Source organism: Diceros bicornis, chromosome 39 (assembly GCF_020826845.1).
Source record: "Diceros bicornis minor isolate mBicDic1 chromosome 39, mDicBic1.mat.cur, whole genome shotgun sequence".
Lineage (NCBI taxonomy): Eukaryota > Metazoa > Chordata > Mammalia > Perissodactyla > Rhinocerotidae > Diceros > Diceros bicornis.
In genome coordinates, this window is record NC_080778.1 from 9,333,311 (window position 1) to 9,621,668 (window position 288,358).

Sequence of the window (288,358 nt, forward strand, 5' to 3'; positions counted from 1 at the left end):
AGCAACTGTGTTCTACACTGCCTTAACTGAAATAAGGAACGCTTAAACGCAACATGTCCCCTGACGTGTTGGCACTGCCCCCCTTCCCGACACCCCCTTCCCGACACCTCAGGTCTGTCCTGACGGAGCGGAGGGTGGGACAGAGCTGTGCTGCCAGGTGCTGCAGAGCGGGGCCAGCAGCCTCTTCACAGTCCTGGCTCTCATTTTGATAAATGCTCTTCCTCTAAACAAAAAAAAAACCTCTCAAGTCCGCTATTGGAATGCGAGACAAGGACTGCCTCAACTGAGAGAATATTTCTAGTTTCACATTTTGGAGTGACTAGCTATTTTTGAAATTTCTGGCATCTGTGTTCTGTTGAATTTTAAGGCGGTAAGTTGTATGAATACAAAGTTAGGATTGCTGAACTTTAATTTCTTTGGGTTTCTAAAATGAATTAAATTACACAAATTGCACCTTCTCTTCTTATGGTCCACGGTGCTAGTTTTAGCCAGATCTTTGCCAAACATTCTAAGAAATTCAGAAAAGCATCAAGGGAGTTTCAGAATGCCATTCTATCTAGGTTCGCAAATTATGAGGAAAGAATGAGGTGGAGATGTTAACGAAGTTGATGAAATAGTACAGGGTGGCTCAGACTTTTAAAGTGCATACAAAGTAAGGTCAGCAGAAGCCCTGCCTTGGCGGAATGATGTAGCGCCTACTGAGCTAAGTGCATCTGAGGCAGAAAAAGCAGGGCTCCCCAGGCCTCCTGCAGACCACAGGGTAGAACACTCCTCTTCTGCCTTCTTGTCTTGTCCACACGGACGTCAGGGAACGAGCTGCTCAGAGCGCACAGTGAGTCCTCGTCTCTGAGCCTGTCTCTGAGCCTGTATGACTGCTGCCCAGGGTTTGGGCACTGCACCAAGGGAGGCTCTTTGAGGAGACAGACTCGGAGGGAAGCAATTTAAAGGGGAAGATGAATGCATTTTACAGACTGCTCTGCAGCAGGATTCTAGAAGAGATTATTAAGTGGGTGATTTTTGAGTACATAAAAGAAAGCAGTAATGTCCTAGCCTAGGAGATAACGTCTGTCCTAGGAGACAGCAAAGATGCCCTAAGGATGAATGACATTAAATTGCCCAAATTTGCCTTTTCAAATAGGTTTCCAGAACTCGTGAATTTGAATTTCAGCACGGTATTTGACAGAACCATGCTAGTCATATAGAGAGGATGAGGATGTGCAGATCAGATGAACAGTAGTTTTTCAGCGCAGAAGAGAGAGCTGGTAAATGTCAACTGGGGCTACTGTTTCGGTCATGCTATGCAGCAATCTTTTCAAATTTTTTATTGATGAATTGAACAAAGTTAAAACTGATAAAGTATATAGTTGATACCATTAGAAGGCTTAATGGATTAGACGAAATAAAATTAACATGAAACTGTAATTTGGGAAAATGCAGATCTCTAGATCTCTCCAGTGACGTGGCCACTATCTTTAGGGCGAGTGGAAAGGCCCTGCAGCCTATCCCTCCATCTCCCTCGCCTCCCCACAAGCCATTCTGATCCTTGGCTGCCAGTGTTCCACTCCTTCCAGCTCTGCCGCTACTCCATGCTCTCCCTGCCCCTGCCTGGAGCCCTCGACCCCTTCCCCACACACACGTGGTGGTCACTCATTCTCTCCCTCTCGCCTAGCTCATTACTACATTCCCAGGTTGAATGTAGTAATGTAATGTGTAATGTAGTATCAACTTCTCAGAGAGGCTTTCTCTTAACTTCCCTTACTAGTTAGCTCCCCATATAAACCAACAGGGCAGGGGGACTGGGGGCTTAGGGTGTCTCACATTTAGCTACTTGTTCAAGGTCTGTCTCCCTGATTAGACTACACGCTCCATGAAGATGGGACCCATTTCCATCTCGTTGCATAAATATTAGCATAGATCTACAACATGGAACACAACACTCCTGCTACTGTCAGAACACCTAGATCACAATCAGTTCTGACACTCTCTAAAAGGGTTACCGACACACTGAAGTGAGACCTGGGAAAGCCTAGATGGTTTCAGAGTTAGAAACTATTACGGGAGGAACTTGGGAGGCAGAGATGAAAGACTTGGAATGAAGAGAAGGGAAACATAGCAATATTCAAATATGTGTAGGAACACTCAGGTTTAGAGAGTATGAATTAGCAATATGATGAGGTTGATTTTAGCTCAAAATAAATATTTTATAGCAATCAAAATGATTTCAAAATGGAAAGAGGCTATCAAGGAAGATGATGACTAAAGAATAAATAAAATTCAATGTTAATAGTGGCTCTTGGATTTGTGCAACACAGTCACCCTGTCAATTCAAGAAACAGAGATAATATAAAAATGGAAGGTTGTCAGGAAACCACTCAAGTTGCACATATGTTTGGAGGAAGTCACTCGGAAAAGGAATGATTCTAATGGACTAAGAAAAAATCACCTAACGATGTATGAAAAACACTGAGGGTCTACAATTCACAACAGTTGACTCAAGAAGAGAAAAACTGACATGATAAAATGGCAGACTGGAGGATGTGACCAGAGGAGCTGCCCCAGAGTGGAAGTCTGTGACCCTTCTGATGGTAATTCAGGACAAGGCTGGGAATTTGAGAGGCTAACAGGCTATAGGGAGGGTGAAAGTGATCAACGTTTCAAGCAGCATATCACATAAGTTTCCATCACAACATTAAATGAGTGATTTGCAAGGCGGTGCCTATAGACACCACAACTAATAAGAAAGGAGCTACCTGCTTCAACGTTGTCAGTAACAAACTCATTGGTTTTGGAAAAATACACAATTCTTCGCTTACTAGGAGAAAAAAGGCATGCTTCAAGGGACAGACCTACACTCCTATAAGGAGAAATGCATTCTTAAGCAGCAAGCTCAAACTCCTCTTGGAGATGCCTTCAGCATCCTTGTTTAAGGCCACAAGAAAGCCAGCCTTGTTATCTCATAGCCACATCTCAGTTTTGACCCAACAGAGTATAACTCACCTTTGCACAGCAGTAAATAAAACGTATGAATAAGGCAGCATTACACACTGCCTTTGAAAGATAATCCTCTTTTGGATAAGCTCTATAGCCTAAGAAAATACTGTTTCTTAATTTTGCTTAATGCTCTAGAGCAGTGTTTGGCAAACTATGGCCCACCTGTTGCTTGTTTTCTAAATAAAGTTTTATTGAAATACAGCCACATCCATTCATGTACCCTTTGCCTATGCTGCTTTCATGCTGCAATAGCAGGGTGGAGTAGTTGCAACCAAGACTGTATGGCCTGCAATGCCAAAAATATTTAGTCTCTGGCCCTTTACAGAAAAGGTTTGCTGACACTACTCTAGAGAATATAATGTCAGTAGACTGAAGCTATTTTAGAAGGAAAAAGAAAATCTATCCCTTGCTTTTACATTACATTTTCTTAACTTATTGAGAAACTATCGTTAGAATGTGTTCAAGATATATGCTCTATTTGTAAACCATATATAAAAAAGGAAATGGTCTGGCAGATTATTTTTACTATCATTTTTATCTTCACCATTTTCTATCTTAAGAAACCAAAAAAAAAAAAAAGATGAGCAAATTAAACCCAAAGCATGCAGAAGGAAGGAAATAGTGAAGATTAGTGTGGGGGAAAAAAATGAAATGGAAACCAGAAAAACAACAGAGAATAGTAATAAACCCAGAATTGATTCTTTGTAAAGATCGACAAAATTGATAAGCCTTTAGCAAGAAAAAGAGAAAGAAAACACAAATACTAAAATCAGGAATAAAAGAGTGGACATCACTATCAACCTTATAAAAGAGCATTTTAAGGGAATACTGTGAACAACTGTATACCAACAAATGAGACAACTTAGCTAAAATGGACAAATTCCTAGAAAGATATAAATTACTAAAACTGACTAAAGGAGGCTAGCAAGTCTGAATAGACCTATAACAAGTAAAAAGATTGAATTGGTAATTAAAAACCTTCCTGGCCAGCCCCGGTGGCCTAGTGGTTAAGTTTGGTGGGCTCTGCTTCAGTGGCCTGCTTCAGTTCCCAGGCGTAGACCTGCACCACTCATCTGTCAGTGGCCATGCGGTGGTGGCGGCTCACGTACAAAAAGAGGAAGATTGGCAGCGGATGTTAGCTCAGGCCGAATCTTCCTCAGCAAAAACAAAAATACAAAACACAACCTTCCCACAAAGAGAAACCCAAGAACGGTTGGTTTCACTAGTGAATTCTACCAAACATTTAAAGAAATATGGTAAATAATACCAATTCTTCACAATCTCTTGGAGAAAACAGAGGAGGAGGAAAACATCCCAACTCATTGTGCAAGGGCAGCATTACCCTGATGCCAAAGCCAGACCCAGACATCACACGAAATGAAAACTGCACAGCAATATCCCTCATGTGATACAGAAGCAGAAGGCCTCAACAAAACCTCACAAATGAAAACATCACAGCAATACATAAAAAGGATTATCATCACAGCAATATATAAAAAGGATTATAAATAATGAGTGTGACTAGGACTTATCCCAGGAAAGAAAGATTGGTTTAATATCCAAAAATCAGTTGATGAAATCCACCAGATTAATAAAGGACAAACACCATATGGTCATCTTAATAATTTCAGAAAGAGCATTTGACAAAATTGAACACCTAGTCATGATAAAAACTCTCAACAAACCAGGAATAGAAGGAAATGTCTTCAACCAGATAAAGGGCATTTATGAAAAATTCACAACCAACACCATAGTTAATGGTGAAAGAATGAATGATTCCACCTAAGATCAAAACGGTGACAAGGATGTCATTCCCACCACTGTTATTTAACATTGTACTGGACAGAGGATCTAGCCAGGGCAATTAGGCAAGAAAAAGAAATAGAAGGCATCAGATTGTAAAGGAAGAAGTAACACTGTCTTTATTCATGGACAATATGATTTTATATGTAGAAAACTCTATGGAATCTAAAAAACAACTACTAGAGCTATTAAACGAGTTCAGCAAGGCCACAGGATAAAAAAAATCAATATACAAAAATCAACTGTATTGATATATACTAGCAATGAACAATCTTAAAATAAAATTGAAAAAGAATAAATAGAAATAAACTTACTTTCAAGAATTGTACACTGAAAATTATAAAGCGCTGCTGAGGGAAATTAAAGATCCAAATAAATGGAGAGATACCCTGTGTTCACAGATTGGAAAACTTAATATTGTTAAGATAATAACAGTCCTCATGCTGTTCTATAGATTCAATGCAATCTCTATCAAAATCCCAGCTGGGTTTTTTTTGGCAGAAATTGGCAAGCTGATCCTAAAATTCATAGGGAAATACAAATGACCCAGAATAGCCAACACTTGCTAGCCAAATCTTGAAAAATGAGAATGAAGTTGGAGAACTCACACTTCCGAACTTGAAAACTTACCACAAAGCTACATTAATCAAGACAGTGTGGCAGTGCATAAGACAGAGATTAATGGAATAGAACTTAAAGTCCGGAAATAAAATCTTAGATTTATGGTCAACTGACTTCAACAAGGATGCCAAGACAATTCAACGGAGAAAGAATAGTCTTTTCAACAAATGATGCTGGGTCAAATAAATATCCATATGCAAAAGGATGAATATGAACTTTTATCTGATCTTATACACAAAAATTAACTAAAAATAGACGATAGACTTAAACATGAGCTAAACCTATACAACACTTAAAAGAAAACATAGGTGGTAAATCTTCACGACCTTAGATCAAGTCATGATTTCTTAGATATGATATCAAGAGCACATGCAATAAAGAATAAGCTGATAAACTGGATTGCAAAATTAAAAACTTTTGTGCTTCAAAAAGACACCATTAAAAAACCAAAAAGACAAGCCACAGACTGGGGGAAAAACATTTGCAAATCATATATCTGGTAAACGACTTGTATCCAGAATATACAAAATCTCTCACAACTCAATAAGAAGACAAATAACCCAATTTAAAAACGGGCAAAAGATTCAAACAGACATCTCACCAAAGAAGAGATACAAAAGGCCAACATGCACAGGCAGAAATGCTCACCATCATTAGGGAAATGCCGATCAAAACCACAATGACATTCCCCTTCACATACACTAGAATGGCTATTATCAAAAAGAAAGACAACATCAAGAATTGGCGAGGGTATGGAGAAGCTAGAACCCTCATACATTACTGGTGGGAATGTAAGATAGTGTAGCCACTTTGGAAACAGTTTGGCAGTTTCTTAAAATATTGAACATGGATTTACCATATGACCCGGTAGTTCCACTCCCAAGACAAATGGAAACACATATCCACACACAGACTTGTATGCGTATGTTCAGAGCAACATTCTTCACTATAAACCAAAAAGTGGAACTAGTAAATGAGTAAATAAAACATGTGGCATATCCATACAACAGAACAGTATTCAGCAATAAAAAAGAATGAAGTACTGATACATGCTACAACATGATAAACCTCAGAAATATCATGCTAAGTGGAACAAGCCAGACACAAAAGACCACATATTGTAAAAATTCTATTTATATGAAATGTCCAGACTAGGCAAATCTATAGAGGCAGGAAGTGGCTTGGTGGTTGCCTAAGGCTGGCGGTAGGAGTGGAGAGTGACTGCAAACGGACATGAGGTTTCTTTTTGGGCTGATGGAATTATTCTAAGATGGATTGTGACGAGGGCTGTACAACTATGTGACTATACTAAAAATCATTGAACTGTACACTTCAAATATTATGAAAATTATACCTAAAAAAGCTGTTAAAAAACTGAAATTAAAAAAATCTAAGTTTTTGTATAAATCCTTCTGTGATGCCAGCACTCTCTGGACATTCATTTCTTGACTTAGGGGATCTCCAACCCTGGAGGGAAGGTGAATACAGAACCCACTTGAGCAATTCCTCGCCCAGAGTCAGCTGCTATGTGTAAGCAATAAGTCCATGATCTTCTAAAAAGATTTCAAGAAGCTTTAAGGTCAATCTTTTAAAAAAATTTAATAGCAAAAAGAAATAAAAGAACACCATCAATGACATATAATTTGGGCTATTTTAGAAAACTAACTGCTGAAATATTTACATTCTGAAAAAGACGCTTTCTTGTCAAGAGACTATTCAGCAGTATTTATATCCACCTAGTCCCTATACATCTTGGTTTAAAAATAAACTGAACCCCCAACATGTGATAACAAGGCTTAAACTTTTATCTGTTGTAAACTTGCTGGTTAATATAAAATAATTTAAACGGCCCTCTGACATCCTTAGTGTTGTTTCATTTAGCTCTTTCAGCGAGGAGACCCTAGACCCTGAGGGAACTCCTAATCCAGGGCCCACCCTTAGCATACTGGATTCTGCCCCTTCTGTTGAGGAACACATGAATGGAAATGACGGACTTCTGTATCAGATAATGTGTTGGCTCTGAAGCTGATAACCATTAAAAGACAATATAACTGAGCTTTCCTAAAATAAACCATTTATTGAAAAAAGAACCTTTTTCTTAAATTTCATTAATCAGCCTTTTGCATAACAAACCTGCGGCTTGCCAACAACAACAAAAGGTAAGGTTTCACAGTCAGTGCACTCGACAAACAGGAGATTAACAACAAGGCCCAGGACGCCAGATAACACTACAACTGTTTTTGAACCTAAGAAGGTCAAAAATACTACACTGATGTCACGGTCTCAGTCACGTGAGAAACAGAGGTGACAGAGGCGATGGTCTGTGTACAGTAGTAATGGCACTTAACATGCAGCTTCTTTACCTCGTGGACACCGTCACTCAGGAGGGCCCCGTGCCACATCAAACAAACAGGAGCAGCAGAAGAAGTGACGCTTGTCACCTGTGCAGTCTTCAGTCTTGGAAAGTTAGAAAGGCTTACACTGCTTCTCAGCACAGTCTTTATGTAAATATTACATACAGTAGTGATTAAGAGAATTTTCCGAGTACACACACTACTAGGCCACAGACTGATCAGCTTCATTCTTCATCTGTGCAAACCTGTGAGGAAGGCAGGAGAGAGCTGAACCCTATTCATGCTCCGTGTAAAACGTACAGGCAAGTCACAATCAATGCATCTTGCTGGCCCCAGCACTGTGCCTGGCACAGAGGGAGGCTTAGTCGGTGCAATGAATAACGTGAGTGCCAAGTCACTGCTCTATGAACTGACTGAAGGCATTTTTAAGAGCATATCTGTACAATATCAAGTCAATATAAACTGCTTATACTTCATAACAAAGAAATACATTTTTATTTAATTACAAGTCTCTAAATATCTACATAGCAAATCAGGCTACTGATTCCTTGATTTCATTCACCGAGGAATAATGTCACACCCCACTCTTTTGCACCTTCCTTTCCTTTATCAGGCGCTCCTCTCCAGGGCTCTTTAAATGTTTTCTCCAGGGTTCCATTCTCATTCCATTTCTCCTCTAAACACTCTCCCAGCAACATTTCTGTCTCCCTAATCTGTGTGCTACCCCAATTCTCTCTTGAATGCCAGCCCAAAATATCCAAATTCCGATCTGAAATCCCCAAGCAGACGTTCCAAACACACCTCAAATGTAATCTATTATAAAGGAAACCATCATCTCCCTGACCCAACCCTCAACCAGCTGCCCTCTTCACCTGTCTTGGCAAATGGACTCTGTAACCTGGGGACACAAGCCAGAAGCCTGAGAGCCATTCTAGACTCCTCCCCTCACTCACCTTTCACATCCAATCAGTTACTCAGTCATGGCCATTTAAACTCCTAAATATCACTGAAAACTCACCTCTGCCCTCCACTCCCAACCCATTAGCCACATCAGCAGCTTCCTAAGTAGTCTCTTGCCTCCAGAGCGATCGTTCTAAAACACTATTTAATCCTGGCATGCTTACGATAAAACTGAAATTACTTCACATGGCTCCTGCTTACTTTCCCAGCCTTATCTTTAGCCATTTCCCACATCCTTTGCTCCACTGGTATCTACTTATGCACAGTTCTCCTTGATTGTTTTACCCTCTAAGTAGTGAGCCTTTCCACGTTTCTTCCATTCTGTCTGCCATACCCCTACCCTCATCCCTAACCTGGCGAAACTCTCCCAAACAGCTCAGGCATCTTGCTCTAGAAAAAGCAGTATCTGGGATTACCTGACGGGATTAAATTCCTCTTCTCGATGACCCTACAACATGCCATACATACCATTATCACAACTTTTAACACAATGCTTAGTCATTACTAATCCTGTCTCTACTCTCTTGGTAGAGATTAGTCATTACTAACCCTGTACTTAAGGAGACTACACACTCTCAAGAGGGAAAACTATGTCTTTCATCCAGTCTCATTTAAAATGCACCTCAAACACACCACCAGAATGGATCAAGCAGGAGAACCTTAATAAACATTTTCCAAAAGAAAAAACATATACAAAATTCCCTGGCATAATGCATTAGTTCCTTTCCATTTCAGATAGAGATATTTATATTTAAGTTTCCAAATTTCCTTAAGTGTCAGATGCAAACAGAACTCAAATATTCAAACATGGAGAAGACTACAGAGTAGTCTGCCAAACCTTGACAAAGGAATGGTCGAGGAGCTGGCTGGCTGTCCACCTCATCCTGGGCTCACTTTCAAGGCAGTGAGAAAGGAAGTCCTTTCCTTCTGGGCTTAATCTTTCAGGGATTGGTGGCTTATGCCCCATTCCCACTTTATACATAATCTGAAAGTTGTGCTCATATTCATGCCAAGGCCTCTAAAAAAAGAGAAAAAAAAATCAGGTTTTAACACTATATGGCCACAAAAAACCACAACTGCTCAATCGCGTTCCAGGCATCTCAATACTAATATATATCAGGGGCCAGCAAACTTTCACTTAAAAAGGGCAAACAGTAAATATTTTAGGCTTGTGGGCCATATGATCACCATCACTACTATTTAATTCCCCCACTGAAGTGTGAAAGCAGCCTTAGACAGTATATAAATGAACAGGTGTGACTGTGTGCCAATAGAACTTTATTTACAAAACCAGCTGGTCGGCACAGTCTGCCTACCCCATTGGGATGTTCTATTAGTCCAGCGTTATCTAGACGCCATCATCATGCAAATAAAAAATGTAATATATAAAATGATACGAAAATGTCAATAAAACATATAAAATTCAACAGTTATCTATCTTATAGGGACGTTTAATAAGCGACCTTGTTGAATAATGAACATCAAATTCTATTAGTATGAAGCTTAAATTATTTTATTACGATTACAGTAAAAATGAGATTCAGGGGGGAAAGAACTAAGTTTGTATGGCATTCTAATTTGTGTACTCCTTTTTAGTCATTGTGATATGTATTGTTCAGTGTGAGAGCTTGTTCCTTCTCTGATGTATGGCTTGACTAAAATAACAGATACCATGGGCATCCTTCTATGTTAATGCTAATAGAAATAATATTAGCTAATATTTATTAAGCATTTATTATGTGTGATCTTTTTCAGCAGCTGCAAGGTATAGCTGTACAATTTAATTTCCTACTAATCACACTTAAGAGGTTTCTAACTTTTTTGCTTTATAAATGATACTCCAGACATACACACTGTACCTTTATATATTTGTATAACTGTTCATTAATAGTATCTTTATCAGAAGATCAAGTTTCAGAATTTTCAGATACTATATCATACAGAACAGTTTCACTGCCCCTAAAAGTCCTTGTGCTTTACCTATTCATCCTTCCCTGTCTCTCCCCAAGGCCCAGGTAACCACTGATCTTTCACCACCTCTATAGTTTTGTCTTTTCCAGAATGTCATAGAGCTGGAAATCATACAGTATGTGGCATTTTCAGATTGGCTTCTTTCACTAGCAATATGCTTTTAAAGTCCCTCCATGTCATTTTATAGCTCAATAGCTCATTTCTCTCTCTTTTTTTTTTTTGAGGAAGATCAGCCCTGAGCTTACATCCATGCCAATCCTCCTCTTTTTGCTGAGGAAGACTGGCCCTGGGCTAACGTCTATTGCAATCCTCCTCCTTTTTTTTTTTCCCCTTTTTCTCCCCAAAGCCCCAGTAGATAGTTGTATGTCATAGCTGCACATCCTGCTAGTTGCTGTATGTGGAACAACGCCTCAGCGTGGCCGGAGAAGCAGTGCGCGCACACTTAACCGCTAAGCCACGGGGCCGGCCCCAATAGCTCATTTCTTATTGCTGCACAATATTCCGTGGTATGGATTCCCACAGTCTGTTTATCCATTTACCTATTGAAGGATACTGTGGTTGCTTCCAAGTTTTGGCAATTATGAATAAAGCTGACATAGAGGCATTCATGTGCCAGTCGTTGTATAGATATGTAAGTTTTCAACTTCACGTTTCTTTTTGTAGCAGCCCGCTTCTCTGTGTTTTAATCAGAGCTTTATGCTTTTTTATTCCTCATAAGAGTTCTCTTAAGTCATATATCTTATAAATTTGGTTCTTAGTTTGTCACTTGTGTTAACTTATGGAATTGTTTGACAGGTCACATTCTTAATCTCTAGTCATATTCTCTATTTAGCAGAAAATGTGTCCACAGTATTTATAATGACAATAAAACCACAACCACTGCTCTGTTCATGTAAAGTGCCCTCCAAAGTTTCTCCTCCAGGTGTGGGGTCTGCTTACCTTGCCCGTCACCATCTCTATGACAACGCACCCCAGACTCCAGATGTCAGCTGCACGCCCATGACCTTCTCCTTTCGCACGGGTGATGACTTCCGGAGCCATGTATGCTTTAAAGGTCACAGATATGGTGATAAGAATGGGTTATAAACACAACACCTGGTATTAATAGAGCCAAGCAATAACCGATATTGTGTAATATTCTACAAAGAAGAAATAACTAATTTGTTGAGGGGGGAAACTTTCTCCAAATTACATAATAGGAAATATGGAAACCTGAAAATAGATATTTCAAATCAATTTTCTGAAAGGACATTTTACCGTCTGTCTATAAGAAAACTTTTGAGTGTGCAAATCTTGAGATAAATTGTATTTACAATGAAAATATGAAATTTAACCTACAAAGGAGGACGTAAAATTTTATGACACAAAACAATCAAAACAAATAATTACCATTTAAACATAATGTTGTTTCAGCTAGAATAGTTTTAATAAACCCAACGTGAACAACAAAGTTTTTCTGAGAAGAAAAAAAGGCTTTTCCTCCCTCCTTTAAACTTCCCAGTCTGACAAGTGCACTCAGGCGGAAGCCTCAGCGCCCGCGGGCGTGGTCCTTCGTGGTCAGAAACGCTTACCTGCTCCCCAGCTCTCTGCTGACAAGAGAGCTGAGGGGAAAGCCTGGTTACCAAGCACACAGTAACAAGTCACAGCACTAAGACAAACCAAGTCAGTCCCCACCTGCTGTCCCCAGCGTGCTATTCACTTCCCCAGGCATGGTCTGTGCATTGTTTTTAAGCTTCACTGAGCATCCGAAATCTCCCAGTTTGATTAGTCCAGATGAGGTAAGGAAGATATTGGCACCTAACAGAAATAAGCAGTCTTTAGCCTCTGAGACACAAAGCGGGGATTTTAAAGCTTACGTGGTAACCTAAACTACCAGGAACTTGATTCACAAACTAAATAATGTAAAGGTTTATGAAACTTTACTTACAAAGCCTTATTCACAAACATTAATACAAAGCTTTAATATCAGTGTAGATACTCTGATCAATACATTCTGAACTGAAATACATGCATAAATTCTAATATTAAAAACCCACAGAGGGGCCGGCCCCGTGGCATAGTGGCTAAGTGCACGCGCTCTGCTACTGGTGGCCCGGGTTCGGATCCCGGGCGCGCACCGACACACCGCTTGTCCGGCCATGCTGAGGCGGCGTCCTACATAAAGCAACTAGAAGGATGTGCAACTATGACATACAACTATCTACGGGGCTTTGGGGAGAAAAAGGGAAAAAAAGGAGGAGGATTGACAATAGATGTTAGCTCAGGGCCAGTCTTACTCAGCAAAAAGAGGAGGATTGGCGTGGATATTAGCTCAGGGCTGATATTCCTCACCAAAAAAAAAAAAAAAAACTCACAGAGATACTTAAAAGAAATTATATATAAAACACAAATGCTGTGGTGACAGTTCCTGAAAATTAGAGTTGTATATAATTAGAGGCTCCTGTAGCTGAAGCAACATGGAGATAAAAACTGGCACCCACTGCTGTTCTTTAGAGTTGTATCTGAGGCCACCACTGGGCTTATTTTAGACTGTGACCAAAAAGAATGTTCTGTAATTGTCTCATATTTCTACAAGCAACATACACGTCTAATTTGTACTCTAGTTGGAATTTGGGGTTACTGCTCATTTCTCAGGGCAGCTCTGCCTTTTGCTACAGGCGATAAGATATTAACACTCCAACTGAGCCACACATCTCTGGCATTATGTGTCCTATGGTACTTCCTCCAAAAAGCAATACACAGCCACTCAGGTTAGATAACTAGCCATATGACACTGAAGTCAAACAGTTAAGCCTCATAGCTTGCGTACTCCCACTGTAGATGGTCCCCACAGGGGACTACATAGTGCTCACTTCATTATTCTGCAGTTAATCCATGTGTGCACATTCTTAGCCATGCTGAATTATAAAGAATATCACAAGGACACAAGTGAACAGACTTGATTCAAGGACTCTCAGGGATTCTCTTTACGGCCATGGCCAATGACATGAAGGTACCATTTCATGACAGCAGACAGAGAACTGAGTATGGTATTTGGGGCAAAACAACTGGAAACAGGCAATGCCATGGCCTGACAAAAAGCCAATTAAGCAAATGCCCAGAATGATCTCAGAGAGCAAAGCAATGTGATGGACAGGCCGGCAGACAACAAGACTGGAGTATGCTGGGAATTCAGGGTGAGCCACCTCAGAGCGCACGGACAATTCTGACACTCAGACCAAAGCAGGCTCTGGTGTAATCCGGCCCCTCCACTGGGTCTAGTGGGGTCAGAAGTCAGACCAATTCTAGAGGGAACGTGTTTAGGCAGGCCTCAGACTAGGTGACAGAATGGAATCCTTTAGTCTAGGGCTGATTAGAGACAAAAATAATTTGTCACTTTAATTATCCCCAAGACTCCCAAATACAAAGGTAAGGGGCATGGCATGTTAAACACAAGAGAGACAGTTCTGAGAGAGCAGCATGGCTATTCCCCTCACACCAGAAGGGAAACCACTTGTCAGCAATCAGCCCGACCAAGTCAATCTTCAGCAGAACTCTACAATGGAGGAGGCTGGGGTAAATAAACCCTATCCTTGTCTCACAAGAACATAGCTGCACATCATGAATTACACTGGCATCTCTGATTCACTGTCACTTTACACATTCAAAACATTCATATGTAAATACACAAGGGTCCTGACATCAGGAAAAGGATGCTCTGATCACAAATGCCTAGTAAATATACATGGTTGGCCAAATCAGCCTATAAAATAGCAAATTTCATTTCTGGGAAACAGACTTCACTAAAAGCAGTGTTGAACAGAAAGAGCAGACTTACTCATAGATGGAGATGTATGTTCTACTTAGTTTCTTAATATGGGGCTTCTATCAAAGAATATTTACAGTAGAGGGATTTCTTTCTAGAGAAGTGATGTGCAGGAGTGGGAACAAGCATCTTGCAAGCACCTGCTATGTATCAGACAACCAGATGACTCTCAGGCCCACGGCAGCTAGGCGAATGTGGGAATTACCTTTAATGTCACGGTGAACTATGCCATGCTCATGGAGGACATTGATTGCAATGGTGATCTGCTTTGAATACAGCCTAATGACATGCTCCTGAAGTCCCAGCCTTGACACCTCTTCTAATGTACCCTCGTCACAGTACTCCATGAAGATGTACATTTCTTCCTGTAGGAGGAATAAAACACAGCCTTGTGTTTACATGTACACTAAGTGAAGAATCTGGAAAACTTCACAGGCCACGCCCCAGAGGAATCTTCTTTCTAATGGTATGCTACACTTGTCATCCTGAACACTGAATTTGTCTTTTAACAGTCATTTCTAACTCCTCTATAGCGGTGTCTGCCTGCCTCCTCTGTCTGGAATTATATAGCTAGGTGGGGTAAGAGCATCTCCTCCAAATCACAGGTGATAAAATGTCTATAATCCTCCAGCTATATAATCTCAGACAGGGACCAACAGGGCTGTCCCTATAAATATATTATTAAGTACTGAAACACATCCTTTTCAAATATGAATTTATTTGTGAAAACATTGAAAATCACCAACATCCAATTTCCCTGGAAGCTCGTATTCCACCAAGATACTCCAAGTTATCCTCTTTCCCTCCATGTGTTTATTTCTAAACACAAGAGGGAAAATGAAATGTGAGGTTTTAATTTTCTCTCATTTCACAATGGCTCCTTAAATACATATAAAAGGAAAATCAGTAATACTTAACAGTGTATTCAATAGTGGTTCAGGAAAAAGTAGAAGGAAAATAAAAGGTAACGAGAAGCTGTGTAAGGGGCATTTTAGAAGACTCCTCTGCTTGGCAGGATGGGTTTCAGTGCTTTATAATGCCGGGTTAATGACTACAGTCTACAACTTACATTTTAGGAAGAACTCCTCTAGTTTCAGAGAGAAGGCAGAAATGATGTAACTCATGGAGATTTCCTGACAATTAGGCAAAGTTACTGTGCTCTGAAATGAGAAGACCTGTGATGTAGAACAGGACTCCATTTGTACCCTCACTGATTCCTCACACAAACCGTGGGATTAAAGCTGGCTTACTCTATGAAGCTCCACACCAAAATACCGAACCAGATTGGGGTGTTTGATGCCCTCGAATATTTTCAATTCATCAGCAGTTTCCTTGATAGTTTTATGGTCGTTAGGTTGAAAGCGAATCTGTAAAAGGAAAACAGTTGATTACTGTTGCTACTGTCACAAACTAGAAACACGACAACTTTAAATATGAGGGCTGTAAAGCTGTCTCCTGACACTTTCACCGTCCAGACCCACAGGACTATGGTCAGTGTTGTTTGTGACTTTACTTCCAGACTTTCGTTCCTTTGTTGTTCCAAATGAATTCTGCTTTAGAATATTTGGTGAGATAACAGCTAATGGGATATTTTCAAAACTGCAAACTGAATTAATAAAAACATTAAACATATAGTAAGCAATCTCAGGTATTTAGGCTCCGGACAAGATAAAAAGATGAGCTACAATTCTGCCCTTAAGCATTTGCACCCCAGCTGGAACAAGGTTATAAGAGCAGTGTGGGTACGTGCCGGGCGGGCAGATGAAGACACGCTGCAGGAGGTCAGGAGAGGGAGTGACTGGCAGGGACAGGAGCTGCGCGTGCTGGCCGCGCGCAGAGCCACTCGGGACACAGCGGCCACAGCAGCTCCAGCCTCATCCTCCACTGCGCCTCCGCTTCTGAGTCACGGGCGTCTCCTTGTAGTGACAAGTCTGTCTCCCTGCCGTGGCCTTCCTCAGGTGTTCCCTGCTCTTCCCGTTCTACTTCCAGCTTTAAATGCTGCTCTCTTCTGAAGCTTATCACGAATGTTATCTTATGTCCCCAAAATCCCCCCTGTAAGATGCCACTGTTATCACCATCCTCTAAGCTTTCAGCAAACTTTACTTTTGTCTCTCTCTGGATGGCACTTACCATCCCTGTGTGGTGTCAGAATTATTTGTGTTCCTGCTCTTACAACCTCATCTTTACTCTCCTTTACTCTCATATGTCATCTCAGTGTGTCTGCCTGGCTGGTCCCAACGGTATAAATGCTAAAGAGCAGGCCTCAGGCCTAGACGACTCACCAGGGAAGTACTAAAGCCAGTGCATAACTACACACTAAGAGGAACCTCATACATACAAGTTCCTTTACCAAGTCTTTTTCACGCAGACGCTTCAGAAAAAAAGGCCCCCCTAGAGGGACAGACCACTCACCTCCTTCATAGCCATCAGTTCACCAGTGTCGACACTGATGCAGGTGTAGACCTTCCCATACTGCCCTTCCCCTGGGAAGAGGAACAAACACGCTATTCTCAGTCACCAAAGCTAGGCCATTCAGATGTATAACCAGCTTATCAAATTCTGGATCTGTATTTATACAACTATAATTATCTTACTACAGTCTTATTATTCATTCTCTAATAACTGAAGTCGTGAGCAATCTCTTCACTGTCTTACCTGTAAATCTATCAATAGAGTAGAAATGACTTCGGCAAATTCCAGAAGAGGCCTGAGGGAGAGTACTAAGCACCGTGGTGCACACTCCTGAGCCCCTCCAGCCTTGAGGAGGCCTGGGCCGGGACACAGGGGACAGAGCGAGTGCCCAGGAGGAAGCCTGGCCTCTGTCTAGCTGCACATCATTGCTGCCCGTCCAGGAGTGTGTGGGAGTGGATGTTCTACTAACAAAGCTTTGGGACATTAAACTAAGAGGATATATGGTTGAATAAGATTGATAACAATAATACAATTTATAAAGTACTTGATTATTTTCAGTGTTTTCTGCCCTAACTGATAGCTCCACGGAAACTTCAGGTTTCCAGAGGCTCAGAGTCCTGTATTACAACTGTGTTTGCCTCTTCAGTCCTAAATGCTCAACAGACGAATGCAATTAAATGGGAGAAGGATCTGAAACATAATCGGGCTCCTTCTCTCTTCACTGTCAACCTCTGGAGTTATCAAGTAAAACTATCCAATTTAATGAACCATGCAAGAATCTCTTTCTAAAATCTCATTTTGTATTGCTCTTTGAATACATTTTAAAAATGAAACAAAAACACAGAACCCTCTGCAAAAGAGACAATATATATTTGCTATGTCTTTAAGAGAGAGGGACCAACTACATAAGATTTAACCTAAAGAAGCTGCTAGTTAAATTTGCTATTTCTAACAGAGACAACCTTTGGGTCACACTCCTTAGACTCCTTACCAATTTTGTTTCCTCTTTGCCACTTGAAGGTCACCTTCCTCAAGCCAACGTGCATAACATTATCATAAGACTTTGGAGTGTCACAAACTTGACCAATGATATTCTTTCTCCTCATTTCTCGATACCTCTTTTCTTCAAACAATCGGACTGACTTCTGGATCGCTTCTATGGGTCCTTGTTTAGAAGCAGTATCTGCAGGGAGAATCGCAAACTCAGTTCTCTCAATCATTATCATCAAGTCAATTTCCAGCAAATAATAACAAAGACAGAGCAATATACATTATTAGCACTCCATCAGAGCAAGGCTTGTCATTACCTATTCACATACAGTCCATCAAAATCTAACAACTACAGAGTATACCATCCACTGTGTAAATACACACCTAAAACATAAGCTAGTCAGACAACATGGATGACCTCCTCTCCCGAGACTGTGGGCGAGACTGCTGCAGTAGCCACCCACCTGCCTCTAGTTTCTCCTCTCTCCAACCCACTCTCGTTGGCCAGAATTACCTTACTAAAACATAAAATCTGGGGGCCGGCCACGTGGCTTAGTGGTTAGGTGCACACGCTCCACTACTGGCGGCCCGGGTTCGGATCTCAGGCGCGCACCAACGCACCGCGTCTCCAGCCATGCTGAGGCGGCATCCCACATACAGCAACTAGAAAGGATGTGCAACTATGACATACAACTATCTACTGGCGCCTTGGGGAGAAAAAAGCAATAAATAAAAAAAAAAATTGAATTAAAAAAAAAAAAAAACATAAAATCTGACGATGTTACTTTCCTACGTAAATTTATTTCATGGTTCATCACAACCTGTTTACCAAAAATCCAAAGCCCTTCATGTGGGATTCAAGGTCTTGCATAATTTGGATCTAGTTTATCTTTCCTGGTTCATTTCTTTAAGCCATTCCCTTTTTCTTTTCCTATCACAGGCTCTGGACTAGCAAACTGAAAAACGCTATGGAACACACTGAACCGTTTCTCACTTCCATGCCTCTGTTCACGCTTTCCTGTCTGCCTAAAATGTTGTCTTCTCAGCACAGTGCCTGACAAGTAACTCTTACCACAGCTCAGCAGAAATACCACACCTCTTCTAGGAAGCCACCTCTGATGAGAGGGGAATGAACTTGTCCCTTCTCTGGGAAGACCTGAGAGTAAGGGCTCTGGAATCAGAATGCCCAGAATAAAATCCAGGCCTCACCATTTTCTAGATGTTTCACAATGAGCAAGTTAATTGACTTCTTCATATATCAAATTCCTAATCTGTGAAATGAAGGTAATAATACCTAATTCACAGAGTTACTGAGAGGACTTAATAAAATCACGCATGTAAAGCATTTAGCCCAGTGCCTGGAACACAGGAATACTCGATAAATTTTTGCCACTGTTATTATTATTCCTTATTTTCCCCATTCAGTTCTATATCTCTATTTTTTCAACTCGTTTTACCATGATTTACAGTAAGAACAGATATCTAAAACAACAGTTTCATGAAACTATTACTCTTACTACATGTGATTTGGACTCCATCCTATTTTTTTTTAATGCTGATTTTACAACCCACTAATAGGTCACAACCCATAACTTGAAAAGCACTGCTTTATACACGTCTCTATTATAGTACGTCTCATACTGTATCCTAACTAGCTAAGAGCCTGGATTTTCTGACAAAGAGATCATTGAGGACGGGGATGACTGTAAGGTTAATTGGAGAAGAGAAATTCCCAGAGATTTATAATATTCTAATTACAGTTTCTTACTACAATCTTTTCTTAAAAACATGGATCCTTGTTTCCTTTACCTCAATATATGACACATCAAGTCTACTCGGCATTGAACAAGATTTCACAGCTGTGAGGCCACGGACTCCACTGTCAAATATTTCTGGGAAAGGCTTCTTTTTCTTCACAGTAAAAATTTCTCAAGGTTTCTCAGTCTTTAATAAGTCAATGTGAACTGTAACTCTCGCAAGAGTTCCCAAGTTTACTTGACCACAAAGTATTTATTTTGAAAATCATCGCAAAGACCTGGTATCCATGGGAACTACTGGTTATATGTGAGCCACCGCAGAGACCCTCTTCCCTGTCACCAGGCTCAAGCCAATGAAATCTCCCCTGACCCCAGGCCCTCACACACACCTAACCTGCCCCAAGCCTGTCGAATGTTGCATCACAGCTGTTTCTTGCCTCTATTCCTTTTTCCAAATCCCACTTTAGTCCAGTATCTTATTATTTGATACTGCATTACTGCAATGGTATTCTAACCAATCTCCCCATTTCCTCCCCAGTTCAGGCCAGCAGCTTAACCCACCTCAGTGCCTGCCTTATGCCCACCCTCCCACTCCCGGAACACACCAGCTGCTTAAGCGGCTTCAGGGCTGCCCAGCACCTGGGGGTAAGGCCCTAATCACTGTACCGATCACTGAGACCGGCTGTGACCTGGTCTTCTTTCAATTTCACCTCCATTTACATCGACACTATCCAGTCCAGTCCAGCTGGACTATTCTTTAGTCACTGGGCATCCAGATGTGCTTCTCATTCTGCACTTTCCTCTTGGCCAGATGCAGACCTGTCTTTCCTTCTAGGGCCAGCTCAAGCCTCATCCCTCCATGAAATCCCTCCTGACTGCTCTAGCCCTTGGTGGAGAATTCTTCTTCTGATCAGTCACACACATTTCAAAGGGGTGCTGTGGTAGAAAGAGTTCAGGACTTAGAGACAGATGGAGTGAGTTCTAGTTACAGCTCTGTCATTTACCACCTTGGCCAAATTATTTGGCCTTTCAGAAATTTTTATCATTTATGAAAAGAGAACAAGATCTATTCTGTCTATTGCTCAAGACTGTTGTGCCAAAGAATATGTGCAAGCATTTCACAGATCAAGTGCTAAACCAATAATTTTTCTGTTGTTTATTCTTTTGGTTAATATCGACTGATCACTTACTTTGTTAAGATAAATGCTTTCTCTCAACTACTCAGCATAAAAAATGAAGTTACTCATTTCACAAATATTTGTTCTATTCCTACCATGGACAAAGAATTATGCTAAGGGCCCACCCAAGGTGCCATATAAAATCAACCATCATACTGCTTAAAGAACACAAAGATGAGTAAAACATGTTCCTGATCCAAAGGAGCTTGTAATTTATTATAAAAAATAGGAAATGTACACAAATGGCACATATAGCAAGTGATATCAGAGGTATAAAAGAGAACACAAATATTAATGTAGAAGGTCTAATAATAAATGCATACAGTATATTTTAGCTGCAACTGATTTTATGCTTAAACATTTTAAGTTCAATGTTCTTTTTCTTACCCTTAGTCTGACTGATAAGCGTCCGAAGTTCCCAACTTCTCCGAGTTGAGCCACTTGAATCACCTTTTGGATATGCTGGTTCTGCAGAAAGTATTTTTCACACAAATTAAAACTTATAAAACAAATATGCTTATTTAATTGAGAGAAAGACTGAAATGGTGAGTGGCAATGATTAGTTACCATCAATCTGTCCTTTGTGGTGATTAATTTCATTTTGATGTGAGTATGAGAAGCTGTCTCTACAATGAATTCTAGAAAATTGCACCAAACTAAGAAGTTGTTAATGAGTCACAGGATTTTAACTACATACACTTTCCACAAGTCACAGATAATAGAATCCTGAGCAGAAATTGGATTCTTTGGGGACCGTCCCCCTCAGGAGGTCCTGCCCAGGAGCCCGGCAGTGCTACAGCTCAAGCACCACGCAGTTCCTGGGCAAAGACTCCTAGGTTTGCACTGTAATGAAACTCCAGCATACCATCAACAAACACAGTGTGCCTTTTGTGTTTTTAAAGTGAATAAGAGTGCTTGACGATTAAAATACCAGGAATAATGATTTTTTAAAAAGCAAGAAAAGCAGACCTAGAAAATGCAAATACAGCTAAAAAGGCACCTTTTGAGGCACATATGAAAAACCCAATGGGTTCAGCATTAAATCTTCTCCTAAAGCTCTCTCAATTCTTATTCTTCATTCCATTTAAAAGGCATTAACAACAGAAACTGGTGGACTGAGACAAATGATTGGCTGGTTGAGAATGTAGTTGATACCTTCAACACTCACCATCTCGCTCCTCCGTGGGGCTTGAGTGACGACTCAGAGATCTAAACTGTAATTCAGCTGCTATAGAAGCCAATCGATCATTTTCAGGGACGCTGGAACCCCTGTTTTAATATTTTTAAAAATTGAGCTATCAATTCAATGGAACTCAAAATGCAAGATCTGTGAGATTCTTCTAGAGCAGTGACTCTCAACTAGGGGTGATTTTAACCCCAGGGACATCTGACATCTAGCGGGTAAAGGACAATGCAAAGGACAGCCCCAAACAGAGAATTTTTCACCCAAAATGAATAACGCTGCTACTGAGAAACCCTCCCCTGGAGTTTACAAGGAAAGATATATTTTTATCCTTCCACAGCAAACACCTGAAAACTTCACTGCATAATACTTGTTTTATGTCAAAAACAACAACAAAAACAAAAGCAAAACAGTATTTATTGAAGTGTTATTGATATGTGTGGAAAGCTCCATAATTTAAGCCCAGGGTGGATAAAAATTATTAACCAAATATGGCTAATATTTAAAATTACCATCAAATTATATTTATGTACTTAATTCTATTTAAAGTGCTAAAATCATTACATGAATCAAAAGATTTCAAATCTCTTAGTAAGAAAGTGGACGGGAATACTTAACGATTTCTCAAGCAGTAGCCAAGCAAAAGTGCAGAACAGCAGGAAGCTTAACATATAAAGAACAAAGTTAATCCGCTGCTTTTCCAGAATCAAGTTAAGTGTTCAGCAATACAGAATGAATTTCATAAAGAGTGAAACCCAGAATTAAATAAAGGAAGTTGAAATTATAATTCGAAATCATCCAAAATGAATATGGCATTAGTTTATTAACAAGTTTAGTGTACGTTTTTAAATGAATGATATAATGAAGTATGGTAGCATTTATGCTCTTTTTTATTATACACTGAATAGGTTTAAGGAAACGTGGTCTACTGAACAGATGTTCACAAATTATGAAGCACGCAATGCTTTTTTATTTCTCTAAACTCTCAAATGTAGTATAGTATCTGTTAAGTCTGAAGAAAGGGGGGCATCTTCTACTGGCATGTGGTTCATCAAAAAGTCTTGGCACCACTGCATGGAAAAATCACTGATATTCAAATGAAGGAACACACTCTGCTCCTAAGCTGCGCTGAAGACTGTGGGACCATGGAGAAACCACTTAACACCTCTATTCTCCTGATTTCTCAGAGACAAAATTAATTAATTCACGTCCTCAGAGATTTTTGGCAGGGTAAAAGGCAAGAAAAGATACCTAAATGAAGTGATGTGCTGGTTAATGTTAACAACCAGTTGTGGGGGGTTGGGGAGGGGTTGTAGAGTTCAACAATTTCTGTGGTGTAACAACTGGCTTGGAAAATTCCTGAAAAATTAACAATCAGCTCTTGCAAATCAGTAAGAGGTGGCTCCAACAACCAAAACAATGCAAACATGTTTTATAAACAATGGTAAGATAACTGAAGCTCAGACTATTTCCTAAGTCAAACCAAATCAAACCAAACTATTTATTGGATGCTGTGGAGTAAAGTAAAATTTCACTGTGGTTGATGTATCTCTAAGGCAGGCAAGGGCTGCACACTGTGGGGCTGGGGCAGCCTGCCGACGCCAAAAGTCGTGGCCATCATTCTGCTTCCTTGTAGCACATCCACAAATGCCGGGCTGCACAGAGACTCCAGCTCTCGGGCATGTGCGCTCTATCTCAAACTCCACTACAGAGGGTCATGTAAAGGGGCTGAGGCCCAAGTTAAACTGAGCATGTACAAGGCTCAAATGCAGGAATGAGGCTAACAACCACAGGCTACGCAGCCCTCCCCTGGCTTTATTGTTCTCTGCCTACCGTCTCCTATACACTACCATAAAATAAAGAACACCTTATTCCTTTGTAAAAAATGGCCTTTGAGATGGCATACTATGACGGTAGTAAACTTTCTAAGTATCAAGAATCATTGTCAAGTATGTACAAATTTAAGATGAAGAATACTTACAAAATGCTACTTTGGCTGAAAAACTACTTGTGCAATGCCCAAGACAAAAGGCGTGAAAAGGCCAACTGCAGGTATTTAACTTTTATACTAAAATACGTTTCCTGTACCACACCATCAACTTACAAATGCCTTAAACCACAGTTCGTTAACCTTTAAAAAGTGGGACGTTACTCCCCTTTTCTTAGTTCTGGAGCAATCTCATGTGAACATGGAAGCAGCAAGTGTGGGCGCCAGGCTCCGTGGTTCTGGGTAAGTGTTCTCCTCAAGATGCAGATACGCTGCATCTCAGGGCACGTCACTCCCCTTAACTTTGTACCGCATTTGTAAACGGGAGAGTTTCAGGACCCCTCACAGGGGCATGAAAGCATATGTGGAAATACTAGCCATGAGATGCTCTAAACATAAAAATAAGGAGGGGAAATGGGAATTTGTTCAACGTTAATTGTTAATTTTTTCAGTTGACTACTTAAGCTCTAAGACACTTTGACATTTTTTAGGTTTTAGATGTTTATCACCCAAAATTAGAAATACTAATTATTTTAATGAATGAGAAGAATGGAAATGTTTGTAGAAATTTTAGACTGTTATAAAGTAAGTCTAAAAACATTTTAGTCTACATTAAATTTTAAAGCTATATATCATCTTTCTGCCAACATTATACTAGTATTTTTTCTTAGGAGCAGGATCCAGAGCACTGAGTTCCTTCACCATTTCATCTGTTTTCATCAGATTACCCCCAACCCAAATAGTTTTATTTGACTCTATCACCATCTGTATTAGAAGATGAGAATAGTGACAGTGTCCCTTCTACCAGCCACAAGGGCAGAATTACGAGCAACCAAACGTCCTTTCTCCATTAGTATATGAGTGCTTGATGAAATCCTCTGCCCCCAAAACACAACTAGAATGGGCAAAACTACAACACCCTCCTTACTTATACTAAAGACTTCACCCAAGACACTGACATTTTTCTGGCGCTTGCCAAATGTCTGATAGCTCTCTCCAGTAACGATTTATTCTCTGTATAAGATACAAACCCCATTAACTTACTTTTCCACTATTATAAACTACTTCTAATCAACAACTGTATAAATTAGGAAACGTGGTTAAAAAAGTGATCCTCCTAAAAACACAAATCACTACCTAACAGTATTAACTAGTTTTCCTTAGGACTCCTCAGGAAAGTCACTGTTTGCCAAAATTCCCATGTCCCCTTCTGGCATAGACCAGGTTCTTTCCTCTGATACTCTGAAGAGCTATTACTGGCAGAGACTCTGGTGATTTTGGTAAATATCAGCTCCAAAGAAATGTTAAAAGCAGGCAGACTATCTACTCATGCTGATCAGTGCCAGAGCCCTGGGGCCATGATACCCCACAGAAGGCCCCTGAGCATCACACACACCACGGGAAAGAAGTCCCGACACGTCCTGGGACACATCCTGAAGCTCAAGTGACTGCAGAAGTGCACGTGAGGGGGGCGAGGAGAGACGATGCTGGTGGAGGGAGACTACCTGGTATCATGGGCACTGCTGATGGGTTTGGGCGACGCCGAGTCGCTGCCCGAGGGGCCAGGGCGACCGGCGGTGGCAGCAGCAGCAACAGTAGCAGCAGCAGGGCTGCCGTGGCTCCGGGCGTCGGAAGGCACGCTCCGAGTGCTAAGACGAGAAGAGAAGCTTCAGGAACAGAGATGAGAATGGGCAATGGATTGTCAAATGGTTTGCAATTAAAAATAAAATAGGGTGAGGAAGTGAAAAATCTTTAAAAATATAAAATGCAACTTGATTCAGGTCTAGGTGTGAAAAAGAAAAAAACTAATTTCAAACTAATTATTATTAAAAATAACTGTAGTCCTTTACTAGCAAAAACTATCAAATAAAATTAACTTTTAAAAAGTGATTATACAGGGGAGAGAAGATGCTCACTACCTCAAGACGCAGAAATGCCACCACATTCAGGGTAAGTATTTTGAATGTACTCGAGTTTCTAAGCTCACTTTAGTATTTAAGTTGCTTCGTTGTTACATATACATGTAAAAGTTAAGACTGGAAAGATCACTCCAGTTTTTCCTCCACTTTTAAGCTGATATTTAGTATTGTTTTTCAAATGTTTACTATGCTATGCACACTCAAATTTGTTTCCCTAAGGTCATTTTTCAAAGAAAGACAGACAAAGAATTATTCCAAAGCTGAAAGCATTTAGTAGCTGGAGGTTATAAATAAGCTGAGAAATTAAGTTATCTTGAAAGGTACAAGTCTGTTTTAAATTTGCATGTCTTTTTCTTATGCAACTAAGGCACTGTGGTATGTCTTCAAGATAACGCAAGTAAGAGCTTTTAAAAATGTATGAACAAGAATACAGAAAAAATGTTTAGTTATCAGAGCAAGCATCCAGTAGCTTTCAGAGCATCGGCATGCACATGGAAGAAGAATGCGCAATGCAAATGACTACATGGAATACCTGAATCCCTCTGGTGTTGGGATAATGAGATGTGGGTTCGGAGGATCGCTGTGGCATCTCGGTACCTTCACAGGCCGGGGGCTGTTCCGATGAATAGCTGCCAGGGAAAATGGCAACAAACACAACACGTTACAGGGGTCAGTGAAAACTGCCAAAGCAGGCAATTAAATGGAAATGGATGTGGCTTAATTTTGCTGGTGACCAAAATAAACCTATTTGTGTAAGAAAACCATAATACATGTAAAAATGTTGTGGCAAATGTCACTTTTTAGTTAGATAACACAGTCAAACTTTTCTCCATCGAAAACATTTTTTCAATGCTGGAGTGAAATATACACAATATATGTGAAACAAATGATGTAACCCATTTTAGAGACAGCCTCAATGTGGCTAAGGAGGCATCTCTCTAATAAAAAGGAGTTCTTTATGTTATCTACACTTAAAAAGATTCTGGTCAGTGGTGACACCTCAACAGGTCCTGAGTTGGGGAGGGGTCACTGTCATTTTCCTGAGCACCTGGAGTTTTATTTAACTCTTTTAAACCAAACTAAGAGGATGGGGAACAGTTTAAATTGGTTATTCTTTTTTTCAGAACGTGTTTTCTTTTGTTCTTTTAAATATTCTGGTAGAAGATAAATACGGATAAAATTAAAAACAAAATTTAAAAAGAGACCTTACCTAGTGATTACAAAAATACTGACAATTCTACTTTCCCAAAAGCTAAACACAACTAGTAATGGCTATGTGTTATACAGTCTATGTATGTTTTATTCTAAATATGTTTTATCCTAAATGGAAATACTTCCTTCTTCATGGTTTTTGTTAGTTTGCTTTTAATAATATTACACAGGAAAAGACAAAAGAGAAAATGAAGAGATTGAAGGGAAAACTTGCAAAACAAAAATCAAGCAACTGTCAAAAAGAAATTCAAGCAATTTGTGTCCCTGGTTCATTAGCTCAGCTATTAAAATAACAAATGGAAGAAATTCAATAGTAACAAAGATGGGAAAAAAAAAAGAAAACTTATTTGGTGAAGATGTTGATGTCTTTAATCCAGTAAACATACTGGAAACTACTGAGTCAAAAATTACGACAAAATTTTCCCACGAAGGTATAACATAAAGACACTCTGTTAACGCACACACACAAGTTTAACATTCTTCACGCATGAAACAAAACATTTCTTTTAAGACTATGTATATCTGTTGCAAAATTGTGATACAAAAAAACAAAACCCCAAATGGCCAATACACATAAAGTAGATGTTCAAATCTCACTAGTGGTGAACATTTATCATAGAGATGTTTTTCATGGCAAAACTGACAAAACGGGGGGCCAGACCGGTGGCGCAAGTGGTTAAGTGCGTGCGCTCCGCTGCGGCGGCCCGGGGTTCACCGGTTCAGATCCAGGGCGCACACCGACGCACCGCTTCGCAAGCCATGCTGTGGTGGTGTCCCATATAAAGAGTGGAGGAAGATGGGCATGGATGTTAGCCCAGGGCCAGTCTTCCTCAGCAAAAAAAGAGGAGGATTGGCAGATGTTAGCGCCGGGCTGATCTTCCTCACAAAAAAAAAAAAACAAAAAACTGACAAGACAAATGTCGAGAAGGAAATGGTAGAAAGAACTGTAGTGCAATCATACGGACACAATGCAGCCACTAAGGAGAACGAATTGGATCTACACCTGTTGACATGGAGAAATTTCTATAATTGTCAGACAAGAAAAGCAAGAGATTAATATCCAATGTGATCTAATTTTTTTTTTTTTTTTTTGTGAGGAGATCAGCCCTGAGCTAACATCCGCCAATCCTCCTCTTTTTTTTTTGCTGAGGAAGACGGCCCTGGGCTAACATCGGTGCCTATCTTCCTCCACTTTATATGGGACGCCGCCACAGCATGGCTTACCAAGCAGTGCGTCGGTGCGCGCCCGGGATCCGAACCAGCGAACCCCGGGCCGCCGCAGCGGAGCGCGCGCACTTAACCGCTTGCACCACCGGGCCGGCCCCCAATGTGATCTAATTTTTATACCATAAATGACAGAAAAACCACCAACCCTATATGTGCTAGTGTGGTTATATGAACACAGAGAAAAGTACGCAGAATGTGTTGGTATAATTACATGACTATACAGAAAATGTGGAAGGTTCTATACTAGGTTGTTATTAGCAATGTGGGTAGAGCAGAGGGAGAGGAAGAAAGGAAACAACAACAACAGTTGATGTGCTCTCACTTTCATTAATTTCTCTTGTAAGAACACAAAACCAAATCATGACTCCTGCCTTGCGTAGACTACCAGTTTACAAAATGTTATTACCTTATTGGATCTCATTGGCATCTGATCTTAAGCATTAGAAGGGGAGGCTCACAGATGCTAAATGAGCAGCCCCAGGTCACTCGCCTGTCAGGCAATCTGACTCTCAGGCCAGTGCTGTTTCCACCACCCCAGCGGCTGAGAGCACAAGGACACCTAAGCCTAGAGACAGCACATTAACCTACTGTCCCACCAGCAGTTTAGAGGGGCACAGCGAACAATTAGTGACTCGGCTGTTAGCACTGACTACCTGTGGACTGTGGGAGTATGAGTATTTTTTCCTTTTGCAATATTTTTCTACATTGAGAATTTTTCTACATGTACATCTACATTTTTCTACTTACTTTTTCTACATTGTAATTTTTTTACAACGATTCCTTACGTAATAAAAGATTTTAAAGAAATAATTTTTACTGAACTACTGATCATGTATTCTGAGAGAAATACTTTAAGCGATCAGATGATCAAAGTATTTATGATAGTCTGCTTAATCAAAAGTTTGATAAGAATATGGCATGTTTTATATAAAATGCTCAAATAGTTTTGCAAGCGATAACTTTATTTCATAGCAGCCTTGGGAGAAAAAGAAATATAAGCTGACTGAATTTTACAGATAAAGAAACCAAGCATTAGGGCCGGCCCCGTGGCTTAGCGGTTAAGTGCTTGTGCTCCGCTGCTGGCAGCCCGGGTTCGGATCCCGGGCGCGCACGGACGCACCGCTTCTCCGGCCATGCTGAGGCCGCGTCCCACATACAGCAACTAGAAGGATGTGCAACTATGACGTACAACTATCTACTGGGGCTTTGGGGAAAAAAAATAAATAAAAAAAGAAACCAAGCATTAAAACCTAGCCTACTAAACTTTCTGCAGCTAGCACCCACCCTTTAAGACGTAGCTGCTGTTCAATACATTTACCATTTATGAATTATTTCATTTTGGGTACTTTAAATTGTTTAAAATTTCTAGGTTTTCATTTCTCAATGTTTATTACATATAAATACAGTTCTGCTTTTATTTACTATCTCAAGAAGGAAGACAGCTTTTTTTTTTTTTGAGGAAGATTGGCCCTGAGCTAACATCTGTTGGTAATCTTCCTCCTTTTTTTCTCCCCAAAGCCCCAGTAGAGAGTTGTATGTCACAGCTGTACATCCTTCTAGTGGCTCTACATGGGACGCCGCCTCAGCGCGGCTTGAGGAGCGGTGCGTAGGTCCACGCCCAGGATCCGAACTGCTGAACCCCGGGATGCTGAAGTGGAGCGCACAAGCTTAACCACTACACCACCGGGCCAGCCCCAAGACAGCTTTTTTTGATATATATTTTGTTTTATTTCAACATATACAGTAAAACTGTATATTAACTGTAATTGAAAACTATAATAGAGTATATTGTAGCATAACTTAACAACTTTTTTTTTTACTAAACCTGAATAGGAATTTACTACTTTAGTGGGGAAATGGGTACCTAGGAAAGCTGTGGAGAAGAAAATGAACTCACTCTCCTTCAAAAGGTTGGGGGTGGGGGGCGGCAGAACAATCACACTCACCCACCCGTAACAGGAAAGGCCCTTGCTCTTTAACAGACAACTATCTTTCCAAGTCTTTCCTCCCCAGAAGAAAAGATTTTAAGGGGGAGAACAGAGTGTGTTGGTGCAAAAACAAAAACAAACAAAATTGTAGTTTAACACTGCTGGCAAGCATTGAATACCCCGTAATGGCATTTTAATCTTCCTGTTAGACTTAGAAAGATTACTATGGAGTTCTCTATATACACACCTCATTCTATAACCTTTTTTTATTTATTTATTTTTGCTGGGAAAGATCCACTGTGAGCTAACATCTGTTGCCAATCTTCCTTTCTTTTTTTTCCCCTCCCCAAAGCCCCAGTACGTAGTTTTATATTCTAGTTGTAAGCCCTTCTAGTTCTTCTATGTGAGCCGCTGCCACAGCATGGCAACTGACAGACGAGTGGTGTGCTTCTGTGACCAGGAACTGCCAAAGCAGAGCATGCTGAACTGTAACCACTAGGCCATCATGGCTGGCTTCATTCTATAACTTTCTTTGTCATTGTCCTGACTATTCTGAAAGAACCTCTGTATCATTTTAAATGACTGCAAGCACAAGACTATACGCTCACCCAAACCAGCAGGTTCTAGGAGAAATCCGTTAACTGCTGTCTTACCAAGGTACAAACCTGTAACAGGACTGTGTGGCTTTCCTATTACATGGCCAATGCATTCATTCATCAAGGCCTGTAAACTCTAGAAACCAAAGGAAAAGGGAAAAGAGAAGAGAAAAAATGTATACTCTCTCAGTTATGTAAGTAGCACGAGTTAAAGTTTCAGTGTATTTAAGAAAAAATGCTATCCTTAGTAAATATTTTCAAAGTTAGTTTAAATGGAAACTGGTATAAACATAAATTAAACACACACAATGTACATAATTTAAAATAATATAATACACAATTCCATTTTTATAAGTAAAATCAAATTAGCATTCAACTCCCCATAATGCAATGACGTGCGCAAGTAAGGAACTTCTCCTGTAATCATCTCTACTATCTGGAGGCTAAAATAAATGCATTCACATCATGAACATCTTTTTGATCTGATGGAATTTACCAGTGTAACAGTGAAAATATTTAATATTTGGCATTATGCTCTCAAATGATGCAAAGTGAATTAAAATAGCTAATCCTTGTTCTTCATTAAACTGCTAAAAAGCAGCAACTAAGTCAGCACTTTATAAAATATGAAACTGACAAACACTGCAGAAATACCAGGCTGCACAACTACACACTAAGTCAGTTGAACAACACTGTTGTAAAAGAAAAGAGCAATGAAAGTCTTACTGTGCTCCTGAGAGTGCTTTCACTCCTCAGCACATCATTGCAACTGTGTATAAAACAGTCAAGAACCACTACACATAAAAAACACACAATCAGGAATAGACAGTGATCAACTTGTTTTTTAATGAACAAAACTTTATAATATTCCATACCAAGAAGTCATCTTCTGGTAAAGCTGAAATAAAGGCAGGTTCAATGGCTTGCAGAAAGTCAAAACCTTGAGTCGCCCACCTGTTACATGAAAAAGTTCAATAATCACAAAGCAACCAAGAAAATGCTGCAGCAGTTTTAGTCTATACAATACTGAAAAGTAATCTGATTGGAAAACAACTGCCTAAGACAAAACACATTTTTTTGTCTTTATGCCTATGGCTGAGTAAGTTTATAGCGTGTTTTGGGAAAGAAGGACAAATGGTTTCTTAATAAAAGAACTGGTTACCAATTTGTTTTCCATTTACACTAAGTAACAGGCTTAAATTTCATGAGGGAGGAAGAGATTAGCAATCAGGGAGACTCGTCCAGGGAGAACTGAACTCCTGTAAAGATAACTCATTTTGGAACAAATTTTTAAAAAAGTTTTCTAAGAGTTACAGGGTTTTCTGTGTAAATAGGTTCATTAAAAAAAACACAAAAACTGATCACAGTTTGTAATTACAGTTTTTGTGTCATCTGCTCAGAAATCCCATATAAAATATAAGAACGAAATACAATGCATCCCATGTGACTCACGAATGAACACCCTCGTGGTCATTACCTGGGTCTGGTACCTCTTCCACTCTCACATTTAGTTAGGACATAATTCATCCATTTCCGGGCAAAGCTTATATATTTGTCTCCTATCTTCTGTCTAAACTCTCCAGACATCAAACGAACAACTTCTTTATGATACTGTAAGAAGATTTCATGTATATCAAAATTAAGAAGAAAACAACAATTAAACAAATACCTAAACACTATGCCACTAAATAATGTGTCTGTTTTAAAATATCTGTTTAAAATGTCATTTTTCTAAAAACAAAAGGCAAAATCCAATTAAAATTTATATATTCTGAAAAGAGTATGAAGAGTTAGAGAATATAATGTCTCAAAATGCAGTTTCACAAATGTTTTACTCATAAGTTTAAACTAAGAACGTGCTTTTATGATACTTACTTAAGAAGGTTTTTAGATGTAAATAGATAGCTGTTAGCACAAAATAAAAACTGGGCAATTATCTGACAGTTTAAAAGTAAACCCAACAAGGGCCGGCCCCGTGGCTTAGCGGTTAAGTGCGCGCGCTCCGCTACTGGCGGCCTGGGTTTGGATCCCGGGCGCGCACCAATGTACCGCTTCTCCGGCCATGCTGAGGCCCGTCCCACATACAGCAACCAGAAGGATGTACAACTATGACATACAACTATCTACTGGGGCTTTGGCGGGAAAATAAATAAATAAATAAATAAATAAAATTATGGGCCGGCCCCGTGGCTTAGCGGTTAAGTGTGCGCATTCAGCTGCTGGCGGCCGGGGTTCGGTTCCCAGGTGCACACCAACGTACCACTTCTCTGGCCATCCTGAGGCCACGTCCCACATACAGCAACTAGAAGGATGTGCAGCTATGACATACAACTATCTACTGGGGCTTTGGGGGAAAAATAAATAAATAAAATTTAAAAAAATAATAATAAATAAATAAATAAAAGTAAACCAACATTTCCGATATTCAGCAGTGGTGTAAGGCGACATTCTTGACTATGCTGTGATTATAATCAATAATCAGATTTGCTGTACAGATTCATAATACTTTTTGTAAGTATGTTACAAAGCAATTGCGAAGTTGTACTGTGTTTTTCCTCTTATTGTGTACCTACCTCGAACCCAAAATTGTAGCCCTGAATCATGGCTTCTCGGTAGTACTGCTGCAACGTGACCGATTCAGATTCATCAACTTCAGCATCAAACTCAGAAGTGAACATGTGGTCCACTCGGTCAATGGCATCACTTATTCTGTTGCAAAGCTCTAATGCATCATTCTAAAGAGTCCCAAACCATAATTAATCCACAACGAAGCAAATCACACAATAATTATTGTGTTTTAGAGGAAGATTGGTTTCATCATCACACAGACATTAACCATTGCAATATACTTCGGACATACATATTTGGGTTATTCAAAAGGAATGATCAAAAGTAGAGGAAATTATATTCTTTTCATTTTTATTTGTATTAGGTATTCTTTAACATCTTATGAAATACAAGAGGAAAACAATCCATTTAAAATGATAATGCCTAATTACATGTAGTCTTTGGATAGATGCTTACAGCTTCAATATTCTGTATATCAAAACCAGTTGTTTCTTCCCTCTGGGTGGTTGCTCAAGCGTTAAGTATGGGTTCAATTCCAGAGTGAACTAACAATGTATTTCTAAATGACCTCCACAGTGTTATCATGTCATCCTGTCCTTCTTATCCCCTGCCACTCCCTAGTTCAGGGGTTCTCAACTAGGGCTGATTTTACCCCCCAAAGGACACTGGCAATGTCTGGAGATATTCTGAGTTGTCAAAACTTGGGGAGGGGGGCAGGAAATCTACTGGCTAGGATGCTGCTAACCATCCTAAAGACAGCTCCCCAAAACAAAGAATTACTGACCCAAAATATCCATAGTGTGGACGCTGAGAAACCGTGCCCCAGCCCAAGCTTTGTTACCCCCCTACGCAATCCTACAATAGCTCTAAATTGGGCTCCCTTTCCACCCATCCTTAAACACACACGTATGTAACATATGGTCTCCATCAGGCAATCCCTCTACATATTGTTCCAAAATATTCTTCCTAAATCTTCAACAACTCTCTGAGGCTTTGAAAATAAAATGCAGAATCTGCCAACAGCTAGACTTTTGCCCACCACTGGTGGGTGATTATCTCCCACCACTTTCCACTGCATACACCAAGATCCAGCCAAATCAGACGAGTTGATATTCAGGGAGCATTCCCATAACCCTGTGCCATGGACACCGATACCCAAGTGTTCTTTCATTAGTCTTTTCCCAATGTGCATCTTTTGAAATCCTCCCAAGCTGAAATGCCTCCATGGTGGCAATTCCCAGATGCTACTAGGAGGAGCTAATTTCTCCCTGCTCTGTACTTTAGTGTGAGAGTTTAGGTCCTTAAGGCTATAAATCCCTTAAGCTCAAGAAAAATTAATATCTTAAATAATTTTGCACCTTCCAGAATTCATTGACTCAAACTAAAAGCCCCCTACCCTGGTATTAGAGTAGGATGACAGTCTACAAGAGAAAATGTTTATAGGTAAATAAGACAACCAGATTGACGCAAGAAAAACAAACGCTTATCAAACTACTCGTCATTTCAAGAAGTGCTTCTTCTTCAAGAAGTCAAGCCTTAGTGTGACTGAGAAGACGTAACTGATGGCCTGTGGAAGAGGGTGCATGAGACCACACTTTTGATAAATGGAGCACAAGACAGAGAGTGGTGAAAACAGGAAATAGTGGGAAGAGAAGGCAAGGCTCTGGCTTGTCATGAACTTTGAGGGCCTTCGTGCCTGTCAGCAACTGGCTTTCTCTATTATGTTTAATTTGGCTGAATTATCTGTTAAACAAAAGAATAAATCAATCTTCTTTTAGATTACACATTACTGACTTGGAGTACCTCTAGTAAATACTGGTAATTGCTCAAGGAGAAAGAAACTTGGATGAGGAATGAAGAAATCTACATTCCAACATCAACTTTGCTACTAACCAACCAAGTGACCATTAAGAAGTCACATAACTGTTCAAACTTCTATCCTTTCCAACTCTAATGTCCTACAGTTCCAGGAAAGATCTGGGAAACTTTTAGTTTAGTTTAGACATGAGAAAATGTATACTGGGGGGCCGGCCCCGTGGCGTAGCGGTTAAGTGTGCGCGCTCCGCTGCTAGCGGCCCGGGTTTGGATCCCAGGCACGCACCAATGCACCGCTTGTCAGGCCATGCTGTGGTGGCATCCCATATAAAAGTGGAGGAAGATGGGGGCGGGCCTGGTGGCGCAAGCGGTTGGGGGCACGTGCTCCAATGCAGCTGCCTGGGGTTCAACGGTTCGGATCCCGGGCGCGCACCAACGCCCCGCTTGTCAAGCCATGCTGTGGCGGTGTCCCATATAAAGTGGAGGAAGATGGGCATGGAATGTTAGCCCAGGGCCAGTCTTCCTCAGCAAAAACAGGAGGATTGGCAGATGTTAGCTCAGGGCCGATCTTCCTCACAAAAAAAAAAAAAGTGGAGAAAGATGGGCACAGATGTTAGCCCAGGGCCAGTCTTCCTCAGCAAAAAGAGGAGGATTGGCATGGATGTTAGCTCAGGGCTGATCTTCCTCACAAAAAAAAAAAAAAAAGTATATTGGGAAGAGAGGGAGAATAGGGAGGACAATTTAAGAGCTCAAGTCTCTTGAATGATATTAAATTATAACACACTGATTCTTCCACAGCATTATATCTAAACATAAATAAATTAGCTTAGGTAAACTTGACTGTGAAATACCTTTAGCTGCTGCAAAGCTTTGGCGATGACTGGCTGACTGGATGTCTGCTCCTGGCGTAGAGTCATGAGTCCTTCAATGGACTGCTGGAAAGCTTTTCTCTGCATTATGAGATGGGCAGACTGCATGACAACTAGTAAAAGGTTATCCACCTGGGAGGAAAATCAAGCCATTGGGCTTAAAAACAAACCCAGTTACTTTTTCCCATTCTAGTTCAACCCCCAGTCCAAAAGCAACGCCAATGTCAGGGCCACCTGGCCAGCAACCATCAATCAGAAAGTAGTTTTCAAGCAAAGCTGCTCGCACAGAGCAACGCACTGCAACGGGGCCTGATGTTCAGGATCTTCAGCACAACGGTGACAAATCCTACGGAATTATGCAGGCATGTCTTCAAACTATCCCAGAACTGCAAGTAATTGAATACTCCCGGTACAGTGTGTATGTGTGTGTGTGTGTGTGTTGGTGCAGCATGTGAGGATGGAAAACACAGGAATAACAGTGGGATGAGAGGAGCAGCCTTGTATGAAACAGTAAGAAACCAAGACTTTATTATTTTTATTCTTTAAGTGATAGTCACTGCAGTATTTTGAGTAGAACTGTGATGTGATCAAATGTATGTATTATAATGATCACGCTAGAAGCACCAAAACAAACAAAGAAATGCAGAATTGGAGGGAGGAAAGGTGAGGGTTGAAGCAGGGAAACTAAAAGTGGGACACTGCAATAGTCCAGGAAAGGGATGATGAGGGCTGACTACGGGAGGGAGGGCTCTGGGGATGCAGGGAAAGGGTCATTTACTGAAAATGCTTCAGGCTTGCTAGGGCTAGTGATTACCCGGAAAGCTGGGAGGCTTAACTGTCAATTCTGGTTTAAACAACTGAGTGGACAGAGCACCACTCACTGAAGACAGAGAATACTGGAGAAAGAGCAGATCTGCAGAGCTGCCTGGATAGTAGGCCCAGGCTATTCAGCCCCATTAGGACTGAGTTTGAGATGCACGTGAGCACTCAGCATCACGCTCCCTGAGCTGAACACAGAGAACATGATAATGCTGCTTACAGCATTAATTAATGAGTTACATAAACTGTCATGGGATCCTGTTAGGTAGGCAGGTAACAGCCTCTACTACAAAAATGGACACTAAGTAGCCAGTAAACCAGGGTACTTGGAGAGCTGGGATTTCTGGAACTCCAAATTAAATGAGTAAGGTAATTCCTTTTAGATCATGGGTATACAGACCTAACTACATGGCTAAACTGAGAAAAGCTACAAATAAAATATTTCAAATATTCCAGAATAATTTAACATACTTATAGAGTTTGATGGAATAGTTTACCACAAGTAATCCTACAAAATTATCTATTAAAACGTCAAGGCATACTTTTGGGAAGCGTATACTTGAGACTACTGTGGCGTTAAACCAATCATTCATGAGCTGCTAATAAATCATTTTTCCTAAAAGCATTTTAAGTAAGCAATACTGCTTCAAGGTAGGAAGAGAGGAGCAGCAGGCGTGGGCAGTGGGCGTGAGACACACCTGCATGCTTCTCAGAGTATCAACAGTCTCCACTTGAGGCACAATTTTGACAGGCTGTGCCTCCCATGTGGCCCAGCTGTCATCTGAATCCCGAGCGCGATCATTATGCTTGGTTAGAAGCAGATAGGCGTCAATCAGTACATCATCTGAATCTTTTGAGCAGTCCTTTCCCGCAGCTGCATTGAGTAACTGCAAAATAATACTCTTCTCCTCAGCAAGAGTGTCTGGAACAAACACTTGTAAGTTTTCTAAGCCAGGAATTTGTACCTGGAAAAGAAACAACCCAAAATCTTCAATTAAGGAACGTGATACATCATAGAAATGTTATTTTAAAAAAAACAAACTAGAAACAGACAAGCAGGCTTGGGGAGGGAGATGTGGGAAAGGCATTAACCAGAGCAGTGCGGGGAACCGCAGTGAGTCCAGTTCCGTGTGACTGGAGAGGGGTAGGGCGAGCATGTGAATGTACTGAGGGAGAGGCCTTGTAAAGTTTCTCCATCTATAGGCATCCTAATTTCTTCATTTTCAACAACAAGAAAATACTCTCCAGAGGAGGAATGTCAGCCTGAAACACCTCAGTCAATGCTAGTTTGCAATGCGAAAGAATCTCATAAGATTATGCAGGCATGACGTCTTTGAAAGAGCAAGTCACCTGACTCAGTGAAAAGGCAAAAAAATGTGAATACAGATTCACTAATTATTCTTAGCAGGGGCATCATAAAAAGCCTTTTACAGATCATTTTAACAAGGAATACATATGTGACATGCTGTGCAAGTCACACATAAATGTGCGCAGGATAAACTTTCCAGTACATCATACACAGATTCTAAAAGTGCTAAATCTCAAACAACTTAAATGGGAGCAAACATGGTGACTCAAAAAGTGTTTCTAGTGACAACCAGGACACTGACATCAAAGATTCCTATAAAAAGTTTGAATTGTTTCAGGAAATGTGAGGGTGAAAAACAAAACAATTATTTAAAATCAACATATTATTTTACATACATTATTTTAAATATATATGTGTAACTAATTTAATAAATAGTATGAGTAAATATTTCCTTTTATCTGTCTTCTTAAAACAAATTAATAAATATGAAAAATTTTGTTTTTCTAATTATTTCACTGGGAAATTATGGAATAGTCTTATAACTGGGGTCAATGTATGGCCTGCAAAGCCTAAAATATTTACTATCTGGACCTTTAAGAATAAAGTGGGAAAGGCAAAACGTTTCAATTATACCATCTTAAAACTTACCTTAACATACTGTTTTGATCTCAAAACATCCAGAAGGTCTCTAACTGGGGCTGAAAGTATGAACTCTGCAGCTATTTCCAGGTCCTAGGATCGCAGTTAAAAAGAAACTTTACGGTTAGCTTTTAAAAAATAAGATAAAAGAAAAATAAGAAAAAAATAACCATTAATCAGGATTGCTAACTCACCTTTCTCAGCATTTTAGCAAATCCGAGTGCTTTGGAGGCTCTTTCTCTAGCTTCGTGAAAGAGCTCCTTCAGAGCTCGACTGATCTCTATAACAGATCTCCTGCAGAGGTGATGGAAATCCCATTAGAATACATTAGGGTGTATCAAGAAACACGTAACAGTAAAGAGGAAGCAGATTCCAAATCACATTACAGTGGTCCCCCGTTATCTGCAGTTTCAGTTGCCCGCGGTCAACCACAGTCCAAAAATATTAAATGGAAAATTCCAGAAATAAACAATTCATAAGTTTTAAATTGCTTGCCGTTCTGAGTAGTGTGATGAAATCTCACTCTGTCCTGCCCAGTACGTGAATTGTCCCTTTGTCCAGCGGATCGATGCTGTATATGCTACCTGCCCGTTAGTCACTTAGTAGCTGTCTCAATTATCAGATCGACTGTCGAGGTATCACAGTGCTTGTGTTCAAGTGACCCTTATTTTACTTAGTAATGGCCCCAAAGCACAAGAGTAGTGATGCTGGCAATTTGGATATGCCAGAGAAGCCAGCTGTAAAGCACTTCCTTTAAGTGAAAAGGTAAGAGTTCTCAACTTAAGGAAAGAAAAAAAGTCATATGCTCAGGTTACTAAGGTCTACAGTAAGGACAAATCTTCAATCTGTGAAATTGTGAAAAAGGAAAAAGAAATTCGTGCTAGTTTTGCTGTCACACCTCAAATATGTCACATGGAAAAAACACCGTATATATAGGGTTTGGTACTATCCACAGTTTTAGGCATCCACCGAGGGTCTTGGAATGTATCGGATAAGAGCAGACACTACTATAATAAAGACTGAAGATAAGACTGCTTCTTTATAAACAGGAGCAAGCAATTATTTAGAATGTACTGGAAATATTCAGAAGCTTGCTCCCCAGTTTTCTAGAAAGTACTTGTATTCATTAATAAGTAGGGCACATTTAATAACCTTCAAATAACAGTAAGCTCAATTTTCTAAACATTTCATTATATAATTTCTTAAGAGTCCAAGATAAGTTCTTGATTCCCAGCTCATAATCTAACTAAAAAGGAATATATATGTGATAGGCTAGTAAATGTTTAACAACTGTCTCCCTCTAAAATATTGTCCTATGTGGTGTTTGTTGATTTATACCAGCTACGATGGTATAAATACTCCCATCGTAGCTGATTTCAAACTAGCAGTAGGACATCACTGAGCAACGACTTGGGAAGAGACGTGCACAATCACACACGGGCTCTCGCGAACCAGGACAAGCCAGCCCCAGCACACCACTGTACGTGAACCCCTTTTTAGATCCATCCCTAGGAAACAATCAGAGCATCCTAAGAGCCATTCTCTAGTTCACCATCTTAGCTCTTGAAATCTCATGCTCATTTTGTTTTTTTCTTTGATGAGGAAAACTGGCCCTGAACTAAATCTGTGCCAATCTTCCTCTATTTTATATGTGGGACGCCACTGCAGCATGGCTTGATGAGCAGGGCATAGGTCCGTGTCCGGGATCTGAAACTGTGAACCCTCGGCCACTGAAGCGGAATGAGCAAACTTAACCACTATGCTACCAGCCCGGCCCCAATTCTCTTGTTCATTTTTAATCTACCATGTTAGTTCTCAAAACTGCAAGACCTTCTACAAACTGATTCATCTCATTTCTCAGCTGTTCAATATTTTCTCAGGTGAGAATCTAGGTGGTAACTTCTTTCTTTAACCCTGGCCTAAAGACATCCCAGGTGTTCTGAAACCCAAAATGTGTTTTTCATCAAATTTTGGATGGTGAGAGAAAACATTTCAGCTCTAAAGAAGTTAGTTCCACCTGAGCATTTCCTAAGGTTGAATCATATGATATTGCTGATAATTTGCCACAAAATGGCTGTATGACTGACACATATGCCACAAAACCAGCAAGTTAACAAGGTTCAACCTAAATACTGTCTGCATAGAACTGGAGGGAATGCAGTAGATGAGCAAGTCATGGTTTAATGTACTTAAGCTTAAAGTTCAACAGAAGGGATAAGCTAAGTGTAAAAACAATAAAAATGTACCAAATGTCAATTCAATGTATTGATGGAGGTTTTAAAGGACAGAAACAATTATTTAATTAAAGACATTCCAGAACATATGGACGAATTCTACTCTACTCATTTTTAGTCAACTTAAACTATCCCTTTCTCTAAAGACACTATTTTTATTCAGCTAAAAAAATTCTAATTTCAGCTTTAAAGAAAATTTCACATAAAACCCTAACTAGAAAATCATATGAAAAAACAATATGGTAATAAATAAATCCCTTTAGGTCTACCACCCAAATTCCTAAAGTCCAACACAATTTGGTTTGAATAAGGCTCATTTCAGGCTGATAACCAAGAGCAGAATGACATGAAACAAGAAACGGGACTGAAGAGTAAATGCAGCTTCCACCTGATTTCATCAGAAGCACTACTATCATCAGCACTGGTCCAAAATTCAGCACAGCTCTCCTGCAAGCCAAATTCCAAAAAACTCCCTGTAGATTTCAGCAGCATTCCTGCAATGTCACTAAGGGAACAAAAATAACAAAAGTAAACCAGAGAAGCAAAATAGCCCTCACTTATTATAATTCTTGAGTGAGAAACTGAAAGGTTCAGCTATTGTTTCAATGGTTTAAAAATCAATGACAGTGAGAATTTCCTTTCAACATAGAATCATGACCAATGTGAAAAAGGAGAAATCTCGATAATGGCATGGATCTACCTTTGTTCTATTACCATAGTTTTTCACTATAAACCTTAAAATCTTAAATTACATTCATAGTAGTTATATAACTATTTCACAAATGTTATTTTCATCTTAAATGTTCAAAATGATATAAAATGGTCTCAAATATATATCTATTGACAAGATGTTTTCTAAAAGCTTAATAAACTAAATGATAGCATAGGAAAACAAAGTAAATTCCCTAAATGCAACTGTTTTTAAAAACTTCCCTCACAATTAGCCCTTCATGGTCAATAATCATGAAACACTCTACATAGCTGATGCTTCTCACTGAGTATACAATCTAAATGCTCAGGTTAAAGTGTAAACCAAAGTGTATAAAACAAATCTAAATGAGTGTAGTAAACATTCAACAACAGCTTATTGACCTCTGTGATGTTCCAGCAAAGAAGTTTATAGCCTAGTAAAAGTGACCAGGTCAGTATATAACCAAGATCGGACGTGGCAGAAGGTAAGTGCCGGGGGAGCCGTCCGAGGAGAAGGATCACACCCAGCAGAAGGTGTGGTTTCATGGGCATTGCAGAATCCTAACAAGTAGAACACCAGGGGTAATAAGGGGCTCTGTCAGCAAGAGAATGGAGGGAAGGGAAGTCCAGGAAGAACAATAAATATGATCAAAGGGCATGATGATGTGTTCAATAAGCAAGATGCATGTTTATGAAAAGCAGCAGTCCAATCTGAATAGAGCAGGTGTGGTGGACCCAGACCAGGAAAGCAAATGGGGCCAGGCTGTGGAAGGCTCTGGATGTCAGCTAACTGTCTGACCTCTGTTTGGCAGGCAAAGAGGGAGGGCTTTAAAAATAACTGAGTGGGAAAGTGACCTGATCAGAAACATGCTTTTAAGAACAGTAGTATACAAGGATATCTGGGATGGATTTATTCAACAAATATCGAGTACCTGTTATGAACTAAGCAGCAGTGAAGAAAACAGACAAACTCCCTCCAGGGAATAGAGAATAAAAACAATAAATAAAATAAAAAAGGAAAATATATAGTATTTCAGATATTGATAAGTACTATGGAGAGAAATAACATAGGAAAGAAAGTTAAGGAGTACTTGCTGGTAGGAATTTCAATTTTAAATATGGAGAAGGTAATATTGGGACAAAGACCTACGGGAAATGGGGAAATGAGCCATGAAAAGACCTGGGAGAAGAGCAGTCCAGGAAGAGGAACCAGCAAAGGCCTCTTTGCAAAGGGCCTGATGTAGGAGCAGGTCCAGCCTGTGAAAAACAGTAAGGAAGCCTCTGTGGCTACAAAGTAATCACAGGAGAGCCTAGCAGGAGATCAGGACAAAGATTTAGTGAAAAGTCAGACTGTGTCAGGCCTTACGGGTCATTGTTTAGGCACTCTCACTTTTATTGATTATGAAGGGGAGCCACTGGCATATTCGGAGCAGAGGAGAAAATGGTCTGATGCACATTTTAACAAGATCATTCTGGCTATGCTGTTGAGAATAAGCTATAGGGGATGAAGGGCAGGAGCAGAAAGACCACTTAGAGAGCTACTGCAATAACACAAGCAGAAATAACAGCCTGAGAAGAGTGGAAACATAGAGTGTGAGCAGAGGTAAGATTCTGCATGCATCCTGAAGGGGCGCCAAACAGATGAGAGAGAGTGAGCGAGAGCAAGAGAGAAGTCAGGGTTCACTCCAAGACTGACTAAACTTGGGAAAACCAGCACACGAAGCAGAACATCGCACTAATACAAGAGACACATGCAGAACCAGAACAGTGCAAGTGGGCACTCCCACAGCAGGGGCAATGAAGCAGCTCTGGGAGCCTCTCAGAACACGGAACGTCAAGGCGGAGGCCAGAGTCTGCACTGTGTGGAATTTGAAGGACAAGCAAAAGATAAAAACGAAAAGACTAACAGGAGCAAATAAGGGTATAGTGAAATTACATAACACGAATTGGTAGTGAAACGAAACAGTAACCTTTTCAAAACATTTCTTCAACAAAGCTTGACAGCCCGGAAACAGAAAATGCAAACACAAGAAATTACAGGCAAAGCAGAATTATGGAAAATTGAGAGAGGAGGAGATGTTGAAAACGAGAGTGAATACCTTGTTTTCCAAAAGGCTGACTATCGGAACCAATCTGAATAGGAAAGCAAGATAGATTGGGAGGCACAGCCTGAAGGACTGAAGAGTTCTGAGACAAGAGCAAGTTCACTGTCCACTCAAATGAAAGAGAGAGAAGACATAAAAAGAACTGGTGGTTAGGGCAGAAAAGTGAATGAATACAAGATTCTGAGACACTGAGCATGGGACAGAGCTGGGTGGAGTTGAGAACAATGAGTTTCTAAAGTCAGAAGAGAACTCTGTGAAACGGAAAGTCCTAAAGAATGGGAGGGGAAGGAAACAGGAGCTGGGTATAAAAGACCTCATAAAAAGGAGACCAAAGAAATAAAACAGCTGATGAGGCCAGTGAGAGAAGGCAGCACCAAGGGACAGGAGCAGAGTCTAGAGCCAAGGAGAGAACCAACCCTCATCAGTCAGTGGGGGCGTGGCCCCAGCAAAGACCACTGAAATGCACCCCGCCTTCAACATTCAGGCGCCTGTAGTGGAGAGGATATATTCACTTCCTAGAACAAACAGACCCGTGACCACCCTCCCCTCCTCATGGCTTTCCTTTGTTTACATTTCCATTCTTTCACCACATACACACCCAGTTTACAAAGAGATTCTGTGATTAATATCAGTATTCTGTGATTCCCAAAACAGTATCAGTGCAAATACATACTTCTTAGATTGTGAACATCCTCACTGAGACTGATACACATAGGTCTAAAGGTCTACTCTACTCTTCAGAGGCCTTAGATTCTCCTTCTTTTTATATATAATCAAGAGGTTTACTCTAAGGCAGGATTTCTAAACTTCAAAATTGACATTCTGGGTGGATAATTTTTTTGTTTGGGGGCAGGCTGTCCTGGGCACTGTTTAGCAGTGTCCCAGCCTCAACTCACTAGAGGCCAGTAGGACCTCCCAGTTGTTACAGTCAAAACTGTTTACCAACATTGCCAAATGTCCCCAGGGGGCAGATCACCCCTGGTTGAGAACCATCCCTCTAAGGATGACAAAACCTGGGCAAGGGGCACACAACAGATATGAATGACTGTCATTTCCACACAACTAAACATTCAAACGTGTAGACAAGAACTGGTAAGCAGAGCGAGAATAAGAGTGAGACAGGAAAGGCAGGCGGGAGGACTCCACAGCACAAGGATTCCTACCAGAAGAGTTTTCCAGCCTGTGCTTCTCCTCCGCGGATGTAATGTGTTATTTCTTTGGTGAAATTCCATTCTTCTTCTAACAGATTTTTTAAACTATGGGATGCTTGAGGTAATTGCTGTAGCATTTGGATCCAGCTTCTCATGTAATCAAAATAAACCTTGAAATACAAAAACGTAAAGAGAGATATTTGAGAACAGAATTCAGCAACTCACAACTTTCCCCTCTGTTAACATGAAAGCTACAAAGCAGACAGGCAGGTGGAAGGAGACTGTCGGAGCACACAGCACTGAGAGAAGTGAGATTCTCCACCGTTGTTAAGCAAGGTCTAAATGAGGATTTTTCTTTAACTGTATGACTCAATTCCTTGGTAATTTAACACATTATTCACAATCCCTCCAAATTCCTAATAACTAAAATGTTCACAGCATATAGAAAAGTACAATCAAGTAAGAAAAAAATCAAAATAATAGCACTCAGAAATTTTCATTATTACCATACTATGAACACTGTTCCTTTAAGAGGCTGGGATCTTTAGTTGTTGACTTATTTTAATTTTAGTCGGTATCTCACATGTTGAGAGGAAGAAATGAGCACACTTTTCCCATCATCCCTTCCTGACATCCAGATTTTTACAATATAATTTTTTCAAGGTTTATGATATATAAATTATGATCTATAACCGAAATACTCAATTATTCTGAAGTGAGGTTTATGCCCACCACAAGTCCCATTACAACCACTTTCCCATTTCTAAATTCTTTTATCTGTTGCTTAGTAGGGTTTTACTACCAAGCAGTTTTTCTCAAGACAGGTTCACAGTTGCTATATCACAAAACATCAGTCTACGGATTCTCTCACCAAAAGGATAACTTGACTGGGTATAAAATATCTGAGTCACACATTCTCTCCCTCAGAACTTTCAAGACATTATTCCACCACCTTCTAACACTGTGCGTTATGTTAGTGTGAAGAAATCTGATGCCAGCCTAATCTTACAACTGTCGCCACTCTCCCCACACCCTGAAGAGGACTTCTTTTCTCTGCTGAGATGTTTACAGGATTCTTTCTCTTGTCTTGGGTTTCAGTTATTTCACCAGTCTACGTCTTAGGGTTCATTGGAATGAACGTTTTCTGACATCCAGTAATAACTTTCAGTGGGCAAATTTCAGGTCTTTTCTTTCTTCCAAGAAAACTGTCTCTGCTGCATCTTTCGATGCTCCTGGGTCCTCCGCCACCCAGGCTATGCGGCATGAGTCTGCAGTCTGGGTCCATCATGAATACAGCTGTGTGTGCGGAACCTGCAACCTGTGGGTCTGCCACCATCTTATCCAAATGAAACAAGTCTCTTAAATACCAGGCCAGGACCTCCCCTTCGCTTCTTGGAGTGCTCCTTCATCTCCTTAGCTTCCCTGGACCCTGGCTGTCTCCTGAAGACTGCACTTCCCCCTTACAGCCCTCTCAAGGGGTAAGCGGCTTCCCACCTACCTCAAGGGCTGCACGGAGTCGGCATCCTCGAGCTCCCCACTGCTACTCAAACCACTATCTTACACAGTCTTATTTAAAAACAAAAAAAAAATACCCTGCCCCTTTAAGATTTGTCATGAGATATACCATTGACACCCCCCCCCCCCCCCCCCGTTCATACTGTCATCTACTGATTTCCAACTACTTATCACCATTCATCACACTCTGGCATCTGACTTAAGTCTTCTCTCCATCCCAGGCTTGGCCACGAGGCTTTGTGACTTCACATCATGAAGTCATGATGGTGGATGGCCCCCCCACCATCACTTCAGTTCCCTTCCCTCACTGCCTCCAGTTCCAACACCTTTTCCACTCTGACAAGGTTTCATCTCGGATCTTGTCATTACCGTAACTGCTTGAAGCCCAAAATCACCAATTCAAAAACACTGATGTTAAAACCTCCTCTCCTCCTTCCAGTTCATTTGTTCAACTACCACCAGTACAACTGTTCTCCTAATCTTATCTGGAACTCCAGTCCACTGGTTCCCCTTCTTTCTCCAATTCACTACCCCCTTCCTTTGTTCCCTTTCCTCCTTATTCAGTTGAGAGTGCATGCATTTATCCTTCTGTCAGCACTCCTTCCCCTGCCACCGTCCTACACTCTGCCACCCCTGGCCGCCTTTTCATCTCACCTGACTGTCAAAACCCCAAAGCTAGATAAACCCAACTATCTCCTTCCCCATGCCCACACTCAAGAAGCTGAGGGTCGTGAAGTCACGTGACAGGGAGGAGTCACTGTTCTACGCCATCATCATCACCAAGCACATGTCACACAACATTTCTGGTAATATTTACATCTCTACTCATTTTCCTTCTCTCTACAACCACAAGTTTGAAACTTCTCCATTGTCTTCAAGCCACCAATACCCACTCTCACCCATTCTCAGCAGACAATCTCACCTCTCTTCACAAAGAAAATGGAAGTCATTAGATATAAAATCTCTCATCTTCCTGATACGAAAAATGCAAACCTACATACTGTTACATACTGTCCTTCCCTTCTTAACAGTAACAGGAGGAGCTGTGCTTCCTCCTCGTCCCAACACTCATGCTCTGAGACCCACCTCCTCATGGTATCCGAGGAATGTCACACTATCCATTTTCCCTCTTCTTTCATATACATATATATGTATCTTTTCATCTCTTTTCCTTAACAAAATCAACCCCAAAGGCTTTCAAATGGTGTCAGGTACCTTCAATTTAAAAATCTCTTACTGGACCCAAAATCTTCACTACTCATCTTGTTGCACAAGCTAGACACTCAGCAGTCACTCTCAATACCTCCCCCATATCCAATCCATCCCTGAGTCCTGCCAATTTCACTTCCTAAGTTTCTTTTGAATCCTTACACTTCTTCCTAAATATATGTCATACCACTCTAATCCAAGGACTAGCAGACAGGCTACAGGAATAGTCTCTAACTGGTCCACTCTCATCTACCCTGGATCCTTCCAGTCTGTTCTTCAAACTGCAGCCACAATGATCCTTTCACAATGCTTTCTTAGGAAGCTTCGTTCCAAAGTTGCTTCCCACGGAGACTTTGCATCTGCTGCCTTCTCTGTCAGAAGCGCTTCTTTCAATTTCTCTCTTTAATTTAATTAAAAAGTAAAAAGGCCTAAACATATTCTAACAAATATCACCCAGAATGAATAAATGTTACTATTCTGCCATATTTGTTTTGGACATTCTTTCAATAAGAAATAACACATCTCAAAGCTAATTTCTCCTGTTTCTTTCTTCACTTCTACCTCTTTCTTCCCTCCTCAGAGGCAACGATGATGAATTGAGTACGTCTCCTTCTAGTTTTATGCTCTTTAAGATCATCTGTTATTACATAACTTACAATATACAGTATTACTTTGTATAGGTTTTCAATTTCTTACATAAACTGGATTGTAGTACACATATCAACTTTCAGGAAAATTCCAAGTGTCCGTTCCTGAGAGAAGCTTTTCCTAACCGGGACACAAACTCAAATCTCACTGTCCGAGTCCACAGACAAGCTGTGCCTCTCCTTTGTTGTGACCTGATGTTTGTATGATGCTTTAATAAGCATTTTCCCCATCACTCTTAACTCTGAGAGGGAGTTTACGCTCATCACTGAATCTTCAGTACCTGGCACGATGCCTGCCTGGCACACAGAAGACACCCAATAACAGTTGTAGAATGGAAAACTGAATCTCTTCTGCTCATTTGCTCTTTATGCTTCTACAGGAACACTAATTGTGCATATCTGAGCTCTCCCTGGTGCGTCTTCTACAACTATCACATTTTGTTCATTTTCATATTTTCATTCCTTTTATGTGGTTTCCTTAAAACTGCTATCACACATTCCTACATCATATATTACATGCTTATTGTTTTGGTTATTTCCAAGGCCAGGGCCAGGGAAATGAGCTAAGACAGTTCACAGGTCGAATTTGGATTTGCTGCCTCAAACAAACACCTATCCAGTTATTTCCTTGGATCTGCAGGCATAGGTTCCTCATTGTTCAAGTTGAAAGGATTATGTAGCACAGAGTAAAGACCCCTAAGTCATAGACTTTCTGCATCATAAGCTAATCACTGCTTCCCCTGACCCTTCTAACCTAGCTCTCCTTCGGCCGTCTTCCTCGGCTAACAGGATAGGCTGCAGACAATACAAGTGTCTCTACTTATGCTCCTTCTGTCTTGTAGGTAAGCCACCTATAGCAGGTCCTCCAGGAGGACACTCCCTGCTTCTCTCCTGACTGTCCACACCCCTACATTTCACAGCTCTTAATACGTCACTGCACAAGCCCTCCACATCTAAAGTGGGATATAGTTAGAGCTTATATCCACTCTCATTTAGTCTAAATTTAAGGCAAATAACTGTAATAGTCTTTTCTTTGGTGTGGGGGGGATATTGTGGCCAACTTCCTGCTTCACTGAATAATTTTTTTCTTTACTCTTCATTCCTTTGTCTGTTTTTGGTGAGTTTCCAAGGAAGAATGCTGCAGTAAACACAATTTGATTGCCTACCCAAAGGCCATTCTCTCCTTTCTTCCTGACAAAAACAGTGATTTTTTGGGGGCTACCCCAGTTCTCAAAACATGCCCCTGTACTTATCCATCTGGCACCCTTGGGACACAATTTTAAAATCAGTGATAATTTCTAGTTTTTCATCTGTGAAATTATGGAGATAAAACTAAGGCAGATTATGCCACACACAGATAATTGGTAGCAAAGCCAAAACTAAATTCTAAGCATTTCTAGCTCTAACTAGCTGCGAATTTGGTAATTCACTTAACCTAGGCTGCATATATCTCACAGGTACACCAAGGACACTCAAACTGGATGACCTGGAAGGCACGTTTTACATGCCTAATTCTCATCCTTCCTGCTTCAGTGATTACATGACAAAAGGTCTTTCGGATGACTCTGTAACGCCATCAAAGACAGTCTGGAAAGCAAAGCACATTTTGTCTTTTTTTTTTTTTTTTTTTTTGTGAGGAGATCAGCCCTGAGCTAACATCCGCCAATTCTCCTCTTTTTTTTTTTTTTGCTGAGGAAGACGGCCCTGGGCTAACATCTGTGCCTATCTTCCTCCACTTTATATGGGACGCCGCCACAGCATGGCTTACCAAGCAGTGCGTCGGTGCGCGCCCGGGATCCGAACCAGCGAACCCCGGGCCGCCGCAGCGGAGCGCGCGCACTTAACCGCTTGCGCCACCGGGCCGGCCCCCACATTTTGTCTTTTTAAACTTCTGGTTTACTAATCCATAGAAAGAGAGAAAAATTAATTTGCTTGTTGCTTTTTACCATAACTTTTCAATGATAAAGTCCTTTCTGACATAAGAAATACATAGTATTTCAAAATTCAGCCACATTTTACACATTGAGGTCTTTTACGTATTCTCCCAAACAACTAGGAAATAATTTCAAACTCAAAATTATTTCTCTTAATAGCCAGATATGATAAGTCCCCCTCCCAGTCACCTTCTTCTTTCTATCCTTCTACTATAGAGGCTGAAAAGCTAAATATTTGAATGCTCAGCCTCCATTACAGTTTAGAGGCCGTGCGACAGGTCTGGTCAGTAAAATGTAGGGGAAATCTGTCGGGCGGGGCTCCCAGGAGAGCTGTCACTGTTCTGGACTCAAGCTGGCATAGATACTTCTCCCCTCTGCCCTTCTCTTCTCTTCCAGCCTAGAAAGCGGGTGGTATCTAGACATGCTGAGCTATGCTGAGGCAGGCTACAGTGAGATGTCAAGCAAGGATGAAAGAATTCCAGAAACAATATACCTATAAGCCTTGTCATTTTCTCTGTTATTCCATCAACCTGCCACACTAGGTAATCATCTGTGCACGTACTCTAACGCATCCAACATGTATTCACTATATATTAACACTCTACCAGACACAAGGGAGGACAAAAGAACTTCAAGTCATAGCCTCTGGCTTATGAAGCTTTCAGTCAAATTAGGGAAACCTGAGAACAGAGAGGTGGTATATCATTAAGTATTAAACAGTACAGTTCTAATTATAACTGCTGTAAGAGTTCAGAGACAGTTTAGGCAAATGCACACTAATGGTTAAAACTGTCAGATAAAGTTTTCTAGAAAAAAATAAAACTTGAAAGTAATTCTTAAATGAGCAGAGAAGGAAAAGAAGAGACATTTAAAGCAGGAAGGAATAATACGAGCAGAAGTAGAGGTTAGAAAACACAGGTAACAATGCATCTGAGAGGACTGGGGGAGCTCTTTTCGGAAAGAAATAAAAATAAGTCTGTTCCTGCCAAATCATTATTTACAATTCCTCGAATGTGCCAGGTTCCTCAGCTAACTCTTGATTCATCTTTAAGACTCAGCTTTCTCAGAGCTGAAAAAGCTCCTGGATGTCCCCAGGCTAGTGTAGGTATCCCACCTCTAAGCCTTCAGTGCATCTCAGTACAGTTCTGCCCTAGCGTTTACCACTTGGGGTGAAAGTATCGACTATGCCCAGTTCTCTCCAGACTGAGTTTCTTCGTGCTCATTACTGTATTCCCAGAGCCGTGCAAGGTCCCTAGCACACCCGGTATCACAAAAATGGCCGATGACAGATGGCTCAATAAAATAGGACCAGACTGTTCTATTTCTGGGCCGTTCTGCTATAAGATCCTACAATTAAACAACGAACTAGGGTAAGCTTTGTCAAAAATTTTAACTTAAAAATCATTGAGGATTTTTTTAAATGTGGATTTAGGAGAAACAAATTTAATCTAATACTAGATGAAAACAATCAGACTAAAGATTACCACCCCCCCAACACAAACACACAGATAGACCAACATACGTAGACATTCCTTCCAACTGTCCTACCATCAGCATTTTATGCAGATCCTCCTCGAAGGCATCAATGTTGCAGTCTGTCTTCTCCAAGCTGTCGAGAACCTCATGCAGCATGAACTGGTAGTACTGCTTCATCAAAAGGCCGCCCTTCAGCACCTCTTTACACTCTCTCACCAGCTGCGAGAGAACAGTCACAGTTCTATCACCTCACACATCCTGACCAGATTACTCGTCAGTTTTCACACATTTCCCAATCAGATCCTCAAAACACTAAGAAAAAGGGGACTTTGCCTCTGAAAAACCTAAAATATCTTCCACATTGTTTACCAGTTCATTTTATATAAACATCTTAGTAGTCTCAATTGCATAAGAATTAGTGAAAATAAAAGTATTTAATATTACAGCATGAATACATGGGGAAAATATCACATAAGTTAAAACCTGACTTGCTAAATTATATTTTCCTACAAATAAATTTATATAGAAAATAAATTCTGCAGGAAAGATCTATTTTTCTACTAGTTTACACTATAAGATAACAGAAACGGAGAAAAATCTTCCTCGTGAAACTGGTCATTTTTAACCAAAAACATAATATTCAAATATACTTACATACCCCAGAGCATGGCGGTCTTTATAATAAATTAGCGTACTTTACCTACTGTGATTTGTGGCTTTTACCATCAAAAAATTCTAATAATCACAAAACAAACAGACCTAAATTAAAGATTAATCTGATGAAATTAGATGGAAGTCAAGAAAAACAAAACAAAAAGATGAGTAAAACCACAATATGTAGGCCCAGAAGGTAATGTTAGAAAGGAGGGAAGGAGGCAGAAATGAGATGACCTGTGAAGTCCTTTCCATTAAGAATATGCCGGGACATGTTCTAACCAGTAGGGACTGTGGGTACGAGATTACAGTTACATTAGTTTTACTATATATTAGTGAAGACACAAAAGAAACCACTATGTTGCTATTGGGAAAGTAAACTGGTACAAACTTTCTAGAATCTAAAAACACATGACTCACTAATTTACTTTTATATTTTATACTCAAGAAATAATCAGAGATGCAGACTAAAACTTACAAATATATATACCACAATATTATTCAAAACAACCATGGGGATTAAATAAATTATGCTACATCTATATAGTAGAGCACTACTGCAGCCATTTAAAATCTTGTTTTTGAAAAATATTTAAGGGTAAAAACTCATATATTTTTTTCTTTTTTTTATCTTTCATCTGGAAAAAAAAAAAAAAAAACTGAATCTTTGAATGCATTTAAGCCAGAATTTCTATTTTATTTTGACTCTAGTGATGCTACATTAATCTAAGTATTGTTTATTTTTCAAAATGTTTTAACATAAATTACTGTTTAATCCTCAGAACAGCCCCATTAGCAAAAAGTATACTCCACCTTGTTTTACCAAGTTATATTCCTAAAGCATTTGTTTTGTGGGGAAGGGAAGTAAGTATTTTACCAAAACTTCCTAAGTAACCACTGTGATACAGAGGACAAGTGAAAGCAGGGCCAAAGTGGAGGACAGGAGGACAACGACCAGAACCACGACGGTGAGAAGTAGAGCAAACGTGGAAATAGAGCCCTGGCCAGGGCTGGATGGAAAGTGAAGGGGTGACAACAAGGTGCAGGGATCCACTTCCAAATCCAATGGACACCCCACTCTACACCCAACTAAATAACAACTCCCAGTCCTACTGTACACCTATCGTACAACCTGTCCTTCCTCAACCTATATTCATCCCCTATGCTCCATCCTATCATTCAGCACCAAGGAGCTCCTCGCCCTTCAATCTCCTGGGGATGGACATGCACAGATGACAAAAAACATTACCAACTTTTTTTCTTCAAAATCTGAAATGTCTGTTTTATATAGTGAATGTCAACAAGGTACTATCGTAAAGCATAAACACAATCAGTCTTCAGCACTCACTCTGCTAGATACAACTGCTTCTAGCCATTCCTCTGTTACCCCTAGAGTATCAACCTCCCTACAAAATCCCATCCAAAACTAATAATAACCAAGAAAGCAGAAGTTGTCATTACTGTTTAAACCATACAATTGCCTAAGCAAGCAAAAAGTCCAAACATCTCCCCTCTGCAGACTCTAGAGACATTCATCTGTTTACACATTGCTTAAAAAGAATAAAAAAATAAATTTAAGGAACTTAAACTCTTATGAATGAATTTTAAGTTTCCAGTCTTCAAAGACTGGATTTAATTATCCTATTAATAGGATATAGAGGGTCAAATTATCACCATACTTTGTTTTTCTTTTTTGGTGAGGAAGATTGGCCCTGAGCTAACATCTGTTGCCAATCTTCCTCTTTTTGCTTGAGGAAGATTGTCCCTGAGCTAATATCTGTGCCAATCTTCCTCTATTTCGTATGTGAGACGCCACCACAGCATGGATTAATGAGCGGTGTGTAGGTCCACACCCGGGATCCAAACGCACAAACCCCAGGCCGCCAAAGAAGAGTGTGCAAAGTTAACCACTACGTCACCAGGCCAGCCCCATCACCATACTTTTACATCCTTTTAGAACAAGGAAGTGGGTGGTAGAAAGGGTGAACTACCATCTTATCTTTGAGGACTGCATGTAAAGACACTTTACCCTAAAAAGAGCAGCTTAAAAACACTAACATACACTCATTTTTTACTATTTTGCAACATTTAGGGAAAAAAATCCTCAAAATAAAAATTTATGAGTCAATTGCTAAGTATTTTTAAACAGTCTTTGAAACAAACCTGCTTAATACTCAAGAGAGATGGCTCTCCAGCAGGTCTCTGTTCCAATCTTAACTTCAGACACTCATGTATAACGTTCAGAAGGACTCGACAGAGGACTAAGAAGGCAGGTTCGAATGAGGGTAAATCCATGGACTTCAGCTCGTCCCAAGACACAGTGCTGCATTTCTGCTCTGAGGAAGGTGGCGTCCTGGACAACTGCACATAATCTGAACCCCACATGGGATCTGGAAATTCAGAAAACTATGACAAAAATTCAACAAAGGTTAAAAAAGCATATAGGAGAACATTCTAAGGTTGTAGTCATAATGTATTATTCTCTATAATTTGCTGATATATCTACAAAAATCACAATTTTACAGGAAAAATATTCGTTAGAATAATTCAACATTTTCAACATAGACCCAAAAAGTTATAAAAGTATTAGAAAACCATAACAAGAACTAAAACCAAATGGTAATATTTTTATCAAAAACATACAGCAGAAGAAGAATCAAGTTCATTTTTTTCATCATACATTTTTTATCATACTTAAAATGATCGGAACACTTATTTTAAGGTTATATATAGTATTATCCACAACTATCTCCAGACTGAGAAAACCAGAGAACTACTAAAATTTGAGAAAAGATTACAAAACCAGGTAGCTATTTATGTCAACACAAAAACTAATGGGTTCAACCAATTATTTTGTCCACCTGGCCTCCTGAGCTATAAGGAAAGATGACAGGAAAAAGTTCATAAAATTGACCTGGCTGGTACCACTCAGATATCTTTTTTTGACATTTCCTGGGAATCCTAGTGTTGCTCACCCTTTCTTATGGTTATCTCCATCAAATTCCTATACTTTTCCCCATAAAAGTAGGGAATTGGAACTTTCCCACTGTTCTTAAACCTCTGGCAACATCATTCTGACCAATCATATTCAAAGACCTTGCTTTCTTGGAGAAAACTTAAGCCATCAAAATTTCAAAATCTCAACTTGTCTTCAACTTAAAACATCACCAAGTATAGCTATTCTGCCTCTAAACGTCATTCATATCTGTGCTCCCTGTCACTTAGCAAACTCTTAAAAGAATGGGCGTAAGGGAGACCAGTTATGTTCAACACATATTTTTGCATTTAAGTTAATACATACTTTAGTTTCCCATAACAAGCAAGAACTTCTAAAATAGCCACCTAATTTTAAAAATGATTACTTGTGATAAATGTGGTCAGGTTAAGACATGTCTGTTTAAAAGCTTTAGGCAATATAAACGCTTTGTTTCTTCTGGTGTAGAGAATGACATCAGTTAAAACGATTATTTAGAGCTCTACAAAATTCAGCAACCTTTCTATGATAAAATTCTGAAAAATTCTCTTGGTTTTCTCTCCAGTTCCAGCCTGCTGACCCATTTCTTACAGGCTCACTGAGAAAGGGAACAATCCCTGCTTCTCAACAACGGCAAGACAACATTGTCTGGGAGACCCAACAGTCCAACCTACACGGTTGCAGAGGAAACGCATCCCTGCTGGTGGTGCCTGGTGGGTCAATCCCCACCCAGACAACGAGGAACAGACATTAAAAAACTACTGGGCACTGAAGAGGAAACAGCAGTTTTAACTAAGGAGACCAAGGTGAAGAATCAGAACAGCTGATACTGATTTCATGTAGGAAACAGGAGAGAACGATAAAAATACTCTAATGCAAGATCACATCCAAGTCCTCTGGAAAAAAAAACTATTTCTGAAATAAATTCAATAAAGACAGTGAAAACAGAATGAATGTTGTCAAAAACTGAATTAATAATTTAGAAATTAACTGCAGCAATTATCACTATAACCCAGAGCAAAAGAAAAAGGAATGGAAATTTTGAGTGAAAAATGAGAGACATGGGAGTCAGATCTAGCAGCTCTAACATAAGAGTAACAGGACTGCCAGAAACAACAGAACGAAGAGACAGAGGAGAGCTTTCTGCACAGTCAAGATATCACTAACATGAAGAAGGAAAAAGCCTCCTTGAACAGGGAAGAACACACAGTACAATTCATTTACCTTCTCGAAGAAACTACCTGAGGAAGTAGAGGTTAATCAAAGGAAAACTGGATCAGAATACAGATCTCAAGACAGGGGAAGAAAAATGCCCAAGGAAGGGAGAAGCCATGAATCTAGCAGACCTTTTATAAAAGGCAGATACAACTCCATGACGATAAGTTGGTTAAGGACTATAATTCAAGTTCTAGAAAGGGATATTTGAAGTTTAAAAAAATTAAAAAGCATACTGTAAGAAAAACCCTGGATCTTAAATTCCCCATTATTTCAATAAAACACAGGGAGAGGGGAAAGAGGCAATAAAGTCTAAGAATGGCATATTTGTTATTATTTCTAGTGAGAAATATAGGATTAAATATGGTGTAAAATTCCTGATCAATGCAGCCAAACTGCGAAGACTCAACAATGTAGGAACATTAATAAAAATGCAATGTAATTACAATCATAATCCCAATGGCATTTTGTGTGGATTATTTAATGAAGTTAAATAAATAAATAAAATAAAGTTAAATAAAGTTCACGTACAAGAAGGTAATGTGCAAAAATAAAAACAGCTCAGAAATTTTTGAAAAGAAAAAATGAATGGGAAGAATTGCCCTACATGATGTCAAACCTTACCAATAAATGTACTTTATTTAAAACAGAAAAGTAGTGGCACAGCAATAAAAAGATCAACAGAACAGAGAAACAGCGCCAATTATCTATGATAATTTAGTATATAAAAAACGTAGGCGTGGGCCAGCCTGGTGGCGCAAGTGGTTAAGTGCACGCGCTCCGCTGTGGTGGCCCGCGGTTCGCCGGTTCAGATCCCGGGCGCACACCAATGCACGGCCTGGCAAGCCATGCTGTGGCGGCATCCCATATGAAGTGGAGGAAGATGGGCACGGACGTTAGCCCAGGGCCAGTCTTCCTCAGCAAAAGAAAAAAAGAAAGAAAGAAAGAAAAAAGAAGAGGATTGGCAGATGTTAGCACAGGGCTGATCTTCCTCACCAAAAAAAAAAAAAAAAAAAGGTAGGCAGCAGTTCAAGAAATTAGAAAACAACGGATAATCCAATGAGTGTTATAGGGAATTAAAAGAAAAATAATTACATCTTTACCTCACCCTGTACACTATACTTTACACTATCACAGTTAATCACTTTTTTAAATTATGCAGCTATTTTAGAAATTCTTGCCTGTTATGAGAAACTAAAAGCATGTATTAACGTGAATACAAAATTGTGTGTTGAACATATATATTTGGAAAAAGAGATTCTGAATGTACTAAAACCTAAATATAGAGCTATACATTAGGTTACACCATATAAATTGCCATTTTAGTCAGTCAAAAATGATCAAACATTGGCAATTTGGTACAGGCCAACATAACAAAAAAAATTCTACGAAGACAGTGGTGGCAGTAGGATTTCAACTTCCATTAGTTCCCCCATAAAAACAGACAGAAAAACTAGAACAAAATCGCAACTCCATGAAACATTTACAATAAAACTAGGTGACAGCGTATTTTCATGAACCCCAAAATCGAAGAGGTTGGGAAAAACAGACAGTTCCCAGACCCCGGCAGTATCCCGGAACCACCTAATACCCCACACCCACGTGGTACCCTAGACCCACCCCAACAGTACCAGCATTTGAGCAGGGAAAACCGAGGGGATTAACAGGGTGTCCGATGGGCCTCAAGGGACAAATTCCAAGATCACCAATGAGTACGCAACAGAAAGCTCACTGCTTCTATCTGAGCACGTCAGTGACGCCGGGAGTGACTCAGCACAAACAAAAGGTCTGAAGGGGCTGCAGTGGTTTAGGCCCCCAAAACTCTTAAAACTCTCAGCCAAAATAGATTCAAACTATAAAATATTTTTAAAGAAAACCATGACAATTATGATACAATAGAAATATAAACATTAACTTGATATTTGATGATCACAAGGAGTTACTGCTATCATCTTTTTAGGTGTGATAATGGTATTGCGGTACATTTTAAAAATAAGCCCTCATCTTTCAGAGAAACATATTGAAATATTTAAGGATAAAATATGATAGTATCTGAGGTTTTCTTCAAAATGATAGAGGAGGGTCTCAAGCAGCTGCAGGAACTGGCCACGAGTTGATAACTACTGTGCTGGGATACAGAGTCAAGGGGGTCACAGCATTATTCTGTGTAGTACAGCATGTCGAATATTTTCCATAACAAAATTTTTTAAACTAAGTAAAAAGAAGGAAAAAAAAAAGAAGATTTTTTTATATAATCTTGGAGTACACATAAAATAAGGCGATCATGGGCTGGCCCCATGGCTTAGCAGTTAAGTGCATGCGCTCTACTACTGGTGGCCCAGGTTCAGATCCCGGGCGCCCACCGACGCACCACTTGTCCAGCCATGCTGAGGCCGCGTCCCACATACAGCAACTAGAAGGATGTGCAACTATGACATACAACTATCTACTGGGGCTGGGGGGGGTGGGGGGAAGGAGGAGGATTGGCAATAGATGTTAGCTCAGAGCCGGTCTTCCTCAGCAAAAAAGAGGAGGATTTAGCATGGGTGTTAGCTCAGGGCTGATCTTCCTCACAAAAAAAAAAAAAAAAATGTGAACATAAAATACTAACAGATATGACTACATAAAAATTTTAAATTTCTATCCAGTGAAAAGCATCACAAACAAGTTGAAGGACAGTTTGCACAGTTTCTATCACAGTGAGTAATATCCATAAATATAAATAGCTCCAATAGATTAATAATAAAATAAATAACCCACAGAAAACGCACAAAATGAATAAAAGAAAACTCAAAGAAGAAACAAATGGGCAAGAAACATGACAACAGGCTCAATGTCACTAAAAACGAGGGGAATTAAAGATGAAAATGAAATCATAGTTTTTACTGATCATGGCTGCAAAAGTGAGGAAAAATGGGGTTTCTCCTACACTGTTGGGGAAGGTAAGCGTTAGTACAGCCTTTTTGGAGAGCAATTTGGCATTATCTATCAAAGATTTAAATGCGCATACCCTATGACCTAGCAATTTCATTTCAATCAACCATTCTTACAAGAACAGTAGAATAAATTCATAAAGGGGCATGCACAAGATTATTTGTGGATACACTGTTTATAAGAGTAAAAAAAATTAAGTGTCCATTAAGAGTGAAATGGTTATAATCATCAGGCAAATGCAAATCAATACCACAATGAGACATCACCTCACAACTGTCAGGATGGCTATTATCAAAGGACAAGAAATTAAGGAGTGTTGGCAAGGATGTGGAGAAAAGGGGACCCTTGTGCGCTGTTGGTCGGAATTTAAACTGGTGCAAACACTATGGAAAACAGTGTGGAGGTTCTTCAAAAGATTAAAAGTAGTACTACCATGTGATACAGCAACTCCACTTCTGGGTATTTATCCGAAGGAAATGAAAACACTAACTCGATAAGATATCTGCACCCCCATGTTGCCTGCAGCATTATTTACAACAGCCAAGATACGGAAACCACCTAAATGTACATTGATGGATGAATAGATGAAGAAAATCTGGTGGGTATATATATACATACACACACACAATGGAACATTATTTAGCCATCATAAAGAAGGAAATCCTGCCATTTGTGACAACATGGATGGACCTTGAGGGCATTATGCTAAGAGAAATAAGCCAGACAGGGAAAGACAAATACTGGAATCTAAAAAAAAAAGGAAAAACCCAAACTCATGGATAACAGAAAACAGACTGATGACTGCCAGAGGCAGAGAGTGGGATAAAAAAAAGAGTGAAATGGTTAAATAAGTTATGGTACATTAATATAATGGAATACCATGTAATTGTTAAGTGGAATTGAGGTAGAGCTACATAAAGTGATACAGACAGATCCAAAGGAGAGAATGGGGGGCAGGGGGATGACCCACCAATCATAGAATAAAAACAGTACTATCATATTCTTTTGAAATACAAAAATTTTCTGCATCACATAACAAAGATATGTATTTATATAAGCACAAAAAAGTCTAGAAGATACAAACCAAATGATTACTACTCTGAGCAGGTATAAACAGCAACTTTCTTTACATACTTCAATAAATAAATAAAACAAAAGAAAGTCCATTGTTTTATAAAATGAAGGATTAGATCAAAATAGTCTTCGTGTTACCCTTCAAAAGTTAGTTTCTATGATTCTATACTAGCGGTCATATCACTGAAATGCCTACAGGGCCAGCTGGGTGATGGAAGTGGGTGAGCTGGGGTACAGGGACAGTAAGAGAAGAAACGATGGCACTGTGGTAACCTAGAGCTCGCCAGGTGCTACCATGCTGGGAAGTGGGCCCAGTGCTGAAGAATTCCCAGTATTTCAAGGAAAACGAAAAAATCCAGATTTTTCACGTAAAATCTTCTAATTTTAAATGCTAGCCACTAAGGCAAAAAAAAAAACTTTTTTTTTTTTGGGGTGAGGAAGATTCTCTCTGAGCTAACATCTGTTGCAAATCCTCCTCTTTCTGCTGAAGAAGATTGGCCCTGGGCTAACATCCACGCCCATCTTCCTCTACTTTATATGTAGGACACCTGCCTCAGCATGGCTTGATAAGTGGTGTGTAGGTCCCCGCCCAGGATCCGAACCTGCTAACCCCAGGCTGCCGAAGCAGAGTGTATGAACCTAATCACTACGCCACCGGGCCAGCTCGGCAAAAAATATTCAAAGCACTCTGAGGGACAAAATATAACTTCAGGAGGCAGTGTACTATAATGGTTAAGAGCATGGCTTTACAGCCAGTTCTGGGTTCACATCTTAGCTTTGCCATTTACAGGATGTACGACCTTCACCAAGTTACTTGACCAACCCCCGTCCACATATGCAGTATTCAGTTAATGCTACCAATCTTGTTGGCGGTGACTGTTAATCATGAGACCCAGTTCTCCGCTGCAAGCTGATGACTTCTGTTCTATCTTTGATCTTTTTCATCTTACTTTGATTCAGTTGGCTCACTGCAGTCAAAAGTAATGTAGCACAACTTCCTATTTTCCCTCATGTAAGTATGCTTCTTTTAAGAAAACAGAAAACCTATAGGCAAATGAGCAAGCATGTACTTCTTAGCTTGCCACTTACTCAATTAAAAAGTTCATGTAACTTTATTAATGATATCAGACAAGTGACGACTGGAGCAAATAAAAAATTAACTATAAGAACTGTATTAATGAAAGTGATCTTGGAGGCAGGAATAGGGGGGGTCCTATAGCCTACTTAGAGTGTCTCCAGTGGGCTGACTGGGAACTGCACTGGTGCTGGTCTGGCTACATATGAAGCACCCTGGAGGTCACAGTCTGGTATCCCAGAATCCGGGGTTTGAATCCCTCCAGCAATCTACAGTTCTGTGATTTTGGGCAAGTTATCTACTCTCCTTATCCGTAAAATACAGAAACGACGCCACTTTATTCGGTTGTTGTGTCTGGCACATGGTCAGACTCAACAAAGGGTAGCTATTATCATATATATCCCTGTTTCTACATGCTCTATCCACTCTGACTATAACAGGCAACCTCTTCAGGGTTTCTTGTGCTTATAGGAAAAAATTAGCATAATTATTGTCAGATCTAAAGACAGACAATATTTCATTGGCCACTAAACTTATGATAATTACATGCTCATTTCTAATTCAAAAGAAAGTAATTAACAAAGTAACCAAAAATCTTCCTAGAATTTGAGGTAAGATGCATGGTAATATGCATATAAATTTACAGTTTATCCTTCTCTTCTTCTGAAAATACATAAATTTTATAAGGTAAAGCAAAAAGGAGCATAAAATAACCATACCACAATCTATGGCTCAAATATTTTATGCATATTTAACATTTTAAATGCACAAAACCACAGAACTGTACAACACAAATAGTGCACTTTACAGTTTGCAAATTTTAAAAAATCAATTAGCACACTGGGGAATCCCAGGCTGGAACGCAGCCTGAGATGAATGAATCTAACTACATTATACGTGTAGGATACAACCTCACTGAAGCAAGTGCAGGAAGAAGGGGCTGACCTAAGTCACTTTGGAAACTGCGTTTTGACTACATACGCTAATGCTAAAGACAAAAAGAACTGTACTTAAATACTGTACTCTAGTTGGTAGATTTATTCCTCACAGGGGTACTGGTTAGCAATTCTGAAACTACTTTACATGTATATTAGGGCTGAACAAATATGTAAATAAATTGTAATTGGAGCCAGGTTTCTCCCTGCTAGAGAAATAAGTTATAAACCAACAAGGAGGGCCGGCCCCACGGCTTAGTGGTTAAGTGCTCACGCTCCGCTGCTGGCGGCCCGGGTTCGGATCCCGGGCACGCACTGACGCACCGCTTCTCCGGTCATGCTGAGGCCACGTCCCACATACAGCAACTAGAAGGATGTACAACTATGACATACAACTATCTACTGGGGCTTTGGGGAAAAAGAAATAAATAAATAAAATTATTAAAAAAAAAAAAAACTAACAAGGCAGGCAGGCTAGGATGAAACTCTGGGTACTGGGTTAGAGCCAGAGACACCAGTATGAACTCATGTTTATTTGTGACAGACAGACAGACAGATAGAGAAGTAATTATAGACGGGTGTGTACACATGGGTGAGGAGACATACCTACACTGTCCAACTCCATCACCGAGAGTGCCTAGAAACAATGACACCCCAAAAGCAACGAACACATCCAGTGCCCAGATCCTCATTTCCAAATACCATTCTCCAATGAAAGGAACCACAGCTCCTTGGAGAAATGGCTGGTTTTAGGACTGGAACAGGGGAAAGATGATGCCAAAAAGTAAGAAACTGCTCAAAAAGCAAAACAACATAAAAAAATATGGAGACATGTCAAAAGGACACAGAAGCCAACCGAAAGAGCTCCAGTGGCTAAAGCAGTGACAATTTGAGCAACAAAACAAGTAACAATAGTATTGATTAGAATGCAAAGTAAAAAATAAATATTTATGAGTCCATACTGAGATAAATAAAAAGGGTGAATAAATAGAGACAGAAGAGGCAAATCTTCCACACAGAAAAATTCCACATCATACAGGAAGACACTGCCTATTCCTGGAGGTGGAGATTAATTCCCTCCCCTTGAGTGTGGGTTCCACTTAGTGACTCACTTCCAAAGAACAGAGTAAGGAAAGGGAAAACTGGTAACTAGTGGAGAAACCTGATAGATACCACCTTAACCAGGTGATCAAGGTTGACATAACACCATGAGGGTGCTTCAACTCTGTGGTATTCATGCCAAGCCCATAACCCCAGTCTAATCATAACAAAACATCAGAAAAACCCAAATTCTGGGACATTCTACAAGCCATCCAGGTCATGACAAACAGGGAAGGGCTGAGACACTAACACAGATCTGAGACTAGGAAGACACGTCGACTAAATGCAATGTGGCATTCTTGATTGGAGCCTGGAACAGAAAAGGGACATTAGTAGAAAAACAGAAATCCCAGTTATGTCTACAGTTTAGTTAACAGTATTTTGCACCAACGTTAATATATTAATTTTGACAAATGTACCAGGGTTAAGTAAGATGTCAATATTAGAGGAAGCTGGAGGACAAGCATAAGAAAACTCTGTACCATCTCTACAAGTTTTGTATAAATCTAAAATTATTCCAAGATTACAGGTTTATTCAAAAAAAAAAAGAATGCAATTGCATGGGGGTAGTTTTGACATTAAGAGCAAATCTTTTATATACGTTTACATGGTCTCGTTTTAATTTTTAGCTAAAATTGAACTGTAAATAATAATAATAAAACCCACACTTAGCTGCAGCAGCTGTTGGAAAGGACACCTAGAAACTCCTAGACTGCCGAGCTGATTCCTACTAATTTGTAAGGAAAGCTGGGAAGGGTCCCTCTACAAGCAGTATCTAGGGGAAAAGGAGCAGGATTTGGAGGCAGGAGGATCTCCATCATAAAGGGACACAGCACCTATTATTATGAAATGGCTATCAGATACATTCATTCCTATGACTTGAGATCAACCACGTTTAGATTGCAGGAATTTAGATTACAGCACAGTGGGAGAAATAAGTAGGAACAATGAGATCTTAGGATGCTCTAAATATCACGGTAATCAGTAAACCAGAAAATAAATGAGTAAGCATGAAAAGGAACTAGGATCATCTCTGGGTCCAAAAACAGGAGGAGAAAAAAATGCTTTCCCATTTTTTCCTCTTACATTATAATGTCCTTGCTGCCAGGAATAAAACTTTAGCTGGTATTATTAGTTCACTTACTTATATCTAAATAAGTTCTATTTGACGGCCTGAGACCCTCTCATTTACAGCAGTTTCTCTAGATTAAGTATTTTCAAGATCACAACCGTCGTACAAGTGAACTTTGGAAACTAACCCCATCTGTTAATCAGAGACTGCGCAGGTTATTAGAAATGCGTCCTGAGAAAATGAATTTACGGAAGCTAGGGAGCTATAACATCATCTACTTTTTAACAAACCATTAAGGCTATTTATGATATTCATATTATTAAAAAAATTGCAAATAGATTTTTTTAGTATCACTAGTTACACTTTTTTCAATTTAAAGATTTTGAAATATAATAAAATTTCAGAGGAAAATTATTTTATAAAGCATGCTTATACAAGCCAAAGGAAATTAAATATAAGATCATGTTATTTATAAACACTAATTACAAATAACTTTATCATAAAGAATAAAAATATAAAGACATAGACAAGAAAAATCAAATATCATGAGTATATTTCTTTTCTTCTCTTTTGAAGATTTCTTCAAAATCTTTCAACTATATTCATTACTATTATCACAAAAGCCATAAAAACCGTGCAAAATAGAAGCTATGTATTGAGTACAATCTGTGGTAACGGTTGGTCAAGATGTTCCTAACAATTAAGAATGAAAGTAAAATCGTCCTCAAACCAGAAAGACTATACACTGCTTAAAATATATGCCCTTAAAATGTATAATTATTTGGCAGAGATTAAAAGGTAAAATACATTTAAAAAATAAAAATATAGAATAGTCCATATATAGGTAGCTTCAAGGGAGGAAAAAAATGTAACAAATTTCTTAAAAAATCATGGTTTATATTTGACTTCTATAGCATTTTACCAGTTACACAAATATCTTTTTACGCCTCACAACAACCCTGTGAGGTAGGTAGGAAAGTATTATTATACCCATTTTACAGATTCGAAGACGTAAGGTCAGAAAGATTAAGTCATTTACTGAGTTACGTGGTGAGAAAGAATCAGAGCAAGGAAGGGAACCCAGTTATTTAACTTCAAAACTGTGGTTCTTTCCCTGACATACTTAGTAAAAAGACTACAACAAAACAGACCTGGAAGGGGAGTGTACATATGTTCATATGCCTTGCCTCATAGAAATCATGTTCCTGAAATGGGAATAAAAATAAAGTCTTACTTTCTCACTGAGTTAATCATAATTCTGGAGCCTCATCTTTTATTAGTTTGGATTAATCTCCAATACAGAAGAATTTCTACTTCAGTTCTTGGTTACACTTTCATTATTTGACAAACATTTTATAAACCAAAATTTAAAACAGGGGCTTCTGTACTTCATTTTTTTGAAGAGCAAACTATCTACAGATGATTCTAATAAACAATCTTTAATTCACACACTTTATAAGCTTTGAATTTGTATGTGTTTCTTTTTTTCTATAACAAGGATAACCTTTTTGGTTAAATCTCTATTGGTCGAACCAAAGGAATATAGCTTTAATGGGAATTCAAACTAAGACTATGGACTATCTACTATCATCTTTTTTCAACCTGAGTTCTAATATAAAATGCAGTGCACTCCTTCCCAATCTGTTCTTGTTTCAACACATCGAAGGGATGCAAAGCACCCCCGTCAGAAGCAATGGTTCATTGACACAGAGGGTCCGCAGGGGAGAAGAGGACAATTTGGGGCAGGGTGTGTAAAGCAGTTTTAAGAAGCCCCAACTGGCCACCCCGAGCCCTCACCACCAGCCCCTCTCTCCTATGAAAACCACTGAATCAGAGATGAGGTAATACTGCCAGAGCATTCACATTACTTCAAAAATAGGGCTTCACAATAAAAATCCATCCTGTCTTGTCCACGTGTCCTCGTTGGAATTGAACCACTCCAGCCAAAACCTAGACCAAAGTAAATGATTTGCCATCTGAAGTTATCACAAATCCTTATTACAATCTAGTTTTGCTGCACTGATTTTGAAACGTGCACTTTAATAAAATCTTATTATAAAGTAGCTATTGATGGATTAAAAGAAAGAAAACTTATTTGCTCTAATAAAATGAACATAAAAAATCATTCACAGAGTTAAAATACTGATTAAAGAAAATGACTTCCATAAACTCATTTTGAAGAGTTCTAACCAAAATAATACCTAAAGTAAACTAACCTCTTACAGCTACAAAGTACTCACTAATTTCGTAAACATCTGGCTATGTTATGTGGACGTTTGACCCTTTCTCCTAGGGGTTCATGATCTGGCCAGCAGACTAAAAACAAAAATCTTGCAAACTCAGGCTCTCTTCAGATGTTTCCCATCTTAAAGAAGGCCTTCTGTTTTATCATCTCTGACTCTAAAGCAAGCCAGATTGTGTAATCAAGTCAAAAACACAAAAATAAAAAGTACATACATATGTACATATACAGCTACTAAAATTTAGAATTGCAGCAAAACATAGGCACGAGGGATCTCAAAGATCTGGGCGCTTTTGCTTTTAGCCAGATGAACTCATCACAACAGAAAAACTGCTTGTACTCTTTTACTCTCAATAACAATATCCAACAATATGCCCCTTTCTAGTTTTACCTTAAGTGAAGAATTTCTGAGATATCAGGCTACCAAAACCAAATTTATACTGTTTTCAAACCAGTTCCTCTAGTAGGCATATTCCTCTCACAAAATATTCACATATCAAAACACGTCTCTGATAATAACTAAGACATCTTTTTTTGGTTTTTTTTTTTTTTTTGAGGAAGATTGGCCCTGACCTAACATCTGTTGCCAATTTTCCTCTTTTTCTTTTTTCTCCCCGAAGTCCCAGTACATAGTTGTATATCCTAGTTGTAGGTCCCTCTAGTTCTTCTGTGTGGGACGCCGCCTCAGCATGGCCTGATGAGTGGTAAGTCAGTCCACGCCCAGGGTCGGAACTGGCAAACCCTGGGCCGCCGAAGCGAAATGTGTGAACTTAACCACTTCGCCACCGGGCTGGCCCCAAGACTTCTCTTAAACTTCCATCATCTACACTAAACACTTCAACCTTGCTAAATAGTGGGTATTTTTTTCCTTTGATCATTCTTACATTTCTCTACAATTCACATCTCTTTAAAATATAGTGACCAAAACTGGACATACTACTCAAAAAGGGAGTAAAGCTAATGCAAAGACTAGAGAAAGAACTATATCCGTGACCTTGGACGCCATATTCACATGAAAATACTGTAGCATCCTGCTGACTTTCTTACTGACTCATACTCAGCTTGTGGTCACCCATGACTGTGGCTCTCTTCCCTCCTTATTTACACCTAGCCTGTGCTTCTCCATCCTATATTTATATGGTTGGATTTTTTCCCTCCACACACCACCTTGCATTTAATTCACTAAATTTCGTAGAGTTTTCATAGATACATTTCCCTATTTATCATAGTACTTTAATAGAAATGCTGAAATCTGCAATTTACAATAACTATAATGTATGCCTTAAAAAAATCAAGACTATGAAAGTACATAAAATCCACACAACACACACTGTAATTTACAATAAATAATGAAACTAAGGACAAGATCATACTGATGCCTACTGGAAACCTACCTCCACCGGCCGGTCACTCTTTACCAGTGCTATACGTGCCCTTTGCAAGGAACCATCCATCAGCTTGTGAAGTCTTAAAATTAACTTTCTTAACCCCATCTGCTTCAGTGCTTTGTCTACAAACGGTCTATAAATAGAAGTCAGACAATGTCTACTAGAGCCTGCTTCTGTGCTGCAGTCTGGTGCTCCCCAGCCCACAGAATCGTCCTCAGACTCAAGCCTCTCAAGCTTCTTAGACACGCAGTCCCGCGACTGGATATTGAAACTGCTGTCAATGGGCTGTCTGGTTTCTGGTACCTTTGGATCAGAGATGTGTTCTTCTTCACTCTCATCTGTACTACTTCCCAACTCTTTCAATTCTCCTTCTATGTCATCACTCTCATCTTCCGGCTCATTGCCTTTGGATGATCGAGGGGAAGGAATTTCAAACACTGGCCAGCCAATGTCCGATAAATTCTTGATGCCCAAAACAGTGCCCATAATCCTTAATTTCTGATTTAAGTCTTTTGTGATGTTTAACCACAAACAGAGTGCCTGCACCCTGTCCTGGAAGTCTTTTGCAGCATATTTTTCATAGTCCTTCTGAAGAGCCTGCAATGATGGATAAAGTGCTTCTATGTACTCCAGCAGCTCCATTATCCGTTTTACCTGCTCAAATGACACCCTCTGGCGTTGGAGATGCTCATGGTATGTTGAGTAACCCATAACCTTTGTTCCGTGAGGGGCTTTGCACTGCCCTTCTACTGAAGTACCATTAAAACCAGCTCCATTTCTAACAAAGGCAAAGCTCCCATAATTAACTTTGAAAGTAAGGATTTCATTGATAATATCTGGGATGGCCTGACGGGCTGTATATAAAAAGAGGTCCTGGTCATTAATGGTCCGTCCTGCATGCCAGGCTTGTAGCTCTAACCAGATCAGCTCATTAGATCGGTTAAACCAGAAAGCAGATGTATTTTCCTGTCCTCTTTGCTCCCTGTCCTTCTTCTTTGAGACTGAGGTAAGCTTTAACAGAAGTCGTAAAGTTTCAAAGAACTTTAAGCGATCTGCTGGACAGTCAGTCCTAGAAGTCTGGCGTGCAGTTCTGGCTATAGGCATGGGCACAGACACCGGAAGCTTAGCGTTGCTGCAGCCAAGACTGAGGTAAGGCTTATTGAGATCCACATCTGGAATTGATTTTTTAGGCAAAGACCCACCCACTGAGTCCAACATGAACGAGCACTGCGCATTTTTCTTATGATCACGCTCTGTTGTCCTAAGAGCTGCTCGGATCTTTTTCTCCTGCTTATAGCTGTATTCTTCCACATTCTCCGTGGTTTTTCCAGTGTCTTTATGTGGAGTCTGGTTTGATGCATTCATTTTTTCTATTAAAAAAAAATAAGCAGAACATTATATTACTCTAAAATAGGAAGCAATTCTCAATATTTTCAATGAAACTGATATTCACATGTACTTATATTTTCAGGCTGTTATTTGAGGAAAAAAATCATACCATATGCTGAAAATTAAAAAAATCAAAATATATATATTTCTCTCTAAATTTTTAGAAAGATTTTACCCATCTCCCCTGCTATACTATACTTGCTATATTCTCTAATATTCTCTACTACTAACCTAAAACAAGCTGTTTACCTCTATACTACAGAGTGCAGTTACCCAGCCAGTCAAATCTCCACAAGTTACCACCTTCAGTTTAAGAAGGGAGAAACAGTATGGCAGATCTGACAGAAACCTGGTTTAGAAAACACATCCGATTCCTGCCTTTGCCATAAACTAAATGCATTAACTTAGAGCAAATCACTTAAGTTTCCTGGGTCACTTTTCTCATTTATAAAATGAAGTAGATTGAGGAAAGAATCCTTAAGGTACCTTAAGATTATTCTCATAAAGAATGGAAAGACAGATGATAAGCAAAAATGTTAAGCTTAATCTAATCTATTCCTTGATTTCTTCTTTGCCACAAATGAACAAAAACATTTTAAATTTAACATTAACAAAATTGAAGACATATAGACTAACTCAGTATAATCCGCCTAGTCCATTATACTGTCCCATGAAATCATTCAAAATTAATGCAAAGTAAACACCACATTTTTTCTTCGAACAACTATAAAAAGTTCTGTTAATTAAATTCCCAAGATTTGAAATGAACACACACACAACATCCTTCTGGTTTGGCATTTTTCACACCATTAACCACCTCTACCTTACAAAAATCCCTTCATTCTTTTGCTTTCTAGACACAACAGTCTCTGGCTTCTTTCTACTTCCTAAGTCACTGCTTTTCGAATTCCCTCTTTGGAACTTTGCTCACTCCATGAAAAGTTAATGTTTCTCAGAGTTCCACTCTTCAATCTCTCTGTCTTACTTTCCTTCTCCCTAGGTGATCCCCTTTACTTCCACTTTATATACTGATAATGCTCAAACCTCTAACACCATCCCACTCTCCCCTCTATACTCAAAATCTTGACTTTGTTTCACTGAATCTAAGACATATTTTGTATTTTAACATCCCTTAAATTAGAATACGTTTTATAATTAATGGTGATATGAATAAGTTTTATGAACATATTCACTAATATATTTCATTTATATTTTACTTTATATATATGCATAAGAGTAATAAAAGGTTTTTTTAAATCTGTATCTAAATATCAAGAAGGAAAAAGATTTCCTTCAATAAATAAATAATTCTAAGTATAAGAACACACTGTGTCATCACTTGTAAGCATTTTTTTCTTAGTACATAATATTATAGTGTACCTTTAGATTTGATGAAATAGGGTATATTTATATGTTACAGACTAATATACCCAAAATCAATTCACCAAAGAAAACTTGTTTAAAACCACCTTACCTCCTAATCAATTTAAATTTTAAAATAAAGATTTTAAAACAAATATTCCTAAGAGCACTTCCTACTTGATTTACAGTATACTTAATTTCCTTTATGATCCATGAAAAAGGATTTTATCTGTCTACAGAAATTTTTGCTATACTTTAATATAAAAATTATTACTATTATTTTAAAAATTGGCAATATTTTTTAAATAATGGACTTTTTACCTGTAGTTTTAATCCATTTTACTTCTGAATGTCTTAAAACTTTTTATACATTCCATGCAAGAAATTTCTTCACATTTTATTGTTTCTAGCTACAAATGCTTATCAACCTTCATTCATAAAAAATTTGTCCAGGCCAGCCCTTTGCCTCCCCTTTGATATTTTGTGTGTTCTTTACACCTTTATTAACAGAGCACATACATACCATTCATTTCTACTTAGTAAAGAAATGGTAATTTGAAAGCAAAAAGAACAACTGCTTCCAAATTTAATTCCACTATACATTATTCTTCAAGATATCAATTTATACTATACTTCATTACTACGAAACACAAAATGATACATACATAGTATCACTTTGTAAGACTGGAAGATAGTGAGTTTAGTTTTTAATACACTGAATTTTGAGGTGCCTATGGGACATCCATGTAGAGATGTCTGTAGGTCATTAATATATGGTCTTGAGCTCAGGAGAGAAACCCAGAGACAGTGATTTGGAAATCATCAGTACATATAGACGTTATCTAACACTAGGAGAGTACATAAGAACATCCAAGAAAAAGTGTGCAGAAGAGAGGCAATGGGGACCTAGAACAGAACGTTGTAGTAGTTAACTAGTATGTGCTTAGGGTTTAGGATCCTAAGAAGACTTTATAAAACAAATGCAGAGTAGCATTACTGATAATGGCCAGAGAATGTCTGCATATAATTTATAATTTGAAAGTAATAGTGAACAATGAAAAAGTATTACTTTGCTTATACAACTTCTTAATGTTCTTCTAATCCATGATTTAAAGGTCCTAATGGAAACAAAGGGTTAACTGAGAGTAGCCAGAATGACTTTATTAACCCCAGAAGACTGGGCTATAAACTTTATGTCCAAATCTATGTTATATTTAGCAGGGAGCTGATACTCAAAGCACAAAAAATTAAGAGATGAAGCTTCTCAGCCTTCTTCTTTACTCCAACAATTAAAAGGACTTAAGGGGGAAAATGCCACAATCCCATTTTTCCGTATAGACAGAACCAAATTTTAGCAAGCCTATAAAAAAATAACTTTTGTAGATGATATACAAATCTTATTAAGTCTACCTTACAGCATACAAAACGGTATACTACAACAATTTTTTGAAATTTTGTGTTTACAAAAAGCAACGGTTTAATACTTGGATCTATGATCTGTGTAAAGAAAAGCAAATCGGGAAAGAAGCAAGATGGGACAAAGAAGCTATTTCTTTTTTCCAAAACAAAAAACCAAGTTGGTTTTGGAAAAAAAATACAAATGGAAATTGATACATCTTAGTTTAAAAATGATGTAATTTAAACTTAAAATAGACTTAAACCCCAATCTAGCTACCATGCAAAAAGAAAAGACCAATCTATCCATCTTATCAGTAACTATATTTTTCAAATAATGTGTTTGTGATGGAGAGAGGAAACTCAAGAGTATTTCCTAGCAACTGTGACCAGGTAGGCCTCTATAAAATCAGAAGGGACTTGTCTGTTAAGGGAGATCTGAGAAGCATTAGGGTGTCGGGAAGAAAAAAAATCTGTAAGCTTAGACTAATAATTTCTCAAAGCATTTTATATTTTGTCTTTACCCACTCTGACATGAGTAAGAAACTTCTAATAATAAGCAAAAGCCCATAACTAATGGACAAGCTGGTTTGTTTAGTTTTCTGTTAATACTAAATCCCTCTGTAATTAACGAAAAGTCAAATATAGGGGCCAGCCCAGTGGTGCAAGTAGTTAAGTGCGCACACTCCGCTGCGGCGGCCCAGGGTTCGCCGGTTCGGATCCCGGGTGTGCACCGACGCACTGGTGGCAAGCTATGCTGTGGCGGCATTCCATATAAAGTGGAGGAAGATGGGCACGGATGTTAGCCCAGGGCGAGTCTTCCTCAGCAAAAAGAGGAGGATTGGCAGATGTTAGCACAGGGCTGATCTCCTCACCAAAAAAAAAAACAAAAGTCAAATACAAACAGAGCTTCTGAAAAGGAGATGGATCAAAAGTATACAGAATGCATTACACAACAAGTTCTAATTACAGTACTAAAAAACTAGTTCATAATAACTTGAGTAAGACTAATGGAACATCTGATCTCCGGAGTGGCTATAAATTAAATGGTGAGATTCTGTAGTACAGTTAAAGAAACATCCAGAGTAGTTACTTTTTCCTTTGGTCAATCACCAATAATTCCTGTCAAATCAGAAGAACGTGAAAGGAAAAGAAAAAAAATTTTATAACGAAGCCAAAAGCAATCAAACGACAAGCAATATGGTTCATTTGTTCAAACAGATATCAGACAATCAACTAAATTCCCCACCATCCACACCTAGAAATGGCTTTTTAGAATATGTATAAAATGTATTTTTTATTAAGTCCTTGAAATTCTTATGTTCTCCCATACATGTACTGTCAAATTAAAAACAATGGCCTTCCTCAAGCTCTCAAATGAGAAAGCATGAGCAGACACTTGCTCTTTTCCTTTAAATGTGAGATGATCATCAGAGCAAGGATGTCCTAGACTATCAACGTTAGCAATTGGAAGGGGCCTAGAGATCTTCTAATACAAGGCTCTCAAACTTCAGTAAATACTAATAATCACTTGGTTCTTGCTAAATGCAGATTCCTGGGCCCACTCCCAGTATATCTGATTCACCCTGGCTAGAATGACACATTTTGGGAAACACTGCTTTATTCAATCCCCTCAGTTTCGAGGTAGGGGCTTTACAGAGATTGGCATAATCTTCACAACTACAACGTGACGAAGATTACCACGGAACACAGGGATCCTAACTCATGTTGGTGCCATCACACCTTTATGCCTGTCAAAGTTGTTCACAGGGCAGTTCCAACTGACCAAGGAAAGGTTAAGATACTGAGTGCCATAAAAGACAGATTACGGCAGACTAACTCTTCTTTGAAGGCTTTAAGTAAAACCCAGTACTTGACTGGGGGCCTTGAAGAACAGCTTCAGCTTAAGTAAGGGTAGCAAGTAAGACAAGAGGATATTTTAAACCAGAGAAGGAGAGCATGAAAAGATACAAGGGCAGAAAAGAAAAGAGTTTGTTCTGGAACAGTGAGTCTGTATACAGGCAGCCTGGAAATACAAATTAGAACCTTGATAGGCCGAGTTTGGACTAAAGAGCTGAAATACCAACTTAAGTCCACTCTCATTAACAATGAACATTTCTCTAACCATACAGACTGAATCTGACTTATAACCATTTTACCAGCTCAATTTTACAGCAGTACTATATTTTTTCAAAAAAAAAAAAGTTGCTAATCTCACTACTATTAGCAAAAAACCACACACATTTACATACACACACCCCTTGAGATATTTGCTAACAATAGGGAGATTAATGAACGTGTATGTATATGCACAGATGTGTGTATATATTCTGATATAGCTATCTTGAGATATTTGTTCTAGCTCTGTAATCTGGCTATTGCAGTGTTATAATACTGCTGCAAAATGGAGCTAGCTGATAATGATTACAAGGCAGATTCACTCTGAAAAGGGCTTTGGCTTGGGTGTCTTAAATTTAACCTACTTGAACTATGAGATAACTGGATTTACCTCCTTCTGCTGTAATAGAAAGAACAAAAATTTAAGGATGAGACAGTTTGCTTGTCTTCCTCTTAAAATAATCTTAAGAACAAACAGCTACATATGGCTACTTATTGTCCAAAACTTACCAAAATCTTAATTGCTGTTATTTGGTAGTTATTTACAATTATCCAGAAGTATAATCTCAAATGATACCACAGCTACATTCTGCTACTCATCAAAGAATGAAATCAGTCCTGGTCAGTGAGCTAACTCAAGAGCTCAACTGGTAGATTACATCAGTCAGGATGTCACATAACTGATACTTTTTTAGGTAATAAAGAGCTAACTGTCCTTACCTAGATATCATAACATTGCTATATTTTTATCACAGCTTCTAAAAGCAGAAGTTAATATTTTGAAAACAAAAAAATGTCTCTAATATTCCCAAGGAAACAAAATCAGGAAAATGTAAAAATTGGGTAAAATACAGTTTTGCACACATCTAACTGGCAATCATTTTAAAGTCGATCAACACAAAGAAATAAAAGGTTGCAGGCACTGGTGGCCTCACCTCTTTCCCCTCTCAGCCCTCTCCTATCTCAGACAACCACCATGACAGAGACTGTTTTGAACTTTCCTGTCTGGTGGTTACACACTTGCATGTTACAGATGGAAATCACAAATAATGAAAGACACAATGAATCTTCTTGCAGGACTTCTTGTTGTCCATGTGCAAGAACTTCTGTAAAGTCTACTCCCAAAAGTGGATTTGCTGTGTCAAGGATATAACCAACCTCAATTTGACTGTATTATTAACAAATTACTTTCCTCAGGGATTGAGACAATTTCCACTCCCACCAGCCTTGTACGAAAGCGGCCATCTCCTCATATCTTTGCTAGTATTTGATATTGCTCACTGGGGTGTAATAAGAAATATATTTGGTTTTTGTCCAGGTTCTTGGCACAGAGCTCCTAAAACCCTTGGAATTTCCTGAATGATAAGAGTGTCTTTTGTTATTATAAAGAGCCCCTTTCAATCACATCTAAATTTATGCCAATATGGCAACTTAGGGTGGGGTTCCTAGATTGCCTCAGGATAGGGCTGGTCACAGAAGGAACAAGTGTCGAGAGGGTTGGAACCTTCAGTCCCAGCCACCAACCTGACTTCCCAGAAAAGGGTGGGGGTGGGGGAAGGTCTGGAGATTAAGCTCTATAAAAACTCTTGAACAAGGAGATTTGATGAGCTTCCAGGTTGGTGAACATATCAAGGTGCTGGGAGTAAAGCCAGATACCTGAGGGTTACTGTAAATATTCAATAAGACTACCTTGCAACTTTATTAGGAAAAGAAGTTAATCTTGTCAATTAGCTGTTTTCTTGGTTAACCTGAGGAGTAACTCAAGGGTTTATGAGCTTGTTTCACAGAATAAAGAGTACGCCTTCAAGGATCACCAGATAACCAGTCCCCAGAAGTCAGACTGCCCAGGGGCTGATCAGGAGTGAAAGAAACATGGATTACCCCTTTGTTTCTCTGAAACTCCTCTGCCAAGCCCCTTAGCTCTATAAAACCCCCTGTTCTCTTCTCTTGTTGAGGCAGATTTGAGAAAACCTATCCTCTTGCCTTCTCGTTTTTGCCAATTCAAATAAACCTTTCTCCATTTCAGTGATTGGCTTACTGCACATCTGGCACACGAACTTGAGATTAAGAGGTTACAGTATCAGGATGGCACTCTGGAGAGGGCATGGAAGCTCCATGTCACCTCCCCATACCTTGTCCTATGCATCTATTCCATTTGGCTATTCCTGAGCCCTCTATAACAAAGCAATAAACATAAGTAAAGTGTGCTCCTGAGTGCTGTGAGTAGTTCTAACAAATTATGGAACCTGAAGAGGGGCTCATGGGAACCCTTGATTTACAGTCAGTTGGTCAAAAGTGCCCTGGGACTAAATCTCCAATTATAAAAAATAAATCTATAACATTAGTAGTGACTCTGAGCCTATGATAATAAAAATATTTAAAGAATCCTATCCATACCATATAATTAGTTCATGACAATGGCTACCACCACTAAAAAAAAGTTGTTAATGGTTATTCTCGCCTCCTTTCAACATATAGTGCCCTCATACCTTTTTGTATCCTTATATTCCTTCAGGGATGCTCTTGATGTTGTTTGCATTTATGAGGCAGAGGGGCTGGAGAGCACAAAGACAGTATGACTGACCAGATACTAATTCCTCAAAGCTTTACACACAGGTAGGAGCCAGTCTCTCAAGACAGCCAACAAACCACACCTCCTGGTGTCAATGCTCTGTGTAGTCCCTGCCACACTTTATTTTGGCTGGCCCTGAGTAGCCAAAAGAATGCAGCAGAAGTGATGCTGTGCAACTTCCCAGGCTAAGTCGTAAGAAGCCTGATAACTTCCACCTTGATCTCTTAAAACACTTGCTCTGAGGGAAGCTAGCTGCCATGTAGGGAGTCCCAATTACCCAGGGACCAGTACGCTGTGAAGAAGCCCACGCTAGCCACGTGGAAAGTCATATGTAAAAAAAACAATGCCAGCGAGCCCTCAGCCCAGGTGTCAGACATGTGAGTGAAGGAGCCATCTGGGACATGCAGACACCATGTGGAGAAGAACTGAGGGCCCAGACTCAGGGCCCCAGCCAAGCTATGACAACAACTGAACTGTTCCAGCTGAAGCTCCAGACATCAGGGGGCAGAGATGAGCTGTGCCCCACCTGAATGCTTGATCCACGGAATCATGAGCACAATAAAATGGCTGTTCTTTCATGCTACTAAGTTTTGGGGTGGCTTGTTACAGAGCAATAGATAAGCAGAAAAATGTAAATATTATTGGTGACATTCATTAAAAAGATGAGTACAACTTTGACTGCAGTTTTAAAGTGACTATATAGTCTGATTCAGAGAGCCTCTGCTTGTTGCAGTGAGAAAGAGAGAATGCACCAGTTCAGATTTCCTTGGAAAGCTTTTAAAATAAATCTGACAAATCTAACTAATTCTAAAGCTCTTGAAAATACTGAAGGACCAATATATTATTAGTTTCAAACACACTAGTTTGAAACATTGGTCTCCCTGACTCAGCCTTCAGGTCATAGTACAAATGTCACTTGTTCCAGAAGTCTTTCCAACCCCAGGTCTTCTCGATCCCCTCCCATGGGCACCCACAGCAGCCTCCATACCAGCTCTCCCACAGGAGACTGCACTGCCTGTTTATCTGTGTGATTCCTACCAGACACGGGGCGAGGGCTTAACCATCATCTAAAACAGTATATGCCTATGGAGTCACTCAAAGTCTGACTCAATGCAAAGAAGGAAGGGGGAATAACGAAGGAAGGAAGGAAAGAAGGGAATGAGAAGAGGGGGTAGAAGAAAGGAAAGAGAGGTAAAGGAAAAAAAGGAAGGGAAGGAGGGAAGGAAAGAAAGACATAATGAAAAAGTAACTATGGTGGCAACACCCATAGTGAGAAACAGAAAAAGGGCTAGGGAAAGCTACAATGAGTCCAGGCAGACTGACCCAGGTTGGGGTCCCAACTCCACAACTTGGTAGCTATGTGACTTGAGACTCAGTGTCCTGAAAGTGGGGACAGCAATTAATAAGGATATATCCAATGACATAATTATTTGATTCTACTTTAAAACTTAAGGCAAGAAAGTAATAAACACTGAGAAAGAAATCTTTAGCTTACAAAAGTAATGACAGCTAATAGTCACTGAACATATAATCCTCACAACACTGTATGGCAGATGATTTTACAGATGGAGACTGAGACACAGAGGTTGCCCAGATAGAAGGGGGCAGAACCAGGATTAGAATCCAGGCAGTCTGCCGACTGAGTCTGTGCTCCTATCCACCAGGCTCTGCTGCTGCAGTCAGAGAGCAGTGAGTTCTCAGGGACGGTTCCGCCATCACAGCACAAACACCCGATCACCAAACAGGGAAACGGCCCAGCTGCCCAACCTGGGTGCTTCACTTCCATCTTTTCTTGGTATTCACGAACAAGAACGCTGGCAACGAACAATCCACCAGATGGTAAACATAAGAAGCTACTTTCTAATATATGCATGACTGGGACACTTAAAACTAAAAACCCTGGAAACTTTCTGCGCTATTTCCTCAACTGTGAATTGAATACTCTATAGGACCTACATCTCACTGGGTCATGATGACATTTAAGAGAGAACTGTTTTGAAGAGCTAAACACAGTGCTTAGCACAGAGTAAGCACTGGATAACTGTTAGTGATAACTGGGTAAATGCTGCTACAAATGACACAGCAGCCATTTCAAAGACCAGTACAGGTTATTCTACAACATAAAAAGTTCATAAAACATTAAATGATAGAAGAGGCCAGTTGTAAAATAGTAAATATAGTATGGCAACATAAATATATGCAAGCAGATTACAAGAGACAAACAATAAAGGTTGTTATTTCTGCATATTGGGTTTATGAGTATTTTTATTTCTTTTTATCTGTATTTTCTAAATTTCCTACAACAAACATGTAATCTTTTGCAATAAGAAAAAGAGTAAGTTATTAAGGATTTTGGTGTCCTAGGTCTGCTATTCGATAGCTACAAGCAAAAGGTTTATGAGTATTCACTTCTTCACCAGAAAAATGGTAGGAAATGAAGTAAGTGCTCTCCGAGACCCCTTCCAGATTGAAAATTCTATAATTTTGTGAAATAAACAATTAAAAGAAGTTTTGGAGGAAAAGAGACAACCTTTCCTCTTCCTTCTATCTCCCACGCAGCCCAGAAGGACACAGGAACCCAATAAACATCTACTGACTGGTTTTCTCACTGATCAGTGACCGACAATACAGTCAACTCAAGTACTGCATCCAGATAAGCTTAACCTCTGCTGCGTGTACTAGGAAGAAGTCTAAACGGAGCGCCAGGAGAACCAGTTCTAAACACAGCCCTGCCACTATCTTAAGCCTTCTGGCCTTAAAGAAGTTGCTTTAAAACCCCGGGCTTCCAGTGGTGCAAGCAGTTAAGTGCGTGCGCTCTGCTGCAGCGGCCCGGGGTTCACCAGTTCGGATCCTGGGCGCGCACCAACGCACCACTTGGCAAGCCATGCAGTGGCGGCATCCCATATGAAGTGGAGGAAGATGGGGATGGATGTTAGCCCACGGCCAGTCTTTCTCAGCAAAAAAGAGGAGGATTGGCAGATGTTAGTTCAGGGCCGATCTTCCTCACAAAAAAAAAACCCAGGCCTCAGTTTCTCTATCTATAAAACAGGGGAATTGTGCTCTCAGCTCCTGTTCTAAAATAGTCTAGAACAACAAGTGAAGAAAAAGCAGACGTACTATTGGCATCTTCTCACTTTACCACCAAAAAGCAAATATGTATTAACCCATATTGATTCAGTAGATGCTGCTGCACTGATATTATTTTAGATTAAAAAAAACTTCTGTAGGCATTTGAGAAATTTCTTTGGGAAAATGGATAAAGATTGATTTTAAAGATGATAAATTACAATGGAAAGCTATTAATTTCCAAAGGGGGTAAGTACAGGCCACAGGTCAACATCCTACTACAAATAAAGTTTTAAAAGAAAGTAAAAAATATCTTCCCTGTGGGAAAAGACTATTTACTGCTTAGGAATTCCCCCTTGGATAAGATTTCACTCAAGCAAATAAACAAAATAAAATCACTCTCTCTTTCTTAAGGAATGGCGATCACAGGGACACAGAGATCAATGTGTGGAAGAAATCCGTGGGAAGGGGAACCTGGCCAAAGAGAGAGGAAGAACACTGCTAAAGAAAGCGAGAAGTAGGAATGAACTTGAATTCAGTAGGGAGAACACATAATGCGGGAAATTTCTCAGATGAGATAAAGAATGAAATCCTTATCTTGTGCAGTAATAGACAGATGAATTCCAGGAAGCTATGAGATCAGTTTCAGGACAAGTCTTTGCTGAAACTAACAGGGAAATGCTAAAACCATAAGGCTTCAGTGACCTGAGTTTCCATGACAGAAAGCGGGGTACAAAGAGGTAGCAGGTCAGCACGATTCAATTCATCCAACTCAGAAAACAACAGCTGTGACATGCTAGGAGGAAGAAGAAATGAAAACAGAGAACACTCTCAGCTTCTAGGAACCGAACACAATCCAGGCTTTGGGATTCTAAATAAAGAGAAAAGTAGAATACGGGTTCTGCCCACGGTTATAAGGTATAGGGTACCACGCAGGCACCGTGCTTATCGAGAAAGAGGGCCCTACACACTAAGGGCAGCATCACAGTCACCGGCAGAGAGCACAAGTCTCAGGCTGCCTCATGAATCCCGGGGAAGAAAGCCTGGCTCTGCCTCTCCCAAACTACCCAATACCTTATGTCTGGAAGACAGAATCTAGAAACCTCAGCCTAAGAGATGCAAAGAATCAAAGAAAGCCCTCTATCCCATACACCAGTAGCCATCCTGGAGGAGTACATTGATTCATCCACATTTGGCTTCTTCCACATCCTAAAAGGAATACAATGTCTCACACCAAGACTTTAACAATTACTCAGGACAAACTCTTCTATCTCTGGAGAATTATTTTCTCCTTCACTAACAAAACTGCTAATGGTAATAATTCAAAAATTAAAAAATAAAATTTAAGGGCCAGCCCTGATGGCCTAGTGGTTAAGCATACTCCACTTCGGCAGGCCAGGTTTGGTTCCCGGGTACGGACCTACACCACTCGTCTGTCAGTGGTCACGCTGTGGCAGCAACTCACATTCAAAAAGAGGGAGATGGACAGCAGATGTTAGCTCAGGGGGAATCTTCCTCAGCAAAAAAATAAATTCAATAAAATAAAATTTAAAAGCAGTATTAAAATCGGGGCCGGCCCCGTGGCGTAGCGGAAGTGTGCATGCTCCACTGCTGATGGCCCGGGTTCGGATCCCGGGAGCGCACTGACGCACTGCTTGTCAGGCCACGCTGCGGTGGCGTCCCACATAAAGTAGAGGAAAGGGCACGGATATTAGCTCATGGCCGGTCTTCCTCAGCAAAAAAAAAAAGAGGAGGATTGGCATGGATGTTAGCTCAGGGCTGATTTTTCTCCCACCCCCCCAAAAAAAAAGCAGCACTAAAATCAAATTTAAAATAAAAAGAATAACTGACAGCATCCTGGAAAGGATTAATCAATAGTTACATGTTATATAAAGATTACAAACCAAAAGCGCCAGGCCCTCTCATGTATCTCTTTGTAAGTACAAGACTTACCTTTCAAATTTGATCGACTGGCAGGCCTCCCTCCATTATTTCTCTGGTGTTTGGTCGACATGCGTTTCATCTGTCGAGGCGTGCTGGGGGGAGAGGTGCTGTAAAGGTTCTCTGTACTTGTTTCATCCGAAAAGTCCTCTGGATCAGATTCAGAATTCTTGCAAGCTGAATCTCCCGATGTGCACTCTTGCCTGTGAAAGACGATTAAACTACTTATAATTTCTGTTAAGAACTCTTTGTAAAACTTTTCTGTGGATCTTTCTCCTCTACTCGCACTTGTGGAAACTCACAAGGAGAACTTCTCTCTCACTAAAGGGAATGAGGACTGTGCCTGCCACTCCTCTGCCCACGAACAACAAGGAGTAGTACCACATGGTAGAACTGATGTGCAGTTTGTTGTTTATAGAATTATTTCGAAAATAAATGAAGTTTAAAACTAAAAACTTATGGATTAAGGGAAAAAAGAGCAAAGGACTAGATACAAACCAGACAGAACTAAGTATGGACTTGTGTGCTAGACACCGATCAGCTTAACTGATGAGTGGGCAAATACAGCCCTGTCCCGACTTCAGAGCCTGGCTCCTCTCTTTCCAAAGCACACACACAGGACAGAAAGCACAGAAGAACACTTTACTATGACCCGAGCAGCAAAATGGAGAGCACTGATAACATACAGTAGGTCCATTTTTCTATGTTCTCTGATAAACACTACAGTGCAGATTTCAGGTGGGGGGGTGGGGGAGAAGGATGCTGTGGAAGAAGAAAAAGGAATTAGTTTCTCTTCGCTTTCAAAATGCAGTTCCTCATTAACTTGTTCTCTGGAAAGACCTCCTGCCAATTCTCTATCCCGATCCAACTTCTCAAACAATATCATTATTGTGATAAAGTTTTATTTTTCGGAAGCTAACAAAATAAAATTTAATGATACAAACTAAGAACAAATACAATTCTAAAACAGTAAACTAGAAGGAATCAATCATGACATTCCTTTCAAATATGTACCATCGCAGTCTACTCTATTCTGAATAGGGTAAAATATATTATAAAATATATTTTATCAACATAACTCCAAACTATATCCAAGATACAACTGGTTTCCTTCCTGGCAATTTATATCGTGATATAAAATCAAAGCTACTTCAAAATCATGAGGGAAAAAGAATGATATTATTGAATTGGACTGACAAAACTTCAGAAAATAAATTATCTTTCAAAAATAAAAATGCTGGAGAACTATACAAATTTACAGTGCTGTAATCTGTAAAGAATGCCTTTGACAGGACAAAAACTATTTTTTAACCAGACAAAAGCACTCCAGATACTGTGAGCATACATGCTCCCAGACATATGAGCTCACACAGTAAGACACACAAGTGAAATACCCTAAATGTTAACTAAAACAAATTAAACCATGAGCAAATTTAACAATGTTTTAAATGTACCTATTCCCCTATAGAATAAATACTATAGAACAAATAAACTACATTTATTATTTAAATCTCACAAAGGCATACAACAAATAATATAACTTATAGATTAGCTTGATATTCCCTATATCCATTTCTTCTATACTCACTGCAAAATAGTTGATTTGGCTGATGAAAAGACACGGTTATAAATGACAAGGTTGCTAACCTCATTTCCATATGTTTTTGTGGTTACTAGCACAGGCTTTGGAATGATTAACAGCATAGGCTTTGTGGTGTGAGGAGCTTAGGTTCAAATCCTGGCTGTGATGGTTACTAGCTGTGTGGGCCTTGGCCAAATTATTTAGAATCTCCATAGTGCATTTACAAAATAAGGATAATAAATGCTCAGACCCCATACCTATAAGGATTAAACGCAATAATGCATGCTTAACAAACGAGAAATAATACAGTGAGGTTCATTAAATGATTGATACTGCTCATATTATAGGCCTCAGAAGTCACTGTACTCATGCACCACCCACTGAGTGAACCTGAGTTCTTTACGCATCTGGAGCATCTGTTAACAATACGAAAGAAGTATGCCTGTGAGTTCCGCATGGTATAGGATCAGAAATCATTTTAAAATTTTTAATATCTTCTAAATTCTTTCAAATTCAATATTATAACTCTTTTTTTTTTAATTTCCCCATTAAGATAAAGTAAATGGTAAGGAAGGACTTTGTATTTTATTACTTTTGTATCTCCAATAGTTTCCAATAGAGCCACTCAGTGTTTTTCCACAATAATATATTTCATATACTAGAATGGTAATCACCAGAAAACTACAGCACAAACATTTAGTCAGTTAAATACACTGAGGCCAGACAGCAGGGAATACCAGGATAAACAGAAAAATGGAGTCAGATACAAAAGAGCAAACAAGACCTCGTTCAGAACACGCCCTCTGGAGTGAGGAGGACTGTGAACTTGGCGGCAGAGGACCTAAAGCCGAGTCCCAGCCTTACTGGATGGGTGACTGCATACGTGACTTATTCTTCCTAAGACTATGAGAAAGAAGACTAATTATGAATTTGTAAGGTCAACATTCTAAAATATTTCAGGAAATTCAGTTGTGAAGATTCAAAAGAAAATCAAAACAAAATAACGGAGATAAAGGGCTATGCAGAAAATACTAAAATACCAAACAGGCGTATAAAACGGTATGTTTTACTAGTATCCAGCAGTAGTGTGTGGATGAGTGTGCTGTATGGATGAGTGAATTAGGGAAATGCAAAGTAAAAGTGGAAGAGGATTTTTTGAAGAGGGATTGAAAATGTCCAAACTTCAGGTAGCCAAGTCTCCAATGGCAAGCTCCTTAGCCTGAGGACAGTCATGATCTCAGGATAGGAGTTTATCTTTTTACATAAGCACCTTTCTCTGCCGTACGAGGAAACAAGTCCTATGCTTTAGCAGACAAAAGGAGGCTAAGAAAGCACATATAATAAAAATGTTAACTTTTATCAAGAATTTCATTTGGGGAAAGAGAAAAAGATATTTGTGTTGTACTGTCCTCCAACTGCGGATGAGTGATTTCTCTACAAATGAAAAAACTCATTTGGCTGCACTCTCCAAATAAAAGTAGAAGAATAAATCCCTGTAATAATTCTACAGAAGCCGGAGATCTCGTGTTTTCAAACCTGTATCTCCTGCAGAACAGAAAGTCATCTAGCTTAGTCTTTACTCGTTAATTATTCTGACAGCAAACATAAGGAATCTCACGGAAGGGAAGATGAATACTGTCATAAACAATATATCAAAACAAGATAGAACATAATACAGTTAATTCCCCCTTATTCATTATGCATCACGGAAAATGAGGTAGGAAAAATGCCATGTGGTGCTGCCAACCACTATATTTATAATTCATAATTAACATAAATTTTAGGACAGGCATTACACAAAGGTGAAGCTAGGCATTTAATACTTTCTTAGGATTTACTTAACTCAGTCAAGATGGCATTCACACTTGTTGGAAATGTTTTTGGTTTACACTGCATCCAAATAACTTAGTAACTTAATTACATGTCAGAACAAAGTCCAACATTATTTAAAGGAATTAAAAAAGAAAAGTCTAGCACCCAATAAATAAAATTCACAATGTCTGCCATCTTATCAAAAACTGTCAAAGAAACATGAAATATGACCTAAAACCAGGAGAAAAATCAAAAAGAAACAGACCAGAAATGACTCAAGTAGAACTTCTAGAGATGAAAAATATACCTGAAATGAAAAATACTCTGGATGGGATTAAAAGCAGATTAGACAGAGTAGGAGAAAAGATCAGTGAACTTGAAGATCATAGCAACAGAAGCTATCCAAAATTAATCAGAGAGAAAAAAGGTTGTGGGAAAAAAAAGAAAAAGAAAAAGAACAGAGTAATCTGCGGGACAATAGCCAGCAGTGTAACACAGGTGTTTCTAGAGTTCACAACAAGAAAAGGGACGCAGAGAAAAAAATCCTTTAAGAAATAAGGGCTGAAAATTTTCCAAATTTGAAAAAAACCCTAAGGTCACAGATCCAGGAAGCTCAGCAAACTTCAAGCAGAAGAACTCTTAAGAAAACTACCAGTTTTTGATTATGAACACCATAATCACATTCCTAAAAACCAGTGATAAAGAGAAAAATCTTAAAAGCAGCCAGAGGAAAAAACCTTAGTTTGGGATCTAAGAAGCAAGACATAAAGGGAGGTAAGAGGGGAAATCAAGCAAAAGTTTATTCTTTCTTTTCTAAAAAAAAAAAAATTTATACACAAAATCTATGAAAATAAATACTAGTGGTAAATTCAAAAGAACTTGCATAATTTCAATTAACTAACCAAAAGCATCCAAAACCTCATTTTGTATTAGCTCATGTGAGATGAGCTAATGTGGTCAGTTGACTGGTTCACAATGTTTCCATGGATACCAATTATTTTGGATGAGGAAAGTAATACAAGGTCTTTATCAGTTGCCCTGAAATATTTGCCTTACTTGTGTTTAAAAACATACAAATGTGAAATGTCTTGCTTGTACTAAACTTCTGACAGTCACATAAAACAATGTTGCACTCTTTTAACACAAAACTGCTAAAGTACTATTCACTTGACATAGAATCCGGTCTAAGAAAAGTGTGTCTTGAACTCAACCCAAAGCGGTTTGGTGTAGTTTTTAAATGAAAAATGTGTAGAAGACAAAACAAAAATTCAAGTAACTTGGGGTTAAATAGTTCTGCTCTGACATAGTAGGTAAACCACATGGTGCCTGAAATAGCTCATCTATAAAATGATGAAGCTGGATTAGATGAGTTTGAAAACATCTGTGGTTTTGCAAAAGCCCTAAAAAAAAAAAATTAACTTCATTAAAAGCTCCTTAGCAAAGTCCTTAGAAATAAAATATTTTATTCACTTCTGAAGTACAGTTCTCACCTGTGTGTGGTTCTCTCCACCACACCCACCTCCCCGTTAACCTCTTCTCTATTAAGTAATAATTAAAGGGAGACTTCTGCTATTGAGGGAAAGGGAGGGAAGGAGAGGGAGGCAGAGGGAGTGGATTTCCTGAGTTTCTTTTTTTAAGAACTTGTATAGTTTGCTTGGCCTGCAGTATAAATCAAAGAGAGCTCAGCTAAGTTTGAGGTTGCAAGATTGGTCCGTATTGTATGGGTCAATTAATTAACAGGTTAGTTGATCTTTATCATCAGCCTATAATTAAACATTTATCAGCTAACCTCCAGGTGAGCTGTTGTCAAACCTCAAGCTTATCCAACATTCACTATTTAACGTTTGCATTGATTCACAGTGCAGGGTCTTTACAAACCTAGTGAGTCTTGATTATTTTTCAGGATAGACACTCAATTTTTTTGCTTTTTAACTAAAATTCATTTTTAAAAAATATCTCTTACAGAAATGAACAAGAAACTATCCCCCCAACTAGACTTGAAGCCCCATGAGGGCAGGGACCTCATCTGCCTTCTTTACCAGCGTTTCTCCACTGTCTAGAACAGTGCTTGGTGTGGATTATGGCCCAATAACTATCTGCTGAATAAATGAATTTACGAGGTAAATAATTTTACCTTTGATACTTTAGACTTAATCATTATCTAAATTATATTAAAATACAATCACATTTGGGGCCTGCCTGGGGGCGCAAGAGGTTGGGTGCACGCACCGGGGTTTGCTGGTTCGGATCCCGGGCACGCACCAACGCACCGCTTGGCAAGCCATGCTGTGGCAGCGTCCCATATAAAGTGGAGGAAGACGGGCGTGGATGTTAGCCCAGGGCCAGTCTTCTTCAGCAAAAAAAGAAGAGGATTGGCAGAAGTTAGCTCAGGGCTGATCTTTCTCACACACACAAAAAAAATACAATCACATTTAATTATTTGAAGAGCATAATTTTTTAAAAGCTACAAGAATTAAAGATTGTTGATTTCTGACAATAAAGTGATACTGTAACCCTAGGTGCCAAGATGGCTATCTACTGACCAAACAACAGCAATGGAGTAGGTGTGAGGAATAACGACTGGAATCAGATTAACGTGGGCTGAAATCCCTATGTCCCCATGGTTATTAGTAAGAATGCAAGTTATAATCAAATTATTGTAAGTCTGCTTGCAAACACTTTCATTTATTGGAAGTCTTCTTATCAAATGTCACTGGGACTTGTGGTTAGCCAGTTAATTTTAAATATATATATTAAAAACATTAAAAATAAAACATGCAAATAAAAAAATCGAAACATCTGTGGTGGCTATTTTTGGTGGCCCTCCATGAACCTGCTCTTCCAGTATTCACATCCTTGCGTAATTACCTCCTCTCGAATTTGGGATGACCCAATGACCTGCTTTAACCACTGGAATGTAGCAAAAGTGACATTGGGGCAGTTCTGGGCCTGAGCCTTAAGAAGACCACCTTTGTACTCCAGGGGAAGCTAGCCGCCATGTAAGAAGTCCAACTACTCTGAGACTGCCATGGTCTCAGAAGCCCAGGTAGAGAGGCTGCATGAAGCAGAGCCTAGTTAGGCCCAAGTCCTGCTGAGCTCCTAGCTGACAGTCAGCCCCAACTTGCTAGCCTGTGAGTAAGGCTATTTCAGACCTTCCAGCTGTCCCTGAGCCCAAGCCAACACGATGAGAAGTAGAACCACTCAATACCATAACAGATAATAAATGGTTTTTATTTTAAGCCATTAAGCTTTGGTATGGTTTGTTAAATTATAAGAGATAACTGACACACATACAAAACTTAAACACTCTATTTTCACTTTAAGCCCATGAATGAGTTTAAATCCATCACTACTTTGATGAGGGCCACAGCCCTGCCTTTTAGTGTGGGTCCCTGAGAGAAGTCACAAGTCAACTTCACATACACCACAACCGAAGTGTAGCATCTGCAACCCGCACTCTCTATTTCTTTAAAATAGAACAAGAATTTTAAGACTTTTGTGGAGCAATTTTTCTGGATTTTCATGATTTTTCTTTCTAAACTTTAACAGTCCTCTATTATACCTAATTTGATGGCAATTTTCTTTTTGTGACCTATCTTGAGATTTTCCAAAGCATTCCTTTTTTTGTGTGTGTGAGGAAGATCAGCTCTGAGCTAACATCCATTGCCAATCCTCCTCCTTTTTTTTTCCCCCCAAAGCCCCAGTAGACAGCCATATGTCAGAGTTGCACATCCTTCCAGTTGCTGTATGTGGGACGCAGCCTCAGCACGGCCAGAGAAGCGGTGCATCGGTGTGCGCCCGGGATCCGAACCCGGGCCGCCAGTAGAGGAGTGCACGAACTTAACCGCTAAGCCACAGGGCTGGCCCCCGGAAGCATTCCTAATTAGTTTACATAGAAACTACAATTCCCTTTTGCATTCACATTTCATATATTTGTATAATAGTTTACTAAACTATGCAATTAACAATAAAATGTACCGGCCGCCCTGTGGCATAGCAGTTAAGTGCGTGCACTCTGTTGCTGGCAGCCCGGGTTCAGATCCCAGGCGCTCACCGATGCACCGCTTGTCAGGCCACGCTGTGGCGGCGTCCCACATAAAGCAGAGGAAGATGGGCATGGATGTTAGCTCAGGGCCAGCCTTCCTCAGCAAAAAGAGGAGGATTGGCATGGATGTTAGCTCAGGGCTGATCTTCCTCACAAAAAAATAAAATAAAAGGAAAAAATAAAATAAAATGTACAATAAACTTAAACATATTTAGGAACAAACCAGGAACTCTTGATAAGCATATAGTTCAATTGGTGGGAAGAGAAAATCACAGGCATTCTAGAGAATAGCCTATGAGCCGTAAGCATTCATTCATGATGCTGTGAGCATCAGTGGGAGTGTTTCATAGGAGAAATGGATAGGGTCAGGCCTTGGAAAGGGACAGCTGGAGTGGATAAGGCCTGCTGACTTAGATCTTCTAGGAAAAGTCTTTTATTTCACTCATAGATTTTTACAAAGTATACTTTATCAGTCCTGAACTAAGCAGAACAAAAAAGAACACATAAAGAAAGAAAACAAATACATATAAAGAAAAATTACCCCATATGGATAAACTTTGCTCATCATTAGAAATAAAAATTATAAGCTGTTCAAAAAATATTTTCAGATGAAGGCTTTCAGAAAATAAACTCATAAAATCATATAAACAAATACAACAAAATGCTTTAAAGACTAAATATTATTATCTTTCACTCTGGTTAACCAGAAGACTATCCAAAAAGAGCTAGAGCAAAAAAAAAAGAGACGTTTTAGGCATTTAAATACATAGGAGTCATGTTACAGATGAAAGACAAATGTCATTATTTCTGTTATTTCTGCAATTTTGCTGCAAACAGTTGAGTACTTAACAACAAGGGGACAAAGACGACATTTTTCAGGTGTGCTTTCTTATTTTTACCATGTCCAAAAAATGTGTGAGTATATCTATACCTATATCTTTATCCAAAGCTTTGCAAATCAATACTACATCCTATGTGTACAGATTGGCAAGGACATAATCAAAACGGAATGAGGGGCCGGCCTGGTGGCGCAAGCAAAGTGTGCGTGCTCCACTGTGGCGGCCCGGGGTTCACGGGTTCAGATCCCGGGCGTGCACCGACGCACCGCTTGTCAAGCCATGCTGTGGCAGCATGCCATATAAAGTACAGGAAGATGGGCATGGGTGTTAGCCCAGGGCCAGTCTTCCTCAGCAAAAAGAGAAGGATTGGCAGATGTTAGCTCAGGGTCAATCTTCCTCACAAAAAAAAAAAAAAAAGAACGAATGAAAACCCTTCTCAGACACACTTGGTTGTAGAGGGGAAGTGACGCAGGGAGCACAGGTGGGGGGATGTCCTTTCAACACAAGAAGTGAAAATAAGCACCATTTCAGTCTCACTGTGGACGCATTTTACAATGAAAATGCCAACAAAAAAAATATTTAAAGAAAAGCAACATAAAATAAAAGTGATGATTCATTCAAAGGTTGTTTTAGACTTAACTAAAGAGAACTATGGGGCTAAGGCACGGACATTTGGAAGATGAAAAACTATCAAAAGCTGGGAGAAAAAGCAAAGGGTCTTTTAACTTGGATTTTAAAAATAGTTAACTGTAAATACGCCCTATGACACAACTACACATTCAAAAGATGAACTCCAACTGTTGCAGAGATAAATCTAGGAAATACAAGCATGTTCTGTATTTCTCCCAGGGTTTTCAGTGAAGGAAAATGGAAAGAAAAGTGGGAAAAGCAATTAGGACAATTTGGACATTAACTCTCTCATCTCTGCTTTGACATGAGCACAGAAAGAGCTCATTTATCTGGGAACCAAATCTTAGTTTCCAATACTACACTCCAATAAAAGAACCAGGACTCCTTGGAAAAATGGCTGATTGCAGGACGGGGGCAAGGAGGATGTAATATGAGCCCGAAGTATCTTGGAGAGCCAGCAAGTGAGGAAGCGCTCAAAAAAACAAAAATCAAACCAATGGGAGCACAATAAAAGTCCCCGGAGCCAACTGAAAGAACTCCCACTGGACAAAGCTGGAACCATCTGAGCAACGAAATAAATGACAGAGTCCTGGATTATAACCATAAATCCATTGAGTCCAAACTGATATAAACAATTACTAAATAAATAAATGAGAGAAGAGACAAATCTCCTGCACAGAAAAAATCCAAATAATTTATGTAGACACTACTCTCTCGAGGAGGTGGAGTTTAACTCCCCACCACTTAAGTGTGGGCTGCACTTTTACTGAAAGGTAGAGAAAAAATGTAACTTCATGGTGCAGAAACCTAGAAACACTGTCTCAGCCATCAGCCAGGGGATCAAGTTTAAGCTCATCAGCGGTATGTCATGTTGAAAGCATGTGCCCCTGACATGATGAGAAGGGCACTTCACCTCTGTGGTTGTCCTCCCAAACCCATAACTCCAATCAAACCTTGACAGAAATACCAGACAAACCCAAATTGAGGAACAGTCTACAAAATACCTGACTGGTACTCTTTAAAACTGTTCAAGTCATCAAAAAAAAACAAAGTCTGAGAAACTAACAGCCAAGAGGCAGCTAAGGAGACATGATGACTAAATGTAAGGTGGTACCCTGGATGAGATCCAGGAACAGAAAAAGAGCATTAGGGGAAAATGAATGAAATGTGAAGAAAGTACACAGTTTAGTAAATAATAATGTGTCACTATTGGTTCATTAGTTATGACAAATGTACACAGTAATGTAAGATTTAACAATAGTAGAAACTGGGCACAAGACATACAGAAATTTTCTGTACTATCTTTGCAACTGTCTCTAAATGGAAACTATTCTAAAATAAAAAGTGTATTTTAAAATTAACTAATTTAATGACACTATATGGAACACTTCCATGATACTGCTGAGTAAATCTGGTGTTACTGTACAGGTATAAAAGACTAGCAGCCAGGACTAAACGAAAAATGTAACATTAATTATAAAATTAAGCAATTCTTTATCACTATAACTGATGATTGTGGTTGTAAAAAAATTTTAAATGGTAGATGAGGAAATGCCATTTAAAATAGTGCCTTCCAAAACTGGGAGATGCATCAGATTTCTACTTACGTTTTTCATCAGCTGTATAATTTGTGAAACAGTAATGAAGAATTTCATTGTAACAGTATTAACTGCTACCTTTAGGTACTGAATACTGACCATCTGCTAGGCACTATGCTAAACATCACACATAATCTCATTTAATCCTTGCCAGAGCTTTATGGCACCATTTTAGGATTCTTTGCCCAGAAGGCCAATTCTCATTGATTATGAGAGGTACTCATTATCAAATACCTATTACATACTAGGCGCTCAACTAGGCATCTGACAACTGTTATCCTCGCAGGTACCATCACAACCCCTGTGGTAGAGAACAGGAAAACGAGTTGTAAAGGTAACTTGTCCGCTCCCCTGGAAAGCGTCTGGGCCAGAACCAGAGTCCTGGTCTAACTCCAAGGCCCAGGACCCTCCCACCCTCAGCCCACCACACCTCCCAGGTCACTGGGATGTCTGCCCTCTCCCAGTAGCAGGCACAGAGGATTACTCCTTCTGAGGAATGAGGCCCCTAATGGCTGGAGAGAAAGCTTGGGGGACAGTTCAGAGATCTAGTTCTCTGGTCAGCTCTAGAGCTCACATCTTTGGTGAAGTGTTTTAACCACTCGAAGTCTAAATTTCCTCACCTATAAATAAAGGGGTAGCCTGGATAAGATGCTGAGTCTAAATTCAGGTCTCGGGAGACAGCTTGGCTACAATTTAAATGAGAAAAAAAAAAGTAAGGATTTTGCTTTGCCTCCTTATTTCTGCATATCCAATCAAAGGTCTAACTCAAATCCTCTCTCCTTCAGATAGCTACTTACCCTCCCCACCAAATATAAGAACTACACCCTGCCTTCGCTGGAACACCAATTTACTGTTCCTCCAATAGAGCACTCATCAGATCAGGCTGGTGTTTCCCTTCACTTCATGTTAATCTGTTTGTGTTTATGTCTAAAAAAAGAGTATAAAACTACCCCTAGAGTCATTATGAATTAACAACTTTTTCACTGAGAACAGGATTTTGTCTAAGAAATGAGATAGAAGATGATGTAAAAATTTTAAATGTATGTTATTGTGTTTTATTCACTTTTGGTTTTTCGTTTCTTAGATCTTGATTCTAATGACTTACTCATTTACAGTTGAAAATACACATTAACTGGTTCATACCTCATTGTGTGTGCACGTGTGTCAACTACACTGTTAGCTCCTCGAGGACAGTAACTGTGTCCCTCATTCAACAATGGCCCTACTGGACTAGTGCTGTGCTAGGAGCTGAGGAAAAATACATTACTGAACATGAGGGGCCAGCAACCCTGCCCTCACGGAGCTTTCAATCTGTAGAAAGAACTAGATGTTCAGCATATAAGTACACACACAAAAGTCTTCAAAGTGTAGTTCTGAAATATGCTATAAGGAATGTTACAAAGCATACCAGTAGACAGGATCTGGCCTGGAGAATCGGGAGGATGATAACAAAGATGACTCTTCAAAGAAGGAACATTTAAATGGAGACTCAAAAGCTCTGAAGGCACTGACTGGAAGAGGGAGGGGAAAAGTGGTTGAGACAGAAGGAACAGCACATCGAAGGATCTGAGACTGAAGAGCACTTGACTCATTTGAGAAACTGAAAGGCCATGATGACCCAGGGCAGAGTGGGCAGAGCGAGCGAGAGCACCCAAAGGAGCAGGCAGTCGTCAGGTTATGCTGTGCCCTTCGTCCTAACAGAAAGGCACAGGCACGAAGGGCACTAAGTGGGGGAGGGACACGGGTGGACCTATCTTTCTCTTCAATGTACTTACCATATCACCTTACACTCATAGACAGGCACATGGATATACACAATTTTCTAACACTATGACTTTTTCACACACAAAGCTTCTCAACTCTTCAATCTTGAAGTCAACCTAAACAACTATTCTGTCTATACCATTCCAATAAACAAGACCAATTCACTTGCCAGGAGCCAGAAGAGAAAAAGAACTGTTCACTTGAGAGGAACAATGCCTTTACGAATTATGAAATCCTTAAAAATGACAAGTTAACATCTACAAAGTAAAACATTACCCAACATCAAAGATGTAATTAAAGATACACACACACAGTTTGTCCCATGAAAAATATAACTTTCTTCTAATTAAAAGCTATGTAAACTGGGAAAAAATTTAAATGGGGCTGAAAAAAATTTTAGAAGAAAAAGTAAAAGCTCATATTTTTAATTTTATAGTTTTCTTCACTAAGAAGAACATAATTGGTAATTGTGACTGCATAAATAAAGCCAATGTGAAATTTACTGGAACTGTGGGGCCTAAAGTCCCGTGTATTCCAAATATAAACCCCACATACAATTTCAGAAAAGAAATGTCTCATAGTATATAATTAAATGCCACATGTACAAAATATAGGGAACCCAAAAACATAGTTAAACTATCAAAACTATCTTACTTTATATCTCCATCATGGGGACTATGAGTTCCCTGAAACTGAGTGTAAATTTTTATCATGTGCGTTTTTCAGAGTCAAGAATCCAGTTTTCACCAGATTCTCAAATGCAGTTTATGAACCAAAAAAAAGTTAAGAAGCACTGACTTAGACAATATTTACCACACATTTAGCAGGGTTCTCCTTCCAAAATATCTCATCCCAACACATATTAGATGCTCAAAGGATAAAGGTGTCAGATGTATAGCTAATTCAAAATCAATGCCCAAGCTACAAGGTCACTTCCACGCTAGCCAAGAACAGAGACAACCCCCTCCCAAACACATACACTAGCTTTACACAAAACTGATTTAAAAATCACATAAACGCCAAGAAGTTAACCAAATAAGAGTAATTTTCAATCTTTTGTAACACGCTGTTGTTTTATGTTTGGAATGACACTGTCCTCCACACTCCCTGTAAAAGTGGTTAATTAAAATAAATTAACATTGGGCCGGCCCCATGGCTTAGCGGTTAAGTGCGAGCGCTCCACTGCTGGCGGCCCGGGGTTCGGATCCCGGGCGCGCACCGACGCACCGCTTCTCCGGCCATGCTGAGGCCGCGTCCCACATACAGCAACTAGAAGGCTGTGCAACTACGACATACAACTATCTACTGGAGCTTTGGGGGAAAAAAATAAATAAAAATAAATAAATAAAAAATAATTTAAAAAAATAAACATTAATTTAGCAACATGGTTAATTTGGGAATAACCAGAAAAAAAATCCTTACATGGTTCATAATCAAGGCTATAACTAAATTCAATAAAGGCAAAACCTTCTGGAAAAAAAGGTTTTAAGTAAACATGGACACAATGGCTTGGCTAATGAGAGAAAAGGAGATACATCTTTTATAAGCTTACATAGAAAATGGTATTTTTCCAGAAAATGAGTCAAATTATTTTCCCTTAATTTCGTGTGTTGGACTTTCTAGCTTTAAAGAAACGGAAGAAAATTTAAAAGAAAAGATTTAACTATGTGAACATTTAAAACGTCAATATATATTTAAAAAAATAATAATAACTAAGCCATATTAAAAGTAAAGCTAGAGGGGCTGGCCCAGTGGCGTAGTGGTTAAGTTTGTGTGCTCCACTTCAGCAGCCCGGAGTTCACAAGTTAGGATCCCAGGTACAGACCTACGCACCGCTTATCAAGCCATGCTGTGGCAGGCATCCCACATATAAAATAGAGGAAGATGGGCACAGATATTAGCTCAGGGCTAATCTTCCTCACCAAAAAAAAAAAAAAAAAGTTAAACTGGAGAAAAAACATTGTCCTTAATGTATAAAAGCTTTATTAAAACTGGCAAGAAAACCCTAAGATACCAACAGGAAAATAAGTAAAGACTATAAAAAGGTAATTCACAAAATATATTTAAATAGCAATAAAACATGAAAATGGTTCCACCTATGCTAGTATCCAGACACTCAAATTAAAACAAGATAACTCTTTCTGGCCTATTCCATTAGCAAAGACTTTCCGTAATACTCAAAGCTAGAAAGAATATAGTAAGGTAAGCACTATTTGTGGCCTATACATTTTGTACAATCTTTCCAGAAGGAAATGTTTAATAATAGAAAGTAAAACTCTTAAAAGCATTCAAACTCCTTTGGAATTCTATGTTCAGGAGATGATTTTACAAGAGCAGACAGAGTTGTGTACCAAGAGGTACACTGCAGTGCTATCTAGAATGGTAAGAACCTGGTAATAACTTAAATCATTTATGGTATAACCATAAAATGGAATATGATGGAGCCACTTAAAAAGGATGTTTTAATATTTTCATTAACGTGGCAAATGCTCACAATATGTCCAGATAATATATCATGCCCACTTCGGCCTAAAGGGACATCTTCCCACCCCTGTATAATTTACTTGGCAATTAATCATTCCTGTAATCTCTCTTATTGCTACAATAAACTCTTATTTAAATCCTTCCCCACACCCTTTCTCATTTATGCCTAAGGAGACAGCATACAAACAGAGACCCAGACTCTGAAGAGTAACAAATACAGGTGAGTCCCGGCTCCAGGTACTCTGAACTAATACACCTCTTAAAGACTCCTTTTCCTCATCTGAAAATGCACATCTATTTTACAAGTTCACTGTAATCTTTATATAAGACATGTTATACCACTTGAATGACAGCACACAGGTAGAGAATAGATGTAAATTTATTACCATTTCTGCACCAGACCATGAACTAGAAAAGTTTACCTTCTCTCTTCTCCTTAACTAGATTATAATTTCCTTGGAGGCAGGGCATCTTTTATATTATGCTTATATAGAATAAAAGCATTATTTGCCTGGGGGAGTACAGGAATATTCACAAGATAAGTGCCATTTGAAATGACTCCAACAGAATAGAGAGGAAAGGGCAGTTGACACACAGGAACCAATCTACACAAAGGCAAGGAATTGAGAAAGAACACAGCATGTTCAGGAACGGGGAAGATGTTCAGTGTGGATGGAGACTCTAATTCTAGAAGGGAAGGGGTTCAGTAGGTCTCTTTGGCCTGGACCTCAAACTTAAAGCAGCCTCAAATCTGGCTTCTGTTGAGTGGCAAATGTGTAGAGGGAGGCAGTAGAGGCAGTATAAGGTCTCTTCACAAATGTGACTTGAACTGAAATTCATGGCCTCCCTAATTCCTGCTAAATCTGAGGGTGGGGAGATCTCCAACTCAGAAAGCTCCCTGGATCTAATCAATACTCTTAGAGGGCCTGGTAGCTCAGCAGAGCCCATGTCTATTTTATCCACCACTGCAGCCCCATGGTCTTGGCCTAGCTTTGCATGACACATGGTAAGCACTTAATACATGAGTGAGCCTGCAAGGGAAAAGAATAAATGGTACAGGAGGTTTACTGGGTAAGACAGGATGAAGCAATGAGCCGTACTACTAATCACTACAATTAAGATGGAGTTTTTAAATTTCATTCAGAGAGTCAAGATAATGATTCTCCTTTTTCAGCAATCATTCCTCAATACACACATATTCCTTTCAAACATAAACACCTAGATATTAAACACCTAGATATTCAAAGAGCCAAATAAAACTCTGAGGGCTTCTGTTACAAAGTAAAAGCTCAATGTTGGGGCTGAACCTTCATGGCAAATGCTTCCGATATTTCCAGAAGTATTTTCCCAGATTTATTTCTGACGCCCTACTTCTTCAGGTAACTGAGTATAATCAAACAGTTTCTAAATTACTTATTTTAGTTCAAGACATGATATCCAAAATTAAGTGTGTGATTAGGGGATGGGAGTACTGAAAGGGAACCAATACAGGGCTGCTACCGTTTTACTTTGCCAAGTAAAGATATTGAAAATATATAAACCTATTGTCACCATCATCTCCAAAAACATACAATTTAACCCTGGAAAGTAAGTTTAACTTTATGGAAAAAAAATCACCACACTGTCATTTTATCAAGTCACTGCAGGCTGCTAACTTTAGTGCCTATTTGGGAACCTCTCATTAAAGGAGTCGATTTGATTCATGCACCAGAGAAACTTACCTCAAAAGCATTTTACTTTCAAAATCTCCCTAAGTCTTTCGTTCTCGGAGCCTAGCAGGACAATGAAGGCGTACTCTGAGTAAGAAAGTACGTTTTCCACCACCTCCTCTTTCCCTCTGGATCTCTACCTCATGGTGCCCACTCTCACCTCTCCGTGCTTCTCTTCATTCATCACTCTCCCACGAGCACCTCTGGAATTACATCCCAGTGAAGGGTCTAAGCAGAGCCACCAGAGCGTCCAAGTTCTCACTCTGGCGGCTGCTTCTGGTACTCTAAGGATCCTCCACTCCAAAGAACCCTGAGGACCAAGAGGCACAAAAAGCACCACCAAAGCCACACCAAAGAATCTCACAGCCTTCAATGAACCCTAACTCGAAAGCTCCAGAGCAGTGAATTCAAAGCTACTTAAAATGCTTTCTATCAGACACCTACACATGGCAGCATAAGCTCTCTTTTAAACTCTCCAGATAATTAAACTGTTAGTGTCTGAGTATTTAACAAGGGTTAAGGATTTAATGGATCAAAATGACTTTTATTCATATTGAATTTTTAAGGCTGCCTATTTGGGAAAAAAATACATACTGTTTTAACTTAAGAAATATAGGGAAAAAATAGCCTAAAATAAAGATAATTTCTAATCAAATGCTACTTGAGCCTAGTTATCAAATACTACTTAAGACTATTTACTATGCAACTACTTTAAGAAATATTTTTAAAACAGGTCATAACAAACCAAAAAATATTGTAAAGATCCAGTCTTATGAGGTTCCAATTACATCCACATACAAATGTATTCATTCATTTACCAACCACATCCTAGGCATCTCCTGTGGTAGACACAATACCAGGCACTTCTGAGAGAAAAAGAACATCTAAGATCATAGTTACTACCCTGAAGTAGTTCACAGTCAAAACAAGAAGATATATGAACAATTTTTAAAACACAATAGGAAGAAATGTAAGTAACTAATTGACATAAGACAGAGCTCAACCTCACAAGTAATCAAAACACTGGAAAAGACTTAAACATTATCATTGTAATGGCAAGAACAAACTCATATATTCCTCGTGAAAACTGGCACAAATTTTCTGAAGAGCATTTGGCAATATAAACGAAAGATCTTTAAAATTATGCATACTCCAAAAGATGGAAGCAACCCAAGTGTTCATGGATAGATGAATGGACAAACAAAATGTAGTATATACATACAATGGAATATTATTCAGCCTTAAAAAGGAAATTCTGACACATGCTACAACATGGATGAAGCTCGAGGACATTTTGCTAAGTGAAGTCAGTCAGTCACAAAAAGACAAATACTGTATGATTCCACATACATGAGGTACCTAGAATAGGCAAAATCAGAGACCAGAAAGTAGAAGGGGGTGGGGGGTGGGGCTGAGGGAGGGAGGATGGGGAGTTGTTATTTAATGGACAGAGTCTCAGTTTTGCAAGATGAAGAGAGTTCTGGAGATCTGTTGCACAACTGTGTGAATGAATGTACTTAAACACTAAACTGTACACTTAAAAATGGTTACGATAGGAAAAAAAACCTGAATGAATAAATACACTGATATAGTTACACAATAGAGTATTTTACAGCAACAAGAATAAAAGAACCACTACCACCCAAAACAACACAGATGAAACTCATAAACATCACGTTGCATGAAAGATCTAAAGTACCAGTAAGTGTCAGGGTACTGAGGAGAGGTGGGGTAGTAACCACGCGGGGGCAAGAAGGGATTTCTAGGATGCTGCTCATGTTCCATTTCTTCACATGGGTGATCTTTATAAGGGTACGTTCACTTTTGGATAATTTATCAGGCTACACGTTTCATATATATACAAATGTCCGTGTTACATTATATAACATATAAATATTACACAAAATTTTAAAATAGAAAAACCTGAAAGGAACCTACCAGGTCCTGCCTAACTGGTCAACTGGCCTCTCTTTCATCTCTGTATTATCAAATTCTGTCCACAACTTGTACAGTTGCCTCTATTATATATACAAATTCAATATGTAAAATTCTGTACTTAAAGAATAATAGATTATAACTAAATATATATAGATGCATACTCTTTGATATAGCAGTTACATTTCCATGATTTTATTCTAATAAAACATCTTAGATATACATAAAGATTGAGCTCAAAAGAATGCTCATAACAACGTTGTTTATAATAGAAAAAGAAATGGAAACACCCTAAGTCCAACCAAGGACGGGTTAAATTAATTAAGATCACAGCTTCCTGGAATAGAAACCTCAGAATAACACTCAATGCGAGTCAGTACTCAGTTGCTATAACAGAGGTTCCTACTGGCAGACCCAGATTATGCCAAATATTACGTAATAAAAATCCCTATATTCCACTTTCTACCCTATCCCACTTTCAACTATCCACTTTCTTTTTACTCTTTGTGAATTGACCACGATTATGTGAAGGAAGCCAGCAACTTCCCTCATATATATATATATATTATATACATGTGATATACATATCACATATATATCAGATTAAGCTTAAAAATAGCAAGAGTCAAGGCTTTCCCATATTTCACTAATTTTAAACGCAGTGCACGCGCTCTGCTGCTCGTGGCCCAGGTTCCGATCCAAGCGCACACCGACGCACGGCTTGTCAGGCCATGCTGTGGCGGCATCGCATATAAAGCAGAAGAAGATGGGCACGGATGTTAGCCCAGGGCCAATCTTCCTCAGCAAAAAGAGGATTGGCATGGATGTTAGCTCAGGGCTGATGTTCCTCACAAAAAAAATAAATAAAACGCACATTTTTACCACATTTTAACATCTCTGACATTGCACTGTTTCCTACAACTGATATAAAAAGCATTGTGTCATAGTTTAATCGCAGCATTTTTTCCTTAGGGATATACAAAATTATAGTGCATCTTACAATCAGTGGCATCTTATATTTGATGAACTATTACTCTTTAAAAGCCCAATTTCAAGATGTTAAATGAGCATAAGACAGCTAGAAATGAAGTCCATTCAAGAGCAAAAGCACCAAAATAAATATGAACCAAAGCAATTTTTAAAAGATAAAACTTTCTTTACAGATTTTCATAAGGATTATGTCCAGATATTTACAATCAAATAAATTACTTCAAAATATTTGATACAAATGAAGATACTCAACATGATAAAGGACACAGTGAGTGGGGCACTTACACACATCCCTTGGGATAAATGGTGAACTTTATCTGAGCCCTGCGCTCCTGGAAGAGAGCAATGAGTAAGAAATTCCCCTACCCTTCTGTGTTCTGAGAAATGTCTAACCTAAAGGGCCGCCATGTCCTTCTTGCATGATATGAGGTAAGACTCACCTCCATCTTCCTCCACGATTCCCATGTTTCATACAACAAGTTTTCTCCCTCTTCTTTGAGACATTCTCCATTAATGAACGTTTTTTACACTGCAATCGCCTGAATAGTATGTCCTTGATTATTTAAGAAAACAAGTTTCTCATTTAGGAAAGGTTCTTTACAATCATGTTACGCCTTCTATGTTGACTTTTAAAACCTTTATTGTCACTTTGGTTAAATATATATCCAAGTATTATTTCTTGGTAATCCATCTTCCTATCTTAAAGTGTTTAAATCTCCTGACAACTTTTGATATTTTGCCTTCCCAAAATCAAATCCTACATGACATCTTTTATACCTAAAACCATCTTGAAGACTTCCCAGAGGGCTCCTGGAAAATCACAAAGGATTTGTTCTCTCGCCTTGTAAAGCGAGAGGTGCTAGAAATAATTAAGTTTATTTGATGCTATCAAATCAGAGATGTTTAGACATCCTAGGCTGAACTTGTGGGTATGATGTGATAAATATTTCAGAAACGGTTTGCCGTATAGGAAGTTTGTAGAGAACTGTCAATGCCCTCACCGTCCCTGATACTTCTCTTTATCAGAGTGCTGGAGCCACTGTGCTCGATATTAGACCACACACAGCACAGTGTTCTCAGGCATAATTCAGTTATGTTGGTTGCATGTTCACTTGGTTGCAACTTCTTTCATTTGCATCTAGGATCTTCTAGGCCGGTGGTTCTCAACTGGAAATTCACATCACTTACCTACAGAGTTTTATTAATATACACAGATGTTTAGGACCTAACTCCAGACTTACACAATCTCTTTACTTGATATCCTTCCGATGTTCTTGGTATATTCTAACTATATGTTTGGTATATTCTTAGTATGTTTTATCAAGACAATTATATGTTACATCTGAAGACCTTTTTTCTCTATAAAGATTATGTTTTTCATTTTCGTAAATTAGACACAATATCCACTCTTTCTTGACAATAGAGTTAATCACTATGTTTACAAATATTCTGTCTAAAAAAATTTTAGATTGACTTTCATCTTGTTTTGCATGTCACAGAAACAATCAAATTTTCTTTCTTTTTTTTTTTTTTGTGAGGAAGATCAGCCCTGAGCTAACATCCATGCCAATCATCCTCTTTTTGCTGAGGAAGACTGGCCCTGGGCTAACATTCGTGCCCATCTTCCTCCACTTTATATGGGACACCGCCACAGCATGGCCTGACAAGCGGTGCCTCGGTACACGCCCCGGATCCAAACCCGGGCTGCCAGCAGCGGAGCGTGCGCACTTAACCTCTACGCCACGTGGCCGGCCCCCAAATTTTCTTATCAAGTGCCCTAATCTTGTAATGAATCCTTAAGAGATATTTCATTTTTTAAAATTATAAGTAATACATTAACCAGAGCCACTTTAGGTTTCCCATCACATATGGACAGGTTGCAGTTTTACTCCACTGCTTCCCCGATAGTACCCGCAATGAGCTACAAGCCAGAGGGCCTGTCTTCCACAAGAAGGGCTGTCTCAGAGCCCACAGGAAGGGGCTATGCCAGGTGCTTTGGGTACAGGCTTCCGATGGCACGTTTAAACAACTCGGAGACCATCCCAGTGGACTGAGTCAGGATTTCTAGAACTCTAGTCAAGAGGATGGATTCATGAGACTGCTAACCGAACATCATGCACCATGAGAACCATATAAGACTAAATGAACCCATGAAGGATGACTGTGGGTTTTGTTTGGAATACTGTTGCTGTATTAATGTTTTATTTTCTGGATATGTAAGAAATCTTTCTCTTTTCTCTTAAACTACCTGTAACTCAAGACAATTTAGCAGACCATGCTTCTGTAACTGAGAGTGTCCAGTGTATTGTGTCTTTCACACTGGCGTGAGTGTAACAACTTAGCACCTTTCTAAAAAGAAATGTCGCAGCGTGTCTCAAGTCTTAAAACTCTAAATATCTTATGACCTAGTAATCTATCTTAAAGAAATAATCTAAAATAATGAAAAGTTTACATAAAGATTTTTATCAAGTCATTAGTAAGAAGTGGAAACATATAATTTAAGAACAATTAGTTAAATTATGATATACACATAAAGATGAATATTGTTTGTAATTAAACATGTTTTCAACATGGGAAAGCGCTCATGATATGGCAGCTTCTAAAGATAAACTGTGTGGAGGAAAAAAATATATATATCTATATTTATAGATATATATATATCTATAAATATATCTCACACACACACAGAGATAAAGCCCTGGAAAGAAAGATGCCAAAATGTTAATGGTAACTATTTTTAGATGGTACGATTATAATTGGTTATTTTCTTCTTTATACTTTTCATATTTTTCAGATATTTCTACCACAGACATGTGTTGCTTTTATAACCAGAGCGATTTCTAACTGATTAAATTAGTTTTGTTAATCGGGTGCATTTCATTTGCTTTTCCACGGCAATAGCTAGATCAATCTGGAAAATATTACCCTTAAATACAGTGTAAAATATTTTTAAAAATGAAAACAGTATTAATCTAAGTTGTAAAGACATGTCAACTTAAACAACTAAAATGAACTTCCGAAGAAAAAGCCTGAGCTGTGCCTATTGACCTAAACAAGTCATTCCATCAGCAGTGTTACACCTCTGACGTTAGGAGCATCATTTATGACCCTCCAAAGGCCAGTGAGAATTTCAAACACCTTTAGGAATAACATGTAAAATAAATTAAAATTGAAGCAAAGAGGGACTTGGGAAAAGCCATGCCCCAAAAACTTTTCTCCCTTCTATGACATCTGCAGACACAGCAAAAATGTTTCCTGAGTAATGCAGATTATTGCAGCTATTTTAAAAAGTATCTAACCTCAAAGCATATCTGACGGCTTTTTAAAAAATTAATTACGATGGACTTCTCCCCTTTTCATGCTAAACCATAAAGGAAGGAAGAAAAGAGAAACGTTAATAATGATAGCTAATACTTAATGAGCACATTATATAAAAGGTTATTATTTCAGTTAATCTTAATAACAACCTAGGCACTAGGTGTTATTATTATTTGTTTCCAAATAAGAAAACTGAGTTTGAGAGAGGTTAAATAACTTTCCCAAAATCACACCGCTAGTAATCAAAAGGTAAGATTCAAAGCCTGTCTAATACCCAAACCTGTGCTCTAACCAACATTTTCCCTGCCTCCTTCATCTAACAGTAACGGCGGAGAGCCTACTAATTGTCAGACACCGCACCAGGAACTGGGATACAAAAGCAAGCAAAACAATGTCTCTGCCCTCATGGAGTCTACCCTCGACTGAAGGCAAAAGACAGTAAACAAACATTCACAGGAATATGTAACAACAAATGGTGACATGCTCCATGGTGGAAAACTACAGGGACTATAAGGAGTTACAACAGAAGGAGCTAATTTAATCTAGGGGGAAGGGGGAAGGAGAAAGAGGTCAAGGGAAGGTTGACCTGAGAAGCAATGTCTAAGAGAAGATGTGGAGGAGGAGGGAGAATTAACAGGGTGAAGAAAGAAGGGCAAAGGACAACACTCCAGGCCATCTTTTTCTTAAAAATATACCTCACTGCACTGAAAACTGCTGCAGACAGACAGACACACAGACAGACAGACACACACACACACACACACACACACACACACACACACACACACACACCAGGGGAAAATGGTTTCCTTTTTTTTTCTTGAGGATCGCTCTATTTCAAAAAATTTAAATATCAGTATTTTACAGAAAAATGAATAAACTACCTAAGGTACTCATATATTCCAACCCCAATTTTAATCCTAAATCCTAATCTAGGATGTAATCCTAATCTAAAATTAATCCTAAATTTTAAACTCATCTTTACAATTCTTGTGTTTAAGGATAAGCACCCAAGAGAGCAACCTTGAAAGATAAGGATAAAGATGCATTCTTCTTATTCTTGCCTTTGGGAAATAACGCTGTTTTCAAGGAAGAACTATTCAGATCCTAACCTTGCCTAGCTTCTTCAAAATTCCTTTTGATCATTTAGTGGGTAAGCATCGCACTTGTCCTCCTGACTCAATCTCAAGGGACAAAGTACAGGAGCATCTTTTTTTATTTTTGGTAGAGCCATGTTTTTCAAAGTGAGGGTCACAATCCATTTGTGAGTAATAAAATCAATTTAATGGGTCATGATGAACAACTTTTCTTAATAGAACAGAAGAGAACAAGAATTATCAGAGTGCATCAAATATTACAAGGTCAAATATGGTTTCATAAATTTTATTTCAGTTACACAGCATACACATACTGTTGTAAAATGTATTTCTTACTGTAGGTCACAATCACAGCCAGAGTGCCAATATCACTAGGAGCAAACAGAAATTACAATCTTACTGCCTGCTTGAGCTAAAGACTGAACAGAGAAAAGAATAACAAGATATCTAAAAAAGTTTGAGCATTGGCTCCTCTTTATCTGTGAACTTGAAATAAAGTTTCACGAGGAAAAAAGTTGTGTGCAATGAGTTTGGGGGAGATTTCAGGGGTTGTTTGCATTTTCTTTTCCTGAAAATGAATCTTTCATCACTGCTCTCTCCTGTAAAGTCTAATTAATCCAGAAAATATAGTATTCCACAGCTGCTGAGTAACTGTTGACACTGGGCTAGGTAGTCAGGCAGCTGAAGAGCACCGTTAGCTTTGGACCCTAACAAGGGGAGCAGTGTGACATAAGGGAGACCTGGGACCTTAGCTGTGACCTTCGTGAAACCGCAGCCTCTCTAGATTGGTTTTCTCATCTCTAAAATAAAGAACACAATCCAAACGGTTTCCAAGTTCCCTTCCAGCTCTAAACTCTTGTAAGTCTATAAGCAATGGCTGGGAAACTGGACTAAATGAATTAAGAGTCCTATCACCCATAAGAATTCATTAGTAAGTGCTTAATTCCTTATTTGAAGAAGAACTAAATACTTAAACATTCAAAAAACTAACTCTCAAAATTTTATGAGAAAACCAAGTTGTATTTGGGGTTTTTTTTTTATGTTCCTACATAAAAAATTTATGTTCCCACGTATTTATGTTCCTACTTAAAAAGACTTTAGGATTTTTAATGGTACAATAAAAATAATGCATGTATTAAATTTTCTCCCAAAATATTTCCACTGAAAGACTAAAAAGGTTGACAATCTCTATTAATTTTACATCTCTAAACTAGGTGTCCTCTAATAAGCCCTATTCAGAACATTCTACAGTTCAGCAGTATCCTCAAATAGCCTGCTCACATGCAAAAAAAAACCTCTCCACTGAAAACATCAAATCTCATCAGCTTTAAAGCTTAGTATCCACTTTTCTCCACAGAAGGTTTAGTTCTTCTGGAATTATGCTGAAATGAAATCCACTTATGAAACACTTTTGATAGAATGCCTAATATATTCTTAATAGCTTTCCCTACCACTTAAGAAATATTTGGCATCCACGTGATTCATGAGACTAATACTCCTACCGATGTCTGCAAAATATGACAAATGGATGTTCTTATAGGTCAAAAACAAATTTTCATTTTGCCTATGCTGTTGGTGAACAAACTTCTAAACGCAAACTGCACTCCACTACATGAGTGCGAAGTCTGTGGGAAATATAAGAATGTACCTACCACACCTACTTTCCAGAGGAATAATGTTCCTTTTAAAATACAGCAATTTCAAATACGCCTCTGAAAAAGGGGGAAAGCATTTTAACGTAACATACTTGTTGAGAATACAGTTACAGATTCTAAATAATATTCTATAAATATAAAAGGGCATCATAAAGCAAGTCTTTTGCTTGTTTTGTTACTGCTGGTGTTACTAATTTACAAATTCTGTTACCCAGGATGAACTAAATAATTAAAGAAAATCAGCTCAATACAGTCAGCTCAGATAGTTCATAGATATTAAAAATAAATTTTAAAAAAGAAAATTTAAGTTAATTTAAAATCTGGCAACAATATTCTCTTTATATGACATATGGAATCTTATCAATTTCAATTTTAGTAACAATTCAAAGAAAGGAAACAAAATTATAAATATACAAGAATTTGGGCTATATAATTAGCTTTTTATTATAAAATAAAAACATATAACATGTTCATTATAAAAAATTTTAGGAAAAATTAGTATGTATCCTTTTAATCTTTTTTCTACGCACATATATACTTTTTCTTAAATGGGATCATACTGAGCATTAGTTAGGATTTTAAGACACCCAACTAAAATTATTAATAGTCTAAGCAAAAAGAGAGAATTTATTAACTCACATATCAAATCAAGAGAAAAATGGGGGTGAACCTAGCATAAAAGGAAACTGGCCAAGGACCTCTTCTGGCCTCTCTGTTCTTCTCTGGGGATTAACGTCATTGTCTGAGACCAAACTACTTCTCCATGAGACTGTGACTACAGCTTCAGCAAGCTAGCTCTAGGCCCAGGACTCCACAGTATATATTTTGATCATTAAAAAGAGCATTTCTCTCTCCCAGCTTCAATTTGAAAAATCCCAGGAAAGAACCCCAATGGCCTGGCTTGGGTTAAGTGCCCATCCTTACAGCCAGGAGTGTGTAAGAAAAGGGCAGCTGCAATCCGAATCATGAAGCTCGAGTCAAGAGAGAGGCCAGAATGGAGGAGAGGGGAGATGGAGGCGAGACAGACATAGCTGGTGGAGATACATACATGATCTGAGCAGTCATCTCAAATTCTGACTACCATCTTCTGCAAATACAGTTTTATAACCTGCTTTTTTCATTGAACACAGTGGTAGGTATGTATATATCACAGAAGTACTTGACAATCTTAGATACTCAGGTCTCACTTATCTATAAGGACTTCTCTAGAAGGATTTATATCAAAGGATTTTCCCATGTCACTGAATATTCCTTAAAAACATGGTTTTTTTTTTTGTTAGGAAGAGCAGCCCTGAGCTAACATCTGATACCAATCCTCCTCCTTTTTTTTTTTTTTCCCACTGAGGAAGATTGGCCCTGAGCTAACATCTGTGCTCATCTTCCTCTACTTTATATGGGACGCCGCCACAGCGTGGCTCAACAAGCAATGCGTCGGTGTGCGCCCGGCGTCTGAACTAGTGAACCCCGGGCCGCCGCAGCGGAGTGTGCGCACTTAACCGCATGCGCCACCAGGCCGGCCCCCAAAAACATGGTTTTTAATAGCTGCACAGAATTCTAATGTGGTTCTAAATATTTTAAATTTAATTTTATGACTAAATCCAGAAAAACCACATACCATCATCATCTTTTTTGAACACAATACTCACAAGAGTCAAAAAGTATTTTACGAAAGCACCAACCACTGACCTCTTTGCCACACCTTTTCAGAAACGATGCCAAAGGATTCTTTGCGGGGGGGGGGGGGGGGGGGGCGGCGGCAGGGGGTGAATTATGGGGAAGGTGGAGACAGCTGATCCTCTGAGCCTTACCATTAGTAAACATCTACCATTGAGGGTTATCTAAACAAATGTCTTTAGGGACAAAGATACAGTATACCTCAAAAAAAAGCAGGAAGAGCAAGGTTTGTCATAACATAATTAAGACTGAAGATTAATAACAAACACACTATAACCCAACCATCTGAGGGAAGTCAGCGACAAGAGAAAAAAAAAGTAGCCTGTGTGACGTCTCTCGAAAGGAAAACCCAAGAGTAAGACTCTGTCACATGCCTCTCATACTAGAAGCAGAGGGGACGTCTGAGAGGGACGTGAGCCAACCTGCCTGGTCTGTTAACATTAGTCACTAAGATCATGCAACTAACTTCCCTTGCTGATGTCATGCTTACCAATCAATCTCTTGATTACACTTTGGCTTTCTAAAGGTAAGAGAACACACTGACCCACCAGGTGTAGACAAAGCTGAATAGGAGCTGAAGCACAGGACCTGGACCTTGTTTACTTCATCCTGCCAAGGGAAAGCCAGCTTATAAAGATCCACAGCAGTGAGAGGCCAGACCCCTTTTCTGACATCTCTTCTATTTTCTCTTTAAAGAAACTATTTCCAATGGCCTACTGATTGGCAACATGAAAGTGTCTTTAAAAAGAATACATACCACCTGGGCAAATGAGACGGCTGAGACAACCAGAACTCTATGAGTAAAAAAGATCACTGAGGAATGAGGAATTACTAAGTAACAGGAAGTTATTAAGGCAAATGTATCCAGTAAGCAGTCAAGATCTTATATCCCCTATTTCAGTAGAGCTCAGAACAAGATTTACAAGACACCAAGAGAACACATGTGAAGGAAGTAGAAGCAACTTCTAACATCATGACAATTAAAGGGAACCACAAAGTCCTTCTTGAGAGACAAGTCGTCCCCATTTCTGAACGTGAGGGAGCTTCTGCCATCACTGGAGCCCTTTGTTACTGCTGCGTGGTCACTGCTGCTCCGCCTAGAGCCGCCCCCGCCCATGGTATCTACTGTTGTAATGGTCTCAAGCCACGCCCAGCACTGACGCTGCCGCCAGCCTGCAGCTGCACCCAAGGCAGACTTTGCTAGGGAGAATAGGTGACATCCAGTGTCAAGACTGTCAAGCAGGCTCAAAGGGAACATTCAAGTTGAGAGAGAGATCAAATAGCCTAGGAGTGATAGGATATGCAAGTACTTTTTTAGTAGTGAAACCCATTTTTTCAAATGAACTTACACAAACCATATCATATAAAGCAAATAATATGGTCATTGGTAAAAAAAAGTTATTTTTAAGTTCATGTAACATGTACTTTACAAGGTCAATAAGTGAGAACCATGAGGCTATTTTTAACATAAATATTTCAAATGAAAGGTTAGTAGAGAGCAGTCTTTTTTTTTTTTTGTGAGGAAGATCAGCCCTGAGCTAACATCCAATGCCAATCCTCCTCTTTTTGCCAAGGAAGATTGGCCCTGGGCTAATATCCGTGCCCACCTTCCTCCACTTTATATGGGAGGCCGCCACAGCACGGCTTGACAAGTGGTGCGGTGGTGCGTGCCCCAGATGCGCGCCTGGGAGCCGAACCTGCAAACCCTCGGGCCTCGGAAGCGGAGTGCACACTTAACTGCTGCACCACCTGGCCGGCCCTGGGAGCGGTATCAGCCTTAACACCCAAGTTCTATTTTTAAGTTCAGATTCAAGAAATTATAAAAGTAAATTGTTCCAAATTAGTTTCAATAGCTCTGCTTGTCATCTCAGGATCCTCCTACAACTCATCCCGAAGCTTGTAAAAGAAATTATAAGGAATGTAAAAGAAATTATAAGGAATGTTTACTTCTAAGTTTAATCACTAACGATAACAACTGCTATGCTTATCAAGAGTTCTGTTTTTTTTGTTGGGAGGAAGATCAGCCCTGAGCTAACATCTGATGCCAATCCTCCTCTTTTTACTGAGAAAGACTGGCCCTGAGCTAACATCCGTGCCCATCTTCCTCTACTTTATATGGGACGCCGCCACAGCATGGCTCCACACGCAGTGTGTCAGTGCGCACCCGGGATCCGAACTGGCGAACCCCAGGCCACTGCAGCAGAGCGCGCGCACTTAACCACTTGCGCCACCAGGCCGGCCCCAACCATGAGTTCTTTATCAAAAATAAGGACAAGAAGTATCCACAACTGACAACAAGCAGCAAAACTATCAGAGCACTATCACCTCTCAACCTGTTTTGTGTTCCTCAGTCACTGCCTAACTCTCACGTCAGCATGCACCCAGCAGATGCTCGGGGCTGGCACCCGCTGCAGTGGTGCACTGGCCAACGTGTGTGGGCCTGCATTCTACTCAAGACCTGTGCATTCGAAGTCTTCCTAATCAATGACACACCGACAAAGTACACAAACAAAGACGGCAGACAGAGCTTTACTTGGGTCTGTCCCAAAACTGGTTAACCTGGTAGCACAAATCACCCCATTATTGGTCTGCGACATGTTAAAATGTGGCATCTACCACATTTTGAACATGCTTGTTGAGATTCTTTAAAATGGTTAAAAACATAAATAAAAGAAATTAAACAAACAACTGCAGAACCCCTGAAGCATCTTTTACTAATGATCTACAGTAAGTTTGTTTGAGGTCAGCTCTGTGTATTGAAGAGGTGGTGGTGACAATGAGGGTGTATAAAAGAGAAAATAACAGCTTTGTCAAGTAATCTGTTGCAGAAATTTGCTATTGTAAAATTAACTGCAATGTTGCTAAGAAAAATATTTCTAAGATCTTCTTGTTCTGTGCACTGCTGTTCACTTAAAGTTGGATGAAGCCCATTATCCTAACCTATTTTTATTATAACAAATCAGACAGAAACCTGGTTGAAAAATTAAGGTTTCTTTTTATCATTGGATAAAGTCATTTTTATGGCATATTTCTATTTTTCTCTGTCCTTTTTACTTCTACCTAAGCATGTTCACATCCATTTTTTTCCCAAGGTATAGTTGTACAGAATTATAACTTCTGCCCATTTGGATAATGAAATCACACTACTTCTTCATGGTGGTTAAGGGCATGTAATGTGCAGCCAGATTCACTTCACTACCAGCTGTGAAACCTTGGACAAGATACTTAACCTTTGTGCCTCAGTTTCCTCATCTGTAAAAGACAAATAATAGGACCTACCTCATAGAGTTGTTTTAAGGATTAAATGGGTTAATAGAAGCAAAGAAAATGGCACATTTTAAGCATTCAGTAAGCACTCTCTATTATATATTTTTAAAGAAAAACTTAAAGAAGTCAAAATGCTCAAAGACTACTAACAAATTTATGCAATAAACTTTTTGACAAAACTTCTAAAAATGTTAGATGTATTGAACAAAAAACCAAAATGAATTCTCCTTACACCATGTACCATTATTTAGAGAAGTTTTTCCTTAAAAGCTCACAGGAATATCTCAGAACTACCATAAAGAAAATGAAGAACGACTTTCTTCACAGCTTACAAAAATAAAACAAATCTGTTCGGGCTGACTGGGTCATGACAAACAAGAATGCAGTTCCTGTGTTCAGTTCTAACTACAACTTACAGACTTTGTTTAAAATTTCTTTAAGCAGGAAAAAGAAAGAGGACACTTAACTGCCTTATTCCTGGAACTACAGAGCAAGACAGATGCAGCAGGAGCTGTGCAAGTATTTTCATTAGAGGGGACAGGGGGCAGCAGTTTGCAAGTTTACTCTCGGATGCAAAGGACGGGGGTAAGAGGACATTTGAACAGACAAACGGGCGTATAAGAGGCAAATTCTTAGAGGGTGAGTTTGATCTCCCAAATTTAAAAAATGCCACAAAATTAATTAAGAGTCTCTAAGGAACAGAATGCAACAAACGCTTTGGGTACCAAAGTTCCATCTTAGAGCTTCCTGCAGTGACCAAGTTTTAAACAAATTAATCCTTTAGTTTATGTGCACGTGTGGGCAACAATCTGCACAATGCTACTACCGAAGGCCGGCACAGGGCCCTCGGAAAGAGAAACCACTCTGCCCGTCTGCAGAGACGAAGTGCAGCTTCTTACAGGAGTGACAGCAGACACGCTCTTGGAGGGGGGGCCCAAAGGAGGGCAGGAGGAGAACGGAGGCGAAATAGCCAGTGCCTATCTGCTGCACGAGCGTCTACTTCTTGACTTGAATTGGAGCGGAGCAGCGGGAGCATTTCGTTTAGTAACGATGGAGCAATTGCAGCGCGGCCCCCGTTCAAAAGCTCGCGGCGAGGGAAGGGGTCGCAGTTCCCGCAGGACCGGGGTCCCCACCACGTTCCCAGCCCCGCTGCGCTCCGGGCGAGCAGGGAAGCTGCAGGGAGGTCCAGAAGGCTGGGCGCCCGGGCAGGGGTCCCTCGGCACCCCCGGCCTCCGTGCCCCCGGTCCCGGCGCTGCACCCCGCCCCTCCGGCTCGGCCCCGGAGCCTGGATGCTGCCCTACCACCTGGCGGGAAGCAAAGACTCCCCCCCACGCCCCCTCTGCCTGCCCCCGAGCCAGGGCCCGCACGAGCCCCGCTTTCTGCGCCGGGCCGGCTGCGGCAGCCCCACTCACCTCGCCGCCCGGCAGCGCTCGGGCTCGGGTTCGGGCTCGGGTTCCGGCGGCGGCGGCGGTTCCTCCATGGCGGCGGCGGGGGTGACGGCGGAGGCGGGCGGGGGGACCAGCTCGGCGGCGGCTTCTCTCATCCGTGCACGGAGCCCCGCATGGCCGCGGCGGGCAGGAAGCTGCAGCCTGGCGCGGGTGACTGGAGCGCCGAAGTGCGGGACTGACTCGGCTCCGCCTCCGCCTCTAGCCCGCCGCAGGAGCCGCTCGCGCCGCGGCCATCTTGGAAACGGGGACCGGCCAGCGCCGGGCTACGGCGGGCGGCGAGGGACAAGCCTCCCAGGGCGGCGGCGGCGGCGGCGGCGGCGGCGGCGGCGGCGGCGGGCGCTGGGGCCGACGGGCGGGGAGGGCCGGCGAGGGGCGGGGCGGGGCGGAGGGAGCGGCCCGGGTGGCCGGCGGCGTGGGCGGCCGAGGCGGCGGCGTAGGAGGCACGTCGAGGTCGCGGCGGTTGCCCCGGGGGCCGGGGGTCTTCCCGCCGCCGCCCGGTTTCGCTGGCCGGGAGTGTGCGGTGGGCTGTGCTCCCAGCCGGTCGGCGGTGGGCGTGCACGGAGGACCCGGCAGGAGCAGCCCGGCCGCGGCGGGGCGGCGATTCCTGACTTCTAAGTGCTTTGTAAACTTCACCAAGTGGATCACCGCCAGAGGTGATGCCATCCTCAGAAATAGGGTTGGATGTAACACAGCCACTCACAACTCACCTGCGGGCGTGGAGGCTTCGGAGGACCCGGGATTCCTGGGGGGTCGGGGGGTGCGTTCTCATGAAGGCGCAGTCTTCAGCACACACACCAAACTCGGATCAGTGTTTTTGATCACATCAAAAACAGTGATCTAACCTCAGTATCACAAGGTTGTGTACTGATCTTCCAGAACCGGGCTGGAGTGCTCCTGCACTGAAGGAGAAAAGTTCTAAGACTGCTTCAGAGTTATAGAAATACTGTTGAAATTCCACTGCATCGTGTACTCTTAGAGAGCACTTGAGGCTTCCCAGTTTTACGTTGCAAATATTTACAAAATCTCCCATGGGGTGAAGTTCAGGGTTAATTCAAAAATAGCATCATTTCAAATTAAGTACATTTCTATTCATTCAAATGCGCTGGTTTATAAAACCTCTTTCAGTTGAGCTTGAATATGTAAAATACACGTTTTGGATAAATGTTGGTAAGGAACTGGCCTAGGCAGAAAAATTTAAATATGATTATATTTAAAGGAAATTATCTCTGTTGCGCTCAAAGTATGTTACAGAAATTTCTCCGTAGTTTAAAAACTGCTTCAATCTATTTTCTTTATCATGATAGTCTGTGTTACGTATATAGCCTGATAGTGCTGAATTTCAGAAATGACATTCATTTTATTTATTTAACAACATTCATTCAACAAATAACTTATTAAATGTGTATATGTGCCAGGAACTAGACTAGATGCTGGGCATATAGCAATGAGCAAAACAGACCACGTCTTTTCCTCATAGAGCTAACATCCTAGTTAAGTAAGAGGAACAGACAGAAAACAAAAGAAAAATAAACAAGCAAATCTATAGCTAATCAACAACTGCTATGGAGAAGAGTCAGCCGGGAAAGAGGTTGGAGAGAGGAATGCTGTTTTACCTAGATTGGTCAGGATAAAGTTAAATGATTTGGTCATACCATTATTTCAGAAGAAAATTTGAAATTCAAATAAGAATTTATTATAATTTTCTTCTGAAATAGTGGTATGACCAAATCATTTAACTTCATCCTCACTAACTCAACTTTAAGTATTTTAATGTTTTGAATAAGTCATGGTTCACAAATAATTCCTGAGGACAGTCAGCCTGGGGCCTGTCCTCAGGTCTCCAAGCTTGTAAATCTGTGATATTTGCTACATAGACGAGCATTTGGGAGATGAGCGGTTTATTGTTGTTGCTTTAATTTCCACTTGAGGGTACTGTCTATTTTAGCAGGAACCAAGCAAATTTACATTTAATTAATCATGTAAAGCATCAGGAGTAGAAGTACTAAACTAGTACTAAATATTCAGTTGAAGTGCAGTGAACTTTTTCTTCATTCAAGTTAGTATTGTGTTATGCGTCAGCCTTTCTTGTTATGTGTGTGTTCTCCTATTCTGTGTGACTTCATTTCAGCAGTTCAGTATTGCACATTTCAACATCTGAAGTTATTTCCTTCTTACCCAGACCAGCCTCAAACCTGCCCCTTGCCTATGTTCTCTGACTTGTGCAGCACCCTCCACTCAGTCAGAACTCAGAACCACCACACTCTCGGCCCCCTGACCAATGAGTCCATAATCCTGTCAAATTCTACCTCCTCTCAAATCCCTTCACTTTTCTCCATCCCTACTCATTCAGACCACCGTCATATCCACCTGGATAATTGGAAGGGGACCACCTGGTACCCTTGCCTCTATTGTCTGTCCACTCCCAACCCCATCTTTTCCCACCCTGCAGGCACAATCATCGTTCTGAAGCTCCATCCGGACACGTCACACTCTTACCTAACTCATTTTATTGACACCTCACTGCTGTTAGAAGAAAGTCCGTAATGAACCTTTTTGAGTTCTTCAAATGCTCCACAGCTGGTCCTGCTACTAGAATTGTGCAAAAGGAGTTCCTATTCCATCATGCCACTCTGTCCATCTGGCCAGACCTTTCAGGCCTAAGCCATGCCTGCTTCTTAGGAGGCCATCTCTGACCTGGCTAAGTGCTCCCCCTAGGACAGGGCATTCCAGCAGGCTAAGAATGGCATCTATTCAAATGATAATTTAAAACTATTTGTTCAAAAGAGATAAACTGATTTTATCTTACTAAAATATATATATATATATATATAGTCATGTGCTAATTCATTTCTGTTGTGTGAAGGAAGCTCAGCAAAGTATTTCCCAGCTTTCTGTAATTCTAGTTCTCTTCCTAATTTTCCTTTACAATTTACCGGGCCAGAACCCTGCTTGGAAGGCATATTAGAAGTGAAACCAGGTACCTGAGGGTTACTGTAAATATTCAATAAGATTACCTTCCTACCTCGATATAAAAAGAAGTTAATCTTGTCAATTTGCTGTTTTCCTATTTAACCTGAGGGGTAGGTAACTCAAAGGGCACGAGGATTTATGACCTTGTTTTACAGAATAAAGAGAATGCCTTCAAGGATCACCAGATAACCAGCCCCCTGCTGCTATTGACACCCAGAAGTCAGATTGCCCAGGGGCTTATTGGGAGTAAAAGAAACACAGATTACCCTTTTGTTTCTCTGAAACTCTTCCTGCCACACCCCTTAGCTTTATAAAAATCCCGTGCTTTCTTCTCTTGGGAAGGCGGATTTGAGAGAACCTATGCTCCTGCCTTCTCATCTTGGCCAATTAAAATAAACCTTTCTCCATCTCCAAGCACCAATGTCTCAGTGTTTGGCTTACTGTGCATCGGGCACACCAACTTGAGAATTAAGAGATTCGGTAAGAGAAGTTTTGAATGTTGTATAATCAAATGCACCCCTCTCCTCTCAACAGCACTACACCATCTATTCTTTGATGTTGGTATTCCAACCAACTGTGACGACTGACTTTAAGGGAGCTGACATGCACACACATGCACTGAGGCCACAAAAACACTCTGCAGATAGAGACCAGCATTAGGGAGATGTGTGGCTTCTTGTTGTTGTTTTATTTATTTATTTATTTATTTATTTGTGTGTGTGTGTGTGTGTGTGTGTGTGAGGAATATTAGCCCTGAGCTAACATCTGTTGCCAATCGTCCTCTTTTTGCTGAGGAAGATTGGCCCTGGGCTAACATCCGTGCCCATCTTCCTCTACTTTACATGGGATGCTGCCACACCATGGCTTGACCAGTGGTGCGTCGGTGTGCACTCCAGATCCGAACCTGCGAACCCCGGGCCTCTGAAGCGGAGCACTGGAACTTAACCACTACACCACCGGGCTGGCCCCTTGTTGTTGTTGTTTTAATTTCTACTTGAGGGTACTGCCTATTGCAGGAACCAAACAAATTTACATTTAGCTAATCACGTAAGGCATCATGTGCAGAAACCTAACTTAACTGGTACTAAATACTGAACTGAAGTGCACTGACTTTTTCCCCTACCCAGGCCCTCACAGCACCCACCCCCAGTAGCCCCCAGATTCTTTCTCTACCTTCTTGGATACTATGTGTGCTCCTCTAGGACAGGCACCCCCTTCTGTCATCCACCACTGTGACTCCTAACCACCAGGTGAACAGTCCTGGAGAGAGGGGACCAAGGTTTCGTCTGGGCGTCTCTGGTGCCTGCACAGTGTCCAATACACCAGAGGAACTCAGTAAATACTGTTGCACTCAGGAAGTACATGCTTTTATTTTTAACATTAATTAACTACTATTATAATTAGATTTTTGTATCTAAATTTATCACTGTTTAGCACATGACTGGTCTCATTGCCTTTAATCATGTTCTTAAAAACAATGATAACAAAATCTTCAGAGGATTGCCTCTCGCTGTCTATTCTCAAGACTGAATTCACATAGTCCTTATTAAATTTCTTTACTTTAAAATGAGTTACAAGAGCTTGATTAAAGTTTTACTAAAGAACCTACATAATATTCTTTTTTTTTTTTTTTTGGTGAAGAAGATTAGCCCTGAGCTAACATCTGTTGCCAATCCTCCTCTTTTTGCTGAGGAAGACTGGCCCTGGGCTAACATCTGTGCCCATCTTCCTCTATTTTGTATGTGGGATGCCACCAGAGCATGGCTTGATGAGTGTTGTGTAGGTCCGTGCCCAGGATCCAAACTTGCAAACCTGGGCCACCGAAGCAGAGCACACAAACTTAACCACTACACCACTGGGCCAGCCCTGACATAACTTTCTTAACTTTGCTTACCACTAGTTTCAGGCCCAATTTTGACACATGCTACTGCTGTTATGAAGTCTCAAACTTTATATATAAATATATATAAACTATATATATTTATATCAGATATATAAATATATATACACACTATATATGTATATACATATATACACACATATATTTATAACATATAATAATAAATATTATAAATTATATTATAAACATATATAAATTGTAAAAGGCATCATTGTAGTACCTTAGTATCTTATCAAGGCTAGTGTATTAGCAGAAAGTCAATTTTATAGGTTTTGTTGCAAGACAATTCAAAAAGAATTTTTGTGCCAAGCTACGCTGTCCATAGGATTATGTCTTTGTTATTTAAAAAAAAAAAAAACTCTAAAGCTATAGTTTTTACAATTATCATGCCTTTACTTAGAGTAAGTTTCTCCCTTCTCTGTGGTATTGGTGAGCTTTCCACCCAGATTCCTGGGCGAACGCTCAGACAAAGACTACACAGCCCTGCCCTCTCCTCTTGGGTCGCTCCTTGGCAGCTCTGCCCAGCTCCACAGAGGCCAGAAAAGCCAGAGGACAAACATCCTAATCTAGTCACGACCAGAGAGGCTGATTCATTTTCTCTCCAGCACACAGAGAAAGGCCGACTCAGGGAAACAGAGCAATGAAAACCTCACTCTTTGTAAGGAGAACCTAAACTGAGCATTACACCCATTGGTTTTTGTTTTGCATAACGACACGATGACATCTATTTCTACTTACTAGTAAAACACAAAAAATATTGGATAGGTACAAAGGTAATTAGTTACCGCACTTTTTCTTTTTCTTTTTTTTTGAGGAAGATCAGCCCTGAGCTAACATCTGTTGCCAATCCTCCTCTTTTTGCTGAGGAAGATTGGCCTTGGGCTAACATGCGTGCCCATCTTCCTCTACTTTATATGGGATGCCACCTCAGCATGGCTTGATGAGCGGTGAGTAGGTCCTTGAGTGGGATCTGAACCCTCGAACCCTGGGCCACCAAAGCTGAGTGCTCGAACTTAACCACTATGCCACAGGGCCGGGCCCAGTTACTGCACTTTTTAAATAGTTCTTGTAATATTTATGTTTCATCCTTCTCTGCTGAGTGGTGGAAGTTAGATAAAATCTCCCCTGATTTTTTCTGAGAGGTGATTTGCCTGTTTTTGTTATTTCTTCACCAAGACAAAAAATCACCCCTTATTTCAGACATTCTCCTCTGTACAAAGGGTCTAAAATGAGCCCACGAGGGCTCTGAATCATTGAACAAAGGATAAAAGTTACTCTCTCTTTTCTAATGGTTAGAATAGTGTGAATGAAACTAAGAAAGGGAAAGGAAGTGGCCTCCAGTATATAAAAAGTTAGACCAAGGAAGGGGGTGCGGGGGAGGATGTGCCAGCAGAAAACCACAGTGAAGAGTCCTCCACTCCATTTCCTCCTGGAGGTGCAGGCAGCAAAAGTCAGGAGCTCCCCCATTTCTTCCTCCCTGCTCTGACTCCTCTATTCGCCTCCCCAGGATCCAGCCAATGTGAGGAACAGGGAGCTTTAAAAAATGAAAGTCCCGAGGGAGCCCACTCTTCTTGCTAGCCAAAAATTTCCATCATTTCTCCACCAAAACGTCCACAGAGCTTACCTGATTCTCCCCCTTTACTTTCTCTTTCAGATGTCCAGGTGTGAGTTTTCGAGAACTCTGAGACTGCAAGTAGCAGTTCCTAAATGATTTTCAGGTCCCTTCAAATCAATAAGTGTATAATTTGCACACGACATGGAACCAGGCACGCCGAACGGATGACTAGACCAGTGAGGAGCTCCCATGCCCTCTGCCAGAGTCTTCTGCTCTTCACTTCCACGTGGCCAAGTCACTCCTCCTTCCACATGCAGTTGAAGGGTCTCCCACCTCACTCTGGGAAGGCTTCTCCAAGCTCCACACCAGCCTGCCCTAACCTGACAGCTAGGTGCTCCCCTCAATGTCCCCATAACATCTTGGGCAAACGCTTACTTCAGCCCTATCCACCTTCCTATTTGCATCTATGTATTTGGTTGATACATGCGTATTTCTTCCCCTGTGCCTCTCTCAAGAGCAGGCAATATTTCCTGCTTGGATCTTCAGCACCTAGAATAACACACTACACAGAGTACATTTTCAGTAAAATGTCTATGGAAAAAATGAACTGGATGGATGGATGGGTAGATGGATGGATCTAATAGGGTAAATAAGCCTAAGATAAAATTACTGTGGTACGAGTAGACTCTAAGAAGCATCATAAGGTAGATTTTTTTTTTTAAGTATAACAGATGTTCTAAAGAGTCAGAGACAACCAAGATGGACACCAGCAAGGAAGAAAAACTACATGAAAAATAGACATTCAGTATGAGGAGTAAAAGCAATGTTAACTCACATTATGTGAAGCTTTAAGTCACAAAAAAATACTAGAAAGAGCAGAAATAACCTGGATTCTTATACTGACAGTGGAGAATCTTAACGGCCTTTTTGGCTGTTTGTGTATATACACTTTCACTTCAACACATAACAGGCTCTTACCTTATTCTGGTTGAAGTAAGAGAACAGTAGTCATGGATAAATACTGAAATGGAGTTTAAAACACTGATTTTTACATATGACTCTGATGCACATCAGAAATACTTTGAGCCAATAGACTCATAACCAAAGACCAGAAATAAGTGTCAAAAAGTCAAAGACCCACCCTTCTGAGGTTTACACTTTCAGAGTAGTTTTGCAACAACGTGAAATCCTTGACTTGAAAACATCCTTCAAAGCTACCTAATCTGTCTTCTGGGAGCAAGATTTTTCTCTTTATCAATCACCAAAGCGTCCAAGGCTTGAATTTCCCGGTTTCATAAGGCAGTCTATTCTGTATTTTGACAACTCTTATTCTTAGGAAATCAATGTTCGTAATAATTCCAAACCTGCCTCCCTAATACGTCTATCCAATGTTCTATCTAGGACTACATAAAATAAATGTTTAACATTTGAGAACAGCTATTTTGTGGTTCTCCCCCAAAAGGGCAACAAAAAAATCTTTAAAAATTTTTTTCCAGATTAATCATTCTCTTCCCCCCACTCCCTCCAGACTCCGGTAGTATAGGCTGGAGATAATTCTATTGGAAGGTGAACCTTTGTTATTTAGAGTACTGCTTTTCAAAATTTGAAATGGTTAGCCATCACCTGGAGATCTTGTTAAATAAATTGCAGATTCACAAGTCAGTAGGTTTACAGTGGGACCAGAGAGTCTACATTTCTACAAGCTCCTAAGTGCTGTGGATGCTGCCTGAGGGTGGACTACACTTTGAGTTGCAAGCATATAGAACTCTGCTTGGATAGATAACAGACCTGTGCTTAAAGAAAATGACCAAGAGAAAAATTGGAGGTGTTGAATTCAAGCAAAGATAACTAAGCCCCCTGGCCAGACGCAATCAGCAAGTATACGGTGATCCTGGTGTTGTGAGTTGAACTATATCCGTCAACAAAGAGATGTTGAAGTCCTAACCCCTGGTACCTGTGAATGTGACCTTATTTGGAAATGGGATCTTTGCAGATGTATTTAAGATGTAAATTAAGATGAAGTCATACCAGAGTAGGGTTGGCCCTTAATTCAATGCAAATGGCATCCTCATAAGAAAAGGAGAATACACACAGAGATAGACATGCATAGAGGAAAGGCAATGTGAAGAGACACAGGGAGAAGGCCATGTGGGAACAGAGGCAGAGATTGCAGTGATGCATCTACAAGCCAACGATTGCTGGCAAATACCAGAAGCTGGAAGAGGCAGGGAAGGATCCTCACCTAGAGCCTTCAGAGGGAGCAGGGCTCGGCAGACACCCTGATTTTGGGCTTCTGGCCTCCGGAACTGTGAGAACATAAATGTCTACTGCTTGAAGCCACTCAGTTTGTGGTACTTTGTTACACAGCCCTGAGGAACTAATACACCTAGGTTTCTCATAGTGGCTGAGAGGACCCACAGCCACTCCGGGAAATCACCACAGGAGCATCTGGAAGCCGTGTGGTGGCCCTCTGAGGAAAGGGGCCTAGAGTGGGGTGGGAGGACACCAACATGACAATAGCCAATGGGAGCCAATAGGAGACTGATTGATTGATTGATTATTTATTTGTTTATTTATTTTAAGGAATTGGCTCACAAGATTATGAAAGCTGACAAGTCCAAAATCTGCAGCATAGGCTGGCAGGCTGGAGACCCAGGGGAGAGCTGATGTTGCCCATGAAATCCAAATGCTGTCTGCTGGCAGAATTCTCTTTTGCTCAGGGGAGGTCAGGCTTTTGTTCTATGCAGGCTGTCAACTGATTAGACAAGGCCCACCCACATTATGGAGGGCAATCTGCTTTACTCAACATCCACCAATTTTAATTTAATCTCATGCCAAAACACCCTCACAGAAACATCCAGAATCATGTTTGACCACATATCTGGGTCAGCCCAGCCATGCTGGCACATAAAATTAACCATCACACAAGGATCTCATTGAGTCCAGCACTGAGAGAGGGCTAAATATGAGGGGAGCAGGATGGAGGTAGGAGCAGGTCAGCACATCCTAGATTTGTGCCAAGCAGGATCCCTAGACCACCAGCATCGAAAGCTCTACATGGAAATGCAAATCACTAGGCCCCATCCAGGAATCAGCAGATCAGTACCCGTGGGGTAGGACCCAGGCATCTAGCATCTTTTTTTGTGTGTGTGTGAGGAACATCAGCCCTGAGCCAACATCCATGCTAATCCTCCTCTTTTTGCTGAGGAAGACTGGCCCTGAGCTAACATCTATTGCCAATCCTCCTCTTTTTTCCCCAAAGCCCCAGTAGATAGTTGTATGTCATAGTGGCACATCCTTCTAGTTGCTGTATGTGGGACGCGGCCTCAGCATGGCCGGAGAAGCGGTGTGTCAGTGCGCACCCAGGATCCGAACCCGGGCCGCCAGTAGCGGAGCGCGCGCACTTAACCGCTAAGCCACGGGGCCGGCCCCCCACACATCTATATTTTAAACAAATTCCCCAGGTTATATTTATAAATAAATGAAAATATTATAAATATACTGTATTTATTATACATATATATCATATTTCTATAATTAATATTTACATATAAATATGATATAAATCTATTGTATAAATATTATATAATAATATATATTAGAATCATATAAATCAGTGTGAGAACCAGAGCCAGTTGTGACGTTAGGTCTGTGGTTTTCTCTGCATCTTTGCTCTAGGTCTGCACCTGGAGCATTAAACCATGTTAAGACATGGTATTGACCAACTGCCTGCAGAGCAAGACTCTTCCATGTCATCAAACATGACCATCATAAAGCAATATGTGTGGGCCTCTGTGGAAGGAGGCTGATGAGAGACACCTTCGGGCAGGAGGTGGCATTTCAGCAGGGCCCTGGGAGACCAATAGGGTGTCATAGGTAGAAAGGGTGGGAGGGCATTGAGGGAGAGGGAAGGCCAGAGAGCAAAGGCGCCTGCAGGGTGTGGGGGACAGACACAGTTCAGAGGATATGGTGACAAGGGTGGGATGAAGGGTGGAGATTCGAAAGGGAAGCATTTCAGATGTCAGGCTGTACTTCGTGTGCAAACCGCAGTGGCTCCTGGACGGCCCTGAAGTTCTTCTTCTCAGTTTGCAGTCTTAATTTTAGATTCGTAGCACAATATGAACTGTCACAACGAGAGAGCAGATTAACATGCATTTCGAAGTCGCTGAGGTTCCCTAGCAGCAGCACAGAGGGACCAGATCGGCCTGGGCCTGAAGCCCGTGCCACGTCAGGAGAGAGCTCTAGCCCCTGTCCGCATCTGAAAACGCTGAGAACTTCAGGCTGGAGACTGTAAATCTCTCTCTTTGTTGGCAGTCTTTGGTGTGATTCATTCATACCAGATCGCCAGACAGAGTCGTCCCAGGTCCCATTTTGCTGGGTGCTCAGGGACTGTGTGAAAGTCGAACCCGAGCACGAGGCCTGGACACGCCAGAGCGTCTCAGGCCAGACTTCTCCATGTCCCCTGCTGCCTGCCAGGCTGTGAGGCTTCTGCTATTATTAGGTCACCACCATGGCGTGTTTAGGAACTGGCCAAACACCTCGACCACAGGGGGGCAGATGTGTGGGAGAGTGTTCTGGTTACTTTATCTGGGTTCTGGGTTTGCTCCCATTTGCTCTTTGGAAAACACCGAAACAAAGGTGCTTATCAACATGAAATAAAAGTAGCTGGTAAAAGTGAAAAAGTAGGAATAACACACGAATGTGAAGATAGCCCTTGTCCTCCAGACACTGGCTTCCACGCAGCCTTGGTTCCCTTCCTGTCTCTCCTCGATTCCCTGAGTCCAGCAACGTAGGTAGGACAGGAGTCCCATCAAATGGACACCACGCACATGTCTCAACCTCACCCGGAGCACTCCTCACATCTGGTGTCCAGAGTCCACTGCCACAGCCATCAGGCTTCCACATTCGATGATCTTATCTCCTAATTATTAAATTTTTCAATAGCCTCCTCAGGCAGTTCCTCTAGGACGTGCCTTGCAAATCAGCCTCCCCCTTCCTAGAAATGGCTCTTAAGGACTTCAGATTGAGATCAAAGTTGATTTTGAAAAAATAATCATGTTGAGTTTAAGAAAGAACACTGTCTGGGGCTGGCCCCGTGGCACAGCGGTTAAGTGCGTGCGTTCCACTGCTTGCGGCCCAGGTTTGGATCCTGGGCGCGCACCGAGGCACCGCTTGTCAGGCCATGCTGTGGCGGCGTCCCATATAAAGAGGAAGATAGGCACAGATGTTAGCCCAGGGCCAGTCTTCCTCAGCAAAAAGAGGAGGATTGGCACGGATGTTAGCTCAGGGCTGATCTTCCTCACACACAAAAAAACAAAACACTGTCAACATCAGAGCATAAAACAAATAGCCATTTAAGATAAGCATTACAAATCTCTGGCTCTATCATGAGTAGAGTCATTGAAATGTTTACAGGAGAATCACAGAGACTTTAAAAAGATCTTTTTAAAGATGTCTCATCATCAATATTAACAATTTCAATAATTGCAAATTAACCTCCCCCCCTTATTTTTGAGCACTTTCATGATAGCCTTATTCCAGAGGAGATTATTTTCGCCTACTGTATGCAAGGCTTTGTGGTGGTTACCTAGGGAAAGGTAATTGTCCCCTGGGAGTGTGCAATCTGGTTGGGAGATAAGACAAGCATGCTAACATTGAAGTAACAACATCAGGCAGTGAGTGCTCTCTGCCCGTCCTTCTGGATCCAGCCCAGGTCTCACCTCCTCGGTGACAAAGTCCTCAGCCTCTCCAGGTGGCCTGTCTCTCTCTGCCCCAGGCTCCACTTGGCCACCTCCAGGGGCACACACAGCCTTCACTTTGGACTTGATTAGCTTGGGTGTGCTGCATTTGTCCCTGAGCTAGAGGGCAATCTTTTGGGGGGCAAAATTTATCTTTCTTTTGCATTCTTCTCAGCACCTAGCACATGGAAAAGACGCAATCAATAGTCAAGTGACAAAAAACAGGGCTCAGACTTCATGAGGCATCACACCTGGGCAACTATTAGCTCTCTGGCATCTCAGAAAGGAGAATGACCCAGAAGCAATCAATGTCAATAATCATATGACCTGGAAGTAATCCATGTCAATGTTGTGATCAGTTATGAGCTGGAGGACCCAAAGGCAAAGGTCAGTAGGTTATCTACTTTCACATCAAGACCCATCATAACCAGCCTTGCGTCTGTGCTGAGCTAACTTCTGATAAATAAACAGAAACACCTCAATGACTAATTCCAGGCTCTTCAGTGGAACAATGCAGGAAGAGATATGAGGGATCTCTGAAATCTTTATTATTCTCCTCGAAACATTCAATAAATATAATCATGATAAATCCAGGTCTCTAATGCTTATCTTAAATTGTTATTTGTTCTATGCTCTGATGTTAACAATGTTCTTTCCTTAACTCAACATGTGTTTTTTTAAAAATCAACTTTTATCTCAATCTAAAGTGCCTAAGAGCCACTTTTACATTCATGAGTCAGTGACTCAAGGTGATGGAGGTGTTAGTAGCAGTTCTTTATGTCTGCTGAAAATGGATTTCCAAATTCTACCAAGCTTCCACACACACAGCTACTAAAAACCACCAATGTCCAAGTGGTAAATGCTTCAATTCCTCATAGTTTTTCAATTCTGAGCAATAGTGGTTTTGCTGAGATATTTTATTGGAATAAAATATTGTAGTTTGTTGAAATGAATCAACTTCGATGGCTTTTAAGCTGCAGAATCTTGTCCTCATGATCAGAAGAACTCATGTTTTGATTTGCAGTAAGGTGTGGGCAGCCCTGTGTCCCCTGGGCTGTAGACCTTGTGACCCAACAGAGCGCCTTCTTGTGCCTCCATCCATGGCTGAAAAGCGGCCCCATGGACACCTGACACACCGGCTCATTACAGGTCCTTTCATCCCAGCCAAGGACAAGGAGCTGTGAATTGCAATATAAATGCTGTACTGCAGGAACCTTCACATTCAAATATATTCCTGCAAACGGTCTCATGGTCTTGAGGAGAAGCCCTGGATTTGATGCGAGGGGTTTTCCTATGCAACCAAGAGCCAATCTCTGACCTTCTATATCTCATTTTCTCAACTCAATCCTATAAAAAAATAATAACCGCACCTCTCCTGTGTCACTCATGTGGTTTGAGAATGACTAAGATGTGGATGAAGTGTCCTGATTCAAGAAAGCTGTTGTCTAAATATCTGGTGCAGGGGCGGGCCTGGTGGCGTAGTGGTTAAGTTCACACGCTCTGCTTCAGCGACCAGGGGTTCGCCAGTTCGGATCCCAGGAGTGGAGCTACACACTGCTCATCAAGCCATGCTGTGGCAGGTGTCCCACATATAAAAAGTAGAGGAAGATGTGCATGGATGTTAGCCCCGGGCCAATCTTCCTCAGCAAAAAAAAAAAAAAAAAAAAAAAGAGGAGGATTGGCAACAGATATTAGCTCAGGGCTAATCTTCCTCACAAAATAAATAAATAAATAAACAAATAGCTGGTGCTGATCACCGTTTTTAGGGACAGCAGCTATGTCAAATACGAAGCTCCACAATCAGTGACCCCAGAACACCCCAAACTATCACAGGTAGCCAAGATCAGCCTACTGAAGGACTTCCTGGAAGAAAGATTTTTCTCCTTCTCCCCGTGGGCCAGATCATCAGTTTACAGCCCAGACTGTGAAGAAATTCTTTTAGCTATAACCTGAAATCCACACTTACGACCATCTTAAGACCATTCATTCTGCCCAGCATTAGTGCAGAGGGAATCCTACCACGTACTAGTGCCCACACATTCTCGATCAATGCTAACTTCCTCTCTTTTCCTCAGGAAAAGTAACGCCAACTACTACATTCTTTGCTCATTAGACCCATTTTCCAAACCTGTCATCGTCTCTGTAACTCTCAAATGATTTCTGTTTTCCTATCTCTGCAGGTTGTGAAACCTAAAAGAGAGGCAGTATTTTCTCGGTCCTTCTTTCAATTCACACATAGAGCTGGACATATTTTTATATTTTTGACTTACAGTTAAACTTCAAAACTTATTTTCCTAAACTCCACAGTTCCTTTCTCCCAGTCTCAGTGGAGTGTAGAAGGTTGGGGATAAGAGATCAGATTTATTTACTTTCTTTGACAGTTTTAGGTCTTGTACATACCATTTATTCTTTGAAATATTTGTTTTTTTAATGCACTCAGTCAATCAATACAAGCTGTAATAACTTTCTTCAAAATACACAAGCATTTCAAAAAATTTAAAGATGCTTTTGTGTGGGTATGTGTGAGGAAAACTTGCTCTGAGCTAACATCTGTTGCCAATCCTCCTCTTTTTGCTGAGGAAGATTGGCTCTGAGCTAACATCTGTGCCCATCTTCCTCTACTTTATATGTGGGATGCCTATCACAGCACGGCTTGATAAGCAGTGTGTAGGTCTGTGTTTGGGATCCGAACCCGAGAACCCCAGGCCACCAAAGCGGAGTGCACGAACTGAACTACTACACCACTGGGCTGGTCCCAGAGATGCTTTTTACCCACAGGAAATAGCTAATTCTTTAATTGTAACTCAGTTAACCTTGACACAGTCAGGCTCCGAGCACAATTGAGCTTGAGGAAATCTATCAGCAGACTCGCTTCACTTCTCGTGCCAAGTTCTTCTTGCAGACTTCAAACCACAACACAATTTCAGGTGACAATTTATTCCCAGATTTCATAGACTTCTAAATGTCCTGCTCTTACTGAGGTGTAAGAGAACATATCTCACGGCTAAGCTGAATGGCACAAGGAGAGGAGAGCACTATTTATTTATTTATTCATTTATACACCTGTTTATGGAGCACCATTTGCTGCCCAGCACTTGGCTGAATGCTGTGAATGATACTCAAAAGGTAGAAAAAGAGAAGACAGATAGTTTTAGATCTTATACCAGTTACTAAGGGTTTCTGTCGTAATGTAAGAATAATCATACCACTTATGAGTTTTTAAATGATTGATACATGTTAAGAAATTAGGTTTGTGTCTAGTACATACATAAGCATTGAGTAATGGTAGCTAATACAATGATCATTACATCCCTCCCTCATCAAGATACTTGTCAAATTTTCTTTAAAATTGTAGGTGAAGCTATTACTCATTTGGTTATCAAAAGCCTCTTCTATAAATAATATAAAGTATATAACAGTATGTTATTATATTACATTGTTTTATATTTATATTACTATTTTATTATTAATTATATTGTATATAATTACATATATACTATATTATATATTTATTACTTATTTTATATTTTATTATATTATATATTTACATGTTGATATTATAATACATTGTAATTATATAACATGTTATATAATTATAATATTTTATATTAATATAAAAATATAAATAAGTTCCACTTAGAATAGTGGAGAGTAAAAAAAGTACAGTGTTGTCCAAGAGAGATATAATGTGAGCCATATATAAAATTTTTAATTTTCTAGTAGCCACACTGAAAAAGTAAAAAGAAACAAGTGGAATTAATGTTAATAATACAGGGGGTGGTAGGTGGGAGAAATGGGTGAACTGCCTTTTTTTTTAGTTTAAATAAACTGAATTAAAAAAACAAAAAGAAAACAAATAAACAACAACAAAAAAACCCAAAAAACAATCAGAACAGATGTGGGAACAGATAGGCGAAAGCATAACTTATGAGTTTATTAAAATAAATGACCCTTATAGGTCCAAAGTTCTAGGTCCTGTCAGGCTCTGAGCCCTGACAAATATATTTTTTCATGTCTCTAGGCACCTTTGTCAGGAGTAAACCTTTATAAATGAAAAAATATATATTTTTTATTTAATCCAAATAACCAAAATACCATAATTTCAACATGTAATCAACATAAAACTTTATTAATGAGATATTTTACTTTTTCATATTAAGTCTTCAAAATCCCGTGTATTTTACTCTTTCAGCACATCTCAGTTTGGATGAGCCACATTTCAAAGACTCAATGATTACCACATGTGGCTACTGGTGACCATATTGGACAGCACAGCTCTAGTTGACTAATTATAACTGATAATAATAATTCTGTAAACTATTGTGTTTCTTTTTATTGCCCTGGTTGCCAGGAAACCCAAAGCTAAATTTGGTGCTCATTATAGAAATTTTCTCATCCCAAGTTCCTCTAAAATTTATTTATCTTCCTTCTTTTTTTTCGGGGGGAGGGGGGGAGGAAGATCAGCCCTGAGCTAACATCCATGCTAATCCTCCTCTTTTTGCTGAGGAAGACCAGCTCTGAGCTAACATCTATTGCCAATCCTCCTCCTTTTTTTTCCCCTCAAAGCCCCAGTAGATAGGTGTATGTCATAGTTGCACATCCTTTCAGTTGCTGTATGTGGGACGCGGCCTCAGCATGGCCGGAGAAGCAGTGCGTCGGTGCTTGCCCGGGATCCGAACCCGGGCCGCCAGTAGCGGAGCACACGCACTTAACCGCTAAGCCACAGGGCCGGCCCTTCTCTTCCTTCTAAATGGATTTGAATATCTTTGTTTTGTATGTCCTTCTAGAGAAGTAATTTATTAATAACCAAAATGATAATTGCCTTCTGTTGTTAATAATAATAATTTATCAATCACTCACTGTGTGCTAGGCAGAGTGCCATATGATTCACAGGGATCACAAAGCAAGACAATGGTAGAACTGAGACTAGAGCCAAGGGCTGATTCTAAAGCCCTCACTCTCAACCATTTAACTCTTATAACGCTTATAATGATGACCATGAGTACCACTCTGCACCGGGAACCTCATGTATACTCCATCCTTTAATCCTCAGAAGAAACTTGAGGGGCAGTTACATTGTCCCATTGTACTGGTTAGGATTGAGGCTCAGAGGTCAGGTTTCCTGATCGAGGTACAGCTAATAAATATCACAGCCAGCATATGAACTCATGTTCTAAGTCCATTCACTTTCTAAATGCTCTCTGCTTCAATTATGTAAAACCAACTTTAGAGAATCAAATCTCTTTTGGAGATTAACACATCACAAAGTCACTAATTCAATAGCTATATTTTGAGCTTCTTTTATGAGCCAGTCATTGTCCCTTCCCTCCCCCCGCCGCCCAAAGCTAGGGATTCACAAATGTAAAAGACAAGATCTCTGGCCTTATGGAGTTTATAATGGAAGAAATGCAAGGTGAAGAAAAATGTCACAAATAGTCATTGGAATTCCCTACTGGATTTTGCATAGCAGGTGCTAAGCAAATATTTGCAAATAAACATACCTAGCTAAGACTAAATGAATAAGATAAATTAGAAAGAATAGTTCAAAGCACTTCGAACTCTGAGTGGATCCATAAATGTGTCAATGTTGACCGCCACATGCCCAGTTCTCCTAAAATGCCCTATATGCCCTCTATAGTCTCTACGCATGTTCCCATGAGCTGTCCAAAAGGCAAAACGCCCAGGAGAGAAGACAGTCCACTCTCTGTCTCAGCATAAACTGATACTCAGTGCCATTAGCTAAATTGCTTCCATGGCTCGTAGAGTTCACACGATGAGAACTCACAGCTGCTTTCTTTAATGTTGGGCAGGGGATTGTAAACGCATTTCATCAAGTTTGACACACACGGGCTGTTAGCAAACACATGAGCTAAAGGGACTCTTGTTTTGTTTGGGGTGTCATTTTCACTTTCTCCCCAACATCTGGGCTTGACACAGACTTTGATAGCAAATTAATGTATAGGATTCGTTGCCATGTAAAATCATGCTGTCACTCAGGCAGCATCTCTTAGCACAGGTTCTTAATGTTCTCTTCCTGTCCCTGAATCGTCTGAAATGTGGACAGAACATGGGGTACATCAGGGATTCAGTGAAAGATGGGCCTGAAAGATAGAGTCTGATCACGGAGGGTCTTTGATACCAAGTCAATGGTCAAGATTGCCATCAGCAAGTACACACCCTGCTGGGTGCCTCGTCCCCGCTTGGACCCGAGGCAGACATCACTATAATCATGGCCCTCTTTATAGTTGAGCATGGATGAGGCCTTCTCAGCCCAGCATGCCAGACAGCCACTGTACCACCAATCAGAGTTGGAACATAAGACAAAGCCTATGGACCATCTTGGCAATGGGGGTCATTGTACATGTGTATCTCGTTGTGAAAGGAACAATTTACTAAATGGTTTGAAGACCAGATAATGTCCACCCAAAAGACTGGAAGGCAGGCAGATAGAGAAAGGATTTACTAAAGATCACTGATCAGGAATCAATGGGGTGTTGTTGGCACTTCAATTCCCTAGTCTCCATTCCAAGATTATATCTAATTCTATAAATATCATTGTTTTGAGCCTAACCTTTAAATGACATCACTATAGCATTATTCATGCTATAGTGTCCTTAATTATTCCTCCAAAGCCAATGATTTTGAAGGTATTCCTTCCCAGGATACTTTAGCATGGCTGAGTCACAGTTCTCCCTAGAGAATTAGGTGTCTTCTGTATGTCTAGGAGAGACAGTTTCCTATTCTGGCTATTTTGGCTGCAAGGAAGAGAAGCATACTCTAATCAACTCAGGAAAAGTTGGGCCTAACATAAGGACACAGAGAAATGGAAATGGAGCCCAACATGGGAGGCAGCTCTAGGGACTGGTGCACGGCCTCTCGCAGGCTCTGCCTCTCCTTGCTCTTCCTTCGCTTGTCTCTCTTCACCAGCTTCCTCTACTAATCACAGCCTTTCTTCTCTTATGGTCTCAGATGGCATGGCCCCGACTCTCACTCCTGACATCCTTTCAGCTGCTGCCCCAGCCCTCACCAAGTCACATTCCCAACAGACAGCACTGCTTCCGCCCAACCTGACTGTTAACACCATGGGTCACCGGCCAGCCTATGGATTTGTTTATTTGGGTCAGATGCCCAGCTCTGGTCCAATCGGTTATGGCCTTGGGGCACGGGGTGGGATGGCAACGATGTGGCACCAAACATGTGTAACCAGCAGGGACCCCGAGTGGGTACTACCTCTTGGAGATGTTGTCCTGGCCAACATTCGAAGGTTTGCCTTGCCCAGTAAAGACAAGTAAAATTATATAATATGCTAATCAACTAAGAAATATCTAGGAATTAGATATCATGTCTGACATGGAGAAATAGGATGAATAAAAACAAATCCAGCTAGATTAACAGCTGAAATTAACATTTAATAGATATTTTATGCTAAGCACTGTGTAGGCATTTTATATGCATTGTTTCATCTAAGCCTTCCAAATATCCTGCAAAATAAGCATCATTAACCTATTTCCTTTGTAAGAACTGAGGCTTGAGGACATGACCTATGTCTCTATGTGACTCAAAGTCACAGAGCCAGTAAGTGGTGGAGCCAGGATTTGAACCCACGTATACTTGACTCCAAAATTCTTTCCACTAGAAAAAACACAGATAAAGAGCTAATTATTAATATCATTCTAATCTACCTGCTAAAAAAATTATAAAATATGGCTATTCCCTTGCAGACCTCTGCTTATGAACTTACCCATATTAATATGAATAAGCAATAACTCAGCGGTGACTTGGCAACACTATAAAATCATTAACAATAAATCGCTGGATTATAACAATATGAATACCCATTACTTGGAAAAGGACAAAGCCCTTAAAATAATTTGTTTTAATCTACCATATAGGGCTGGCCCCGTGGCTTAGCGGTTAAGTGCACACGCTCCGCTGCTGGTGGCCCGGGTTCGGATCCCGGGGGCGCACCGACGCACCGCTTCTCCGGCCATGCTGAGGCCGCGTCCCACATACAGCAGCTAGAAGGCTGTGCAACTATGACATACAACTACCTACTGGGACTTTGGGGGGAAAAAAAAGTCTACCATATAAACAATTCTTGTCAGTACCAAACAAATGCAATCTGGTAACTCGCTGAGCCAGTCTGCTATTGTAATTCCTCTCTCTTACGTCTTTCAAATTGAGCTTAAGGAAATAAAATTATTGGCCCACTGCACCTTGTTTCAAAAGTGCTCTCATAAGCTTAAATCTATATTTCTTTATAATGCAAATATCAGTTTAGTTAGTCATATCAATAAGACACTGTGTTAAGCACCGCAAGAAATAAGATATTTTTAAGACTCAGAGCCAATCCTCAAAGATTTAGAACAAAGCAAATCTCAAATGTAGCACAATGCCCAGTGTTGATCTTCTGACGCTATAACAGAAATGCATACTCTTGGGGCCGGCCCGGTGGCGCAAGCGGTTAAGTGTGCGCACTCCGCTGCGGTGGGCCAGGGTTCGCTGGTTCGGATCCCTGTCATGAACCTACGCACCGCTTGCCAGGCCATGCTGTGGCGGTGTCCCATATAAAGTGGAGGAAGATGGGCACGGATGTTAGCCCTGGGCCAGTCTTCCTCAGCAAAAAGAGGAGGACTGGCATATGTTAGCTCAGGGCCGATCTTCCTCACATAAAAAAAAAAAAAAGAAACGCATACTCTTAGGTAGAGATGCATGAAGAAATCCTGATGTTGATAATTTTTTTATTCTGTTAAAAACTGTCACTCTCAGACCAGGGTAGAAATGTATTGCTTTTGGCCAAATATCTTTGCGAGACTGAAAAAGTAAGAGCAGATACAAAGTGATCTTTAAAATAAATATCAAAGTTTAAGCATAAGAATAGATGACACTTTAGAGTTGTCATCACAATAAGAATCATAACATCTAAGATTATCATGTTATTCTACCTTCTCTGTTCAAAGTATCTTTAGCTTTCAGCTTTGAAATGGCCAGAGCACCTGGAGATGTAACAGCAGTAATGTTTCTGAGAATCCAAGTTCATGGTTAGAAACAAAGAAAGCTAATTCTAACTGATTTAAGTAGAAAAAGAATTTACTTTTCTTTAAATATTGGCCCCCAAAAAGATGCATACAAGAATGTTCACAGCAGCACTATTCATAACAGCCACACCTGGACCCAAGCCAAATCTCCATGGACATTGGGATGGATATGTGAATTGTGGTATGTACATTCATGGAGTGGAAAACCGCACCTCAATGGGAATGAACCATCAACAATGACACAGGACAACATGGAGGCTACTCACTGCAAGTGAAGAAGCCCGAGACCAAAGAGCGTGTACTATACGATTCCACCTTCTTGAAGTTCAAACAACAGGCAAAACTAATGTATAGTGTGAGAAGTCAGAATGGTGATTTCCTTCTGGGGCAGCAGTGCCTGACGAGGGATGTGAAGGAATGTGAAGGGTTTCTAGGGTTTTGTTTCTTGAGATGAGTCCTAGTAGGGATTGATTCACTTTGTGAAAATTAATTGAACTATACTCTTATGATTTGTGCAGTCTTAAGTATGCGTGTTCCTTTCCAACAAGCAATTTTATATAAAGAATACTGTGTGGCTTCAGTATTGCTAGGAGGGCTGGAGAACCAGGTTCAGAGCCCCACAGCTGGGAACAAGGCAAGCTGCAGAAGTGCTCGGCCGAGGACACTGCAGCCACCACTCTACTGCCCAACAGTAGACCCCACAGCTTGTAGGCTATTCCACTAGCTCCCCCTCAACACAGCACTGCCCTCTGTGAAGCTTCCTCACCACCCTGCCTCCTGATTCTGAGGCTGGCGTGGGTGTGTCTGATGAGTGGAGCAGAGGACACAGTCTCAGGGCCAGTGCCTGGGATTGTCAACTTCTGTGGTGAGAAATCACATGGAGACTCATAAGGCAGGAAAGAGAGTCACATACTGGGCAGATAACAAGAAGTAATTGTCTCCTACCACGTCTGCATGGGACTCTTTTCAGATGACTTTAGGAAACTTCAGACCTGGTGCCAGGTACGTGGAACAACTTAAAAGATGTTTCAGGAGATGTTTTGACCCTATAGCAGGTCCAGGGACATGTCACCAGCTAGGGGGTCTGAGTTAGGACACGGAAGATGGGGTGGCTTGGAAGCAGGTTGTAGAGAGCACCACGCTGGCCTATTTGGATGGTCTGTTAATGGCCATTGTTTACAATAAACTTTTTATTTTAGAATAGTTTTAGACTTACAGAACAGTTGTGAAGATAGTACAATGAGCTCTCACGTCCCCACACTAGCTTCCTGTTATTACTATCTTACCTTAGTATGGTACATTTGTCACAAGTAGTGAACCAACATTGATGCATTATCATCAACTAAAGCCCATACTTTGCTCAGATTTCCTAATGTCCTTTCTCGGTTCCAGGGTCCCATCCCAGACAGCTAACATCTATTGCCAATCTTCCTCCTTTTGCTTGAGGAAGACCGTCTCTGAGCTAACATCCGTGCCCATCTTCCTCTATTTTATACGTGAGACACCGCCACAGCATGGTCTGAGGCGTGGTGTAGGTGTGCTCCCAGGATCCGAACTCACGAACCCCAGGCGGCCGAAGCGGAGCACGCATACTTAACCACTACACCACCGGGCTGGCCCCAAATTTTCCTTGTTTTTGATGACAATTTTGAGGAGTAGTGGTCAGGTGTTTTGTACAAAGTCCATCAATCGGGGGTTGATATTTTTCACATGGTTAGACTAGGGTTATGAGTTTGGGGGAGGACGACCACAGAGGTGAAGTGCCCTTCTCATCAACCACATCAAGGGTCCTTATTACTGTTGATGGTAACCCTGATCACCTGGCTGACTAGTGTTCCTCAGGTTTCTCCATTATGAAGTTTCTCTTTTCCCCTTTGCATCCTCTACTCTTTGGAAGAAAGTTACCACGTGCAGCCGCATCTAAGGTGTGGGGAGTTGTGCTCCCTCTCCTCAGGGGAGTATCTACCTAAGTTATTTGGAATTCTTCAGCAGGCAAAGTTGATAATCATTTTTCATTATCTTCCACCCTGTGGAAAGTTTTGTATCGCATATAACCAATCAATCAGATACAATGTTTTTATTTTTAAAAAATTAGTTATGTGGTTGGTATCTATTTAAAAAATAAGCCATGGATCCAGAGAAGACCAGAGTTGGCTGTTTTCCTGTGGTATCTTGAATCCAGGTCTTGTAATTCTAAACCCAGACGTAGCTGTACAATTGTTTATTAGATGCCAAGGGAAGGAAAATATGTATTTAGCAAATACTGAAGAGGGGTTTCAATTATATCAACATCTTAGAGGTTTCACACGTTTTGATGGTTGGTCTTTATGGAAATTTCTTAGTTCATAGACTTTTAATTATTGCAAAATGAACATAATCTATACCAGATTTAATACTGCTAGAGAGAAATGCATGTAAGAGACTAGTTTTGGGGGGATGATGGTAGGATTAGGTTACTTTTTAAAGATTTGTAGTGCATGTATCTTCCACAGTCTCCAGTCTATTTGAAATCTGGGCCTTCCATTGTGCTACAAAAAATACTTCTATGTGGGGGCTACTGTCATTACAAAATTCTATGATCATTTTTACATATTGTAAATTTGCATGAAAAAGTTTATAACTTTATTTCTGAATAAACTGTAGTTTTTGTACTTGAAACTATGCTCCTTTTCTTGAAGTATGTTCAAATTGGGTTAAATCACATCATAAACATCTTATATCTGAGTTTTCTCTGCAAGGTTCCTGAGTGATGACAGCAGGCTTTTTTTTTTTTTCGCTGAGGAAGATTTGCCCTGAGCTAACATCTGCTGCCAGTGTTCCTCTTTTTGTATGTGAGCTGCCACCACAGCATGGCCACTGACAGATGAGTGGTGTAGGTCTGCAGTCGGGAACCAAACCTGGGCTGCTGAAGCGGAGCACGCCAAACTTAACCACTAGGCCACTGGGGCTGGCCCAAGAGCAGGCACTTTAAACCTGGGAAGTGCAGCTCTGAAGAGCCCATCCTCAGAGCTGAGGCAGACTGAGGGACAGAGTCCTGGGGCATGAGGATGAATAGAAGGGTCAGCGGTGGGAAACGGAGAAGCAAAGCTACAGTTATCAAGATTCTGATCTATAAATCTGAGGGCCACGGTAATAGAACTAAAATTTCAGTCAAGAGAACAGGATAAAATCCAAACTCTAGTAAGGATCAGCAACTGGGGGTAAGCCCCAAAGGGTGGATGTGTGTTGGATCTTCCTTCCTCTTTTCTGGGCCTCCTGAACCCCCGGGCGGTCCTGAACTTGACTGTGATGCCAGGTGAAACAGATGCCCTATACTTGGGTTAAAAACTTGACTTTTAATCTTTCAATCCCTGACCCTGACCCCTTGCAGTTAACTCTACTGATCACCATAGGCATTCCCCGGGCACAACAGAATAAGCACGAATTCTTGGAGTCTAATTGGCATCCGAGAAATGAGAGAATTCTTAGGAAAGATTGAAAAGAAGGTTAATCCAGTCTTCTGGCCATTTTCCAGTCCTGAAATGGTAAAATCAACACAGCTGAATTTTAAAACAAGAGCTCCCATTCTTTTGCATACTGCCATCTCTGGAGACTAACCTTTGATATTTCAGACTTGGCTGGAAATTGGTTAATTGCGAGGCCTACTCACATTACTTGGAACAAAAATGTGTTTTGGAAATAATATTTGAAAATACCTTTAGGGTAGCACATGGAATTGTCGGGTTTTTAAGATGTGTTTCCTGTGCATTTAATGAGTGGCTGTTTGACATGAGTCTGACTCTACTTGGTTCAAGAGAGGCTTACTAGTATTCTTGCTCTGGAAAAATAGACTCCTGGTAGCAAATCATGATAGTGAAGGAAGTCGGGAGGTGGTGGTGGCCGCATGTGTATTTGGAAACTATTAGGTAGGTTAAAGGGCACATTGAAACTTAGGCTTTAATACACTTAAGTGTCCTAATAAAAGTTTGAATCTGGACTAACTGTTAAAACAAACCGTGTCTCTGGGTCCAGACAGGATTTAACATGTATGTATGACTAGCTGTCACATGTATGACTAGCTGTCACACACATGACTAGCTCTCACACAGGTTTGTAACACAGCATTATGGGTTGTAAGATGCAGGTATTTCTACTTAGCATTTGAAATAGGTTTTGAACACAAATAAGGCACAGATCACGGGTAATATAGAAGTCAACTTTACACTGTCCTGTAAACCTTCTCAAATGTCACCATGGCTAATTTTCTTGACAGGAGCGTTGTGAAGAAGCCTAGCCCTTACAGACTCCTCAGGGCCATTGTCACCATCTGTCTCCATGGGACAGTGAAGCCCCTGGGGAGAAGGGTGGCAAAGAAGGAAAACTTTTTTTGTTTAAGGAGTACAAGACGGATCAAGGAAAATTTTCCTATTTAAAAATAATATGAGGAGTTGGAGAACAGGATATGAAAAGTCCCTTCTTCTTCCCCATTCTGAGTCAGCAGAGACTTGAAGACTTGTACACCTGTTATCAGTCCAGTGACATTGTTTTCCTCAGCTATCTACTTTTTCATACCCCAGTGGTTCATCCAGACCCAACGGGAACACATGAGCAGCAGGAAGCACTGAAAGGCTGACGCACAGAAACAGGACGTGACTGTGTGGCTTGAGAAAATTCTATTATAAAATGGTGATAGCATCTTGATGAACTGACTCTTGGTCATGGCTCTAGGACATACCTTCTCATACAGGTTAGCATCATGGTCTTGAGTCAATGAAAACTACTGGTGTACAATCCATTTGGCAAACTGGGCAGCCACAAGCCACACTGGCTGGACAGGAAGGTGTCACATGTAGGGGATATCAGGGGGAAGAGGATAAGGGCTCTGCCTTCAAGAACATAGACTGAAAGTTAACAAAACAGAAGATAAATATTATTGACATGTCTGTTTAAATCACAAAACATTTTGGGTATTAATAAGTGACATTAATAAGTAACAAGGCATCCAGAAAAGGGTCACCAGGATGGCAAGGAGGTGAGAAACTAAGTCATAGAAAGAATGATCAAAAGAGTAGGGGCTTGTTTTCCTGAAAACCTATAAGACCATGAAGAGCACAGGGTATGTGCATATAGGACTAGGTGTATGTGAGGGAGCGTAAGATGACTGCTATTTTCAAATATTTGAAAGTGTGTGGAAGTATATGGAAGCATGTGGAAAAGTCTTACTCTGTGCTCTTGAGGCCAACAGGAGAACAAGTGGCAGGAAGCTGTGGCAGAAGGAGGGGCACTCCTGAACCATTCCATTTGCTTCTTCACCTTCTCCAACCCCCTGCAGCTAGGTAGGACCATGTGACCAGCTCTCGCTAATGGGGTACAGGTGGAAGTGACAGGTATCACTTCCTGACAAGGCCTAGAAGAGATGTGGGCTGTTTGTTACTGCAGCATAGCCTATCACATCCTGACTGATAAAGAAGTTACATGGAAGGAGACCGGAGACAAAAAAACCAAACTCCTAGAACTGTTAGTCATTGGGTGGCGAACATGGTGTAGTCTACATAGAAATCGAAATATAACGATGTACACCCAAAATTTATATAACGCTATAAACCAATGTTACCTCAATAAAAAAAATAATAAACAAAATAAAAAAAAACACAAAAATACAGGTTGTTTACTATATATGTTGCCTTGTTCTGGAAGAGGCTTGTTCCACGAGAGGTTGAATTTAGAACATATGATAGAAATTCCCGACCTGGGTGAGTAGATTTGGTTACTTCTGGGAAAAAAGGTAGTTTAAGGCCTTACCTTTAAATATACATAAAAACTAAACAACTTTAAAACATTTAAAACTCAGAAATCTTGGGGGCCAGCCTGGCGGCGCAAGCAGTTAAGTGTGCGCGCTCTGCTGCGGTGGCCCAGGGTTCGCCAGTTCAGATCCTGGGCACACACCAACGCACTGCTTGGCAAGCCATGCTGTGGCAGCATCCCATATAAAGTGGAGGAAGATGGGCATGGATGTTAGCTCACGGCCAATCTTCCTCAGCAAAAAAAAAAAAAAAAAAGAGGAAGATTGACAGATGTTAGCACAGGGCTGATCTCGCAAAAAAAAAAACTTAGAAATCTTGAGTTACAAACTATATACATACATAGATGTATATTACTTTCAGATAGCAAAGAATTTTCTAAATTTAAAAGAAAAGGAAAATATGGATAAATTTGACTACACAAAATGTTAAAACTTTTTAGATCATATAATGTCATTATAAAACCAAAATGCAACCAGCTGGGAAAAATATTTACCCCAAAGGAGACAAAACATGAATATCCTTACTGCATGAGTGGCTTGACCAAGTAACTAAGAAAAGTACAAGACTCCAACAGATAAACTGACAAAAGACATAAACAAAGATATATCAAGCCATAATAAGCTCATGAAAAAAATGTGAACATCATTGATAAACCATTTTTACTCTACTGTCAAAAAATTTGAAAAACGACTGATACACAATGTTGGTGAAACCACCGTAAAATAAGCGTTCCTCTTTCATAAAGCTGGCAAAAATTCTCACAGTCTTTCTGGAGGGACATTTATAAAACATATTCACTTCCAGTTCTAGGAGTTTATATTGAAGAATTATTTATTTATTTTTTTGTGAGGAAGATCAGCCCTGAGCAAACATCCATGCCAATCCTCCTCTTTTTTGCTGAGGAAGACTGGCCCTGGGCTAACATCCGTGCCCATCTTCCTCCACTTTATATGGGACGCCGCCACAGCATGGCCTGGCAAGCGGTGCGTCAGTGCACAGCTGGATCTGAACCCAGGCCACCAGCAGTGGAGCGTGCGCACTTAACCACTACAGCACGGGGCCGGCCCCTAAATTGAAGAATTAAAAGATGCACATGATTTATATAGTCCCGCGCTACATAATGAAGATTTGGTCAATGATGGATTGCATAGACAACAGTGGTCCTATAAGATTAGGATGACATAGCTAGATGTGTAGTAGGCTGTACCATCTAGGTTTGTGTAAGTACACTCTGTGATGTTCTCACAACAACAAAATAATCTAATGACGCATTTCTCAGAATGTATCCCCATCGTTAAGCGACAATGACTGTACAAGCATTATTTATGATACTGAAAAATTGATACAAACACCCAACAATCAGAGAATAATAAATAAATAATAGCACACCCATGAGATGAAATACTATTGGGTCATTAAAAGCCATGTATGGGAATTATATTTAATGACATGGAAAATGCTTCATGAAGTAATGTCAAATTACGAAGGCATGTACATATGTATATATACATTGTGTATGTGTGTATGAGTATGTGTATACACACGTACGGTATGATCCAATTTGTAAAACAAATAAACGTAAATACATCAGTAAAAGTATTGAAAGGGTTTATTGTTGTTTACTTTAAAATTCTCTATTCACTTCCGATTTTTCAAATTTTCTTCAATAAATACTATTGCTTTAATAATCAGAAAAAACACTCCAACAAAATTAATAAAACTCAGTGCCAGAGGGGGTGGTAGGAAAGTATCTCTCACTCACTTTGGGTGGGCTTGTATATTCCTACAAACTTTCTCAAAAGCAATTTGGCAATATGCAGCAAGTGTTCTAAAATGTCTGTACCCTTGACTCCTAGCTAGCTATCCCAAGAATTAACCTCCAATAAGAACTAAGAAGTTATTATCAATGCTATTTATAATAGTAAAAATTTGGAAACGTAAATATCCAGCAGTAGAGGAACATTTAAATAAATTATGATATATCATATAATAAGATATTGTGCAGTCCAGTCACTAAAAATGATGTTTACATGGCACTTTCAATGACCTGGGAATGTATGATATAATATTAAGCTTATAAAAGAAGGTTACACACACCCATAAATGTATATACAGATATGGTCTCAAATACATAAGGAAAAAATGCATTGAAAAAGTGTCTACGGATGGTGAGATTACAGTCAATTTTTTTCTGCTTCTCTTTGTTTTTCATACTCCTAAATTTCTTTTTTTTCTTTCTTTCTTTTTTTTTTTTTTGTGAGGAAGATTGGCCATGAGCTAACATCCGTGCCCATCTTCCTCCACTTTATATGGGACGCGGCCACAGCATGGCTTGACAAGTGGTGCGTCAGTGCGCGCCCAGGATCCCAACCTGTGAACCCCAGGCCGCCACAGTGGAGCGCACACACTTAACCGCTGCACCACCGGGCCAGCCCCCTAAATTTCTACATTGAGCACATATTTCTATGATAAGTAAAATTACAATATAAAAATAAAATTAAAATTAGAATGCAAAAATAAAAAACCCAAGCTCCTGCCATTAATACTGTGTTTAACATTATTTTTTATACTGAGAAAGAGAAGAATAGATGGTCGACCCACCAAAGTTACCTGCACATTGCTAGAATTGGACTCACATCTTGGACCTTGGGACATCTGACCTATCACACCATCTGACAGAGGTGATTCCACCCTCCACTTTCTTCCCTGACTTCCCATACACTATCTCTCTCTGCTCCCCTCCCCACGGGTCACACTCTCTCAGCCTCCTTTGCTGGTTCCTTGCCATCCCCTAACTAGCAGCTGTTGGAGTGATACAGGTCCCTGACCTCAGCTGCTTCCTTGTTTACACCCACTTTCCAGATGATTCCATCTACTTTCATGGGTTTTAACAGCATCTCTGCAATGATGTACCCAAATGCGTGTCTCCATCCCAGACAGGCGCCAGGCTCCCATCAGACTCCTGCCTGTCAACGTGCCTACTGCGCATCTCCACTTGGATATCTAATAAATGTCACACGCCCAAAACTGAACCCCTGATTTCACCTGCTTCCTTCAAAGAAACAATCAGACCAACAAAAACCTGCTCTACCTGCAGTGTCTCCCTTTTGGGGACACGGCAACCCCATTCTTCCAGTGGCTCATGCCAAAAGCTTGGAGTTCATCATCAATGTCTTTATTTGTTTCAAACTCCACTTCCAGTCTTTCAGCAAAATCTTCTCATTCTACCTGCAGAGTACATCCAGAAGGGAATCACTTCTCAGCACCTCCACTGCTACAGCACTGGTGTCAGCTGCCAACACCTCCCAGCTGGATCTGCTGAAAGATCTGCTCTCCCAGCTCCCCTGGTCTCCCTTCAGTCTACTCAACACAGCGGCAGAATGATCACTCCTCTCCTCAAAACCCTCAGTGCTTCCCATCTCACTCAGAGTAAAAATCAAAGTCCTACGATGACCTAGAAAGCCACTCAGGGCCTGGCCCTCTGACCACTCTCTCTGACTACCTCGCCTACCTGCTCACTGAGCTCCAGCCACTCTGGTCGCCTTGTCATGGTTCCAGTATATCCAGACACGGTCCTCAGGGCCTTTGCACTTGCTGCTCCCTGTTTGCAACACTCTCCAGATATCTGTAAGGCTTGCTTCATTCTCTGCCAAAATGTCACCTTCTCAGCGAGCCCTTACCTGATTTCCCACTATCAAATAGCAATCCCCAATATCTGATGCCTCTCACCTGCTTCACGTTTCTTGTTTCTATAGAGCAGGAATCCTCATCTGGCGTGCTGTATATTTACTTGCCATTTGTTTATTATCTTTTGTGTGTGTGTGTGTGTGTGTGTGAGGAAGATTGGCCCTGAGCTAACATCTGCCAATCCTCCTCTTTTTTTGCTGAGGAAGACTGGCCCTGGGCTAACATCCATGCCCATCTTCCTCTACTTTATACGGGATGCCGCCACAGCATGGCTTGATAAGTGGTGTGTCCCTGCGCGCCCGGGCTTCCAAACCAGAGAACCCCGGGCCACCGAAGCAGAGTGCGCGCACTTAACCGCTTGCGCCACCGGCCAGCCCCTGTTTATTATCTTTTTTACCTCCACTAGAATGTCTGCTTCATGAGGTCAGAGTCCCTACTGTATTCCCTGTGCCCAGAACAGTGCCTGGGATATACAGTCATGCGCCACACAACGACATTTCAGTCAACGATGGACTGCATATACGACGGTGATCCCATAAGATTAGTACCATAGAGCCTAGGTGTGTAGTAGGCTGTACCATCCAAGTTTGTGTAAGTGCACTTATGATGTTCACACAACGAAATCGCCTAATGACACATATCTCAGAACATATCCCTGTCATTAAGTGATGCAGGACTGTAATAGCAGTCAAATATTCGTTGCATAAATAAATGAAGGCTATCAGTGGTCAAAAGAACTCTTAACCTGGAGTGTCTACCTTGTAGCGACAGGCAAGTCATTTGGAACCTGGTACCAAGAGTGACTGTAGCTGCCTCGTCGATTTCACAGGGGTACTGGGAGACAATGACACACATGCACAACTCTGAAACATCAAAGGCACTGACAAGGGCAAAATGCTAGAAGTATAGAGTTGAAGGAAGGAAGCATTTGCTTTATCCTGGGCAAGGGGACAGAATCTGTCCCCTCACTTAATCTCTGTTCTTAAGAGCAGTACGGCACAAGGGGTGGAGGGATGCACTTATATGGTGACTGACAAACAATAATGTACAACAAAAATTTCACTATAAAGAAAAAAAATGGAATAAAAAAATAAAGAGCAGTACGGGTGCATAGCTTTGGTGCCGCGCACTACTCCAGTCTCCCCTCCCAGGGGGTGTGGGTGTGGTGGGCGCAGGGCTTCCAGCAGGAAATCGGCTTGTTTATTTGCTTTCTTGGAAGTCCGAAGTCATGGGGGCAGCCGAGGCAAACTCCAGGATGGTTCCAAAGAGTGACATAAAGCTTATGATTATTCCATTTATGCAGCAATCATCAGTGTGGGGCAGGCACTTCACACACATTATCTCTACTCCTTATTACACTAGCAGGTAACGGTATGCACATTTACCTGAGGCAAAAACTGAGAGCAAATGCTCTGGCTAAGCCCTAAGTCTATGCTCTCTTTCTACCCTCTCCTAGGCCTCCCTATGTTTAGGGCTCATCATTACTCTTCATGTCATAAAGAATGTCCTTGTCAGCTAGTTACAAACAATTTTTTAAATGTACACACTGACAGACTTTGCCCTTACTGTATAGGCTTAAACTATATAGAAAATAAAAACTTGACTCCATTTAGATTACACATGAAAAATGCCCAATTTACTCACTCATTCATTCATTCAACAAATATTTAGGGCCAGCCCAGTTAAGTGCGTGCGCTCTGCTTCAGCAGCCCGGGGTTCGCAGGTTTGGATCCCAGTCGCGCACCAACGCACCACATGTCAAGCCATGCTGTGGCAGCGTCCCACATATAAAGTGGAGGAAGATGGGCACGGATGTTAGCCCAGGGCCAGTCTTCCTCAGCAAAAAGAGGAGGATTGGCTATGGATGTTAGCTCAGGGCTAATCTTCCTCACAAAAAAAAAAAAAATTCAACAAATGTTTCATTCATTCCTTCATTCATTCAATAAGTATTTGAGTCATTCTTTCATTCATTCAGCAAATATTTAAAGCCCCTACTGGGTGCTGGCCCCATGTTAAGCACTGGAGATATAGCAGCTAACAAAACAGAAAAAAGTTCTGCCTTTGTTTAGCTGATGTTCCATGGATGAGGACAAGAAGCATAATAAATAAGCAAATACAGTGTAGGTCAGAAGGTGGTAACTGCCCAAAATAGAGCAAGGCAGGAGGATGAAGAGTGCAGAGTGGGGCTGAACATTGTGGGTTTTTTTTGTGTGTGTGAGGAAGATCAGCCCTGAGCTAACATCTGTGCTAATCCTCCTCTTTTTGCTGAGGAAGACGGGCTCTGAGCTAACATCTATTGCCAATCCTCCTCCTTTTTTGTCCCCCAAAGCCCCAGTAGATAGTTGTATGTCATAGTTGCACATCCTTCTAGTTGCTGTATGTGGGACGCGGCCTCAGCATGGCCGGACAGGCAGTGCGTTGGTGTGCGCCCGGGATCCGAACCCGGGCCACTCCGCGCACTTAACCGCTAAGCCACAGAGCCAGCCCTGAACATTGTGGTTTTAAACTGAGTGGTCATGGTCGGCCTCACTGAGCCAGTGGAGAGTGGAGAAAAGTCTTGGAGGAGAGCAGGGGCATCTGGGAAGAGGTCCCTGGTGGAGAGAACAGCCAGCACAGAGACCCTGAGAGAGGAGCTGCCTGGTGTATTTAGAAAGGTATGTGCGATTGTGGGGACTTTGGATTCTACTCAGGGAGAAATGGGGAGGCATCGAGGTATTTCGAACAGACGAGTCAAGCTTTAAAACATATTTACATTTTAAAAGGATTGCTCTGGCTGCTGTGTTGGGATGAGGGTGGAACTAAGGCGCCACTTAGGAGATCGTGACAATAGTGCAGATGCAGGAGCAAGATGCCTTGGCTCAGGGTCAGGGTGGGGAGAAGCAGTTATTCCCATGTAATAATATAGGGGACTAGCAAATAGTTAGGTTAGGAGACTGCCCTATAAAGTAGACTTTTCCCCTTATGAAAGAGCGTGACAAATTCCTTTAACTAACCGTCTTGCCTAGTATGTTTCAATTCACAGAAACTTTATCTGCACACGTCACTTCAGCACACATTGCTATGTAAGCAAGGTATACCCACAGCTGTCTTGAGAAGGTTATTATCAATTAGTGTAAAACAAATGGGTTTCTCAAGCTTATTTAAAACCTAGCAAGAGCAACACATACTTTCTTTTCTAGTTCAATTTTCAACAGCGAAATGTCCCTAGTAAGTCATAATAAATGGAACTGTGGAAAAATACGTCAAAGGTTCCTGCCAGTTACATACGCATCCAGGAGGAAGGGGACTACTGTCTGTTGAATGTCTCAAAAGTTCAAGGAATTTGCCTTCAAAGTTTTTTCGGACAAAGGCGCCTCTGAGCTCACATTCTTTGCCATGGAGTATAATGATGCTTGGCAAGCAGAGGAAAGCATTTAGAAGGAGAATCAATGCAGGGCTTCTTAGGGACAGAGAGACATTGGCGACAAAAGAGTTTGCAGCACACAGGAAGCTGCTCTGGGGAAAGTCAGGCACGCACCAGGACACCATGAACGCTGCTGTCTCACTGAACCTACTTCCCATCCTGATGACTATCGGAACCGGCAGACCTTAGGACAACGCGATGCCACACGGAGACATGTAACAAATACCACTCTTGAGCTGATTTCTCTTTGGTTTATACTAGTCCATATACACCCAAAAAGTTGGAAATCAGAGGAAAGTTTAATGACAAGTATACTCAGAGTCTGGGCTTTCTGTTTTTCCGAGTTTTTTTCTGCTCAATAAAGTATTTAATGTATTATTACTATTTTTCTCCTTTTGGCTAGTACTATAAAATATCTTCCTTTCTTGTAAAACATCAGCCTTGCGCGGGACCCCAGCAACCATACCCGTCCATATTCCTAACTACGTATACTCGTGAAGAAAGGATACCCAGGAGGAGGGTAAGTCCCTTGCCAAACATCACAAATCTGGCAAGGGGTGGGCCAGGTCTGGAACCAGGTTCACTGGTGTGATTAGCTCCAGTCTCTTTATTAAATAACCTCAGTAGGGTTGTCCTTAAAAACAAAAAACTGTAGAAAACTAACTGAAAAGGTATGGCTAACTCTTAATTATGATCCGAAAACTGAACTCATTCCTTTTATACATGTCCATTGATGCCCTACTATGTGCCAGGCAGCCTGCTAACTGTGGGAAGAGATAATGAAGAAGGCAAACAATCCCTGGTCCAAGGCGCTGACAGTCTAGGGAGGGAGACAGACAATTAAGCAAGCAATTAAAATGGAGTGCAACGATGCTGCTGGAGGGGAAGCACGGTGCACTACAGGAGCAGGACACAGAGATTTAAATAGCGTGAGTGCGTACTTGTGTGTGTGTGTGTGTGTGTGTGTGTGTGTGTGTGTGTGTGTTGTGGTGGCAGGTGTAGAGAAAGCCTCACCCATCATCTGCCCTCCAAAGGGACCCCACGTTATCCTCTATCTTGCCATCCATCCAGTCTCCTCAGCTGGAGGGCTGGGAGTCACCCTTGACTTCTCTTGCTCCTTCACCCCTCACATCCAGTCAGTCATCACATTCTGGTGATCTGGTGCTTACAATTCTTGAGGCTGTCTCCCCTCTCCATTCCTAACACCATCTAGTCCATCTCCCACCCCGATGACTAGCAGAGTCTCACAGCTCTCCTCTCAGAGTTCAGTCTTGCTCTCTTCAATTTGTCCTCTGCAAGCTGATCTGCGTAAAATGCAACTATAACCATATGACTCCCCTGTTTAAAATCTTTGATGGCTCCCACTGGCTAAGGATAAAATCCCAGCTTATTAACACGGCCCCAAAGCCTTCGGGAGTCAGCCCTGCCTACTCTCCCAACTTCCTCCCTTGCTTCTTCCTCTTGCTCACTTTGATGCCAACAATGCCAAACTGCTTATACTTCCTCGGAGTGCACCATGTTCTTTGATGCACCTTTGTTGTCATTCACCAGGGCCTGTCTCTGCTGTCACAGCCACCCCGCCCACACGTGCCCTTTCCCCCACTTCGATTGGCGACATGCTGATGCTCATCCCCTGTGACTCAATTCAGGCATCCTCCCTTAGGAAACCTTCCCTAGCTGCCCCGTCCCCAACAAGCTGAGTCACGATTGCTTCTCTCTGTGTTCACTTCGTATCGTGGGCACATCCTGAAAGTTACATATTCCACACTGAATTACAATCATTTGTCTATGGCTCAGTTTCCCTTCCCAGCTTTTGACTTCCTGGAGGACAAGGATTACCTCACTCATCTTTGCATGCCTAGCACCTAGCCTAGTTCTGATACATAACAGACGTCAATACACGTTCGTTTAATGAAAGAATGATCTTTGCAGATATTACATGTAATTCTCAGCCCAACAATTGAAAATTAGATTGTTGTATGTGGAAGTAAAATAATGGGGTTTCGGTTTCCCAAAAGTGGAATAATTGATTTAAGCTTCCTGAAAGTTACTGGTTTTGGCTAGACAGATAATAATAATAATACCTAAAATAGTCTATATTTTCAAAATACAATGGTTCCCCCTATTTCATTACTAAAGAGATATAAAATCAATATATACTCTGATGAATTACTTTAAGTGCTACAAAATAGCACAGCACTAGCCCTGAGTCATAGCCTAACTTGTTTCTAGAATAGTCTGAGGTAAACAAACTGGTAAGGGACTAGCACCGGTGCAGGGTTCCGTGAATGACACACTGCCTGGTGATGTCATTATTCAAAATAGCAGATTACCAAAATGACACGCCTTTACCTGAAAATAATCTAGCCGTGTGCTCCTTTCTCCAAGTAGGTTTGCTATCTTCAAAATTAGTTACTATTTTGTCAACACTGCTGGGAAATTGAAGGAGGTGTTTAGAAGGAGAGAAATCTGAGCAAGTGTTTGGATAGAAAGGAGAGGTCAGCCAGATTTTAAAATGATTACCAAAGAGAGCAAATGACCTATAGATAATCTATAAAATTTATAAATGAAAATTGACTGTACTTCTCTAACCACATGTAATCTGAACTTCAAATTACAAACTATACAATCACAATGAAGCATTTTGTGAAGTCTTTTTTTGGGGGTCGAGGGGAGTAAGCATTTTGTCATGAAAACTACCAGCCAATCCCCACAAATGCAAACATCTATACCGCTTCTCTTAATACAGAACACACACTTTAGTGTTAGCCCAGCGAATGTCTGGAGGATTTTTATACTGTGCTTCAGTTGTGTTTATTTATAATATGGGTGTGGAGTAAAATATCGCATCACAACACATTATGTACTTCCATGCCAGCCTTTCCTTTGGGCCCAGAGCTATTTCTACTTTCCTTCTTAACCTCAAATTGAAAAAGTGTATCTTGTCAAATTGTGATAAATTGTTACCTGAATGGCAAAGAACTTGCTAACTAGAAGAAACTTCTGTCTTCTCTAAGGACATCCTTTATGTAGCACATTGAATCTACTCTTTGTATTTCTGTAACCTTGAAAAAAAAGGGAGGAGGCTCAGCAAAACAGTTGGATTATTCCCAAGAAGGCTCGAACATATTTTTAAAAACAGTTTTAAATGAAATATTGCTTTTAAAAAAAATGAAATAGTATAGTTTGGTGCATAACTCATCTAAAAATAGGTCTTTGGTGAAAAAGGTTTCTGCCCGTAACACTAAGGCTGTGTGTTTGTGTGTTTGTGTATACTTGCCCACACGTGCCTGTGTGTTGTACCCCATGGTTGGAAAATGGTAACTGTGGCTTAAAAAAAAAAAAAAAGATTAAAAAAATGAGGCCTTTGGTGGAGTGCTTCAATAAAAACTAAAATCTAAAAGTTTGTTGACATGTTTTCAAGAAAGTATACACACAGTAAATAATGATATTGTTTCATAAATGCAAAACTTCAAAAAGTATACAAAATATAATCGAGCAAAATGAATCTGACCTTTAATATCTAGAATAAAAGCATTTTCAAAAGTTTTGTGAAATCTCAATATGTGTTCTCTTTCAATTACTGATTATTTTGTGCTCTGTTGAATCTAACTCTAGATTTCTAGATGATCCCTTGCTTTTTTGTTTCTACCTGCCTAGGGTTTTCCTTTGTGTTGAGATGGTCCTTTCCTTTTACCAAGAGGGGGAAAACCTAGGTAAATATAGGTGTTGTAGTTGGGGTATGAGATGAGGGGGTGAAGAGGTATTTTCAGTATAATTTTAGCTATAACGAGCTTATTGGTTAGTTACTTTGGCTAGCATTATTAAATTACAAAAATAAATATTCTATGTGATCTTGTTAGTATTTTTCTCTCAAACAAAATGCAAAAATAGCTAACGGGCAAAACATTATCCATGGAGGGCTTATGGATATGCCACTGTGGGTGTAAGTACAGTGTAATTTGAAACTTTACTTATATGCCTAACGAAAAAAATAGACTCTTGTAACCCATAAATGTGCCTTTCCAGGTTAGTTTTTCTATATGTGTGAATCAACATTCTTCCCAAAATTAAGACATCACTTAATAATAATGTAATTGACCAGAAGACCATCATCAAAAGCAACTATAAAAGATCTCCTGGATTTAACTATCATTTTCACAATCTGGCAAACAAACAAGAATAAAATTCTTTTGCTTTGGGAAATGCATTTGTGAGAAATCTGATAGATTACATATAGTTTTAATAGTTGCTCAAATGAATACTTAAGGTCACAGAAAATTCTGATCTTCAAAACAGACTGATAGTTCTATTGACCCAAACAGGCAGAGCAGTCAATAGCAAATAGTTGATAGCAGTAATGTCTCAAATCTCTTCAATCAAAGGTACATAAACAATTCCCCAGTGGCATTTTTTATACTTTCAGAGAATTTGCTGTCCTCAATTTTCTTATTGAAATGGGGAAGGCCAATTTAACATTAATGTTATTTTAAAGTCTCTTTTTATTTATTACCAAAACCTTCCCTTTAATAACACAGGGAAAAAGAAAATGTGTCAAAATAGAGGCAGTAAAAAACAAAATCTACAAAGAAACAGGGACCTAAATTGAGCACACATTGAAAGAAAATCTTGACAGAATGACTGTCAAAACCCCACATGAAAAAGTTGTCCAGTGAAGATAAAAGCTGTGTAAATAACTAAATAAGGAATCGATGTGAAGAGCAGCTTGAGGTATTTTGATAAAGGAGGATAAACAGACAAGAACTGAGTTCTAGGGGAGTCGGAACAAAGTGGTTGCTCAGAAATAATTTTAAAGAAAATAAAAGTGGAGATTTTCTAAAGAAGAAATAGGAAAAGGAAAAATAAACCGCTATAATTTGTTACACCTTCTAACTCTAATGGAAATTTTCTTAAGTTGTGTTGCAGAGAAGAGGCATATCAGAAGGAAAACTGAAGATAAAGAGGAAGCTGAGGGAAATAAATTACAACAATAAACCATTAAAAAAAAGATTTAGTAAGGATGAGGTGGCCTCTGTGTCAACTCATCAGAATTCCTCTTTTAAATGGTTAAGGGCAGAGTGATGGTTACTACATACGATGAGGCAAATAATTAGAAATATATAAGATCCAAAACCAAAGAACAAACAAGCAAGCACAGGTAGACAAAAGTTGAGGTGTATACCTACCCACTGAACTGACTGTTTTTATGTTGATTTTCTTTGTTAACTTCGAGAGCTGGTTATAAAGCAGTGAACTAAATGGCTGCATGGTATCCAATTTAGACGATATAATTCCATGGCTTTTCTAATAGAATTGCTACCAAAAATCCTGGTACCCTGAACACCTGGTACCTCAACCCAAAGTACCCTGATTCTTTCAGTCATGTGACCCATTGCTCAGCCACTAGAGTCCAACCAACCGTCACACAGAACATTCCTCCCAGGCTGCCTCACATCCATAAAACCAACCCCAACAAAGCTTGTCCCTTAAGAAGCTCTTGTGGGGATCACCCATTCTTCTTGGGATGAGCTCAGATCTCAGTGTAGAGAGGTCTATCTCTGGGCTTTCCCCTCTCTACGGATAAACCTCCCATCTCCTGCCTGCAGAGGGGGTGGAATGCCAGGAGTTCTGTGGGAAGCAGCGGGAACCATTTTCTCCACAGACTTTCAGTTACTCCCTTCCTATCCCTAGGTTGTCCTTGGCTGCCTCGAGTCTGGAGCTTCTCCAGAATCCCTGGGCTCCTCTTTCTTCTGCATCCCCACCTTGTGGGCATCCTCCGGCCTGTAACACTTCCTTCTTGTTTTGGCCACTGGAAACCCACCATCTCTCCCACCAATGGCTCCCCTCTCACTCTCATCCTTGTGAAGTGAAGCTGTTGATCTCTTTATTTACCCTTTTGGTGGGCCTCTCTTGGGGAGGTGGGGGCTACATGAACATGGTAATGGAGAAATTGGAACTCTTGTTCCTGGATGGTAGGAATGTAAAATGGTTCAGCTGCTGTGGAAAACAGTTTGGCAGTTCCCCAAAATGTTAAATATAGAATCACCGTATGACTCAGCAATTCTGCTCTTAGGTATATACCCAAAAGAATTGACAACAGGTACTCAAACAAATACTGTACACAGATGTTCACAGCAGCACTCTTACAATAGCCAAAAGATGGAAACAACCCAAATGCTCATCAATGAATAAATGAATACACAGATTGTGGTGTATACACACAATGGAATATTATTCCTTTGGAATAATAAAATGGAATATTTTATTAACCATAAAAAGGAGTGAAGTACTGACACATGCTACAACATGGCTGAAACTGGAAAACATTATGCTAAGTGGTTGCTAGAGGCTCGGGGAGGGGAAATGGGGAGTGACTGCTAAATGGGCACAGGATTTTATTTTGGGGTGATGAAAATGTTTTGGAACTAGATAGAGGTGGTGGTTGCACACCATTAGGGATGTACTAAATGATAATGAATTGTTCATCTTGAGATGGTTCATTTTGTAATGTGTATTTCACCTCAAAAAAAACCCACTTGCCATGTATCTTTTCTAAGGAGGATACTGGAGGATTTGCTCCAACAAAATGAGGAAGTAATAAATTAAAAAAAGAGGAAGATGCAGGATCCAAGAAACAGGAGATCAAATATCAAAGAGACAAAGGGATCTGCTGGACGACAGCAGACAGAGATCACACACCAATTGTGCAGCAGTTGTGCAGCAGGTCTGGCACACACCCAATCCAGGCTGGAGAGGGATAGAAAGTTCCAGAGGAGATATCTCTAAGACGACAAAATGACTAGATTACCTAATGGATTTGGATGTATATAGAAAAAATTTGCAAAACTGGTAGAGAATTTGGGGGAATTAGTGCAAATACATAAAAAACTTACCAATTATTAGGGAGAAATGTAAGAGTATACTACATGACTCAGTTATAAATTGCATTTTCATAGCCATTAAAAATAGGAACATTGATTATTTATATAACTAAAATTATATTATTATTATATAATTATATTGGGAACATATGGGAAAGGGACATGTGTGTTGTGAGATATGGATACGTGCATTTTTTTTTAATTTTATTTATTTATTTATTTTTTCCCCCCAAAGCCCCAGTAGATAGTAGTATGTTGTAGCTGCACATCCTTCTAGTTGCTGTACGTGGGACGCAGCCTCAGCATGGCCAAAGAAGCAGTGCGTTGGTGCACAACCGGGATCCGAACCCGGGCCGCCAGCAGCGGAGCGCGTGCACTTAACCGCTAAGCCTCGGGGCCGGCCCTGGACAGGTGCATTAAAGAGAGTTAAATCCTAATATTCCACAGCAGGAAGTCAATAGATAACGATTAAAACTGAAAAAAATCACGAAGTGCCAGGATTGGAATGTTATTTAGAGATTTGAAGGTAAATGCTGATAGAATCAGTTTAAGGAGATCAAAGTGGTTGCCTTTGGGAAGAGAGACATGCAGGCGCTTTGCAGAACTTTTTGACTCTAAACTATGTGCACATACACAGTTGATTAAGAAAACTAAATTAAATTAAAAGAATTTTTAAAATGTCAAAATAGATTGGGGCACACACTAAGTCATGATAGCATTACGGGGGCTTGGCTTAGGGAGGAGATGGGATGAGGGCCCAGGGACTGGGGAGGGGAATAAAGAGGATTTCATTTTTTTTTTTTTTAAAGAATAATGTGAAAATAATGAAACATTCACAATTGTTAATTCCAGGTGGTGGGAAAGTTGGTAAATTGCCTCGGTATTGTTCAATCTGTACTTTTCCATATAATTAACATTTCTTCTTTTTTTTTTTGGTGTGTGTGTGTGTGAGGAAGATCAGCCCTGAGCTAACATCTGATGCCAATCCTCCTCTTTTTGCTGAGGAAGACTGGCTCTGAGCTAACATCTGTGCCCATCTTCCTCGACTTTATATGGGACGCCACCACAGCATGGCTTGACAAGCAGTGCGTCCGTGCGCGCCTGGGATCCGAACCTGCAAACCCTGGGCCGCTGCAGTGGAGCGCGAGCACTTAACTGCTTGCGCCACCGGGCCAGCCCCCATATAATTAACATTTCTTAAATTAACATTAAATAATCGGTTACACAGTTGAGGACGTGGGGAGCTAGTTTCAGGGCAGTTTAAACACAGGACAGCAGAATTACTAGTTTAAAATGAATGGTCTGGGAGCCGGCCGGGTGGCACAAGCGGTTAAGTGCGCGCGCTCCGCTGTGGTGGCCTAGGGTTCGCCGGTTCAGATCCCGGGTGTGCACTGACACACCGCCTGGCAAGTCATGCTGTGGGGGCGTCCCATATAAAGTGGAGGAAGATGGGCACGGATGTTAGCCCAGGGCAAGTCTTCCTCAGCAAAAAATAAAAATGAAAAAAAAAAGAGGAGGACTGGCAGATGTTAGTACAGGGCTGATCTTCCTCACACACATAAAATGAATGGTCTTTCGGAAAATGACTATTTATAGAATTGATAGAAATAGGGCATCCCTGTGAGAGATGCATAACAATGGACCCAGAGGCTCTGTCTCAGTTCTCTGGACCACATCTGGAGGATAGAGTCTTCTCTAAGGTTTCACATTTCACGAGATGCTGATGAAGGACATGGGAAGACCAGCAGCACTGGGCGATGCTTGGTCTGAGAAGGGAAGATCTGGGAACACGGGAGCTGCCTGCAGATACCTGCAGGACTGTCATCTAGAAGACAAGGGAGGGAGTGATGACCGGCCCAGCACTAGGGATCACCATCACTGACACCATCTGTTGATCACCTTCTATGAGTAGGACGCTGTGACTGCATTAAATTTCCACTTTCCTAAATCCAGCTTTGTACACTCGTTTCCTGCTTTTGTAAGAAAGACAAACAACAACAACAACTAGTAATCTATTCAAAAGAGCAATGTCCAGGGTATGACATCCAGGAAATTCAGTCAGTCTTCTGCATTTGTGGGCACTCCAATAGACTATGACAGCGGCTGAAAACTTAATAATTGACCAGCAGCACAGATTACTTTCGGTTTTTTTTGTCTTTATGTAACCACAAAAACATCTGCTCTTGTTGCTTATTTTACAGATCTATATAATCTACTTCTTTACATTACAAAGGGTCGTAGTGATGGGCAGTAAAAGTATAAACTCAGTACAATGTATAATACGTCTTTTTCTTATAAAGATATTTATCTATCTACTTACACATACATACACATGTATATTATATGCATCAAATTACTGGATGGAGTAGAATTTTTAGAAATTGGAAGCTTTTCTGATTATTAAGCATATTGGCTACCTCTAGAGGATTATTACTATTTTTTTTTTGCTGAGGAAGATTGTCCCTGAGCTAACATCTGTGCCAATCCTCCTCTATTTTGTATGTGGGTCACCATCACAGCATGGCCAATGAGTGGTGTAGGTCCACCCCTGGGATCTGAAGAAGCCGTGAACCCAGGCCGCTGAACTGAGTGCCCCGAACTTAACTGCTATACCACAGGGTCGGCCCCCCAGAGGATTAATTTTACTCTACTTATTATATTAATGATTGAAGCTTAAACTTCAGAATAATGGAGGACAAATAAACTGATCTAAGCAAAAAGGTTTCTTCTTTACTCTTTCTTCTGTAAATAAGAGGAGAGAGATTTAAAGAGAAAATAGGAATTCCCTCCCCCCATGACTATGAATTCTGAAAATCTCACAATTCTGAAAATCAGTGCAAAGACCATCTCATCTGTAGTTCAACATAACATGAAACAGAGCATATGAGTATTTAAGAGTGTATAAATCTCTTTTTACCTGGGATCAATATCCCCTTTGATAAGCTACTTCTTGCGTTTTAAATCAGATTCAATAAACAAAAATTATTTTGCATAGCTTTCTAGGAACACAGCCATCACATAAAACAAGGTAATTCTGCAGAAGGAAGATGACAAAGTCACACTGGGCATGTTAAGGAGGCAGAACCGATTATATTGGCTTTTCCGATGTCTGAATTTCTCTGGCCAAACCACAGGTACTAACTTCCTGACCATGTCTTCCCAACCTAGCCTGGCCCAGTCTCTGCACATGCAGAGACTTCATCGAAAAGGTGTCACAACAGGGACAGGTAGAGTGCTGCCCTCTTCCAAAACATTTACCCTCGCCAGCTTCTAAATTCAACGTTCAGCGTCTGAAGCATCACGGCTATGCACCAACACACGTGGCAAGTGAAAATTCCCCTCACTCACTGAAAATTCACAGATTGTCAACCGATCCACCGTATTGCGGGCAGACCCTGAGCCAGCCGTTGGAGGAGTGGAGCCCTGCTGAGGACCGGGCGGGCTGTGCACGAGAAAACCCCAGCCCGGCTGCAAGGCGCAGGCTTCCCCTACCTTTCCTTCCGGCCTGCGCATCCTTCCCCCGGGAGGACCCCGGCTCCCACCGCCAGAGCACTGGCCGCGAGGTCGCTGCCGCCGCCCGGTGACTTTGCCGGAATGCAGGCAGCTGCTGCCTTGGCCAGCATCTCGTTTTCAAGAGCAGCTTCCGCCTCCCTATCACAAGCGTAAATTGGCCACAGGCATTGGCCACGTGCCTGCACCAGCTCCCATGCCCGCCTCTGAATCCTTCTCTCCCTTTCAGCCCCACCCCACCTGGCTCCTCCACCCCGGAGTCTGCAGCCTCAGAAGGGAATTAACCCATCCGCTGGTGAAGTCACTGAGGATAAAACCTGCGACAGGTTTGGTGACCTGGGGGCTCGACCCGGGAAGCGGGAGGCGCGGGCGCTCAGCCTCTGCTGCAGAAAAGGGTGGGGTCTGCTGCCCCCTGCTGGCCCTCGTGGGTGTACGCTTTTGTTGAACTTGCTCAGAAGTGTTCCAGAAAGTGCAGCAACTTCAAAGGCACGGTGGAGAATAAAGGTTGTGTGCGCTTCTGTGGGTTGGAGTTAAGCCTTAAACGCGTCAGAGCTATTGCCTCGAGGCGCTGGGATCGCCCAAGGGGAGGTAGTTTTCGGTGCGGAGTCTTTGGAAACTCCAAGCTCTTGCAAGAAGCCAACTTTCCAAATTAAGCATGTAACATAATCTACTGTATTTCCTATGGCTTACCCGGCTCTCCAAAGGAGCAAGCCTCTGCGAAATCAGGCTTACAAAGATGTTTTTTAAGAGAAGAAAACGTTGGATGTGCTGATTTCTTGCTTGCTAGTTGTTGACTGCGTGGAAAGCTGATGCCCTTACAGGTATTTATGGATCTGAACAATCAATAAGGAAAGAGACTCAAAAAGGAACATTTCAGTCAATTGAATGGGTTTTTACTTGAGCTCCAAAGCACCCTCTGCAGGTTTGGGGACATAAAATGGAAACACAAAGTGCAGTGCGTGTCCTCCTGGAGTTTAACTTCTGCTTGGTTATGTTTATCCTAAAAATAGAAAACAAACAGAACTCTGCACAATGAAGTGGCAAACTCAATACAAGAAATTGAAACGTGCAAACTCAGGCAGACAGTCCCTGGGCAGTGGCCCAAGGGTAAGCATCCTCCTGTGCTGGTCCAGGCAGCACACATCAGTTCCCGGACTCTGGTTTGGACTCTGCTTTTCTACCAACTCTGGCTTTGCCTCATTGCTAGGGCTTACAGGGTGATCATCGAGTTCTGCAAATGCAGTAGGTGCTCAATAAAGGCTTATTCTGGGTGCTGCGGTTGATGACGGAAAGCTGGAGGGCTTCTGCAGAAGCAAGGCACAGGACTGAGGGGCCTGGCTCCTGCCTTCGATGCCCCATCAATCCGCGCCCCATGCAGCCTCACAAGCTGTGTGACACTGGGCCGCTTACTGAACCTCTCCTTGTTTCTTGATCAGTAAAATTCAAAGGATAATAAAAGTACCTCCCTCTTAGGGTCAGGATGAGGAATAAATGAAATAACATATGTAAAGTGCTTAAGATGGAGCCTAGTACAGAGCCAGTAGTCAATCAGTGTAGCTTTTCTTATCGTTGTTGCTGCTGCCGTTCCTTCTTCCCAGATGTAAATGGCAACACAGTGGTTAAAAGCAGTCACTCGAGACCTAGATATTTGGGTGGGAACCTGGCTCTGCCAGTTTCCGTTGGCGTAACTTGGGGCAGGGGTGAAGGTGCTGGAAGCCAAATAATTGGCCTGCCCACTGGGATGGGGTGCCCATGACAACATGATCAAACCAGGTCACAACTCATCCTCCTGAGAGGCCAGAGGGGGGCCGCCAGGCTGTAGAGTCCCACCCACAGCTCTGGGCAGCCGCCCCCTTGTGTTCCTCTCCGTTCTGTGAGTCTCCACATGGACTGGCTCAAAACTTCTCTGCTTCCTCCCTCTCCTTCCTCAACCTGCACCCCTCATGCTCTGAAGATAAACGCACCTTCTACTTTGCGGAGGAAATAGAATCCTGAAGGGAATTCTCTCAGTTTCCTGCCTTGGGGACAGCAAACTCCCGGCCACCGGATCAGGATTCTCCTTCCTCTGCTGCCAGGCTCACAACCTCTTCTCAGATCTCATAGTTGGTACCTCCTTCCCTCATCTTCTCACCATCCACTGGTGCTCTCCCGTTAGCTGTGAAATGTGGTCTTCACCCCACAGCTCCCGCCCGCCCCTGCTCTGCTCTTCTCTCTCGCCTTCATCACAGCCACCTTTCCTAAAAGAGCTGTCTGCACGTGTCGCTTCCATTTTATCTCCCACTGACTCGTCAGCTGTGGCCTGGCTTCTCCCATCACTCTGCTGAGCCCTCATGGCTCAGTTCAATGAACACTTTTCAGTCCTTCTCTTTGTAAAGGAACATTTTGGTTGAGTAGGAACTGGAGCTCAGAGCGTGCTGATGAATGGAACCGGAGTATCGCCCCACTGATCTACAGTTGGGATTTGAGTTCTGTTGGAGAGTTGGGAGGATCCTCCTAACCCTCTCTCCACCTCCCCGATTGACCCGGAGAAAGAGGAACTGCCTGGACAACAAACACTGGGATGTCAACACTCTAATACCTATCAAAGTTCAGGGATATAAAGGGGTGACTCTGGACTAAGGGGTGCCCAATTGGTGGGAAACCACACACGTTTCCTCAGAGAGGATGTACCTTACATGGAATAAGGACCTTACATGCAGAGGTCTGCCCCAACACCACGATGACAGGTTGGAGACAGAAGATGGGGCTAACACCAGAAATCCATTCCCACACTGACCCACAGTGCCAAAACACATACTTTGGTATGCTCTGTGAAAGAAAGACTGCATGTTCATGACAATTAAAGATCGCAACATTCTGGATCTCCAAGCAACTTTGTGTTGTTACATCTGCTGATTGAACATAATGGAGCCGTCTCCTCTCAATTAAGCAAAAATTTCCCTTTCTGGGTGCAATGACAGATTGGAGCTTATTCCCTTGGGGCCACTCAGAATAAACAAGTCCCTTTACCTAGCAGAGACAGTGATATTGGGGTGTTTTGACACCACTAGTGGGGAGTGGGGGAGGAGGACAGATCTCTGGCTTGACCTTCAGTAGAAGCAGATGTGCTTCCCTTTGTTTCCATGCCACGCACCTGCTGACAACTCCTAATTCTACATCTACAGCCTACACCTCTTTCCTGGGCCCTCGACCAGGAATCCGCAAACTTTTTCTGCAAAGGGTCAGATCATAATTACCTTATAGGCTTGCTGGTCAATGTGCCACCGCTGTCACATCCACTCAACGTAGTCGCTGTTGTGCAAATGAAGCTGTAGCCAACAGTCGATGAAGAGGCATGGCTGTGTGCCAATATAACTTTATTTACAACAGGAGGCTGCCCCATGGGCTATAGGTTGCCAACGCCTGCTCTAGCCCCAAATAAGCAATTGCCTTCTGGAAATTTCCACTTGACTTTCACAAGTTCCAAAACATAACATGTCTCCAAATAAACTCATCTTATTCCCTCCTCTGTGTTTCTTCTCAATGAATGATAATACCACTATCTATCAGATGTCCAAGACAGAAATGGGGGCACCATCTTGATTTCATTCCCCAGATTCAATCAGTCACAAAATCCTGTCAATTCTACTTTCCAATCATCTCCTCAATCCAGTCCCTTTTCTCTTTCTCCACTGCCTTCTTTCAGAACCCTGGCATCTCTCTCCTCCTACTCCCGTGCTTCTTATGATCCCCTCATCACACTGCAGACAGAAGGATGGTGCCACTCTTCCATTTAAAACCTTTCAATGTTCCCTTCTGTTCTTTGTTAAAGTCCAAACCCCTTGATGCAGCCTAAGAGGCTGGTAGGCTGGGACCCCTTTTCTTCTCCACCATTTCCCCGTTTCAGCCTAAATTACATTCAACTGCCTGGACCTCTTGGCTCTGGGACTCTCCACATTCATTTCTTCTGCTCGGAACATGCTTCCCCTTGCTTCTCATCCCTCCTACTTGTCTTCTAGGTCTCAACGCAGATGTCACTTGCTCCGGGAAGCGTGTCCTCGCTCCTCCACACTGAGTGTCCCTCCGTGTGCTCCACGGCCAACGGGGCCTCAGCCGCTCTAAGCACTCGCCACTCCGCGCTCCAGTCTTACTTACAGACCGGCATTGCCCCCACCCCCACTAGGTGGAAAACCCCCTGAGGGTGGGGATAAAGTCTTAGTTCCTCTTATCGGCCCAGGCCTCAGCACCGTGTTAAACACGCTGTACACCCTGGAACCACATCTCCTGGAGGAGAGCTCACAGCAATGACGATACCCCCGCGCCCCCGCCCCAAGCCTCGCGCTTCACTCGGGGACCTTCGGATCCCTCCGCTGGACTGTGGGGATGGTGGGCTGGATAGGAGAGGAGGGAGGGGTCACTACTTGGGGTCCTGTGGCGATGAGGCGCCTCTGTCCCGCTGGTGTTTTACCTGTGTGCAGAGATGGCAGGTCTCCCCCGAGCACCTGGGAGGCCGCAGCAGGCGCAGACGCCTGCAGCCTCTGGATTCCGCCAGCTGCTACTGCGCAGGCGGCGTCCATCAGGCCTTACTGACTGTCCGGCCTGGGGGAGGGGTGGAGGCGGAGGGGGGGGGCCTGAGTCAAAGCCTGAGTTCCACTCCCCGATTTAGAAGTTCTATAACTTTAGATTCTCCCTGGACAAGTTTCTGTACTTTGAAAGTTCTGTAAATATATTTAAATATATGCATAAACATATACGTTAAATATATACGTATATATCCAAATATAGACACACATATCCAAATATACACATACACACACATATATACATGTATATACAAATATATACGTATATAGACATATGTATTTTTACTTTTTATTTTGAAATAATTATAAACACACAAGAAGTTACAAAAATAGTACCGAGAAGTCCAGTGTACCCATCACCCAGCCACCCAGCCTCCCCCAAAGGGAACATCTGACATAACTGTAGTTCATTATCAATACCAGGAAGTTGCCATTGGTGCAGTAATGAGCTAGCCCACAGACGTTGCTCAGATTTCACCAGTTTTTACCTGTACTCATTATTTTTTTCTTAAAAGATTTTAGTGTTTTCTACATGTCTCTCCGAAATACTGTGAAAAAATTTTTTGTCTTAATTAACTTTGAGAGTAATGAATTTTCGAGATGGAAAGGATGATTTGGTTTCTCTGTTTTTCCGCAGTGAATCTGGACCTCGGAGCAGAAAGTACGCTTGCCTGGGTCTCTGGGGAGTCCTCGTGCTGCCTCAGGGCAGGCTGGTAAACTATCCAGGAATTACTACCTTCTCTGTTACTGTTTTTCTCGAGCATCTTACGAGTCTGACGAGGAAATATCCAATGAAGGCTCTTTTTTTTTTTCCAAAACTGAATAAACATCTCAATTTCCGCAAGCACAAGCCAGTGAAGAAAATACAGCTCGCTGACCACTGACTTAGGTCTCACCTGGAAAGTGCTCTGGGCGGGTTACATTTTAACCCCTGTGCTAACTGAGCAGCCTGCTATCTCCTCACGGGAGCTCGGGCCGATAACGGTCTCATTCCACAGCCCCAGAGACTGAGGAACAAAGGCTAACAGACCTGAGAAAAAGGTCAAATGAAGACATGAAAGGCACCTTCAGATTAATGAGAGCGTGTGTCCTGGGTGATACGCCCTGATAAACTAACAGAGTGAAAGCAATCTGTAAACTGACATCAAGGGCAAAGATAAACGTGCTAAGAACCCTTGCAACAATGAAGGCATACTTCGTTTGAACTCTTAATAGATTATTTTTTCCGCTGTTTTCCTTTTGAAATGACATGGTCTTATTGGGGATATTCAGAGATGCTCCTGGTAAAGAAATGAGCTGTCTTAGAATGACCGTTCCAGGGTGGCAGAGCCTGGGTGGGGAGGAGCTCTGCTGGGGCTGGAGGAAGGTGGAACGTCGGTGCAGAAAGGTGACAGATGTAAATGTCAGATCTGCAAGACAGGGTCCACGCGGTATGAAAGCATGTCACCTGGGAAATTGTGACCTGGCCACAGCTTCCACTTCAGGCAAGGTGGGTGCAGGCGAGACTGAAGGGGGCACTCTACCTCTCTCGCCTGGTGAGGTTGAACTTTCCTGGTGTTTGTGGCTTTCCTGGTAAAGTGCTTGCGAGGAATTCACCATTTTAATGCCTAGAGGGGAGGAACTAGCTAATTCTTCCCTTCCTAAAGGAACCTGAGTGGATCTTGGTTGCAGGCGCCCTGCTGGGCAGAGCTAAGAAATTCGATCCCTCTTCCATCATATTTTGACGTCCTTGTCTCTGGCTACAATGCAGCAGAAGCCTCCAGTAATCTTAGATAAAAAATTTCCTGGAGTTCTTTTAGGTGGAGGCTGGGGGATGGAGGAGACTGTAATTTGTAACTTTTTAATTTTTATTTATTTTACCTTTTATATAGTCCTAAATGAATCTAACACACAGTAGGTGGTCAGTAAATACTTAATGAATTGGACTCAATAAAGATGCACATCTCAGAATTTATTCAACCTGCTAATAGTAGGCAAAGATGATCTCTCTTTATCTCCTTCCTGAGTTTCTGCCGTTCTTTGAAGTAGAAAAAGACTTATTTTGAATGAATTGTCTTTACAGCCTTGAGCAAAACCACTATCCGATGTCCCTCTAAGAGTGTTGTTGTGGGATTCCTATGCGTGATCTAGAATAGTCCATTGCTTTATGCCTACCCTGTACCTATGAAGCTAAACCATGTAGTGCTGTGACGCAATGGAAGTCTCTGTGCACCCCCCTGTCTGCATGTGAACAATACATTCCTCTTTGCTCTTCTCTTTACACACTACAGTATCTGGTGGCACAAGAGCAAAACCCTGCTTCGTGTTTATCTGTGCTCTCATGATGCTGATATATTATGAACGTGGTGAAGAATGTATAGTCAGAAGGCCAGAGGAGGGCAACCTGATTTAGAAAATAACATTGGTAGAATCAAAAGCATTCTAGAAGATTCCAGGAGAAAAGGGAGCAAAAGGCATACCACCACCACCCAAATAAGAAAAAAAATAAAACAGGAAAAAGAAAATTATGTGGTAATAGAATTTCTGATAATATTGTTCCTGAAATGCCTTATCTGCGAGGCAGTGCTAAACTATTTTAAATGGAAATAAATGCAGACTGGAAACATTATATATTAGTAGAGTCTGTTTTTTCCCCAAAGTACTTTCTCAAATACACCAACATAATCCCCCTAAGAGACATTTCAGATATTTTAAGAAAAAATGTCTGCCCAATGCTGATTTCTCAACTTGCCTGCACCTTGTGTCCCCTTTAATACACTCGGCCACTAGGTGAGAGGGAGAGGAGACAGGAAGACAGAGTTTGAGAGAAGAAAGCTAAGATCAAGTAGAAAATTAGGAAATATAATTAGGTCATCCCTGCCCCTCACAGTAGCACCAACTTCTTGTTCTCCAGCACGTTTTGTTCTTGAGAATTCTACACAGTACAGAACATTGCACCACATAAGGACGTTTCGGTCAACGATGGACTGCATATATGATGGTGGTCCCATAAGATTAGTACCATAGAGCCTAGGTGTGTAACAGGCTGTATCATCTAGGTTGGTGTAAGTACTCTCTGTGATGTTCACACAATGACAAAATCGCCTAGGGATGCATTTCTCTGAACATATCCCCATCATTAAGTGACACATGACTGTCCTTCCATCCCAGGGAATTCTGCAGGAGGTACCACCGAAAACGATATGGTGCCCTCCTTTATACTTTGCTAGTTTATAGGAAGGAGTTCCATAGCTGGAGAGAGAAGAATTTCTCGTTCTTATTTCACATTTAGATAGAGTCAATTTAGCTATTCCTAAATATTTTTGAACACTGAAATAGCGGTTTTAAAGCATTTACTACCTGGTCATACTAGCCTTAAGCCAGGGAAATGTACAGACTCAACAATTAAGATCAAGACAGACTCTTTAAACTTAATTTTACCACTCTTGCTTTATTTCACGAGGATGACAATCTAATGCACTGTGAATTCATTTGGGGAAAAGATCGATAATTTTGTAATGTAATTTATAATCACAGAAAACACGTGAGTCCACCAGGCATAAAGAAATTTTGATAATAATAAAATATTTTCACTTATGTTGTAATTTCTACACTAGTAGGATGTGGGGATGTTAACAACAATGCCTTAGCTTATATGTGTTATTTCACCCCTTGTTAGCTAAGTAACCTTGGAAAGATAAACTTGCTTAGCTTGAGTCGCCTCATCTAAAATGGGGACGATAATAATATTGCTTGTTTTAAAGGTTGGATGTAACTATGCCTATGCACCACTTAGCAGAGTGTCTGGCAAAGGAAAGTTCTCAGCAAATGAGAGCTATTGTGATTTTTTTTTTTACCCAAAAGAAAGAGAATGAGAGGCCAGCCCCATGGCATAGTGGTTAAGTTCAGCGGGTTCTGCTTTGGCAGCCCAGGTTCACTGGTTCAGATCCTGGGCACAGACATATGCCACTCATCAGCCACGATGTGGCAGCGAACCACATACAAAGTAGAGAAAATTGGCACAGATGTTAGCTCAGGGCTAATCTTCCTCAAGCAAAAAAAACGAGGAAGATTGGCAACAGATGTTAGCTCAAGGCTAATCATCCTAAGCAAAAAAAAAAAAAAAAAGAGAATGAAAGAAGAGAGAAGAAAACAAGACTAAGAATGATGATGGACTGGGAGTAAGGTGAGGACTAAAGAGAGAAGAAGGCAGCACGGGGCCGCCGAGGGGGCAGGGCCCGCTTTCACCACTTCCCAGCATCTATTGCAAATTCTGCTCTCAAACATTTTGTAAGATCCTCCAGTCAAGGTAATGTTTGAACCCTCAGTGCTCAGTGGCAATAGGCTTCTAAGAGAATAATTAACTATATGTGATTATCTTGTTTGTGGATGCATTTCCTTTCATGTAAGTCAATAACATCTTGGGACTGGGACACGCTGTTTTCTGGACACCGCTGGCCAGTTCCAAAATGGACCATAAGGAAGTGGTTCTTCTACTGCTTTTATTTCTGAAATCAGGTAAGACTTCAAGTTGTTTTTTTTTTTTAATCAGTATTTTTTTCCTAGCAACGTATAAAAATAGAGACATGATGGCTTTATGGGCAACTAGTTTAATTTAACTTTTGATTCATGAGATTCCCAGTTTGAAATCTAAATATAAGATTGAGGAATTCAAGAAATAAATTTAGTTTCCCTGTGAACACTGGAGATGAATGGGCCGAGAAAATAATGAATGGCTTTTTAAATCAAAAAGATGAAGCCCAAGGGTTGGTTATTTTAGTTGAAAAAATAGCTCATATAGTTAACAATCCGAAAAGTGGTTAGTCTCTTTACCTGGTTCTCAGTTGGATTAATTTAGATCATTTTTGTTAAGGTGTCATATGCTCCTCACGTTCAGATGCAAACAATGAAATCTCTCCTTGACTACATTCTCTGACTGGTCTGGAGTTGTATTCACCAGTTCCCTGTGGGCTCTGGCTTAAGTAAGACCTTCCATACATATAGGTTTGCTTTGTATGCCTGGAGAAACCACAGGCATCGATTGGCCAAGTGATGTATGCAAAAATAATTCAACAAATATTCACTTCGTGCTTTAGGTAGGCCAGGCAAATTTTTAAAAGTACATACACACATGTGTGTGTCTTTTAATAACCCAAGTTCATTTAGCCAGTGCAACAGGTAGGGTAGAACATCCCTATTTTATAGACAAGGAAATCCATACTTACGAAAATCGTGTTGTTTTCCTATTGACCAAACTCCCAAATCCAGGAAGTGAAGAAACCAGGATTTAAACCAGGGTTTTCCAAGAAGGAATCTGGTGCTCTTCTCTTTTTTTGAACTTTGTTTAAACCTTCTTTAAAATATTCTAAGCATGTCCTTATAGTTCTTTTTTTTGACCGCTTTATTGACATATAATTTATATACAATGCAGTTCACCCATTTACAGCACACAATTCAGTGGTTTTCAGTATATTCAGTTATGCAACCATCACCACAATACATTTTAGAACATTTTCATTACCCTAAAAAGAAACTCCACACCCCTTAGCTGTCACCTCCAGCTCCCACTCACTCCCCCATCCCTGCCCAGCCCCTGGCAATCACTAATCTACATTCCATCTCTGATTTGCCTATTTTGAACATTTCATATAAATGGAATCATGCATTATGCTAGTAGTTCTTCATATAAACAATGTATAGATACTTGCAATTCAATTTATAAATTGCCAGATAAAATTTTACAGTTGTACTTTAAATTGGAGTCAAATACATTTGAATTTAGTGGAGCCATTCAAAGAAATATCAAAGAAAACACAGAGCAGAAGATTGTACCAAGAGATTTCTGTGGGAATGGTTGTGTATGGGGGTGCAAGGATGCATAATTCTGTTTTAGCCTGTGGAGAACAGGACCCGGAACACTATGAGCTGATTCAGTGGGTCACACCTGAGAGTTAGAACAGATTTCTCTGCAACAAGATTAACATATGTCTTCACCAACCTATGGGGGAAAAAAGTCTTTCATAAGCTTTTTGAAGGGAAGGCATTTACTCTTTCTTTCCATGGAAATAGTTCTTGTTTCCAGTGCACTGAAATGACCAGGGAAAGGAAAAACATCCTTTTAGAGCTGTTCTCAGTGGGAAATGGATAAGCAGTTTGCATTTCACCAACAATTGAGTCTTTTCTTTCAAACACACAGGCTTGCATACATATACACACACCACAGTGTTAAAAAAAAAAAAAAAACTCATTATTAATAAAATACACTTGCTTTGGTATATATATCTCTACATTTGGCCTAGAATATAAAAATACTTTTCTTACTAAAAAGATTTGTTTAATATTTCTTGGTCAACAAATAAACTGTATTATACCCCGTTGCCATATCAGCCCTGGAGTTGAATAAAAGAAATTTGGGGGGAAATTTTTTCAAAAGAAAAAGAAAAAATTATTCTCTCTTGGGATATTTCTTTGGGCTATCTGCTCCAAAGGTGGGTCTCAGCAGCTATATGCTATGAAACATAACAACATAACATCATTAAAGGTAACTTAATTAAAGGGTGATATAAATGGAAATTTTCTTATTTTCATACCATTGATACCCCAGCTTGCTCCACTTTCTAAGAACTCTTCAAAAAGTTTAATTTAACTCTTTATGGGATATACTTTATAGAGTTTTTGTGTTTGTTTTTTAAATCATATCCTGATCCATAGAATTTCCCAAAGCCCAACTCTTCTTGGAAATGAGAGCTCAAATTGGGAGAAAATGCGGAATGAAGACATGGTTATGGGTCTGACATATTGATTTCTCCGTAATCTTTGGATACATTTATCAAGTGCTTTGGGTGTATTCAATCTCAATCGCATCAGCCAACTTCTGTTCAATATCCACTCTTCCACTTTGGAGTATCTTAAATTGAGGAAGAATGAGGGAGTCAAGTTAGGGAGAGGGTGGACTCAGGAAGATGGCTTTGTCCTAATCTGCTAGAGGACCTCTAGCAGCATATATGTTTTCAGGTGGTCAAGGATGGCCTTTCTGAGAAGGAGGATCTGACCCTTCATGATCCTTCCCACTGGATAATTTTCATCAGTATCCAAACATGCTCTAGAATGTCTCATCTGTGAAAAAAAAATTGTGTGACCACATATGCCTTCCTGAAAATGCTCCTTTCACAACCAGACTTTTAAAAAGACTTATCTCTTCATGCTGTTCCCACTGCCTCTCCTAGTCACTCTTCAACCTGCTCAGTCTGGCTTTGGTCTCCACCACTCCCCTCAAAGTTCATTAGGCCATGTTGCCTAATCCTATTTAGACCAACTTTAGGAAACTTTACTGTCTTCATTTTGTTAACCTCTTTTGGCCTCCCATCCTGGGAAAATCACTAGTGTTCCCTACCCAAAGGATGGAGGTCAACATCCCCAGCCTTCAAATAGAGCTGCCAAAGCTAACTCAGGCGCCACATGGGGCCTCCAAACAGGGAAAACTCTTCATAGCCTTGCAGTGGAAACATGGCCGAGGTCCCTCGGCCACTCTCTGCAGTAGCACGGGACACAGCAACCTTCAGACAGATTCTTAGCCTCAGATTTTATCTCACAGAAAAATCAAGGCCAGTGTTTGTCCCAGGCTCTGCTTTTTCACAGCTTCCTCGGAAGAGCCAGAGACCCGTCATCATCATGGAAAAAGTGATTTCTCCTTAGTTTATAGCGAGGTGTCACTGCACTGAACCCAGTATAAAAATGACCTTGTATTGTAGTTGAGATTGAATTCAGGTCTTATTTATTCTCAACATCATCAACTCACCCAAATTTTTTAATCTCAAGATAGAACCATTCAGAGAATGCTTATCACATCAACTCAAGTGACAGTGTCACAACTAAAGTTTATACTGTTGAAAATCAAATAATAGCTCCAAATTCTATTTATACCTGAGGGTGAACAAATCAACATCAATATTGGTCACACAATTGTCGCTGGTGGTCTCTTACTATTCTATCTTGACATGCATCAATACATCAGTAGCAGACAGATCAAATTTATTCTTCTTTTTTTTTAAAATAATTTTATTTATTTATGTTTTCCCTCAAAGCCCCAGTAGATAGTTGTATGTCATAGCTTCACATCCTTCCAGTTGCTGTATGTGGGACGCGGCCTCAGCGTGGCCGGAGAAGCGGTGCGTCGGTGCACGCCCGGGATCTGAACCCGGGCAGCCAGCAGCGGAGCGCATGCACTTAACCACTAAGCTACGGGGCCGGCCCAAATTTATTCTTTTTTGGTTGTTTTTTTTTTTTTTTGGTGAGGAAGATTGACCCTGAGCTAACATCTGTGCCAATCTTCTTCTATTTGTATGTGAGATGCTGCCACAGCGTGGCTTGATGAGAAGTATATAGGTCTGTGTCTGGGATCTGAACCAGAACCCGGGCCACCGAAGCGGAGTACGTGAACTTAACCACTATACCACCAGGCCAGCCCCAAATTTATTCTTATTTAAGGTTTCAATGCCATTAACGTAGTAACATGGATGTTGTTAAATAGTTCTCTTCTATTAATCTAACAATCCAGTTAATCTTTTAATATATTGCAATCTATTAATGGAACTGTTTTCGTGACTACACATTTTTATTCAGAGCCACCCATTCTGCTTCCAAGTTTTATTTGGTTGATGCAAAGCAAATAGATTACAAAGTCACAATAATTAAACAATGGTGTTGATTAATGTTATCAATTGTCGCACTTTTATTTTCCATTTGTAGGTCACGGAGACATCGTGGATGACTATGTAAAAACCCAGGGAGCTTCACTGTTTAGTTTCACTCGGAAGCAGCTAGCAGGAAGAAGCATAGAAGAATGTGCAGCAAAATGTGAGGAGGAGACAGGATTCGTTTGCAGGTATTTACAGTGTTGTTACATCTACGCAGATATCTTGCTGTTTGAGACATTATTATTTTGGTTTTTTTTTTGTTGTTTGTGAGGCAGATCAGCCTTGAGCTAACATCTGCCAATCCTCCTCTTTTTGCTGAGGAAGAACGGCCCTGGGCTAACATCTGTGCCCGTCTTCCTCCACTTTATATGGTACACCGCCACAGCATGGCTTGACAAGCAATGCGTCGGTGCGCGCCCGGGATCCGAACCTGTGAACCCCGGGCCGCCGCAGTGGAGCGCGCGCACTTAACTGCTATGCCACGGGGCCGGCCCCTATTATTTTGATAAGAAATTTGCTCACAGATTTATTAACAAAAATAGAATTTAAGAGGAAAGAGGAATTTCACGGGATTGGAGTTTGGAATCTGTATCTGAAACCATGTGAACAATTTCTTGTTAACATTTGTTAGTGCTCCCTTTAGAAAAATGCCCCAAAAGGAAGTTATTTATTTTGCACATGACATCAGCAGGTATTGTTCTGAGCTCTAGTTTTTAACATCATCATCAGTAAATATTTATTGAGGATCATGTGACTGGAAGTGTCCTAGACCCTAAGGAGCAAAAAAATATAGATACAGTAATCCAGTATATATGATATCTATCAGCACATACGTTAGATCTTTGTGTAGATACAAGATCCAGTGCTTGTTCTTTTGTATTTATGATGTAGTCACAAAAACTGGATAAAATGTAAAAATTTTTTAAAAATACGGCCAATATCTATAAGTGACATAGTCAATAAAAGATTACATGAAATAAATTAAAGATCTATAAAGATTCAGAGGAAAGAACAATTCCTAAGTATGGAGTCAGCTAGAGAAGGCCTCGGAGAGGAGATGGGACTGAGCTGGGCTTTGAATGGTGAGTGAGATCTTGATAAATAGTGATAAGGTGTGGGGCATTCTAGGAAGAGGGAGCAGCATGCCCCTGGGAGAAGGACAATGAATGGACCAAGTTGGCTAAGGCGAAGGGTTCATGTAGGAGATGGGGCTGGAAAGGTAGCCACGGATGGTTTTGAATGCCAGACAGAACATTCACAGCTGGACCACGTGGATGGGCAAGGAGGTGTGAGGTGCAGGGGGAGGGGTAGAATGTAGAGGCGTAGGTCAAGGGGAAATTACAGGAGTCCGGAAGTCAATCTTGGGAATGGGTACACAGCAATCAGAGTCAGTTCTTTCCAACTCAAAAGCAAATATTCTGGCACTTAATTAAGAAAATGAGTGAAGAAAGAGCACAGCACTTGAAACAGAAAGAAAGAGAAAATTTAGAGGAGAAAGAAAGGCAGAAAAAAATAAGAGTAATTACCAGGTTGATGTAATCCTTTGCAGCACTTTGTTGATACTGTGCCAAACTTAATTGAAGGTAGCAGTTCTGAGCTCCTTGACCCATCAAGAGATGTAACTATCTTTTGAGTCTATTGCTTATCACTAGAAGTTTGCTTTCCTTCAAAAAAAGAAAACATTTGCAGTGTTTCCCAATTCTCTTCTGCAGGGCATTCCAATATCACAGTAAAGAGCAACAATGTGTGATACTGGGTGAAAACAGCAAGTCTGGCTTACTCTTGAGGATGAGAGATGTCGTTTTATTTGAGAAGAGAAGTGAGTACAATGGTTTCTTCCTCCTTCTCCTTCTGTTCTCCTTCTTCTCCTCCTCACCCCTCCCTTTCCTTTCCCTCCCCACTCTTCTCCTCCCCCTTCTCTCCCTCCTCCCCTTACCCCCCTCTCCCCTCTCTTCCTCTCCTCCTTCTCCCCTTCCCCTCCCCTCCTTTTATATCTTTGTTTATCAGACCAGAGAATGGAGGCACTATGGTGTAGTGTGGTTGAATTTGGAGTCAGGACAAGATTTGGCCACTAATCCACCATGTCAACTTGAGTAGATTACTTCACCTTTTAGGTTTCATTTTTCTTGATTTAAAAATGAAGAGATTGGATTTATAAAATCACTTCTACCTCTATAACCCTGAAAATAAGATATTCAAAATTTTATTTTATTTTTAAGGAGGAGAGGGGAAGTCTGAATGTTCCTTATGATCTTGGCTTCTTGTCCTGTAGGGACCATGGTCCTTGAGCAGCAGCTGCTGGACTGAAGCCTGGAGAAACAGGAAAACTGAGGTGTTTTATATCCTCAGTAACATTTGGATGGAGACAGAATCCTTATTTTTATTCGTAAATTTTCCACTTTTTTCCATCATGGTGTGTATTTCCGTCAGACTCTGGAATGTTGTCTTTTGAAAATGGGCAAGAATTATAGTTCCTTTTCCATAGTTTGCTGGAAAATTCTGGATCAGTAGTCCCATTGTTTAGGATAAGGGATGGCCTGGATTCCTATGGAAATTGCACATCTTTTTAGATATGCAAAAGTTCCATTAAATATGTATGAAGATTTAAGTGAGTGTATGATGCTTTTAAAACTACCTCCTCTACTCTGTTTCTGGCCATGTGTTAAGCCCATTTATAATAACAATTTAGTTCTCCAAATATTCTGTATCACAGGTGTTACAAACAACAAGAAACATCCTATGTCGTCTATTCTTTTTTTTTTTTCCTTGTGAGGAAGACCAGCCCTGAGCCAACATCTGATGCCAATCCTCCTCTTTTTGCTGAGGAAGACTGGCCCTGGACTAACATCCGTGCCCATCTTCCTCTACTTTGTATGGAACACCGCCACAGCATGGCTTGATGAGCGGTGTGTCAGTGCGCGCCCCGGATCTGAACCTGTGAACCCAGGCCACCGAAGTGGAGCGTGCGCACTTAACCACTGCACCACCGGGCCGGCCCCAATGTCATGTATTCTTGACAACAACTTGTGACATTCTCTCTAGTCTCAGCACAAAACTCTAAATAAGAGTTCAAAAAGGATTTCTTTCGGTTGGGATTATTTCTAGGCATTGGTTCATCTTCTTAGGTTTAGTTAGCTGGGTGCCTGCTACATGCCTTTCCTTACCACTGTTGATGGTTTCTCTGATTCTTGAGATGAAAGTGCAGATTACATCTACACTGTATCTGTTGAGGTTATTCGTTCTTGTAGATAGTGAGCAAAGGATGAGATGTATAGGATTACCTACTATATCTACCAGATTTCAAAATAAAGCCCTGGTGGGACTCTCCCTGCCAAAGGCTAATATTTAGATATGTCACTTGTCGATGGTTAACCAGAAGGGACATGGCGGTACCTGCCGGGCTTGGTTTGAACAGTTGAATAATTACTTGTTTTCAAGGTGACGGAAAGGAGCAAAAGGTTATGTCAACTCTGGCAGGGACATACAAACAAAAGAGAGGTAAAAAGTCAAAGTCACTCATTTTTTGGTGCTTGTTTCTTTCCTGTGGCATATGGACCCACGGCTAAATTCGCTGCTAGGGTTTTTCTGGGAACAGTCAGCGTCAGATCACAGTTACATCTGCCACTTGCCACCATGGCCGCTGCCACCAACTGGGTCTAAGCTGCCATCATCACTGGCCAGGTCACTGCATTGGCTGGTCTGTAAATTCCCTGCTTCAAAACCTTAGTGCTCTTCAAATAAATTCCAAATCTTAGCAATTGCTACAGGGCCCTGTGTTGTTTCAGCCTTCCTTTTAAAAGTCTTCCTGGACCCCTGGGTCTCCAAAGCACCTTGAGTTTATACTTTTGATAAGTGTAATATGTCTACTATAATAATATATCTCAATGAAGATGAATTAGCAATCTTTATACATAGTGCTGTGTTTAAAGCAATGGTTTAAAACGTATTAGAAGTACTTTCCCCAGATAATCGATCAATTGATTAAAAAACTTGGCTAAGGTGGAGAATCAGTTTCCTTCTCTCTGAAGTGGAGCAAGGTCTAGAGATATCTGTTAATCAATCTGACTATAGAATACCTTTATATGTTTATAATTTCCCCCCAACTCATTTAGTCAACTATATAAGTGGATTGTTCTCTGCGGATTTGATAGCAATTTGTAAAATGATTCCACCCTTTCAAGTCCTTAAAACATTCAACTTAGTTTAAAAAAAGCTTTGTTTGTTTTCACATTAATTTCTCAGTTTAGATCATCTTTGATCAAATATAGCTATATGAAAAGTTGTGAAAGCAAAACCAGCTGACTCTTGGTAAGCACATAACCCAACGGGTGGGAACAGAAGTGGGTGGGCACCCTGGAAAGTGGCCTGCCAGCCACAGGTGCCCATCTTACCACATGTGGGACACAGGTGGGCAACTGACAGTGTGTTTTAAAGGCAGGATGGAGCCCATTGGCTAACAGGTGAGCTGGGTAAGTGGAGGCTGGTGGAGAGTGTCTACTGGAAATATTTAAAGTAGACTGCGCTTTATAACCTTGTTTGGTACTTGTTCATGTTTAAGACACTGAGAGGCTCAAAAAGTAGAAGTGGCTTGGATCTCTTTCAGCCTCTGAAAAGCCTGCTGCCCGCCCTGTCTAAAAAGCCCCCTCTGTTCCCATTCACTCTCTCATCACGCTATTTATTTTGCCTGTTAGACATGTCACCGTGAGGTGATCTCATTTCATGATTTGTGTCCTTGGTTACTTTCTGTAACTGGCCCCCTGACTCCCCTGGAACATAAGTTCCACAGGGGTGGGGACTTTGTTCTGCACTCCATGTGTCCCCAGCACCTAGCGTAGTGCCCGTAGTACACAGAGGGGCTCTAGCTTTGAATAAATGAATCAAAACACAAAACAGCTTAGTTAACTGCATCCACAGATAGAAAAGACCGTCTTCTTGGATAGGAGGAAAATGGTGTCGTCTGGAGTGCAAGTTCTCTCAACGTGACTAAGCAGTGCAGGGCTTCCTCACGATGTTCCTTGTTGTGAAAGGTTTGACCATGGTGCGGATTTCCTTTAGTTTATCTTTCAGAGTGCAAGACTGGAAATGGAAGGAGCTATAGGGGGACGACGTCCAAAACAAAAAATGGTGTTGCCTGTCAAAAATGGAGTGACTCTTCTCCACACGTACCCAAGTAAGACTTTCTCCTTCATCTCTGTGTTCATCTATTTTACTGAGAATGAATCCACCACTTCTAAATCAAACCTGAATATGTGAATAGGCAGGTACAGAGAGAACCTTAGTGATGTTGATGGAGGATGGTTCAGTTATTTATAGCATAAAAGCGGAACATGGCTGCTTTCCATTCACTCTTGTGTAGATACTTTTCTGGAAGACCTAGAAGATAGAAGCATGCCTCATGAAAAAGAACAATAAAACCATGAATTCTAGGCTGAGTCTTAGAAAAGGCCAAAGATGATTATGTTTAAAACTAAATTAGTCTAAACAAAACATACCAAGTTAGAACTCTCACCATGTGTTCACCTCGACATTGTGGAGCCAGAGTAAATAAAATATAAATGAAAAACAAATTATCTTGCAACTTACCTATGTTTATTTTAGTGTCATTCTTTTTTGTACTTTGCCCAATGCGGTGTTTGGTGGCATTAAGATCTCAGTAACAATGCTGCTTATCAAGTAGGAATTTAGTGTCTATTACCGGGCCTCCTATACAAATTGCCTTTATTGCATCCCTATGAGATGGGTAGATCTTATATTCTCAGGACATTAAGGCTTATAGAGGTAAAATGATTAAGCCAAATGGCCAAATCACAGAAAGTCAGGGGCTTTAGAGATAATCTAGGCCATCTTTACCCCAGAAGAGGAATCTGAGGTCCTGAGAGGGTACAGTTCACCAAAAACAGGTACATAGAAGAACCGGAAACAAAACTTACCTTTTTAGACTCATAGTCTTGGGGTTTTGATTGAATTTGTTATCTTTACACAGCAACTCATCTCTAGAGCTGAAAATGAGCTTAACTTCCCCCTCCTGCCTCTCCCGTTAATTCCAGCTGCCTTTCAGAGATAACACGGCATTTCCAATCAGACAAATCTAACTTGAAATTCTTGAGATGCTACTTATTACTTGTTCAAGCTTAGGCAAGATTCATTTGGTTTTACACTGCTGCCGCTCAGTTTTCTCATCTGTAAAACTGGGATAATAACACCTTCCTGATAGGAGTTTTATTAAGACTAAATGAGAGAATGTTTGGAAAGATTTTAGTGTAATGCCCGGCACATGGTTCACAAAGGCAAAATGGTATTAACTACTATTATTTTTACGGTGAGAAGGGCGACTGACAATAGGTGTTTGGAATGAATCTGGCAGGCTTTTGAGGCCTTTCTATGTCTACTGACTGTGCGTAAAAACACTTTGGCTCTACTTCTAAGACTTGACTGTCAATACAGTAATAAGAGTAACGTTAGCTACTGTGCTGAAACAGCCTATCAATAGAGAAATTGAAAATCGCACAACGCAAATGCTACAGCACAGAGCCGAGATGCATTTGGATGACAGAACCTTGAACCTTACTTGGGAAATGGAGAGCCTCTTCTTCTGTGATGCTGATAACATGCTGATTTTTAAAATATAGTCAAAGTGGTTCTTTTCCATCCTCCACAGGTATTCACCTGATAAATATCCTTCCGAGGGACTGGAGGAGAACTACTGTAGGAATCCGGACAGTGATGAGAAGGGGCCCTGGTGTTACACCACAGACCCAGACATCAGATTCGATTACTGTGACATTCCGGAATGTGAAGGTCAGGAGCAGCTCTAGAAAATGTTTTCCTGTCCGCCTTTCATCTGTAAAGTAATTTGCTCTAAAGCAATTTCCCACAGAAATATTAGTAATCAATTAGTGCCATGTTTGACAAAATTGAGTAATGTATGCACCTCTTGGAAAAGACCAAAAATTGCTTGGACCTCCATTATTGATCAGAATTATTTTTATTAAAATGTTACTTCAACATGTAGAAATATAAAACTAGATACAAACTCTAGATACAAACTTCTTATGCTTAAAGCTGTTACACAGTATAAAGCCAAAAATAGATTTGCAATGAAATAGTTGCAATAAAACCACAAAAGCAAGACATTCAAATAAACAATATTAATTTAATGTGGTACACTTTGTTGTTTTGTTGAAGCTAAGCAATGAATCAGTTTTTAAATCAGCAATCCTTTATTTTAGTAGACCAACCAATTTAATAGTGCACCTCGAAAGTCAATGCTGAAAAAATTAAAAACATCTTATTGAAAAAAATGTTCCTCATTTCATATTTCCTGCTATGTTTATTGGTGCAAGGGGGGAATGAATGAAGGTGGGATTTGTGCAACAATGTGGATAGTGTGTACGGTGTATGACAGCTCAGTTCTCTCATCACTTGATCTATTTCAACCATGGAGATCCTTTATTCGTATACTATGTTATGAGGTCATTTGGCCTGTAATTGACAGGAATGCATCATTTTTGTATCAAGTCGGCTTCTGTTTTCCTTATTACACCATAAGAATTAATGTCATATGTTATTCTGCTGCACCATGTTATTTCAATAATTCCAAATCAAAGTTTCGCTTTTTAAATAATGTATGAAGGCAAAAAATTGCCAGTCATGCTTCTCAATAATATAAAAAGAGAAGCCATGTCGCTTTAGGTGAATATTGTTCTCCAGTGAGGTCATGTTAGTGCTGTGGAGTAGATTCCGACTCCTAGCGCCCCTGTGCACAGCAGAGCAGACCCCTGCCTGCTCTTTCTGTGCCATCCTCTCACCTTCCAGCGCTGTATCAGACAATGGTCTGTAGCTGTTCATAGGGTTTTCATGGCCCATTTTTTGGAAGTGAGCGGCCAGGTCCTTCTTCCTAGTGTATCCAGTCTGGAAGCTCCACTGAAACCTGTCCATCATGGGTCACCCTACCGGTATTTGAAATCCTGGTGGTATAGCTTTCAGCATCACAGCAACACGCATCTGCCACAGTATGACAACCCACAGACAGGTGGTGCGGTTCCCTGGCTGGGAAACAAACCCAGGCCATGGCGATGAGAGTGCCAAGAGGTCATGAGCACAAACAGAATCCCCAGCACTAAAATCCTGGGAGGGTGCCAGCTTATTTGGCAGTCATCCCTATGATCAAAATAATTTCATAGAAAATTTTAAAGATCATTATTGAAATGAAGACACCAAATATTTAAAAATCCTAGTAGAGAACCTACAGACTTCTGAGAATGTGTGCACCGTCTTCCCCCCACCCCTCCCACCCACCAAGGCCACTGCATCCCAGTTTGAGGACAAGGCATTATGGAATTTCTGGATTTGGTTATGACTATAATAGTTGAGGGGGTGTTGACCAAAATATGCTAATTTTACCATTTGAAGGAAAGAATGACATTTTAGATGGTATTAGAAAATAGAGTCTTGACTGCCAATTTTGTTACTAGGTGATTCTTGGAAAATACACACAAATAAGTGGCAAGTGGTATTTGAGACATTTCTAGCAGGATTCTAGTTTTTACTCTTTTTTGTTTCATCCATTTCCATTTCTTTCTTCCTTCCTTTCTTTCTTCTCCGTTCTGCCAGATGAATGTATGCATTGCAGTGGAGAAAATTATGAAGGCAAAATTTCCAAGACCATTTCTGGACTCCAATGCCAGTCCTGGGACTCTCAGAGCCCACACGCCCATGGGTACATTCCTGCCAAGTAAGTCTCACTGAGAGAGAAGTGAGATGTTCACGACTCTGCAGCTTTATGGGACATTTAATGATAGTTAGATATTGTAGCCTTCCTCAAGAGGTGAACACACCTGATGTTTTTGAATTTCCAAGTTTGCATCTTGCCACATGACTGCAGGTGAAGTACACATTCTTGCTACTCCAAATGTGGTCCATGGAAGAGAGATATCATTTGAGAGCTTGTTAGAAATGCGGAATCTCAGACTCTCCGGATTTGCATTATAACCAGATTCCTGGCTGATTTGTACATGCACTAAGATTTGAGAAATACAGATACATCTCACTTGTGTATTTTCCAAATATTTCCCTCTTCTCTTTATCCCTTTCCTTTTCCTTCATGTCAGTGAGATTCAAAGCTTCTTAACCTACAATATATGGATGGGCTTTCGGGGTTTTGTGAATCCCTCAATGTTTTATGTGCATTTATATCAATGCATTTTTCTGGGGCAAGGATTCTAACTTCCACCAGATTCTCAAAGGCGATCATGAATTTAAAATAGGAATAAGAGTCCCTGATCTAGAAAATAATGACGATTCCTAAAGTAAGGTTTTCTGGGGCTGCTATTTCACAGTAATTGTAGTGGAAGACACCCCGCCTCTCTGTAGCTGCTGCTGCTCTCTATCTTCATTCTCTGATGACCACAGGGCCGTAACAGGGCTTATACAAATTTACAAGAAATGAGACTAAGCCTCAGATTTCACTCTGGAAAACAGCTCCACTGAATTTCTGTACCTGCTATCCAAATCGCTAGCTTAAAACACAGTTGTTGCCATTTTTCTTCAAAGATGGAATACAGTCAAGACCTCAGGCCCAGAACTGGGTAAAAGCACTTTCAGGAAACGAGAAGAGGAGGATTGCTTAAGCCACTGCTGGTTACTCTGTCCATCCTGACTAAGCAATTACCATCTCAGAGAAGGACATCAAATAAGCCCAGAGGGCCATGAGGCATGGCGTGCATCTCATGATCTTAGCCACTGGGTCCCTGCTAAGGGGCTCACTGGCCTGTACTAGTTGGCCATGTGCTCACAGGAACACAGCGTATCCCTCTCAGTGTCTATAAGCTTAAAAGCTAGCAGGACCAGAAGGACCATTCTTTTAAACTGTGAAGATGCCAACTTCTTGGTTATACTGTGTATTCGATGACTATCTCTAGTCTGTGAGTACCTTGTGTTTTAAAAATTGCTTTTATTTGCAGCTGAATAACTGGAGTTTGCTAATATCAATTTTCCAGATGGCCAAAATGATAAAGTTGCTGATCTCGTTCTGTGACTTTTGCACATGTAAACTGTTAGAAAAACACTCCTTAGAATACTGAGTTAATCTTTCTTACGAGATTGTCATCTCTCTGAGGACAGCCTTCATCCAGTCACCTCCTTGGGTGCCTGCCTGTGCCGAGCACACAACAGGTGCTCAACATTTGCTCATTTGAAATGATTCTCATCCATGAATGTAAATTTCAGCGCTCTTAAAATCCCTCTTGCCTGTTCAGATTTCCAAACAAGAATTTGAGGATGAATTACTGCCGTAACCCTGACGGGGAGCCCCGCCCATGGTGTTTCACCACGGATCCCAACAAACGCTGGGAATTCTGTGACATCCCACGCTGTAGTAAGTATGGCCCATAACCAGTCCTCAGGGATCCTCACCTGTTCTGCTCTTGGAATCAAGAAAAAAATGTATATCAGTGCCTGAGTGCTATGCCTCAAAAGTGCCCTACACCTGGGGGAAGTGATTGCTCTCTTAAAATAACTTACTGGTCACTGTAGGTAATTGATCAGAGCATCCATTTATCGTGTTTTTTTTTTTTTTTGTGAGGAAGATCAGCCCTGAGCTAACATCCATGCCAATCCTCCTCTTTTTGCTGAGGAAGACTGGCCCTGAGCTAACATCTGTGCTGATCTTCCTCCACTTTATGTGGGACGCTGCCACAGTATGGCCTGAGAAGCAATGCTTCAGTGCATGCATGGGATTTGAACCCGGGCCACCAGCAGCGGAGTGCGCGCACTTAACCGCTACACCACTGGGCTGGCCCCATGTTTGTTGGTTTTTTAAAGCTTCAGTTCATGGTTGTGTATCTTAGTTGTTAGTTTTCTTAAAATTCTCTATGTGAGCCGCTGCCACAGTATGACAACTGACAGAAGGGTGGTGTGGTTCCGTGACTGGGAAACGAACCTGGCTGTGGTGATGAGAGTGCCAAATCTTAACCACTAGACCACCAGGGCTGGCTCATTTATCTATTTTTTTTTTGTTCCCCAACAGAGACATCTGCCTCTTCTGAGTACAGTTGAATGTAGGCTCTTGGGAGGTATTGCTGATATCCTACTTTTTTCTAGTGCTAAAGGGAAATCAGACTCATGCTTTCTGGTACATGGATTTCATCATCAACCAGAGTTCTTTCTAATTGTTGCTTTGTAAACAAAGACGTGTCTCTGGATGTCCAGTTTCTCAGTATGTCCAATTTGTGAGAGAGCAGTGGGAGAAGAGCATTCAGAGGGAGGAGATGAAATGGCAGACCTAGCAGGAATGACTTGAAAGAAACAATATTTTAATATTTTCCTTCTATGAGAATTTGAAGCAAGGGACTAAACGTTTAGACAAGGACAGCCATCAAAAGTTAAAAAGGACCCAGCGAGCCCTTGAGGGCCAGCTTCCTCTTCTTTGCTCTGACAATCATCTTTTGGGACCCTGAAGTTCCTCAGGGACTCTCGTCCTTTACGAACATCAGTTTCTTTTTTTGTCATCTTCTTTTTTTTTCCTCAAGAATTTCTTGATTCCTGGATCCACAGCCTTTTCTTTGGAGACATCTTTTGCCTTCTTTCCATGGATTCTTTCACTGTTGTTTCGCTTTGTGGACTATTGGGTGTCATTCAGTTATGTTTACTCAGCAAATAATTTATTCTTTACAAAGGAAGTTGGATTATTGGTATACATGAGGATTCAGGGTGGAGGGTGACCCATGTTGATCCTTACCATGTATGACGAACTGAGCAAAGAGAATATGGAAAGCAGCATCTACTTCAAGGCTCTTGCCCTGGAGGAGTTCCTCATGAGGTGGTCTCACATAGATTCTACACAGACTTAGATTCTTCTGAAAATAAGAAACAATTTTCAAGTGCCAAATTCCAAGAGAGGATGAGCAGAAAAGAAGACAGGTTGATGCTCCCTGCATCCGTCCCCCCATCACATCTATCTGTGCATTCTTTATTTTAGAAAAATTCATTGTAGTTTATTTTCCCCACTCAAGCTACACCCCCGCCATCTTCTGGTCCAACATATCAGTGTCTGAAGGGAAGAGGTGAAAACTATCGAGGGAAGGTGTCAGTCACCGTATCCGGGTTTACCTGTCAGCGCTGGAGTGAACAGACCCCTCACAGACACAACAGGACCCCGGAAAACTTTCCCTGCAAGTAAGTCCTGCTCTGATCTCATTCCCTGTCTGCTGCTATGGAATGTGAAATCCCGTTGATTTTGTCTTAGTTTTATTTACTATAGGAACCTAGAGTTAAAGTATTCTAGAATGAAAACTGGTCAAGTCATATAGAAGGGAAGTGAAATTTAGTACTGATTTTCCTTTTACATTGATTCTCACAGTATGGTTTTCCAGACCAGCAGCATCAGCATCATCAGGAATTTGTTAGAAATGCAAATTCTTGGACCCCACTCTATATCTACCAAATCAGAAACTCAGTGTGGGTCCCAGCAATATGTTTTGACGAGCTTTCTACTAAAGGCACAGTAAGGTTTGAGAACACTTAAATTCCAAGGCTGTAAACTAAAATTCCATGGCTACAATGTATACTTTTTGAGGCAGGAACAGTGTGGAAAACCCCCATTGTGTTTTTAGCGTATAGCACAGTGCCCAACACATAGCAAAAGACCCATTTTGCTTGACTATACACAGTCAAGGAATGTATTTCAACCATTTACCCAAGAGAAGCATCTGTGCCATAATTCTGTGGAATCGTACGAATCCCACTCTGCTTGTTTCCATGCGTTATTCAGTTTGTGTAATTCTAGAGAATTAGCTGGATGTGTATCCAATATCACCATCGACCAGCATGCGTGCATCTTGTTATTTATTCAGCTTTTTTGGAAAGCCGAACTCACAATCACTTCTTTTTCAGAAATTTGGATGAGAACTACTGTCGTAACCCTGATGGAGAAACAGAACCATGGTGCTATACAACGAACCGTGAAACAAGGTGGGAATACTGCAAGATACCACCCTGTGAGTCCTCTCCAGTCTCCACAGAACCTTTGGATGTTCCAGGTAAGAAGGGAAATGAGAGCTTGCTGAGGGCCCCAACGCTCTCTGTATTTTTCTAGCCCAGTGATTCCACGATATGCAGTAGCTTTGTTCATAGTTTAATTCTGTTGTGGTCAGAGAACATGCTCTATGATTTCAATTATTTTAAATTTGTTGAAGTTTGTTTTATGGCTCAGATATGGTTATTATGGTGAATGTTTCATGTGCTCTTGAAAAGAACATGGCTTCTGCTGTTGTCAGATAGAGTGTTCTATAAAGGTCAATTAGGTCAAGTTGATTAGTATGGTTTAAGTTTTCTGAATCCTTACTAATTTTCTATCTTCTGTTCTTTTGATTACTGAGAAATGAATGGTGACGTCTCCAACTTTAGCTGTGGATTCGTCTATTTCTTTCTGGTATTGTGTTTGTTTTATATACTCTGGAGCTCTTTGTTAGGCACTTAGATGCTTAAGATTGTTATGTCTTCTTGAAGAAACAACCCCTTTATCATTATGTAATGTCCCTCCTTATCTCTGGAAATATTCCTTGTTCTGAAGTCTCCTTCTGCTGACATGAATAAAGGCATTGCAGCTCTATTTTCACTAGTGTTTTTATGATATATCTTTTTTCTCAGCCTTTTAACTGAGATGTTTAGACCATTAGCGTTTAATGTAATTGTTAATATGGTTGGATTTAAATCTACCATCAAGTTAGTTATTTCTATTTGTCCTATTTGAATTTTGTTCCTTTTTTCATCTCTTTTCTGCCTTTGTTTGCATTGAGTTTTTTTTTTTTTTTTGATGAGGAAGATTGTCCCTGAGTTAACATCTGTGCCCATCTTCTTCTATTTTGTGTATGGGATGCCGCCACATCATGGCTCGATGAGCGGTGTGTAGGTCTGTGCTTGGGATCCGAACTCGTGAACCCTGGGCCACTGAAGTGGAGCTCATGAACTTAACCACTACACCACTGGGCTGGCCCCTAATTGAGTATTTTGTTGACTATCTTTTGTCACCACTATTTTCTTATTAATTAAACCAATTTTTAATGTTAGTATTTTTTCTAATGTTACAATATGCATCTTTAGCTTATCACATTCCACCTTCAAATGATATTATTTTACTTGATGTATAATGTAAAAACCTTACAACGTTGTACTTCTGTTTCCTCCCTTCCAAGATATTGTGTTACTGTTCTCAAAGAGCTTACTTTTATTACATTATAACTCAGACAATATATTGAAACTACTTTTGCCCAGTCAGTCATGCTTTAAAGTGATTATAAATATAAAATACCTTTATATTTGCCTTTATTTATTTTTTTTTACCATTTCTAGTACTCTTCATTTCTTTTTGTAGATTCAAATTCCCATCTGGCATCATATTCCTTCTGTAAAATACTTAACCTTTAATATTTTTTGTAGTACAGGTCTTCTGGTGATTAAATGTTTCAGCTTTTGTATGTGTGAAAAGGTCTTCATTTTGCCTTCAGTTTAAAAAAATAATTTTGTTGTGGGCCCGGACCGGGGGCATAGTGGTTAAGTTTGCACGCTCCGCTTTGGCGGGCCGGGGTTCGTGGGTTTGGGTTGCAGGCGTGGACCTAAGCACTGCTCATCACGCAATGCTGTGGCAGCTATAAAGTAGAGGAAGATTGACGTGGATGTTAGTCCAAGGCTAATCTTCCTTGCAAAAAAAAAAAAATAATCTTGGTGGGTTTAGAATTCTGGGCTGATACTTTTTTTTCCTTTCACTGCTTTAAAGATATTAATGTTTATCCTCTGTTCTGAAGAGTTTCTGACCGGAAATCTTATGTTTGTTCCTCTGTATTTAATATGGTTTTCTCCTCTCACTGTCTTTAAGACTTTGTGTCATCTTTGGTTTTCAGCAGTTTGATTATGGTGTGGCTAGGTGTGTTTGTTTATTTATTGGTATTTATCTTGCTTGACGTTCTCTGAGCTTCTTGTATTTGTGGATTGTTGATTTTCATTACTTTTGTAAAATTCTCAGCCATTATTGCCCAAATATTTCCTTTCCCCTGCTCTCTCTCTTTCTTCCTGATTTCCTTTTTTGGACTCCAATTACCCAAATGTTAGACTATTTCCTATTGCTTCATACCTCTTATACGCCTGTTCTACTTTGTCCCCCTGCTCTTTTTTTCTCTGTATGTGTCAATTTGGATAATGTTTGTTAACCTATTTTCAAGTTCCTTGATTCTTTCCTCAGTTGTGTCTTGTCTGCTGATCATCCCATCAAAGGAATTCTTCATCTCTGATATCATGGTTTTTATTTCTAGCATTTGCATTTTATTCTATTTTTGTTTCCCCATCTGCTGAAATTCTTCATCTTTCCATGCATATTGTTCACCTTTGCTACAAGATCCTTTACCATAGTAATCATAGTTATCTTACAATCTCAATCTGATAGTCTCCACGTCTCTGTCTGGCTCTGAGTCATCTTTGAGTCTGGCTCCGTTGATTGTTTCATCACTCTACAGGCCTTTTTTCTCCCTGGCTTTTTTGGTGTGTCTTGTAATTTTTTTTATCAAATACTGGACATTATTTGTATGAGAACAGTGGAGATTGAAGTGAATATTATTTATACTTTGAAATAGGCATCCTTCTTCTTCTGTCAGTATGTTGTGTGGGTAATTGAATCCATGTAGTCATCAGATGAACTGAATTTGGGATTTATTCTTGTTGCTTTTACCTTAAGTGGACCACAGACTTCAAAAATTCCTCCAGGGATGGGCTGTTGTTACCTCATGCTAGGAGTAGGGTCTGGGGTACTGAAGAGTTTTCTCAGTATTCCTAATCCATTCCCAGCTTTTAGCAATCACTGCATGCCTGTACCACAGAGGGGTCGCTCCATGCTATTAACATGACTCCCATGATAAACTACTGTTTCATCTTACTCAATGCTAAGCTTTTGGTGGAGGTAGACATTCTCTGTCTTCCTGGTCTACCATCAATCTTAGACTTTGTGCACCTGGACTTTGAAGGTTGTGTTTCTCAGTGTTCTTGCCCCTTCTTTCCATAGAGCTAAACTCAAACTTGTATCTGTGATGGGTCTTGAGTAGAAGAGTAGCAGACTTCTGTTTTGTGTCAGTGAAGGATCTCGGGCACAAGAGAATTCCCTGTCCTTCCTCCAGAGGAATAAGATTTTTGCCTCTACTCTTCCCTGAGAAACAGTGGATCGTTCCTTGCAGTCCTGCATGTAGGACCATTTCCTGCCCCATCCCCCAGCAGCTTAAAGATTTGGCTTTGTATAAGCGTAGAGTCTGGGGAAACAAACAAGGGACTCATGTCTGCCCCCTCTGATAGCCAGTCACTGCCTATAGCCGGCACCACTGAATGTGTCTACCTTTCATCTCCAGCGCAATTGCATGAACACCTACCAACCTACTGGAGACCCACAAAAAAAGAGCTTGCACATGAATGCAATTTCCAATTATAAGTACTCTTACCTGCTTATTTTTTCCTGAGTTTTAAATTAAATATTTACCAAAAGAGTTAGGTCATTAAAATTCTAGAATGTTATCTATTTTTTTTTTTTTTTTTTGAGAAAAGCCTTTTTGGAGGACTGTGGAATCACTGTGGTATACATTTGCTATTGTATTGCAGTGTCCTTCTTAAGGGACCTGGCCACTTTCTCTTTTTTTTTTTTTAATTAGCATGCATCTTCCCTAGCCCAATACTGTAAGATTCAGTCTTGTTTGTTATGGACCTATTGTTCTCTTTGCATGTCCATCTACTTGCCAATATGAAAAAGGGAACAGGGTTAATTCCTAGAAACTACTGTTCTGTTTGTGTCATAAATTGCTTCACATATCTCTCTGTTCTAGTCATTATTCACTGATTTCTTCTATTTTAATGTCAGTACTACCCGAACAAACTCCTGTGATCCAAGATTGCTACCAGGACAATGGACAGAATTATCGAGGCACATCATCCACCACTATCACAGGAAAGAAATGTCAATCTTGGTCATCTATGACACCACACCGGCATCAGAAGACCCCAGAAAAATACCCAAATGCGTATGTCTTTGATTTTTAACTTTAAAAGGAGCAATTGCCAACTTAAATTTCTGTTAGAAGGGCCATGTTTTAAGTTAACTTCTTAGGACCAACCTTCTCTTGGCTCTAGAATGTGAGGCCAAATGTCTCAGGCACCATGCTTTTTAGCAAAAGCTGTGAAAGAAGAGAAGTTAGAGGCTGGCTATTTTGCCTGAGCAGTTTTGTGGAAGCAGGGGGTATATACGGAGGTGTCAAGGTCATCCTCATGGAAAGCTCAGGAAAACAAATGACCAAAAGCTTAGAAAGAGTACCATTCCATAACACCTGTGGAAGATCAATGCAGTCTTTCAACTGTGGAATTTTATCATTCTAACCTCCAGTCCCTGAAGTCCAGTTGTGTTTGTCATTGGGTCACAGTATTTATCACCTGACCTGTACACATTGGGTCCGGAGCACTAGTAGTCTGAAGGGATATGAGTTGCCAGGACATGAAGAGTAAAAGCAGGAAGGCAGATGAGAGTCAGGAAGTATACAGGTGCTGATAGGCAAAATGGGCAGGTAGATGGACAAAAGATCAGGTCTGACCAGACCAGCCTTTCTCCCATAAATGGCTGTAAAATATATGGAAAAACTTTCCACACAATGGACAACAGGCAGCACAAGACTGAGACTTTTAGAAAGGGAAATAAATTAGATCAACCCCAGAGGTACACTAGCTTTCTTCCTGGAGACACTTCCTGGACTGCAGTGCAAGGAGACAGAGGCAGAGAAGACCACAGCTGTGTTGTTGAGCTGAGGAGACAGAGACTGGGGTTGGGATTACTGAGGCAGCTGGATTTTGTAGGCTGGGTAATAATGAGAAAGATATGGGCAGCGAAGGAGCTCCAGAAATACACAGAGGGTTCCCCTTAAGTCTTTGGCTGAATATAACGCTGCATATGGACAGGGAGAGATTCCACAAAGTACAACTCCTGGGGAGAGAATAACTGCCAGGGAGTGGTGAGACAACTGGAGATTACAGAACTCACCTAGCACTGGGAGATTATGTGTTTGGGGATTTGAGATTCTGACTAGCCAGAGAGGAGAGACCTCGTGGAACACCTTGGGCACTCAGTAGAGACTGCAGAAAAGTCACACTTTATGAGTAGGATTAATGTATTCCTAGAATAAAGGCTACTCTAGAAACACCCTAGCAATGCTTAAAGGCAAGCCTAAAAGGATCAAAATGATCTCCAAGTAAATTGACTACCTGCCAGAGGAAAACTCTACACTCTTGAGAGGAAAACAACAAAATCAGGTCACTCAGTAATGTGACATCTACAATGTCTGGCATAAATTTGAAAATTACTAGACATACACAGATCATTTAATGTGATCCATAACCAGGAAAGAAATCAGTCAATACAAACTGACCCAGAAATGATAGAAATGATGGAATTAGCACATAAAACTTTTAAAAGATATTATAATTGTGTTCAAGGATTTAAAGGAAAATTTGAAAATAAAATAAACAAATGGGTAATCTAAAGAGAAAGGAAAACTACAAAAGAGGCCAATGGAAAAGATGAAACTAAAAAACTATATATTTTAAATGAAAAATTCACTGGATGGCCTTACCATTGGGTTAGACATTACAGAAGAAAAGGATAACTTGGAAATAATGCAATAGAAGCTATACGAACTGCAGCACAAAGGAAAAGCAAAATGCTGAAAAAAAAATCAATAGAACTTTAAGGACCACTAGAAAAATATCAGAGGATCTAACATATGTGTAAATCAAGTCCAAGAAGAAGAGGAGAGAGATATTGGGACAGAAAAAATGCTTAAAGCAATGATGGCTGAAAATTTTCCAGATATGAAGAAAATGATAAACTCATAGATTCAAGAATCTCCATGAACCATATGTAGAATTAAAAAAAAAAATGAAGCAGCATGATCTACTTAGGTACATCCTAGTTAAATCATTAAAACCAAAGAGAAAAAGAAAAATCTTATAAGAAGCCACAGAAAAAAGATGCATTTACACAGGAGAACAGTGATAAGAATGACTGATGCCTTCTCATCAGAAACTATGCAAACCAGAAAACAATGGAATGACATTTTTATTCTTTTTTTTTTTTTTGTGAAGAAGATTAGCCCTGAGCTAACATCTGTTGCCAATTCTCCTGTTTTTGCTGAGGATGATTGGCCCTGGGCTAGCATCCGTGCTCATCTTCCTCGACTTTATATGGGATGCTGCCACAGCATGGCTTGACAAGCTGCGCATCTGACCATGCCTGGGATCCAAACCTGCAAACCCCAGGCTGCCACAGGGGAGTGCGTGAACTTAACCACTACACCACCAGGCTGGCCCCTGGAATGACATTTTTAAATGAAAAGAAAAAGTCCTATCAACCTAGAACTCTACATCCAGCAAAAATGTCCTTTGAAAATGAATGTTAAGTAGAAGCATAGTCTTTCATCCTCCCCCCCCACCCCAAAACCTGAATATTTCACCAACAGGCTTATACTTTAAAAAATGTTGAAGAAAGTTATTTACACAGAAGAAAAATAATATCAGATGGAAACTTGAATCTATACTAAGTAACGAAGAACTCTGGAAATGGTAAATATGAATGTAAATGTAAAAGACATATTTATCATTTCTTAATTTCTTAAAAAGATAATTTTGCTTGAAGCAAAATGATAATGATGTATTGTTATTTTAAAATATGTAAAGTAAAACAGTAGCATAAATAATGTAGGGGATCAAGGTAAGTATACTGTTGTAATTTTCTTACATTATCATGATGCTATATGATACTAACACATAGTTGAATGTGATAGATTAAAGAGGGATATTGTAAATCCTAGAGTAACCACTGAAAATTAAAACTCAGAGGAATAGATAATAATAAAAATATTCACTTAATCCAAAAGAAAGAAGGAAAGGAGGAAAAAAAAGTGAAGAAAATATGGTACAAACAGAAAGTAAATAGCATAATAGTAGACTTAAATCCAACTGTATTAATAAGTATATTAAATATAAAAGATTGTATATTTCAATTAAAAGGCAGAGATTGTCAAGCTGAATAAAACCCAAAGCCCAATTATGGTCTCTTTACAATAGATACTCTTTAAATGTGAAGACACAGATAGGTGAAAAATCAAAAGATGGAAAATGACATACCATGAAAACACTAATCAAAAGAAAGCTAGAGTGGTCATTAATAGTAGTCAAAGTAGATTTCAGGACAAGAAATAATACCAGAGATAAAAAGGACATTTTAGAAGTAAAAAAGGTTAACAGTGCTAAATGTTTTGCACCCTAATAACAGAGCATCAGATATATGAAACAAAACCTGACAGAACTAAAGAAGGAAATAGATAAGTCCACAATTATAGTTGGAGATTCTCTCAGTATAGTTATAAATCCTCCCACAGAATTTTTAAATGGTCTGATAGCTATTAAAGAGAAAATATATTTCTTAAATAAAAAAATTTCCCACAGAGAAAACTCCAGGCTCAGCCTTCACTGGTAAATTTTATCAAATATTTAAGGAGGAAATAATACCAATCTTTCACAATCTCTTACAGAAAATAAAGGAGGAAAACTTAACTCAATTTGTGAGGCCTAAAAAATGAGATACAAAAAGTAGACAAAGATATTGCAAGAAACTACAGAACATTATCTGTTGTGAATACAGACAAAAAGAAAACAAAAAATTAGTAAATTGAATCCAGCAATATATAAAAAGTATGTAACATCATGAACAAATGGGGCTTCTCTCCAAGAATGCAAGGTTGGTTTAATATTTGCAAAACAATCAATATAATTCAACATGTCAATAGAATAAAAGTGATAAATCATATGAGTATATCAAAAGTTATGGGAAAAAATTAGACAAAATTCAACACTCATCCATGATAAAGAGTTTCAGCAAACTAGGAATAGATGAGAACTACGTCAACCTGATCAAGGCCATCTACAAAAATCCTCCAGCTAACATCACATTAATGGTAAAAGATTAATGCTTTCTCTATAAGATTAGGAACAAGGAAAAGAAATAAAGGGCCTAAAGTTTGAAAAGGAATAAGTAAATCTTACTTTATTCACAGAAAACTAGATTAATGAATGTAGAGAATCCTAAGTACCAATAAGTGAATTTTGCGAGGTCAAAAGATACGAAAGTATATACAAAGTCAATACCCCAAAATCAATTGTATTTCTATACACCAGCAATGACCAATTGGAAAATAAAAGTTTAAAGATGATAGTATCAAAACCAAAATATTTAGTGGTAAATTTAACAAAGTATTTATAAGAACTGTGTGCTGCAAACTACAAAATATTGCTGAGAAAAATTAACAAGATCTAAAGAAAGATATACTATGTTTATGGATTAAAAGACTCAATAACATTTCTCACCAAATTGATCTTTGGATTCAACCTACATCCAAGTAAAATTCCTGAAGCCATTTGTTTTTGTAAAAAGACACACTATGTATATGGGAAGGACCTAGAATCACCAAAACAATCTACAAAAGAAGAACAAAGTTGGAGGACTTACACATTCTGATTTAAAGACTTATTCTAAAAGTGTAGTAATCAAGACAGTGGTACTGGTGAGAGGTATACAAATTGAAAAAAAGTCCAGAAACAGACTCCAATATATATGTCAATTGATTTTCAATTTAGGTGGAAAAACAATTCAATAGGGAAAGGAAATCTTTTCCAGAATGGTTCTGGAAGAACTGGAGTTCCATATAGGAAAAATCTCCCCAAAACCAAAATACCAAAATCCTGACTCTTACCACCTATCTCGAACTAATTTGAGAAAACTCTTAGACCTAAATGTAAAAGCTAAAACTAAAGCTGAAATATAAAGCTTCTAGAAAAAAACATAAAAGATTTTCACAACCTTGGGGAAGGCAAAAATTTTTTAGAAAGGGCCTAAAAAGAAGTATAAAAGAAAAAAAGGTATAATTTAGACTTTAACAAAATGAAAACTTCTAATCACCAAAAGTCATTGTTAAGAAAATAGATAAGTCACAGATTGGGAGAAAAATACTCTCAATCCAAATATCTAACAAATGGCTTATATCCAGAATATACAAATATTTCTCGCACTCACTAGTAAGAAGACAAACGACCTAATAAAAATGGGTAAAAGACTTCAATATACATTCCACAGGGGAAGATATACAAATGGCCATTAAGTGCCTAAAAAAAATGCTCAATATCTTAGCCATCAAGGAAATAAGAATTATAAACACAGCTAGATACCCCCATTACCACCAATGGCAATGGCTGTTATTAAAAAAACAGACAGTAAGTAGTGCAAAGAATGTGGAACAATTACAGTTCTCATGCATGGTGGGAGGAGTGCAAAATGGTGCAACCCCTTTGGAAATCGGTCTGATGGTTTCTTAAAAAGTTAAATGTGCACCTACCCTACAGACTGCAATTCTATTCCTGAATATTTACCCAAAAGAAATGAAAACATAAGTCCACAAAAAGATCTACCAGAATATTCATAGCAACTTTATTCATAAGATCCCCAAACTGGAAACCGCTTCAATGCCCATCGATAAGAAAATGAATCAATAATTGGTAGTATATTCATACAATGGGATAGGTACTATTTAGCATTAAAAAGGACCAAGCTACCAATACTCTCAAAAGGAATCGATGAAGCCCAAAAACATCATAGGAAAGAAGCCAGACACAGAAAGAATATACACTGGATGAGTCCATTCATATGAGGTTCTAGAAGAGACAAAACTAGTTTATGATGAAAGAAATCCATAATGTCTGCCTCTGGGGGCGGCAGAGATTGGTTGAGCAGGGACCCACGGGAGCTCCCTGGGAGTAGTGGGAATGTATTAAATCATGACAGGAGAGTGGGTTATACAGGGATGTGTGTTAATCAAAATTCACCAAATCACCTTTAAGGTCTGTGCATTTCGCTCTGTCAAGTATACCTCAATTTAAAAAAAAGAGCAGGAGCCTGTTTCAAATGATAAGCCTTTTAGCACATCCAGTTGCTCAGAGACCTGCCTCTCGCTTCCTCAAATTGAGGGCCTGGGCCTGAGACTGTGTCACTTGTCTACAGTATCTACAGATACCGTGTTGGATTCCCATGATACAGAATACATTTCAAATTTTCTCAGATAGCCACAGTTTCTTAAGTCTACATTGTGAAAGGGATTCCAAGGCTAAGAATTATGAGAGCCTGGGGCAGAGCTCTAGGGAGGCCCCTGGGGACCGATGGCCCAGTGTTCCCAGGCTCCTCAACGGCCATGTCTCTTCCTCAGTTGTTTCTGACTCCTGCATAAGCCCTCAGCTCCCTCAGGTCCCCTTGTCTGCCCAGACGTCCCTTCATCTCTTCCGCCTCACTGCTCTTTAGTCTCATCTCCTTCCCTCAATCCCTGAGTGACTGGCCGCAGTGAGTGGGGGTGCGGGGGTGAGAGGGTGGGGGGTGTAATGGTGTGTGTGAAAGCAGTGCAGAATTCCTCCCCATTTTCCCCAGAATGCATCCTTTAGAAACAACATCCTGCCTGGAAGCTAGTTTTCCAGGCCAGCTTCCATAAGTCTTGCAAACGCTGAACCCACTTGACCTACCTAATAGGATATTTAGAGTACTATTATTTTCATTGCAAATGTGCAGCATTTTAGCTACGTTATCAATAAATACACTAAGAGCACTGGCCTGAAAGTGTCATCTTGTATGTGATTTCTTCCTTGGGGAAATACGTTTTGGTTCCAACTTACATATGTATTCCCATGTAGAGAGATAGACAGACATATAGATATATTTGTACGTGCCTAGAAAAAAATCCAAAATATACACTTCAAAATCCATATTGGTTATCCCTGGGGAATATATTTAACATTCCCAGGGAAAGGAGGACATTCCGATACTTTCACACATTTATATATTATCTCAGTTTTTATATGAAGCATTTATTACTTTTGACTTTTTCAATAAAAATTATAATCTATTTTTTAAATTTACCCAGTTGTTTAGAAGTTAAGGGACATCTGTGCTTGTGGCATTCTAACAATAATGGGTACCTTTGGTATCTTTAATGGAAATACTTCCAAGTCCCTTGTTAACACTTGGTTATAACCATTCAGAGGGTGCTGGGGTGCCCCTGAAGATTCTTCCGAAGCTTCTCATGACCTGTATTGTGATGGCATTTGCAGTGGCTTGACAATGAACTACTGCAGGAATCCAGATGCTGATAAAAGCCCTTGGTGCTACACCACTGATCCGAGTGTCAGATGGGAATACTGTAACCTGAGAAGATGCTCAGAAACAGAACAGACTGTTCTCAGACCTCCAACGGATACCCAAGTTCCAAGAGTCCAGGGGCCTTCTGAATCAGGTAAGAAGTCTGTTGCCAGACATCTACACACTTGGGCATCAGGACGAAATGAAATAGAAAATCTTATGGATGCAGAAAGCTTCATTGCTACACGGAACTTGAGGTCTGCCGTCTGGAAAGAAACCTCAGCTTATCATCTAGGGGAGCCAGAGCTGCGACGACTGGCAGCATGTGGGTGGGCAGTCTCTTTAGGACTTGAAAACTAATTGGTTGAAGAGGGATGGACAAAATTTTGAGCCTGGGTGGATTGAGAGGTTGATAATGGTGGCATTGGCTGAAAAGGGACATTCTGGAAAAGCAAGTTCTGCCTCCTCTGTGGAGGAGTAGAAATGATTAGTTTGGTCTGGAATATACAGAATCAGGGGCGCTAGTAGGACAGTCAAGTGATGCTCTTCAACAAACACCTGGAAAAGTGGATATGTAGCTCGAAGTGTTATAGGGCCTGTACATAAGAATGTGGTTGTCCCCTGAGGGGGGAGGCAAAAATAATCACACTCCTCTCTGCTTCCCTGGCCCTTGGAGGGTAGCTCTAAGTACTTAGCACCTGGTCCTGTGGTTGTCAGGCAGCAAAAAAGCGCTCTGTCCCGTGGCAAAGTGAGAAAACAAAGAGGGGGCTAATTCTCCCCCCTTCCCAGCATGAAAACGCAGGGTTCCCATGACTCGTCTGACAACTTTCTGATAAGTCAGAATCCTCCAGACTGTCGTGATTAAAAGGACAACTTTGTCTGAAGTTCAGACCCCTCTCCCTCTCTGAGAAGAGAACGTGGATAACATCACCCACTGTTCCCTCAAACAGGGTGACCTCATCTCTCCTTCCTCTTTCTTGGTGAGACTTTGGACTCTGCGCCCCTTCTGGTATCCCGCCTGGATAAGACTTGAGATGACCTCATGACCTCACATGGTTCTCCCATGTGCCTGCCCCACATTTGGTGCATGGGTAACTCACACATCCTGGGCCTGGCAAAGATCGGGGATGCAGGCTGCTCAGCACAGCCACTCTTCTTGGCAGAGAAGCTAGCTGGCCCAGCTTTTGCTTTTTGAATTTTCCAAGTGGCCATCAGAGTCCTGGTGCACTGGGTTCTCATGTATGACACACATCAAGTTCTCTGAGGGGTCCTGGGAACGCCCCCATTCCCTAGGCTTGAGATGAGGGGCAAGCTTGGGGAAGGGGGCCCTAGTCATCTCTTTGTTACCCCTCTCCTCCCCAGAGGATGGGAACTCAGCACAGCTCTAGCCAAAATAATATTTATTATAAAATCTTTTTCAATCCGTACTCTTTTAATCCCCTCTTGATGAGAGAGAGGTGTTCAAGGATCATCTAACAGTGCTTAGCAGCATCTGCTTCATGTGACTCCTCTCGGGAGCTCTGTCTTACCCCTTGGCTTGTTATAAAATTGCTTATCTTAGTGTCCTGCCCAAATTTTCCATTCTCTCATCTTGGTTTATGGTTATTTCCAAGCCAATCACGTTTCCAGTAACTTGATAAAATAAGCTGTGTTCAGTGAACTCTTCAGCATCCCAGTGCTCTGGAGGATGTGACCACAGAGTGTCACTAGAGAAACCTAACACTGCTGTGCTTGTTCCTTATTGTCCTGGGTCTGTGCAGTAATACGTAACCACTCGTTTTCTTTTCCCTACAGACTGCATGTTTGGGAATGGTAAAGGATACCGGGGCAAGAAGGCAACCACTGTCGCTGGCATCCCGTGCCAGGCATGGGCTGCCCAGGAGCCCCACAAACACAACATTTTCACTCCACAGACAAATCCACAGGCAGGTCTGGAGAAAAACGTAAGCCACTTTGATTTGGACTCTATTTTGCCTTTTGTTGGCCAGTCTTTGCACACAGAATTGGTCCTGTTACAGAAAGTCAGTCTAGACTGATGTTTGGTGTGTGGGTTGGGGAGGGGAAAATACGAGAGATTTCAGGGGACTAAGCCTATGCTATAATTGACGTCAGCGTGTAAAGGACAATTAGCACATTGTCCTCCTATGTGTTATCACTGTCCTCAGGCCTCATATTTCCTGTTGGTGACATTTCCTGTCCACTTATATTATTTCATGCTGTTTACAGTTTCTAGTGTTTGTCCTCTAGGTTCTGGTGATCAGAGTTGACCTTCATGACATTTTAGTCAGATTTTTCTAGAAAAAAATTTCGATGGGCCATTAGAATTCCATGCAGTAGGATTTTGCCCAGTCTCACACACTCGCTGGGATGGTATACTTTGTGGGGTATGGATAGGGAAGGAAAAGGAAGACATGGCCTTTCTATGGCTTGACCCATGGAGGCTGCACAGTTCATGGGAATAAGCATTTCTGAACCAACAGCAAACAGGCGTCACTGGGTAGAAGATTGCTGAAGTGAACCAGGGACAAGACAGGTCAATCATGTCCCACAGTCCTCTACCGCTGGGTCTCTAAGGTCTCCACTGACACAGGCTCCTGGTGGGGAGGCCCTTTTATTTAATCTCTACCTCAAGACCCCTCAGGGTCTTCACCCTCCCTCTAGGGGAGTGGCCTCATGGTTGGAGCTCCTTTTGAATGAGGAGACATGGCCAATGGCAACCTACGAGACAGAGGCTTCATAAGCATCCTAAAAAATAACTTTGTCGCCCAACTCTCCCCAAAAAGGAACACTACCTTTCATCTTCTAAGGACAGCAGTGAAATGTCTGTGCCTCAGGATACTTTCTCCACCCTCTTCTGCCCCAGTGTGCACCATCCCTATAAGCCTGCCTTTTTTTCAGTACTGCCGTAATCCTGATGGTGATGACAATGGTCCCTGGTGCTACACGACGAATCCAAGGAAACTTTTTGACTACTGTGATATCCCTCAGTGTGGTAAGTTTTCTTCTGTGGTAAGTGCTTTCTTTTGTGGAAGGAAACGACTTCTCAAATAAATGCAGCATCACCTCCTTAATATGGATCTGCAAGAGAAGAGTTTGAGCTGAGCACTCCTGGGGAGGCAAGGGCTGCCCTCTCCCCCTGAGCCCTCTCTTCCTCATGAGCCTCTTGAATCTGGCCTACTGGTGGCCACATTTGTTAGGGAACCACCTCCCCCAACACCTTGAATAAAGTAAATGCAAAATCCTCCAAAAGAGCAACTTAACGGAGATCTAATCAGCCTCAGGATGGCTTGGGAGGCAAGGAAAACAAATTTAATGTCACCCAGACAGGAAATTTTCCTTTTCAGCAGCTGAGAAGTAAGAAAGAAAATACAAACAGCAGGAAACAGCTAAGCATGTAATGGTCATTGTAAACCTATAAACTGTCATCCTAAGAATTGAATGAAAAGTAATGCAGATCTTTACTAAGCCCTAACTTTCCTTTATCCTAAGATGACTGTTAATTAGCCATGTGTTAGCCATGTAATTTAGAGAATGCTTATCTGGGTTCTTTCCTCATTTCTCTGAGATGTTTCTAGGCAGCAAGAAGCTCGGATCTGGGAAAGAGGAGTTGATATTAGTTCTAAAAAGTTGGGGATAACAAATCCAGGGCTAGATCAGGAGAATGATGTAAACCACTTTGATTTGGACCCTATTTTACTCTCCGCTGACCTGTCTTTGCAAACAGAATCTGTCCAGGTTACAGAAAATCAGCCTGGACTTCTCCTTTGTGCAGTTTGATTGCATGTGCTTGTGTCTGCCATGTGCAGGGACTAGAGCTGGAGGGGAGAAGCTTCGTCTGCAAAGTCACTGAAGTCCAGCATCAAGATATGGTTTGGAGAGGCAGTTTGGAGTAGTGGTTAAGAGCATGGGAACTATGCTGGGGTTTGCTTTTGGGCCTCCCTTGGGAAGAGCAGGGGGGCGGAAGGAAAGGGTAGAGTGATAGGAAAGATTCTATTTGGCTGCTTTATTGTCCTCTGGATTTAGAGTGAGTTTACAGCTGACTCTTTCTCAAGTGGGTGTTTCCTCTGTTCTACAGAATCTCTCTTGGTGGCCCTCCACCTGAAAGTCCCTGGATGTGGTTAGTGCTTCCCCTCCAACTGGGCACTCTCTGTCCTCAGCTCCACCCCTTCTGGCACACCCCACTGCCTCTTACTGCCTGGATTCTCCACCCTGGACAGGCTGCCTACTTGGGAAAATTGCCTTTAAGTTGTCATATCAGCCCAACATTCCTGCCACAGGCTCCCCAGCTGTGCCTGGGATTCATGCACCTCCGATGCCCAGAGAAGGGGAAGTACAGTAATTTCCCAGGTGCAGCCCTTGGCCACCACCAGATGCTCTAGCCTCCTCAAGTGTGAGTTAGGCCTGGATGTCCTCCTTCCACAGGAAGCAGGAAACAGGTCTCGAGATCAGACTTAGTGGTCAGATGGGAGCTCTTCTTACCAGTTTGGGGTTAACCTCACATGCCCACATCACGGTGAGGTGGGGTGACCTCACAATCTAGGAAAAATCCTCTTCCTAGTCTTTCTTCTTTCTCCAATCTCTGAGAACCTCATTCTTTTACATCCTCAATTTGGGTGAGGATACCAGAATTGTAGACTCTGAAATCTGCATGTGGAGATTTATTTTACACCTCCCCCAGGTGTCTTCCCGGCTGCAGTTGAAACTTCCAGTTTAACATCTTCTTAGGTGCCCGCCCATTAGAATGTAAAGATTGAAAGCAGAGGCCTTCGCTATTTCCTCCTTTTAGTGCTTAGAGCGATGCATGGCATGTACTAGGCACTATAAGTATTTGAATACATATTTGCTGAATGAATAAATAAATGAATTAAATCTCAAATCATGGTTCCTCCAGTATGTCAGGTCAATGCTTAAAAGGTGGCTATCCTATGTAATGGGGATTTTTTTTTTTGTGCTCGTGTGATTTTTGCTAATTTTATTTGGATTTTTTTCAGACTGAGAAATCTCTTTGAGGTATGACTTTGTCTATTTAGGTTATTTGCATTTTTTTCTCTTTTTCTTTAAAGGTTTTATTGCTCATTCCCTGAGAGATTTTGGATTTTCTTTATTTCAGTGGGTAATTTCCTAACAATTATTTTCCTTAAAATTTCCAAACTTTACATTATTTCTAATTTCAAGGAAAACTCATCTTTAAAATGAAAAAGTATGATTGATTAACTTTTTAGGCTACATGTAAACTTCTTTAAGCAACTCACGTGAAAAATGTGCGTAAATATACAGTGTTATTAAAACAAACAGCACCATGCAAATGGCACATAAGTAATAGCATAAATAAAACAATCTGAAATCAGAATAATATTCTATTCAGCCCAATATTCTGTCTCTCAATTTCACCAAAGGATTGTACGATTTTTCTCTTTAATATTAACTTCAAATATTGAAGAATGCCCACCTTAAACATAATTTTTTATTTACTTATATTCATTTATTTTAGATTATATATGTTTGTTGATTGATTTTAATAACTCATTTCAATTCCACCAACACTTTCAGTACAAATAATAAAGAAGTAAAAATAAATAGAAACTTTTAATTTTGTTCTAAATGGTAAAACTAGGGTACCATCATCTCTGTAGTTATTCTTTTCTTAGTATATTTATGCAAATCTACGTAAGGCACAGAAGCAGAAGTTAAGCGCTGTATTAGAGAGTGGGATTTCATTATATTGCATGCTTCCTTTTTTAAAAAAGACTTCTATCTATGGATTCTCAGAACAAGCCATGACAAATGGAAAGTTCTTTGGAAAATTCGGGTTCCAGATTCCCTAGAGGGTAGAATCTCTGGCTGATTAGCACTGAAAGAATTTTCCCTTGCAATATTGTTATAAGAATGACATACTTATATTTCTGACGATCTTAACGGTCTCCAGATAATGGAGAAGCATTTTATGAACACCCTTTGTAGCCCCTGAACTGTTCTAGGCATTAGTCGGTGGTACCAAGGATGGAGCACTAACCTTAATCTCCATGAACCCTGCAGGCTGGGTGGGGAGGGAAAGCAGCCCGGAGGTAAATAGAGAGTGAAGGCAAGTGAATGTAAATTATCCCCAGGGCATTGGGTTGGTCTCCAGAGGCTCCAAGGAAGAGCTGTCCTGAAGCTGGCTGAGAGAAGGCACTATTTCAGTTTAGGATAGTTATCCTTGCTGCATACAATCATATACTCACATGTGTGTACATACATGCACACACAGAGCTTCACATTAAAAAATACCATTAGTGCCTTTCAACGGGGATGGCAACCATGGTTTTCAGCAAACTTTATGTGGTTCAGATGGCGATGATGACGATGATGATGATGATGGTGGGAATGATGACACAGGGCTCAAGTCAGAACAACAATTTGTCTCAGTCAAGGTCCTCTCAGGAAAGCTCTCATTCTAACGCCTAACCCTCTCAATTTACTTAATCACTTCCCCCACGTAACAATAAAAAGCATTCATATTTTCTTGAAAGGAGAGGGTTCTTTGTTGTCTACTACCACTTTTGAAACTTAGAAAAAAATATTCCAAAAGATGCTTAGGATCTTACTATCGAGTTTGGGCTTCGCGATGTCAAAAATTCAGGGCTTTGGCCGTGAGCATTAATGTGTCTTGAGTTGTATGACAGAGTTGCTATCTTTTACTGCTTCAAATGCAACTTTTTCCCACTTTGTGCCACAGTGTCCTCTTCATTTGATTGTGGAAAGCCCAAGGTGGAGCCAAAGAAATGTTCTGGAAGGATTGTAGCTGGATGTGTGTCCATTCCACATTCCTGGCCCTGGCAAATCAGTCTCAGAACAAGGTAATATAACATTTCCAGAAACAATTTATTCCATTCTTCTATGTAAGCCCCACAAAACCTTTCTACATTCACACTAAATCCACACAGCTCAGGTAGCAGTACCTGCCTCTACGTTCTTCTAAGGAGGAAGGAAGAGTATAAAAATAAAAAAATTATATTTTTCTAGGTTCTCTGTTTTGAAAATAGCCAGAATTGGAATCTTTTCTTTGATCTGGGCAGCTATCATCAAAATCTGTAGACGCAGCAATTTATACCAAGTTCCAGTATTGCTGGGAAATTATTGAGGATGCCCGCAGGGTTTATATAGATATCCACTGTCTCTTTGTAAAATGAAGAGAAAGGGATATTTTTAGAAATGTGACACCTTACAGGAGAAAGGACAAAATTATTTATAGTCTATCACAGATAGAGATTCTTTTTTTACACTTTTGTGAATGACTGAATTTAATCAAAGGATTCTCAACCCATTCACAAACACATCTTCTTCAGTGCAGGTAGTTCAAGATCACCGTAATTTACGAGGGATCAGTTCTGATCCTACGGAACTCAGACAGTTTGGATTATTGTCTCAGTGCCATATGCCTTTAACAAGCTCAGTTTTCCTGGGAATCTCATAAAAAGCACACACGTGAAACAGGCTAATCTGTGGTGCTTCTTCGTCTCACTTCTGCACCCATGCACATGCACTCAGCTGCTATCTGCTAGCGAGCCTTCCTTCCACACACTTGCCAGAAGCCACTGATAAACTTGATTCCTGTATATTTCCTTCTGTTGTTGAGTTGGGCTTTCTTTTCTTTGCCTTATCGTTTAGTAACTCTTTGCTATGCAGAGCCTTCACCTTTCATGTATTCCAAATTCCATCTGTCCCAAACTGTGCTGTGGTCTATTTCCTGACTGATTATTGACTTGCCTGCCATCATGCGCTTACTATTTGTGTTCCTTTCATGACGACGGGCTTCGGAGCAGCTCACACCATTTGCGCCTAAGCAGTCCTATAAAGTAAGTGATTTTGGAGCCATCCCCCAAACGGGAACTTTCTCAGGTGAAATTAGCTGATTCCAGAAATTAGCAGAATCACAGCTATTCAGGATCACATTGGCTCCCTGAAGAATGACTCATCACGTCTTGCATAGATCTTGTCAAAAGGAACTGAAAAAGGCCTCAAGGGGATGGTCTTTGGCTGGTCACTTCTATTGGAGTCCAAGTCCAGCAGATCAAAGCCATGGGTGTGGGCTCCATGTTGGAGCCACAGGGCTTTGCTCTCTTGTGGACAGACCATGCCTCAGCCTGCCCCTACCATCTTAAAGAATGGAGTGGATGGGACCTTCTGGAATCCACTACTGAAGCACAATTCCAAGTTTCTACTGTCCTGATGATGGGCTGGTAGCCTTTTCCTTTGGGAACATCAACGTGACCAAAATTGAGTAAACACTTCTTTCTGGCTTTTTGTAGAATAAATCACCAGATTTGAACTAAAATCCTGGCACGTTTTCCTTCTAGATTTGGAACGCACTTCTGTGGAGGTACTTTAATATCCCCAGAGTGGGTGCTGACTGCTGCCCACTGCTTGGAGAGGTATGTTTAGGGGACAACTGACGTGAGGACTTGTCTTAAAGACTTCCTCCCTCCCTCTCTCCTTTCCTTTCTTTCTTCTCTCTTTTCTTTTCCTTTCCTCTCCTTCCCTCCCTTTTCCTTTCCTCCCCTTCTCTGCCCTCCCCTCTCCTCCCCTCCCCTCTCCTCTCCTCTTCTCCATTCTCTCTCCTTCCTTCCTTCTATGGCAGTGCCATAGGGACCAGGAAGTGGATGTGAAGAAGGCTGAGGCAGAATTGCCAAGGCCATTGGATGAGAGAGGAGAGGAGTGTTTCTAGAGAGAAACAAAGAAGACCCAGTTCAGGTGGGTTTGCAGGCCTGGAAATGGCAGGACATGGCCTCAATGGCAGGAATGGCCTCAAATGGCAGGACAGAGCTGTTCACTGCGACAGGCATTGTTCCTCCCAGGCTCCCCTGACGTGGGTGTCTGTCCTTGTGCCGACTTCAGTTTTCATTCTTCCTCTGTGGTCAGGCCAAAAGCAGCCCGAGAACATTCCTTAACAGCCAGGTTCAGGTAAATCGTGAACCTTGTTTTTTGCCACTCAGAGGTCACTGCTTGTGGGTAGCCAAGTGGAGAGAGGAAGCAATGTTTATGGCTCAGAAAGGTACCCAATGAAGGGGCTGCCCCATATTTTGCTTCTAATGTCACCGTCTTTTCTAGGTCCCAGAGGCCTGCAGCGTACAAGGTCATCCTGGGTGCACACAGAGAACAAAATCTTGAAATGGATGTTCAGCAAATAGAAGTGTCCAAGTTGGTCATGGAGCCCTCAAGAGCAGATATCGCCTTGCTGAAGCTAAGCAGGTACTAGGTCACCCGTGGCTTTCACCCTAAGATGAGTGAAAACATTTGGTTATGCCTGAGTTGTGTGGGGGAGGCACCGTCGAGGACATGAAAGGCGCAAGGGCTTTGAGGAAGAGCATTGAACTTCCAGTGAGAAAACCTTGGCTCGGCCCCATTCTGCCCTATACTAGCTGTGGTTGTGAAAAAGGCACCAGGACTCAGTTTCCCCATGTGGAAGAAGAGTGAGCTGCAACATAAAGTACATGGTTACCCCTGAAACTCTCTCACTTAATGTTCACCTATCAGCTTATAGACAAATCATAATCAGAGAATTATTCAATCACTCCAGGTTGACAATCCTCCTCTCAACCTTAATAATATGTTGAGGGGAATCAAATGAGATTATGTATTTCAAAGTACTTAAAGAACCACAATGTAAACACACACACACAATTCACAAATGCAAATTCTTCCTCTTCTTATCTTTGGTTTTATTTTTCCTGTTGAAATGGTGTTTTATTAAGTCTGACAAAATGATAAATTTGCTTATGTCACTTCAAGGTAGCAATATTTGGAGACAGGTCCCAGTGGAGACAGCTATATAAACAAACAGCTATTTTGAGAATAGGCGTGTTTGGGACAGCAGAGCACATTCGCCATGTCTGATGGATTCCAGATGACAGTGGGGTGGTGCTGACAGTGATGAGGATGGGCCAGGCCAGCAAAGGCCAGTGGTCAGAAGTCCGAGGGCAGCTCTGCTGGGTCTGGTCAGAAACACTTGACAAGTTTTCTGGGTCAGTAAACTGAAGGCTGACTTTTGGACACTCTGTAAAGGGAAGAAAGGGCCTTCTTGGCTTAGCCTAAAAAAGTAGCTGATTCTCCTTCTTTCCCTGTGGTCCCCAAGGCCCAACAAGGGGATCTGATAGCTTGAACAAGTAATTTAGTAAATTTGGGGTTCTGGAAGCATTTTCTGTTAGGTTGATACATTTGAGCTTTAGAGTACTCACCCATGTACCCCAAACCCCAAGAGTCTAAGGCATTAGTGTTCCATGAGGGGAACCTACAGGGTGACATCTGTGGGGGTCACTCCATGTGAGAGGCTGGGTCTACTGTGGAGACTCCGAGAGGGTGTGTCTGCTTCCAAGTTGGCAGCCAGGATGATTCTTAATAGCATAGGGCGTTTCTCCTCTCCAATCTGTTTTCCTCTTGAACTTACTAAAATGGAATCAAATCATAAATTCAAAGTTCTGATGTTCAAAATTCCCTGGAACTCTAAGACATGTGAAAGTCCTTTGAAAACAATCCCATTTTGCTTATGCAAGGAGCTTATTTCCAATCCTCTTTCATTTGGTAATTTAGCATCTTATTGGATTCTTACAACCATGGTGTTGTAACATTTATAGATGAGGAATACAAGGACCAGAAAATGGAGCACATTGCTCATGGGCACATGACGCATTTGCTCTTATTAAATAGCCTCATGGTGGTATTTCAGCTAGACATTCCACCCACTGATGGAAACCCTCTTAAACTGATATAAAAGCATGCATTTCCATTAGTGCAAAGAATAGACAGGAAAAGTGAGTTATGCCTACTCCCACCTCTAGTTTCTTGTCCACCACTGATGCCTTTTTAACAAAACGTCCTATTTGTTTAGTCTGTCAAATACTAGAGGCAAATGTGAGGATGAAGAGTTGCTTTCTACATTGCACTGTGTCAGTGAAGCAAGGAAATACTAGCCCAGAGGGTTCTGGGGCTTTGGGGCAGGTGGCATCTTGTTGTGGGTGTCTAACAGTTGCATGGCAGGTGTCTCCTAGCAGGGCAGTCAAATGTCACTTTTGATGTTTTCCTTTCAGCCCTGCCATCATCACCACTAAGGTAATCCCAGCTTGTCTGCCACCTGCAAATTATGTGGTTGCTAACGGGGCAGAATGTTTCGTCACCGGCTGGGGAGAAACCCAAGGTGAGATCAATTCCGGGACTCGCATAATGAATTGGTTTTGACCTACAGCCTACATGAGAAGATGTGCATTTGTACAAATTCCTACCAGTGAGTGAAGTCCACCCCCTTCCTCACTTTGTCTGGGCACCTGCCTGTGTCTCCATAGTCAGTCATCGAGGGACGTGGACGAGGGCAAAGGTAGTGTTTCTTTGAGTCTCTTAGCCCATAAATTCAACGTTAATATTGCGTCCCCAGGTAAGTAGGGTTTTGACGCAAGCCCTTGTGTCAAATTAAGGGTGTTAGATTATTTTTCATGCGAAGTTAGCCAAACATGGTGTAAAATAACAACAAAAATTATAGTTAAATTAGTCTCCCCAAAGACGCCTGATGGATGTGTGGAGAGGCTGTGGGGATGGGACAGACTGACAGCAGGAGGAGAGAAAGAAAGGTCCCAGTTCCAGTAAGTATTTGATGTTGGTTGATGGGGTAAAGGTGAGAGAGGAAATGTTTACGCTGATGCTGTGTCAGCACTTGTACTACATTTTGGGGATCCCATTGTCTCTTTGCAGAATGCCCTGATAATAATTATATCCATCAGACACAGGCCTAGGAAAATTGTAAGAATGTCACAGATCTCTGCCTCATTTTCTTGGAAGTGTTGGGGAGGGCACTGGAATGGGAGTCATGAGCCCTGGAAAAGAGTTCTGGCTCTGCCACTAGCTGGGCAAACTGGACAAGTCACTCTTCCTCTTTGCACCATTTGGCATCTAAGTCCTCCTCCATAAAATCTGTGTTTTACATGTTGGCCTTTTGCATAAGCTTTCATTTGAGGAAAAGTTTTGTGGCTTAAAAAAAAGCACTTAAAACCACTTAAAAAACCACAATGTAAACACACCCACACACAATTCACAAATGCAAATTCTTCCTCTTCTTATCTTTGGTTTTATTTGGTTAAAAACTACTATTCTACATCATTTCAAACTTGTCTTCCTTCTGTCTGCACTTTTCCTACTATTTTTAAAAGCTCACTTCCTGGATTTCCCATGTGCCCCCTTTCTGCCCTTTGGAGTCTGTGAGCATTGAGGAGAAGTAAAGGGAATCTTTGCAAATGAAGCATCACTATGGATGTGTCAGTCTGGTCCAGTGTTTTGCATTTTTAAAAATTTAAACACCACAAACTCCTATGAGTTCCACATTGTTCCCATTTTGCAAATGAGGGATCTGAGGCTCTGAAAAGGTGCAGGGTGGTACCCCAGGAACTGCATGTACAGTGGATGGTCGAGGGGGCAGACAGACCTGAATGGGAAACCTGACTCCCACTTATCAGCTGCAGGTACTTAGAAGAGTCATAAACTCTTTTTGAACCAGTTTCCTCAGCTGGAAAATGGGCTGCAGGGCTGTTGTGGGGGAAACAAAGAGAAAGTATGCATCAAGCACTGAGTATAGCTAAGTCTTGTCAACGCCGGGGGTACAGTTGTTCCTGTACAACTCTCTCTTGCAAGTGGCACAAAATCCAGTGCAAATTGGATTAGATCAAAAAGGGAAATTCTTAGTGAGCTGCAGTCTGCTGGCTCTCATAATGTTCCAGGGCCAAGACCCTCTCTCACCACACGGTGGGCCCATTCCTGGGCACAAAGATGCATCCTTGGCGTTCAGATGCCTGTGATGGCTGCGGCTCTGTGGGGAGGAATAAGGAAGCTGTTTCCTCCAGGTGCCAGCAATAGTCTGCCCAGCTCTGAGAGGTCTGATGGGTCACGTACCTGCCCCTGAACCAGTCACTGGCTGGCTCAGACCTGCGTCACCTGCACCTGAGAACCCCACACAGAATGGACCAAGGGTGGGTCCCTCCACAGGATCATGGGATATAGCGCAAAACTGCTGCTAGGTAGCCAGAAAACCAACAGACGCCCCTACCATTGCTAACTGATTAAAGCGGAGACTTAAAATCATAGGGATCTGGGTGTGAGTTCTGACTCTGCCGTCGTCTTCCACGTAGCATTAGGAGTTATTTAATCTCTCTAAGCCTCAGTTTCATCACCTGTACCACCCTATAAAGTCATTGAGAGGATTAAGATAATGCGTATGAGGTGCTCAGTGCTTTGGAGATGGTATTTCAGCAGCTCCTGTGCTTATTATATGACCACAACCACCATCACCATCATCACCACCACCACAACCATCATCATCATCACCATCATTGCCATCCTCATCATTATAATCATCACCAACACCAACACCATTATCATCATCATCACCAACGTCATCATCACCACCATGACTATTACCATCATCACCATCATCATCATCATCACCACCATCATCCCTACCATCATCACCATCATCATCACCAGTAAACGTCACGTAGTCTGTGTGTAGCTGAGCCCTGATGGAACCGAGGCTTGCCTGACCCCCAAGCCCATTCGCTGTTTCTTCTGTCCCACCCATTACTCACACTTCTCTACCATCCTGCACTGTGCTCCCCCATTTCTCCTGGCCTCACCCGCTTGTCTAGTGAGGAAATGATTCTCAGTGTATTCATTGGACTAGGAGGAGTCACAAAAAATGAATGAGGCCTGTTTACCAATTTTCTATATGTCAGCAATGATATCAGATCAATCGGTGTTCTCAGCCTCTCAGGGGTGTGAGGTCAAAATTCTCCTGCTCCCTCCTTCAGTCTCCAGACTTTCCCTGACTCTGATATTCCAAAGCAAGCTAAGCACTGAGGCCCAGGGCTCTTTCAGGTCAGCCCCTCATTAGCAATCCCTGGACGCTCTTAGGGATCCTGCTTCCCCTCCAGAGGCCTCATCGGGGCTTTGGTCCCTAGACCACCCTCAGCCTCTCGGCCCTCAGAAATGCCATCTCTACTGTGGACACAGGATGGCAGCATCTCTGCACAGACCACATCAACTTCTAGTCAACTAGCAGTGAATTTGTCGCTAGCATCAGGATGTGCCCAGAAAGCAGATGCAAGAGCAAGACACTTGAATAAATTAATTTTCAGCAAAATATTTTGAGATGGCTGCTCCCTCCATGCATCTACTCAATTCATGTAATGCACGCCCTGCCCAACTTTTCTGTCGTCAAGCCCTTCCTCCACAGTGGCTCTGCCCAGCCAGGGCTGGGACAAGCCTCTCCTTTCCAAATGGTGGTCCTCTTCCGTGCTCCTGTCAACTCCAGATTGACTGTAAGTTTTCTGAACTCAAGACAATTATTCAAGTTTATTCAAAGTTTTTGGAGAACAAATAGTACCTCATCTCTTGGCCGTTCCATGCTAGCAAAGCAAAGATTTCTGCAAAACTCTGCTGAAAGCTGGGTTTGCAAAATTGGAAAACTGGTTTATTTGTAAAAACACTGAGACATACCTGGGTGTGTCCATCTGGGAAAACAGCATTTCCTCTGGTGATTTTGCAAGTGTTCCATTTCAATTTGCCAAAGTGAAAGAAGCAGTTTCTCACAAAAGAAGAAATACAACGAGTAAAACAAATACACGGGAGAATGTTTATTCACCCTAATTGGAAAAGAAATGTAAATTAGGAAATGAATTAGGACAATTTCCACCTATTATATTAGCAAATATTTAAAAATATGAAATACTCAGAAGGGTGCAGTGAAGTGATTTTTTTTCTCGTGACATTTTATACTGTCACACTCTTTTAGAAAATAATTCGGCAATGTTATTGGTGTAACCGCTGGCCCTCCAGGACCAGTTCAACTGACCCCCATCTTATCAACAGAGTGATTAAGAATTGTCTCTCAGAAAATTTGTAAAGTCACAAAGCCAGAGCATGTGCACAAGAAGAAACCTTGACCTGAAATGACCGTGGAACCAAAGATTTTCCTCCCCATGGAACCAAAGGACTGGGACACAGCTGGAACTTAAAAGTTGGACTCGGATAAGAAGCGAGGGGTCTGTCATCCTGGAAGATCTGGTGTTAAAATTCCTTCCTCACCTTACCATAAATGTTTAGAACCTTACCATAAATGCTCGAAGCCCACCAATCAAGACCTGTCCCACCAGCGTTTCCACCTGCCAGCCTCTTCTCCTTAACTTCTTACATTTTGCCTCACATCCTAAATCGAGGAGACAGATCTGAGGGCGTATGCCCCCTGTCTCCCTGCAGATCAATCTCGCAGAATACAGCTGCTTTCTTTCCCAAAGGCTAATGCCGAAATTAAATGGCTTGTTTATGCGCATTTGGCAAGAGGACCCAAATTTTATGCAGTAACATTGGGAGCTATGAATATATATATATAATTTCTGGGTACTTAGACTGAGGAAAATATTAAGGAATATGAATAAACTTTATGAACAAAGATGTGGAGCCAAAAAGCATGGCAGTGAAGAATTTGGGCAATGATGTCACAAACTCAGGTTCAAATCTCAGCTCTACCACTTACTTGCTGGGTGATCTTGGGCAAACTACACACCCTCTCTGAGCCTCAGTTTCCTTAACTTTCCTTAACAGGAAAGGCAAAAGTGCCTATTTCATAGGACTATTGTAAGGATTAAATGAGATGCACCATGTAATGAGCTTGTGCCTGAAAAGGTTAATTCTCAGCAAATGATAGTTATTCTTCTTCTTGTTTTATATTGTGGTAAAATATATTTAGCATAAAATTTACTATTTTAAGTCTTTTGAAGAGTACAATTCAATGACATTTAGGACATTCACAATGTTGTGCAACCATCACCACTATTTCCAGAACACTTCCTTCACCACCAAAGGAAACCCCATACCCATTAAGCTGTCACTCCCCATTAAAATATTAATTATGAAAATTGTAGCATTACAAAAAATCCTTATGATATAACATTGTGTGGAAAAAATTAGGGTGCAAAATGTACAATATGATATAAGTAGTAAAAGAAGCATATAAAATGCCTGAAAGAGAATATATAGAAATAGTAGCAGTAGTATTTCTCAATTTCTCTTTACATATTAAAAATTTATTTCTTTGTAGTTTAAAATAAAAGGAAAGAAGAAACAAAAAATAACAACACAAACAAACCCCAAAATACGATAAAGAAACCCAGCTTATTAAACCCAGGTCTTGGGACCATGAAATCTTATATAATGTTTATACTTTCAAAGTCAAAAAGAAAAAAAAAAGGGATTCTAATAGTGTTGGGGACGGACTCCTTGTTTCATCCAACCTCGTAAACGAACAAGGGCTCTATCATTGCTGCTCTGTTGTTCTGGAAGTTTCCTCGTGGACATGTTTTTAGATCCAGTAACCATTTCTTTCATCTTTTTAAACACAGGCACCCCTGGCGATGGCGTCCTCAAGGAAGCGCAGCTGCCTGTGATTGAGAATAAAGTGTGCAACCGCTATGAGTACCTGAGCGGACGGGTCAAATCAACTGAGCTCTGTGCTGGGCATCTGGCTGGAGGTGCTGACAGTTGCCAGGTAAGAAAAGACGAAAGGCATCAAAGCTTATCTTGTGCTGGCCTGTCTTGCTGCCTTACACATTTCAGCCCCAAAATGGCAAATTCGAGAAGGATTTGTCAGCCAAAGGCCACAGTCTCAACATTGCCTAGACACCCTTTAGGCCTGTCCCTGAATGCTGAGTCAGATAATCTACGGTGATTTCTTGGGCCTTGAGTCCCACATTGGTCGTAAGGGAGTGGTTAAGTACCATCACTGCCCCAGCCAACACACCTTCCGGGAGTGTGCTGGTGGATGGGGGTCTGGTGGTGGCCTTCCCAGTAGGGAACAGGGGAGAGATTATAAAACAAAGACCAGCTGCACCTCCTTTACAGTTGTTCTTGGGGTTACCCTGCCTAAGAGAAACCCCAAAGCATAGTATTCACAAGGGATTTTTTTTACCCAGGAAACACTAAAAGCACTAAAAGGTATTGTTTTGTTGAATATACTTTGCTCAATACTGGAGCGTAGCAGATGTTCAAATAGTATGAATAAGTTCCTTTCTGATGGGAGAGGAATGTTCAAATACTGGGAAAACTTAGATTTGAATAATAGAAGGATGACATCCCATAATCAAAGGACAGCAGCTTAATCCTCACCTGGCTTTTCCCCTTCTTTTGTCTAGGGTGACAGTGGAGGGCCTCTGGTCTGCTTTGAGAAGGACAAATACATTTTACAAGGAGTCACTTCTTGGGGTCTTGGCTGTGCACGCCCCAATAAGCCTGGTGTCTATGTTCGTGTTTCAAAGTTTGTTACTTGGATTGAAACAGCAATGAAAAACAATTAATTGGATGGGAGACAGAGTGAAGCATCAACGTATCTAGAAGCTGGAACATGGGTAGGGAATTTAGCATGCTCAGAAATAATTGACGGTAATCAAACTAAGACATTGTACTTAGCTACCATCTACTGCCAAACCTCAACGTTTTTTAGTATTACTGTGGATAAACTTTTCCTGTCCATGGACTGCTGGATTCTGTAATAATAAGGCAACACAGCTGTGACATTTGTTGAAAATAAACTCTGTACTTTGATTGAATTTTTTGATCTTCTTTGTTTCCATGTTCTTTATTTATCCAACCAATTTTCAATAGAGTAACTCTAACAGACTTAAGTGATTTTGCTCTTTCTCATAAGGGGTAGCTGCATAAATGACTAAGAAGCCTGCAAGATCACAGAGAGAGCAGAGAAGTCCTAGTAAGTTACCCATATATTTACCCTGTCAGCGAAAGATGGCTAACTCACATCTTTAATTTCTTTATTTCGGGCAGTGAGATGAATGTTTTCAAAGCTGCAACATGTATAGGGAGTCATGAGAACAAATTCTATTCTTGGGAATGAAATCTGTTACTGACGACTTGACTTTAGCTCAGCACAGGGGACGCTGGGCAGGGTTGCACATTGTGAAGTGAACCGGGCAATGGCAGTGTAATACAAGACCAGTTAAAAGTCTGAATGTTATTCTGGGTCACATTTGAGTCTAGGAATGGTGCCAAGATCCTGTAAAGGAACAACGAACATACATTGAAGGTAGACCACTTAATTTCCATGGTTAATGGGCTGCCTGGGTACGTAGCACGCACTGTCACATGGGAATCGTGTTTTATAAGGATATGTGTTCAAAAGGAGGAGAAAGGAAGAGCTTTGATTTTTCTTGACAATTTAAAATTTTTTATTGTTACCAGAACCAAAATATCACTTCAAAATACAAGTCAAAAGTGATAGTATCTAGGAGCAACAGTCATCTTACAGCAAAGAGAAATGCAAAGAAAGCAAAGATGTAAGTGTGTGTGGATAAAGGGTAAAGCAGCATTCCATTCTCAAAGGGCATGTTTATTTCATTGAAAAATAAACATGTGTATTCAATTCTGATGTGGTTTAAGGATTAAAAACCTTATTTACAATTAGCACACACATCGTACATATTGTCGTGGTCACATAGAATTTTCTTCCTCATTGGCAAGATTTCCCTTTGTTGACCATTTTGCCCATCCACACAAAATAATTCGTTACAAAATTCTGCATGAGATATATACTGAATCTGAAAATATAACAAATATAACATCAGAAAAAGCATATTTGTATTTAAGCTCCACATTTAAAAAATCTCAGTGACAAAAAAAGAAATATCAAATCCCTTATTAGTATCTATAAAGTCACTTATAAAGCTTGTGCTAATTCTTTTAAGCATGGATATAATTGACCACTTTTTAATTAAAATGTAAGCTTCCTCCCCAGACAAGTTAAAAGTGTCAAGATTGAATGAGAACTATCCATGTTTTTCACTCTTGACCGTGGGCACCATCGTAGAACTGAACTCACAAATGTAAGATAAACAACCCTTTATGACTAAAATCCCAAGACCCATGAAATCATAATCCATGGGTTTTGTTCAGTAAAGAACTAAATATGCGGCTCGAGGTGTCCACTAAAGGAAGACCAAAACTATTCTGCATCTTCTCAGGACCAAACCTGATTTTATAAATAATAAAGCCAACTCCTCAAACTGTACAGCAGATTTGTTCTTATTTATGGAACGAGGTCTGAACATGCCTGCAACCCTAGATGCTACAGTGGCTTACAAAGTTCAAGGTGAGAGGAGAACGCAAAGAACCATGTGGCCCAAGGTCCTTAGATTCAGTCTCTTCATTAACAAGATTCCCAAATCTTCATCCTCCCTGGCTTCTTCAGAACACCCAGTTCAGAGCCTTAGTTCCTTGAACAGATTTGCTGAACCCATTTCTGTACGCTTTTCCCAGATCCTTGATTTGCCTGTCCTGCATTCTTGATGGAGCTGTCATGAGTATCGGATGGGGGCTTCTCTTGTCCCTCTGTAACCGAACGGGTCAGAGACACGCTCCAATGTAAGAAATAACCTCAGGAGGAGCTGTGCACACCACAGGCTCTTTGCTAAACCAGCCACATACTATGTGTTCCCAGAAACTTCGATAGCACTATAAATCTGAATTCATCCATTATATAAAAATACTCTGGAGAATTTGAATGTCTGTAGAGTATTAAAAACACCTGGAGTTGCACAGCTCAATGCAGCGGAAACAGGACACACATGTCTCTGCAAGGCACGTCGGTTCCTTGGGGGGTTCAACCTGCTGAATAGTGCCTTCCTTTCATCTTTGGGAGGGGGCCTCATGGTGAGAGCTGGAAACTTGGGTTTTCTTTTTCCTGCCACATTTATAGGAATGTGGACTAACAAAACAAAGGAGAAAAGAGAAAGTCTTTAGGAAAGATTATACAACTAGTTAGAAGAAAGTCTTCATGTTACTACTCAATATCATAGTTGGTTTTGATCAGAAATACCCATGTATAACTTCTCATAAAAACCCAACTCAACGGTAACAAAAAGAACTGTCTCCAGGCTCATTTTTTACCTGCTTTCAGACCCTCGGCAGGAGTTAATTAGCATTACAGCATATAAGTCCTTTATGAATTTCTACTGAGTAACAGATGGTTTGGAAATGAAAAGAAAGCAGAAACGATACAATGATTCAGTACAGTTTTAGAAGGGAAAATGTAACAGGTTTCAGTAATTTGGGGCTAAGTAGTTTTTTCCCAGAATAAATGACTATGGAAGGCAATTAACGTGCTCAACTTGTAGAACTATAAGTCATCCTTTCACTAGATTTTTTTTCAAGGGTAGGGATTAGGCATAATTAATTAATTTACCCAACTTTTTATTAAGAAAAGTGACAAACATAGAAAAAATTAGAAAGAATTTGTGTACCTTGAATTTTTGTTGGTATAATTCTTTATGTATATATATTGGTTGGATATTAATTTTTCCTGCACACCATTTAGATGCCCCTCTCCCCTCCAAAACTCCATCTCTCCCAATTGGTTAACTCCAATTTTAATACAACTGAATTGCTAGAAGAGTCCTGATCTCAAATCACTCCTTCTTCCTCAATTTTTTCCTGATGAGTTTGAAAATCTGAGCCCCGACTGCTTTGGGGATCAAGAATGAGTGTATCGCTCTGTTTAAACAGGCAGCACTAAATGGACTAGAACTCAAAAGAAGACTGCAGCTCTTCTTGTTGGAATACCGGCACAGAGTGTGTTCATCAGCTAGGGCAGCAAAAGCAATGGAAGAGGAGGCTGCACCACTGAGCGTATTGAAGTTCCAATGACGTATCCACAGCCTTGTGCCACCAACAGTCGACACTGCACTCCTTACTTTTGACCCCATAATCCTGGCCAGGATACTCTCCGGGGTATCCCAGCCCTGAAACAGATCCTTTAGGGCACATCAGCCTATGAGAAGTTACCCTTAAAGTCTGGATATCTTATTTGATGACGACCCTATTTCCTTTCTCACCATTTTCCTCTGCTTTATTTAACTTTCTTGAATATTCTCCTTTCTCCTGGTCTTCCAGCACTGCTGCGATTGGAGTGACAGGACTGGACACCCTCCACCCTGATCTGGCCCCTATAACCTGATACAAACCAAGCAATTGTCTGTGATGACACAATTAGCAAAATGTTTCTCTTTCCTGGATGAAGCAAGACCTTACCATGGTCTTACCTTCATCCATAATGCTCAAGAGGACTTCACAAAGTTTTAATACCTTTCATACATTGGTTTCATTAGCTTAATTTTGGTTTAGCAAATAGCAGTGTCTTAAAGAGAATTTTCCACCTCACTCCAAACTTCAGGGTGTTCTAGGGTGAAATGTAGGGTGAGGAATAAGCCATTGCTTTACTTCCAAACAAGTATAAGAATCTGTTTGGGTTACTTCATAGGGCAAACGTCGACCTGTCCTCCAATTGGCCAGTCCTGTTAGAAGTCAGCCACTGGGATATGAGCTGGTGGTTTGGTTTTGAGTCACTCATAGCCCTTTCTTAGGCAAATTCTGGGATAATTAATCAATCTTACTTTTCAAAATAGCATCAAGAAATAGGACAATGAAATCACTGTTAAGTTTTGAAGGTCTAGTAAAATACTCATGAGACACTTAGCAATGGCTGCCTACCTCTGGGGAGGCGGATGGGACCTCATTAAAAGAGGATATGAAGAGAGAAATTTCCAATCTTACAATGGGGATACTTGCTATTAAAAGAAAATTCATAATCAAGTAGCATACAGCATAAAATAACAGAACTACACAAAACAACCGAGTCACACTTGTATACTGGACAGTATCAACCACAGCCCTAGCACATAAAAGTTGTGAAACTTTTCTGAGCATAGATTTCCAAGTATATAAAAAAGTGAGGATAAGAACTTCTATTGCACAAAATCCTTTTGAGTATTAAATGACTTCAGTGAAACCATCGATCACATAAGTTCCTTAAAAATGTCAATTTCTACTCTCTTGCCAATCTACAAGTGAAGGAAAAATCTGCCATGATGTTACCTACATTTGAGTCTTTTTATAAATATTTTTGATACACTTTTTTAAAACTTAGAGATCCACACCCTTAACTTCCAGGTCATTAATTAGAAGAAGATTGATTTTTATTTTTAAAATTAGCTGTTAAATTATTTTAAAAATTACACAAATAATACAAGACCACATTTTATAATTAAAAAAACAAATCAAACAATACAGAAGTCTATAGCATGTAAAAGTGATGTCTCTTCCCTTTTGCACCCCTCTTCCCAAGCCACTTTTATCTCCAGAAGGTATTATTATTTTAGATCTTTTCCTATACCTTCTTGTATTCATATTCTCTATTCTTATCTTTTTATTATGAAAAATTTCAAACAGAGAAAATTAGAATTTGTGTAATGTGAATTTTGTTGATATAACTGTTCATGTTTATATATCGGTTGGATATTAACTTTCTCTGTACACCATTTAGACACTCTTCTCCAAAACTTAATCTCTCTCTCTCTCCTTCCCCTATCTTCTTTCTATCTGTCTACCTATCTCTATCTATATACCTATCTACCTATCTGCCTATCTGCCTATCTACCTCTCTACCTCTCTACCTCTCTCTCTCTCTCTCTCTCTACCTACCTACCTACCTATCTATCTATCTTCCCATCTAGCTACAGAGAAGGATTGCTATCGGTTTTATTTTTTAATAAATACTAGAAAATTGTTCAGTGACTTCTCACTTTGCAATCAGTCTTGAAAATCTTCCCAAGTCATTCCATATAGACATATCTCAATTCTTTTAATCTCTGTATTCTAATCCATATTATGAATATATGATCATTTTCACATCAGTTTCCTATTGATGCACATTTAAGTTATTTCTACTTTGTCAAATCATCAATTCTTTTCCTTTAGATTGCTTTTGAGTTTTAACATTTCACTTGGAAATGTTTCCTCCTCATAACCACATTTAAAAAATAATACATATACTTTTATAGCTTTGTGCGTTTTTTTTTTACATTAACCTTTTAAATCTACTTTGAACTTTTTGTTAAGGATGGGAGATGGAGATTTAATATTATTTTTTCCCCATGGGTATTCAATTTTCTCAATACCATTCTTTCCCCAGGGGTTTGAGATACTGCTTTTCTTTAGGACGCACTGAATCGTGTACAATACCTGCCAAGTTTTTCTACATCATCCACTGTCTCTGGTAAGGCAATACCCTTGGTTTCAGGCAAAAGCATCACGAGAGCCCCGCAGACAGATGCCAGGATGCCTACGGGACAGGGAAAGGCGTTACCACACCAGGAACACACAACACCCCCTCCTGTCCCTCCCAGCTCACTCTGGAGGCCATGTGCTCACTGACTCTAACCAGCCCTCAACAGCAGCAACCCTGTGGTCACCCTAACCAGCCCTCCAGCTTTCCTTGGCCACCATTTCAAGGGCTCTCTGTCTTCCTCAAACCCTGTGCAGTCCCACTGCCCCGGTACTCCTGGCATACGTTTGTTCGTTCACTCATTTAACAACTATTTACTGAGTGCCTATTAAGTGACAAACACTCAGAGAAGACCTCACCTCTTACTCCTCACCAGAGGGGAATCCCCTCAGCTTCCTTTTACTGACACTAGACCTTCACAGCACCCTCTCCCTCCCTTTCCTCCTCCTGTCGTGTTACAGTGTAATACTTGACCCCACTTCTGCCCAAGCACCATCTCTGGGAGGCTTCTTGGGCTCCTCACCCTAGTGATTAATCCTCTCTCTCCCATTGGTGGAAGCACGGGAACATACTCAAATCCTCCATCTTTAAGGACCCTTCTATCCACCTCACATTGTCCTCTAGTTACCATCCTCCCTTTAGCCCTTCTTTAGAGCTGAAATTCTTAAAACACTGTCCTCTCCTATGTTCTACAAATCTTCATATCCTAGTGGTATGCGGGTAAATGTTTACCAACCAGCTCTCCAGAAAATAAAGCCCTGATTTGTAGCATCTGCCAATTTCCGTGGTGTAAATACCCTCACCACGGACATTTCAAGTATCAGCATGACATCAGTGAATGAGGCAATGGGAAGAGATATGCAGTGGCATTCTGTTACATAGAATTTCCATAACAGTAAAATGTAAATAAATTAGGAACTGATGAGTCATGAGTATTTACTACCTCTGTTTTTAATATATTTTATATATTTAATGTTTAATGATAGCTGTGTTTAACAACTGGCTCAAAAATTCTTGAAAACTTAACAATTGGCCCTGGCAGGCTGGTGCAAGCCAGCTCCAGGACCACTGCGAGTCAAATCCCACCTCCACCTGCTCTCATCTGGGTCCTGCCCAGTGTCCTCCCTGGCCCTGCTCCAGCCAGATCACCAGCTGCCACTCGCCACCAGATCCACTGGCACTGCTTCTCTGTCCTTGCTGCCTGGCCTCGCGGCAGCACTGGCTGCTGGTGAACGCCCGCCCTCCGCTGGCTCCCCCGCTCCATGCTTCCTGGTTTCCCTCCTACTCTTCTCGAATCCTTCTCAGCTCTTTGGCCAGCTCCTCTCCCTTTGCTTATGCCTGATGCTTTTTCCCTCCTCAGGGCTGTGGCCTGGGCCCTCTTTTTTCCTCTCACTCTGCCCTATGTTCTGGGGGTCTTAGTGACTCCCACAGTCTCGATGGTTATCTACATTCAGATGGCTTCCAAATCTTTGCTGCTGAGCCTCATTTCCCTGCTGAGCTCAGCTCACCAGAGAAACTGGCTTCTCATGATTTCGACTTGGATTTCTTACAGGTATCTCATACTCCAAACGGCCCAAACAGAATCCCTCCACATCCTCCTGCAGGCCTGCTCCTCTGGCATTCACTAAACTAAGGCCTGGCCATCATCTACAGTTTTCCCAGCCAGGAGCCTGGGCTTCCCATCTCCCTGCTCCGTCTGGTCCTTGCCCAGTCAATCATCCCGTCTTGACAATTTTACTTCTAATATATAGCCACGTGTCACTTAATGACAGGGACACATTCTGAGAAACGTGTCGTTAGGGGAGTTCATCGTTGTGTGAACATCAGAGAGTGTACTTACACAAACCTAGATGGTATAGCCAATACACACCTAGGCTCTATGGTACGAATCTCATGGGACCACTGTTGTATACGCAGTCCATCGTTGAGCAAAATGTTATGCGGCGCATGACTATATTTCTTGAATCTATCCACTCTTCTCCATTCCCACTATCACCTTAAACTCAGCCTCTACGATCTCTTACCTGATTACAACAACATTCTTTTAATTGTGTCACACTAGTCTTGTCCTCCAATTCATTTGCACATGTGCTGTCAGAGTCATATTTTTAAAACGCAAATCTAATGCTGTCAACCCCAGCTTCAAACTCTTCACTAGCTTCCCACTGCAGTTTGGATAAAGAGCAGACCCTTCACACATCAGATAAGACCCTACGTGATCCGGCCCAGCCTACCCGCCCAGCTTCATCTCTCTTCAGGCCCCACCTCACACACTATACTCCGTACTTGAACTTCCTTGCTGCCAGAAAACAGCTTCTTCCTCTTGCTCCTGGCTCTCCCACTGCCTGGAGTACCAGCCCTCACTTTTCACGTGGATAATTTCTACCCCTCTTCAGATTGCAACCTAGACATTGCTTCCTTCCTTTCTGACTTTCTCTCCTTGACTCACCTGGGTCAGGGGTCCCTGTGATGGGCTTTCACAGCCCCCTTTGCTTTCAGCATTTATCACACTCTATTGTGACTGATTGTGTGGAAATTTGGCTCTCTCTGTGAAGGAAGGGCCTGCACGATGGCACCACTGCCCAATTTAACCAGCACTCATTGCAGGCCAGGTTGCCATCTTGAATGATTGGCTCCTAGACCACTCTGTCTTGGTTGAGCAATAGCACTCTTTGCTTTTTCATGCTGGCCACAGAATCAATGCTGAGCTCGTGTATCAGATCCCATGAAATAACTTGAGATGATCTCTCATTGAATTGACTGATGTCAAATGTTCAGAAGCTGACTCTGCTGTCCCCAGCTAGCACTGTTAAAGGATTTTTGCATTACGCAGGATGTATATCCTCATGGACTTGATATTTTCATTGTAGTTTAAACTGCTGAGCAATGAATGAAAAACATTCTCTACTGGGAGTAAGGAAGTGGATGTAGAAGAAAGGTAGGTGAGAAAGGGGCCAACCTGTATCCTTTCTTGCTGAGGACGGTGGGGAGGTGTGAGATCCAGGTAGAAAGGTTGGAACAGCGCTTGAGAGACACTGGACTGAATTACCCTAAGGTCCCTCCCTACACTATGGTTCTACTCCTTTGTGAGTTCTACAAAATCTGCAGACAGGAAGGAGGCTTGAACTAGAGGGGCATCAAAGAGGTGATGGCACATGTGCAAGGGATCCTGTGTCCTCTGTTCTGTCAGCATAGCACGCTCAGCATCAAAGCAAATGAAGATATGATATTGACAGATACAGAGCATTTAACAACACAATCGGTTTTTAGGCTTGTTTTTAAACATATTGAAGATCCAATCAGGTCCCCTGAAAATTAGTGGTTCTGTTCCCCAACATCATAAAAGAGTTTCATAGTATTTGATTTTAACTCAGAACCTAAACAAAGAAAGCCAAATTCAACACTGCTCATCAGAACCCTTTAATATAAAGTCAATTAAGATCATTTAGGGTTTCACATTTGATTGTAATCAGATTGGCTCCTCAGAACTGAAACAGTTGTCACAAAAAGATTAAATGGATATCATTAACATCAACCTAATAACCATTGTAGAGTTCTATTAATGCAAAGACTGTAGAGGAAAGCATTTAAGAATCGTACATACAATGAGTTCTTACCGAAGATGATAAGAGGTAGTTCCAGCCAGACGGCTGCTAACCGGAAGAGTAGAAACGGGGCTATGATGCCCCCAAAATCACATAAACCCGAACAGAGAGAAACTCCAAAGTTGCTGCAGAATAAAAAGTTGTTTTACACGAAAAATATTTAAATAAATTCAAGATAAGTGAAATATTCAGATATACAAGTAACAAAGAAATTGTAACAATATTTTCCATTTCTACAGCTTTTAACTTTGAAAACTACTACCCTCATACTCTAAGCAAACCATTTCCATTCTGTAGCATCTCACATCTGGGTAAATGCTGAGTCACAGCGAGGACAGTGAGGTCTACAGTGTCGGGGGAAATCATTCTTCCGTCAACAGCTCACTATCCAGCCCACTCTGTGACACACAGGTGTCACCTTGGCACCCTAGTTTGACAGTAAGGTGTGCCCATGAATATTCCCCCAGGAAACGAGGCCAACTTGTATTAGTCCGTGCACACTATTTCATTTTGTCCTTCATTAATCAGCTGCTCGCAGCTGCAAGATAAGGATTGTGGTCAGAACAGAGGCTGTAGCTGATGAAGACATATTTAACCCACATCTAAGCAAGTGCACTAACCAGATTTTCTGATTCCAAGTCTAGTGCCATTCCACAAAACCATGGCTGCATATAAAGATATTGATATGAGAAACCCTTCTATCATAAACTGCAGAAGACAGCAATGCAGAAAGCAGCTACAATACAAAGCATATTCTTTACAGCTGAATTCAGCCCAGGCTAATATATCACCAAGCTAAGGAAAATATTTCATGGTTTTTACGTCAAAATATTTGGCTGCAGAATTACTTAGGAGAAACCAGGACGTATATTTTGGAATTACCGTAATGTTGTTGGGTACAATTCTGAATTTACCAAATAAACAATTTCAAAGGCTATGGTTATCCCTAGTCTTCCCAAGGTGGCAACTGTGGTCCTCAACCATGGTATTCCTGCAAACACAGAAAGTGTGGAAGAAAGAGTTAGGGGTCTGCTTTCAAGGAAATACGATAAAACAACCAAAGGCATTTGCTTAATGTTTTCCCAGTCCTAAGTCTTTGCTAATTTTTTAGCCCAAATGATAGATACCTTCTAATATTGTAGCCAAATTTCAAGAGCTACAACCACCACCAGCATGACAGCTGAGATTTAGTGTACTAGCTGCCTTTCTGAGTAGGTTAGATTTCCTGAATACAATCCCAGAACCACTTATTGAGCAGCCACTACACTGAAAACAATGTTCCAGGCATTGCCCTCCTAGAGGGTCTGAGTACACCGGCCTTTTGTCTAGAAGGTGGTCTTCGCCTGTGTCCTTGAAAATCATCACCAAAGTCTGGTACCCAATTGTCCTCTCTGTTCATACTCCATAGCGATAACACACAGAATAGCTGTTCCCAACAGACCAGGGAAAATCTGGACATGAAGCTGACTTTGGTTTCTAGAGAATAGCAAGGCCTCGAGGACTGGGATCTTTGGAAGGGGACATTTATGCCATGTGTCATCACTATGGTGTATGTCATTCATTGTCTTCCTAATCCCCAATCTTGCTATTTCCCCCAAGAAATCATCTAGAAGGAGGCAGATTCTTAAACACTAGTTGGTTCATTCATTTTGAAATGAACTGTTTTAGGGCTACTCTGGTTGTATGAGGAAACTCTCCTTTCCTCCATCGTAACTGGTAGAAAATACCAAATGCTCTTTATTAAATATTTTCTTTCTTTTGTGTTTTAAGGGAAAAGGGAGTAAATTATTTTTGCTCTAAAAAGCAGTGCTTTAAATTTCTTAAGAGTTGTGCCATTGATGCCATCCCTTCCTAGTGGACTTGGTGTGAGGACATACCAGTGCACGAACAAGAGCATACCTGCTCTCCGAAGCAAAGCTAAGGACCTTCAGCATATGTCTGACTTCCATATTTGAAAGCTTTCCTTCTGCTAGTCATGCTTATTTATGCTCACTCAGCACTAAAGTGGTCCTCTTGTCTTCTAGGAAAATAATTGCACTCTCCCAAATATATAATTTTTTAGTAGAAAAGTAGGCATGAATGAGGAGGATGAAGGAAGACACTCAAACTTGGTATATTTGTGCATGTTCTCTCTAAAGAATATTCAACAAATAAAAAAAGCTAAAACTCACTACATAAAACAATTGCCTAGGAGGGCAAGCAGAGAAAAAGATGGTTTAAGAATCCAGATTATTGCTGGGAGACCCCAGTTCATTATATTTTGATTTCAAACTGGCCAAGGATGTCCTTGTGAACTTGATGTTTTCCCCAGACAAGAACACCTGTAGCTCTCACATTAACAGTTACATCACGGAGTGAGGAATAGTGGAGTTATGCTGATGCTCTGGGCTGCCATCTGCTCTGGCGTTGAACGGTTGTAAACATGTGTTTTATTTAGGCTTTATTTTTTCATTAAGGCCAGGGAGGGGGACTAGGAAATGCATTCCACCCCTTCCTTCAATGAGCAGGTGGTGCAGTGCCAGGTGCTGGGGAATGGAAAGTGGGAGCCGTTGCCCAGATTCTCTGGCTCCCAGCCCAACTGGGCAACCTCTCGCTGTTCTCAGGCTGCAAAGAATGCTGCGTGCTACCGTGGAAATAGCTAGATTATCCATGTTAGGTTCCTAAATTATAGTTTTTTTCTACTGAGTCAAGAGTGCTCTTTAAGTGAGTCACACTGAAAACTTCAATGACAGCTTAAGTTTACAACTGAGGCTAAGACTGTTTGCTGGAAAGAACCAAATGAAAACCAAGGCACCAAATTAAAACACACACACACACGTCATGAAAAACATATGTGGTTAGCTAGTGAACGCAGATAAATAACGATTCAATTCAGAAAAACGTTCAGAAAATGCTGTCAAGTTGACACCCTTGAGGAGACATGGTCGATCCTATGTGCTGACCTTAATCTAAGAGACTCTCAACTTGTCCCAGTCAATAGACGCCAGTATATAGCTACACTGGGACAGAGATTTTGTTGAAATGTGTAACAAAAGAGAAGTCCCAAAGGCAGTGCACTGTTTGTTCACTAAAGAATAAAATGAAAACAATTTACTAGGAGGAGTAAATGATGTGTGAATATTACGTACGCACACAAAAACTTTAGATCATCCCCGTAATACGCTAAGTTCATCTTGGAGCGGCAATAGACATCTTTTGGTAACAATGACAAAAAAACCTACAAGACAATTTAAAAATGGGTACTGAAGCTGAAACTGTCTTCCATGAAGTCATGAGAACACAGAGAAAGAGGGTCCCTCTGAATGGAGATTTGGTCAAGCTAGTACAGATTATTGGGAATAATAACTCAATTTTTGAAGAAAAGATGCACGATTTTAAATAAACACAATTTTGTAGCTCCTCTGAATGTACCATCTGTTCTGAGTTTGAAAATAAAATTTAGCGAAAATGCCCAAGAGAGATATGGAAATTAAGATACATGGATTCAGTTTTCACTTAAAGAGAAATAAAAGACTACTGTTCATTTCAAAAAGAAGACTTACCAAAAATGCTAGGTTTGTAGCCATCCTAAATAAACTCAAATTAAAGATGGCAGATGGGGATGGATAAAGAAAGCTCTTTACTTTTCAGACTTTAGTGAGAGTTTAAAAATTTGGGTCAAAAGCAGTGAGTCTTCGATGAGAATATAGCCAGAAAGACTATTTCGTTCTCCAGAATCTCATTCTTCAGACCATGAAAAGTTGTGCTTAGTGGAGCAAAAGCTGGTTAAACTGTTTTCTGTGAGATAATTTTAGAGCTGGTTCCTCTTAAAGGCCAATCAGCATTCTCCACAAGGACTGTCATCCTGTTGATGACGTCAAGAGTGACCGAGAGGAAAAGTCTTTCTAATGTTAACTGAACAGCCCAGCAACCAAGTCCAAAAGCTCCTTTAAGTTGGAAATAAGGCCTGTCAGCTCAAGTGAGGAACCTCTGTTACTATCTGGTGCTCACACAGAGCAGTAGGAATTTGAAATTATTCTTGCCAGTCAATCATGATCGACATGTGACTATAAACGCAGCCGAATCTGCAGAAAATATACATAAAATGTGTCTGGAATGAGAGCCACTAGCTTTCAATATTGCTAAAAATAAATTCTAAAGCTTAAATGAAGAAATTATAGGGCCGGCCCCGTGGCTTAGTGGTTAAGTGCACAAGCTCCGCTACTGGTGGCCCGGGTTCGGATCCCGGGTGCGCACCGACACACCACTTCTCCGGCCATGCTGAGGCCACGTCCCACATACAGCAACTAGAAGGATGTGCAACTATGACATACAACTATCTACTGGGGCTTTGGGGAAAAAAAAAAGGAGGAGGATTGGCAATAGATGTTAGCTCAGAGCCGGTCTTCCTCAGCAAAAAGAGGAGGATTAGCATGGATGTTAGCTCAGGGCTGATCTTCCTCACAAAAAAAAAAAAAAAAGAAAGAAATTATATCTACAAAATAATACTGATCAGACCAAGCAGAGAAGTCTATTCTTTGCCTTATATTTTTCAATATAGGAAGGTGTTCTCTACAAAACACCTTGATTCCCACCCACCTAGCTACTTCAACATTGGTTTGGACATATGGTCTTGAATGCTTTCTGGGGTCATACTGTGTGCAGCACACATTAAAATCATCCCCATCAGTCAGAGCCAGAGAAAATCTTCTAGGGTAAAGTATACATCCATGAAATGATGGGTCACGCTGAAGTCATTAACCTTTCTCCCCACTTTCCTAACTTCACATGCAATGAATACTTAATTCCTATTCCATATGTGATGAGAACAGAAGACCTCATCTTAGGAAACTGCATTTTTAAATTAAACTAGAAACGATACAGTGCCAAAGTAAAATGGAAAGAACAGTGAAGTCTCCAATGTTCCCAATATGTCACCCTTCTACTTAAATTGTACCAAGGTTCCATGGACAGGAATTATGTCGATCTTGTTCACCACCCTATCCCCCATCCTAGTTTAGTGGGGACAATTAATAGATACTAAATAGACATGTATTGACTGATATCTATTATAGAGATTTCCCAACTCTTAGAACGTGCTAACTCAATGTAGCAGGTTCAATAGTATCCCCCAAAATTCATGTCCAGCCAGAACCTCAGAAAGTGACATTATGTCAAAATAGGGTCTTTGCATATGTAATAGTTAAGACATAGAGAAACAGAGAGGAGAAGGTCATGTGAAGATGGAGGCAGAGACCAGAGTGACGCCAAGCAACGCCAAGGATTGCTGGCATCCTCTAGAAGCTAGGAGAGAGGCATGTACCAGATTCTCCCCCAGAACCTCTGGAAGGAACCAACCCTGCCAGCAACCAGCAGAAGCTAGGGAGAGGCACGGAAGGATCCTCATCTAGAGCCTTCAGAGGGAGCGTGAACCTGCCAACACCTTCGTTTCAGACTTGTGGCCTCCAGGACTGTGGAGAATAAATTTCCGTTGTTTCATGCCACTCAGTTTCTGGTACTTTGTTATTGCAGCCCTGGGAAACTAACACACTCAAGAAAAATGAGATAAATGCAAATAGTCTGTTCTGTCTGTCATCAACCATTCAAATATGACAGACAGAGGACTTGACATCTTTTTTTTTTATTCTATTGTGAGGACAGGCATATCTGCAATTTTATTTAAATAAGGTCTATCTGATGTTTTGGGATTTCATAAACCTTCATATAATTAATAAACTCATCTGTAAATATCTGACTGTTCTCACTTCCACAATATTATCAGTTATTTCCTGATTCTTAGAGGATTTTCAAGAAAGAAAGGAAGGAAGGGAGGGAGGAAGGGGGAGAGAGAGAGAGAAAGACAGACAGAAAGACAGACAGAGAGAAAGACAGAGAGAGAGGGAGGGAAGGAGGGAGGAAGGAAGGAAGGAAGGAAGGAAGGAAGGAAGGAAGGAAGGAAGGAAGGAAGGAAGAAAGAAAAAGAAAAAGACGGCCTCTCTTGTGCTGACACAAAAGACTACCAGAGAATCCAGCCCTCAGGTAACCCCCATCGCACACCCCCTGGAACATGAAAATAATTGACTTGCTCTAACTCACATGTTCCCTGGGAGTTTGAAAGGCTTGCTCTGTCCAGTGCCTGCTGTGTTCTACAAGAGAGATAATCTGGGGTGTGTTAACAGTGCATTTGGAGTTACCTGCAACCTCTGTACCATGTGCCAGTCATCAAGCCTCCCAAAATTTAATTCTGAAACATCTCTCAAATCAAGCTCTCCCATCCAGGTCCGACTGCCATGACCTTAATTCCTGCTGTCAGCATCTTTCTCTCCTCATTGCCATTGTCCAAACTGCTGCAGCTACAGGGAGGCCACCCCCTTCTCCTCCTCCCGAAGCTCACAAGACCATGCCCAAGCTCCTGGCATGGCCTGTGAGGCCAATCACCACTGGTGACAGACATCCCTCAGCCTCCTTGCCTGGATATTCTAGCAATAACAAAGAATGTTTGGTTCCTGGACCGTTAAAGGTGTTTCATCCTTCTGGGAACTATGTTCTCCTTTGGAAAAATCACTCCCACCCTTCTCTTCTGTCTGGTACATTTCCTTCTTCATCCATGCCTAGTTCTCACCTCTGGGAAGCTTTCCCTAACCACCCGCCATGGAAGAATCACTCTCTCCACCTATTTCCTTTTGTTATTTCTGAATCCTGTAAATAATTCTATTATTTCACTTATTACAGTGAGTAGTGAGAGCATTGAAGTGTCTATATCCCTTGCTAGGTTGTCAACCTTTTGAAGTCAAAAACCGTGGCTTTCTTCCTTGTGTAACCTCAGTATTTCACATGGGCCAGCGACACGGCAGATGCTCGAGAAATATGTCAAATAACGTCAATGATATCACAAAAGTAAGATAAAAGTGATCAAGAGTAAACCATATCACCACGAGCTAGATTTCACACATCTATTTCATCCAAATAAATGTAAGAATGGAGAAAATAGAAAAATCTATAGAACCAATGTCTTATACAAAATGTTATACTGATTAAGCAGAAGATTGAGTGACACCACAAGAGCATGTCTGGTACCAAGGTTTTGGGGCAATGGTACATTTTCTAAGGACAAGAGGTTCCCCATTCCTGATTATTTTGATTTAAGATTTTTTTCAAGTTCTTGGCTGCCAAACAGACTTGGAGGACAATTACCTTCTGGTAGGAAAGCAGTGACAAGGCATGCCACGCCTGCCACTATATTGCTTGCTGCAAAGGGAAGGCGTCGTCCCAAACGCTCAATGGTTAGTAAGATCAAGAGAGCTCCTGGCAGTTCCACGACTCCTGAGATGAAAAAGTCTATATAAAGGTTGCCTCCTAGAATTCCCAGGCGCATGACGAGTCCTTGGTAAACCACTGCACTCGTGAACCTGGAGCAACATTGAAAGACAACGGAGAACAAGTAAAAGATAACTTCAACCTGACTTGCAGAAAGGGGTGCGTTGTAAATTTGACACAAGCTTTTGAATCCGTCACAAGTCAAACTTACCAAGCAAACATAAGTATAAGTGTGCACTTCCTCATTTGGGGAGTCCTCACCAGATCTAAAAAGGATGGATTACTAACTTCCTCATCTGTAACAGTGATCTATGTAAGAGAAGCAGATTTCAGTAGCAATAGACAACAAGGAACATCTGCATATTATAGATTTGTCATTGACCAGATTCAAAGCTACCAAATCAAATGATCTTACTGACCTGGCCAGGCTCTTTCACTATTACATCTTAAAACCTGAGAATGAAAAGTTTGCTCCTCTAGCCTTTTTAATAGGTCAAATTCACAAAGATGTGGTTGCTGCACTGAGAATCTATTCTTAGGCTAATATCAGCAGTAACATGTATTCTAAACTGCTCTAAGTAAACAAGGAAAAAAGATGTGTAAAATTCATTTGTGCATTTATTAAATTGGAGAAAATACGCGTAAAAGTGGTGAAAGCAGGTGGGATCCAAACAAGTGTTTCTTTATCTATTAAATCCTCAAACCTGATGTTGACAAATAAGATAGAGTAATGTTAAGTTTAAGAGCAAGCATGGCACCAAAGGTGTCATTTTGCTTCTGTCCATTTACTGGAATCTAGCATCTTTTTGATCCAGGAAATTTCAGATCATCTCTATGCGGTCATCAAGTTGGTCTTTTCTTTAGTTCAATTAAACCAATATTGCAGTTTGCCTACTATGTATAAGGCACGATAAAAAAACAAACTTAAACAGCAAACCCTCCATAACCACAGCTGCTCCAGTCTAGCATGTCAAAGGAATCACAACACAACCCCCTGCAGTGACAAGTGTTTCACATTTCCATGTGCTTGCACATTCTGTTACCTCTGCTTGGAGAGCCCTTAGATCTCACAGTCCTGATTTCACCTCCCCTGGGAGACCTTTCCTAACCTCAGGGAGAACTGATGACTCCCGATCCGCGCCTCTACTCAGCAGCTTCTATCATCACACCTACACAACTGTGTGCCCTTATGGGCCTACTTCTTTCTCCCTCCTTGAGCTCTGGAGGTCTGGGAGGGTGGACACTGGATCTTAGCACCGAGCAAAGTGCCTGGTGTTCAACACTTGTTTGAGTGATGACTGAAGGTTGAAACAAGAAGTCAAGTGCCCTGGCCATGTCTGTTCCTCAGAGTGTTGCCCTCAGTCTTTGCTCTTCTATTAAGTGAGAATCTTGACTAGTAAAGACAGGATGCCTACTGTCTGTTTACTCAACTCCAGATCTGACCCAGATTGACTAGAAATCTAGGCAAAATTTCCCCAAGCCTTTGAGCCAAAAGTGTCTCTACCAACAGTCACAAGAATTTGACTGAGAATAAATTCACACTGATAGGACCTTGTCCATCACCTATTCTACAGGTTACACTCAATGCATCAACGAAAGCTTGATATCTCCTGCTTATGCTTGCTCCTGGGAAAGTTGCACGCACAAAAGAAGACTGCAAAATGGGTGTCTTTAGATCACTGTCTTTTCCTAAGTCTTTCCAACACTGTGTTTCTTCTATACCAAGACACATATTTTTCACATTTTAACATTTCTTAAATTGGGATGTGTCCTACAACTGAGCTGATAAGAAAGCAATGTGTCACAGTTTCAATAGCATGGTTTTTCTTTCTTAGTGGTACATAAAATGATGATGTGTCTTAGAGTCAATGAAACAATAGTAGTTTTCATGGCAATGCTTGTGGAATAGTAGTTTTAACGGCAATCAATGCTAATTGATTCCACCATCCATTCTTTCTTTCTCCCTTTTGAAAACAGAATCCACTGACTTTTAGTTGGCCACATGGCTGCCAAACTAAAGTCACATTTTCTAGCCTGTCTTTAAATTATGGGTGGCTCTGTGACTAAGATCTCAGCAATGAGGTGGGAGTGGAAGCTATGTGTATAAGTTCTGGGTCCCATCCTTTAAAAAGGCAATGGCTTGCTCTATGTTCACTGTCCTTCTCTTCCTGAGAGATGGAAAAAGAAGATGCTGGTGAACCAGCTTCGACCATACAACCTATTACAGGTGATAGTGGAGAAACAAGACAAGGAACCCGGGTCCAGGAGGGCCTCACAGAGCAAAGTCACCCTCTGGTAATTGGGCCACTCACCTCTGGGTGGGCATGTTAGACAGAAAGACGTTTTTCTCTGTTTTGCCACTTATATTTTTTGGTCTCTGTTTCAGCAAGAAGTTGACCTATACCCTAACTAATACAACGCCTCTTAAAATGTTCCCTGAACTAATCTTCTAAATTCTAAGACCCCAATGAAAGATTTTTTTTTCTTACCTACCTTTACCTTTGCTGCTCCAAAAATAAGGCAGGCATACCAACAGCAGAAGACAAGAACTTAGTATATTATAACAATATATTATTATATGGTTGGTTACCAAAACATTTTTCACAATTAGTTTCTATATATTGCCCACATTAAAATGGCTAGCTTCTACGGCATGTATAATATTTGTTAGATTCTGGGCTAAGTACTTTATATGAATTATTTCATTTAATTCTCATCGAAACTCTCTAAAGTTAGTACTTTTATTAATCCTATTTTATAAATAAGAAAAACTAGGCGTAGGACATTAAATAGCAGGAAGGTAGCCAAGACAGGATTTGAAACCAGGCAGTTGATAGAGATCTTCTGTTCTTAATCCCCACACTACATTACCAAATATATAGAAAGCTTTTTATTCTAGAAAACTTCTGTGTAGTTGATGGTCACTTCTATAGATTTTTAAAAAAGAACATTATACACTTGATCAAAAATCTAATCTTCAGTTAAACCACTGTTTTATGGAAAAGTCATATTTGACTAAAATAATTCAGATAAATTAGATTTGACTAAAATAATTTAGATTTTGAAGATCTTTAAATTCAAGATTAAAACCACAGATAACATGAGGGCAGTTTTCCTCCATGGACAGATCATTTATTCCAATGATTCTTTTCTTCTCACTTAGGGCTTTTCCACAATTCAGACTAGTGTTGGCTCGGTCATGTTCATCCCAGACGGTTCTCTTCTCTCCAGGGTGTCCCTCATAACTCTGCTTGTCTACACAGCTGCACCACTGTTCACCCAGACCACACAGATGGCGACAATCTTTATTTTTATTTTCAAAAGCAATATTCACAACAATTTATTATGGACTCCCCTTTATTTCCTCTTCAATCTTCTTATTTTCTGCCTATGGCTATGATTTCTATCCACTAGATAAGACTCTGAACAAGTTCATTTTCATTCAGGCCCCACTGGCAACATCCCAGAGTTTGAGGGAAATCATACATCACATATTTCAAAATCTCTTGTGAAGAGATAATTTAACATTTAAACACCTTTGTAGATTTTTCAATTATTCGTGGTTCTTAACTGTTTCTAAGTGATAAAATAACTGAGTATCTCTTGCCTTCATATTAGCTCTGCAGATGTCACTTTTTCCTGATCAAATCTCTAGGCTGGTTAACATGACATGTTAGATTTTTGACAAGACAATAGTGATCTGATGGTCTAATCCAGAGGTCAGCAAACTTTTTTGTAAAGGGCAAGAGAGTAAGTACTTTTGGTTTTGTGGGCTACAAGGTCTCTGTTGGAACTATTTAACTTTGCCATTGTAGTGTGAAAGCAGCCAAAGATGGATACTAAATGGATGACTGTGGCTGGGCTCCAATAAAACTTTGTTTACAGAAACAGGCAGCAAAACAGGTCTGGCCCACAGGCTGTAGATTGCCGATCTGTGAACTAGAAGGTTAGTGCTGGAGGAACTTATATAGAGATACTACTCTTATTTCCATTACAGAGAGGAAGAAGTTGAGGCACAGGAAAGCTAAGTAGCTTACCCAGTGAGGACTAACAGACAGTAAGTTGATGAGCCAGGATATTGATACCTAAGTCTGTCTTGCTAACCACTATCCTATACTGTGTCTACAGTATGCAGAATATAATATTTATTTTATTGTTTAAAAGTATGCTTGTTATCATTTCACTAATGGTTCTCACAGGACAGTGGGATTATGGTGGTTTTTACTTTCTTCTTTTTGGTTACAAATATTCTCTTAAAATTAAAATTTAAACCTATGTTACTTTTGTAACAAGAAAAAAATAGCCTACTTTTTTGTTGTTGACTCAGTATCAGTCTCCCTTTCTCTTTCTTAATAGAACCCCCACTATACCCACCACACACACAAACACACACACACCCATATACACAATTCATCAATTCATGTTCTCAGGGGCGCTGACTCTGTTTCCAGTTGTAGGGGCAGGCTTGATTATCTAAGGGTAATTATACCCTCTGTGCCAGTGACCAGGCATATGACTTATTCTGAACCAATGAGGAATGGACATGTGACCCAATTTGAGCCAATGAGAAATGGGCATGTGACCTAATTTGAACCAATGAGAGATGGACATGTGACCTAATTTGAACCAATGAGAGATGGACATGTGACCTAATTTGAACCAATGAGAAAAGGGCTTCTGGGAAAGTCTTTCATTGCTCTTATGTCAGAAGTTCCTGAAGGAATCTTCTCTCTCTTCCCTCAGGAAATTAATGAGGAAATGGTGGGCTCAAATAGATCATAGCAGCCATCCTACACTCAGGAGAGAACCAGTATAAAGACAAAGCCACCCTGTCAGCGGAACATAGGGAGAGGGAACACCGCGGCTTGAGGGGATTGTTGAGACCTGAGTCTGGCCAACCCAGAACCCTGCTGTAACTCTAGAATTCCAGATATATGAGCCAGGAAATGTGTTTATTGTCTAAGCCCATTTAAGTTGGTTTTCTGTTACTCGTTGCCAAAAGTAGGATTATCTGGAGAATTCAGTCCAGAACAATGCTTTTACTTTAATAACTGAATATTTTAGGCAAAATAATTTTGTTTTGGATAAAATAATTACTTCAATGCTCCAATTCAGTGTGTAAAAATATTTGAGATTAGTCTTAATTTCAAAATTTTAAGACTTAGACTCAAGCAGTCATATAATCTCTGCTTTTCCAAAGCACAAATCTAATGCCTAATATATATCCTCTAGTGAAAGAATACAAAGTGCTGATAACAAGTGGAGGTAATCGAGACCGTAAAACTTATCTTGCTTGTCCAGTGAATGAAAGGATTAATCGTACTTCCAAGCAAGTAAGTATTTTGCCAATTTAACAACAAATCCAGCTGGTCTTTGATTTACTGACATGTTCTCCACAGTGACGCAGATATTCTGAAAGATGACCCACTTTCTGGGTGTCCAAAGACCTTGAGAGGCTAAAAGCCGTATCTCGGATGGAACTCATCCAATAAAGTCTTGGCAACTCATGTGCGGTGTCGGCTACAGCTATTATTCTTTTACAACTTCTAGCTCTGTATTTTTTAAATTAAGCTGTGCTGTTTTTCTATTGCCGAACGGTTACCAGATTTTGCCTAGTCTGAGTCAGATACAGAACAGAAATGCTATATCAAGTTATTACATATATTTTTAAATTCGTTGTATTGAGATATGATTTACATACAATAGAATTTAGCAATTTTAAGCACACACTTCAGTGAATTTTGACAAGTGTGCAGTCGTATAACAACTACCGCCATCATGATATCTCCATTACTCCAAAAAGCTTCCTCTTGTCTCTTTGCAGTCTCTCCCCCTACCCTTAGCCCCCGACAACCTCTCATCTGCTTTCTGTCATTACAGTTCTGCCTTTTCTGGAACTTCATACAACTGGCACCATATATTATGTTGTCTTTTGTATCTAGCTTGGCATCGTGTTTTGTCAAATATTTATGTCATCTAAGCGGTGTCTGCTTGCTTCATTTTGGAGCAAGAGAAGGGAAATGCCCTTGGTAACATCTATCTGTTTGGAGTCTTGTTGACTAGTAACGTCACTCATAGAAAAAGGTATTGCTCATGGTTAAACCGCACACATTGGTTTCTTGATATTTACTGAGCTGATTGCTGTTTGGTCTATGTGTCTCTTAATTGTCTTTTAATTCTGCCAAGACTTTTGTTTCATATCAACAATGATGTACCCTATACGAATAGGGTATTCATCTTTGTTTGATTAATCTAGCTCTATTTATAATTCTTCCTGGTGCCTTTCTGAAACATTTCTCCAAGTTGACATTTTAATTTAAATTGCCAAGGAAGAGAAATACATTATAAAAACCAATCTGTTATAAATGTGATGTTCAGAGTTCCCCCAATGGGGGACTGGTTTCTGGTCAAGAAAGACAACCAGCCAGGGTCAGGCCAGAGACGCGGCATTTTACTAGGACATTTTCTTACAGTGCATTATCTAAATTCTATGAGCCTTAGTTCTCTCATCAGTAGCGTGAGGATAGTAACACTCACTTCATGAGTATTTTGAAGATTCAATTAGATAACCCCTATATATACACCTGGCATACAGTAAGTGCTCAATAATGGAGGCTGTCAACATTAATATTATTTTTTATAACATTTCCAGAGAGATTTTATTTCCAGATGATAATTCACTTGGCACTTTTTCATCCTTCCACAGTTAGTAATTTGTGATTGATGCTATAATGCAATAAAGGGAGATGCTTTTAAAGGTACTTTGACATGAACTGCTTTGTAAAGAAAACGGTCATTGTGCCCTTTTTTTTTAAAGGAAAGGATGTCTTTTTATATTGGATTTTCTTAAAGACACCAGGTATACCTAGCGTGAATTTGGCACTGTGGATCGCCCAGGCCTTAGATGGGGTAATTTTTCACAAATGTACACACAAGAAAATGACACTTAGAGAACTTGCTACTCAAAGTGTGGTCCCTGAATCAGCAGTGTGGGCATCAGCAGGGAGCTTGTTAAACACGTCCTACACCAGATTAGGGAATCAGAATCTGCATTTTAACGACACCCCAGGAGACTAGTGTCAGAAGCACTGATAGTCAATGAATAACAAGCCTGCTGACTCCTAGTATTTATTATTCCTGGGCTGAGAAGGAATGTGAGTCACCCTGGGTTTAGGAGGGAAGGACACAGCCGATCAGCAGGGTCTGCCAGGGGCAGGGGAGGGGAACAGTGTCAGGGAGCTGCATTCCTAGCCTTGTGGTTTCATCTGGTTGTTCTCAATAGGTGGACTTTTCATCAGTTAGCGTATTTTACAGGGAAAGGTGAAGCCACAGATGAAAAGTGCAATTTATCTGTCCTTGAGTCTAACGCTGTGATGTAGTCAGGAAAGGCATCGTCACAAGTTCCCTACAGGTTCTGTTCTCCAGAAGCTTTTAATCTGTAAGAAGTCTGTGTGAATAAAATATTCCTTGAGGATATGGGGCTCATTGATTTGGAGGAGCAGGAGCCACCCTCAAAGTTAAACTACCCATGGGTCTTTCATACAAGCATCGGGAGCTAGAGGGCTTGAGTGGGCCAGGAGGAAGTACATGTGACTGCCATGGTGTACTGATGGCCCCCACTCCACTGCCTCTTGGATGACCCCATTTGTCAGACAAAGGCCAGCACCAGAAGGTCCAGGAACACCACAGAGCTTTGGCCGGCTTCTAGGTGGCAACAGTGCTACCTGGTATCCATAAAAGAGAATTCACCAAATTACCCATAGTGCTTTGGGAATTTTTAAAGACCTCATTATACTTTAAAACAAGAGTAGAGAAAATACTCACCATAATGAGTTCAGGTGATCAAGAAATGTTCATATTAAAATTGTCATGAGTATCTGATGCTTATTAAAATAGTTAAAAACAAGTCCCAGTCACCTAGACCAGCCTTGTCCCATAAAAATATATTGTGAGTCACAATTGTCAGTTTAAATTTTCTAGAAGCCATATTAAAAGAGGTAAAAAGAAACAGGCAAAATTAATTTTAATAATATGTTCCATTTAACCCAATTTGTCCAAAATGTTATCATTCAACATGTAATTAATATGAAATTACTAATGAGATATTTTAGGTGTTGTATGTCATACTGAATCTTTGAAATCCACCATGCCACTCGCTTACTCTCATGGCACCTCTCAGTTCAGACTAGCCACACTTCAGGGCTCCATCATGCACGTGGCTAGTGGCTACTGTACTGAACAGAGCGGGTCCAAATAACCTCATACTCAGCCAGTGCTTTTGTCAGGATACTCTGTAGAGAAGATATTTATTCCATTCGTTTGAGCCCAGCCTGAAAGCGTCCCTCCCCTCCACTCCACGGCTGGGCACGCTGCCTAGAACAGCGAAAGTGCATTTCTCTAGAGGCCCCCCTGAGGGAGCCGAAGTGCAGCCTCAATATTTGCAAAGGTCAAAGGGTTGCAGCTGTGGGGCATATGTTGGAACATTTCTTCATTTCTTAAAAACAAATCTGGAGAGGGTTTTATTTTTTTAGGGGGGGAGGTGTTAACAGAAGGGAAAGAGAGAGGAAGAAAGAAGGGAACGCACTCTTATGTTCCAAAACTCTGACCCGAAAGACCCAGAACCAAAATCTGATGTTAGTGGATTGAATTAAAGATGCCACTGGACTCTCCAATAGCACTGACAAGTGTCAGTGATCATTACTGAAACAGAAAAGTTTATCAAAATTTAAAGAACGTCCAATGTCTTAATTGAACATCTGTAAGTCACTAGTTAGTCAAGGATTTTTTTTGATAAGGGAGAAGAAGCTAGTGAGTGAATTAAAGCAAATCATCTGATATATCACAAATAAAAGCCAAAAGCACATACTCCCACCCATCAGCATTCTCATCATTATTTCTTTTTGGGCTTCTGAAGGCTTCAGAAACTGCTTTAATAAGACCACGGTCTTTGACATGATAACAATAGGATATAAACTCATGAGATGGCCCTTTTCCACACCAGCTGGGGGAATATTTTCCACTAGGTTCTGGCTCTTTCTCGCACCCAGCTCTATCTTTTCCAGATGTGCAGGTGTTTGCAGGATTCTAGTAAAATTGCTACTTCTCCCAGTTAGATTCCTGGCAGGTGTCTTTCTGCCTGGGCCTGGGAACAGGAGGCACTCTGCCCCTACTCTGGGTTGGGAGCAGGCAAGGACAGCCAGGGTGACACCAGGCCCCATTCCATGAGTGCCCAGGCCATGGTGATGGGCATGTCCAGGACGGTGTTCTCAGAGAGCCTGCAGGTTGGGGTCAGCTGCCTCCCGTATTCCTGCCCGTCTTTTTCTCAGGGGACTGGGTCCCTCTACTCTTTGCCTTCCTACAGCTGTCACCAGCCTCTCAGCAAGCCTCCAGTCGAGTCCTTGAACAGACCCTGCGCTCCCCATCAGCTTGGTTGACGGGCATCTCTTCAGGATGTTTTGTCTAAATCTCTGCCCTGGGCTGGCCCCAGCCTGCTGGTTGTGCCCTGAGAGAGGCTGCCTGCCCTTCCCTTTCCTCCATTTTCCATAAGCTCCACAACCTTGTTCCCCTGAGTGCAGTCTTCCTTCTGTTCCCAGTACACCCTGTAGCTGTGGTTTCTCTGACCACAAAATGGGTCTTCATATTTTCTGTTCTATTTTTCCGTAAGAACGTTTAAAATTGTGTTCACACTTTGACCAAATTATTTTTTTACCAATTATAAGGTGAAACCTACTTTGCAGTAGTAATTTGAATTGAAAATAATTTATCTTCCTAAATTGGTGTCTCTCAAATGAATCCTGTATTCTAAATAACTTTTTTCTTTTAAAAGAGATCTGTAGTGGTACACATTAGCACTGTTTGGTAAATAGTTTTGGTTCCCTTTCTCCCTCCCTGTCCCATTATAGGGGTGTGATAGAATTCCGCTCCTTTGCCCCTTGTGATTGGGTGGGGCCACCCACCCAAACCTGCCAATGAGTTGTGAGCACTTCATTGCTGAAGCAGGACCCTCTAGAACACTCCCTTTTCTGAGATGGTCCAGGCTGTGCCTGCTAGGACAGCCTGGATAAAAGACTGAGGACCCCGTGCCAAGAGAGGAGCCCCCAGGCAACCTAGGTGGCACAGACAAGAGTGAGTCCTTTGTTTTTTGTTTTTTGTTTTTTTTTTATTTTTCCCCCCAAAGCCCCAGTAGATAGTTGTATGTCACAGCTGCACATCTTTCTAGTTGCTGTATGTGGGACGCGGCCTCAGCATGGCCGGAGAAGCAGTGCGTCGGTTCGCGCCCGGGATCCGAACCGGGGCCTCCAGCAGTGGAGCGCGCGCACTTAACTGCTAAGCCACGGGGCCGGTCCCTGTTGTTTTAATCCACTGAGATTTTGGTAATGTTTGTGACACACACGCCTTAGCCTATCCTGGGTGATAAAGAGTCCATAGATTTCTCAAGTTTAGGGGAAAAACCCTCTGGTCTACATCTTCTTCTCAATAGGAATTTATTATGCTAAGTACTCAGTTTTTATTTTGAAGTAATTAAACTAAGACTGTTCAATGTAAATTTGAGAAAGTTGCAATTTTTATGATTTTGTTTGTTTCTTAGAATTAATGAACCCTTCGGATAAAATCACACCATTAAAATTCCTAAAAAGAAACAAGGACTATTTCTATTGCATTTTCAATTAATAGGCACTAATCAGTTTATCACAGAAATGAACCATTAGTGTGTAACACTGAGGCAGAGAGAGCCCTGGGTGGAACTGCCGTCTTGTGGCAACTCTTAGCTAAGAGCTTATGCCGCTGTCTAATGAAAAGGCTAATCAAATTTCAGCCCCCAAGTAAATCTAAGGAAGGTGTCGGTGGGTCTAAACATCATGACCTCTTTTCACATATATGAAGCGTGCTCATACACATGACCTCCTTTTGAGAGGTATGGAGGTATTTGAGGCAGTATTGTCTCAGAGAGCAATTCTCATTTTTAAAGAATGAGAACATTGGGGGAACATTCATATCCCTCCTGCCTTTGCATTACTGATGTTCAGACTTTGAATAGTACTGCTTCATGTCAGCGATGAACAGAGAACAAAGTCCAGAATCAGAAAACGTGCTTTAGAAGGTGAGAAGTATTTGGTGCGTTTCCTAACAAAACATTTATCTTTTAAAGCCAAGAGTGTGAAGATGACTGGTAGCTGTATGTGAATCTGAGGTCTCAAGGTTGTGGCTCATAGAGCTTCGCAACTGTGCTGTGTTCGCTGATAACACTGTCTGTAGCCTAGCTAAAACCCGCAGCACAGAAGTATGTATTTAAGTTACTAATTATTGGGTTCCTTAAAAATAGTAGACAGGTTTTAGGTTGTAAACTAATTTAGACTCAGAATGGGAATTTGGTAAATGATGACTCTGCTTATTCGCTGGTTCTCAGAAAACTGGCTCCGTGTTGAGACAAATAAAGGTGGAGCCCTACTTCAGGAGCCATGAATTCAGGCCTGAATTTGACAGTGAAAGCCATAAACTAATAGAAGAATATCTTTGCGACCTTTGGATGCAAAAGAATATTTCTTAAATAAAACCTATAAAACAATCAATAGGCAAAAATATACACTGATTTGACCTTATCATATCAGTTTAAGGATTTAAGGATTTTTGTTCAATGAAAAAAAAATAGGTAAAGTTAATGGGTAGCCAAAATGCTGGAAGATGTTTACAATTTATAAAACTAGCAAGGGGATAATATTTAGTATATAAAAGGAGATCCTACAAATTGAAGGAGACAAAACACCAGAAAACCCAACAAAAATGGGCAAGAATATGGTGAGGCAATCCACAGAGAAGGAACCCAAATAGCAAAGGCATATGCATGAAGATGTGCTGAATCTCACTAATAACCAGAGACGTGCAACTTAAAACACTCAGGAGACTGGCCAAAATTAGAAGACTGGAAAATACCAAACGTGTTATATGGGCAATTGGGACACTCAGATACGACTAGCCGGTGTGCACAGGAAGCAACCCGGCCTTACCTACTGAGCTTGCCTGCATCCCAGGACCCAGTAGTTCCACCTGTAGGCATTATACTCCATGGGAAACCTCACAGAGGTTCAAAGGGGACATGTTTGCAAACATCTATCACAATTATTGGAGGCAATCTAGGTGCCTGTCTTTAGGAGGATGGAGATGTGAAATACAGCAGATGTGGACTGATGAAAACCACACAGCACTCACATGTGAGCAAGATGGGTAGGCCTTTGAAACATACTGCTTTGTGAAAAAGTAAGAAATGGAACCAGATCTACAGCAGCCCAGTGCCATTTATGTCACCTAAATGCACACATTCGACAAGTTCTAATTTATAAGGGCACATAAATATCAAAGGGCATCAATGAAGCACATTCAGTTGGGAACCTGCTGAGAGGGAGAGTGGGGAGAGTGGAAGAAGGGGAAAATAAAATCAAATAAACACAAGAGGAGCCTTGCACAGCCCAACGATGTGCCACGCACAGAAAGACCGGATTAACTCAACCTCGTACAGGGTAACTTAGAAGTCATCTCGGAACTTCCTCTGTTTCCAGGGCTTTCAGATTTGCCAACTATCCAAATTTTGCCTTTCTTCTGCACCTCAGAAAGCCCTAAGTTTCATATTTATCTACTTGCACTTGGGGGATGCTGAGAAACTTTTCCAAAGAATGTCAAGTACAGTTGAACAGTTAAAAGAACAATGGATATGCACCTCAATAAATATCAGTCCTTGGTGCCTTCTAGAATTGGCAAGCTGCTCCCTCTTCTGTTTCTTGATTTGCAAAATATTTTCTGCATACAGTTCCTTACTGTTCATTGGTAATGTCCTTTATGGCTCAAGGCAGAAAGATCTCTAGAGACGGACGAGATGCTCTTATGTACAAGCTATGAGCAGGTGGCATATGCCATCCCTGGAATTCCGATATTGGAGGTTGTTGGTAGCGAGCTGTGTATAGTCACATGGCTTGATCTCTGGACCACAGTAACGTGCATTGTTATATTGTGTTCACAGTTCACTCTGACTTGAACTGTGACTTGATTTATTGTATTCTAACAAGTATATAGGTTAATTTCTATCATTAACAGATGTACTGACCAAGATCCAATTAGAATATCTTTCTATCTATAAATGAACGCAATCAAAATTAAAACACAGTAAAATGGTTTCCAAACACTACACTTAAGATTTAAGCTGTTCTTCAAATTTAAATGAAAGAAAAAATTTATAGTTAGTTCTATTAAACTTATCTATATGATGAAAGTGAGTACAGTTGAATAGTTAAGAAACTATTAGTAGGGGGAGACAGAAAACTCCAAAAAGAGAAAAAGCAATAATGGAGAATTGGAGAAAATATAAGGCATCTTGAATGCATGTTGGGAGACATTTTTGAAAGTGAATATTACACAGAGGTTGTTTAACAAGTAAATGTTTTGAACACAGTGCTTAGTAACTGTTTGCTGAATAAATGGATGAACAAATGAAGATGAATTCCTGCTACATTGTGTGTGTCAATATACTTCTGTTTCTGGGACAACCTCAGGTCAATTACATTTAAATGGTTTTTCTAAACATGTAGTGACCAAACAAAATATTCTGTGATTCAGTTTGTAATGTGAAAAATATTTTCACTGCAACAATTAATAATCAACTTGAACTTGAGAGGCTGGTTATTTTTAGACAACAAACTGTACCAAGTAGTTTACAGAACTGTGGAAAGAGAGGAGACTGTAAGAAATACTACATGAAATAGATTCCATATTTCACTCTATTGCCATCAAAGAGTTAGACCCCTGTTAATTTTAGAGCAGCCTGTATAAATACAGTATGTAAACTGTTATGAATTGCAGAGTGAAATACTTGAATTGTCTTTAGTAAAATTTGTCTAAGTCAGGTCTCAAAGAGAAGTACTTAAGCCTAGAGACTCCACTATTGTTCAAAACATGCAGGTGAGTACTTACTCTCTACTGAACTCTGTGCCACAAAAATAATCATGGTGAGTACTCATTCAATAAGCCTTCCTCAAGATCTAAACTATTAGTGGTGTGTTGGCTCTGAAAGGCAAGCAGGAAAAGAAAACAAGGATTCACCTTTGCGAGACAGAAGGCAATTGTACACCAAGTTGCTCAACTCTTCCTACTCAATGTGTAGGACTTATCCTAAAGGACAGTGGAAGAACAGAATATAATGAACTTGAGTTTATTTGATTGAATCAAAAAAATGAATGAATCTTGGAAGTTGTCAAGAATTCTGTTTGTCAAGACTCTATGGGGTCCTTCAGCTTTTCCGGAGAACATCTTATAACCTTAACCCTGAGAGCTCAGGCCAGGGTTGTTCAACAGAGGGTGACGAATCTTCTTTGTGCTTACAGCTCAGTGACTCATCCTTTTTGAGTATGAGGACTTCTGGTTAATGTCAAAGGATTTAATGGTTGTCCACATGACAAGGCTTATGCTTTTAATTTCTGTTCATTGAGACCACATGACACAAATTTACTACAAACTTAACTAGGCTTTTCAATTCATTAGTAATTATTAATCACAATTGCATCTACCATCATCTGAAAAAATAGTATGTATTTATCCAAGATGTATTAATTCATTCTACAGACAAGGCTTGGTTGCAAATGTTTTGTGGACTTTTGCAATAACTCCATAGTCCCCAAGGATCTGTGGCCCACTGGGACAGACTGTCACATGATTCTGCCATCAACTCAGGGGCTGAGGTTACAGCTGTTGGGCCACAGGAGTGTGTTAGCAAGAACGTCGAAATTGGCTTGTCAGGGTTTCCCCTCTGCTCGCCCTCCATGCCCATTACTAGGGAAGGTGACAAACTTTTGCTTTTACATGAAAGTTTCCTCTAGCAGGAAAAATTATCCTTGGTTCTGGCCATTTCTCAATATTCCCTATGTTTTTCTCCTGGGAAGGATATAAAGACTTCTCCACTCCTTAAGGCCTCTTTTATTCAGTCACTTAAGAAAGGTGCATTCACTATTTTGAGAAAGAAGGCTTCCTCTCAATCAGGTCCCCTTTCTGTACATTTTAGATTATACTTCTTTCCCTCTGATAGCGCCAAATTCAAAGAAAAAAGAAAACAGAGCAGATCCATATTATTTGTTCCAAACCAAGAAATCTAGCCATCTCGGGATTTCATGGGCCTAGTCCTGTTTGTATCTGCATCCACTTGAAGAAGCGTTGCTATGGTAACACAACCTGGATGGTCTTCATCCAGCCATCTGTTAGATGGAGCTGAATTTTTATTTTTTCTAGGGAAGAGAGGATTTATCCCTTGAAAATCAAGCATCTGATACCTTTTATACCATATTCCTGGATGGGACCTCAAGGGGTTGAAACGAATGGATCTCAGTGTGCTTTCTCTCTGTTTAGCACAATTTCCTTCTGTGTTTATCTGACTCAAAGGAGCACATCTATGTCCACCAACAATCTACTTAACCCTGGAGAATTTAAATGATTTCACCTGCTCCCCAGGCCACAACTCAGGATTATTTCATGAAGAAGGCAATTTTCCTGGTGGGTCGAAGATCTAGCAAACAGTACTGTCATGGAAACAGCAGCTCTGGATTAGGAATAACGCCCAGGAATTCCTGCCAGGGAGCTGGACATGCAGGATTCCAGAAGTTGCACCCATCGTCGCCTCCACAGCAGGCAACGCTTTCATAAAGAGCTGGTATTTTCTCATTTATTTGCAGTAGGGAAGAGCAGTGATTTTGATTGCACAAACTGGTTTTGCCAAAAACACAAGAATAGGCCGAATGGCACAGGACAGAACACTTGAAAAAGCTGCCCATCTTTCTCTCTCACACAGACAGAGCGTGAAGATGTCAAAGACAGTATTAGGAGGCCATTCTCTTAGCAAACGCTCAAAAAAGAAAACTCCTCTATTCTATTAGAGAGAGACTCAGAATTAAAATAATTGAAATAGGCGTTTTCACAATTCCCAAGAAAGAGAGCAACCAATATTAACAGAATAAAATAAGCCTGTGTGGCTTATTCATTTTGTTTTATATTTTAATTTTGTTTGTCATGCCACCAGGGCTTGGGTTAGGCCAGAAAAAGGCAGATGCTTCTCCACATCTCACAGGGGTGTTGGGACTGGAAGGGGGGGACTATTGCTCTAAAGGGCAAGGATTAGCCTTTGAGAAGGAAACAGGGAGGAATCCGGGATTCCCAGATGGCATAACTAATGAATGACTAGTTGAAATGACTCTAAATGTCACTATGTAAAGCTTGGAGCGCTCCCCCTGCGTCATAATCCACACAGTCTTGCCGGTGAGGTTTGCTGGAATCTCAACAGCAGGGAGAGCAGACCAAGTGCCAAAGGAAAGGGCTTTGGCTCTGAGCCTGGTCAAGAATGGGACTTGTTCCTCCAGTTGCAGAGGCCAGCTGGGGGGGAGGGGCACATGTGCATGGCAGTACTGCTGTGTGTGGTCTGGGACCCATCCGGAGAATGGGTTCTCAGCAGGAGTAGTCTCTAGAAAGAGTGGGTACCAGTCATCCAGAGGGTGCAGCATCTGGCTTTAAGACAACGGACGAGTGAAGACATGAGCAACAGGATCCTACTTTTGGGGGAAAGACCAGGCAGAAATCAAGCAGGGGGCCAGGGCCCCAGCCCAACAGGCTAGGGTTCAAGACCAGATTAAGAACTAGAGTAGAAACTAGAGATTCAGCAAATTGTATACATTAAATATGTACAGCTTTTTGTGCTTATCATACATCAATAAAGTGGTTTAAAAATATATGTAACTTTATGTTGGAACTTCAAATAAAAGCTGTAAAAAACAAAACAAAGCAAAATTGGAAATTGAGGCAGGAAAAGGAAACTGCGTAGGCACCTGGGGGCTCCGCAGCTTCCAACTGACAATGGGAAATTCCAGACCCATCCTCTAGTCAAGTCAGGCATCCCAATATCTTCTCATGGCATCAAGGTGGGGTGGAGGGGCTTGTGAAACCAGCAAATGTAAGTCTTTGCTACCTTCCCCTGAGCATACCTGGGAAGGCGAGGACTGACCTAGTCACAGGGTGACCAACTCGTCCTAGTTTGCCTGAGACTTTCTTGGGTTTAGCTCTGAAACTCCCACATCCCAGGAGCCTCCCCAGTCCTGGGCAAACGGGACAGCTTGTCACCCTCCTAGTCACCATCTGAGTGTGTTAGTTGTCCTGGGTTCTGTGGATCCGATTACTCGTTAGTAATGTGTCCTCAGAAGCAGGATTGACTGACAGGACTGGAGTATATTTAACAGGAATTCTGACTGTTTTCCTTCCACGGTTCTCATGAATACTTTTCAAGCTTAACCTTGTATTTCAATGAAATAGTTAGGATTTGGATGAAAGTATAGCCCAGGTATTTCAAGAAGGCCTCTGGAAGGCGCATGTGAGGGAGCGGGAGAGAAGGCCCTGACTCTCCAGACTTCCTCACTCAAAACGCTTCTGTTGGGTGCAGCATTCTGAAAATCTGCCTCGCCCATGCCAAGGCCGTAATCTCATTCTTTAAGGGATACGTCACTTGGATTTCTAGTTCAATTAAAGCCATATGATGCTTTGTAACATCCTCCCCTCGATATTTGTGTGGGTTAAATGAGAGGCCACTGACCTAGAAGAGTTTAGGCTAAATTTTTGTGTGTGTGTGAGGAACACTAGCCCTGAGCTAACATCTGTTGCTAATCTTCCTCTTTTTGCTGAGGAAGACTGGCTCTGGGCTAACATCCACGCCCATCTTCCTCTACTTTACATGGGACGCCACCACAGTGTGGCTTGATAAGCGGTGCGTCGGTCTGCACCCGGGATCTGAACCTGCGAACTCCGGGCAGCGGAAGCAAAGCACACGAACTTAACCACTATGCCACTGGGCCAGTCCCTATGCTAAATTTTTTTCAGTGGAAGGAACTTACTATTTAATCACCCAGCTTGGGAAAAGAACTCACTCTGGATTCAATAGTCCATCAGGACTGTTTTTCATGGCTTTTTTACTGTAGCATATTTTTCCCTTTTCATTCAATACTTCTTTATTTTCAAAAGGTTAAAGACACGGGAACTAATTAGATTAATCTATTTAAATATAGGCCATTTATAGAACTCAGGCTACTTCCAAAAATGTATTTAAGAGGAATACTATTAGATTAATTCTCAGCTCCAAAAGTCCATTTTATGTTTGGTATATGAAGTGTCTGACATTTTTTATGCATTCAAGAATATTCTAAATTAAAGCTAATGGGGTGGCATGCATATTACAGCAATCATTTTTATGTGTCATTTTAAGGATGATGGCTTTGCTGGTAGACTTGGCACCACTCACTGTGTGAAGTCCAAGAGTGCGGATTTACCACTGTTAAGGAAAAGCATTGTATGAGTTTCCAGAGACTTTCTTTCCAATAGCCTTTACTATTTTCTAGACTTACTCTTTCCCCACTCTTGACACAGGCACTGGACTGGAGCCCCCCTCAGGCACTGCCTGGGCCTAAATTGCTTCCTCTGGATCTTCTGAAATGAATTCCATGCAGGGAGTTTTCAAGTCCCAAGTCTGAGATAATACTTACACACAACAGTTAACAAAGACAGCACAATAATTGGACTAAAATAACACACAGCCTCAATGGGCTTCATGAAAGCCAGAATCCTGGTGTGGTTCCTCTTTTGGAAGAACAAAAACTATGTTTATAAAAATCCCTCTTTGAAAGGAAAGGTCAGAAACAGATATTCCCAAAGCTGGAAAGTCCCTCTCTGTAGCCATATTGGTGTTTGTGTGATGATGCATTAAAAGATAGAAAAGATGGTGGCTATTAAGAGTTGGAAGTTTCTCTGGTAACTAAGGTAATCTAAAAATTAGCCTGGCATTTTCGAATGAATTAAAATTAATTCATTTCCAAATGAATTAAAAATTAAAAATTAATGAAGATTTAATCTTTTCTATTTTGGAAATATATCAAAGAGTGGGATAATTTATATTGCTGACGATCCTTTTGGGATCAGAAAGCTCAAATGTAAATTCTTGATGTCACCTAAACATGCCACCATGGGAACTTCCCATGAGCATGTTTATGCATGAATGAGTATCAATTTAATATCTGGTACTCACATTTAATAAGCTGTAGATTAGCTGTAGAATAATGAACGATATAGGCATATCATAAAAATAAAGAAATTATAATCAAGGCTTATAGGTTTATTGGGCCAAAAGAGCATAACAATATCACTAATAAATATGGACATATTCAGGTCTGTAGTATTAGAGGCTCTTTGTTAACTAAAGTTGTAACCTACTATTTTCCAAAGCATATCCCATACAAAGATAAGACGTGGAGGGATAGAGGGAGGAGACGGATCTTTAGGATAAGGGTCTTTAAAATCCTTAAAAAAATGAAATAAAAAATGCTGCCACAGTCACTACCCATGTAGTCATATAATCCAGGACAGTAAATGACAATGGCTGTTTAATCAGTGTATCAGTTGACTAATGAAAATTAATGCTGCATAACAACCATCAATCTTAGTGGCATAAAATAATAAGCATTCATTTAGCTCACATGTCTGTGTTGGCTGGGAGATTGCTGATCCGGGTTTGGGGAAGCTTTGCTAGAGCAGCTCTGCTCCAAACGTTTCTCAGCCTCCTCTGGGGCCAGTGGGCGAGCCTGGGAATGTTCTTCTCACGATGATGGCTGAAGCACAGAGATCAAGCCCAACCCCACAAGCACATTTCAAGACTCTACTACATCGCATCTGGTAACCTACCATCAGCCAAGGCAACTCACATGGCCAAGGAGGGGAAGTACGCCCCACCCACCGTGAGACCAAAGCCAGTTACGTGGCCACGCCAGACAACAGTGAAGCCAGAAGTATTTTCACCCAATGGAAATCAGGGGGAAGATGTGAATATTTCAAACAATAATCTAATCCACCACAATCCTATGTTACCTAGATAACCAAAGATGTGTTGAATCACTAAACCCTACCGTGGCAATTGAAGCGGTACTATTACGATCAACTACACTAGTTAGCTTTGGCTGCAAAAACAAACACTGTCGAACCTCTGTAGCATACTGAGATACATTTAGCAGAATGTAGTTTACTGAGGAAACAGTGATTTCTTGGCCACATTCCGTATAGTGGCTGTAGGTCAGCTGCTGTGGTTCTGCTCCAAGTTGTAGCTCTTCTCGTTCTGAAGGAACAGCCCAATTCAGGATATGCTGTTCTTGGGGCAGATGGAAAGAACAAGACAGCTGTCAGAAACTGGTGCTGCCTGTACAACTTCTGCTAGAACTGGTACCCTAAGACCTCTTCCTTGGGCCATCAAGTCAGGTGGCAGAGCCTGACTCAGTGGGGAGGTATACCTGCCTGCAGAGAGGCCCTGCTGCAAGGCCCCCGGCCATGAGTGGAGATGTGTAATCCCCTTACAGAGAAGGGGTGAAGAGCTGGGAATAATAGCACAGTCTGTCACAGACAGCACCACTTCATGATGAGAAAAGATCACTAAGGAACGATCCCAGTTCTCCACTGCTTACCAACAGACCCAGTTGACTGCCATCGAAAGCTTGAGCACTCTCAAATCCTTGCCTATTTCTTATCAATTGTGACAAGCACACACATTCAGCTTTTGGGGCAATGGCCATCTCTTCAGGCTAGCATTGTCATCCAGTGTATTTCTCCCATACACACAGTACTATTACATGTCTACTGTATGAGAATGGGAACTTGGAACCATGGGTAACTGACTAGGTGTAAGGCCAGAAACAACACACTACAAGTAACAGATGGGTAGTAACAAGTAATGTCAAACTAATGCCAAAGAGAAATTTCAGCAGAACACGTAAGAACTTTGCCTTATGAACAGACCTGAGGGCGTGGCCAGGGCAGGAAAGAGTTCTCTTCACCCTTATGCCCCTCTGGGTCAGAGGATGACTGTGGATGCTCTTAATGACATCAGGAGACACTGTTGTGCTATAGTTGTGTCTGTGCTATAATTATTATAGACTTGCCAATGGTTTGATTTTTATTTTTCAAGTGTGCCTTAAAAATTGTAATATGCAGTGGCTGGCCTTATGACATAGTAGTTAAGTTCGGTGCATTCTGCTTGGGTGGCCCCAGTTTGTGGGTTCAGAACCTGGGCACGGACCTACACCATTCATCAGCCACAATGTGGCAGCAACCCACATACAAAGTAGAGGAAGATTGGCACAGATGTTAGCTCAGTGCTAATCTTCCTCACACACACATACACACAAAACTATAGTATGCAAATGTACCAGTTTAGGTGTCTAAACTAATCATCCTTCTGCGTTGGGTGACTACCTACTGTTTAACATCCCACCCACCCTTTGATTGTCTCTAATTTCTACATAACTTCCTATGAGCTCAACCCACTTGCCTCGTTTGCATTGGTTTTTGATTTTTGGACTTTTCAGTGAATAACAGTTACACTGTTGGTATATTCAGAGTATATTCAGAGAGCCTGATGTTCTGATCACCTGTATTTCTACCTTCTAGCTATCTCTTCAACAGAATCAGAGGCCAGCCAGGAATTTCAGCAAATGGAAGCCTAGGGACCAGTGAGATAGAGAGCCAGAGTTTATTCATCCATGAAATGAGTAACATTTATGTGTAATATAACAGGGATTATTTATAGGATCAGAATAATCTACCTGGTTGAATGTTGGAATCAAATCCATCGTACCTATTTCTTCCCATATCTTCCTTTCATTTACTAAAGCCCAGAGGATTGGTGTAACCCTAGTTTGTAGTGAATTAGGTTATCTTCTGTAACATAGAGCATGCTTGGGCCATTTTAAGCTAGGTCTTTTGGTCCCGCTAAAATAGACCAGGACCTCTGGTGCCAGTGATGCAACAGGCTGGGGTTGGGAGATGGCTGAAGCTCTTGTGACGAGAGGAGAGCACAGAACTGCCAGATCTCCTACTTTGAATCCAAGCAGATTCTTTCCAATTCATTTTAGCCTTCACTGCAACCTATGATGTGCACCCCTAGGATGAGATGGGAATTGGAGAGGTCTTGAAGGACGAACTAAGTTACATGGTAACAACTTCTTCCAAACGTGGGGATTTACTGAAAAGATGTTCTGTGAAAAGTGACAGGAGAGCACTGGCCAATCAGCCTTGGGCCTGGGGGTCCCTGAGGTCATAGCCAGAGAGCAGGGGTACCAGCTGCGGCAACAAAGGACTCTTTGTTTGAAGTGACTATGTAAATATAAGGTTTCAAGGCAATCTTAACAATGACATGGGCAATAGTTATTTGAGTGGCCAACATATGAGTTAATTGATAGCATTACACAAAAACTATAATAGGATCCTGCTCTGATTTTAGCATTGGAATTCAAGTAAAATGCCTGCAGGACTGGCCAGTATTTCTGAGTATTGTAAAGAGGTATTTTGCATATTACTATGCTTTGTGGGAACATTAGGATTTCTGAAATAGAAAACTACGGTTGGGCCTATAATTTAATTGAATTCAGCTATTAGCAAGATGTTTTAAACTGAAATGTTAATTCCTTCTCTTTTTGAACACAGTACTTTGCTTTTCTGCTTATGCTATACAAAGGTTATAGATGGTTCAGTTTGAAGATATTTGTTTCAAAAATCAAAGCGCCCTTTAGGAAGTGGGTGAGTCCAAGCGTGTGAGATTGGAACTTACAAGACGAGCCCGGAAAATCTCATCATGCTAACGAGCAAGGAAGTGTTCAGAAACTACTAGAGGTGTGGCAGTGGGACTCAACAACCACAAAGATGAGCTTTGTCTTTCCAAAGATGGGCAATTTGAGCCTCAATAAGGATAATAACAATAACTGCAATGAGTTGAAACATCTACAATATTTTTAAACCTAGGAGTTCATAATGAGGCTTAAAACCCCACAACACACAATGCATGGTCACTTTTGGAGAACGTAGGGAACCAACTCATTATTTTGAAAAGAAAGAAAGAGTTATGCTTGTATCCTGCCTTTCCTGTAGGAGCTATATCTCAGAGTAATCAAACAGTTGATGGGAGTAGTCAGCCTTTACACAAGTATTCCAGTAGCAAATGAAGAAATTATGATAAAATGGGAATATAGTCATTTTGCAACCTCTGGTGAATTAATAAATGTGGCAGCTAACATCACAACGGAAAAGACCACTAGATAAACACTAGGTATTATCTCTTAATGGAAATGTACTAAGCCACTTGTGAAGCAGTCTTGCCAAAAATATCAAACCCGAACCTGTTTAGTTCTAGATCTAACTACCAATTTACACGGAATACAAGAGGCAGCGAGTCATGTTAAAGGATCCTAAGAGATGGAATCAGCAAAATTTAGACTGTAGAAAACTCTATAGGAAAAAAAACAAACAAACAAAAGCCAGTGTTGCAAAGAAAAGAAAAAGAGCAGGAATCTATAGGTTAAAGAAGACCAAAGAGGCATATGAACCAATCACAATGTATAAACAACATAGGATCCTAAAGCAAACTACCAAACTGTAGAAATTATAAGAAAATCAGGGAATTGGAAACACTGACTTGGTATTTGGTATTAAGAAATTATAGTCAATTATTTTTTCTTAGAATAGTGGTATTGAGGGCCCGCCTGGTGGTGCAGTGGTTAAGTGCGTTGCCTCCGCTTTGGCAGCCTGGGGTTCGCAGGTTAGGATCCCAGGCGCGCATCACGGGTGCACACTGACACACTGCTTGTCAAGCCATGCTGTGGTGGCGTCCCATATAAAGTAGAGGCAGATGGGCACGGATGTTAGCCCAGGGCTAGTCTTCCTCACAAAAAAAAAAAAAAAAAGAATAGTGGTATCGAGGCTATTTTTATGTTTTATACACCACTGCTCTCCCATGTGCTCTTATCACACTGGCTATCAGTACCTATAGCTGGATCAATGTGTGATATTTGTATTCAATGTTAAGGGCCAAATAAATATATTTTGCCATTTATTTAGCAGTAGCCCGAGGATAAGGCACACGTAGTCCCATAGTTAAGTAAATATTTATGTGTTTCTGTTTGAGACGTACAATCTGAACTATTACAAGATGAAATGATATGCTATGTGGGATAAGATTCTGTACCAGAGGGTGAGGGGAGAAGGTAGAGTATAGAAAAAATAAGATTTGTCATAAGTTGGTACCTGTTGGATTTGGGTAATGTGCATAAAGAGATTCATTCATTAAACTGTTTTCTCTTTTTGAACATGTTTGCCATTTTCCATAATAAAATAAGAATAAAGTGAAAACTCATTGGAATAACAAAAACAAACAAAAAACCAAACCTTGGCGTTGGTAACAGAATGCCAACAGGATGCTCGAGTTAATTCCCTGGGGAAACTGAAGTCTCACTTCAAACCTGGCTGAACTGCTTAAAACTAGAGTTAAAATGTCTTGGAAGTCACTGGATCCCATAGTTCATGATCTTTTACAAGCACAGCCACGTAGAGCATTGAACTGCTTCTTGTTGAAATGATCTCTGTTGTGCTCGTGAATTAGAAGTGGGGCAGTGGGTCTGTGCGAGTGGTGTTGAACTGGACACTCAGGATGTGTAATAGCAGGTGCTTCAGGGAATCATCCTCTGGCCTCTCAGCAATGCTCATGATAACACATGACATGCCTGGTTAATGCAGCATTTTATTTCAGAAGACATCAGCACACAACTATTTTTTCTATATTCTTAAAACCTTGATTTAGATCTCACATATGCTCAGCTCTGGGACTACATGGGCAGGATCTTCAGGATACTGCTGAATGAATAGCACAAATATTCATTTGACTCTAAAATTGAGTATAAATTATCATATATTTGACCTAGCTCTGAGAACTGACAGCACATGAGAGCAAGCTGGAAGGGCAGTGGGATATTTTTTTCCCTAAAAGGAATACACAGCTCAAATGTGCTCAAAGAATGACAAGGACCAACTAGTCCTTAGCAGTTAAAACAAACCATGTTTTATCTTTACCATATATTTTATGATCTGTAAACCTCAAGGTACATCATTAATCCACTTCCAACAGTGACAACTGGCCAGTTTAAACCTCTTAAACACAGTCTACTGCTTGCTGCTTCCTGTAAGAGTGGAGGGGAGAAGGCAGAAATCCACATATATCTGACCAGGTTCTGGGGAGGGGGGAGGTGACAATAAAACCAACAAAACTTGTTTCTTATCAGAACTTTTCTATCGAAACAAACGGAACGCTATGAAGAAAACAATGATAGCAACTTAATATTCTTTAAGGTTTATATCAAGATTCCTATCTTCCAAAAATTCTTCTCTAACATTCCTTTTATAGTAAGCTTTCTGTTATTCTGCATTCACTTTCTGTTATTCTGCAGCTAAAGCTTTGTCATATATTTCTTTACATGCTATTCAGAGGTTGCTTCAAGTATATATGTTACGTCTTCAACTGCATATCAAATCTTCCAGAGGGCAAAGAATGAGCTTTTAACTACCCGTCACCCTCCCCCCCCCACCTACTTCTCTTAGCGCAATGATACAGAGGCACTAAAAAGTCTCTGTTGGAGGAAGGAAGAAAAGAAGAAAGGAAGGGTGGAAGGAAGGGAGGGAGGGAGGGAAGGCAGAACAGCAGCATATGTAAGTCTAAAGGCTGAAATATTACATTATAGCTCAAGCTTTGGTTCAAATAAATAATATTTCCAAGACTAAATTTAAAGACAAATCTTTAGACTAAACTGAATGTCAAGATTTATAGTTTGTGCAATCAAGAGGAAAGATTAAATACTATGGAGCCTATAGTAAGTCAAGTATAATAATTCAAGTAACTTGGTACAATTATTAAAACATGGACTAAATGACCAATTAACCTAAACTCTAATGCTATTATAAGTTCAAAATTATTTCTTCTTTAATACAGCTTATGATTCTTCCCAACATTTTTATTTTTCTTTTTAAAAGCCAAACTGAAAATGATTTAGTCAGATGTCTGATAATATGTCTGTAAGTGACAAATTAATTCACTCACTTTAACAATATTTGTTACTAGTAATAAAGAAAATTACCTCCGAGTAATTCGGTGAGAGATATTTTCCATTGCATTTGGCAATGCTCCTCAGGATTTTTAATGCTTTATCTCCTTTTTTTCGAGTAATCAGCCAGCGGGGAGATTCAGGAACTACCCTGGAGAGAAGAAGGCTTTTTTGAGTTATGCCTAGGAATTTCAGAACCTAAAAGTTTATGACTTGAGTTTTTCTATCAAAACGGATCTTGCAATTAGACACAAGTTTAAGAGGTTTGGAAAGTTTAGAATAGGCTCTCTGAAATGTAGATTATCTTAGCAAGTTTATAATGGAAGGGGAAAATTCTCACTTGATAACTGGATCGCTGCTCATAATAAAAATAATCAATATTACATTACTTTTGCAAGACCAGGCTATCCTCGACTATAGCGTCCTTGATTACACACATGAAAAGAATTTGGATTTAATGAGCATTTAGGTAAAGGTTAAGAACCAATTGATGTAAACTGTCATGCCCATATATTAAAATTACATTAGAGGAATGTTTCAAATAGGTTCACTCTAATAAGAGTTGACTGTGTACACCTGTAGCTTCCTGATAACTTTATTTTCTGATGCTCTTAACATTTTCTTATTCCTCAGAGAATTCCTGAGTAATATTAATTTGCTTACTAGGACATACAGAGAAGCAAATCGATTTCAAAGCATTTAATTTGCATGTTGAAATACTAGCGGATATGGTTTGTTGCCTTATAGTTTTCATGAAGATATTACAAAATAATAAAATATCATGGAATGCACAATTTAGAATTTTGTGTTTTGGTATTTTATTAACTTATTTTAATGACAACTATTAATCAAATAATCAATTCATAATCTCTATAAATTCTTAAATTCTCTATAAGTTCTCAAAGCCCATAGCCATTCTGGAGATGTTAGACAATCTCCTTAATTGCTCTCATTTTCACGTTGGTTTGGAAGCATACAGTCTACATTTCTGTAGAATAAGTACAAATGGAATAATGATCAAAACCACATTACCAGTAATAAAGGAGGAAGAGAAAGTTCGGCAACGTTATGGCTAGCTGGATCCCTTGCCAATTGGGGATAAAGTAGGCAATTCCGGGGAGAATTATGATTCCCAGGGTGAAGAACATTTGAATCACTATTCCCACAATCCGTCTTTGCTTTGAACCCACTATTTCTGTCACTGAAGGAAAACAAACAGAGAGGTTAGGGAAGCTCGAGGTCAGCTCCAAAATAAACAGAGAGATGTTCCACCCGTCACATGCATCAGCGTAGCTAGACTACTCCAGGATTCTCAAGGACACCGAGGCTTTCATACTTGCCGACGTGATAGAGATGTGCTCTCCAGATAATGAAGGTGCTCTCGTCTCCCTCTCTTCTCTGCCCATTATCAAGAAACATTTGTCTCTCCTCCTACACACCCAGCCCAGCACTCTTCTAGGTACAGTAGAGGAGTACAAAGAATATATGTATTGGTTTAGGAAAGCTTAAATGATGACTATTTTGACAGGTAATTGTAACCATCAAAACATAAATATAATAAACTGGCTAGATTTTATCACTGGATCTCTAAAGATTTGCATATTATAGTCTCTTGAGGAGATTCATTATAAACATTAGACTCTACAAATAATTTTTCACTATCACAGATAGTTTCTATCAAATGATAACCCTCTCCACAGTGTTGGACTTTTCATTTATGTGCTATTTCTTTAAAAATCACAGGAGGAATTTTATTGCTGGCAGCCTTTCCTCCACTCTCTCCCCTCCCACTAATTGGTTTCTATCAGTTACTAATTCTATTTCGATCATTCTGGGATATGATCCTACCTTATTGGTACCCTAGGATCACAGCTTTGAAAATTCACTTAGACTTGGGTCTCCTTAAAAACACTTCATATCCCAAAGTTATCCCCTCTGCCCCAGCCATTGACAGTGAATCCTCCTAGTACTCTCTCTCCTTCCCTGCCCATAGCAATATCTTCAAAGGGTCTCCAAAGTGGGCACTGCTTGGGGTGGTATTGTCTAGCAGTAACAAAAGAGAGTGGAAGCCCAAAGATCTGGAGTGATAATCGAAGAGAAGCATCCGCATTTCCCTGGTCATGAATCTACCATGACTCTTAGAGTAGGTGGTGTGTCCCGGACGCTACTGGAAACAGAGCCAAAGTTAGCAGCCAGGACTTTTCCTGGCAATATGAGCAAAGAGGAAAAGGAACTTTTTCTTTCTTTCGTATGATACTTTCATTTCAGAAGGTCAAACTTTCTAGTTTTGGAAGATAGCAAAGGGTCACAAACGAACTTCTCATTTTTAGGTCATATCCCCTGCATGGTTAAAAAGTTCTCCACTTGTACAGAAGGAAGAGGATTAATGAAATAATATTTGAGAACACAGGAATGTCATCTCAAAACTATATCACAGAAATACACAGAAAATGCTTCCAAAATGTTTCAAAGAGCTACAGAAATTTTTATAAAAATTAATCTCTAATAAAGCAAAGCAAGAGACCATGAGTTAACAATATGGCAGTGCTAGAAAGTGGTTCACCCAGGTATTTTGTGATTTCCAGATTTGGTTCCCAAAGTGAGTTGGCATTTTAATTTCTAAAGAGTCAGAATCTTGCCCCTGAACCTTCCTATTTGCATAAATAATTACTGCTACATTGATGAAGCCTCACCCTACATACAGGATGACTAGCTGGTACTTCCCACCCACCTAACCTGGTTCTCAAACAGACAAGGAGGTGTAGCAATCTTACCAATCACGTAGCAGGTTATCCACGTCCCCTTTCCAAACACGCCTTGTAGGAAGCGGAAGACCACAAACACAGGGAAATTTGGTGCAAAGGCCACCACAACACCAGTGATGCCAACACCGAAACAGGATATTAAGTAAATCACTATTCTGCCATACCTTTTTGAGAAAGAGAGAGGAAAAGAGATCACTTTACATATTTTCTTCAACACAATGAAAAAGACTCATTTTAAGTGTTGTTAAAAGAGGCTGAAGTACAGAAATTTTGTCCTCCATGACTTCATTATTACCATGTAAAGGATTGCTGAAAACACTACATTTTGTTTTATAGCAAAACCAGGGCAAATAAAAACAAGTGCCTCTGAAATGACTTTACAAAATTTAAAGCACAGAATGCATCCTTTGGGATTGCAGTTCCCAAAAAGATGACCCTCTCTATTACAACTGTTTTTTCACACACAATCTCCCTGGTGGCACAGCTTTGACACTTTCTAGTACTTTTGTGGGTCGAGTCAGAAGGACAAAGGGGTAGAAAGAAGCAGCAATGGACATTACAGTCAGAAGGCCTGGCCTTCAATCTTGGCTCAACCATTCACCAAGCAGGCGACTTTGGCTAAATTTCTTACATTCACAAAGACTCAGGTTTTGTTTGTTTGCTTATGTGTGTTTGTGTGTGTGTTTCACCTTTTCTACAGTGAGGCTGCAGAGAGGATCAAATGAGTTGCTGATGTGAAAGCTCTGTACAACCAGAAAGTTCAACCCATGTGAGTTGTTCTTAAGTTTTATATTTTATTTTCACCATTTAGAAAACTATTATTAAATGGCGTAGGAAAAAGGAACAGATATTGTGCACAATATTCTGAGAGTCTATCGTCAATGACCTTTAAGAGATTTGATTCAAAGACATTTTCCCATAGAAATTTCCACCAAATTCACACATACAGCATCTTGCTTCAGTCAGCGGAGTGAAGAGAGAAGTCGTCTCGGTTTATCTAGGTTTTTAAATTCACTCTCTGCCCTTCCTACACTGTCCTCTCATAGATATGTGGCCTATTAAATTGTTTCTCTTCCTTTCCTTCAAGATATAAAGGAGAGAAGGAGTCAAAGATGGTTGGCCCTGAGGTGAGGCAGAATCATTCACAGGTCTGTCTTCCTCTCCAAAGCAGCAAGTCATCTCTGAGGACACATGTTCAGTCCCCTCCCAGAACACAGGCAGGAAAAGCCCCCTTCCTTTAGTTGAGTTACTTCAGTTTGGAGATATGTTTACTGATTGTCAAAGAGAAACAGGCAGAAGATGCAAAACCTAATATTTAAATTAGGAGGAATAACAATAACATTAAAGAAATATGTGTTGAAAACATATAACTCAATTCCAAATCATAGGTAGCTGGGAGAGAAAGTGATGTATGGGGGGGATTAAGGAAGGAAAGATGAATAGCAAGGACTGTAAGTAGAAACGGTTGAAAAAGACAGAGAAAAGAGAGCAAAAGGGGAAAAGAGCGTCAGGCACAAAAGGAATAAGGAGAAAGTCAGATACAGAGAGGGTTGGGGACCGCAAGAGAAAAATAAGAGACAAATAAAAAGACAGTAGAAGAAACCAAAGGTTCTACCCATTTTGAAGTTCTGGCCTGGTCAAACTCAGACCATCAACTGGCTACAGGATTTGGGACATTTTCTTGTCTTGAATTAGATAATTAATTGCTAATTAATAGCTAATTAATGGCTATTGGCAGTTCTCTAAGAGGTACCCTGAGCACTGCCCACTGCAGGCATCGTCACAAGGACCAGATATGGCCAAGGGTCAAAGCTTTCCTGTTCTGGTCCTAAGGGGTATAGACAGAATAATTAAATTACTGCAAGTATTTTCAGAGTTGGAATTGGGATAAAGGAGTAGTTAAACATAAATGTGATAACCAATATGAACAATGTCTGAAACAGGAATATTTGAACAGAAAGCATGACTATCTTGAATATAGACACTCACTGTGTCTGCCATTAACTGCTATATTTATAAATGTTAAATAATAGATAAAGTTCTTTTAATGGTTTTGGAAAAACTTTTTTTCACAGATTTTTAAATTTGTAGCATAAAATACAGGGATTTCTTCCTTAAAAATTAAGTGAAACCAATGTGGAAAGGGCTGATTTTATGACTCGATCAACCAAACCACAACCAGTGAGTTAGTGAAGCACATGGAATCAGCTCCACAGTGTCCAGCCAGCCAGCTGTCAGCCCCACCAAGCAGTCACTGCCTTGCTGGTCTGCGTTTCCACCCAGATGCTTTCAGATCTACCCGGAGCAGCCCCATCCATTTGCATAGTTCAAGGAATAAAGAGACCCAGTTTAAGAAGGAAAGAACTAGTCAAACCAAATAAGTGTGAATTGTCATGAGTAGAGGAATTAAGATTTTTTTCCAAATTTAGCAAGAATAGTTTTTAATAGTTAACATAAAACATTTTTGTCTCCACACATATATGTCATATTCTAGTGATGTAAAATGGCCGTCATATCCATGCCTACCTGTCCGCCGCGTAGCCTAAGGTGAACGCTCCCGTCAGGAAGCCCAGGTTGAGGATGGCTTGTGTGAGGTCCAGCATCCACGCATTGACACACACGAGGTCAAACTGGAAAAGGAAAGAAAACACACAGGAGACACGTGGCAATGCTTATCCTCAAGACACCTGATCTTTCTTCCAGATCAGTGATCTTGACACATTTTTGCTCATATACTCAAATAAATTTTAAAAATGTATCACATGCATATTTTTACATGATATATAAAGGTTTTCTTTGTCAGTTTCAATAACTGTCAAGGATGTAATTTCCAGTATACTATAAATACTGACACTTTAAAATCATGTTGTTACATCATTCTTCAACTGTATCCAATAGAGTCTAAATACCATAGCCATTTGACACCTACCATCATCCAGTAAAAACAAGTTCTTCAATAGTCTAAAGTTTGACATCAATTTTTTTCTCTTTGAATTCTTATTTTCATTCCCACTACTTATATCCTAATATTTTATGTTGAAAATGTTTTATTGTGTTTTGTGTTAACGTGCATTGTGTTAATGGTGAGGTAAATAAATACTTCCGCGTGTAATAAATTATGTACATAAATTGCCATTTAATTAAAAAATTTTCCGGTGACAATGTCTCTAAGTATTAGAATCCTTTCTGATTGAGTTATAATTAACAGTTACTTTTAGACCATAATTTATAAAAACATAAAAGATGATGAGTTTTGAAAAAGAATTATTACACAGTAGTAAAATTTTGTTGGAAATGCACCTCTCCATTTCTAGAAGAATGTTAACAGAGCCTGGGGTTTTCCAGTTAGTTCATGTAATCTGTGGATGAAGATTACTTATTACCAGAATGAGTTAGGACTCAACATCAATTCTATTCCTGTTTTTCATTTTTATAAATGTATGTGCCAAGAAACCTTGTCTGTATAAATAAATTAATGGGAATGGAGAGAGTTTTGTTACAGCAATGTTACTCAATTCTTTTGCTTCTTTCTCAGTTATGCCAAGATTTACCTAGCAATCTATCATCAAAATTATTATTATTATTATTTTTTTTTGAGGAAGATCAGCCCTGAGCTAACATCTGCCTATCTTCCTCTTTTTTCTGAGGAAGACTGGCCGTGGGCTAACATCCATGCCCATCTTCCTCCACTTTATGTGGGATGCCACCACAGCATGGCCTGAGAAGCAGTGCCTCGGTGCACGCCCGCGATCCGAACCGGCGAATCCTGGGCTGCCACAGAGGAGCGCGCGCACTTAACCGCTTGTGGCACCAGGCTGGCCCCCTTTTTTTTGTTGTTCTTTTTTTTGTGTGTGAGGAAGATGGGCCCTAAGCTAACATCTGCCAATCCTCCTCTTTTTTTTTTTTTTGCTGAGGAAGACTGGCCCTGGGCTAACAACCATGCCCATCTTCCTCTACTTTATATGGAACGCTGCCACAGCATGGCTTAAAAATTATTTTTACTTTTCTATTAACCAACATGCCATTGAAATCTTCCTACAATCTTGCTGTAAGGAAAGAAATGGAAACCACTAGACCTACAAAAAGTTGTTTAATCGAGTCATTAGAGTCATTTACTTTCTTTCTAATTATTTTCTTACTTCCAAAACCAATATTCCAAATTGTTCCCTTGTTTGGTTCCCCACAGGATTTAAAACCCCAAGTCAATGCATCATAGGATGGGGGAAGAGATAAGATTCCTTTTGCAAAGTGGGAGAAGGACGTTAGAGATGGAAACCTTATCCTCATCACAGTCATATTCTCAGGCAAATCCATTTTGGACACATGTGAGTTGAAGCTCTGAACACTGATTCCCTTAAACGTACCCAGTCCCTGCACCCTGTGACGGTCTTGGCATACCTCCAAAGGGCACGCTTACTCCCGCCTGAAGACCACTGCTTTAGACTGTAGCATGAAGAGAAAATTAAAGCTGTTGGACTAGGAATTGTGAGTAGTCTCACAGATAGATATTCACAAGCATACTGTCATATTTATCTGTAGAACCCAACTTCTTGTCTTGGTTCCACACCTAACAGAGCTGGAAAAAAAAATGGGGGGCAGTAGGAACTGGCCTAACTCATAGAGAAGATTTATGGAGATCAAAGAAATACACATATATGCATAGTAGTAGTAATTGTGGTCATTTAAAAGAGTTTTATCATCACTGTAGGTATTGGTTTCTCCAGATGGAACAATTGTATTTTAAGTAAACTTGCAGATGACAATTTATCTGAAATAATTACCCATTAGAATTAAACATGTAAAAAATGCAACTAGAATAAAAGTATATAAAAATCCCAGAAATCAAACAGGCGATTTAACTGCCAGAGAAAACATTCTGCTTCAGAAAAAGTACCAACCAGTGTCAAATATAAACTCCCAAAGAGTAGAATTTGCTTCCTTCAGCTGTACTTCAGACAACTGGGTTAGCTACATATACAGACATGCCTTTCAGAGACGACACAGCAAACCCAGGAAGAGCTCTCCTTTTGATAAATTGGTTCAGCTGCTTTTGAATTGTGTGAATTAAAATGCCTCCCAAATATTCTTTAAACTCACAAAATATTCTTTAATATAAAACTGATTATCTTTTTCACTCTCCCAGAAGAGAAACTGTCCAAAAGGATTTTTTCATACTTCATATTCAAATGAAATTAATTTAAAATAAATGTCTAAGTGGTTAAAGCACTACGATAACTTAACGTTTCCTAAATATTTTCTATGATCACCTTTGGGCCACATATTGTCAGCCCTCTGTGCTTTGTTCTGCATCTCAGGCGCTGGAGGGGTGGAAACTACATTCCCAGAACCCTTTGCCAGCAGGGTTCCGTTTAGGTTCTGCCAGTAGGGGCATGGGGGAGGTGGGAAGGGTAGTGCAAGATCAGAAGGCAGGTGGGAGGTAGTGGGAATTTGGCTTCTGGCTGTGGCACCAGCTCCAGCTCTCACTGTGGGAGCGACAGCAGTGGGTCGTGGCTGCAGAAGTCAGCCAATGCTTCTAACCACTCCCTGGCCACACGGGGGCAAAGGGATAGGGCCCACAGGCTCTGTAATGCTGTGGAGCAGGGCAGGGGCTCTGCGGGACCAGTCCTTCCTCATCTCTCTCCTCGCTTTTCTAGCCCTTCCAAAACAGCTCAAATCCAAATCCTTTTATTAAATCCCTTACTGCTTGAAATACCTAGCCTAGTTTTTGTTTTTATGACTGGGAGGCTGCCATCTTTCAAAATTAATTTAAACAAATGATGTACCTGTAAAGAAATGCACAAAAATACACACACACTTATGTTTCCAGTACAGGGAGCAAACACTGCAGCTGCAAGGATTCCAGGGCTTGGTTTTGACTCTTGCTCATAGAGTCAGGAGGCAGACCCTTGCACTTCCTAAGCAGCTCTGAGTTCGCTGCCTGTTGCTGCAACCGCTCTGGGTCTATGATATGTTTTCATGTTTAAAGACAGGTCAGCAGGGACCAGAGCCGATGAGCGTCATAGGCTTAGGATTTCTTCTTGAAATAAAATTCAGTCCTAAAAGTTTGTTGTAGTTCCCAGGGAGACCTAAAAGCCACCTCTTGTCAAATTTACCTAAGTCTAAATCAAAGACACAAGCGTTTATGTCTTTCTCGTAAGACAATCTATCAAGAATGTGAGTCACCTCCTTTTTTCTTGAAGTGTACACAAAGACATTTAAAATTATTTTTAAATGCTCATAAATCCACATGTACCCATTCTGTTCCTTATTAATCTTCAAAGCCACTTTTACACAAAGAGAATTATTCCCCTTGACATGAGCAGAAAGCCGATCTGATAAAAGATTCAAACAACTGTTCGCGTAATGCTGAAAGGACTCCATTGCTTCATTTTGCAGAAAGCACAACAACTCTAGCCTGATTAGATACTTTTGAAGGGCTTCCAACCAAGGGCTCTTCTTGGCTTTTCTTAGTTGTTAAAATCCAAATAGACATGTCAATTTGAGTTGTAATGATAAAATGCTAGGGTAAGTTATTATTAGATATATGTCAAAGTTTTGATTTCTAATTATCCTTAAAACTAGAGCAACAGAAAATCTCCAATATACAAAGGTCAAAGGTAAGAAGTAAGGTAAAAATAATGCAGATATGCAAAAGTCTTAGAAACTCAGGAGGAGACTTGCCTGCTCCTTAAACCACAGGGATTGGACCCTGATGACCAGCAGCTGGCTTTTCCACAGAGGTCACATTTAGTCCTCTTGTGCAAACTCTCGTGTAAGAGATTCGAAGCTTAGAGGACATCATAATAGTTGACTTCAGCCATGGCCGTGAGAAATAGTACTCATTCGTTGTATTGTTGTGAGAGGAAGGGAAGTCTCTGAAGTCAAAAGACAAGACCTATGGGCCTCCGTTTCCATTTTCTAAGGATGAGTTGTAAATTGAACCATTCCTAATCAGCTCTTAGTTCGAAATCAGTAGCCATTAAACTCTTCACCAGTGTTAAAAACATCACATACACCTTTGGTTTGACCGTCAGGTGTGGGGGTGTCCCTGGCTACATTTAGCATTGGCCAGACAATTACACGTTGACCTCCATGGGCAGGTTCCATTTCTAATCAACAAACAAGCCACCATAACAGAACTTAATCATGGTTAAAAAGCATTGTAATCATAAAGAAAATAATTGGGGTTGAGTCTCCATGAGGGGAAAGGACGTCATTACTAATTCTAGTAATAATGAACATTTCTTTAACACGATTTGATGGCATTATTTGAGTATCCTAATATCAAAAAGTTAAGGCTTTTCTGACATGAATGAACCATCATGATGAGCTGCAGGTATGTACAGAAAGCTTCCTGTGGTTTACCCGGCATTATGCAGATGCGAGTTGAGAGAAATACCAGCGACGTGCATGCTTTGTATATGCCTCTGTGAGGAGCTTATTACACAGTTTAGAGAGCCAAGGTCAGCTTATGTGAAGCAAATGTAGAGCAATTGAGATCTAAATTGAATGGGATTGACTATAAATGCAAGAGGGCCTCAGAGAAAGAAATGGCTGGTAGGGTCCAGAGCAGTCAGATACATAAAGAAGGTGGGACATAAGCAGATCCTTTGACAATGAGCTGGATTTAGAAGGAGAAAAGAGGGGGAGAGAAAGGTATTTGAGCAGAGTGATGGGCAGCCCAAGCAAAGGGACAGGAGCATGAATGCCAATGAGGCTCAGATCTGCCTGCAGCACGTGGGGTGCAACAACACTCAGCTTTTTGAGGTGAGGACCCACTTGTCTCTATTCCACCCAGTGGGGAAGGGAGAGTGGGTCCAGGCGGTGGGACAGTGAGTTTCTTATTCAGGAAACCAGAGGCATCAAGAGAGCTCAGGACAGAGGGAGAACGAAGTGCTAAAGGATAAAGGAAGAGTCTGGAAGGTTGCAAATGGAAAGGCCCAGAGCAGATGTCCAGGACCTGAGACAGAAAAAAGATTACAAGGAGATGAGAGCAAGACTAACAGATGAAGAGGAAACCCAAGAGTTTGCACTGATCTCCTAGATCACAGTGACTTTGCCTATCATAGAGGCATCATTATGTCATAAAAGGCTTATCCATCCTGCTTGTCACGTAAGCTTTTCTCCAAGGTTAATAATAGCCATGCTTTAACGTACAGTTAAGCCAATACACTTTGAAATACGATGGAGAGTTGTCCTTTAAATGCATGGCTTTTTGTCTGAGTTTGTGAAATTGGAAGGAATGAAAAAATAAATTTACTTTAATAATAATAATGCCTTGTCATTTGTTAACTTATGCCCTTTGTGACTCACCCTCAAATCTTAGACGTTCAAGCCCTTTTATTTCTTTGTAGTGAAGACATGCAGTTACTCATCTTAAAATGTTTACGATTTCTCTAAATAACTGAGAATGTCTAAAGATGAGAGGAAGATGATAGGCTCTGAATTTGTGCAGATCTAAGGACAGAGAGGAGCCAAAGTTCTGGAGTCCGACAGACTGTGTGTCTTGGCTCTGCCACTCCTAGCTCTGAGTCCTTTGGTGATTTTATTAATGTCTTTGACCCTCTGTGTCCTTATCTATAAAATGAGGGTAGAACGCAATTGATGATATCACTGAGATAATACATGTAGAGTACTTAGCCCAATGCCTGAGATTAATTCAATGTCCAATAAATGTCACCAATTGCATTATGATTAGTGATGTGATGATGAGGATGGTTTTAAATGTGGCATTCAACACTGGCTGCTTGTTAGAACTGCTTGGGGTAATTGGAAAAATGCCTGAGCCCCATTCCAGACCAATTAAGTCAGAATCTAGTCTAATGAGCAGCTGAGGTTGAAAACCACTGGTGTAAAGGTTATCAGCTATTTAAATACCTGCTGGAGGATAGTTAATTTTTGCATATCATACTGGGTTGAATAGTTTTCCTCCCAATTTACATTCATCTGGAACCTCAGAATATGACCCTATTTGGAAATATTGTCTTTGCTGATGCAACTAATTAAGAGGAGGACATACTGGATCAGCGTGGGCCCTAATCCAATAACTGGTGTCTCTATAAGAAGAGGAGACAGAGACACAGACACACAACAGGAAGAACACCATGTGAAGATATAGGCAGAGGTTGGAGTGATGCATCTACAAGCTAAGGAAAACCAAGGGTTGCCTGTGTATTGGTTTTGTGTGTGTGTGTGTGTGTGTGTGTGAGGAAGACTGGCCCTGAGCTAACATCTGTTGCCAATCCTCCTCTTTTTGCTAGGAAGATTGTCCCTGAACTAACATCTGTGCCCCTCTTCCTCTATTTTGTATGTGGGATGCTGCCACAGAATGGCCTGATGAGCAGTGTGCAGGTCTGCACCTGGGATCTGAACCCACGAACCCCAGGCTGCCAAAGTGGAGCACACAAACTTAACCACTAAGCGACTGGGCTGGCCTGGTGTATTCACTTTTTAGGGCTGTCATGACAAAGAACCTCAGACTGGGGACTTAAACAACAGGAATTTATTTTTTCATAGTTCTGGAGGCTAGAAGTCCAAGATCAAGGTGTCAACAGGGTTGGTTTCTTCTGAGGCCTCTCTCTTTGGCTTGTAGACAGCTGTCTTCTCCCTGTGTCTCCACATGGTCTTCCTCTGTGTGTGTCTGTGTCCTAATCTCCTATTCTAAAATGTCACCAGTCATTTGGATTAGGGCCCATCCTAGAGACTTCATTTCAACTTAATATCCCCTTTAAAGATCCTATCTCCAAATACAGTCACACTGTGAGGTACATATGAATTTGAGGGGATATATCTTAGCCCACAACAACCGTGAACACCGGAAGTTAAGAGAGAGTCATGGAGCAGGTTCTCCCCTAGAGCCTTCAGAGAGAGCACGGTCCTGCAGACACCTTGATCTCCGATTCTGGCCTCCAGAACCAAGAGACAATGAATTTCTGTTATTTTACACCAGCCCAGTTTGTGGTGATTTGTTATGCCAGCCCTAGGAAACTAACACACATGTCTATTGGCATATTTTGAAAGTTTCTGTATAAAATGAAGCATTATTTAAAAAAAAAAAAATACAGCTCTCCCTTCCTAGTCCTCGCTCCTTGGAATTCAGGGGTGAACTCGGTACTGAGTCCAGATCCTCACAGCTGCACTTCCCTCAGTTGCTCATCTTGTTCCCTGGGTGGAGCACCCTGGAGTGAGCGGGCATCTTTCTCTCACTGGAAAGGCCAGCCACCACTGCTGCCTGGCTGAGGCGCCCAGTGTGAAGCCCTCTGCTGTGCGAAGTGGTGCACCTGCCCAAGGGCCAGCCTGGGCCTTCAAACATGCTGGCTTCCCAAGCAGGGGATTTGACAACCTAGACGTGAAAGGGAACTGCTGCCCCGTGAGACAGACTGGCCAATAGGAGGTGGCAGATGGGAAAAGAGAGGGAGTCCTACCCCTTGCATGGCTGTTCTGAGATGCAGGCGGTCCATACAGCCTCATGGGAGTCACCCTGAAGACTGAGCATCCGGCAGTGTTTGCTGTGGAGCTGTGGCCAGCAAGGGGCTGCACCCCTTGATCTGCCCTCTCGCCTTCCCAGCCTCTTCCCTTTCCCCCTTGCTCTTCCTTCCCTGGGGTTGCAGCTCCTGATAAAGAATTAGCATGTAAGCTTTTGCCCCAGGCTCCATATTTTAGGGAACCCAGGTAAAGGAATGCTTATGAACTGAATCACAATCATTTCAATGAGTACCAATCTATTTTAAATTCATGACTCTGGGGTTGGAGGAGTCTTCTAAAAAATTATGCATTTTAGGTGTTGAATCATCAGCTTTAAATTAATTGAAGACACAAATACTGCCAATCATAGCTCCTGTTCCCCATGAACTAACCATCCTGAATCACCACTTTGATTTAATGTAATTCCATCTAATAGGAAAGATCCATCCAAAGTCTTATCTGGGAGCAGCTGTTTTAGACTTCACTCTCCAGACTCTGCCTTCTTCCATGCTGGAGCCAATTCTGACCACGTTTAAGAGTATATCCTCAGACCCCAGGTCTACTCACAGGTCCTGCAGTCATAAACCTGTATTACCAAGGTTTGCCCCTTTCTAGAAATGGAGCCCTGTGCTAAACCAGGGCATGACTTAGGAACCGAGCCTCCAGCCTGGCTCTGATTATCTGAGTGTGAGCAACTTCAACACTGGGAGCAAGAATGGTCAAAAAGGAACACATATCTGACCTGCTATACCCATGGGCTAGGAGGAGAGATGCTTAGCAAAATTATATAGAAGTGCTTCGGACTCCACATGCAGGGGACATTTGTTGTTCCATTGTCCAGCATCTACTGTCACCTCCTCTAGTAGCACCACCAGACTAACTTCTGGGGAATTACCCCTCCTACACTATGAGCAGGAATGAGGGCTTTGCCTTCCTTTGCCAAGGCTACCACATGGCCTGAGTTGGGTTGAACTGAGAATTAAATGACAGAATTGATATTTAATTGCTTCACACTCTGTAGACATTCAATGAATGTTTGTTCATTGATTGATTCAGTCAGTCAGTTATTCCAAGAAAATGGTACAAGACAATCAATATTAGTACAAGACTTAAACAAAATGGCCCATGATTGAAGATCAATTGTAAGGAACCAGGTCACATGACTTCTTAATCAAGTGAGATTACCAGTCTACAATCTCAGATACCTCATCCTGTCATCTGACAATGAATGTTCTGGAAAGATGAAACAGACGACTGCTCTAGCCAGTGAATACCTAATATATTGACTTTTGGGGAGAGGCAAAGGTGGTTGTTTCTTCTTGGCTTGAGATGGCTAACAGCCAGGCCTTGTAGCTCCATTTTCCTGGATTCCTGTGTCTACTCTAGTAATTTTTCAAACAGGACACTCTGACATGTTCTGTTGGCCACCTTCAGGGAAGCTGAGGGATATAACTACAGGCTTCTTGAAAGAAGGCATGGGCATTGTACTAGTTTTGCTTAGTGCATTAGTCTTCAATTGCTGTGTGACAAATTACCACAAACCTAGCAGCTTAGAACAACACCCATTCATTATCTCACGGCTCTATAGGTCAGAAGTCTGGGTAGGCTTGGCTTTACTCTCTGCTCAGTATCTCACATGCATGGTATCAGTTAGGCTGGGCTCTCACCTAGAAGTTCTGGGAAGAATCTGCTTTCAAGCTCATCCTGGCTGTTGGGAGAATCCAGTTCCTTGTCTTGTGGGGTTGGCATCCCGTTTTCTTGTTGGTTGAAAGTTGAGTTGTTGAGTTTGTCCTTGACCTCCTCCCTTCCATTTGGGCCACCTCCCTCTTCTCATCAGATGGTTCTCTCCAATCTACTCCCTTTTTACCTCTATGCTCTCTCTCCCATTTGCCAATACTCTGCCAATTTGCAACATATAGGAAAAAAAATTCCATTGGGCATCTCCCAATATTCATTACATTCATTTAAGCATTCCTTGGGTTTTCCTAGCTCCATGTGCCCCTGGCCTTGGCAGCAGTCGCCAGTAGTCCCCGGAGGTGAGGGTTACGCTTGGGCACGGCTGCCTTGGTGCTGTGAGCAGGAAGCACAGCAGCTCCAGCTGGGTTGCGCCCAACCAGACACTTGGAGACTCTGGCTCCTCCAGCATTGCTCAGAGCTCCGGATCTGGCTCCCTGGAGGAGGCATGAGGGAACGAGTGACACAACCTCCAAGGGTGCAGTTTGACCATCAAGATGGGAGTCAGGAAGAGGGAACAGATAAATTCCAGATGAATTGCTCCCTCTTTCTCCTCTCAATAGACTCTAGTCTCATGAGATGCTCCAGAGCAACAACAGCAAAGATGGCAAAATGCTTTGGTAGACAGTGACTGTGAACTCTTACCGACCTCCCTCCCTCTTGGAGAGCAGATGTCAAGGCTCTGCAGCTGGCTGATCAGCAGCTGCTGCAGGTGTTTGGGCTCTGGGGCCAGCTTGGGACCCACCACAGTGTAGCCACCTTCCCACTGTCCCCACCTTACTCTCCTCTACCCTCTCTCCCTGACTGCAGTGGCTCCCCTCAACAGAGACTGAGCACAGCACCTCAATTTTGCCTCTAGATCTGTTTTCTGGAGAATCTAGACTGTGCAATAGGCACAGATATAGGCACTCTTTATAAGATTTTATTAGAATAAGTAAAAAGACTTAAAGAGATACCCTGAAAATAACAAATTTCACTCAAAATGCAACTGAGAATAAAGCCATAATACTCTACAGTGCCATGACCTCTCCTCCTCATATATTCTCTCTGCTTTCCTTTTTCCCCCTGCCCAGCCCACCCTGACTGCTCATTGATGGAAGGGAACGGAGGAGGCTTTAGAAAAAAGCAAAGACAGATTAGAAAATAGAGAGTGAGATAAAGGAGCAACAGAGAAAGGCACAGGAGGCAAAACCAACACTGTAACTGAGAGAGATGGATGAACCACGTGGCTGCTGCGTTGTCTGCTTGGGACTCTCATGATGTGATGGTGTGGGTACTCATGTAAGGGCACAGATGGCAAGGGGTGGGCAGTGTGAAACGCCCGCGTCTGTCTAAAGGGGGCCTGGATTCAGAGTTGAGAAACACTGCTACGTGCTTGAGAAATCAGACTTAAGAAGCCAATATTGGCTTCCAATTCCCGAGGGTCACAGATCCACAGATTTACCAACTCCTCTCTCTCCCAATTTCCAGCTGAAAGGGCCCAACCAGTACAATAATAAAAATTGCAAACCACAGGTAGAAACTAGAGAAGGGTCCTGCCCACACACCTAAGGCTTCGGAATTTTTGGCAGAAAGCAGAGCAGGGATGAGCAGAGCCAGGCAGGCACCACCTGCTGCCACTGAACCTGTTGGAGGAGAGGAAGCCTGTTGGGGAGCTGAGCAAAGGGACTCGTCCCCTCCCCTCTCTACTCCCCTCACTAACAGCTCCTGGCTGGATCCAAGGTGGAGGAGGCTGGGCCTTGAGGAAGTCTGAGTGGGAGGATTCTGGGCGTCTAGGGGGTGCAGGAGCTGCAGTGTGGGCTGCCCACAGCCTGGAGTGGAGGACTGGCAGCTGCATTGTGTGTGTTGGGGGATGGGGTTTGCAGGACAGACCCTCCACAGGTCAGCTGCGAGTAGCTGGAGGAAGAGGGGATTATCTCCTTCCCCAGCTTATCTTGTGCAGCCATGTCAAACCCCCACAAATAGAGGCTGCTAGAAGTCCCTGAACCCATGGATATCTCCTCCTGATGCCACGCAAATCAGAGAAAAGTTACAATCAGTGGGAACCAGAAGAACTGAAAAGACACTGCGTATTGCTTGCCAGGTCCAGCACCCCTGCCAGTCATGTATAAACATACGCAGAAGAAAACACCCGATTCAGAAGAGAAGACCCATCTGAGCGCTGGCAGCAAATGATTCTCAGTAAAAGAGTGACTGCAAGAAACAGGGAGTAAACTAAAAACCCTAATTTAGAGTTTCGGTGAGATGCAAGAGGCCATTGCATTGATAAAATAAGAGCAGTTAGCTGGCAAAGAGGAGCATTCCACAAAAAGGACCTACTGGAGATTAAAACTATAACTGCTGAAATTAAAAACAAATGCAGGCAGTGAGCACTTGCTGAAGAATAGTCAGTGACCTGGAACGCCTGTTTGAAGAAGTGTTTCAGGAACCTGAAAAAAAAGACAAAAGAGGAGAAATCTGGGACAAAAGAAGGGAAGCACAGAGGAATCCAATGTACAAATACTGGTTTTTCCATAAGTGGGACACAGAGGAGAGGAGAATTATGATAAAGCCAACAGGGAAGTTCTAGGAGTGGAAGAAACATTTGACTCGAGTGGCAGGGGGCCGAGGACGACAGAGGTCCCACTGTTCTCCAAGCATTTGCACGTCAACCCCCACGTTCTAGGGTGGCGTCTGCTTGTTTGTTGTTGTTACTCCCCCCTCAAAAAGAACCACCCCACATCCTTGCCCTTGTCCCCCACCCTTTCACCCCTAGCTTGGGATTCAGCTTTCTCTGCTGGGCTAAGTCAGGTACTGGTCTATAGTTATTGATATGGAAAGATATCCACATTTTAGTAGGTTTAAAAATCAGGTTATAAAACAAGATATATGATCCCACGTGTAAAATAATCTGTATTTATGCATATATACAGAAAACGTTAGAAGGGAAGGGCACCCATTAAGCTAACTGACAAGTTCTGAGTGGTTGGATGATGGGTGATTTCACTTTCATACTTTTTTGTTTTCTTAATTTTCTTTGCATTGAGTATGTATTATTTATTTATATTTTTTGTGAGGAAGATCAGCCCTGAGTTAACATCCATTGCCAATCCTCCTCTTTTTGCTGAGGAAGACTGGCCCTGGGCTAACATCTGTGCCCATCTTCCTCTACTTTATATGGGACGCTGCCACAGCATGGCTTGACAAGCGGTGCGTCCGTGCGCGCCCGGGGTTCCGAACCCGAGAACCCCGGGCCACCGCAGCGGAGCGCGTGCACTTAACAACTTGCTTCACCGGGCCGGCCCAAGTATGTATTATTTTTAAACATTTTATTAGAAAGATGTAAAACTATAACCACTTTGGAAAAACAAAAAAATTCTATACTGAATGTAAAGCCATATATTAGAAGGGAGGGAAAGGAGTTTTGTTGAGGGAAATAAAGCGAGTGTGGCAAGAGGAAGGGGTGAGATGGGGTCTCCAGAGTCGGATGCAACTACAGGCATACCTAGCTTTATTGTGCTTCACTTTATTGCACTTTGCAGATACTGCGTTTTTTACAAGACTCTCCACCAGCAAAAACATTATGACTCACTGAAGGCTCAGATGATGGTTAGCATTTTTCAGCAATAAAGCATTTTTTAATGAAGGTATGTACTTTATTTTAGACATAATGTTATTGCACACTTAATAGACTATGATATAGTGTCAACATAACTTTTATATGCACTGGGAAACCAAAGAATTCACATGACTCACTTTATTGCAATATTCACTTTATTTCAGTGGTCTGGAACTGAACCTGCAATATCTCCGAGGTATTATGCCTGTATCTATCAAAGGCTGGTATGGGGTGAAGTGGAGCAGGGTGGTCTCCCTGACAATTATGTTTGAAATAATTGTTAGTGGGGAATCAGAGATGAGTGAGGGTCAGGCCGGGGGGATTGTCTTCTTGAAAGTCTTTCGGTGATATTTAGTTTCACATGAAATTTAGGAAATAATTAAAAATGTAAAAACACAAATCAAGAACCTCTCTCTAGGTACAGTTAAACCCCTTCATGCTTCAGGTGAGTTCACTCTTCCTCTTGGCAAATCCAGTTCTGGTAAAGGAGTTCTCACGGCAGAATGCAGCTTTCACTCACTGCCATTCACACGTGATCTGAAGCCTAAGGCATGGACAGCACTGGAATTTTTTTTGCTGGACCTCTTGATATCCTTCAGGTCTCTGAGGTGCTGTTTGTCTTCAGTCTTTTTTCTTTCTCTTCTCAGGACTGGGTCATTTCTATTGATCTTCCTTCAAGTTCACTTATTCTGCCATCTCCAATCTGTTATTGAGCCCATTTAGTGAATCTGTCATCTCAGTTATTGTACTTTTCAGCTCTAGAATTTCCATTTTTTAATAGTTTCCATTTCTCTGTTGAAATTTTCTATCTACTCATGCATTAAGACCATTTTTCCTTTAATTCTTTGAACATCCTCTATTAAGTTGAATGAATTTATAGTAGCTGCTTGGAAGTCTTTGGCTCCTAAAGCCAACGCCTATGACCACTTAGAGTCAGTTTCTATAGGCTGCCCTTCTCCACTCCCCTGACCCCAACATGATCACATTTCCTCCTTCTTTGCACGTCTTACTGGCTTGAGATATCAAAGGACAGGCCCTAACGCTGCCGGATAATAGTCTCTTCAGCCTCTCTGAAGCCTCTTGTGTTCCTCTAACGACTGTAGGCTTTTATTGTGGTAGGAAGTTAACTTACCTGGACTCAGACTGCAAACTCTCACAGCCCTGTGATGTAGAGCAGCTGATAACTCAGCTCAATTTGACAGCTTCTGGCAGCTGCTTTTTTTAGCCTAGCCCTCTAGTAGTTACCCTTAGGATTTGGAAAGAGTTTACGTGCAGATTCTGGGGTTCATGCTTTCTGCGGCTCTCCTGCTTCTGGGGAATCTCATTCCCCTAATTTCCAGCTGGTCACCAGTTTGTGGCTCAGCTCTCTTACATCTTTAACCAGTAGGGCTTTTCTATCATCTGAGCTGCACTTGGATTGGGGAATGCACTCAGTTAATAAGTGAAAAAGTGAATCTGGATTTTTATTTTCTTCTTCCAAGAAAAATTAAGGTAGATAAAATTGGGAATTAGCATACTTTGGCTCTAATAACATATTACCTACATGATATATATTGAACTTTCCACATTTCAAAATCACATGAAATGAGATTTCAGACTATCAAGTAATTCTAAAATGAATGTTTTATTTCATTAAGAAGACTAAATAGCTCCAACTGATACGAATATGTCCTTCAGAATTTTCAATTTTAAAAATTTTCACTCTTCCATTGGACTCATTGGAAATATAATTGAATGAAGTGTTACTGTCACTATGTGTGATGTTAGAATCTCAGAGTTAAGATATTTCTGGTGCTTTCTTTGCTCCTGACCCCAACATATCACATTAACTCACCTTTTGGTTCAGTTTTCCAGACAGGTAGAAAAACGATGGCTGAAAATAGACATCACAATAATCTCTTTGCTAATAAGGGTTTTCTATTATTACTCTTGATAGTTGAAAAAAGATATAATTTAAGAAAATAAACAAATTTACATTAAACTACTTCTTTCTTAAGCCTAATTAAATGTATATTTCAAATTATATGTTAAACTTTGAAGATATTGTAGGATAACTTTCAACTGTTAGTGTTTCAGACAATATACTCATCTAACTTACTTCAAAAACAGTGTTCATTTAAAGTTGTGCACAATAGCTGACTCATATTTTTACCAATTTTCTCAGTCCCCGAGACCCAGTCAGCCCTGAGTGCTGGAGAGGAGTTGGCTTCTGTGGTACCTTGTTCCATATCAACCACAACACCTAATATCCAAAGTTCAAGCTTCACAGTGTACGCTTCCAAAAATTGGTCTGCTAAGCATCCGTCTTATGAGATATCACTAAAGTAATAATCTGCCTTAGAATAATAACAGGTCCTACGGGTCGTATTAGAGGGGAATGTCTTTTTTTATTTTTTGCCTTGGAAATGAGATTATCCTTCCTTTGATTAAAACGTTCAGTGGTTCCCCACTTTTTACAGAATAAAGTTTAGGCTTTTTATTATAGCTTTCAAAGGCCTTTCCATAGTATCTGGACACATTTTTTTTTTTTTTTTGTGAGGAAGATCAGCCCTGAGCTAACATCTGATGCCAATCCTCCTCTTTTCTTCTGAGGAAGACTGGCCCTGAGCTAACATCTGATGCCAATCCTCCTCCTTTTTCTGATGGGCTAACATCCATGCCCATCTTCCTCCACTTTATGTGGGATGCCGCCACAGCATGGCTTGACAAGCGGTGCGTCGGTGTATGCCCAGGATCCGAACTGGCGAACCCTGGGCCGCTGCAGCAGAGCGCGCGCACTTAACTGCTTGCGCCACTGGGCCGGCTCCCCTCGACACATTTTTCCAAGCTTATCACTTATTGCTTTTCACTTTCTCAGCTCCACTGGCATGTTTGCATATATCTGAATCATTTTTACCTTTGTGAGCTTCCAGCTTTTCTCTGTATCTGGCACACCATTTTTCCATCTCTTCTCTGCCTGATAAAATCCTATTCCTTCATCCTTCAAGGCCTAGATAAAATGTGTCCAGTGGACTGGAGATGCTCTATTTATCAGAACCTTCATGGATATCTATTTCTGTTAGCTCCAGAAGTTAAACATCTTTATCATGACTACCCATCCTGAATTTCCCAGAAAAGTCCCAATTCTATGTTTGTCTCCAAAGTAAACTTGTCACTTCTCAGACTACATGTCTCTGTTTTTTGGTTTGAAACTCTGATTTACTACATTATCACTCTGTATCATCAGATTAAAAAGTTGAAGAAAAAAACAAATTATTTTAAAACGATTGTTGCCTGTAATTTTTAAAAATTATTTTTTGGGGCCAGCCCCGTGGCTTAGCGGTTAAGTGCGCGTGCTCCGCTACTGGCAGCCTGGGTTTGGATCCTGGGCGCGCACCGACGCACCGCTTCTCCAGCCATGCTGAGGCCGTGTCCCACATACAGCAACTAGAAGGATGTGCAGCTATGACATACAACTATCTACTGGGGCTTTGGGGAAAAAAAAGGAGGAGGATTGGCAATAGATGTTAGCTCAGAGCCAGTCTTCCTCAGCAAAAAGAGGAGGATTAGCATGGATGTTAGCTCAGAGCTGATCTTCCTCACACAAAAAAAAAAGAGAGAGAGAAAAAAAAATTATTTTTTAAGGAATGTGGTATACGTTAGAAGAAAAACAACCGATTATTATAATTGCCTGCAATTCCACTCTGATATGAATATTCTTTAGACATTTAACTATGCATATATACATACATATATGTTTTAAAAACATAGTCACATTCTTCTATTTTATAGAGTCTGCATATGATTCATGAGTCTGTGAATCTCTCTTCTATACCATCTCTATAAGTGGCTGTATTTAGTCCATTGCATATGTGACCATAATTATTAAACCAATTCTTTATTTTGGATAAGTGATTAGGTAATTTTGATTCTTTTCCACCATTATTGAAATGTACTGCAAGCATTATTTTTAAAAAAGAATGCTACATCTCTAAGAGTTTTGAAATACAGCCAAATCAAGGCAAGCAAAATAAATGCATTTTGGGGTGAAAATAGTAAATTACAATTTCAAAAAAAATATTCCAGTTGTTTTGTTAACCTTCTTATATTCTAACTTATTACAAAACAAGTTTTAAAAAATATTGTGTAAAGCAACTTGCTAATTTATGTAGATTACAGATTCTTTTGTAAAAACTCTGATATAGACCTCTTGAAATAAATAAGCATGAGCATATTCCACAGAAATCCATTTCCCCACAAAGTTTTTCAATCCCAGTTTTTAAAAAAATAAAATGTAGGATGTGTCTAGATTAGCTTCAATGTTAATTAAGGTGATCACAGCTTTTTCTTGGAATTGATTTCGTCACCCTTACATGATAACAATCCTCTGAAATAATTAGGACATGTAGAGACATTTAAAGGACATGACAAATATATTAAAATGACTCAACATTTTGGAAACAAGGCTATCTAGACTACATGATGGGAAAAATAAAAATAGATAACATAGTCAGCATGTATATTTCAGATGCCTTTATCTGCATATGATTTGTGAGCACAGGTAATAAATAATGAGATACACGTCAGAATAATGACAAGTACACAGCATGAGTCAGAGCTCCTTGATTTCTTGGGAATCTAACTGCAATTATATACAGGGGCTGATTTGTATTTGAAATCACACAATAATTAGCACAAAAATAGGCCAACTATTTGATAATTATAAGTACTGTACTAAAGGAGAAAAAAAGACACAGGATTTCTCCTTGGAAACATTATAAGGTTTAAAACTAATCATCATAATAAAAGTTTAGCTGCTTTTTATGGTTCTTTGGTTTGGGAAAAGGAAGGTACCAAATTGACCTATCACGAAGTAAGAGACTTGGGGACTTTTACCAATGCAAAAATTAGTTTTATCACAACTACTTGGCATTTTGAAAGCAGTACCAGGGGATATTTTGCTCCTGGAAATTTTTCACAAATACCGACAAAGTGATACTCGGCAGCTTTCTGGGCCTAAGACCCAACGGAACGTGCAAGAAGCATGTCATAAGCCATCTGATTGCAGGTTGGGTCAAACGGATAGAGGAAAACTATTAAAAACTAATTAATAATAAATCCCACTATGACCTTAACCAGCCTTTTTGAGGAAAGTAAACACGTGATCTTCTCTATCCGTCCTCTGGAGAGACAGACTCCCCCCTTCCCACCCCCTCACCTTCCATGTGAGGGCGTGATGTGGAGTCCTGTTAACTATTGGGGCGTCTCCCAGGACATCTAGACTCCAATCTCTTTTAATAAACTGCCTTTGGCGAAGTCAAGGATTTCCTGATATATATACTGTCCGCCAGACATTCCCTGGAGAGGAATTCTAGAATGGGGAAGGAGACTCATCTCATCTTCCTAGATTTTAGTTTCTATCTTTCAAAATTATTGGTAGCACTTTTTCTCTATTTGGAAAACACAGTTGCCAAAGATTTTCATAATCTAGTCAGAACATGGAGTAACGTGTACACCTTTTAAAGTCTGCCAAAGCTTATATTTTCTAATAAGAACACACTCTTAAGACATAGCCAAGCTGATGAAACACCAGCAATGGTGCCACATAAAAATCGACTTCTCCAGAATATGAAAAGTAGCTTACAGAATTTAAATCTTGGGTATTTTCCCAGTTTAATGTGTGTCTTTTTAAACTTCTAAAAATCACTGATTTTGATATGAATATCAAAAAGCCATATTCTGATCCTATTACCACCTTTCTGACTTGGACACATCATTCTAGAATCTTCTGAGCCTTAGTTTTCTTGAACATCAAATTAGGAGACCCCGAATAGGCAGTCTGAAGGTCTATGCTTTCCTGTTCTGATATTTTCTGATTCTGTCAACATGGAGTGTTATACAAAAACACCAGGTTATTCATGTCTCTAAAATAATTACTATTAGATTAGGAGAGAAACAAACACACAATGAAAAGTTTTAGAGGAGAAACATAACATTAAACAAACCAAGAAGAAAAGCAGAAGCTATTTCAGCATAAGTCCACAAATTACCACAACGTTAAAAATGGTAAACTGACCCAAACAAACAAACAGAAATCTTTGAGCCAAATCTAAGCTTCTTAGCAGCCTATGTGGAGGGCCTCTTCCTCGTTTTGTGTCCTGTGTCCACTTCTACTTTGTTTTTTGTTCTCATTGTGGTTTGGATTTGAGAGCAAGAGTAAGCGGGACCTGAGAACAGATTTATTTTTATAACATTTGCAACTCCAATTAGAATCAGGAAAAGAGACTTGAGAAAACGCTTAATCTTAGGCGAGTTTTGGCCAGGATTTTGGGTCTAGAGCTTCAAGGAAGTCCAGGGACAATAGGATTATTGACTAAATTCCACCTGGAGACTGCAGCTTTAGAAACGTTTCCCTGTTGTGACTGCAGAGTTTGTAATTATTTGACCTGAAGTGCGGACCAAACCTTGTTATCATATAACTGAATAGTGTTTCTAGCACACACACACCCTCCCCGCCAGCTGTGTCTTTCCCAAAGTCCTTAGGGTGCCCCAAAATGTCCTTGCCCAGGTGTTGGGTATGTTAGAGGAAGACCTGAAAGGCATCCCAGCTCCCTTCCCAGGACTGGGATGTGTTCTGATTCTGCCTGCTCCAGGGCACAAGTAACGTATCCTCCAGGACTGCCATTCTAGTTCGCCACGGCACCTAAGACCACATTACGATTAGTTACACAAGGCCCTAAATTGAAAATATTTGCTTCTTAATGTATTTTTAAAACTAAATTGTTTTCCTTATGATAATTTGGAGTCATTGAAACAAAACATGTAGATGGAGTTCATGAAGACCCTATTCTAAGGTCGCTTCAAGGTAGTCCCCTGAACACATTAACCAAGTAAGACACAGCAATACAGAGCTTCAACTATCTGGCCAGTGGATTCTACTCATCCAGGTGCTCAGGTGAATAAATACAGATAACGCTTTATTGTCAGTACTATGGCAGGCCTCACATCTGGGAATCTAGCGGCTGAAATCGATTTTATTGACACCTGACATTTACTGCATGCTCTATCGGCCAGGCTTTAGATTAGTTGCTTTATATCTCACTTAATCCCTCCACAACCCTGTGAGGTAGACACAATTATTATCCTCATTTTACGGACCAGGAAACTGAGATCAGAGAGATCAGGAAACCAATTGGAGGTTACACTAGTCAGTAGGTGGGGAGGAGGCTGGACTGAAACGTCTGATTGACACGTCCACCCCCTTTGACACCCCAGTACACCCCAACCTGTGGCCTCATACAAAGAAATGCAGTTTTAAAAATTGCTGAAATACACATTCTTCATTTAAGCAGGTACAAGACACCATTCTCAAACCACTTTTACTTGGATAAATGTATACTGCAACAAATGTCCCAAACTCTCGTTTTGAGATTTTTCTAAACCCTTGTCAATTTCCTTTAAATAAATGTGTTAATAATTACATAATTTCATTAAACTATCTCTTTTTAGTACATGAGCTTCTTCCATCACATTTTTGCCAACTGAATATTGTCTCACGCCAGCCCTGAAATTTTCTGCAACTGTCAAGAAATGTTGGTATTGTACCAGCCCGGTTTTTCTCTCTCTTCAAGCATTGCCCTCGCAGTTTTATACTGCTCTTAGAACCAATTGCTTCCAGAAGGAAAAGGTGCAAGCTCTTGAGTATAAGAGTTATGCATCTTGGTCTTAAAATTATGTTTTCTTTGAAAAAGAGAGAAGGTTCTAGAGTAGAGTGTCACCTTGGCTGTTGATGCCTTTTCATGGCTCAGCCTGGGCTGCACAACAGGAAAATAGACCATTGCTAAGACTGTATTTATTATGCTGAAATGACAGGGCATTTCAGAAAGGCAGTAGTGCTGGTTCTGTGCATTGAAGTAGATGTGGCTGGTTTTGAGCCGCTGCTTTGTGCCACATCAAAGGTCCAGCTCTTGTCTGATAAGCTTCTGGAGAGAGACGTTGCCACCAAGGTTTAAGGTGACCACGTGGTCTTTCTTGTGATGCTGTCTACCCACCCACTTGGGAAAGCAGTAAGTGTCAGACTCACAAAGCTAGCCATCAACAATGTGCACCCACCCTCTGTAAGTCCCTTCAAGTGTACCTGGGAAGCAGAAGCACTCCAACTGCTGTCACTGCAGCGCTTACAAGTTGAAAGTGGAGACAAGATGCACATTCATTTAGTTTAATAACTGGAGATTGGCACCCATCCTAGAAAAGGCCTGAGCAGCCTCCCTGCTGCCAAGTCTCTTCTCTTTCTTGTGGCTCTTCTCGATCCACATCTGCTCCAAACCGGAGAGCAGAGCCCCCACAGATGAGCATGTAAGCCAGGGGAGATTTCACTGTCCCACCAGATATTGCCACATTTCAAGTAGCTTCGGATTTCGTACTCTCCACAGCCTGAAAGAGGCGCAAACGAGCTAAGCATGGTGAAAAGATGGTTCATTCATTCATTCATTCATTCAAAAGACTTCTACAGATTACTCCTGGGTGCAAGGCATGTTGTTGTGCACTGAGAAGGGATCAAGGCTGGGCTCAGCTTTGCTAGAAGCTCCCCGTTGAGCACCAGTGATGTAGTACATGAAACAGAATACAAGGTAGAGTGTGTTTAAATGCCATAGAGAAACTCAGAATGCTATGCAAGCACAGGGGAAAGAGAGATGAGTTCCAGGTGGGAGGTATGAGCCAGGAAAGGCTTTATGGAGGAGGCAGCATTTCAGCCAGGCCTTGAAGAACTGGTTGTATTTTGACACAAACAGAGATGAGGCAGAAGCAAACAGAGTCAGCAAAGAGATAAATGATTAAGATTGGGCAGGACTGCAATATATCACTAGCTTACTGAAAAATTTGACTGTGAGACTTCATAACAAAGGGCAATTTAATAGCGCTGTACAGTTTCCAAAGCATTTTATTATCCATTATTTTATTTGATTCATACAAAATATGAACTTAAGTCTTAAGATTCTTATCATGTTTTATTTTCATGAAGCCTTATCTGAGGGAAGAAACATGAATGCGGTTTAAACGCTGTAAAATGCTACATTAAGTAAGATATGAATACTTTTTACTAATGATTAGAAAGTATTAGAAAACAGAGTATAGTATAATTAAATCAAATGTACATACTGCTTTATTAAAGCCATGTTACCCCTAACCTGGCTTGATAAATAACAACGTAAGAGAAATGACAACGCCTGGCTCTCCACTGGATCTCCCATGGCTCTCTGTGATTAGTTTTTAGAAAGAGAGATAAAGCAAGAAGACTTTCACATAGATGTCCATATATGGTAGGACAACTATAAAAAACGGACTAGAAACCCAACACAACAATGGATGCCCCTGAGCACTTGTGGCCGATCTAGAGATGGCGACCACAGTTCCTACCCCATGTGCTCATACAGAACCTGTCCACATCCTCATCAGGAAGTAGAGTCTAATTCTCCTTCCCCTGAATCCTGGCAGAGCTTGTGACTCTCCTGGAACCACCAGAATGCAGCAGAAGTGATGCCGTGTGACTTCGGAGGGTAGGTCACAGAAGGAGATGCAGTCTGTTTTGTGAGCTGAAACACACAAGGAGTTGCAAGCTGCTATGTGAGGAGTCTGAGGCTGCCATGCAAGGAGGAAGCCCAAGCTACTTGGAAAGGTCACATGCAGCTGTTGCAGCTGACAGATCCAGATGAGATCCCAGCTGAGAGCACTGCCAACTGCCAAGTATGTGAAAGAAGACTCCTCCAGGGGCCGGCCAGGTGGCGCAGCAGTTAAGTGCGTGTGCTCTGCTTCGGCAGCCTGGGGTTTGCAGGTTCAGAACCTGGGCGCGCACTGACGCACCACTTGTCAAGCCATGCTGTGGTGACAGCCATATAAAGTAGAGGAAGATGGGCACAGATGTTAGCCGAGGGCCAGTCTTCCTCAGCAAAAAAGAGGAGGATTGGCAGATGTTAGCTCAGGGCTGATCTTCCTCACAAAAGAAAAAAAGACTCCTCCAGCTGCTGGCCATCAGGTCATCTCAGCCTCTGAGCCCAACTATCTGAGGCCACACATCACAGAGCAGAGATGAGCATTTCCCGCTGTGCCTGTTCTGAGTCCCTGACCCCTAGAATCTGCGTATAAGAAAATGGTTGTTTCAGTCACTAAGTTTTAGCATAATTTTATGCTAAATTTTCGCATAATTTAACATAATCAAGTTGGAATCTCAACTTGATCTGTAATGGTTTATTTCTTTTTAAAAAAATCTAAAGTAAATGAGACAAAATGCTAACATTTATTCATTGTGGCTAGTGGGTACATGAATATTTGTTAAGTTTTTCTTTGAAAAATTTTGTATTTTTTAATAGAAAAGTTTACATGAAATGTAAACATTTGTATTTCTAATGTGAAATACAAATTGTTGAAATTTCCAGTAAATTTCTAAGTGCTAATGTTAAAAAAATTTTTTCCAAAAGACTCACATGTAAGGCTATTTGTATTTTACTTGGTTCATTTCAAGATTCAAAGATGGAGATGAAAATGCTATAAAGTGGCCAATGAGAATCGCAAGCACATGTCACTGGACTTGTTCTGATAATGGTTCTACACTGCAATAAATTCTGATATTGTTTCCCATTACTTATAAATGAGTTAAAATTTTTCGTAATAGTCTGGAAAATGTCAGCATGCTACAGCAACATTATTTACATGATTTTTTTCAAATGCTAATGGATTTTGGCCTCTAGAAGGTAAAGCAAGTAAACACAGGCATTCAGGGGTAATTTATCAATACACTCTGTCAGGCTTTGAGGACTGGGTTGTTTACAGATAGGATGTTACTGAGAAAGTAAAGAACAATGGCAAAATGAAATTGTCAAGATGAAAATCTCCTAAGAGCATCTACTTTCCAAGTGGGCACTCGGCAATGACAACAATGGTGGAGATAATGAAATAGTGACAGTTAACTAAATTACTTTAACATTTTACTAAATTGAATATTTTCTGCAGACCGTGCCCAGATTTCAGATTCATGGTTCCTGGAAGTATTGCAGCATCAGCAGATCAGGGCACGCCCAGCTGTGCCCATCTGCTTGGCTTCAGCAGACATTGGACAGAGCAAGCAGACGTGAAACAGGATATGCGTTGTGGAGCACAAAATGAGCAGAACAGTGAAATATGAACTGGTGACTATGGCAGCAAGGTCACTAAAGAGTATGAATCATGCTCCTCCCTCGGGCATAGGTGACACTTGGGTGTTATACACAAGACCAGGAGCGAAGGGTGACGAGCAGCCCCGGGGTCACCAGAGAACCCAGCAAGAGCTGATTCTGTGGAGTGGCAGGGACAGAGGGGACCACACTGGGTTGAAGGGAGAGTGGAAAGTGAGAATGCAGAGGCACTAAGAGGAGAAAACCCTTTCAAGAAATGTGCTTGTGATGGGGAAATATGGGTCCTCAGCTGTCAGGAGACACAGGCATCGAGGAGGGTGTTCTAAAGATAAGATACACCGGAGCATGTTGAAATGTGGGTGGGCAAAAAACGCCAGTGAAGGAGACAAGGGTGGTGGCGGTGGAGGCAGGAATTGCCCGAGAAGGGGGAGGGACCCTGAGCACAGGTGGAGAAATAAGCCTTCCATGGGGAGGGATGTTATGACTTCCACTGTGACATCAGGAGGAAAGGATGGGAGCAGATACTGGTAAGTTTCCTGTCTTGGTGGCAGGACACTGAAGAAGCTTCTTGTTCCAGGTTTTCTGTTTCCTCAGGGAAGTAGAAAGTGAGGGGATTTGCTCAGATAGAGGGAAAGGGTGTGAAGGGGGAGGGGCGTGTTGGAAGTGTGCAGAGAACAGAGACTGTGAGGAACCAGAGAGGCTGAGGAAGCCCAGTAGGAATGCCAGGCAGCACTGAGAGGCCCCTGAACCAGGGAGGACAGAGTCAAACGCTGCAGGGTGAGGGGTCTCCCTCAGATCTCAGCAGCCCAGGCAGCAGATGGGGTGGGGAGTGGAGAGTGCAAGATGGCGGCTGAAGAACTGGACCTTGAATCTAAGCTAGACAGGGAAGGGACGGGAGGAAGGGTCAACAGAAAGGTGCATATGTAGTGAGGGAACTGAGTCAGCAAGTTGGAAGAACATGAGGTGGGAGGCCGCCTGTGGAAGGTTGGAACCCTCCTGAGGTGTGGGGAGCGGCCTGCACATCCTGCTCCTCTGGAATGACAGACTGGTGAGTTCCAGGTGATGACATGGCTCGGGGCGTGGCTTCCAGGGTGACTCGTGGGTGTAGGGTGGGGAAGGCACGCAGCAGCAGCTGTCCTGGCCGGGGCAGAGGGTCTTCCGTGCAGAGCAGAGGAAGGTTCGATTACATTCGTAAAGCTACCCACAGGGACGTGAGATCAATGGCAGATTGAGGTACTTGAACTTCCTTTCACAGACAAAAGAGAGCCTTCCTTGATTGCTCCCTGAATAGAAACGTGCTATGACCAATATGATGTTTTCCTAAGAGCCATCCTCTAGTGATATGCAAGATGGACTACAAGGGGAAACACGACTGACCGTGAAAGAAACCACATCAATGAGCAGAAGCTGAATTTTTAAGAAGAACTAAACTTCCTATGAACTCTCCATGAAGAGAGTCACGTTTTCATTCACATGTGAGGTTAGCCAGCCATCATCATAATGAAAAACTCATGAGCTAAAGCAAACCTCCTTCTAGACCAGTGGTTCTCAAAGTGTGGTCCCCGGACCTGCAGCATCAGCCACACCTGGGAACTTGTTGGAAATGCAGATTGTCAGGCCCGACCCCAGAACCACCGAATCAGAAATTCTGGGGTGGGGCCCAGTGAGCTGAGTTTTCACAAGCTCTCCAGGTGATTCGAAAACTTGAGAGCCACTGCATCCGAGGTAGATGGAGAGGAACAGGACATTGGTTTGAGGTGAGGTTAACCTCAGAAAGAAACCAACACTCACACTGTCCTATCTTGAGCACGTCATGCAACTGCTCCCAGCCTCAATTCCATCCTTTGGAAAATGAGAAAATAATTACTTCCGTCATAAGGCTATTTTGATACTAAAGGCAATATATTCAAAGAGCCTAGAACATATCTAACTACTACGTTTTTATGACTGAAAATAAATTCAGTAATCAAAATAACCCCAAAGCACATAACCTCAGATAAATTAATGGTTCATGAATCAAGTAAATGTATCTTGTCACATAGTAAAAAAAGGATCACTAATATAAAACAATATAAACTAGATAAGGCAAAATATAATGTGGTCATTAGGACATTTAAATAGACTCTAGCTATTAAAAGCTAGGTCAGATTCAAATCCTAATTCCTGCTAAATGAAGCAATCGCCTTTTTGATTATTCATATTAAGCGAGGCAATTATAGGTTTCACATACCCGTTTCCCCCAATTTTGTTTTCTGATCCTGTGTTGAGTGAAGAAAAGTCCTCTCGTCACCTTATGATAGTTTCCAGGCTGGGTACACATTTGATGCCAGACGCCGTCTTCTCTGATCAGGCCCCCTCTTTTCTGAGAGGCTTTCATTCATGTAAGCAACGAGGGTAACTATTTGGGGTAAGAGATCATCAACAGCGTTCTTTCATTAACTATAGGATTTCACAACCCCTATTCAGCG

General features: G+C 40.8%; 3 protein-coding genes across 10 annotated transcripts in view; 1 reads left to right on the plus strand and 2 right to left on the minus strand.

Moving 5' to 3' along the window:
• Positions 1-6,995: 6,995 nt before the first annotated feature.
• On the minus strand, positions 6,996-158,821 carry MAP3K4 (mitogen-activated protein kinase kinase kinase 4). 8 transcript variants are annotated; one of them, XM_058534035.1, is made up of 27 exons: positions 158,676-158,821; positions 82,394-82,584; positions 68,545-69,908; positions 54,692-54,934; positions 51,947-52,093; positions 45,106-45,263; positions 41,536-41,652; positions 39,108-39,207; positions 38,923-39,006; positions 37,664-37,930; positions 36,129-36,278; positions 33,468-33,629; positions 32,372-32,505; positions 31,770-31,848; positions 30,952-31,030; positions 26,464-26,560; positions 25,518-25,679; positions 22,011-22,111; positions 21,230-21,310; positions 17,909-18,100; positions 16,918-16,988; positions 15,756-15,872; positions 14,711-14,870; positions 12,375-12,497; positions 11,640-11,746; positions 9,568-9,747; positions 6,996-8,014 (listed from the first exon to the last, which is right to left on the minus strand). In XM_058534035.1, the coding sequence occupies exons 1-27, from the start codon at positions 158,804-158,806 to the stop codon at positions 7,994-7,996; spliced, it is 4,818 nt and encodes a 1,605-aa protein (XP_058390018.1). In that variant the 5' UTR covers positions 158,807-158,821; the 3' UTR covers positions 6,996-7,993. The 8 variants fall into 8 exon arrangements, with proteins under 8 accessions (XP_058390018.1, XP_058390019.1, XP_058390020.1 ...); XM_058534036.1 differs by lacking the exon at positions 158,676-158,821 and adding an exon at positions 114,193-114,500 and having other exon boundaries at positions 30,964-31,030; XM_058534037.1 differs by lacking the exon at positions 158,676-158,821 and adding an exon at positions 114,193-114,500 and having other exon boundaries at positions 25,518-25,661.
• An 8,791-nt stretch (positions 158,822-167,612) lies between these two features.
• LOC131399651 (plasminogen-like) lies at positions 167,613-213,782 on the plus strand. The gene is made up of 19 exons (XM_058534043.1): positions 167,613-167,752; positions 171,983-172,118; positions 173,643-173,749; positions 176,986-177,100; positions 178,589-178,728; positions 180,544-180,664; positions 182,187-182,305; positions 183,942-184,104; positions 184,822-184,967; positions 188,819-188,978; positions 196,147-196,328; positions 197,969-198,117; positions 199,073-199,166; positions 202,890-203,010; positions 204,511-204,585; positions 205,262-205,402; positions 207,238-207,344; positions 212,587-212,732; positions 213,376-213,782. Exons 1-19 carry the CDS (start codon positions 167,704-167,706, stop codon positions 213,535-213,537), a joined length of 2,433 nt encoding a protein of 810 aa, XP_058390026.1. The 5' UTR covers positions 167,613-167,703; the 3' UTR covers positions 213,538-213,782.
• Positions 213,783-214,375: 593 nt separating this feature from the next.
• Positions 214,376-288,358, minus strand: part of SLC22A3 (solute carrier family 22 member 3) — a 95,126-nt gene continuing 21,143 nt past the window's right edge. The window contains exons 2-11 of the mRNA XM_058534044.1: positions 261,474-261,577; positions 258,957-259,111; positions 257,215-257,383; positions 256,216-256,333; positions 230,424-230,521; positions 230,090-230,304; positions 223,799-223,907; positions 222,929-223,041; positions 219,269-219,368; positions 214,376-215,957 (exon numbers count right to left, since the gene is read on the minus strand). Of these exons, the coding sequence (XP_058390027.1) occupies positions 215,879-215,957; positions 219,269-219,368; positions 222,929-223,041; positions 223,799-223,907; positions 230,090-230,304; positions 230,424-230,521; positions 256,216-256,333; positions 257,215-257,383; positions 258,957-259,111; positions 261,474-261,577 (1,260 nt within the window). The 3' untranslated portion in view covers positions 214,376-215,878. The remainder of the gene's footprint in view (positions 215,958-219,268; positions 219,369-222,928; positions 223,042-223,798; positions 223,908-230,089; positions 230,305-230,423; positions 230,522-256,215; positions 256,334-257,214; positions 257,384-258,956; positions 259,112-261,473; positions 261,578-288,358) is intronic.

Excerpts from the sequence above, each read along its gene's own strand:
- MAP3K4 (XM_058534035.1), bottom strand. The coding sequence starts at position 158,806 with ATGCTGGCCAAGGCAGCAGCTGCCTGCATTCCGGCAAAGTCACCGGGC. Across the intron at positions 26,561-30,951 it reads TGTTACAGGTTTGTACCTTG|CTATTCATCGGAACAGCCCC; the intron begins GTAAGACAGCAG and ends TTTCCCTGGCAG. Across the intron at positions 18,101-21,229 it reads GCTTATCAGTCAGACTAAGG|ATACTGCTTCTAAACAAGGA; the intron begins GTAAGAAAAAGA and ends TTCTCCCTGCAG.
- LOC131399651 (XM_058534043.1), top strand. The coding sequence starts at position 167,704 with ATGGACCATAAGGAAGTGGTTCTTCTACTGCTTTTATTTCTGAAATCA. Across the intron at positions 177,101-178,588 it reads TCTTCTCCACACGTACCCAA|GTATTCACCTGATAAATATC; the intron begins GTAAGACTTTCT and ends CATCCTCCACAG. Across the intron at positions 196,329-197,968 it reads CCAGGGGCCTTCTGAATCAG|ACTGCATGTTTGGGAATGGT; the intron begins GTAAGAAGTCTG and ends TTTTCCCTACAG.